General features: G+C 41.5%; 15 protein-coding genes, 1 long non-coding RNA gene and 3 other non-coding genes across 32 annotated transcripts; 9 read left to right on the top strand and 10 right to left on the bottom strand.

The window, feature by feature from the left end:
• Window positions 1-11,818: 11,818 nt before the first annotated feature.
• Window positions 11,819-51,274, bottom strand: spag9b (sperm associated antigen 9b). Of its 5 annotated transcripts, none has more exons than XM_080305638.1 (29): window positions 50,663-51,274; window positions 38,383-38,503; window positions 35,966-36,036; window positions 34,942-35,039; window positions 29,382-29,529; window positions 25,704-26,142; window positions 25,502-25,595; window positions 25,090-25,214; window positions 24,503-24,560; window positions 23,150-23,302; window positions 22,985-23,042; window positions 22,723-22,853; window positions 22,548-22,605; window positions 20,933-21,108; window positions 19,680-19,809; window positions 19,497-19,586; window positions 19,209-19,370; window positions 18,831-19,002; window positions 18,480-18,680; window positions 18,231-18,387; window positions 17,288-17,416; window positions 17,100-17,180; window positions 16,942-17,009; window positions 16,710-16,858; window positions 16,451-16,622; window positions 16,258-16,371; window positions 15,903-16,082; window positions 14,695-14,826; window positions 11,819-14,607 (listed from the first exon to the last, which is right to left on the bottom strand). In XM_080305638.1, exons 1-29 carry the CDS (start codon window positions 50,960-50,962, stop codon window positions 14,504-14,506), a joined length of 4,071 nt encoding a protein of 1,356 aa, XP_080161764.1. In that variant the 5' UTR covers window positions 50,963-51,274; the 3' UTR covers window positions 11,819-14,503. The 5 variants fall into 5 exon arrangements, with proteins under 5 accessions (XP_080161764.1, XP_026033149.2, XP_026033150.2 ...); XM_026177364.2 differs by having other exon boundaries at window positions 20,933-21,112; window positions 22,549-22,605; XM_026177365.2 differs by having other exon boundaries at window positions 15,903-16,079; window positions 20,933-21,112; window positions 22,549-22,605.
• Window positions 51,275-53,196: 1,922 nt separating this feature from the next.
• On the bottom strand, window positions 53,197-64,227 carry daglb (diacylglycerol lipase, beta). The gene is made up of 15 exons (XM_026177362.2): window positions 63,538-64,227; window positions 63,285-63,436; window positions 61,953-62,127; window positions 61,580-61,847; window positions 61,326-61,448; window positions 61,112-61,239; window positions 60,904-61,030; window positions 60,722-60,805; window positions 59,742-59,819; window positions 59,576-59,656; window positions 57,817-57,944; window positions 57,510-57,578; window positions 55,425-55,497; window positions 55,077-55,330; window positions 53,197-54,356 (listed from the first exon to the last, which is right to left on the bottom strand). The coding sequence occupies exons 1-15, from the start codon at window positions 63,630-63,632 to the stop codon at window positions 54,161-54,163; spliced, it is 2,031 nt and encodes a 676-aa protein (XP_026033147.2). The 5' UTR covers window positions 63,633-64,227; the 3' UTR covers window positions 53,197-54,160.
• Window positions 64,228-65,505: 1,278 nt separating this feature from the next.
• LOC113027688 (uncharacterized) lies at window positions 65,506-67,924 on the bottom strand. Its single transcript, XM_026177359.2, has 3 exons — window positions 67,611-67,924; window positions 66,460-66,548; window positions 65,506-66,361 (listed from the first exon to the last, which is right to left on the bottom strand). The coding sequence occupies exons 1-3, from the start codon at window positions 67,617-67,619 to the stop codon at window positions 65,629-65,631; spliced, it is 831 nt and encodes a 276-aa protein (XP_026033144.1). The 5' UTR covers window positions 67,620-67,924; the 3' UTR covers window positions 65,506-65,628.
• mrpl58 (mitochondrial ribosomal protein L58) lies at window positions 67,845-69,746 on the top strand. Of its 2 annotated transcripts, none has more exons than XM_026177361.2 (6): window positions 67,845-67,940; window positions 68,682-68,706; window positions 68,804-68,863; window positions 68,968-69,050; window positions 69,219-69,388; window positions 69,467-69,746. In XM_026177361.2, the coding sequence occupies exons 1-6, from the start codon at window positions 67,887-67,889 to the stop codon at window positions 69,549-69,551; spliced, it is 477 nt and encodes a 158-aa protein (XP_026033146.1). In that variant the 5' UTR covers window positions 67,845-67,886; the 3' UTR covers window positions 69,552-69,746. The 2 variants fall into 2 exon arrangements, with proteins under 2 accessions (XP_026033146.1, XP_026033145.1); XM_026177360.2 differs by lacking the exon at window positions 67,845-67,940 and adding an exon at window positions 68,187-68,485.
• trnaq-cug (transfer RNA glutamine (anticodon CUG)) lies at window positions 68,039-68,110 on the top strand. The gene has a single exon. It is a non-coding gene; the product is annotated as a tRNA-Gln (tRNA).
• A 585-nt stretch (window positions 69,747-70,331) lies between the features above and the next one.
• On the bottom strand, window positions 70,332-70,404 carry trnar-ucg (transfer RNA arginine (anticodon UCG)). Its single transcript has one exon. It is a non-coding gene; the product is annotated as a tRNA-Arg (tRNA).
• Window positions 70,405-71,413: 1,009 nt separating this feature from the next.
• On the bottom strand, window positions 71,414-86,056 carry LOC113027687 (cerebellar degeneration-related protein 2-like). Its single transcript, XM_026177358.2, has 6 exons — window positions 85,596-86,056; window positions 78,631-78,743; window positions 76,958-77,106; window positions 76,707-76,871; window positions 76,378-76,585; window positions 71,414-75,504 (listed from the first exon to the last, which is right to left on the bottom strand). The coding sequence occupies exons 1-6, from the start codon at window positions 85,672-85,674 to the stop codon at window positions 74,737-74,739; spliced, it is 1,482 nt and encodes a 493-aa protein (XP_026033143.1). The 5' UTR covers window positions 85,675-86,056; the 3' UTR covers window positions 71,414-74,736.
• Window positions 86,057-92,212: 6,156 nt separating this feature from the next.
• Window positions 92,213-94,744, top strand: LOC113028413 (uncharacterized). Its single transcript, XR_013911047.1, has 3 exons — window positions 92,213-92,272; window positions 92,528-92,607; window positions 94,668-94,744. It is a non-coding gene; the product is annotated as an uncharacterized LOC113028413 (transcript).
• Window positions 94,745-99,539: 4,795 nt separating this feature from the next.
• Window positions 99,540-119,057, top strand: sap30bp (SAP30 binding protein). 2 transcript variants are annotated; one of them, XM_026177355.2, is made up of 10 exons: window positions 99,540-99,724; window positions 101,263-101,372; window positions 104,301-104,345; window positions 108,918-108,957; window positions 114,135-114,223; window positions 116,714-116,805; window positions 116,921-117,033; window positions 117,109-117,218; window positions 117,842-117,929; window positions 118,323-119,057. In XM_026177355.2, exons 1-10 carry the CDS (start codon window positions 99,583-99,585, stop codon window positions 118,499-118,501), a joined length of 1,008 nt encoding a protein of 335 aa, XP_026033140.1. In that variant the 5' UTR covers window positions 99,540-99,582; the 3' UTR covers window positions 118,502-119,057. The 2 variants fall into 2 exon arrangements, with proteins under 2 accessions (XP_026033140.1, XP_026033141.1); XM_026177356.2 differs by having other exon boundaries at window positions 99,545-99,724; window positions 117,109-117,167.
• A 3,653-nt stretch (window positions 119,058-122,710) lies between these two features.
• On the top strand, window positions 122,711-150,897 carry itgb4 (integrin, beta 4). 4 transcript variants are annotated; one of them, XM_080305632.1, is made up of 43 exons: window positions 122,711-122,892; window positions 126,700-126,815; window positions 128,653-128,735; window positions 129,196-129,278; window positions 129,810-129,911; window positions 130,028-130,232; window positions 130,307-130,403; window positions 130,501-130,672; window positions 131,904-132,167; window positions 132,274-132,363; window positions 132,450-132,572; window positions 133,415-133,582; window positions 133,668-133,744; window positions 133,864-134,072; window positions 134,542-134,645; window positions 134,738-134,833; window positions 134,931-135,063; window positions 135,159-135,284; window positions 137,553-137,671; window positions 137,762-137,795; window positions 137,887-138,081; window positions 138,185-138,288; window positions 138,365-138,423; window positions 138,538-138,561; window positions 138,668-138,816; window positions 138,924-139,103; window positions 139,202-139,350; window positions 140,052-140,259; window positions 140,363-140,680; window positions 140,833-141,005; window positions 141,357-141,537; window positions 141,758-141,895; window positions 141,981-142,163; window positions 142,247-142,375; window positions 144,866-145,030; window positions 145,128-145,274; window positions 145,661-145,795; window positions 146,838-146,987; window positions 147,116-147,304; window positions 147,415-147,570; window positions 147,664-147,828; window positions 149,447-149,566; window positions 149,656-150,897. In XM_080305632.1, the coding sequence occupies exons 3-43, from the start codon at window positions 128,660-128,662 to the stop codon at window positions 149,784-149,786; spliced, it is 5,826 nt and encodes a 1,941-aa protein (XP_080161758.1). In that variant the 5' UTR covers window positions 122,711-122,892; window positions 126,700-126,815; window positions 128,653-128,659; the 3' UTR covers window positions 149,787-150,897. The 4 variants fall into 4 exon arrangements, with proteins under 4 accessions (XP_080161758.1, XP_080161757.1, XP_080161760.1 ...); XM_080305631.1 differs by lacking the exon at window positions 122,711-122,892 and having other exon boundaries at window positions 126,437-126,815; XM_080305633.1 differs by lacking the exon at window positions 122,711-122,892 and having other exon boundaries at window positions 126,717-126,819; window positions 128,650-128,735.
• A 400-nt stretch (window positions 150,898-151,297) lies between these two features.
• Window positions 151,298-159,064, bottom strand: LOC113027681 (butyrophilin subfamily 1 member A1). Of its 2 annotated transcripts, XM_026177349.2 has the most exons (10): window positions 158,919-159,064; window positions 157,343-157,434; window positions 157,148-157,246; window positions 156,959-157,066; window positions 156,723-156,881; window positions 156,408-156,548; window positions 156,076-156,127; window positions 153,933-153,959; window positions 152,588-152,614; window positions 151,298-152,508 (listed from the first exon to the last, which is right to left on the bottom strand). In XM_026177349.2, exons 2-10 carry the CDS (start codon window positions 157,403-157,405, stop codon window positions 151,949-151,951), a joined length of 1,236 nt encoding a protein of 411 aa, XP_026033134.1. In that variant the 5' UTR covers window positions 157,406-157,434; window positions 158,919-159,064; the 3' UTR covers window positions 151,298-151,948. The 2 variants fall into 2 exon arrangements, with proteins under 2 accessions (XP_026033134.1, XP_026033133.1); XM_026177348.2 differs by lacking the exon at window positions 158,919-159,064 and having other exon boundaries at window positions 157,343-157,492.
• Window positions 159,065-159,322: 258 nt separating this feature from the next.
• On the top strand, window positions 159,323-163,501 carry LOC113027680 (uncharacterized). The gene is made up of 16 exons (XM_026177347.2): window positions 159,323-159,996; window positions 160,302-160,409; window positions 160,496-160,571; window positions 160,685-160,841; window positions 160,964-161,009; window positions 161,093-161,151; window positions 161,228-161,263; window positions 161,390-161,442; window positions 161,526-161,658; window positions 162,200-162,414; window positions 162,510-162,555; window positions 162,637-162,702; window positions 162,775-162,834; window positions 162,910-162,995; window positions 163,231-163,325; window positions 163,413-163,501. The coding sequence occupies exons 1-16, from the start codon at window positions 159,960-159,962 to the stop codon at window positions 163,445-163,447; spliced, it is 1,308 nt and encodes a 435-aa protein (XP_026033132.1). The 5' UTR covers window positions 159,323-159,959; the 3' UTR covers window positions 163,448-163,501.
• Window positions 163,502-163,554: 53 nt separating this feature from the next.
• LOC113027683 (histone H3.3A) lies at window positions 163,555-167,145 on the bottom strand. Of its 3 annotated transcripts, none has more exons than XM_080305636.1 (4): window positions 167,005-167,145; window positions 164,991-165,128; window positions 164,754-164,907; window positions 163,555-164,665 (listed from the first exon to the last, which is right to left on the bottom strand). In XM_080305636.1, exons 2-4 carry the CDS (start codon window positions 165,116-165,118, stop codon window positions 164,537-164,539), a joined length of 411 nt encoding a protein of 136 aa, XP_080161762.1. In that variant the 5' UTR covers window positions 165,119-165,128; window positions 167,005-167,145; the 3' UTR covers window positions 163,555-164,536. The 3 variants fall into 3 exon arrangements, with proteins under 3 accessions (XP_080161762.1, XP_026033136.1, XP_026033137.1); XM_026177351.2 differs by lacking the exon at window positions 167,005-167,145 and adding an exon at window positions 165,863-166,143; XM_026177352.2 differs by lacking the exon at window positions 167,005-167,145 and adding an exon at window positions 165,858-165,966.
• Window positions 166,245-176,665, top strand: unk (unk zinc finger). The gene is made up of 15 exons (XM_026177342.2): window positions 166,245-166,512; window positions 167,016-167,225; window positions 168,683-168,859; window positions 168,956-169,086; window positions 170,314-170,449; window positions 170,562-170,679; window positions 170,773-170,857; window positions 170,950-171,245; window positions 171,384-171,449; window positions 171,549-171,732; window positions 171,819-171,920; window positions 172,031-172,216; window positions 172,296-172,477; window positions 172,613-172,873; window positions 175,194-176,665. The coding sequence occupies exons 1-15, from the start codon at window positions 166,364-166,366 to the stop codon at window positions 175,347-175,349; spliced, it is 2,439 nt and encodes an 812-aa protein (XP_026033127.1). The 5' UTR covers window positions 166,245-166,363; the 3' UTR covers window positions 175,350-176,665.
• unc13d (unc-13 homolog D (C. elegans)) lies at window positions 176,183-191,864 on the bottom strand. The gene is made up of 34 exons (XM_026177341.2): window positions 191,725-191,864; window positions 190,852-190,878; window positions 188,660-188,713; window positions 188,490-188,546; window positions 188,294-188,401; window positions 188,141-188,200; window positions 187,862-187,928; window positions 186,413-186,593; window positions 186,288-186,332; window positions 185,723-185,794; window positions 185,573-185,642; window positions 185,380-185,484; window positions 184,991-185,083; window positions 183,603-183,703; window positions 183,067-183,184; window positions 182,665-182,786; window positions 182,485-182,575; window positions 182,339-182,395; window positions 182,153-182,250; window positions 182,005-182,056; window positions 181,777-181,907; window positions 181,238-181,355; window positions 180,996-181,148; window positions 180,812-180,907; window positions 180,521-180,727; window positions 180,364-180,438; window positions 180,002-180,081; window positions 179,773-179,887; window positions 178,982-179,053; window positions 178,810-178,893; window positions 178,609-178,729; window positions 178,397-178,520; window positions 178,085-178,305; window positions 176,183-176,799 (listed from the first exon to the last, which is right to left on the bottom strand). The coding sequence occupies exons 1-34, from the start codon at window positions 191,782-191,784 to the stop codon at window positions 176,687-176,689; spliced, it is 3,348 nt and encodes a 1,115-aa protein (XP_026033126.1). The 5' UTR covers window positions 191,785-191,864; the 3' UTR covers window positions 176,183-176,686.
• A 2,860-nt stretch (window positions 191,865-194,724) lies between these two features.
• wbp2 (WW domain binding protein 2) lies at window positions 194,725-202,875 on the top strand. The gene is made up of 8 exons (XM_026177350.2): window positions 194,725-194,982; window positions 196,040-196,148; window positions 196,569-196,704; window positions 197,009-197,101; window positions 197,189-197,335; window positions 197,420-197,542; window positions 198,599-198,675; window positions 201,513-202,875. The coding sequence occupies exons 1-8, from the start codon at window positions 194,924-194,926 to the stop codon at window positions 201,558-201,560; spliced, it is 792 nt and encodes a 263-aa protein (XP_026033135.1). The 5' UTR covers window positions 194,725-194,923; the 3' UTR covers window positions 201,561-202,875.
• An 823-nt stretch (window positions 202,876-203,698) lies between these two features.
• Window positions 203,699-208,412, bottom strand: trim65 (tripartite motif containing 65). Of its 2 annotated transcripts, none has more exons than XM_026177343.2 (8): window positions 208,279-208,412; window positions 207,446-207,897; window positions 207,223-207,318; window positions 206,865-207,095; window positions 205,768-205,936; window positions 205,587-205,676; window positions 205,269-205,486; window positions 203,699-204,888 (listed from the first exon to the last, which is right to left on the bottom strand). In XM_026177343.2, exons 2-8 carry the CDS (start codon window positions 207,893-207,895, stop codon window positions 204,580-204,582), a joined length of 1,563 nt encoding a protein of 520 aa, XP_026033128.1. In that variant the 5' UTR covers window positions 207,896-207,897; window positions 208,279-208,412; the 3' UTR covers window positions 203,699-204,579. The 2 variants fall into 2 exon arrangements, with proteins under 2 accessions (XP_026033128.1, XP_026033130.1); XM_026177345.2 differs by having other exon boundaries at window positions 208,244-208,345.
• A 289-nt stretch (window positions 208,413-208,701) lies between these two features.
• mrpl38 (mitochondrial ribosomal protein L38) lies at window positions 208,702-215,305 on the top strand. The gene is made up of 9 exons (XM_026177340.2): window positions 208,702-208,826; window positions 209,923-210,111; window positions 210,217-210,348; window positions 210,432-210,634; window positions 210,724-210,796; window positions 210,940-210,985; window positions 212,215-212,373; window positions 214,783-214,919; window positions 215,067-215,305. Exons 1-9 carry the CDS (start codon window positions 208,742-208,744, stop codon window positions 215,201-215,203), a joined length of 1,161 nt encoding a protein of 386 aa, XP_026033125.2. The 5' UTR covers window positions 208,702-208,741; the 3' UTR covers window positions 215,204-215,305.
• Window positions 215,306-218,693: 3,388 nt separating this feature from the next.
• On the bottom strand, window positions 218,694-219,902 carry LOC145430469 (uncharacterized). The gene is made up of 2 exons (XR_013911045.1): window positions 219,585-219,902; window positions 218,694-219,184 (listed from the first exon to the last, which is right to left on the bottom strand). It is a non-coding gene; the product is annotated as an uncharacterized LOC145430469 (long non-coding RNA).
• Window positions 219,903-222,992: the final 3,090 nt, after the last annotated feature.

The following is a 222,992-nucleotide window of genomic DNA, read 5'->3' as shown; positions in this document are numbered from 1 at the left end:
ATTGCACTCCACATGCATAATCTTGTGTCATCAAGACTCCACTCTCCATGGTTATTTGCAGTATTTTAAGAGAGAGGTTTGCAGTCAAATCAGAGGTTGCTCACATCGATTAACCCAACAATCTAGATATGTGCTCATGCCCAGCTCCCCGTGGCCACCCTTAAAACAGTGTTTAAAACTTGTTGACTTTAAATTGGAGCTTCTGCACTGTAATACCATTTTCCTTGTTGCACAGCAAACATTCACAAAAGTTAAGACACTGTATACTTGACATTTACAAGGCCAGAAAGTGGACAAACGAAAGGTTATTGTATATAGTACAATCTTTTTGAATAGCTCTCTCTGCAGACATTTTCTCCCAACAAGGTTGCATGTTGTTTTCTAAATAAAGTGCTATGCATTTGACCTTGAGGCAAGGTCAAATGGACTGAAAATGACAACAGGAGAAAGTGTTAGTGTTACAGGAATCCTGATCTCACATAGCACAGATGGATCATTTGAAGATTGGTGACTTTCTTCCCCTGGAAAATGATCCATTAATATATGTCAGGCATGCAAAACAATTTACAGATCCAACAACTATGTGATCAAATTTCCAAAAAACAACCCAACAACCCAACTAAGGGCACAGGAAGATGATGCAGTGGGAGGCAGGACAGAGGATAAATAGCCCAGAAAAGACGGCCGGGTACACACACACAGAGTATGTGACTAGGAGTCGTGTGTCCTTACGCTCTGCAGGCCAGAGGTAAGGACAGACTGTTTTCTTCTCTTTTACCCCAACTTCCAAAACAGCAGTGCTCCCTGCAGGCCTCAGTCGTACCTCACTGTGAAGGCAGAGACCATGAAACCCACGCACCGTCCTCAGAGAGGCCTTGAAGGCATCGAATACCAACCAAAGTAGGAAGTAACCATAACTACTTCAAAGCCAAGCGTTATGGACCCTGCGCTGCCTCCGCTGAGTGAATCTGTCACAGCACACAGCACCATAGGATGGGTCAGAGAACAGTTCACCATGGCGACCGCCTCCAGGGTTCAAAAGAGCGGATACATTAGTGACTCTGCGTCTGCTGAGTCAGCCTGAGGACTAGCAGCGCTCGGTACATCTATACCCGCAGCTTTCTTATGAGGACAAACAGCATTGCATGTGATATAACACTACTGTATGTAAAAAAACAAAAAAGAGGAGGGGGGGTGACAGACGGATGATTGTATTTGCCCTCTGTGTGAGTGTTATGTAACTTATACGCAAAAATTCTCCTCTGAGGATTAGACTGAATAGAATGATATTCACGGTTTAATGTGGCTGAAAATTAAATCGACGAGAGTGGGAGAGACTCATTTTTGCTAATCAAAGGGACTTGAGAAGATGTAATATTGTGTGCTCCATGTCGATGTGGCGTATCATTAGATTACATTTGGTCACGCTGTGAGTGACGAATCACTGGGAGCACCACAATGGCACGCTGTGCAGCCGACAGGTCGAGTGCAGCTCTCGAGTGTTTGAGTGCGTGAACCACCGTGTGGATGAAAGTTAGAGCACAGCAAGGACGGTGTGTGTGTGCGCAGACGAGCTGTGTTTGACTCCACTGAGCCCAAAGGGTTTCGGAGGGTGGAGTGACTCATATCTCACCCTTGGGCTCTGACTCTCAAAATGCATTTATTCCGCTTTTCCCTTCTAACCTTTTTTTTTTCTCCAGTGTTCGTTTTTATATCTCATCAGCAAACTTCACTGCGATCTGAACTCGGGAGCGATTTAAAATCATCTTTCCACATCATGTTGAGTGTAAGAAGAGGGAGGGGGAGTGGGGATGACGAAAAGCGAGACAGACAGGCAGACAGACGAGCAACGGCGAGGGCAGAGAATGGAGCAATTGCTAAAGGCTCATTCATTCTGACAGTGTTCATGGCACCAGTCAGAGCGTCCCAAAAGACAGAAGGAGGATGGACCAGACCTCTGACACACAGACAGCCTGTCCTCGCTGACCGGCTTCACCTCATCTGAACAGGCGGTCGCACTGGGAGACTTACCCGGGTTCTGAGGAGAGGGTTGATACGACAGCCACATAGTTTTACAATTTGCATTCGAGCAGCCTGAGCATTTTCATAACCTTTTCATGTCATTTGCCTATATTTTGTTTTTCTGATGACTTTCCGTCTGAATTCAATGTAAGCCATATTTTCATCTCAACCTTGTCCACGTGTTCAGGAGCTACTTGTGATTTTTTTAGTCAGTTTGAGTGCAAAATGTCAGTGTCTCTCTATGAAGACTTTCCATTAGCACATTTCCATGTAGTACACTATGAGCACTATGTACTTGTGTAGTAAGTACATCTCATTGTCATTAGTCTTGCCATTAACTATAATAGCCACTGCTATTTTGTGAACTTTTTCCAATTGTCTTGCCTCTGAACAAACATTAAGACATGATAGAAATCCTTCTACAGGTAAGATAAAATTCAATTCAATTAATTTTTATTTTTACAGCGCCAAACCACAACAACAGCCGCCTCAAGGCGTTTTATATTGTAAGGTAGACCCTACAATAATACATACAGGAAGAAACCTCTGGCAGAACCAGACTCAGGGAGGGGCGGGGCCATCTACCGTGACCGGTTGAGGTGAGAGAAGGAAGACAGGATAAAGACTTGTACAGTAACGTGTGTTACATTACAGCTGCTGCTGTTAGCTAGCTAGCATTGGCAGAGATGTAGTTCTTTTTAATTTAACTGAACACAAAAATAATAACTAATACATTAATATCAAATAATAATACTTTCAGCCGAGACAGGACTCACATATTCTTATATCATGCCTGATCCTTCTGACTTCACTGCGGCACAAGTCACTTTAACACCCCACTTACACAATGTGCATTCACAAATTTCGAAGTGTAAATTTCCAGATTGTTTTATTTTATTTAACTTACTTAATGTATATAATTCACTCACTTATTGCACATAATGTCCTCTTTGTATATATTTACTTACTTACTGTATATAATGTTTTCTCTCTCTTTTTCGCACAGTCGAGGAGCGTATTAGGTCACATTTCACTGTGTGTTATACTCGTATAACTATTCACGTGACAAATAAAAGATCTTGAATCTTGAAAAATAAATATGACTGAATATTACACAAGCACGTGAACAAAAAAACACAAGGCTGACAAAGCCGGCCTGACACGAGGTACAGAAAATATCTACTGCACAGTCTATAGTCTGAGCCCAGCATCACAGATTTGGGTTCTTTGATCAAACCAACTCTAGGTTTCCTTCACTTCACGTGGTTGATGGTACCTTTTCAAAAATTAGCAATCATCACTTAGCCTTGATTTGTAGAGGGGTTCCTAATCAAACTATACTACTTTTTTTTCTCTGTTAAAAGAAATCAAATGATCAATCGCTTATCAAACTGGCAATTAATCAATGTCAGTCAACTCATGCGTTAACTAATTCGTTTCAAGGGGAAGTAATGAAGCTGAGTTGTTTATTTGAGGTCAACAACTCCTTGAATATACTCAGTACGCAATTAGGTGAATCGAGCCTTGATATGTTCTATTAATTGTACAGGTGAGGTGTTGAGAAATCTCCATAATTATCATTAAAAAACTAATGTTATAAGGCTTTGGGGGATACTTGCCTCATTTTTTTTTAAATAAAAAATATGACAGCTGGTATTAATCCTGATTTAATTGTCTTCCTTTCATGGGATTACTGATATCCTGTTTCAAATCAAAATTTCACTTCTCCTTTTTCCTTTTCCTCATCTTTCTTGTCATGTTATGAGAGCAGAGCACTCACCAGTGCCGCACTTTTTTCAACCTTTGCATCTAAAGCCTTATTATTTTTAAAAGCTACTTAACTGTTACATTTATCAGTCATATCAAATGTTTACATCTGCAATAGTCATACTCATGCATTTAGGGAAAAAGTGAACTTTCCATGTATCATTTACCTATCTACCTATCTTGTTAATAGCTGAGATTGATAAATCTCAACACTACCTGTTAGATGTTGTCATATAAGGACCATGAAGGAAGGTGTACGTGGACAATAACTTATACAGATGGTGCAATCTGAAAGAGATACGAGAGTGCAAGATGGAGGCAAGGGAGAATGTATCTGGGCAGCATCAGATGGTAGCATGTAGGATGAAAACCAAGACGAGGAAGTGAGTGAAGGCAGAGCCAAGAATTAAATGGTGGAAGTCGTAGAGGGAAGAGTTGAGACAGGCTCTGGGGAATAGGGAAGTGTTACCAGATGACTGGGAAAGTACAGCTGCAGTGCTGAGAGAAACTGCCAAGAAGGTGTTTAGTGTATCCTCTGGAAGGATGAAAGACGACAAGGACACTTGAATGAATGAGAATGATTGTGGAAGTACAGGAAAGGACTCAAATAAAGAGGTTAGCAAAGAAAAAGTGGGATAGCCAGAAAGAAAGTAGACACGAGTACCGAGAGCCCAGGCATATAACTAAGAAAGAGGTGGGGAAGCCAAAGGAAATTACTTACAGTGAGTTATATATGAAGCAGGTCACTAAGGAAGCAGAAAGGGACAAATCATTTGGCAAACCAGAGAGATTGAGCTTGAAAGGATGTGCAGCAGGTTAGGGTGAAAATAGATCGAGATGAAAATGTACTAGCAAGTGAAGGGAGCGTGCCGAGGAACAGGTGAAGCTATGAAGAGTGGAACGGTGGTTGGTCCTGATGACATACCTGTGGAGGTATGGAGCTGTATAGGACAGAGAGCTGTGGACCTTTTAACAAAATTCTTTAACATGATCTTACATGATCTGGTCATGCCTGCCTGAGAAGAAGTGTACTGGTATCGAATTTTCAAGAACAAGGCTGATGTGCAGAGCTGTGGTATCTACAGAGAGATAAAGCTAATGAACTATAGCATGAAGATATGGGAAAGAGTTGGTGAAGCTAAGCTAGGACAGAGGAGGACGCTCAGTATAGGGTGAGATCGAGGCATCCACTGTTGATCTTTTTAATGCTCTTCTTCTTGTCTATAATCAAAACAGTCATTTTCAGATCTCTCTTGCATTCATTCTCACTAAAAATCTTTCTTTTCACTAAATACACAGCATACATGTACAACAAAGAACTCTAAATAAAGCCTATGCTAGCCTACTACTTATGTGGCATAATTTGCTGCTCAGTCCTCCAAAAATTGTTAAAATAGTTTCAGTGTTTTATAACTCAGTTGCATGTGATTCATAAAAGTTTGTCATGAATTTGACTTCTTTCATTCACCAGGAAGACTCTTCTGCTGGACATTTCAAGTATTTATTTTGTGAAAAAGAACTGCACGGCACAAGGACCGAATTGACAACTTATTAGCATTTATGACTCAAAGACTCAATGCTCAACAGCTGTTAGGCCTGAATACAATACAAAGAATGCAACAGAAATATGCCTTTATGGGTTATTCATTCATTTATTTTAATTAAATTCCACATTTTATCAATCCTACCCTGTTTTTCACAATTTTAGATCCCATTTTTGGGCTGTTGAAGGAATATACTGACACTTTTTTGCCAGGAGTTTTCAATAGAAGATTTCTTTCATTCTATTTGTGCAACGCAAAGCTAGTGAGTTGCCACCTGTGCAACGAGTCCAAATGTGAAATTTCCTCGCTACTAAATATTCTCCCGTCAACTGTAGGTGGTATTATAACTACGAACTTCGTGTACCCTTCAGATTATTATTGCCTTTCTAATGGGCAAGTCTGGGTTTGGTGGTTGTCAAGAGTACGGTACTTGTCTGACTGACTACGTTGTGCCAAGTGTAAAGTTTGGTGGAGGGGAGATTACGGTGTGGGGGGCTTTTAGAAGTTGGGCTCGGCCCCTTAGTTTCAGTGAAAGGATTTCTTAATGCTTCAGCATACCAACACGGTGGAGCCTGCAAGCCAGGACTTCTTGTCCAACATCAGTGTCTGACTTCTGGAAGAATGATAAAAGATTCCCATAAACACTCCCAAACATTGTGGAAAGCCTTCCCAGAAGAGTCTACATCATATTAAGCCCTATGGATTAAGAATGGGATGTCGCTCAAGTTCACATGCATGTGAAGGCAGACAATGTAGTGTATATGACAGCCAAAGTTCAAAGTCTGAGCAAAATAAATGCTGCAAGTTAGCATATCTGGAGGAGAGATTTGATAAGTGAAACACAAAGTGCATGAGAGGTTCTCTCTCTTTGTCTTTGCCTCGGGCTCGTGGATGGTAAAAGAGAAACGAGAGTACATGAGTGTCTGTGGATTTGCATGAACTGAATGTGTGTGCAGACCTTGCGAAGCGTGTTTTCAAATTTATTTATGTAGTTCTAAAAACCAATGGAGGCGCAACAAAAGACATGTGAGGCTTGGGTTTAATTATTCCTGATATCTTCATCCACACTGTCATCTCACACAAAGGGAAAAAGCCCCACTGATGAATGCGATCATCATTGGAAGGGAGACCTGTCGTCATATAAAGAAAAACACGAGGAAAGACGTGAACTAACAAAGTGGAGCGTGAAAAGAGCGATGAGAAACGTGGAGAGGACGGAAATAGATGGTGGGGCACTCCAGCTGTGTGTTTATCCTGCACCCGGGAAGGCTGTGTCAAGCCAACTGAGATGACATAGCACATGAGGGCCATGACATGCAGCACAGGCGACAGACTGCGTTAAAAGCACACACTAGCAAGGTGGATGCTTGTGTGTGTTTGTGAGTCACTCACGATTCATGCTGAATAGATGCACAACAGCAAATCTGTCTCGAGGAGAGGGGAATTTTTGGAAAGCAGCAATTTCTACTTTGCACATTTGCCTTCTTGTGGCAAAACAGTGGCATTCAGCAAACTCAGCGCCCACCTCATTACACCCCTCTGACCTTCTTTGAAATATTGCCTGTGAGACCACAAGCACACACAAAGACGCGGTTTAAAACCTCATTTTACGGCATTTTCTTGGCTGGATTTCACCTCAGAGCAATTTTGTGTTACTGTAAACAGACATGTGCGGCGGTATCAGTAGGTCAGTGGACCTGGAGCATCCAGGGCAGCAGTTACCACGAGAGGATCCAGAGGTCATGGTAGTGATGAGACCTGGATAACCCACCATCTGGCTATTTTACGTAACTGTGGAATAGACTCTAAAATGGTAGTTTGGTTATGCAAAATGTCAGAAGAGAATTTCTCTCCCGTTTGCAGGCTGATATTAATGTTTGTGACCTTTTCAGGAAACGCATGATTGAAGGGAATATTAAAATTATTAATTTTATCATGTGGGCAGCTTGGTCCCACACGTCTTAAAGGTTGCATTCTGGTGAGTACAGTGAAACTATACAACTTACATGGCTTAAAAAAAAAGGAAGAAAAGAAGATTTTTTCCTAAGTGAAACAGAAAGATTAACTATAAAATAGATTTGTTAATGTCAGTACACTCACAGGTTACAGCTTTCATTAGTTATTGTAAGCAAGTGTTATTGCTGTGTAACTGGCATTATTGATCCAGTTCACTGAACAATATAAAGTTTTCATGAAGGGGCAAGCTTTAGAACAGAGGTTTCAAAACCTACAGAGCTCCACAGGCCACTATGTAGTTGGCTCTGGAAATATGAAATATGTACATGCTAGTACAGAGAATGGTTTTAGTCTTTTTGGCTGAATTACACGCTCACTGAAACTAAACATTGTTTAGGTTTGCTAGCCAAAGTTAGCATAAAATGTTAGCAGTGAATCCTTACAGACACATTAGACATTACTAGCATTAGCTGGTAACGCCCATGCTGAACCCATACACAGTATGGGACAGATGTAGCTAATGAGTCTGTTTAGCTAAATCCCATGCTCACTAAAACTGCACAAGTTGTAATCTTTTTATTTAGCTTACTCATTTATATTGTATTAAGACCTAAAGGTATCCAATGTTTAGGTTTGCTAGCCAACGTTAGCATCAAATGTTAGCAGTGAATGCTTATAGACACAGTAGACATTGCTAGCATTAGCTGGTAACGTCCATGCTGAACCCATACACAGTATAAAAAATGGATGTGGCTTATGAGTCTGAAAAGTGAAGCCAGCAGAGAAGCGCCCTAAACCTGTATTATTTTTAATGACCACCAGGGGACAGTATGTAGTGTTGTAAAGAAGACTATAGAAGAAGTCCTATAGACGTTTATGAAAAAATGGCTTTTTAACTTGACATTTTAAAACACAGTCCCTCATTTAGGGTCATATTACATAAATTATTAAATGTATTTTGTAAATTTTGGTTACACTGCATTTTACTAAGGAGGATTATCTTTTATATTAGCCATAGCTAGAGTTGTAGTTGACATGTTGTTAGCCAGTGAGCAAGCAGTTTCACACTCAGACTCACCCTTTTCTCATCACATCCAGTTTCAAAATTACTAAATGGCAATAGTAGAAATGCACAGAACAGGACTTCAAATATCAGGGTAACTACATCCGTCTGTTTATGCCTCTATTTACCCCTCCATCCAAACATGTTAAGTTGCACAAAAACAAGATGTTGACTCAAAAGTTTAACCTCAACAGTGATGATGTCACAGTGACTAGGACCATCTTTTATTTGCAGTCTGTTTTTTCTTTGTTTGTTTCTTGTCAATAGTGGTCCTGTATTGCTAAAGGTTAAGTATTACTCTGTTTTATTATTTAAAAAAAAAAAAAAAAAAAAAAACTGGTGTGAAAAGCAAAGAGTCAGCAAACCTTTCTACTCTCAGCAAGAATAAACATCCTTTTAAAATCTCTGGGTTTTACTAGACTGTTGTTTAGGCTGTACTAAGGTTAAGGCCACAAATATGAACCTTGTTTGGAACATACTTTTAATCCTTGGTTAAGTGAATTTTTAAAAATTCTACAATATGGTGTGTTTTTATTGTTTCTAGGATCCTATTTATATATTTTGATGGGCAGGTTACTTGAAAAAAACATAATGCTAAAATCTTTACATGCGATTTAAATGCTGTTGTGTAGAAGCCTTAATTTAGTGCGAATATACTCTTTTCCTTGAGCGCTATCGGTCCTCTCAGATAACTATTTAGTTGGGTTGATTTTCCCCCAAAATGTCAAACATCTAACTTAAGGTTACATCTTCCGTGCAACAGCTGTCATATTCTCTGTCTGAAGGTCATGACAGGGAGTACAAAATCAAGGTTGAGGGAGGGAAAAAAGGAAATCCGCTGTATATGCATCACTTAACCTCCTACTCCGCTATCATGACTGTGATCCATGACAGCCAGGCATTCTCCAAAGAGCTTGAGAAGAGATTAAAGCCTCTCTGTCTGTCTCTCATGCTGCTAAGCACCAGTTCCCCCTCATTCAAAGGGCTGAAACCAAGGCTTTGAATAGAACAGTCACGGACCAATCGCAGGCAGGGGAGGGGTGCCCCTGTCCTTCTAATAAAGTCACTGAGAAAACATTCACACTCTGTAGGTCGAGCACTCCACCTAGTGTTTGTGAAGAAACACAATCAAACTCTCTGAGGTGATACAAATGGGTAAAAGCAAACTCCAAATGTGCCCGCACAATGAGCACATTCAGAGAAACACAAGGTGATTACGGGGCGACCGTGGCTCAGGGGGTTGGGAATCGCATCTGTAACCGGAAGGTCGCCGGTTCGATCCCTGGGCTCTCTGTCCTGGTCGTTGTGTCCTTGGGCAAGACACTTTACCTACTGGTGTTGGCCAGAGGGGCCGATGGCGCGATACGGCAGCCTCGCTTCTGTCAGTCTGCCCCAGGGCAGCTGTGGCTACAACTGTAGCTGCCTCCACCAGTGTGTGAATGTGAGAGTGAATGAATAGTGGCATTGTAAAGCGCTTTGGGTGCCTTGAAAAGCGCTATATAAATCCAATCCATTATTATTAAAGGAAATCCAAAAGGGCTAAGGGAAGTTTTACAAAAACAGGGCTTATTCCAGGACCTGCCACTAAATCAGGCACCTCCATAAACAGCAGAGTATTTTGGCACAACATCGAACATACCGAGGAAACGTCTAAGCTGGACATCAGTCAGCTTATTTAACTGTTTATTTCGATAAATTAACAATTAATTACGTTTGATGCCAAGTAAATTTGCTCCCTGGATTGTAGAAAGTGACATAACAGCCTCCATATGGTAAAAATGTTTAAAGGGCTTCAAACTGACTGAGAGGCAGCGCTGTCTTTATCTCTGCTATGTCTTTAAGTTATTAGCCTTAATTAAACCTGACTGCACTAGAAGCACCAACACTGACTAAAGATATTCCATTCTGTTTGTTACTTCCTTCAAACTGGAGAATGTTAAATGATCAAACGTTATTAGATGCAAATGGCTCAAATCCTGAGAATAAAAGAGGCATTTTGTCAGAGGTATCTTCCTCCCCACTGTCGCCAAGTGCTGTCTCAGGTATGTCCTGAGGAGTCAGCTGAATGGTAAGAAGAAGATCCGGGCGTCATCAGGTACGCTGCTGGGATAATAAGCTGGCCAAAGGAAGAGAAATATCAAGATCAGAATGCTTCTGACCATGCATGGAGGGTTTCACCCCAAGTCCAGCACCCTGAGGCTGTATGCTAAGTGGAAAGTAGGAGGCCGGGGAGTAGTGAGTGTCAGTACCACAGTCTCGATTGAGGCAACAAACATCCATGAATACATCAGGAAGATGGCCAGAACCGACCGCATGCTCAGTGAATACCAAAGGCAGCAGAAACCCAAGAAAGAGGAGGAACCATCATGGAAGGACAGGCCCCTGCACAGTATGTACCACCAGCAGATAGAGGAAGTGGCTGACATCTAGAAGTCCTGCCAGTGGCTGGACTGTTAGACAGCACAGGAACAAGCTCTGAGCACAAGATCCATAGAGTCTGGGGTCTATCACACCAGGCAAGACCCCAGGTGCAGGCTGTGTAAAGATGCCCCTGAGACAATCCAGCACATAATAGGGTGCAAGATGCTAGCAGACAGGGCATACATGGAACACCATAACCAAGTGGCCGGCATAGTATACAGAAACATCTGTGCAGAGTATGGACTGGAAGTCCCAAGATCAAAATGGGAGAAATGGTCGAGAATGGCTGAGCTAAGATCCTGTGGGACTTCCAGATACGGACGGACAAAATAAAATTAAAAGTCTAATAAAATTAGTGTTAATAATTACCAGATTTCTTTGTTTGTTTTAAACCAGCAAGGAGTCATTGCCGATCAGTGAGCCCATCCCAGGATGTCAAATACCGCCATTTAGTTTAGGTTAAGGTTACAAAGCAACTGGCATCCTTCAGCTCATGCCTCCTGTCACAGACATTGTGAGGTCTCCTTCATAATGGCTCAGATTTGGATCTAAACCGAAATCTTCCCCTAAATATAAACTGTTTTAGTGCCTAAATGAAATGGGACAAATGGCCGCCTGCAGGTTCAGTCTTGTGATTTTTCGCTACCATCGGGCCAACAGTGGATACAAAATGAAAGCATCTTAAGATGGTCATTGCTGTAAACTGTTATGTCCCTTTTCATCACTACCTATTCGACTTGACACAACTCGACTAAAAGAGCTACAAATAACATCGAAACTGAATAATAATCCAAATATTACAAACATTAGTTCTAATGTTTAGCAGCAATACAAATAATATTACACAGATTACAAAACACGCAACATTTCATTAATAGTTTACTGTTTGTAACAAAAGTTCAATTAGTGATTTACAGTTTAATGATGGTGTAACTCTAAAGTGTTACTGGATGGATGGCTCTGTTCGTTTCACTTTACAAGCAGAGCCACCATGTGTATAATAACCAATAATAATAATCATAATAATATACCCAGCAGACCAAACTTGCCCACAAAAGTTGCTTTAATTGATTGTTAAAAATAAGTAAGGCTATAGATGCTGCAGACGTACAAGATATTTGTACTGCAAACATGGAGGAGGAGCCCCTGCTGAGTTAATGAAAGCAGTCGCAGAGGGGAGGGATGACACAGCTGTGTGGAGGAGCTCTGCTGAAGGCTCTACAACAAAGTTTCCTCTGTCGTGCTGTGATGGGATGGGATGGAGCCGCCCAATCAGTGCCTCCCAGACTTCAGTTTGACTTCATTTCCCACGCTGGAGGTGGAAACTGATGCGTCTGCTGACAGGCAGCAGGGCTTCTGCTTTCAAACACCCCACGCTCACTCCGCTTCAGAGGTGCATAGCTGAGTAAAGTCATACAATAAACAAAAAACCCAAGCCACATTCATGTTTCATACACACATATATATATATATAATCATATATATTCATATTCCATGTACAAAGATACAATCTGAATTGCAAAGGCTCAATCATTGTAAATAAATACTGAAATGGCTAAATTGCAATATAATTACTCTTCTCTCCTGGAGAGAAGACGCACAAACACACACACACCCTCGCAAAACGAGAACAGGCCTCCGCTATAGTGGTTCAATACAAAGAACAAAACAAAAGTGCAGCGTGCTGACACGCAGGCCAGAGACCGTCTCCAGTGGACATCTGACACACTGCACTCAGTGGGGACAGACATGAAAAAGAAACGTTCATATGGAACATGGCAAACGGGGCTTTGCTGCCAGGCTGCGATATTGCTAATTGACACATATGTTCCAGTTTTGACCTCCTATTAAAAAGAAGAATTTTGGGGGGTGGTTGGGGGGACACGGGGTGATAATCCTCAGTGTGGCTTTTTTATCCTCTCAGTTTTAGGTCCAGCAGCACATTCTCTTTTCCCATACCCTAAAAATATTCCCACATATCAAAGTCTAAAAATAGATCTCATCTATACATTAGGAATTCTGTTAGAAAAACTCACACAGTATCTACATGGAGGCAGACTCACATGCTGCAGAAAGGTGCCATCACTTAAACCAGACACAACTATTGTTTTAGCATGTGGAAAACTTTATATTCTTTAACCTTTGGTAACAATCAGAGCATTGTTTTGAGAAAAAAATTAATACTCTGTTACACTCAAAGCCTTTAAATCAGTCCTCACGCATATCAAAGAGCCAAAGGACTCGACCTCATCCTGGATTCAGTACAAGTCTGTGGTGTGTAAACATAAAGAAAGTCCTTTCTTTAGGTTTATACAGACACAGCAGCTTCTGCTTGTTATGTCATCAAATGTTCTGTGAGTGAGTTAAAATGGTAGCTGCTACTGCAACTCCGTTAGAGCTGCAGTTTGGGTTCAGTCACAGAGCTAAGCATCGGATTTTCAGGAAACACAACAACCCCAACCATGCAGAGTCTAAAGACACGTCCTGGGAGGGGGGAAAAAATCTCAAAATCAAATTATGTCCCAAGATTCATACAGACGAAGCAGCACTACATGAAGTGCCAGGAAACATTTTCAAGAGGACCATGAATACCTGTGCAAAACGAGACATTTTATAGTTGTTATAGAGCAACATTTGCTGCTGCAAATGCTGCAAACTGCTGCTGCATCTCTAAATTGTGCAGGTGTAACTACAGACACTACAGTAAGACTAATCAAATGCTAGAATTTCACCAAAACCAAAGCAGAAACAGCCTGTACCTCACAGCATGAAATTATTTGTCTGATAAAATTGGAAGGACAAACAGCACAAACATGATGCAGAAGTTCATTTCAGTGACTCGAAATTTGAGAATGTAAAACTCAGCAGCCTGATTGCTCACATTCCTCATTCAGCAGAGTCCAGAATTATAAGTTGCATATTTAAAAAAAACAACAAACAAAGAAACACTGATTGTATGTGTTTGTGTTGAACGGACTAATTAGCTGTACAGGCTTCGAAGTTATTCTCATGGGTGAAGTTGGGAATATTAACATGGAAGTCTGTGGCACCTCTAGTGGCCATTAGAAGAACTACAATCTTTGGTGCTTCCACGTGGGCTTTTTTTCCAGGGCTCGGTTCTGCAGCGTGGTGCAGATCTGTGGCCTGAATGTAGCGGCAACACACGAGGCACAAACTGGGCTACCATTACTGCAAATTGATTATTAGGATAGATAAACAAAACAGACACAAACCAGCTTGATATGTGGTGTATTGCATTTGACCTAAAGACTTTCAAAAGCAAAGTTATCAAATGAAGGCTTTCCATTTTACACTATTATGTGGCCACTTTCTGTTGTGTCTTCATTGACCGATTTTACATATGCCAAGTCCAGCATGGGCACACAGTAACTGGACTGAATGAAGGGAACCTGGAAATGTCAAATACAACAAATCAAAAGTAATTCTTCTGTCCTCAACAACCGCTTTACATTAAATAATATTAAAAGAGGCATTATAACAGATTACATTTCAAATCCATGAAATTAAAAAGAAAAAGAAAGAAAACAATAATAAAACAACATGCATCAAGGTTAACGTTGAGGAGGAGCTCAGAGCAGTTTTTGCTTGTTTTACTCTTTCTGTCCAGGACTGAGGAAGAAAAGAAAGTGCTGATTAAACTCGTAGAGAAGCCTCGCCCACCTCGACGACTCCGTGGTTTGAGAGAAAAGGCAAATCAGGCCTCGAGAGCTCAGTCCTGAGTCACCTGCCAAACGATAAGGTGGCTGCGCTCGGCTTTAGGCTGAAGTTTGATGGGGGCGTCCTCCGCCTCCTCCATCTCTCCGTCCTCATCGCCTGCAGACACACAAGTCGTCATGTTCTCCTCTACAACCACTGCGCCGTTACCGCCTGGTCTGTAAGCACGTCATGCAATAAACTCACCCATTCTGAAGTCGATGTAGCCTTCGCCTCCGCTCATCACCAGCATACACTTAGTTCCTTCCTGAGTTGTGGCATCTGCCGCCTTGTCGCCAGCTGCTTCTCCTGCACACGATGCAGATGCAGCTGCGTGACCTGAAAGCACAGAGGGACAAACTCCAGATTGCATCTGCTCAGCCACTTTTTTCTAGTTTTCACATTTAGCCCTTGTTAATTACCAGAATTACACCCAGTCAGATTTCAGCTCACTAGTTAGTCAGCTGTTTGAGAATGACAGGAACTATAACGAAGCATTGCCTTCCCTTTATTACTAGTCAATAAAGGACCGAGTTGTTGTGCTAAAGCATTGGATTTTATGCCTACTCAGTTTTAATGCAGAGTTAAGAAACAAACACGAGCAAGGACCGAAAGCCGAGGTTTGCATCACTTGTTTTGTCATCATTTAATTAGTGCTGTCAGCGTTAATCTCGTTAAAATGACGTTAACGCCATAACTGCATTAACCCGGCAAATCTCCGTTAGCAAGTTAGCGCGGATCGCCCCGTGCGTGGGGCTTCACGGAGCGAACGCGTTAATGAGTTAACCGCGCTAACACGTTGTTGACAGACTGGCTGCGGTCCGTAATGTGAACTTGAACTTGAAGGGAGGCCCCTCAAAGAAAGAGCCGCAGGTGTCGTCACTGGCAGCCGCGACGCGGTAAGGGCCCTTCTGCCTTATGTTTGGGAGGGATCTAGAGTCCTTTCACTTTTCCTCATTGAATCTTTACAATCTCATACCACAATACTTTCATTTGTTAGATTTTAATGATTAAACTCCCTATATTTTGCTTTTTTCTATATTCTGTAACTATTTTATTGTATCTTTTTCCATCAGGTTTCTGGTCCCTCCTGGTTGTTAGCAGGCTAGATGAGATATATTATCTCCTTGGTCAGTTCTGGGTGTATCCTACTCTGTGAAGTGGAGATTTACTTATTAATTTTCCAGTTTTGGGGGATTAGTTGACTTGCCGCTCTTTCCTCTAACCAAGAACAGCTTTGGAGAAAATGTAACTCTGCAGTAAATAAAGACTGCCGTAATATCACATGTCTATTTAACAACGATTTGACACCATTAATCACATTGTTCAACTAAACTAAACCCTCAGGTTGTGAGTGGTTTAGAGCAGAGGATTTGGGCTTCTGCAGTTTGTTTAGTCCATTTCTGCTTGCTCACCTGGAACAGCTGTGAAGAACTTGACAGCATCACGGTGACCATGGAAAGAGAGCTGAGCGTGAGCCATGGAGCAGTATGGAACAAACGTCCCTGCTGTGACTTTGTCGCCACTGTCGTCACCATAAACACGGACTGCACTTCCTGGTTGGTTACCTGCTGCCTTGGTAACCTTGCTGGCTGCTAATGATCGAGCAGGAGTGAATCAACTATTAAGCAACATAATGTCATTACTACACTGCAACAGCTCATTCAGAGATCACACATAAAGGCAGCAACACATACAGAACAAATAAGCATAACCAAAGTCTCAACTAAGAGGTTAGAAAAGAACTAAACAGATCCAGCTCAGACTCACCCTCCGTCAGAGGAATGGAGATGATAACGCCATTGCCAGTTCCGATCCACAGACGGTTACACGACACCATCAGAGCCGTGATTCTGACAAATGAGAAGCCCAGTTTGCCCGTGCCTGGAACACAGACAAAACTTTTATCTCTGCATTTTCAAAACATGCTGCTGTTGTCAAGACGGACGATTGTAGAACTGACCCAACATTTTGCTGACATAGGGCTCGATGTCGACATCCTGGAGGTGCTGGTAGGTGTGAGCGTGGAACAGCCTGAGGGTGGAGTCGAGTCTGATGGACACCCAGATACCGTCGCCGTCCCAGGCCAGCAGACGTACCTGACTGTCCTTACGAGGGTGGGCATCAAATGATTTCTGCAGTGTACAAAGACATTAGCAGTTTAGACATGAAGCAAAGGGAAGATTTCAGAAGTGCTAATCATTACCACGAGGTTACTGTACCTCTATCTTCATGGCTTTAGGTTGCACCACATAGATCTTGTTCCTGAAGCCACACCACACCTTATCATGCACTACTGTCATGCAGCGGATGGAGTGGTGAGGCCTCCCCAAGTCTAACAGATGGTAGTTTGTCAGGTCCCACTGTCCATCTTACAAAATAAACTCAAATTAGACAGCTGGATAATGTGTACACACGTTAAAGAAGGAAGTGGCAACAGCTCAACTCTCTCACCTACACCTCTGTGGAAAATGGCTAACGTGCCATCAGAGAGGCCGACTAGCACACGCCCTTTCACGTGTCTGTGGGAGGAAATGTGTGAGAATTACATGTTTAAACAGGCAAATAGGAAGGAAATAAACTCCAGCTGCCACCTGTCTGAATGCACTTACACTATGCCGAGCACAGAGTCCTTCAGCTTTATAGAGTGAAGACACTTCTTCCACTGAGCCACGGAGGAGTGCACGTACACACTGGAATCACAGCAGGTGCATCGATTTAGACAGAGGGTTTTTTTTCTGTTTTTAAATTCAGTCACTTACAAAAGTGCTGAGTGAAAGAAAAATGAAAAAAATCTCACTATCCATTCTGTGCGCCCAGCCACATAGTGGGAAGAACACTGCTCATTTTCTGAGCCTCTTCTCTCATCAGGTCCTGCTCCTCTGCGCTGGGGTTCAAGCTCACGCCATCCTTCAGCAGATCGCTCTCCCTGCTCGTCAGAGAACACAGTAAATACAGTGTTTACATCAGACGTCTGCACTGGGACACTTTAATCTTATGTGTTTGGACCCGAGTGTCCAAGAAGGACTGATTGTGTGTGTTTGTTGTACTTCAAAAGAGCAAAAAGTCAGTTATCGTCGTTATGCTTGATCACCAAAAGGACAAAGTTTTCTAAATGAGTCCTGTTTGTAGTCTGTCACTGTGAGTCTTAAACTTAAAAAGTGAGTGGATTAGTCACGCCGCTTCAATCAAAAGGAGACAAATAAAAATCTTGGACTGATTTTACCAACTTTCTTTTCAAGGAATAATGGATTAAATGCTTCACTGCGATGCACTGGGGATTAAGATACAGGACTGAGCAAAAGTCTCAAATCGTCCCACATTTCTTTCCCTTTTGCTCTCAAAAAGCAGCCAGATTTCAAAGGGTCCGGAGCAATAGTTCCCCAAGTTTGCTGAAGATCTTTCAAAGTTCTTCTTTGCACATTAGCTGATTAACAAAGGAATAAAGTGCGTGCCGGATATGCAGCCATTAAACATGCAGATCAGACAGTATATAATTCAGTATAGATCACGTTTCAAGGTAAAAGGCACACAGTCGATGAGTGATGCAGAAACAGAGCCTGACCTGAAGCTCTGATGCACTGCAGTAATCGTTCACTAATGTTTACATGCAGCTCACGATACAGTAAATGGTTTACAGCAAGCTATTGTTGCTGCTCTGTGGTTTGTTTATGGCTCTGAAACAAAGTGAAGCTTTTATTAGCAAGACTGGATCACAACACCACTTTGCCTCTTGATGTTACCTCTGAGAGTAGTTGGCTGGCGTCTCTACTTTGTGCTGTGCTCCCAGTGGATCTGTGAAGACGTGCTCAGTGTAGATTTCCCGCAGGCTTTCTCGTTGGTCAGCAGATTCTGCACTGGTCTCTGTCGCCTCTGTGGCTTCTTCCGCTGGTCTGGATTCTGGGGAAACCAATCATGCAGAAGCACAGTAGTTTTATTTTTGCAAATGTATCAGAAGAAGACTCCTTTGCAGTGATCCCGAAAGCTCTTACCGGCTTCTCCATCTTTTCCTGCTGTCTGAGGAACAGCTGTTACTCCCTCAGCTTCACAGCCCACCACTGTGATGCCTCCCAGCACGCTGTCGCCACCTGTTGAGCTGGTACTGGTTGCTGAAGAGTTGCCATCTCCCACCGGTCCCACCTCAGAGTTTGGAGGCACTTCTTCTCCAGCTGGGTAGTCTGTCTCTCTCGCACCTGAAGAAAATTAATAGAGAAATCGTGCTGTTCTTTATAACTGATGTGCGTTTTCTGCAGGCCAGTGAATGCCAAGTGAGTTATCTCCACAAAAAGGACAAAAGAAAAAACGTCTCCAACTGTGGGATACAAATACACTGATTAACTGACCTGGCACGCTTGCGATGCAGAGGATGTGAGAGTTACAAACAAAGAAGCCCTCCAGGATGTTCCCAGGCTGGTTGGCATCAATGACGACAGCTTTAGTAGTAGACTTGGTGGTGGTGCAAATCCACACGAGTGACGACAACTCCTCCTGGTGCCGCTGCTCTTTCTGCTGGTCCTGGATCCACAAAAACAGAGAAGCGGAAAATAAATTACTTATTAACAAACCTTTAGTTTCCAAAAGACAACAGCAAGACCCATCGGAATTCAAATAAAGATTAATTTGAACAAAGTTACTTTAATAGAATCAAAGAATAAAAAAAATACAAATTTGGAAATCAGCATTTTAGGTCAAAGATCACATCAAAGTGTGTGCGTATGTACCCTGAGTTCTTGATCCAGCTTATCCAGACTGCTCTGAGATCCAACCACCTTTTTCGGGCTCTCTGGTCCTGACACGTCACTATAAAACACACTGGCCCCGACTATTGAACCTCCATCTCTGGTTTTACCTCCAGAAAGATTCACACAGGTAGCACACCACAGCTGAAGCACAGACACACAGATACAGCAGTCAGACATATGAATAATAAGCTAATAATTTACACCACACTACTGAGACAAAAGTCTCAAAATGTTCATATTTCCTGTTGTGAACCAAATCTTTAAAACCTTCATAGAAGCATCTTTCTCATCTAGCGGTCTGAGGAAGACAGGAACAGGTAGACTCTTCATCTTGCTCTCTGCCTGACCACCGTTAGCCTGAAAAGCCAAACACACAAACAGTCACTGCATTTAACGCTTTGTTCTAGTGTGAACTTCCCTTTGGTACAATTAATATTCTCCTTTCCTTACTTTGTACTTCTTAGGGAGGCTCCAGCCGTACGCCTGCAGTCTGCCATCCTCCTTCTGGACGTGGGCTTTGACCTGCTGGTATTGAGCCCTCTTCTGTTCTCGCCTGGATACCACACTATCAGCTGGCGCTCTGCGGGACAAAAGAGCCGCTATTAACTCGACTCCATGTTGCATTTCCCCATCTCTCTTCTGCGCTAAACTTTGCTCCTCTTCCCCTGCTTCATACGGCCACAGCCACTGAATGAAGTTCAGAGACAGCGGACAAGAAAAGTTATGAGAAATTATTGAACTCATAGATGACTAAAGGCTAAATAAAAGAAAAGAACATTTTTCATTGATTATTTTTCTTTTTTCCTCTTCAACTGAAGATTTGCCTTCTTTCATGTCAGTAGCCACTATACTACCGCCTCAGCTCCTCTACACAGTTTATGGCTGACTAAAGAAAGGTGACTACAGATAAGGGCATCCGCTTCTCACAACAAACATGCAAACTAAGTCAGACTGAGGTGCAGGTAGGCTGCTATGATTTTGAGTGAGGTACAGGAAACTGCTGAAACACTGATGACTTACTCGTTGATTTAATTACTGATTTGTTGTCCATTGTGTCTTCCTGCACATTCTCAACTTGTCTCACTTCTCCTCAACTCACATGTGTTTCTGTGGCTGCACTGACCAGAGCTCAAATCTTGACAGCCTAAATGTTTAATTTATCAAATGTGTGTTGAAGGGCAGCGAGGTGACGCGGTGGTTAGCAGTGCTGCTTCACAGCAAGAAGGTTCTGGGTTCAGCACCACGTGGCCAGAGCCTTTCTTGCATGTTCTCCTCATGTTCGTGTGGGTTCTTTCCGGGTAGTCTGGTTTCCTCCCACAGTCCATAGACATGCAGTTAGTGGGGTTGGGTTAACTGGTGATTCTAAATTAACCATAAGTGTGAATGTGAGTGTGAATGATCGTCTGTCTTTATGTGTACCCCGCCTCTCGCCCTACGACAGCTGGGATAGGCAACCCTGAAGTGGAAGACCATGGATGAATGGAACATTTGAAGTGGGATTTTTATTTCCTAGTGTAAAAGTTCAATAGCAACGCTAAAACAAGCTGAATACTTTTGGACACTTGGATCAAAGAATTTATCACTGAAGAAAATATTTGGAAAAATTAACAATGAATATGAGTGGGATGTTTGTGATCTTTGGTCAGTGCTCCAAAAGTAATCTCAGGAAACACGACTAACAGTGTGTGTGTTTTCTGACTTACTCCTCATTGAGGAAGTCAAAGGCTTTGCTCTTGTCACTGGGCAGCTGCTGCAGGGTGCTGCTCTTCTTCTTGACGGACGGCTGAATCTGAGAGGTGGGTGCGTTGTACTTGACGTTTACTGGGGCCTCCGCTGCCGGCTTCTTGGCTCCTCCGCCCGACGAGCTGAACAAACGGCTGAAACTGGAGGTGTAAGGGCAGGGAAGTGGAAAGGGAAAAAGGGGGGAAGGAGGGAAACAAAGCAAACAGACAAACATATAGAGGGGCGGACACAAAAGCAGTAGCTCCAGCAACACAGGTAGGGTTTAAGAATAAAAAAGGTTCCTCTCCCAGTGCCAACACGCCATGCTAGCTTTCATTCAAACCAGGGAATTAATTCGTCTTCTAAACAGAAAAGCATCAGAGCACCTGTAAATCCAGAATGCTGGAGAGCAGGGAGTGCGGGGTTAATATTGAGCACCGACTAGGATGTTAGTCAACACAGAGCAGAACAGGCCTGACCAAAAACAACTTCACATTCCCACAACTCCTCTACAGTAAGCAAACAAGCTTTTTAGCTATCTACATGCAGTGATACATTTTTACCATTTTTCTAATTAACATAGGAAAATATCTGTCAATTAAAGTGGACCAATTATGCTTTTCCTTAGTGTATATATGATATATATAATTAATGAATGTGCAAGCAAATCCTCTGAGGCTGAAGCTGAGGCCTCCCACTGCTCTAAATTCTTCCTTTCAGACTGTTTTCTTTTCTACTTTTGGACTTTTGTCAGAGAGACTGGAAAACCCTAATATGGTCATCTCTGGAAAACTGCCCACTGTGAGCACACCAGCTCCAACTGCTATTTATATCCTTTGTCTGTAAGGGACAGCCAATCAGGAGAAAGCTGGCTTAAATGGATGGAGAAGGGAGCTAAAAGTGCTCGTTACACACAGTGGCACAGTACCAGATAAATAAGAATCGCTTTAAACTGTAAATCATGCAAAGCTACTTTAATTTTTTATTTTTTAAATGTGGTGTTAGATTCTATTAAATCTATTATATCTTTAACTGTTTCAACCAAAACACTCCACCCATATTTCTGAGTTCCCTCCCCACTCTACACCAACCCTCCCAACACACCTCCTGCACACAGACGTCACAACATCAGGCAGAATAGAGGGACACACAGGAAAAAGGCAGAGATGCACATTTGTCAGATACGGTTTTATAAGTGCAGTTATTCCAGTCCCAAAGAACTGCTTCAAATAGTGCCCAGCCTCAAACCAAACTCAATCCTTATGGACTCTAACAAAGGAGAAGAACAGCAGCCTCAGAAGCTTCTGAGGTTGATTTTTACAACCAGTTTTAAAACGTAATCAAGAATCTACGACTGGTCTGAGAACTGAAAGCAGAGGCACTGCTCTCTGGATTCCTCTCCTCTGTTAGGGGTTTGTTATAAGATGAGAGCTTCAATGGTCAGTTATGTTTATCATGTCAGATTTACCTACATCCTGGAGAAACCATTCAAACATGGAATACAGAAGAAGAGCAATAAATATCAACAATCATGGTAGTCGTGATTTAAGTCCTCAAGTTAAAAAAAAAACAAAAACATAAAAACACTTGAGCTTACAACTGCCAGAGGCTGGACTTCTTTTTCTCTGGAAGAGTTGGGTTCTCCTTTGAAGCCCTGAAAGAAAAAAAACAAACAAAAAATTCTAACAATTTCTAACAAACTTTCTGTCTTAGCATATATTTTACTGTGTGCAGAAGAACATTTATATATGGACTCAGATGATCATGTTACCGGATCATCTCCGTCCATCTGACGGCCTCCTGCAGCTCCATGAGTCTCTCCTTGTACTGGTTCCTCTCCATCAGCACTCTGGCCATCTCCACCCTGGTGAAGCGCTTCCTCTGTGCTGTAGGCACATCACTCTGCAGGCAGGAGACCAATCTTTACTTAAAGATAACCGATACTTATAGCAAGTCAAATACCTCGACATTCTACGCTGCTCAGACTTGTATACGAATGCAACAAGCAGAAATAACAAGCGCCAAGGACTCACATCATCCTCATTGTCATTCTTGACCTTCTGTTTGGCTTCGTCCAGCTCTGCTCGAACTCTGCGACAGAGTAACAAAGTACACACTCAGTCTGTCAGAACTGTAAAAGTGCAGACCCTCGACTGGTGGGCAATTCATTTATACATTGTGTTTTGAAGCCGACTCACTTTTTAAGTTCTTCCTCTAATTCTTTGTTTTTTTCCTCCAGTTTGGTCTTAGCATGTGTGACAGCATTCAGCTCTCCTTGCAGTACCTCCTTCTCACACGACAGCTCATCCACACGAGATATCAGGTCATTCTTCACCACATTCAAAGCATTTCTGAAAAGTAATACATATGCAGAAAAACACACAATCTGCTGTAATATCAATTTTAAACACAAGGGGGCACCATTACTCTGTTCCTCAATATTGGTTATTTCTATATTCATTTATCCATAAACTGACCAATTTTAACTCTGTGGTAAAAGTCTATCAAGTAGAGTCAAAAAATGCCCAGCTGGTTATTTTAAAGGTGGAAACATGACTCCACCCATCAGCCATTTTTAAAATGAAGTAAAGTGGAATTTATGGTCCCGCATACGTGTCCATCCGTATACTCTTTTCGGTTGGAGAGAGTGCAGGAGAGAGATCCTGACTGCCGCTGGAAGGCAGATGATGAATCATGTATGCATCTGTCAAATGCTGACTGGTGCCAAAGTAGAGCAGGGAGTAATAGCACAGTTCATCGGGAATGGGAGAAACACGTACCTCAAAGATCCAAAAATAAAGCATGAAAAGCAGAGACAGTGGCTGCAGAGGACGATTTTCATTGTTTTTAACACTTTCAGCTGTTGCTCTGCTGCTGTTTCACTTCAGTGCTTTGCATGTTACAACTCCGCTCTTTTTTGCAGGTGGCTCACGGACCAACAATAACACGAGCAAGAAAAGCCCACAGACCAGCTGTAACCAAACCATAACTCACTGCAGACAGACAGGCGGACAGCGAACACACTCTCTGCATGACCATAAATTCATCTGCAGCCACATTGTGCCTCCTGGTGCACGCACAGTGACATATTGGACCACAGATTTATTAACAGCTTGTGACAAAATAAGACCCTCTTATGTCTTTAGAAATAAATAAATACTTATCTGGCTTTAACTAGCGAGGCACAGTGTCAGTTTATGACATGTCTGTACTCACTGGTGTCAGAAGCTGTGAGTACAAAAGGTCCAAACTGTGGGCTGTAACTGAGTCCTCACACTGTATTATAACTGCACTGTTGTAGGCTCATTAGTGCTTCTAAATTAACCGCAGGTTTGAGTGTGAGTGATTGTCTGTCTGCAGACAACCACAGCGGCTCACCTGTCCAGGCGCCTCTCGCCCTGTGGCAGCTGGCAGGTTTGCAGCACTCTGGGATACACTTATTTCTGCTGCTCTTAATAGTCTGCATTGGTTACCATTGAAATAAAATACTTGTGTACTAAACTGGCACAGCTTGAACAGCTCGCCTCCAAAACTTTTCAGTGATTACTCACTTGGTCTCTAGCAGCTGGGTGTTCTCATGGATAAGGTGTTCAACTTCTCGCCCCATACCTGAAAATGATCAGAGACCGATATTAAATCAAAATATCAAAATCTTACTGACACCTATTTTTTTTATTCTATATTGTTTAGTATTTTTAAGTTCTTACATGTGTATGTCTATCCTACACACTAACTCTCTCAGTCTTACCTAAAAAGTTGTAGTCTGAGAGTCATGCAAAGGGGAATAAGAAAGCGCTTTATGAGACTCTGCAAGTAGGTTAAGTGCTCTCGTTTTAACACGTCTAATTTATAACATCACGGCTCTTCACAGCACAGCAGAGGCACTATAATTTACTCAGCCTATCCAGGAAAGAAACGTCACAGAGGGGACACATTATACACACAAATGAGGAAATCGATGAGCTAGTTAATAGAGAGAGAAATTCACTGACACACACCAGAAAACTCATCTGTATAGATGATAATGCCCGACAGCCAAAGAAAAGACAATTCAGAGAATACGAGAGGAGGGTAAAATTGGTAGTAAAATTAAAGACTGAGGCTACATCGTTACTCCTGACAGAGTGAGACTTCTTACCCAGCAGGTCAGCTCCTTCATCCACATCTCCTATGAGGTCATTTCCTGCAGACGACAGCTCCTCAAACAGAGAGTCGGTGTTGCGGTCGAATGCTAGATTCTCTACGCCACCTTTAGTTGGTGTGCTGAAAGGACAGGTGGGACACAGAGGAAAGGGAGAAAAGGATTATTATCATGAAGAAGAATGCGTGATTTTGCAATACTTTAGCACTTTTATCAGCAATAAAGCGGACTGATAAGGTGAGGCTCATTAGCGAGGTTACAATGAATATGATGGACATGAGTGTAATTGTATATATATATATTTTAATAGTTATGTAAAAGCTCACAGATAAACTGATGAATACATATAACTTCATATTATTCATTGATAAACATAATTATTGCTTATGCTCTTAGGTTACTGCTGTACCTTGTTCCTCTGCAGCCAGCGAGGTCCATGTCCAGCTCAGGGGTGGACTCTATGATAGCCTGCACCTCAGACTTCTCCAGGCTATCTGCTCCATCTATAACCAGCACAGATTTAATACTGGCACAGTCTTAACTGAGAACAATTACAAGGGAGTGCAGTCATGTTACCGCAACAGAGAAGCTGTGATAAGAGAAGCACTGACCATCCTCTTTAAGAGGTGTAGTATCAGACTCAGGACCCTTCTGCTGTCCTTCCTGCACCGCTGCTATGTTCTTATTGCTCTCTGGCTTTCCACTGCTCCGGTCCAGGTTTTTGTTGTGGCCATCTGAAGTTTCCTGGTCCTTTAAGGGGGTGTCCACAGACTCCATGGCAACATCAGAAGCAGACCCTCTCCCAAGACTAGACATGGGACTCATGCCAGTGGAACCACCATCAAAAGGAGACAGTGGTGTGGTGGACTGAGAATTATTGCTGTAGTTAGATGTGGGGGTGTTTGATTTAGAGGCACCCCCCAGCGAGGGAGTGGTGGATTTGGACCCTCCATCTTGTAAAGACACAGGTGTTCCGTTTTTAGAGACGCTTCCCTGGTTGGTTTGCGTGTTGGACCTGGAACTCCCACAGTTCAGTTGGGACAGTTCATCCTTAAGGTGAAGGAGGAAAACAGCAATCAGAAGATACGAGGTAGCAAAAAATAAAACTATGAGCCTCAGGAAGTCTTTAAAACTTTAAAATTCACTCCTTATCAATTGTAAAAAGTAGGTTATGTGCACCTCACTGCATTCATAACAAAGCCAAGCAAAGTTCACATAAAAATGACTGTCATTCAATTGTAGTTCCACTAGGACATCATCAGTAAGGAGAATCTACATTTCCTCCATTCAAACAGAACATTATGTGTTAACCATGTTAAAATGGGAACATTTTACCATGCAGCTAAACACACGGATACACACAAAAACCCAACCCAGAATGCAACATGCTAAACAAACCCTTTATTCAATTAAAGCTAAAATATTACAAAACCATAGATGAACAAGGCATCAAATAGTGTCTAAAAGACAAGAAGAGTAAGATTATGGAGTGGCCGAGCCAGTTTCCAGACCTCAATCCTGCCATAAAAATCTGTGGACGGAGCTGAAGCTTCGAGTCGCCAAGCAGCAGATTTAAAGAGTTTCTGTAAAGACGAGTGGGCCAAACTCGTTACGGAGATGTGCGAAAACCTGGTGACCAACTACAAGAAATGTCTTACTGTTCAAAGTGCACGCCAAACAGGATTTCTCCACCAAGTACTGTCATGTTTTGCTTTGGGATTAAATACTTATTTCACTTAATGACATGCAAATCTTTTTATGACTTGTGTAATTTGATTTTGGGGTTTGTTTGTTTTTTATTTGTGGTTCATGTTCTCTCTCTTTCTCACGCTCCATTAAAATGAAATTAACAGAAAAACAGACTGTTCATTACTTTAAGTGAACATACTTACAAATTCAGCAGGATAGCAAATAATTATTTCCCCCACTGTACTTCACTAGGCTTGTACTGCAAATACGCCAAACTACTTTTTTCCTCTGTATTATGACTGTGCTCCAAGTGTCGTTGAAACTACTCCATCCTGCAGTTTTCATCATCTTGTTTGATGTCATCTTTACTAAAAACCAAAAATGTATCTTAATGACAGAAAACACATTTTTATTTTGGCACAAGCTGCTCGAGCTTTCCAGTCGAAACTGTGCCCGACATGGGCAGGATTATTCCGATATAAGAAATAAGAAACGTCACTTTTGACTGATTTTCAGTTACTTATCTGACCTCACCTCCGACAGGCTTCAGTTTACACTGTATATTCCGCTACAAGGCATTTTTTGCTGCTGTAATTACTAAAAGTCTATAAAGGACATCAATCCAAGTTTAGTGGATGCCGCATGTAGTTATCTGCTAATTAACTGGATCACTTGATTACCAGCTTCTTGATCAGTTTTCTAGGATCCTCAATGCCAGGAGTGGTGCACTGTTACAGGTCTGGTGCAGAGTCCATTCCGCCTCAAAGAATCATTCCACATTTAAACAGGTTTAAGTTTCCCTCAATCTGGGATGCAGGCCCCAAACAGCTCAACTTCACAAATCTTTTAAAATGTCATTAAACCTGAATTATTGTTTCTAGTTCATTTAATAAAAGAGGCAAAGAGGCACTTCCCCTTCTGATACTGCTAAAACACTCTGTTGCTAGGCAAGCATCGTGCATTACCACTGGGACAAAGTATTTTTAGTTTTTAGCATGAGCAAATATTAAAACACACAAACACACACAGTGCAAAACCTGCAAACCACCTAAGACAGAGCACAGAACTACATTAGCCTGGTGGATGCACAGGCTATAGTTTCTACCTGGTCCTGATCAACATCCACATTGGGAACATTCTGTGGTGAACTTTCACCTTCCACTGTGACTGGAGAAAACAGTTCTTCAAGCTGAGAAACATTGGAAATGAATTATTCACTAAACACACTATGTAGTTTTACTGCTATATAGTGGCCACGCTAATGTGAAACCACTCTAAGGAAGATGAAAAGCTCAAAAGCCAACAACAGGAAAAGTGTGGGAAAGGCCTGAACTTATGAAACATAGCAGTGAGTCCTGTTCAAGGCTTCCTTTGGCAGTAAAGGTCACCGCTTTGCCGAAATCTCTCTATAAAAGTCAATCAAATCAAAACTTTCAAGTATTACGTTCGTCCTCTAAAGTTCACGAGCACATAGCAGAGGCATTTCGATTTTCTAAGCCTCAATTGTTTTGATCCTCTAATGCCGGAGACCTCTATCCCATAAATAGGACAGTGCTGATGCAAAAGAATCAATCAGGACAATAACGCCATCATCCAGATCCCTCTGTCATCTTGACAAACACAAAAGGAATAAAGAGGCGTTCGCAGACAGTATTAGAGAATTAAATTATATCCATGCTACAGTTTCCTCTAACATAATCCCTCTTCCCTCTCCGAGTCCACCTATTCTCCTCCCTCTGCACCGGTGGGAGTATTTCCTTTCAGGTTACTTGTCTGCACAATGGCGTCACTCCATTGTTGCTATAGTTACACTGTACAGCCAATTGGGGGAGAACAGTGCTCAACTGTTGCCTGTGGCTCTTTCCTAAGCTTCCAAAAAAACATCTGCACACAAACACATACAAGCTGCTGAACGCGGCGGGAGAATGGGATCATTAACTAAATCTTCTGAAAAGGTCAACTAAGAGGACCAAACACAAAGGCGCTGCTGTGCAGCTGGACTAAGAGTGAAGTGTAAAACCGTGTCATTGTGTAAAAGCTAAGTTGGAAAAAGGATACACTGGGATATACCAGCATTGCAAAACTTTGATAACTGAATGTTATTTCACTTTCACACTCTTAAAATGTCCTCTTGACCCAGTACTAGTGTAATAACTACAAATGAATACTTATTAGATGCTCATAAATATTCATGATGGAGCTTTGCTGGAAGCATGGTTACCAACAGCAACAATGTGAAGACACACTGTCCTTTCTACCCTCCCCTGAGGTTAAAGGCAGGCCCCCGAATGGTACCACTTTCCCTGTTTCCTGGGCTCCACGCCACCCCATCTCGCTCTCTCTCGCACGCGCTGTTAAAAATTCTGGGCACACTGAACAACCCTTTCTCTCTAGATGGAAATGTAGTCTTTCTTTGGTGTTTCTGCTGGCACTGGATGCTTTCGATTTAGCTTCACAAACTCTTAAGCGAACACGAGATGATGTCATGGATCTGATCCGTGGGAAGCTTGCTAACTTTACACTTTGGAATTGTTGATATGAAGAGAAGTCTTTCTTTGGAATGAATTAACAGTGCAAACAGTGACCTGCCTACGTCATACCTTGAGGCTGGTGTTAGACCGTGGATGGCTAAGGTTGTTGAATCTCCATGGTTCAGATGGGGTGTCCACGGGTTCTCTGTGGAGGTCAGGGGTCATGCCTTCAGCTGCAGGAAGTTGGAACAGGCCCATGGAGACTGGACGCTCCTTCCTGGAGACGGAGAGACGCAGAAAGAGGGATAACTCAAACGTGATGAGAACAACTTAGGAAGGAGTGAACGATTTTCTAAGGGGCTGGTCTGTTAATGTTTTACAATTAGCCATGGCAACGTTAAAAATCCCAACTGAAAATGTGAAAATCATCCAAACACTTTCATTAAAACACTGAAACAAGATGTAAATGAATAATTTCCTTCAATACATAAAAGGTAGAAAAGATGTTCAGAATAAAAAAAAAAATTAAAGGAATGAGACATATTTTTCAAATACCAGCAGTTTGTTTTTATTTGTTCAAATACTAAATATTTAAACAAAGCCTTTCATAGTAGAAAATGAAAGCTCTTTATTTCTTACTGGAAATTAACTGCTGCAGCATACCTACCTACATATGTCCTCAGAGACTTATGTGAGCTGGTCTCTGAGGTCAATCTTTAGCTACGTCCACATTAATCATTTTAATTTTCAAAGGCATAACCTTTGCACAAAAACAATAGTGCCGCATTATCGGAACAATAAAACTCCGGGTCTACGTTTTAGTCTCGCTGCTCAGCATGTGAGGCTTTAAAAACAAAGCCACATACACTGACGTTAGCTGCCACATGGGTACTGTGGGTCACTCCCACAGACTGTATAAAAAAAAAAATCCTCCGAGTTTAAAAAGTAAAGTGTTTTAAGCCTGCATTCTTTCTACTGACCACAACAGCAACACCTGCAGTTACAAATATACTTCCAAGCTCTACAGAAAGGCCATTGGTCATTCCCATAGCAAAGAATTATCCATGCACACGTTTGTCTTGGCAATCACAAGTTGTAAGCTAATAATTATTTAGTAGTTGGTCTTAAACTACAGCATTAATTAATTAAAACTAAAATTCTGACCTGATTATAGTGCTCATAAAGAAAAAGGTGAAGGTATCACTAAAGTTAACAACTTATCCCAAGAATATTATTCCCTTGGCAAGTGACTGACAAGGTCTGTATGATAGATAGAGGATTTTACGCTTTGTGCAAATCCACCTTGAATTGGCTTAGTAAGTTCATCATGACTGAATTTGATAAGCTCCATGAATATCTATACCAAATTTTACAATGTTTAATCCATTAGTTGCTGAGATATTGTAGTCACACTGCTAGCAGAGCTAAAGATTACATTTATTTTGCAGCAGAGGTCTTAATTAAAAAGGAACCACAGAAAAATGCAGGACGTGTACATTAATGAGTGTAGTTTATGTGATACTATACAAACCATGGGTTCTTACTGAATTTAATCCTTTTTGTTCTGTTTTGTTAAACAGTTACTGTTATACTCCCCCAAAAAATCTTCAATTTAATTTGATCTTGCTAAATTAAATGGACATTTTCCAGTGCAGTGAAAGCAGATCATCATGATGTAATCAGTTAGACAAAACAACACAAAGTGTGTGACAAAACTGAATGGGGATTTCACAGAGAGGTGTTGTAGCAAAGACTCCCTTGGCACTGAAGTGGTGGGAGGAGAAAAATAACTTGTTGCCTCATAAACTCAATTAGCTCCCAACTACTAGGCTCAGGCAAGTCACACAAAACCAACTTTACCAGCCTCTATCAGAGAAAAGGTGCATTTTGTGATCTGTGTTATTAATGTACAGCTTAGGAAGAAATCATCTTCAGCTTCAATAAATAAACTCTGGCAGCTCAGCTGCCTGGAAGTGATGCACACAAACTTTGACAACAACTGTAACACAGCGTTCTCCACTGCATCGAGCTAATACACACAAGCAGCTTTTCACACTACAGTGACCAAAAAAAACAAAAAAACAACTGTTGTAGAGTGAAGAGAACAATGGCTGCCATGGGGAATAAAGCAGCCGGCAAGCAGCGATTAAAAGCAGCCCTAAAAAAACAATAGACACAGCAGTCACACGCAGGCCCACTGATGGTGAGCGGCACTCGTTTTTGTTTTTTGAAACATAACAGGGGGAAAAATATATTTTACATGTTAAGCTTACCAGCGCCAGTTTTCAGTTTTACTTTCAAAAGATGGTTATTATCAACCGGTACACCCACCAAAACCACCAATTTCAAAAGTGAAATTGGGAAAGATGATTTAGTCAAGATATGACTCATGCCACTCACATCCCTCTCTCTCTTTTGACCTACTTTTAGAGTGCAGTCTGATAGTGTCAGACAAACGCACCCACATGGCAGCAACACTACAAGGTTTCAAAGACTCTGTAACTGCAATTACTGATTTCACATAACTACGCAACTCACATAACACAAACAAACATATTTTGTACCTGCTGGGTCTGGGTAAGGAGGGTAAGGAAGGCAGGGCAGGTAAGCCTCCGGTAGAAACAGAGTAGTGAACCAGCAGCAGCACTGATAGAGAGACTAGCACAGCAGAATTGATGACCACCGCTCCCCCTACAAAGCCAAAAACAAACAGCAGCATACACCCGGGGCTCATGGCCCCCCCCAAATCATGGCCCCTCGCCGGAGACAGGTAACCGCACTCTGCTGTTTTCGGTTTTACTACTGCGGGTACATCTACGGCAGAAGTCAAAGATGTTGTATCCTCCTAGGTCAAAGTCCCCAATGAGTGCAGAGCTGTGGGCTCTGCAGCTCAGTGCTGAGGCACCAAGAGACAGTGGGAGCAGGTCAGAAGCGCAGCAATGTGTCAGCAACAATCACAACAACAGTAATCCTGGTGGCTTCAGCACCAGTCAGAGATTAGAGCAGCGCGGCAGATGATCCGGAGCAGAGAGAGACTGGTAGCTTCAGCTCTCGTTTCACTGTACTCCACTGGAAGGTGATTGTTTTTCCTTGCTCCTTTCCTCTTCCTATCCTCTGCCGAGATGCCACACGGCAGCCACTGTGCAGTCTAGAACACTCTGACGCTTTCCCTCTCTCCGTGCGATAGCACCCACTACCACCCCTCCCTCTCAGTCTCTCTCTCCATCTCCCTCTCCCTTTTGGATGCTGAGGCAGCTCGTTCCATATGCCTCTTCTCAGGCTGCAGCTTACTGGCTGCATAATGAGGAGACTGATCAAAACGAGCGTGTGTGTGTGTGTGTGTGTGTGTGTGTGTGTGTGTGTGTGTGTGTGTGTGTGTGTGTGTGTGTGTGTGTGTGTGTGTGTGTGTGTGTGTGTGTGAGAGAGTGCGTGCATCTGCATGCGAGGGTGTGAGTGAGAAACTGCATTCACTGAATGCATCAGGTATCTAATGTTAAATTTTGTCAACAGTAAAAAATGCTGGACGAAAAAAAAAATATGGGGGGGGGGGCCTTCAGTTTAGCTCAGTGGGTGTTCAGGTGACTACAGGCTGTGTGGCCACAAAGCAGCAGCCCAGGTTTGAGTCCAAAGTTCAAGTCCAAGTTATAATAAAATTAGATTACTACATTTAGATTATATATGTAAGCTCAGTATAGCAATCTGTATGCATCTGTGCCTGGAACGTGTTGCATGTTCAGTTATTTGAGCACAGCCATGTTAGGTTGAGCTAAACGCTAATGTCACAAGGCTAACATGCTTCATGCTGATGTTGTAGGCATCTTATTCTGCTCATTTTCAGCTCAATAGTTTAAGTCCTGGACTCCGCTAGAGCAGCTTTGTGTGATTAGCTCTTCATAATAATCCTTATTGTATATATGCCCCTTCACTTTAAGCCAACTGCTCTCTGATTGGCTGCCCTTTGTAAAGAGAAAGTTTGAACAGGAGGTGGGTGGGGCTTCTGGACAGAGATGTGTGCACGAGCTGCCCAGATTAACCCTTTATCTCTTGAAAAGCTACTAGCTGTAACCTTTGAGGCTCTTTTCTGAAATGAGCAGCCTCTGCCTATGCAGCTACCCTTGATTCTATTCAAATGGTCATCAAAGTTTTTATTGATATACACTGAGGTGTCAAAACCATCATTAAGGGTACAAGTGAGGCTGTCATTTGACAACTTCCCCTGTACTCTTAATGATGAGCACAGTAATATCTGTTGTGTTATAAATAACATCATACAAAGTCAAGAAAAGAGGGAAAAAAACTAATTTAGCGGATAATTTAGCACTCCACCTCCCACAATGGTGGGACGAAAGTAGTGTTTCAACTTTTATGGCTACACTTTTCAAATTTTGACGCAGATGTTTGTAGATCAAAATGCAAAGCTGGTTATGGAAACACGTCTAATCTGAGAAAATATCTGGACAACCAAACACTTGTCAAAGTTGAATGTACCACATCTGACAGCATGAATGTCAAATTCACAGAAGGACTAAAGGCTAAATTTTGCACTTATTTGAGGATGATGGTGATGATGAAGCTTTTAGAGAGGCAGCGATAGCTTCCAATCCTGTAGCGGGATAAGTTATCACAGGAATTGGACTGTTTACTGCTTGTAAATGTTTTAACTTAACAGTTAACAGCATGGACTCACCATGTTTACAGCATGTTGTAAGTGCAAGGAAGACTCTCTGCTGGGTAAAAAAAAAAAATCATCTTAAATGTGCAAATTGTTAAGCTGGACCTTACTAACATGAAGCTGTAAAGTTACAGCAGCACAAACTGTGCACTCCCACTGTTTGAGATGATGATGCAGAAAATATAAATGCTGTTGTACTTGGTTCCAAGTCTCTTTTACATCACTGGAATAACAGCGCGCACACACACACACACAATACTTGTCCAATACATAAAATACATTTTACATTTCCACGTCTTTAGTGGGCTGTGTGACTGTAACTTTCACCGTTTTTAATGAATCCAGTTTAAAGTGTCAGAACTCTCATGTACGCCTTTCACCTGAGAAATAAACAGCAGCGCCGAGAACACACTCAGCGTTAAAATAGTAAGCTGCTATTTCACTGCTCATGTTCACTGCTAAACACCAATATTAACTAATCTCAATGACTTCTTGTCTGTTTTGCAACAGTGCTGCTGTGTCGTAATACGGTTATTTTTTTAAAATAGATTTTATAGAAAATGTTAAAAAATAAAAAATAAATAAAAATCACAATTTCATCAGCATCACCTTGTTACAACATGTGTGGCTCGAGTAGGCAACACTCCTAATGATCATTTTGCAGAGTAATAGGAGGCATTCATTGCCCATTTGTGGGTGAGCACGTGCAGAGCCCAAAGCAGAAAGCCCGGGTTAACAGAGAAAGTTGGTAATCATCACCGTGACACCAATTATCTCCTACTGGGATTTTGGGGTTTTTTTTAAGCCTGACTGTTTGAACTTCCTTTTTATTACATCCCTGTGGTGAAGAAGGTAAAAAGTTTTCAATAAATAAAAAGTCTCAAATGTGAAATATGGACTCTCAGGTACCTGTGCTGGTTCAGATATTGAAGGTACCCAACTGTCTCCAACTATAATATGAAACAAGAAAAGAAAAGAGGAGAAAAAAAAAAAAGAAAAACAGTGCGGTTGTCTAACCGTGTCCTGACTGATGTTCCTGTATCTGAGGGCTCTGCTGTCATCGCTGCATGTTGGTGTTTAGTCCGCTCCAGATGCTCCATGTAGCTGTGGATCATCTAAAAGATATACAAGCGAGACGATCGTTAGGACATGAAGTGATCTCACTGATACAAACTGCACTAATGAATATGAAGTGCTTTGGGTCCACAGCTGTGACAGTCAGCCTTACAAAGAACCATGTTGATGCAGTGTGTAGGTGACAGCCTTCATTAGGCTTTCATCTCCCCTGTTCAACATTATTCAGATTAGCAGTTGGCTGCTGAGGCCTCAGAGGTTTATTTGGACATAGAGGCAACAGTTAGTGATAAATAATGAACAACAGACAGGGACAGACTGAAGGCTCAGCAAAAACCTCATTTACAGTCAGATTCTTCATGTTTAAAATCATTCTTTTTCTTCTTTTCCTCAACAATTTGTTGTTACATTTGTTTTTCCATTTAAGACTCAAACTGATTCTTGATGGTCTCCTGAAAAAAAAGAAAAGGCTCGACTTTTGATGTGCAGTTACTTATGATCCATTACTTATCACGGTGTTTGAAAACACTCCACTGTGTGGTCACAGGTAAGTCCTCCCCACACATGAATGCACATGAATAACCTTATAAACTTGAATATGCAGGTAAAGAACAGCATATGTTAAATGTACACACAGACATACACATTAGTTCAGTGAAACATTCTGTCATGCTGAGATTATAACCTGTTACTTTTGATGTTTTTTGGGATAATGAGACATATTTAATATCATTACACTGCAAAATAATCTGATCTTAAAAATGACTAAAATACAGAAAACAGCTATCAACCAATCAAATCTTAAGGATATGGAAACCATATGGAGTTTCTTGGCTGCTTATCCCAGCACGTTTTCACTTATTCTTTATTTATATGCTTTGCAAGTTATAAAAATAATAATATTACAGATTTTTTCCCCACAGCTTACTGTAAAAGCATCCATACAAACATCTCCTCACACTCTTACCTCAGTGTGTCTCTGATGAAGGGCATTGTACTCTTTTTTGAGCTCTGCTTCTCTCTCCTCCAATCTGCTAACTGGATAAGAAACAAAGTTCATATAATGAAAACAGGAACAGGACTAGAACCAATTTTACTGAAAATACTGAAAGACTAGACTCTATGAGAGTGGAAAATCCAATGTTTTTACATGTTATGTCACTGAGCATGATACAGTTATCTGCTGCAGTAATATCTCAGAGCCAGAAGAGGGCTGCCATGCACCAACAAAATCCTCCCGAGTGCCACCAAAGAACTGGGGGCAGATGTACCCACAGCTCTGAATACCCAACATCAAGTCCAAAAGGCATCCTTTTTGCTTTTCCACTACTAAAAATAATAATGAAATTAATAAAAATAAAAAAATCATCATCACTCTGAATGTGTATCTCCTGCATGTTGAGTAGCTCAGTTGGATAAAAGACAAATGCTGCTGATTCCAGCTGTTTGTAGTTTTATTTCTTTTTTTTTTTGGAGTCTTTCTTCTGAGTTTTTACTACAGGGCTGATCTAACAGCAAATGACACTGTAATCCTTAGAGTTGAGCTTTCAGGCACAGTCACAGTTTAGAAGCTGGAATAAGTTTTCAATGTAACTCATAGAAATTAATAAACTTTACGTATAAGCCTAAATTTAATATTTGATATATCTACTTAAGTGTGTATCAGTGTGCTAACGAAGTAAATGTAGAACTTGACTTTAATTATAAAAACAGATTACCTTTATTAAGAAGGCCGAGTTGTGCGTCAGATGTCGCTAGATCTAAAACCTCATTCATAGACAATATAGTGCAACTACTGTCAGTGTCATGGAGATGAACCTGTTAGCATCATGACTGTTTACACCTTCATATTAAACACAGATTTTAACAGAAAGAGGTCTGCAGTAGCTGTATCCATGTCTGACAAAAGCTAAAGGAACTTCAAGGAATAAGAATGGAAATGATGCATCTTTATAATTAGTAAAAAATAAATAAACACATAAACATTGCTCTGAGTTCTATCCAGCCAGTTGAGGACAACTTACTGATTCCAGTGTTTGTGGCTCTCAGGTGGCCCTGCTCATTCAGGGCCAAACAGTCGGGCAGTAGATTACTGTGTTATTCAGATTCCAGCCATGCAAGTGCACTCCGTCAAAGGTGGTCCTAAAGGTTTGCAGAAGCCTGAGTACTAGCAGCACCCTCTGCCTTGAACATGCACAAAGTTTCAAATCCGCAGATGTTTAGCAAAGCTTGATTCGAGAATTCTTGAGAATCAACATGCACGTTAGCAATGACGAGCACCAGAGCAGCTGCATATTGTGGGGAAAACTGTGATTTAGTTTGGGTTTTTTTGAGGGGGCTCATAGAGGAAGTAGATGTGAAAGAGTGCAGCAGAAATAACTGCGGTGTTATTTACAGGTGTGTTCACAAAACAGTGTGATTGTTAAGGAAAGCCCCACATGCAAACAATTAATCCTCTCACAAATAAAACAAGACTTGATCTGGTTCTGATCGTGACTTGTGTTAAAATCTGGCTCACTTGTGTGTCAGAATTTGCACATAGTCTACATGAATTCACAGTTTTCTACATAAAAAGTCAGATTTTTAAATCAGTTTTCCAATTCAGATGTCATTTAGTCAAACGTCGTCATGCCTATTAAGGCCTGTTATGTGCCAGGAAATAATATAAACATGAAAACTCCTGATAACAAATGTCTTGTTGTCAAAACACATTATCCAATTAGAGCTTAGAGCTAAATTTGGTGCGCTTTACACAGACGTGTTTCCACTGACAGGAACACAGTGCAGTGATGCAGTTCTCTCTGCTGCCAATTCTGACCATGAACATAAATTACAGACTAAATGAAACTGGCACAATGACATAACCAGAAAAAAGAGGAAGCGTCAGATCGAAAGAATTAAAAAGAGATTTGCTGAGAATTCGCAAATTTCCCCTGAGCATGGAAGAAGAGGAATGTGCTGCGATACTGTGGTGGACCAAACAGACAGTGACACACTATGTCACCAGTGGAGTAATGCCCACATCATGAAGGATTTTTTTTTTTTTCATGCCTTTGAAAGGCTCCCACACTGTGAGGGATGGTATCGTTCTTAAGTACTACTTCAGAAATGAACTTATTATATCACATCTAAAATATATTATTTTTTTAGATTAAAGCCCAGTAAAACTTTCCTGGGCTTTAAACGTACTCTATTGGAGCTCATTTAGTAAGTTAAGCACTTCACAGTATGTCACTAATAGGCTTCATTCAGGTGGTCTTTTTGCCCTGTGGCACATCAGGAAAATAAACATTCACAAAAGCTTCAAACTGTGGATGCTGTTCACAGGGTGTGTGTGTGTGTGTGTGTGTGTGTCGTTACAGATAAAACGCAAATTCAACTTACTCTGATCTGCATAGTTTCTAGTTTTTAGCTCTAGCTGCCGTGTGTGAGATTCCAACGTCACCAGTCGACACTGGAGATCCTTCTTCTCGCCATCCTGGGAGTCTTCCAAGGCGATGTACCTCTGCAGATTGACACAGTGAAAACAGATATTTATTACCACAGCACTGACATTAACAAGAGTACTGTAAGCTACTGTAAGCACGAGAACATCCACTGATGATTTGTTTATGACAGCATCAGGAGGAAAAAATGTCACACATGCATGTGAGCGGTCAGCTTCCTTAGCCAGTCAAGCAATCATTGCCTGAAAGAGAAGAATGAAATAGAGCTGTGTGGACTAAATGTTGCATCTGTGTGCACTTGATAACAATCTGGGCTAGAGCAGGGCGATATGGCCAAAAATATTTATCACGATATATATTTGAAAATTTGCGATAACGATATAACCGACGATATAATTGATGCGAGACAAAATACAACTCCACAACATTACTAGCGCAAAAAGACAACCTTCCATTTATTTTCACTTAAACAAGAAGCTGGTTTTTATGTACATTAAAGCTTTATAAAAATGTAACAGTGCAAATGCAAATTCCTTGCTGAAAGTTTAACCAAAGGCATTTCCAGTAGAAATGGGCTGACATATCCTGAGCATAACCATGTATAATATCCACTGAAGTTAAAAAGAGGTGCTTTGCAACATTAAACTGCAGTGTGCAGTACGCATTTTTCGGACCATAAGGTGCACGGGATTATAAGGCACATTAAGCGAAACAAAGCAGTCAGATAAATCAAACTTTATTAAACTCATTCTTCTTGCTTCCTCCACTTCTGTACCATTGATTCATTAATGTTGAATTCTCTGGCAGCTGCTCTATTCCCATGTTGTTGCAGTATATTAATGACTAACCTCGTATTGTGGATGGATTATCTCAGTTGTTCTCCTGACTGAAGTTTGGTCCGTTTACAGCATCCTGCCATGTGATTGCATTTGTTTCTAACCATGAAGAACCTTCACGTTAACTTTTATAAGTGGAAAAGTGTTAGCGTTCGTCCTCCAGCTTCACTGTTTATGTTATGCTAACATAGCTGTGTTGCTAGCGATCACGTAGCACATCATTATATACCAGCTAGCCCAACTTCAGTAACCCTACAAACGTCACTGCTGTTTAGTTTCCTGTCTTCGTTTATGTTGGAAGTGATAGCAGAGCTGTACGTTTGATTTTTTTCAGAAATCTCTCAGTCAGAACATGCAATATCATGCTTAGGTAACTAGCGAAACTAGCGAGCTAACTTCCACTAGCTTCCTGCTAACTTCTAACTCCGTTAAATGTAATAACTTTTGTTTTCATGGATGCCTGGAAGTTAAACTTTATAGTTACACCTGGTAAAGCAGCAATGCTGATCGTTTTATTAAAGATGAAAGAATTGAGACAGTTTTTAACTCTAAGTGATGCTGCAGTGTTGTTTGACCTGAAGCATACGGAGCTTAGGACCCAGATTACTCCCAGATTTAAGAGCATCTTAGTCCGACAAATACGACAATAACAACGGCCGCTTGCATGTTCTGCAAAAAAATGTGCTTTGTTGTGTATCTGACGGACAAACACCAAACCAGTTCCACATCACTGAAGTTGCACCATTTTTACAAACCAATTTTGGTTCATCTGTTTCACTCAACAATCGGCCATGTGCGTATGAAAACAAAGGCACTGCGCATGCGCGTTTTACTCCCATTCTATCGCGATATTTCATTTTCCTATCGTTGCCTAACATTATACCGGTATTACCGTGAACGGTATAATATGGCCCAGCCCTAATCTGGGCGATATTAATACTATTAATACAAATAGGAAACAAAGCACAGAGTCTGTCTTCTGTTCATTATCAAAGTTATCCAACATCTCAGCACAACAGGTGCAAAGCAACAGCTTCCTCACAGCTTGTGCTTGAGTGCTTTTCTGTGTACTATTTGATATCCGTATCAGGATTGGTTTTGCAGCCTTCACAGCAGCAGCTGTCAGCAACCTCAGTCCTCTAAAACAGTACTGGACATGCAATCATGTTAAATCATTACTATGATAAACTCACCTCCTGATTTTCAACCCCTTTCTTCAAACTGTCTCCAGCCAAAAACCCATCAGTCAACATTAAATCTAACACATAAGATGAAACTGTAAAGAGATCTGGCAAAGTGGGTTTCTAAAGGATCCAATAACAAAAAAAGAAGCAAATGAAATTCTTTAAAGAAGCAAATACGACGAAATATGACTCAAAAGACCACAAGAATTCTCAAAACAGGTTTATGAACTTTGAGTGAACTCCAGTACGACATAAACAAAACTACCTTATACTGTTTAACTACAAGCACGAACCTTGTGGCACCAGTACGAAAGTCAGGAAATCACCATAGGTGCTGACACTGACTGTTTACCAAGGTGGTGGAGTAACCAAGCCAGTAGAGCTACATTACTAGAGTGACCATAAAATCTTCAGTTATTTCAGTCTAGCACTCATCATTTTGCTCTTGTAGTGTAACATACTGCTGCACATACTGTGCAGCAGTATGTTACAATAAAGCAAGACTCTTATTACATTATAAAACAGAAATCAGTAATGCTGATTCATGTAGCACTATCAGTCTGCTACAGCGGTTATAATGAAGAACAGAACAGCAAACCTCAGTATTCACATGATAGGGTGGGGCTAGGTTTCACAATGAGTTCACTCAAAGCCTTGGCTGATTGTGACCCACACCCATTTTCACACCTTGGCTTGTGTGATTAGGTGGAGGATCAATAGGGGGTCCATGACCCTCTTGCAGACTCTCCACCAGTTGCTCTTAGAACTGAGGAAGCTTCTCAGATGAGAGGCGAAACGTCTTCAAGGAAACTTAAAGTCCAGACGCTTTTCTTTCCAGCTCTTTAGACTACAATGACCTGGATGACTGAGAACCTTCACAGACAGAACAGCAAAGCGTTTTGGCCTAAGTGCATTTCTGCACACACAGTGGGTGACAAAGAGAGAGACAAGAAAGTTTACTTCCTACTTTACTGTTTATACCAGCAACAAAACAGAGTTAACATTGTTCATACACAACAAATAAGGAACTAGTCGACTCTCTTTTATTAACGGACTTAACTGAAACGGTACAAGCTGAACATATAAAATGTTTGAAGTTAGAAAATCTGTCTGGTTCTGTATTCTTTTTTCAAGCTGGCAACAGTAGACTAATTTATAAGGTAAATTAGGGGTTGCACATCTTGTATTAGCCAAACGGGCGACTAAGTATAGGCACTTATCCAGTGCATCGGATCAGCATGTGTTTAGGCTTTGCTGCTAATGCGGCTAAAAAAAAGGTTATTGTTTCTTACATGAATATTTTCTATGTCTACAGCAGAGATCAAATGTTTCAGTAGATCACTGAACAAATAATTAAAATAATAAAATGCTGCATTACTCAGATCTTTGGGAAAGTAAGGAGGTGGGGAACTGTTAAGATTGCATTTACAGTTACAAGAGAACTTAAAAACTTAAAAGGAATGGGGAATCTTATAGCTACAGGTCAGAATAACTGCAACAATAAAATACAGTAGGTCCCATTAGACAGCATCAAACATGACAGACAGCATCACTGTTAGAACTGTTTTGATAACTAAAGGTTAAAGGCTACAGCCAAACTTCTAGTAAAAGGGAATACACAGGGTACTGCTGGCCTCTTTGTCTCATTTGTACTGATACTTCAGCTGAATCAGGTGTCTGATGCTGTAAACATGCAGTCTTGTGATGCAGATGCGAATTAGACACCCTGCAGTAGAGCCCCGGGCTGGTGGTGAGTATCATCTGCAGAGAGATGAGGGTCACCTGAGAAGCCTGTTACAAGCAGCCTCTTATTTAAACATGTCCCATTAAGACCTGAGGAGTATAAAAAAAAAAAAAAAAAAAGGTGTTTCATCAAGAAACTTTGTTATTTTTAAAAAATAACACGGTCAGATGTCTCTATCTGTGGTGCCGCAGTCTGCACATGTACATAACAAAGACACGAGGTAAATAGGTGAAGCAGCAGGGGTCTGTGTTTTAAAAACCTTCTCCAGTTCCCCCCTAAGACTTTCAACAATTAACTTTAAAAGACACCATTTACCACCATAAAGGACTAACTGACTCTACAGCTGACATATGTTGACCCCCACCCACCCAACACACACTGCAGCAACACATTTATCTACATAACTCCCAAACTCTTTCTCACCACACTGCTCCTCATATGACCTGGGAAGGAGGCTTGCACATATGACAGCGCTCCAGAGAATAAGTGTTCCAGCGTTTGACCATGCACTCTTCCCCCTACGCTACATGGATAATGATCTCTTTGTCCCTGGGTGCCAACACACACTCTCCTGCTAACAAACACATGTGCTTCCAGAACAAGTGTGTGCCTACCCCCACACAGGGCTTCACTGTATTGGCACTCAATTGACAGAGACTGAAATCAGCTCCTTTTTAGAGCTTTTGGCTACAGATTCCTGCTGGGATGTTTAGGACAGCTGGGGGCGTTTGAGGTCCTGGACACCAGATGCAGTAAAGGGTTAGATGATCTCCTGCAGTAGTCTAATAGATTTCCAAAGGTCATGGTAAAATAATTTGTCTTGTAGATAACACTGTTTTGACAACATACTGTGGGATCCTACTCATCTTTCTTAGAACTGCAATGAGTCGATTTATTAGTCAAACAAAACACCAACTACTTTCATAATTAATCTTCACACAAAATTTCAACCAAAACCACTAAAACTTTCTTCTCAGATGCCAGAAATGCATCACAGTGAATTATTACTAATATTACAATAATCACTGGTAGCATGCAGTGTATGAGAGGCTGTATTTACTGCAGACTAATCAGCGCTTTGAGCTAATACTAGCATGCCATCCCTATTGTCAGACTGCTGTTGTGCTCTTTTGGTAGTTTGGTTAATGACGAATGAACACACAAACAAACACACCCTGACCTGATAACAGACTTTTGCAGTGCTTACGACTCATTCTGAGGGAACGATAAATATGCGTGCACCAAATTTCAGGTGATCACCTGACATAATCATAGACTGTGAATGGCACAAAACTGTGTGGCAATTACACAGCAGATGTTGTGTTATTTCTCTAGATGGGGGAAGACTTGGACTTTTTAGCAGCACTGGAAAGGATCAGATTTCCAGAATCAGATTTCCATCATGATGGAGCTAGAGGAAAACATGGAATATAACTCAAGTCTGAAAGGATTCATCTACTTGAGACAATTTAAAATTGTGCACAATCAGTTCAACAGTGATTGACACATTTCTATCCCAGACATATGTCTAAGATTTGGTTATAGGCCTATTTGTTTGGCAGATATTCAGGTTTCACTTTGGGTATTGGGATATTTGATATTTTTCAATGCTGAAATAGGTACCATGTCACATTTCTAATGTTACAGCAGTAATCAACATGCTTTTGTTCGCCTCACTTTTGCTAATTTTCATGCATAGTGGAAGCTGATTTGCTTGTCGCGCAAACAGAGAGTATTACAGACTGATATAGCTACAGCAACATCACCAGTTGGTTTTGTGAACTCCTGTTTTAAAGCCCAGGTTCCTCTTGCCTATGTAACCTCCTAATGTACTTAGCATCAGCTCATATGTCCATGACCAGTATTCACTCTCATTGACAGTTGCTTCAGTCACTCGCCTGAAAACTGAGAAACGTTTATCTTTTCCGGCAGTTTAACTAATATGGCCAGACACATCTGTCACAATTCAGTCTTTTCTTCTTTAAGACACAGTCAAACGGACCCATTCAACAGTATGCTGAACCCAGTATTGGTTGCTCCTGGTACATGTTAGTGATTCACGGTGATCAATCAGTTGGCATTACTCGTCAGTAGTGCGCGACCTCTCCCACATCAGCAGCAGATAACCATGGACGGACAAAAGAACTGAGGGAAGTGCCGTTTTTCCCAAAGAATTTCCTGCCTTGCCTTTTCCTCCTTTCGCTGAGGCAAGCCAATGAGAGGAATTCCTCTGAGCTTGAAGGACAGAAAAGCAGGACTTGGCCTATACGGCGTTGATTTGGTGAGATTAATCTGATTCTTTTTTCCGAGAGTGACTTTTTTAAATGAGCAGCTTCATAAATGAATCTGTGCCACACTGCTCATCAGCCTTAGAGAAGGCAGTTGCTTTGGTGTGGGCTGTGTGCATCTACACGTGGGTGTAAATGTGAAAATCACAGCTATCTGCACTGGAACCATCTACAGAGAGAGCAGGTGTATCCCTACAAAAAATTAATGCATTGATGAGTGTTTTTCTGAGTGACGGCACCTATCATTCAGCAGAAGAATACATTTTGTTGTAGGGCTGCTCGATTATGGCAAAAATGATGATCACGATTATTTTCACTGAAATTGAGATCACGATTATTTGACGATATTTATTTAACCCTTTAAGACCTACTATAGAACCAAGTCCACCAGAGCTTATATATATATTTTTTTTTTTTTTTACATGCTGTAGTGCCATTTGTGGGAGCATTTCAAGTTGCTATACATCAATACAACTGTTATAGCCCATATTTTAATAATATGTATGCATTAAGTCCATAGTAATTACATAAATTGCAAAAAAGTGCAATAAACTACAAAAAAAAATTTGAAAATTGCTTTTGTTTTGTTTACATATATTTCTACTTGGAGAAGTTTAAGAGGTTTTTCCCTCAAAACTTTAAATACAATAAAGTTGCAAAAAATAGTTTCCCACCACAGGAAATTTATTTTGAGTGTCTTCATAGTTTTATTTTGGAGATACAGCAATTTTTATATACTGCAGGAAAAACAAAAAACAATCCTATGATGCAAATTTGCAAAGAAAACAGCATGTGCATCATTTCACTGTGGGAAGTGTTACGAACAGCTGATAGGAACGGCAAAGCGTGTTTCTGGAATATTATGTTTTTGTTCCTGCAAGCGCTTTTTATGCAATTTTTGCAAAGCTATATGTGGAACGAAACCGTGACCGAGGACAAGCTGATGGCATCAGATGTAAGTACAACTCCTCCGGTTTCATATGCAAAACAAATTATTGCGCTAGCTTACACGGTTCAGGTTCTACAGGGATTTAAAAATAGTTTCGCAAAACGGAGCGTGCTGCTCTGACCGGCTTTAAAGGGTTAACAATGACTTTAAAAAAATAATATAAAATAGTGTGCAACACCACTGAAGTTTTTTTTTTAAACTCTCTTTTCAACCAACGGCAGTCACTCTCCAAATAACTTCTGCTTAGCTTTCCGAGCTTTCCGAGCTTCCCTCGGGTCCTCTTAATCAGCGGTCTCCAACCTTTTTTGCGCCACGGACCGGTTTATGCCCGACAATATTTTCACAGACCGGCCTTTAAGGTGTCGCGGATAAATGAGGGAGGGGCTAATAATCGGCTCAGTCATTTTTAATGATCGTTGAAAGCCCAGATCGTAATCGTGATTAAAATTCGATTAATTGAGCAGCCCTATTTTGTTGTATGTGCAGTATCAACAATTTTCACACATTCAAGTCACGATCATGTTGCTGTGTGCAGACTGACATGGGCTGCTTGTGATCGTGGTCGCTCAAACTTTGTGAAATCTGTCTCCTTCTATAACAGAGCATGAGATAAGTGGTGAATAAGAACAAGGGAGACTTCCAAAAGCAATCACAAAATCATCACTTGCTATTTAAACAGCTGATGCAGTAGGATCAGTCATCCTGCATAGCTTAAGGATCAGCTGGTAATATGTTTGCTATGATGGTTCTCCGTCATCTGAGCACGTCAGTATTTATGTTTATGAAAATATGAGAATAACACAAGTTTCTTTGTTACAGTCTATTTGACATTTTTGACAGCGATTTTGTAAAGGTGTGCCATTTGTTGTGAAATAACAAGAGAGCAGGTCCTGAAACTGCATGATAATTGTCCCATTAATTTGGAACCTGTTAAACTAGGCGACTGTGAATAAAAACATCTGTCATTCACACACATATTGGTTTGTCTGTGTCCAAACATTACAGAGGGCACTGTATAGCAGAGGTGAGAAATTTCACACAGCTGGATGAAAAAAAACCCCTCAGCATACTGATGGAAAATGTCATCTGCAGGTCTCAAAGCTGAGGGAACATGTTACAACATGACATCAATTATTAATGCACTTCTCTGTGACCTGTTGCGCTTGTCATTCAACATTTAACCGTCAAGGCAAATGTCAACAACTGGGATTAAAAAAAACAGGACCTATTCACACATGGAACAATGGTTTACTAATGCAATCTAAAATAATGTAACAAATTTTTGCAGGGAAGTATTACTGCAACGTCTATTCCAGTTATCGGTTGTGAGTAATTCAGCTTGGATTGTTAGCATACTGTCTGGCAAAAAAGTCAGATGAGCAAACCTCTGCAGCAGTTCACAACTCTTGAATTTCATGGAGACTGCTCATGTGAATAACGGTCAAAAATGAAGATGCAACTATAACCACAAAAAAAACCCAAAAAAAAAAACAATGTAAGACTTGCAAGGATAATGTATGACTTCTGTTGAGAAGGTGTAAATTATCTTTAAAATTCTCCTCAGTTATAGTTAACTTTATTTGTTTTTATTTACAGATGTAATATTATCTACAGCTACTTTAGTACCATTGATGTTAAGTTAGACTCTTTTTCTCCAATTGATCTTTCTGAGTTAACTTCAATAATTACTTCCTCCAAACCATCAACGTGTCTTTTAGACCCCATTCCTACAAAACTGCTCAAAGAAATCCTGCCATTAATTAATTGTTTGATCTTAAATATGATCAACCTATCTCTAATAATCGGCTATGTACCACAGGCCTTCAAGCTGGTTGTAGTTAAACCTTTACTCAAAAAGCATCTCTAGACCCAGCAGTCTTAGCTAATTATAGTCCAATCTCCAACCTTCCTTTCATAGCAAACATCCTTGAAAGAGTGGTTGTCAAACAGCTAACAGATCATCTGCAGAGGAATGGTTTATTTGAAGAGTTTCAGTCAGGTTTCAGAGCTCATCACAGCACAGAAACGGCTTTAGTGAAGGTTACAAATGATCTTCTTATGGCCTCTGACAGTGGACTCATCTCTGTGCTTGTCCTGCTAGACCTCAGTGCAGCATTCGATACTGTCGACCATAATATCCTATTAGAGCAATTAGAACATGCTGTAGGTATTACAGGTACTGCACTGCAGTGGTTTGTATCATATCTAATAGACTCCAATTTGTGCATGTAAATGGAGAGTCCTCTTCACACACTGAGGTTAATTATGGAGTTCCACAGGGTTCAGTGCTAGGACCAATTCTGTTTACATTATACAAGCTTCCCTTAGGCAGCATCATTAGAAGACATAGCATACATTTTCACTGCTATGCAGATGACACCCAGCTCTATCTGTCCATGAAGCCAGATAACACACACCAATGAGTTAAACTGCAGGAACGTCTTAAAGACATAAAGACCTGGATGGCTGCTAACTTTCTGCTTCTTAATTCAGATAAAACCGAGGTTATTGTACTCGGCCCTGAAAAGCTTAGAAATATGGTATCTAACCAGATTCTTACTCTGGGTGGCATTACCTTGGCCTCCAGTAACGCTGTGAGGAACCTTGGAGTAATTTTTGACCAGGATATGTCCTTCAACGCACATATTAAACAAATATGTAAGACTGCTTTCCTCCATTTGCGCAACATCTCTAAAATTAGAAATATCCTGTCTCAGAGTGATGCTGAAAAACTAGTTCATGCATTTATTACTTCCAGGCTGGACTACTGTAATTCATTATTATCAGGATGTCCTAAAAACTCGCTGAAAAGTCTTCAGCTGATCCAAAATGCTGCAGCAAGAGTCCTGACAGGGACTAGAAAGAGAGAGCAGATTTCTCCTGTTTTGGCTTCCCTTCATTGGCTTCCTGTTAAATCCAGAATTGAATTCAAAATCCTGCTCCTCACATACAAGGTCTTAAATAATCAGGCCCCATCTTATCTTAATGACCTTGTAGTACCAGATCACCCTGTTAGAGCACTTCGCTCTCGCTCTGCAGGCCTACTTGTTGTTCCTAGAGTATTTAAAAGTAGAATGGGAGGGAGAGCCTTCAGTTTTCAGGCCCCTCTTCTGTGGAACCAGCTTCCAGTTTGGATTCGGGAGACAGACACTATCTCTACTTTCAAGATTAGGCTTAAAACTTTCCTTTTTGCTAAAGCATATAGTTAGGGCTGGACCAGGTGACCCTGAATCCTCACTTAGTTATGCTGCAATAGACGTAGGCTGCCAGGGATTCCCATGATGCATTGAGTTTTTCCTTTCCAGTCACCTTTACTCACTCACTATATGTGTTAATAGACCTCTCTGCATCGAATCATATCTGTTATTAGTCTCTGTCTCTCTTCCACAGCATGTCTTTATCCTGTTTTCCTTCTCTCACCCCAACCGGTCGCAGCAGATGGCCGCCCCTCCCTGAGCCTGGTTCTTCCGGAGGTTTCTTCCTGTTAAAAGGGAGTTTTTCCTTCCCACTGTCGACAAAGTGCTTGCTCATATGATTGTTGGGTTTTTCTCTGTATCTATTATTGTGCGATCTACTGTACAATATAAAGCGCCTTGAGGCGACTTTTGTTGTGATTTGGCGCTATATAAATAAATTTGAATTGAACTTAAGATTACATTGGATTGTATATGGCCCACAAACTAAAAACAACTTTAACAGTCCTGATTCAGCTCTTTGAAGGAAAGTGAACTTTTAGAATGTGTACTTATGGCTAACAATAGACACTGAAAGCGAAAGACAAAGGGGAGCACACATGTACACAGAAGCACAGATAAGAGTGCCTGTAGACAGCCAATCAAACTCATGAGCATGCCTGCAGCTGCTAAGAAACAGCCCCAAATTTACCCAGCTCACAAAAGCAAGAATAAGGAGTGCAAGCCACAATGCACCAGGGCCACACTGAAGCGGTTACAGCATACTACATAGCTGCAGGTTTTACACCAACCCTCTTAAATAAGACCACGTGATGAGGAAACTGAGTAAAAGACAATACAACACTGATCATCTTTTCACTTGCTTCAGTTTTACTCCAAACTTCAATCTGAGGTAATTGTAGACGTTCAGGTACACGCCCATGCAACATGCCCCAAAGTTCCCAGCAATAAATAAGAAAAGCAACCACTAACACTAAGTGCTTCACAGTGGTGATGCTTGTAACAAATCTAGCCAGAGTTTCAAATAATGAGGTCAGGTTATCATGTGAACTAAAAGCTCAATCCTCAGACAGTTTAAATCCTATGTGTCAGACAGTTTTTCTACTATTGGATCTTTACAATATCAGAGAGGAGCCATCTTTAAAAGGCCATCTCAGGGATGCAGCACTGGTCCACAGTCCACCTGTTGTTGAAACTTTGTGTTTCTGAAGAGCAGCCAATCATAACTCTTTAAGGCAGGGCAGACCTCAAAGAGTGGTTGAACTGAAGGGCTGCAGCAAAGCTAACTATGAATTACTTAAAAACCAAATTGTGTGAAACTCATGCAAAGCTACTCTAGCAGTCAAATGCGAGAAAAATGTATAAGTACAAATCTGCATAAGCCTGGGTTTCAGACCCAGTGTGCAAGACTGTGGCACCTAAACAAGTGTTTCCAACACAAACCGCCCTGTAGTCATGAAGAGCATGGCAACGGGGGTGTCATTTGGGCGGAATCAAATGCAGGGTCAGTGAGACAGCCATGAGTCATGAAGCTGAATCTGATCACTGAGATTCAAACTTGTTTTTGGTTGAGGCAAGAGCAGCCAGCTGGCAAATAGATCACTGACTGGTTTGCATATATCTGACACTGCCAGATTATGCGAGGTACAACAAACTACACGGTGGTGCATAAACCCATCATATAATGCAACTACTGGTCCAAGGAGACCCTAATGTTGCAACAAAACTTGAGCAGTGTAGTGTCTCAGAGTTGACCATAAGGGATGGCTTGGGTACAGGACGATCTTTATAAGAAAATGAAATGCAAGTGTACCGAATAATTATATACTTTATAAAAAGTACAAAAGGATAAGTAATGCGCTTATGTGTACTTGAAAAGCATTGCAACAGTAAAGTGGCCAGATTTTCCAACTGACTTTGGCTCAAATCCTTTCATCGAGCGCATAATACACGCCTTTAATCTTTAATCCCGCTTGTAAATTAGTTTGGCGCTGTTGCTGCTTGTTTTTTTAATCAGACCCACCTCTTCTGTGTTTTTTCTCAGTGCCTTCTCTCGCTCATACTGGGTAACGAGCTGCTCGTTGTCCTCCTTCAGCAGCTCCAGCTCCACTTCGTGCTCCTGGTTGACAGCGAACACCGAGTCCAAGTTCTCCAGCACTGCGACGACCAGCGGCATCAGCTCCTTTACCACATCCTCGTCGTATTTTTCTATGAGCCGTTCAAACTCCCTGTATATTGAACTGGCCAGACCTGAGACCCGCTCAGACATCATGGTCGAGTTGCCCGAGTCGTCCTGATACAGGACTACGTCGTCCAGCTCCATTTTCCCGATTCCACTTGCACTTCTTTCCCAGCTAACGTTAATGAGCTAGCCGCAAGCTTCGGCTGACCAGAGGCTACCCACCTTCTACTTTCGCGGCAACAACAAAACTGTGCTCCTAAAACATCGCTCGAATGTTGTTTCTCATGCAGCGAAGGCGCTGTACTTCATTAACAAAGTCCAATCCCTTAGTCGTGTGGACGGCAGACTTTAAAACCTTGCTAGCCTAGAAGCTAGCAGTACTGAAAAGTCTTTACTTGGCTCCTGATTAGTTTCCCTATCCAACAGATGGGCTTCTGCTGCTGCGTTCACGCGCTGTTGGAAAGATGGGAACAAGCGAAGTTCAACGAATCAAAAAAGTAGTAAGCGCAACATAACAGAACAAATTATTTAGCAGTTATGGAAAAACAAAACACTAAAAGGTGACAGTATAGCCCAATAGCCCATGCTAGCAAATATAGCTTGTGCTTACAGAGCTAAAAAATAATAATAATGGGATTTTAACTATTGCTCATATATAGTTACTTTTAAGTGACGTTTGAGGGGCGGAGAAAAAATCGTATCAAAAACTGGTTTAAAGAAAAACACTTGTAGCTTCGCCTTCTTGCATATGCATAAAATACAGAATTTACCCGTAATTTTCCCGTTAAAGGATATCGATAATTATTTAAATTATTTAATTGACCGAGTTAGTACACGCTTCCAACTTCTAATTCTAGCACTGCAGCACAAACAAAGCAGTTATGTAGGCGTACCATTTGATTCCCTTCATAAGTCAAACCTGGGATGATGTCGTTTGGGCAGCGTTAGTAACGCATTGAATAACCGCTCTGTCATTTCCCGAGTCAGTTTGGAAATATGAGCTCACAGGGATCACTTGAAGATGTCATGTTGGTGACGCTGACGTCACATCTCTGCGGGGGACAGAGTGTGAAAAACTGAAAGTAAGACACTTTTTAAAAAAATGAAAAGATGGTTCGATAAAAGAATGTGCCTGTCTCACCAACTCCTTCATCCACACGGTATTTTACTTTCATGTTCAAAATTTACATCCCTTTAGATTTCAAGTACTATCAAGAGAATATGCAGTTGTTTCTAATGCGGTCAGTTGTGCAGTCAGCGTTTCAGCCTCTCCTGCCACTGCATCACATCATCTTTTCATCCAAGCACATATAGTGACCATTGCTGCAGTTTTCACAATAACAAAGCATCCAACAAAATGAGCAGAAACTTCACCCTCATTCTATCAGCTCTCCATACTGTGATCTCCTTTTGATGTAATACTTGTTAAATTATTACGTGGATTTGGTCATGCTTTTACCTAGAGGTGGGGTTTAAGATTATTTACAGCTGTTTCTACCTGTGAAGATGTTCTTTAATCTGACGTTGGGTCTGTTCCCCAAACGGTCAAGGTAGATGAGGTTTCTGCCGGAGGTTTCTTCCTGTTAAAAGGGAGTTTTTTTTCCTCCCACTGTCACCGAGTGCTTACTTATAGGGGGTCTTCTGATCTTTGTCGTTTCCTCTGTATTCCTGTGGGTTCTTTGCTTCACATTATAAAGCACCATGAGGCGACTGTTGTTGCTATATGGCACAGGTTAAGCAAAAATCAACTGAACTGAATGTGTTTACAGGACAAATTTATCCAATTTGGAACAGAAAAAAGTGTTTTTAGGGATAATATGTTGTTAATTTCTTTTTTATTTATGGTAAACACTTCCATGAAAGCAACCTTTTATACCAAACATCAAAGTTTAACACATTTTATGTATCTTTCAGTCTTCATGTAATATATAGCCTCAAGTATAGCATTAATGCAGAGGTTCTAAAAAGAATCTCTGCACAAATTTTATTTATTTATATATTTATATATTTATATATATATATATATATATATATATATATATATATATATATATATATTTATTAAAACTCTTCATTATTGCTTACATTGATCTCGCTGCCTCTTTCAAATGAGCTGTCTACATTACATAACAATAGTCATACTTTTTTTTTTCTTTTTCTTGAATTTGTGTTTAAAGTTAAAAATAGGGTAAGAACTAATGCCTCCTGGCCTGTTCATAATTACATCCCCCCAACTGACTCCTGTGGCTTCAGTCCGTGGATTAATCCCATTGTTAAGCTTTATAAAACTTGCTGGCTCTAAGATCAACAGGCTCCTCTCACTGAGAAACCCATTGTTTATTCAGAAGAGGGGAAAAATGAAAGAATAAAAAAGGTGTGCTTCACAAAAGAGTTTAATTGCATCCAGGAGTCCAATGCTTTCTATTGAGGATTTGAGATTGTTATGCAGGCATATTATAATATAATATATATATATCACCTGAAATGAGCAATATCCATGGCAAGTAAACAGGTTCCCACCTTTTGTGTAAGTACAATCTTTCTACTTCTTACACCAACACATTTATGTCAAACACCATGCACTATTCAAACTGCACTGAAGAAAAAAAAAATCTCACTGTAAACAAGCTGTGCTCATCACCGTGTCTCTCAGCTTGGTTTCTGTAATGCATAGGCACTGTTCACCCTGATGTCTCAAGACATTAAAAACACGGGACAAGCTAACCACAGCTACTACACAATGAAGGTGTGAATCCGGTACAGGTTTCTGTGGCGAAAGCTACCCCTTTATCACTCTGACTCAGTCTGCTCTCACTCTCTGAAGAGAAAGAAGATAAGAAAGGAGGGGGCAGCCTCTTCCAACCACACACCGCTCACACAGACATAAAAATCAACAACACCGGCATCACGGTAAAAACTGCAGCACTGTCAAATATTGTACACAACGCACATTCAAAGATCATGGCATTCAGATGCTCAAGGAGTAACTCAAAGTCAAAATACATACAATTATTTGATATAAATCATTAAAAGTGCAATTAAACAAATGAAACTTGTGCTCCAGAGAGTTTCTTTACAAATAAGGTTCCCTCCATGGCGATCATAACAGGCTACGCTTTCACGTATTCTCTGATCAAATACTTGTATATTTGAAATCTTTGAAATTTCATAAGGCTTGGAGCCAAAATATGAGGAAATGTTGTGATTACAGGCCACGCGAACTACCTGAAGCAGTCCTTTATCAGGCATCGACACACAGAAAACAAATGATCGGCAGGTGGTTTAAACATTGCGGAGGCTGGGAGTGAAGACACAAGGAAACAGTCTCTATGGTACATTTCAGATAGCGTTGTGCTGGCTGTCGCTTAAAGATGAAGGGCACAGGGAAAAGGGCTTGTCCTTGGTCAGAGTGCCGAGTGCTCGGAGCACAATGTCGGGCATGTGATCCGTAAGCATCCTGGGGCTGATCAAAATACTCCGGAATGCCATTTCATTTGACCAGTCTGCACGGTACCGGACCTGGGAAAAGCAGGATCTAAGGAAAGTAGAGGACAGAGTGACCAAATAATTTATGTGCTTATCTCTCATAACACTATACGCATCTAAAATTATTAGTTAGGCTTAGGGGTTATAATGAACATGAACACATGACAGCCTAAACACAGTTTACAGACTATAGATACATGATGGAAGTAGCTTGCTTTAAAAGAATGGGGGTATTTTTTCTAACGTCCAGCAGGGGGCGACTCCTCTGGTTGTAAAATGAACTGCATAGGAAAACTGCTCTCAGCTGTTTGATCCATGCCATCAGTAAATATTTTTCTGATGAGTTTATGTCTTCAGTTTCCAGTTTCAAGTCTTACTAAATGCAACACGATGTTGACTTTGGACATAACTTCTCTCATTAGTGTCCCAAAGAATTCAAATTGTCTATGCAGTCGTACTCTATCAGTATGCAGTAACCCTTGGTCCTTCCCCCACACATCTAGTTTGAAACACTAGCATAGTGATCAAAAATACACAACTGGTCCTCATATGCTAAGCTAGCAAAATTGCCATTGGGTTCCCTAATTGCTTTACTGTTGAAGGGGATATGAAGTACTTTTGAACCGCAAACCAGTCAGTGATCAACCAAGAATGTGTCAAGAACTTTTGCCTTTCTTGAAAAAGAATTACAAGATACACAAAGTCATCAACACTTGGAAAGTCTGCTGTGAATCTGCTCATTGGGAACATGAAACATTTGCAGACCCACCTCCGTGTCGGCCCATCTTCTGTGATATGCAGAATGCGTCCCGGCAGGAAGAGAGGCAAGTGTGCAGGTGTGTGGGCGGGTGATTCATCTGATCCCAGGCTCTGATAGGAGGATGAGTGGCGAACGATTAGAGACTCCTCTCCCAGGAGGGGCTGGCTAAGCTCTTGCTCCCTCCTGTTATCCATCTCAGTGGGGCAGTCATCCGGGTCTCCGCCAAACAACTCATACCAACATCCCTGCAGCAGGATGCGGTACTGCAATGCAAACATGAAAAAGGGTCCAAAATTCACAAGTGCAACTTCATTTCCAGATAGTCTAGAGGCGTAGGGCTATATGAAGGGTTCTTACTTTGGGTTTATTGCAGTTTGAAACTATTTTCAGTAGCTTTCTCTTCAGATCCTCCATGTTTGGAATGCTCAGTCTTAGCGGAAAAAAAACCAAACAGAGACAGTTGATTGATTATAAGGTTGTCTGTGCAACATTCATAAAAACTCAAAAGATCACGTTTGTCTGCAAACATTCACTAAAACAACTTGAGAAACTGGAGATTTTGTGTCGTACTCTGGTCCATCCATGCTTTTTTCCCCCCTAGTGACAGGTGGTTGCCTGGGGGTCACTGACCAGTCAGTAGGCCTGTGTGATTGGGGCTTTAGCAATCATTTTCCCAGCAAATGTCATCGAACTCCAGCGAACTTTCCCTGGTGGCTCATAAAGCCTTTTTATTGCTCGATGAACTGGTTTGAAAGAGGACAACAGTGAAAGATCCATGTTGGGTGGTAGCAAAATGTCTAAATTCACAAGCTGACATTTCCCTTGAGTAGCTTATAATCATAGGTGTGTAATTAAAAGTGACACACTTTTGAGAGTGACTTGTTGGGGTTTTTTTTGTTTTTGCCTGTGCTGTCCGGCAGTGTAGTGATCAGAATTGTTGTCTGAAGGCCAAACAAATTTATTTCCCCAAGTGGACCATTACGGCTTTTGCTATACTGGTCCACTATTTTATTAGATTTTTATAAGGATTTTTTTTTTTGAGTTAATATATTTTACAAATAGGGAATATTTTTCCCCCCCCTCACATTTTTTTCCTAGATCAAATGAGTGTGGATTGGATTTTTTTTAACAAACAAACAAACACATAAAAAAAAACTCTACCATCAATATTATTTATGAAAAGTCTGGAATTTATTTTACTGTTTGTTTGATCTTTGTACTGGTAACCCAGAAGTGGAAAAAGTTTGTGATTAGAATACGTTTTAAGAAAAAAGGAAGTTGCAGCCTAAAAAAAACCTTCCGGTTATATTCTTCACATGAAACTTAATTCCTAAAGAAATGATTATTATTATCATCAGCATCATCATTTTCTAAGGTACTCTTACCATAATACAAAAAAAAAAAAAAATGTTGGTAGAGTACAGGGAAGAAAATACTGATGAATCACAGACTGACGTGCACGCTGTTTGTGAAATAAATGTAGTAATGTACCCACTTATCTGTTACAGCAGATATACTGCTAGCAATATGAACAGAGAGCGATGGTTAGCCAGCAGCTGTAATGCTGCTGTGACATCGTTATTTCACAAAATTAGCTCATAGAATAACTTGAAAATAAACAGCTGCATTAATTAGCCAAATTAGCTGATGTTACTTAAGATAGGAATTTGCTACTTCACACTGTTAGCAGCTAGTCTATGTTAGCAGGTGAGCTAGCATTAGTTAACAATGACATATTGCTAGTGACTGAACTAACTCTTCCTCGTTGTCTTACTTATAGGACAAAAACAAACATCACTTTTTCTTTTTTGTCCTGATTTGAAGTTGGCTTGAGACTAAGTGGACAGAGAGAACAGACTTCTTAGATTCTAAATATTTCAAGTACGTAAAATAAAAACACTCACGGCTGTTATATTACTTGATCACATTTTTGATCCCTTAATATTTAGATCACTTTAATGGCATCATGTATACAAACACATGATAATATATTATTAGAAATCAACTTAGAGGAAATACTACAGAGTCTGAAAATGTTCAGTTTTTTAAAACATGTCACCATCTGTTCACACAAGTTTACATCCTTAGATATAGAAATTTGAGTTAAAATTTTGACGAAGGCTTAGAAAGTAAAGGAGTGTGTCAGTTACACTTGTATTCTCCTATGTGAGTAATAACAGGGTAGAACCAAATATAGAATCTCCATCATGCAGTAGTCTATAATAGTTTCACCACAGAACATTCATGCAGGCTTTTTGAAGACAGCACTGCTGTGTGCTAACACACAAATATACACGACCTTTAATGATCCACTGTGAACAGTGAAGATCAGTGTCACAAGCATCTATTCAGCATCACATACTGACTATGAGCTCTGAATTTAGTTACTCAATACATTCTTATTACTAAGAAGTAAATAAAGTAACGAGCTTTCCGTGTTACCTGGGAACCAGATCCTTTCCCAGGACCACTGAGACCACAAAGTCCTTGGAGTAATCAGCTAAAGCTTTACTGCACACAGAGAGGAAGTAGAACAAAAACACATTAAGAAAACTGTCCCATACCTGACAGTTTACAAGCGTAATCAACTATTTAAATATGACATTACATACATCACATTAGCTGGGTGGCAAAGCAGTTTTTCTAATTACTGCTCAGCCACCCAGCTCTTCCACCAGATCTGTCCACAGACAGCTGCCTGTAGCTGCCAATTAAAATCGGTCCTGACCTCAGACTTTGTCAGCCTTACCTTAGGAGGCCCCCTGGTGGAGAGAAGGCATAGCACTGCAGGGTGGAGAAGGAATTGCGCAAGAGGATAGCCAGCACTGAGGCTGCACCAGCACCCAAACTGTGACCGGTGATCACCAATTTATACTCCTACGAAAAACAGGAACACAAACACGTCATCTGTGTGGCTTCAAACAGAAGAAGGGAGACAACTGCCCGCGTGCACACACACACACACACACACACACACACACACACACACACACACAGAAAGCAGAGCTGTTATTTTTCCATATAGGAGGGAAAAAAGCAGGCCAGTTTTATATTTTCCGATTATCTCACAAATAAAATCTTGTGAGTTTTTTAATAGAGTTTCCAGCTGAAACACACATTTAAGCAATCAAACCAACTTTGCAGCCCCTTCAAACTTTAAGCTCATTTTCTGAGAATTCACAAGTGAAAACTTCAGAAAGTGTTTTTTGGGTAAATTTTCAAGGGTGTTGACATCACCACGTGGGATAAAAATGAACGTTACATTTGAAATTCTCTGCACTCAAGGTTGCAAAACTGAGAAGGCTGAGTTAGAGCAAATTAGGTGCGGTTTGCAAGTTTAACTGACAACTTATGGTGACACTGTGAGACACGTGCAAATTCTTGATAATCGCAGTATCATATATGGTTTTACCAACTGGTTATCATGAGCATGTGAAGCTTAGCTGGTGCCGCAGAATGAATCCAAAGGAGAATATACTTCGAGTAGTAAAAATGTTTTTTCCACCAAGAATATGTGCAACAACCTACTAACAACTTTCTGATGTTGAAAAAAGTTGTTTTTCCTTCATGTTGGGCTTGGTTTGGAGCCACAACCCTGTGATTGTTCTCTTGGCTCTTGCATCACACGTTTTACCAGATTAAAAAGCAGAACTGTTATAAAGCTTTAAGTATAAGTGGATTGAGCACATTGGATAATTTAACAATTCTTTATTATATGACTACATTCAAAGATACCATTGACTCTTAAGGAATCATGTGTTGAAGATGAGTCTCGTTTCACAATGTAGGTAAAAAGGACACCTTTGAGATCACTTAACTTGTTCTGACCAAACACCAATCCCCCTTTGGGATTTGGCCCCTGAGAGTTTAACCAAAATGGGTTTTTTTTTTCTTTTCAATGAATTATCAGAAAACAGCTCAAACATCCAGGATAGCAACGTTTGTTTTCTGTTCTTCTTGACATTAAATCGGTGCAGTTTTTACACAAGTCCCGTGACACTGATGTTCAGGTGGTTATGAGGAAAAAAACCTGGTTTTTAGCCTGGAAAAGGTTATGTTGCTCTCTCTTGTGGCCAAGCATCAAGGATCACAAATGGTGGAAAAATTATGCAAAATAAAAAGCACATTTGGACACACCCTTGTGTACTTCAAGCACCAGTAACTCAGACTGACTTTATAAATAATACTGAATTGAATTTTCTGAAGTGTCAGTTCACAAGAACAGTCGTCTCAGGGTGTTTTATATTGGAAAGACCCTAAAATATTAGAATAAAAAAAGAAAAATCAAATGACCCTCTATTAGCAAGCACTTAGCGACTGTGGGAAGGAAAAAAAACCCTTTTAACAGGAAAAAACACAAACAAAACCCCCAAAAGAAAACTACTGATTCTCAGGTGGTTTAGTGGGAAGTACTACCTGATCTTTGATGAAATGATCTAGTTGTGATAAAACTAAAATAACCTAAAGTGCAACTGAAAGGTAGCCTCTGGCCCAGTTACATTTCTTACCGGTGCAATGGAGAAAGCCTGGTTCAGGATGCCATCGTTTACCAGCCTCTTGTAGACGTAACCCGCTGCCTGGCTGATGCCCTGCAGGAGACACAGACATCTGCTGAATCTGGCAGGAACCTCAACAATGACAATCTTGGAGAGCTGTATTTAAATGAATGTTCACCTTGTGGGCGTAGCAGGCTCCCAACACTCCTTCTACAGGCAGGTTCTCACATTCAGCAGACAGGTCTGTGAGGACATCCTGCAGGAGACATGAAGTTTAACTCTCTTGTGGGTAAAAATCATTCAGCTCCTTCCTGAAGCTCCAGACTCATAAGAAGAAATGTTAAATTATTCCAAATCTAATCACCATTTCACCTACATCACTCACATGTGTCGACACTCAGTGATGCAAACACACCTTCTTTCACTTCAACTTTGTTTTTGTATAAGTGCTATTGAGTGAGTGCTGATGGGTCACATGGCATCAGATGGGGACATGAGACCTATATTTATCAGTCTATCCTTTCACTGACTTTTCACTTCGTTGAACACAAAAAGAGGGAAGTGATACTGAAAATTAAGAGACAAGAATAGACAGTAAGCATTACAAATGTGGCTCTGAGTGTATTCTTTGGATTTTGTATCTGTCACACAGAAAAGGCCGGTACAAAAACTGCTTTTTTCAAAATATGAACAAAGGGAATGTCCACTATTAATGTGATGGTGGATAGCTCTGTTCTCTCAGAGGGATGAAAAAGAAAATGAGTTGAAAATACACATGGGTTAGCCACTTAAAGTCTGTGTATGAGGAAAGCACCACGCATAGATCAGTCATGATTCTAAAATCACCACCAATTGTATTGTTTCATATCTCATGCTGCCAGAAAAAGACTTCTGAAGAAGGTGTCCTGTGATATAAAGCAAGGACACAAAGGCAGATTGGTGGAGTGACATCAAAGCCTGCCAGCAAGTAAACACAAGACAGGAAAGCTCATGTCTAGCTGGTTAGCATCAACTTTCAAAATAAGAATGAGAGGGCTGTCTGTGGGGAAGGGAAGAAAAAAACCCCAAACATACAACAAACAATCCATACTTAGACAGCTGATACCCCATACTATTTTTGGCAAGGGAAAAGGGGGGAAAAAATAGGTCCCAACTCACTTTCAGTGAAAGAGTTCCTCTGACAGCCACCAGAATCGCCTCCCTCTTATGATCCAGAGCCACGAAGAAGGGGATCTCATAGATCTGCAACATACCACGTGTGCTTAGATGTGCTGTCGTGAGGCTGGAGGTGGCCTTCAACTTGAACCTTATGTAACGTAAATGGCGAGTGAAACCCCCACCTGGTTGTGGAAGCTGACGTGGATAAAGTCTCTGTACTGCAAACCAGTGGTTTGTAGGATGGATGAGAAGTGGCAGCCGAGGTGATCTCCTCCAACGATTTCGTCCTCGGCTACGCGACTCATGCAGCTGAAACACGTGCACGCATTAGGATTTGGGTTACTCGTCTCACCAAAGGTTCCGCTGATTCCAACGCGCACAGCATCTTACCAGTCTCCACTGAGCTTGCAGGGCCCGGTAAAGAGGTTGGAGTAAATGTACAGAGGCCAGCCGTAAGCCGCCGCAGCAAACTGCATCCAGTGGGTGGCTTTCTCCAGCTCGTCCTCCAGATCCTCTCCCTTGAAATGGTAAATAAATAAGTAGGATTCTGCTTTGCTGGTTTCACAACATGAGCTCGACTTCATCTACATGAATCATGACTTACTACAGGAGAGGAAGGGCTGTGAGGGACTACGACATCAGGATCTCTGCTTCGCTCCATCTTATCCTGCTCCTGGTGCAGCAGAGCCAAACCAGCTGCTATGTCACTTGGAACCAGATCTGTGTCCTGCAGCATGACAGAGAGGATCTCACAGTGGGTTTTGCATCAGTGGAAATTATATTCGACGCAGCTTATTTTAATGTTAAATACATTATTTTTTTCAGCCTGTATTCTGCTTCGTTTCAAAAATCTCTTACAGAGAAGAAGCTGCTGAAGAGCTGAGAGATGCTGGAAAACGCTGCCCGGGAGCTCTCGTCCTGCGGCAGGCAGCAGCATAGGAGCCGCAGCCTGCTCTCCCACACTTTAACAGCGAGTGAGCGAGCCGTGGATAGAAACTGGGTGCCCTCGCTGCTCTGCATGTCTCGCACTCCCAGCGGCTCCATGGCAGGAGGCTGAGGACGAGGGTTTCCCAGTGGGTCAAAAACAAACACTACCCCCACGGCCGTGAACAGCAGGATGATCCAGCTGTTGCCACAACAGAAACAAGCGGGGGGGAAAAAGGTTGATCAAAGCAACGTTAACTAATTAACTAGTTTAATAAACCAAAATCCTCACACCTGAACAACCTACCTGGCGACAACTGCCGAGATAACGGCTCCTACCGTGGCAGGATCACAGCCACGGCCATCATCCGACACCCAGACAGCTCCCAGACAGGCCCACACCAGCTCAGGGACATACAGTATCGCCCGCAGGTACACCAGCGCAGGCATAGAGCGCCGCGGGCCGGGGTTTGTAATGGTACCTGACAGAGTAAAAATTAATTTACACTAAAGATACAGAAAGAAACTTCCATAACAGACAGGCAGATCTTTAAATGTGCAACATATAAGAGTGTTAGTTTGAAAACTTTCAAATCAGTAAAATTGTTTCTGCAAAGAGCCAATCACCAGCCAAACCAGAAAACATTTGAGCCAATCACGTGTTGGACTGATGCATGCTATGGTCTGCGACAGTTTTAACTGTTTTCATCTAAAGTTAGTATTCTAACCAGCTATCCCTTATCCAACATCTTTTAGAAAACGCAACTTGATGCGACAACAAGTTAGTCCAGCATTCAGTCAGCTCTCTGCCCAACATGAAGAAGGAAAAGGCAGAAGAATTAAATCAAAATATTCTTCACAGCTGTCCTTTCTCACATGTAGCACCTAGCATGAAAAATGTGCGCTTCAGAAGTATCCACACTACCCCAAATTCTCCATTAGATTTAAGTCAAGAAGCTGCCAGAACAGAGCATGCAGGGAGCTTACAGGATGCCCACTCGCTAGCTGCTCTATTCCCACATCATGTGTACTCTGTACTAGGGAGCTAGCCCGTAAAAGACTACTCATATCTGAATGACTGTAGTGATACACTCCTCTGTTGGGCATTTTTTAGAAAAGTGCAGGTGTGGAAAAGACACACTCCTTCTCGAGCACGGTCTAATGCATGGGTTAGGATTTGCCAATTTTCCCCATCAGAAAACTCTTACACAATAAAAAGGAGATGCTCAATATATGTTGCTAAAGAAGCAAACGGGAAATGACTCAATGGCATTGTTCAGTTCAGGGTTCACTTCAGTTGATCTAAAATGCTGCTGCAAGAGTACTGACAGGGACTAGAACGAGACAGCATATTTATCCGATACTGGCTTCTCTTCATTGGCTTCCTGTTAAATCCAGAACTGAATTTAAAATCCTGCTCCTCACATTCAAGGTCTTGAATAATCAGGCCCCAAATTATCTTAATGACCTTATAGTACTGGGTACAGCATCACCCAATTAGAGCTCTTCGCTCTTAGACTGCAGGCTTACTTGCGGTTCCTAGGTTGCTCTGTTACAGTTCAGTCATTTTCAGGTTAAGGTTGTGGCCCTTGTGTGTGCACTAAGGAGGCAGACCTCTAATGAACCCCAATTAATTTACCTTGAGCACTGATGTAGACAATAGCACACAGTGAGAGGATGATGAGTGCCAGCACAACCAGCAGTCCAACCAGGTAGCTATGAAGAACTGCTCTCCCGTTACATTCGAAGTGACCCTTGTGATAAATGAATAACACCATGGTGCCAATCCACCTGGAGAAAAGCAACAACAAAGTCAGTTATATTAATGCGCCGAGTTAGACAGGCTTAGGTTAGCAAAGGTGTTTCAGTATTCACGAGAGTAATCAACATACCAAAGTATACGGATGAACAGTTCAAAGGAGCCCGGGAAGACCAGGTCGTCGCTGGCTATCCCCCAGCGCCGACCAAACACCACCATTCCAGGCATTTTGCAGGTAAACAGCGGAGATCTCTCACTGAGGATGGCTTCGGCGCTACACGGTGGAAAGGCTTCTCTTGAGCAACACAAAGTTCACGTCATGCATGACTTCACTGACAAAGCAACAGCCAACCCAGCTGGCACCGATCTTCACCCACTGGTGTCTCATCAAAATTCCAACGTTGCATAATTATCCAATACGATCTAGACCCCACACCGTTAACTCCACCCTGGCGCTTGTGTCAGCTACACCCGACAAGACCGACCTGTGACTCTGTTGTTCTAAGACGTATGCGACCTGCTGGCACTTGGTTTGGCTAGCATTAGACCGTGCAACTAATGCTGTTAATGGGACAGCCTGCAGGATGTTACGCGATTAGCATCTAACCTTAGCTAAAAATACTATCGAGCTATTCCGAGAAACTAAACACAAATACCAATGACAAGGACTAGCTACTTAGCTAGTAATGTGTCAGCATATTACTGAGTACGCCATGTCGCCTGATAAATGTTAGGGAAACAAAAAACTGATACATTTGAGTAGGTTTGGGTTTGTTTTGTCAGGAAAATTAGCAGTGTCCGTCCGCATATGTTTTCCGGTGAAACAGGGACAAACTAGAGTTCCGCTTTCTTGGTCACCATACAGACAGAAATATAGCTCTCTTCTGTTGAGAGTTTCCAGCTGAAGCACGATTTCATAACACGAGATACTGGAGAGAGTATTGTCGATACCTATACCGATACAGATACTTTTAACTTAAAGGCAGCTTAAGAGCAGCATGACATGACTTATGAACTAAATTATCATCAACCTGTCAAAACACGTTTTTAATGACTGTTCATTATTATTTGAATGCCTGAATAGTTAATAGGTAATCAGTCTTCTAAAGCAACAGCTATCACAAAAATAAAACTTGTTAAGTGTGACTTATTGAAAGGACCAGTATTTACACAGACATGTCTCCTTTCTGATGATTGTATGTATCTAAGTATAGATCCTATCGCACAGTATCGATCCAATACATATGCCAGTGTTGGTATTGATTCTACCAATATTTGGATACCACTTCTAGTAATGGCTGCATGGTACAAATGGGCTTCCTTCTTTGATTTCTCAAGAGCATTGTATACAGTATAGCCGCTCCTGAGAGAGAAGCTACGGGAAATGCCAGAAACATTATCCCACCATCTCTTGGATTACTGACTGCCTGACAGATTTTAGATGAGTAAATTATTATTTTGCCACGTTACCACAGGGGGTGACAAAGATTATGTGTGTGTAATGTATGGCTTTAATTCAATTCAATTTTATTTACATAGCGCCAAATCACAACAACAGTCGTCTCAAGGTGCTTTATATTGTAAGGTAGACCCTACAATAACAGGGTCAATAAATCAATCAATAAACACTCTCCTGTGAAGTTTATGGTCTTAGTCATTAGTTACAGTTCTTATTTGGTTCCTCATGAAGAGTTAAACTGATTATGAAAAAGACTGGGCATGTTTTAGAGCATTGTGGTTTTGTGACTCTTACATATGAGCATGCAGTGTCCTTCATTCCTAAATCAGAGCCACCAATTAAAATGAGCTAAAATAGATAAATAAATAATGTGGGGGAAAAAAGAGCTGGTGATAATCAAAATACACAAGTTGAGGCTTCAAACGCATAATGCGGTTTCCATCTTTATTACACAGTATATGGTTTTGTTGCTATATTTTTATGTCACTCAAGAGATACCATACTTACATACATATATGACTCTCACTGCAGTTGTTGTTTGTTTACAATATTATTTGCACGCACGTCTTTGGATGTACATTTAGTTTCAGGATATGATGAAACCATCGAGGATCCAAAAAAACTTGACAGCTTACTCTGATCCATGTTCAATGTTTTATTACAATAGTCCAAATATAACAAATCCTCCTTAAATCCTTCAAGATAAACATTACTTTAAAAAAAGACAAATTTAATAGCTCATCTTCAGATCTCTCAGGATAAATATTAGAGAAGGGGGGCAATCATAAATTGAGGCTTGCCATTAAAGAAATCACGTTTTTGGCATTCGCTGGTGACAAAGTTGTCACCAAATCTCTTTTTTACAGCAGAAGCCATGGAGGACAGCCTCTTCCCGACACCATCACCCTTTCTTTTCATCAAAGATGGAATCGGTTTTCCATCGTCCTGGCTGTTTTCATCAGTGTGACGTGATTTCACATCTCTGAACAGAGCAACCTTGGATGACCTCTTGGAGAAAAGCCTCTTCAACAGGTTGTCAGGTTTCCGTGCACACGCTGTTAGCCGTGTTTTCAGTCCTTCTGCAACAGCTGCTTCAAAGGCAACATCCCCAGAGTCCAGGGCAGCAAGCAGAAGGTATTTGGAGCCAAACTGTGTGCAAAGGTCTTTGTAGATGGGGATGAGCATTTTGTCAAAGGCTTTAGGGTCAGTAAACCGTAAGTCAAGAGGGGTTCTCTCTCTCACACGTGCCTCTAATTTACTCAAGTCCACATTGCTTTTTGGTGTGTGGGTCTTTATCTCAATGTGAGCCACCAACTGCTCGATAAACAACTTGAGGAAAAACCTCTCCTCCTCTATCAGCTCCTCTGAAGAAGCCGTGCCACAATTAAAAGGTTGTGGAAGTGTATTTGGACGATCTGAGACGTTTGAGCTCTGTAACGGAGGGCAAATGATGTCTTCCAATTCTGGCTCGACACATCCAGGTAAATACATCTGCAGCCTAGAATAAACAATTAAAAATGATTAAGAAAACCAAATAAGTATATGCTCATAATTTCAATTTCTGGGTGTACTGATGAGTTTAGACTTGTTTCTTACACATGTGACACATCTCGCAGGCATGGGGTGGCGATTGTTTCACAGTCCAACTGAGCAGGCCCCAGTCCTCCAGCTCCATCAGAGGGAATCTAGAAAAGAAAGACAACCACATTTCAGCAAGCAAGAGATCTCGAAAAGCTCTCAGTTTTACACTTTTAAATCATCACTTTAAAATCAGCCGCTGCTTCATGCGGCCGCTCACGAACCAAATCTGGGAGCAGGCTGCATTGAAACACCACATATAAACCCCAGTGACACCGTGTGCTAAGATTATATAGCAGAAATAAATAAAGACTACATTTTGTATTTTCATTTTTTTCATGTAAGAAGTGAGTGTTACTATGGCCTCTTTGATGGGGGCAAATGTTTTTGAGATGGATTAATGATACATCAAGAACATACATCAAAAAGTCAAGAACACTTTTTGTCTAAATATAGATAACAGATATAAAAATATATTACTACACTAAAATCATGTTAACAGAATCATGCAATAAGATCACATAGACAATATATATATATACATATATATATAATGAACCAAAACTTTTAAATAAAGCTTTCGTTGCTATAGGGGCATTTGTTTGTTTTTTTGCAAATATTCTACTGTTTCTATTGTTTGAAATGAGTTAAAAGTACATTTTACTCAAACAGATTGATGATTTGATGAGTCTTACATTGATACAGACAACAGATGTTAACAGAAGTTGCAATATTACCAGATTTAACAACAGATCATAACAGAAATACGCAAAAAGATCGTGTAAAGACCACATTTGAATAATTAGTTAAAATGAAGAGAAACAAAATCCTTCATATGTTCTTCTTCATTTTTAGGTATCATTTTAAATTTAAATGTAGTCACCGTTTGATGGTAATGCCATTAATACAAACAAGATGCCTGTAGTTGTTTGCTAGCTAGCAACCCTGACATTACCATGGGTTGTTCATATTCAGTTTAAACAAATAACCTAGAGATACAATTAATTTAAGTTTAAGTTTACAGGTAGCAGAGGAAACATACTAAATATCCCAAAAAGTTCCCTCCTTATCTCATAATCACTTATAAAGGATTTTATCGAAAGACAAATATGAGTGGCCCTATGTTTTGATTCAAATGTGTGCGATAAATCAAAGTGTGTATCTTCTACCTTGTTCATTTTAGAGCCGCTGTTTAATCTGAGCAATTCAGCACTTTGTCCAAAAGGTAAATTTCTCCTTCTGTCAGTTTTGCACAATCTGCACTTTTTCCAGCTAGCCGTCTCCTCCGAGTACTTTCCACAACGAAGGTCAGTGAGAAAGTGAGATCCGTTTTTTGCGTCATTTAAAAGGTCAGGGTCGCCTTCCAGATACCTCGGAACCCTAATGTCAGAACCTAGTTCAGACTAAAGCGGGAAAAACAGGATTTGTTCGTAGCAACAGGTGACATGGTAAAATGCCAGCTAGTGGAGCCATTAAACAAACTCAGGCCTCTGCATCATGTGAGTTAACATTGTATTAATAATTTATGTGCCAATGGTAGTAGCGTGACATTTCTTTCTCGTGGTTGAATACATAAAAAATTGACACTCGCACGTGTGGTTCCATGGTGTAATGGTTAGCACTCTGGACTCTGAATCCAGCGATCCGAGTTCAAATCTCGGTGGAACCTAACTTTTTCTTAATGTTTCTGCTTGCAAACATGTGGACCAAACCCAAATGTAAATTAACATGTATCTCACTAGCACACACACAGCTTTAATACTACTAACAAACCCCGACGTTTGGTGTGGAATACACCAGCACACATACATGTGCTACCGTCACGAGACGCAGCAACAGCTACACGACGTTCTTTCGACCGTCGTGAAGACGTCACTCCAACATGGCGGCCTCCATTGCGCGACGTTTCTATGTGTTTTGTCGTTGTGTAGGAATAAACGTGATTAGGCAGCATGTAACATTACGGAATGTTGTACTGAGGCACACTAACAACACTTTTCAGTCGAGTGTTAGTTACGGGACCCGAGAGGCAGCCGGCACACAGGTCAGTAAAATAAACGCGAACAGTTTCTGTCTTTCTGTTGTAGGAAGAATGCCTCTGAAAAGTCCCTTAAAAAAGGACTAGTTTACCAACTGTTTCCGAATAAAACTTATTGGACGTATTGAACGTAGGGTGTGTTTAGTTTGAGTAGTTTAAGTTGTTGCCATCGAGAAACAGGTTTTATTTTGACTTTTTTCAGGAAACCCAAGTTCACATTCCAGTAGGTAAGGACAAACAAACATATTTTCAAGAGGAATCACATATAAATGTCATGTCATTTATACGGTGTATTAATCCATATGGTCTTGTGTTATGTATTAGAACGTTTGACGGTATCTTACAGCAGAAGCAGCGGTCCTGGGGGTCAGCATGTCAACAAAGGTTACCACAGTTTAATTTTAAATGAAAATAAATACTTTCTGGTGCATAATTAGTGCATAACATAGTGCATGTTAATAAGATGGTCTACCATTTTTAATCCACAGTCAGCACAAAAGCAGAAGTCCGATTCCATGTGCAAACAGCAGAATGGATCCCAGAAGATGTTCGGAAAAAAATCCTTGAAAAGGTTTGTTTTCACATACTGTGAGTTAAGAAATATGTCTGACTTGTTGATGTCAATTTCATTCATTTCTACTCTTGCATCACAGTTAACAGAAAATACAGTTATTCTCTTTGCAGATTATTTTTTTTTTACTTTTTAATTTTCACCCCTCACTTTGATGTTGCTGTGCAGAACAAAACCCGAATCACTAAGGCGGGGGAACTGCTGGTGACCTCAGAGCTGAGTAGGAGTCAGCAGAGAAACCTTTCTGACTGCATACAGAAGATCTCTGCTATCATAGCAGAAGCCAGTGAGAAGCCCCATGAGCCAACAGCTGAAGACATCGCTCTCAGGGCAGCAAGGTACTGCTTAGAGTGGCGTTATTTGGTTGTTGATCTACTTTAAAAATGGCTAAATTTGACCTTAAATGTGTTGTGCAGGTTGGAAAAGAGGAACAAGGAGCGCCTCAGAAAGAAGAAGATTCATTCAGCTACCAAGCAGAACAGACGTGTGGATTTTGACTAAGTGGATGACTGTTATACTTCTCCCTCCTGCGATTTAGTGGCTATAATAATCAATCCTGTGATTTTATACTTATACTATTTATTAAGTGGTTGATGTACATATTGGGTTTTTGTTGTTGTTTTTGTTGTTGTTTTTGTTGTTGTTTGTAAAATAAACACTGAAAGCGTTTCATAATAAACACCAACAATGTTTTAAGTGAAGACTACTTTTAACTAAGAATGCTACTTTAACACACTAGGTTTAACGACACTTATAAAATTACGCTTATAGTAATAATAAACAGCACTTTGTTGACGAGAGAAGAGCCAAGGGTTATTCTTTCATGAAAAAAAAGAAGGCTTAGCAGAGGATGGTTTCGATCCATCGACCTCTGGGTTATGGGCCCAGCACGCTTCCGCTGCGCCACTCTGCTGCCGATGGTGAGGGGAGTGATTATTTCTGTATTTAACTCACTGTTGTACGTGTTTGTTGTTGCCAGAACTGACTGGTAAGATTGCTAGCTTTTGTAACATTAGTGTCTTAATCTTAAGGAATAATCGTTTTCGCTAGTAAGCTAACCATAACGTTAGCGTTCGCTTGGACGGATACCATCAATCATTATTAGCTTCAGTAGGAGTTCCGTTTCACATACACAACATCTTCATTTCGTTTGGCTTTTAATTTTAACACTGACTCAAGGACACAAACATTCCAAAAAACTGCTGTCGTTTGGTGGAAGGTTAGCTGCCTAAGAGCAACTGAATCGAAAGCGAATTTGGCGGCTGCGACGTAAGCAAAAGTCGACCACGAAGGGACTCGAACCCTCAATCTTCTGATCCGAAGTCAGACGCCTTATCCATTAGGCCACGCGGTCAGATTGATAGACGAGGAACCCAAGTATATCCAAATACCTAAATATATAACTATACGACGTCGGTACTTTATTTTCTACCACTATTTCAACCTCTATTACAACACAAATTATGTTATACCTTATAGAACAGCAGCGTTTTATCAGTAGCTGTTGATGAGAAAACTTTCCCTGTACTCACAAAATGTGCTGAAGTCTTGTGGTTTTTTACTACTCCAATAATACATCAGCTAAAGTCACTTTAAAAAGTGGCACAGAGGTGGGAAGCAACAAAGTACAAATACTTTGTTACTGTTTACTTTCTTCGTTAACTTTTCAGATACCTGTACTTTACTTAAGTAGTTATTTTTCTGACAACCTTTTACTTTAGCTCCCTATATTTTTAAACAAATACCTACACTTTATATATCTGACTTGTATATGGCCCACAATGCAAAATGAGTTTAACATCCCTGCCCATATCTGGTTTATGCAGTCAATTCTCTGGACAGGGGATAACCTAGCCTTCCTCTTACCAGCCATCACCTCCAACTCATCCTATGGTGTGCTGGAGTGTTCCCAACTCAGTATTGTGATAGAATTTCTCCAGCTTCCCCAGGGTCTCCTTCCAGTTTTGTATGACTGAAACACCTCACTTGGTGGAACGATCAGTAGACAATAGAGTTGGGCCTATAAATCCAAATATCAATGGTGTGGATCAATACAAGCGCGACAGGATCGATACTTTATTTCTATGCTTCTGAACGCTTCCTGGATGACCAAACTCTTCCTATCTTGTGGCCACTTCCATAGTCTTATTATTTCCGTCATAACCAACAGCTTGCAGCCACCAAAAAAGGAATGGAGATCAACTAATTTGTGTGACTGACATGACATTATCTCACCGGGTCAGGGAGAGAGGTTTGTGTGAGAGGAGACCTTAGGGTCTGATCCGCACATGCATAAACTATTTCTAGAGTCAGGAAGTGTTACTTACTCAGTTTAATTATACAACAAATACAAAGAGACTGAATGCATTATATAAATGCTTTATTAACAGGGTAAAGTAAGTCTTAGTTCAGTAATAATAGGAACTAATACCAGATTAGACTAAACATTAATGCAAATGTCTTATGAAGTAATAATGCACAAGTTTCAACTGGATAATAAAAGTAAAGCAAATTAAATAAATTTATTCTGACAGCATGTTATCAACATTCACATATCGGCACTAAAAATTAAAAAAAGAAAGAAAAAAGAAAAAATTAAAAATTCACACAAAAAAAAAATCAAAATACAGGTACAGTTTGAATGTTACCCATCCTAAATATGAAAAGATGAGGCGTCAGACATTTTAAGTGCAATAGGTAAGTCATTACAGTACAGAAACCCCATGAACCTGGTAGAATAATAACAGGCTCTGGTTTGGCATTGCTAACACGTGTTCTCTCATTGCGCTTGGATCATTCGAAATGACACGAGCGCCGACCTCAAACGCACCACAGTTTGTTCACTAACTGTTTTCTGGGTTGCACACAAAATCCATTATCCACAGTGGGGTTTTTTCTCTTCCTAAAAACACACATGAGCCTCAAACACTAGTTTACGATCCCTCCGGTGTTAGCTGTGTCCATTTGTCCTCCACGACGCTGAAGAGCTGTGTATAAAATATATAACCGTAATAACATTCATTATAACAAAGGTTTACATATAGGAGGTTACCAAGAAAAAAGGCATAGTTATTGTATATTGTGAAAAAGGTGCAATATGTTGCAGGTTAGCTTTATAGTTTGGTAAGACTGCTAGGTGTTAGAAAAAGCCCTGGTTTGAAGCCTTATACCGGTTACACATCAGCTATTAAGTGTGAATGACTAACTATATAAAATCTACTTCCTCACAAACCTTCATGCCGTCTTCATTCAGTTGTCACCCCAGCAACCAGAAATCCTCATGCTTTATATTTACTGTATTCTGTATGAAAGCTCATAATGCCCAGGAAACAGTGAAAACAGCTATCTGCAGAGATTCTCCTTTTGCAACTCATCTCTAAGTCAGAAGCTTTGTAGTATTTACTGGGCCTATCACAGATCAGTCGGTATTAGCATTTTTGTTGTCAGATTTGTGCCAATATGCAAACTTTAAACAGAACATGGGTAGAAAAATATTACTGGGGTAATTTGGAAATGGTAGCGATGGGCTCTGAAGAAGCTCTCAGTACTGCCTGCAGCCAGGGTTGCCAGGTCTTTCATTTTCCTGCACGTACTTTTTAAGCACTGTTGCAAACAGCTGGTTGGGAACAGATATTCCTTATGAACCTCGACTTTAGCATTTTGGCTGTTGCTGTCTTGTTAGATATATAGTATTAATAATACTAGCACTTCAATCAACAAAGGAGGTGCACAAGCTGTTAGTAGAATTAATCAACAGCAAGTCATGCTATTTTTTATGAAAGGGAGACAGGTGAATCGGTGAAGATGCAAGGAGTTTTGAACGTAGAGGAGTTTAAATCATCCAAAGCAACAGAGTGCACAAGAGAGGAGAAGAAGAGAGTGCAGGGAAGGTGGAGTGAGTAGATTTGTGACAGGAAGATAACAGTAACAGTGAAAGCTGATAACAAAAAGACAGGCAGTGGAGCTGGAGGTAGCAGAGTTGAAGATACTGAGCTTTTATTTGGGTGACCAGGAGGGGACAGGATCAGAAGGGAGTGAATTAGAGGAAAAGCTCAGGTTTTAAGTGAGGTAAGGCTGATAAGGTTTGTACAGACAGAAAGGCGTAATAGTGGACAAAGGATGCTGAAGATGGAGCTGCCAGGTTGGAAAGGAGGAAGAGCACAGAGAATATTCATGGACGCAGTGACGGAGGACATGCAGATGGTTAGTGTGACAGAAGAGGGTGCTAGGGACAGGGTGAGAGATCGAGGCAGATGATCCACTGTGGCCGAAGAGCAGACCAAAATGGGTTTTAGTACCAAATTGTAAACGTGCATTTCCTCCAGAGGTGGGCATTTTTCCATCAGAGTTTAGGGGGACTGACTTGCTTTTGCAGCCTCAATTTTGGACCCTTCTGGCCCTTTTTGTTTTAATGTTTTATCACATACTAGAAACCCTGTCTGCAGTACCTGCACCGTGTTACGTTCAAATAAAATCTTAAACAAGTACTAGTTATATATATGCTGATCTATGCCATACAAACTGTGGATATATGCAATGTTGTCCAAATGGTTACTTAATCTTATCTTATATAAATGGATTTTGGCAGCTACCAGCTATGTTAGTGTCAGCTGGACAAAAGCCAGTGTGAAATGTATTGCTTGATAATTAATTTTAAAAAAAAAAACAAAAAGTGACCCCAACGTTTCAAACACTTTCAACGTAACTGTCATTTCACTAGTGCTCATCTCTGCTTTTGACCTGCTAGCAAGGCAACTGGCCAGCTATAGGTTTTGAGTGCACTCAGTAATGTAGAAGACTGAAAGATAAAGAATATAACCAGGTATAAAGATAATCATTTTACTACCTAGTATTAGCAACAATAATCCAGTATCAGTCAGTAATCTCTGTATTATATTCATTCACAACACTTTTGCTCCCCAAAACCCACAACTTGTTATGACAAGAGTCGGGTTAGTGTTTATGTTAAATGAGCGGTGGCTTAATAACATACAAACACAGCACTGGTATGGATCTTTTCATCACTTTCCCAAAATCTCAAACTATTGAAGGCGAAGCCCCGTAAACTTTCACTAAGCCAAAGTAAGGTCACACACAGGAAGGAGGAATCTCGTCCAGACAAAAATGCTTCACTAGAGTTAACGCGACTAGTGATATTAGTCAAAGTAGCACCTCCAGGTCACCCTTGACATCCTCGGCTTGTGAGGTGAGGAATCAATCTTTGTCTTATTATAATCACAGAAATGCTAGTTTAGTTCTCTATGTTAAAAGCAACACATGACAGACATTGATTTGTACTCGTGTTTCTCTCAGATATGCAGTTTTATTAGTTTTTGTGAAACTTTAGCTTTTGGTGTACTGGTCAGGCCCACAAGCTGTGTAATAGTGTTTTAAGTATAGTTAGTAAGGCAGTGAAGCCAGAACAGACTTTGGACCAGGCTGAAATTAAATTGTTTATGTTTTTATGCTTAAGTTCTCCAACTTTTACAGATTGATCGCATGCAAATCAGAAGGTTTCAGCTCTCGATCACAAGAGTCTGACGTGACCTCAGTCAACCTGAACCATAATTCAATTTAGTGGTTTTAAAAGTAGCACCCTCTATAAGAATGTTCGCACCGGGCACCTTCGCAACCTAACACTGAACAAGCAATGATGCCACCGTCTCTAGAGCCAGTCGGTGTAAATTTAGTGTTTACTAGATTTACCAGATTTACCAGGTTTGCTAGTTTTCGCAGCTTTGGTAGCTTTGATGTCCATCTTAGTCTTCTGGATACGAGAGAAGATCTCCTTAAAAAGGGCTTTGTACTCTGGAGTGTTCTGCCCCAGCCGCTTATCCACCGCCTCCACCTGTTTGCTGATGCTCTCGATGGCTTCAGGGGTGGACGGCGATTGGGTGGGAGTAGGGGGAGGTGCCACGATGGGGCCCATGGCACAGTCTTTCATAGACGGGTCCCTGGAGACGGGCCGGGAAGTCTGGACGCCGGCGTGACACAGGCTCTCTTCGTGTCGTCGACACTTCCCCAACAGCTCCTCGTACTTCTCCAGCAGGGCGTGGTACTGCTCATCCACCTCTCTTAGGATGGACATCCCTCTTTTCCTCACGCTATTGGCGTGCAGAGCGTAGCTGCCTCTCCTTCTGCCGGACGCATCCCGGGCCACGATGGCATTGAGCGCCGTGTCGCTGCAGCTTTTCCTCACAGGACTGGAATCAGGTAACGCCTCACCTCCAACACCTCCTCCACCTGCTGTCTCCTCCCTGACGCCTCCTCCCGTCTCCCCGACCTCCACTTCCAAAAAGGTGTCGGTCTCCGGGGTGATACTGAGGACAGTCTGGGTAAGAGCCACACCATCATCCTCACTGCTCAGGAGGAAAGTTCGAGCTCGGCGCAGCTGCTGCAGCTCCTGCAGCTCCACCTCCAGCTCCCGCACTCTCGCCTGGCATCTCTCAGCATCCTGTGAGCACAACCAGTTAGTTTTATTTCAAATAAAATTCATTACCCACACTCGATATAAAGACATAAATAGCACATCATAGGAAAATTCTCCTCCACTTAATTGTCTTTAATTTATAATCAACAAATCATCATTTTTGGATCAGTTGATCAAGTTACAAGGTAGTTTATTAAACTGCACACAGATCAGATTTAAAGAACATTTTACCCCTTTCCATAATCAATGACTATTTAGTCTGACAGATGCAGAAACTTTAGGCTGAAGTGGCTGGAAAAAAAGAAGCCAGTGTGCTGAAGTGCAGAAACCTGCAGTTTTGCTAATGGCCACTTGAGGCCGCTCAAGCGAGCATGTACACATGGACTTCTACTTTAAAAAAAAAAACAAAAAACCTTTCTTGCAGGAAAAATAAACATGCTCACCACTTGGTTATTTAAAAAAAAAAAAAAAAAAAAAAAAAGCTGAGTGGCATCTTATTAATACTCTATTTATGAGCACCAATTATGTGGTATCAGCATCTGTGACGTACCTCAACAACATATACAGCTAGCTCACCAAGCCTCGCTGTTCACATGGTCACACTTTTGACCACATTTGAATAGAACAATATGATTATGATTAAGGCCATAATTCAAAACGACACTCCATTAGTCAGTAGTTTTCATTAGGGGTGATCAGCATTGAAGACATAATTAAATGCCATAACCAATGAAATCAAATGGACTCTGACAAATTAGCACTGTCCCTGCTAGCAGTTAGTTTCACTTTGGTGGAAAAAAAACAAAAACAAAACAACTTGCCGATATCTTTTCTGCTTGTATGTTTTCCTGTATCTTAACAGCCAAACATGCTTAGTGCATTATTTTTGCACCCCACCTGCACCCGTGTCTGCAGCCGGGAGAACTCCGATATCAGGAGGTTGCACTCCCTCTCCACCCCTTCCCTGCGACTCCTCTCGGCCCGGACAGCAGCTCTCAGAGCCGACACCGCTTCCCTCAGGTGCTGGTTCTCTTCTTCAAATGGCTGACGCTTGGCTTCCATAGTAAAACTTTCAGCCCTGCCCACTACAAACTCATCCTCATACCTGACAAAATAACAGATGAGACAAATATTTAGCAGTTTGATGCTGGCATGCAGTGTTTAAGCGTGACTTTCTATAACTACTTTCCTCTTCTTTCTCATTCTATGGAAGACAAAACAGGTACCTGGGTGCTGTGCAAAGCTCCCTCAGGCAAGGGAATGAGTGGATGGTCTTGCGTCGCTCTCTCTTCTCCCTCCTGACCCGCAGTTGCTCCATGGAGCGAAGTTGCTCCACCTGCCCTGACAGAGACTCCACCTGGTTCTGCAAAGTCTCAATAGTCCCCGTTAACCTGGTGCATAAGAGAGGGCAAAGATTTATAAATGAATGAAAGAAGGCCAAAAACATGGAAAAAGGAAAGCTCCCAGTCCCGTTCACCTCTCGATCTTTTGCTGCGAGGACTTGCTGTCCATCACCAGCGTGTGGTTGGTGCGTTCCAGCTCTCTGGCGGTCCCGTCCAGCTGCTCGTACACTTTGGCATGCTGCTCGTTCATGTCCCGAAGAACCTCCAGCTGCTTTGACAAGTACTGGAAACAAACGCATACACATATTTAGCGCAAATAAAAATGCACAACTTCAGGTAAAGTTCCAACAATCTCTTAGATCTCTGAAGCTAGAAGCTTTTAACAGTCACTTAAATTTGGCTTTCATTTACTTTTACAGCACATATGTAGGATTTATCACTGCAACCTAACTCCTGAGCCACTAAACACCTGCTGTACAGCTTCACACCATACTGCATGATATCATTCAGCAGATGGACTTCACCAGTTAGCAGAAAATTCCTTACTAAAGATAAGCGCATAAATAAGCACGTTGGGTGTTTCCACCCAATTTAATTTAATTCAAGAATTGTGCTAAAGCATTGTGTTACACAGAAGAAAATAGTCTACAGCAGTGTAACAAAGGGACAGTTCACAGGTCACCTCATCCAGCTCCATTGATAGAATAATAGAATAATAGAATAATAGAATAGCCCGTTATTTTCATTGTACATGCACACAGAAATTATGGGTGCCCTGTTCACCATAAGCTCAAACGTCATTCTGTTCTAAAATGCTCCATTTAAGGCTGGGTTTTAAATACTTTTGGCTCTTTGTCACTGAGAAGTGTGAGCACAAAGGCTCCACCCACCTGCTGTTCAAATACTCTCTGTACAAGGAGCAGCAAATAAATAACAAGCTGGCTCGAAGAAAACCAAAACGAAAGTTTGTTACAAACTCCGAACCAAGGATTTGCATCAAGGTCCAGTATAAGGTAATTTAATTAGATTAGATTCTGTTATTAGCCATGCAGAGCTACTTTACTAGAGTCTAGGAACAGGAATATGTGCACAGAAATGAAGAAAATAAGCCCTGTTTAAGATTAACCTTCAAAACAGAGAGAAGGCCTCCTGCCAAACATACTGTCTGGTGGTTCGACACAGAGGAATGTAACAGCGGAAGGCTGCGGAAAATGCAGAAGGAGAAACATGATCTCTCTTGTGTTTGGAAATGAAGCCTTTTAATGGATCCATTAGGACATTCTGATAATGAGAAATTACAATAGTCTAGCCAATGTGTACCAAATGCACAAAGTTGTTTTTTAGCATCACTCTGAGACAGGAAGTTCCTAATGTAGATAACTGTTTATATGAAAAACGACTGTCTTAAAAAAAAAAAAACTTTTTATGTACAATTAAAGGACAAAAATAGTTCAACCCAGTAGTACTGGACGCCGAGGTAATGCCATCCAGAGTAAGGTATCTGGCAAGACACCGTGTCCCCTTCGGACACGAGTAGAAACCAACAGGCTATCTGCACGTTAATGTCTTTAAGCAGACTCATGTGGCATAAGGAAAAAAGCTGGGTGTCATCTGCATTGTCACCTAATACTATTGCTGAGTACAGAGCCCTGTGGGACTCCATAACACATTTTTTGTATTGCAGAAGAATTCACTTGCAATTGCACTTCCTGTAACAATTCTGTTCACTGCTGTTACTAAGTGCCCTTGAGCTGGCAGTCCTGTGATATTAATTAATGTAATGTTTGCATTGCTCTGTGGTCCACACCTCGATCTCTTGCACTTGCTCCTCATTGGTGATGTACATTTGCTGCAGAGAGTCCTCCAGCTCTTTGTTCCTCTCCAACAGAGTCTTTCCCAGCTCTGCTGCCAAGTGGAGATCTAGAAAAAGAAGCAGATGAAACATTTTTAAAGAGAAGGAGGCAGATTGAATGAGTGAAAGCAGAGAACAGGAAGGGAGAGGTGTGAAATGAACAGTGACAGTGGGGTGGGGGGTATCTCACAGAAGAAGACATAATGCAGCTGCACAATTTAGATGACTTCTGCCACATTTAACGCCGCACACAGCTCTATTTTAAGCAAGGTTATAACTACAATGATCCATCACATCGCCTTAGTCTGCCCTGGACCAATTCAATTATAGAGGGAAGACAGCGAGGCAGCGCTCCTCCCTGCAGCACGTCTCCCTCCAAGCCTCCTACTCTCCACTGACTGAATACGAAGGTCACAGATTGGAACCCAGATTATTTGGAGTGACACATCTGAGATTAAGAGGAGAATAGAGATTTCACTCGCTGGGATGCTGTCTTTTTCTTAGAGAGACCATTTACTCTGATTTTAGCACATTTTAGTGTTTTATTTATACGTCCCGGCTGCTAAAATACTCCAAATTAAGATGAGCAGCATCCACTTAAACCGTGCGCTGACTCAGCAGTACTGATGGCCTACATTACTGGCTCTGAGTCAGCAAAATGTGGCTTGCAGCCTCTCAGAAAGTGAAGGACTAAACAGCCAACAAAGTCATCTGTCATGCAGTCCAGCCTCTGGCTTAAGTAATGAATAGTTAGCAAATGGATCAATGCCAGGCCATAATACATCCAGGCAACTGATAACCTGCATCACTGCAACATTTTCCTATAGTTGCAAGCACATAAGCAGGAGTACACAGAGCTGTTCCCCCATTAGATCTGATATATACTCATCATATTTGTATGACTGGTGCAAAATACTTTATGATCATCTACTTCTTACACACTTTCTAAATGTATTGATTTGAGTTTGAGCTTTTTTATTTTCAGTAATTCTACATTACATTATTACATCTTTCCATCTGGATACTGTCGACAACCAGTCTAAATTGTATTTAAAGTTTAGTAGTTTGTGGTTTCATTTTAAGGGAGAGAGAATATGAACCACAAATCCAGAAAAAAACAAAACACATGACATAAAAGTCATAAATTGATTTGCATGTCATTGAAATGAAAGCAAAACACGACTTACTAACTGGTAAAGAAACCTAAAGATTTTATTTTTGATAGAATGAAAGTCTGGAAACTGGCTAGGCTCTTTAGCTACTCCTGTGTTGCTGTGGGGGTATAAAGATCCACCCAAGACCGTTCTGCATTGTTCTAGTTGAGGGAAGCAGTTTCTCAACCAGTATCTATAATACATGGCCTCTACCGTCGTCAATGTAGCGAAGTTGTCCTGTACCCTTAACAGGAAAACAGCCGCAAAGCATAATGTTTCCACCTCCGTGCAAACACTGTGTGTTGAGTTGATGCCAAAGAGTTTGATTTTGGTTTTGGTTGGGCTGAAGGTGACTGACTGTAATCTGTGTGCCACGTGGGCACAAAGCCAGTCTGTGGGAGCCAGATTTCTGCTGGTTTATAGGGAACCAAACTTATTTCAATGACATGCAAATCAATTTATACTTTTCATGCAAAGTGTTATTTCCTGATTTGTGGTTTATATTCTGTCTCTCTCCATCACCATGAAACTGCTATAAAAATTAGCACAATGTTACCCTAATTAGCGCTTCTCTTATAAATATAAAGAAAACGAACCTGCATTTTTCAGAAGTTGTCTTGATGATGTGAAATACAGCCCAAATAAAACCAGACAACCCAAAAGTCTTTGTGTCTACAAGATGTCGAAGGGGATTTGGCTGATGGAGGGAGAGTTAGCGCTACACAGCCTAAAGCCTCAGTATCAACACAACAACAGAGGAAGAGGGGGAGGAGAGAAAAAGATGAGGAGGAAAACAAAGGAAGAGTAGAAGTGGGGAAGAGGGCCAATCGATGAAACTCACTGCACAAGACAACAACTTTGCAAGTTAATAGCTGTCATAGACAACTGTTTGCTCCAGACAGACCTGACATTGACCCACAGGTGACATCACTGAGACCGGAACACCGACACAATTACATCATGCATGAAGAAGCTATCCAGACAACCCATGCAGCCAGCTGCCAGAGTGTCAGTACTTCAGAGAAAAATAAAAGTTTATTTTTAAGAGTGTGTGAATGCATCTGCAGTCGAATCCATGCATTCAGTACAGCACGTAGTGATGTCTTCCACAGGCTGATTTTTGGTTAGGTGTGTATCACCCACGAGACTCACTGGAATGTGGAAAATAAGACTTCTGGTTCCTCTTTTCTAGTGTTTCAGACTAAATTTGTAACAGAAAATGCACTAGAAACATTCACCAGACAGAAGAACTACACCATAGTGCTTATCCGGGCTGTAATACTGACTGCAATGATGCATACTACATGGCAAAGTAGCAATTTATAAAAACATCCTGGGATATTGCTCTCTACTCCTGAGTGATGTAAACAGTTATGATGTAACAGGAGTGCTTAGAGAGCTCTCTCATCAAATGTATGCAATCAAACAGCCCCCCAGTCTCAGCTGGTAGAGCCACTTATTAGTTTCTTGGTCATCGGCCAGGAGAGGCTCAGGCTAACACACAATAAACCCAAACAAAGAAGCAACAAAGAAGCATCCCAATTACACGTCTGCATCCTTCCTGCTTTCTCCTCCTTTAAGAGTCGAAAGCTGAGACGTGACATCATGAGTAGTTTGTACAGTTACAGGCCTAGTTTAACACCTGCCACATCCAAACACACACTCAGACTTTCAGTTTGTTTTCACTTAATGTTACCCTTCATTTTTTTTGTTCTTTTCACTCATATAGCACTTTTTGTTCTTTTCTCTATTTAATCTATTCAACCAGTATATACTGCTCATTATGAAAGTCACTTAAATATGAATCATGTTTATTTCTCCAGTTGGATAAAGAGTTGGGGAAATTAAATCTCTGTCAAGATAATCCCACAACGCTTCAGTAATGCTGAGGTCCAGGCAAGACTCAGGTGTGTTTTTTCCATCCAAGTATGCTTTTACTAGAGTTTTTGTCATGCTGAGAAATGATGCCATTTTATAGTGGTTCAAAAGCTGACTGTACTTTTTCACAATGCCATTGATTTTCATCCCCAACACCACTCGCTCAAATACAGCCCCATTATGCAACTATCATATTTTAAAATATGCACCTCTCATAAACATCGGATTATAAGATGAAAACAGGTTCAGCCACTTCTCTTAGCTTCACCGCCAATATAGACACATACACACTCATTTTCATATCTTAGTGAGGACATCTAGCTGAGATAATGCTTTCCTTAGCCACTTACCCTAACCATCAAAAATGAATCCCTAACCCTCAGCCTAAACCTAACCATAACCTAATAAGAAACCTGACACTAAAACAACATTTTTAGGCTCAAAAATGACTTCAAAATCATGGGAACAGGCATTTTGGGACTGTTGGTCCTCACAAGTATAGTAGCACAGCAATGTTCTGTCCTGAAAAAGACGTCTAAACATGCACACACAAGCCAGCAACCTCCAGGAACGACTGCCAAACAGTCTGAAAATATACATTTTTTTCCATGATATGACTGTATCATGGTCAGTATAGCTCTTGAGCAATCTGCGTGTGAGCTCATGTGAGAAACCCTAAAAGGATGAGGAAGCTTTTTTGCAGCTCAGCTAAAAAAGTAAACAAATGTGATAAAGCAGGGTTGGCTTGAAGGCAGGCCTACATTGTGGCTGAGAAGGTTACCATATGAACTGACAGTGATCCTTGGTCAAAGACGGTAATGGCAAAAACAGGCAAAGACTACTATTACACAGTTTTAAACTCTTTTAGCAATTCTTATTAAAAACTACTAAAAAGAAAAATATCCTAATTTCATCCACCCACTCTCCCACCCAGCTACCAGGTAAGGAGCGGGGTACACTCTGGGCAGGTCTCTGGTGCAGAAAGAAATCCTCATTTATCCACATTTTAGCCAACACTTCTGTGGGGAAAATCATCCCAAAGAACATCAACTTACAGTGATTCCTGCATGACAACAAGGTAATACGATGAGAGTGGTGTGCCTATCCAAAGGACTCGATGCACCTAGAAATGCCACACGACTGAAGATGAACTGGGGCAGTCAGCACTTTGTAGCCCAGCACTGTTCAGAGAGGACTGACATCCTCTCTGCTCCATCAAACTCAGATCTCTCTGAGACACAGCTCGTTTCTCTGGCTCCAGCCATTTTGACTTTCCGCTCTCACACTGTCGCTCTGATTTGCCTCGTCTTTCTTCTAATTTCACTCTCTTCTTCCTCACCATCTCCCAAAATAAAGCCAATTAAAGACCCGTTTTAACCCTCGGTTTCCTTAATGTGTGACACTTGGTGCACAGGAAACAAGTTAGCTTATCAATCGATGACATCATGATGGTAAGTGTGTTTGTTTGTGCGTCCATTGGTGTTTCTAGTCAGGTAAAATCACAGCATCAGCACCATTTAGCCTTAGGCAGGGGAAATGTAGCTTAGCATTATAATTAGATGAGCAGGGAGCAGGTGATTGAGAGATTATACACGACAGGAAATGAGCTAAGTGGTACAGAGAATGTGAAGACTCACAGCTGTGGATAAGTCCTAAAAACATAATTATACAAGTCCCTGAATGATCAGGTTCAGACTGGTTTCAAACTGGCTCATGAATATCTGCAGATGTTCCATTCATCAATAAATAGACTGTGTGACTTCATTCAAAATGTAATTTCCTGAGTCACCGACATTTAAAAGCTCCCTGGAAATGGAATATAAAAAGCTGCCGTCATTCAGATGTAGACCAGCTGATACAGGATCCATCTGCTACAACATCAGCTGCAATTTGTATGAACACTGAAATCGATTTGAAAGGCTTAGTAAATGTTTATTGTATCTTCAGCTCGTCGGGCTTTACTAATTTTTTGTCATATATACAGTGTTATAATAGGAAATCCTCATATTAAACATGGCAAATTTTTCAAATAATAAAGTCAGTGTATGTACAAGCTTCAGATTGGATGCTAAATGCACCAGTGTTTTCTCCTCTTGGCACTGTATGATGTCAGTAACAGAGGATATTCCTAATATGGTCATCCGAGGTACACAGCTCCACCCACCAGCAGTTCAGACTTTATGTTTACAATGGGCAGCCAATCAGGAGAGAGTTGGCCAAACTAAACAGCAACAATAATTTCAGGGACTTCACCAAGGAATAAAATAAAAATTTAGAGCTGGAAATGAGGACATTAGGTGTTCTTTAAATATAGCAACACTGACAGTCGAGTCCCTTGTGTTGTTACTGGGCGGAGGTTATGGTGTTAATGGAAAGACACGAGTTAATTAGCAAGCTTTGAACTGGAAGGTTATTGAGATTTTTCCTTTACAAAAGCTAGTTCAATCAGAATAATGTTGGCAAACTGCAATTCTTTTTTTTTTTTCATTTATTTATTTTACAGAAAAATGTTTTTTTTATCTCTTTTTTTTATCTTATTTTATCATCACTAGTCACTGGTAACTAGAGCTGGCCATCACTAGACATCCCACGATATGATATTATCATAGCCCCTTATTCGCCATATGAAAATATTTCGATTTTTTTGTCCTTAAAATTAAACTTTGTCAATACATTTTTTTATCCAGTAAGATAAAGCTATCTCACATCAGATAACCATCTCAACACTGTCACAAAAACCTGCCATAAATGTCACCATAACATGCAGTTAGTCTGCTATCAGTCTGGCATCAGTTTGTAGTTTAATGGTTAGCAATTGCATGCTAGCTGATAATACAGCCATTAACAGTGGTAAATCATTGAAAAATCACATAGCTGTTTCCATCTACATGAACAGCAATCTAACTATTACATTTCTGCTCAGTAACCTTCCTGTTCTTGAGGAATATAACAGAATACAACCAGCTGGCAGCCTGCTGAGTTGTACTCATTGACTAAGACTCATGCAGACTGATGGCAACATGTTGGCAATCTGTCTGCATTTTTAATTAGACAGAAATCAGCCTTTGACAACCTCACTGAGAACGATTGCAGTCAGTCCGAGTCAGACTGCAACTGTTTGCAGAAAGGTTTCAAATACCTTGCAATCAAACGGGTCCTGCTCTCTGCAGCCATTTAGTCGCCATCTATTAACTTGCTCCAAATTAGGAGCTAATTTTCTCAAGCTAAGTGTTTCTAGTGTTGGGTTACCTCAGGGTGGTGGTGCATGTCCCAAAGTATTTGAATTTCTGTAATAAAATATTGATATTTGGTTTTCCTTGTTTTTAACTATACTGTATCGATATTTCCTCTCAAACTCTACTGATAACCGCAACATAGAGGACATTCCTGATGTCAAAATATAATAAAAATAATTGTGATGCAGAGGTTAAAAAATTAAATGGCTCAGCTATATTTTAGAATGGGGATCCCTCACACAAAGCATTTAATAAATCAATACAAAACAGGTGGAAAAATATTTTAAACACATCGACCCAGAATTGCAACATCGGTGCCTAAAAATATGCGCTTTAGTTCGATTAGGACTTTCATGGTGGACCCTGACACGGGTGCATCACATTGATGCTGACTACTTCCAGCCATGCAAAGGCCCTGCTTGGCATGCTTTCAAAGCATTGTTGTCAAAGAAGCGCGCTCCTTGGGAACTCCTTCGCTGTTTTTATTGATCGCGCTGAAGCAGAGCAAGCAAACGGCTCCAAATGACTTCTCTGTCGTATCTCACGACAACAGAGTCTTTGTTCGAAGAGGCCGGCTGAGCGGCCGGTGCCAGAAGCTGACAGAAACAAGGGATGCTGTGGGCAGGCAGGATAGGATGGTGACTTGTCTTACCCTGCTCCAGGTCCTGCTGGTCGTACCATGGCTCTTCCTCTTCGGTTATGAATTCCTCCATTCTCCCTGAGCTTAGCATGGGTTTCCCCGCGGCTCTGTCCGGACAATAGACGTCCTGCAGGAAAGGATCCTCCAGAAGACAGCGGTGGCTCCTAGAAGCCGGAGCTCTTTTCAGCGCTGTGTTGTGCCTCGACGTGTTTCCTCTTTCCTTCCTCTCCTCCGCGTTTCCTCGGTCACTCCCACTGCCCCCCTCTCATCCCCCCCACCACCACCACGCACCGGCTCATCCCGGTGCTCTGACCTGCCGCCTCTGCAGGCTGCGCCGCTTCAGGAGCCTACAGACGTGGCAGAGAATAACGGCACTTCCTTTGCCGCTGTTAGCGCCAGCATGCTCACGACGCCTTCACGTACCGCTCGTAACACCCGATTATCTCCACTCGTCCAGCTTTTGTTCAAGTGCGCCCTCTACATTGATGTCAAAAGACAGGTCAAGACATGCCGTCCATAATTTAAGCTCATTAACTGCAAGCGCAACTACTGCGGGGTGACAAATTAAAGGAAAAATGTTTACCCTACACCTAGGCATTTGTTGACGTGATTTGGGTCTACTTGTTCGTTTTAGAGAAGGGAATTTTACATTGTGGGCCACATACAGCCCAATTTCTGTGTAAAGAAGTTTAACTACACATTTAATCCCTGAGATGTCTTAATATATGAAAAAAAGTGCTATTTCAGCAGTACGTCTTGGTTTTTCTGCATTGCTGTGGCCGTAAAATGAAATGGAATAAAAATAAATTGTAAAAAATAAATGTGTACACTTACAGAAAAAAGTCTGTTGCTTATGTCTTGATATTCTAATGGACTCAATTCTTTATTTGTTAGGCCTGGGTATCATCTAGAATGTAAAACTGTGAAATTTTGACTTAAGTGAGGAATTTTGTGTCTCATCTCATCTCACAGGCAATATCATTAAAAGTCATCTCACTGTGTTGCACTATATATGTTGCATGCTATCTGCACCACTAGAGGGCGAGCTGGTGTTTCATGCTTGTCATAACAACATCCTGGATCTTTCTTACAGTCCTGTGGGGGGGAAACAGCAACACAAGACCGTTTACTTTGTAATGTTTTGTATATCAGGACAGAGACTGAAAAAGTCATATAGAAAACGATTCCTTTATATTACTGCTAAAGATGGATTTTCAAGCTATTGAATCATGAGGTGTGCTCACCTTTTCACACACAGCTTTGGTTAAATAAATAATGGAATAGCATGTCATGCACTGTTGTTTATTAGAGGTTGAATCTACCCAACTAAGACCTACTGAGGACCATTCAAGGGAGGGACAACTTTGCATTTGGTGTGATAAGAGCCTGATGATCATGTCCGGTAAAATGGATGGCACATTATTTATTTCTTAGCCATTAGAGACTGAGAAACAGGAAGAGGAGCCCCAAAACTAGACCAACATTGCCCCAAACACACCAAGAGACTTCACTCTCTTGTATCCACAGTGACTCTCCTGCCGGCCAGGTGTAATGGTTGTAAAGACAAATGAAGAATGCATGGTCTGACATACAGAGATTCCTTCATTTGTAAGAGAGACCTATATGGACTCCTCTGCACCTTTGAGCTTGTCCATTTTCACTGATTAAAGCTGTAACACTAATGAAACAGGATTGGGATTTACATGTTGGTCATTTTTAATGATGATATGTCAAATGTATAGCATGCGCTTTCATTGACGTCAATTCACTCAAGCGCTTCAAATCCACTGACATAACTCACCCACGTGTGTATTTGTATAACAGTGACATCTACAGCCCTGACGTGACACTGGAGCTACAGATGGACGCCAGACTGGGTCTGGTCTCCCAGTCAGAGGAGCCATTTTCACGCTTTCTGACACTGTGACAGCCTGCTGTGAGCTGGAGGGTCCTCTGAGGAATGTGACTAAGTAACTCAGCTGGGCAAGCAGTTCTCATGCATACACAAATACTTGGGCTATCTATACGAGCTGTTGTTGAGGTGACTAAAATGGGACATTTTCTGGGTACACGAGGGTTAGATTTGACCTCTAGCCCCTTTGGTGACTGTTGCACTATGACAATGTGTAACATAAGGCTTCACAGAGGAGTCATCATCCTCCACAGTTGAATCTCTTTATTGCACACATTTATGAAGAGCTGCCAAACTCTGGCTACACACAACAGTTTTGATTTAAAACAGACCTCTGCTCTGAATTCTGAGCAGCTTTGTGTTGGATGAAAACAGAGGGAAAATAACCAGTTTTGCAATTCAAATAGATGTTTTGTGTGCTGAAAGCAGTGTGTTATTTACCCCCATACATACATATGTATTATCAGCCCGACTATGGAGTTAATGGACAAGCTTTTTGAGCAGTTGGTGAACAACAAAAAAAGGCATCATGGCCGGTTTTGCATGATTTATAAAGTGATTAAGACTATCACAACTCTGCTGCTCACACCAAATGATTTATTTTTCCATTCAGTCGCACAACATTTTCACATGTTCACTCATCTCACACTTCTTCTCACCCACAAGCCTTCTCTTCCTTTACCAGACATGCACAAAAATCTATTGTGTGGCACAAAACCACACAACTAAAAACTGCAGCACAGCCCTATTGTGCCTTCTACACGAGTCTCTTTAAAAAATGTTTAGTGTGTTATGATCGATCGACTAACACACACTGCAAAAAAACTTTAGGCAAGTCATAACAAAAGTTTGAGCAGAAAAAGGGGAAGGAGTTGGAGTTAATGGAATCCAAGAGATAAAAAAAATAAAAAAAACAGAAACTATTAAACTGAAAAAGCTGGTTTTAGACTAAAACTGACAACATACACATGCATACCTTGGTTCCACAATACTAGATCAGTCAGAATTAACTGAATGAATTTGAAATAGAAGTGGCTTCAAAGCTTTTTACCAATTGGTTTCCTATTTTTGTCCCCAAGTAGCTGCATTGCATTAATCTCTGAAGCACTACTGATGACTGGTGTGGTCTTATGCATGCTAAAAACTAATACAAGTAGTTATATACTAAAAAACCCAGACTAAACAAAGCTGAGGAAATATGCAGTAGTACAGGGAAGTTTTTAGTTTGCCTTTCTTTTGAAACATTCAATACATGCTGTTCCTGATGTCACAGCCCAACTAGAAGGCGAAGACAAGACGAGGTGGTAATTTAGAAAAAGACCATTTATTTACACGAAACATAAACTAAAGGAATATGTGTGTATCAGTCAGCAGTGTAAAGCATGCACTGAGGAGTGGCAGAGTATGAGGAATGCAGGATAAAACCAAAAACACATGCTGTTGTTGAGCTAGTCTGAGTCTGGGAGACACGGAGCGAGAAGAGGAAGAGAGCTTTAATGAGCCCAGGTAGCACGTTCAGCTAATTACACTCCAATTATCTCCTGCAGAACAAAGCACAGCACAAAAAAAGAGAAACACCTAGTGCCTAATCATTACCAAATGTAGGTTTAATAACTGCAGCAAACAAAAAACAAGATGACCAAAGATAGTTTTATATTCGAACAGTGAATTGTTGGAAATTGAGGACAAGTTTGAGGTTTTATGTGCTTCTTAACATCGCCCTGCAGTTCTCTGAATTAGACTGGCAAGAGTGATGTTCGTATAAATAAATCTGTGCATGAATGCATTTTTCCATGCGTGCTTTAAATTGTTATTCTAAAAAAGTATGACCACAGTCGGTGATTTTTACCAGCCTTCCTCACCTGTACGGTCCAATCCATGCGTTTCCTTTCACCGCATGACGTTCAGTACTGACAGTGATGTCCAGTTTTGAACTAATAAACCCAAAGATTCCAGGAACAGGATAACAAGCTACCTTGTGTCAGTGAATGTTTGATTTAATGGAAACAAGAGCGAATCCCTGGTGTACTAAACATATGATGTCAGCACAATGTTTAGGAGTGATGCAGAAAAGGCTCGGTTTAAATGACACAAACGCTGAGCCAGCCAGGTCTCAGAACCACTCAAGCCTAAAAACTAAATGCAAATGTTAATGTTTAGCCTTTAATCACTGATTACATTAAGACAGGCTGTTCCAACACTGTTTAGTGTGAAGTGGTGCAGAAATCCAGAATTAATTCTTAATCCATTCATTCTCTTCTGCTTATCTTTATCAAGGTAGCAGGAATTTAGAGGGTGGGGGGTGAGACCAAAGGGTGAGAGGCAGGATGCACCCTGGACAGGTTGCTAGCCTGTGGCAAGGCACTCACGTTCACAACTATTAATCCTTCATCAATTAACTAATCTTATAATCCAATCAAAAGAATTTGAGCTGCTATTCTTTCCTTATACAGGACACCAAAGTTCATGAAGCAAGAGTGTTGAGTACACTATGAGTCTGACAGCGTCGGGGTCACAAGGTTAAAATACGATCACATTACTTGCTGTAACGGGTTGGCTTGACCAAAACAAAGCCTGAAAGGAGACTGATTCAGCCAGAGGCCTTTATTCACAAACCTCCCCACATCCTACACAGGGGTCAATGAAAATCACCCTATTGTTACACACTGAGCTATCTGACCCGAAGCCACTAACCTTTTAAATCAGTATTAATGACATCCCCACAATCAATCTTCCACAGTATCTGTAAAGGAGATGATTATACTAAAGAGTCCTTTAACTGAATGAGTTACTCACAGCCAGGAGGGAGATACTGAATAAAAAAATAAAAAAATAAATATTTAGATGTGTCACATTTATCATACAGCATTTAAAGCTGTTGTAACTTATTTACAGTAACAGTGAAAGAGATAAACAAACAGTTGGAATTTAAGCATTTCAGCATGCAAAGTTAGCAGCTTCAGAGCATAGTGGAATGTGTAGCTGACCCCTTACCAAAAGACAGCTGAAAGGCAACATTAGTCTCCTGTTCCAAAGGAAAAACCAGAAACACAGCTTCACCTGTGCTTGATGCGAAAATCACATCAAGCCGATTTTTAAGTAATTTAAACTCCAGTGCTGTAGGTCCAATTCCAGCTGCAGATACAAATCTCCTTTGGGGTTGCATCAAGAAGCTTATCCGGTGTAAAACTCCAAATGAAACATGTGGCACCCTCATGGCAAGGGAGGAATTAAAATGGTATCAATACTGCGTATACTTCAAAAAGTACCTCAAATATGAAGTCAAAATTGTTCCTTAAAGTACTTTACAATGATGAACTCGAGGCATTCAAACAAAATGATCATTAAAAAATATCAAATAAACCAGGTAATTTAAGTATTTTAATGGATATAGTTGATGTCCTAAGAGAAATCTTCAATCACACTATTCCTAAAGACCACAACAATAATCCTTCTAATTGCACTGCCATAAGACTTTGATGGAAAGGCTTTAATCTGCAACAAATCCTATTAGCAAATGCCCCAAGGCCGACTTTAACTAAGTGTAAGTTCTATGAAAAATACAAAACGCATTAGATCTGTGGTTCATGCACTGTTTTTCATATGCAGTATATCCCTCTGTGCTTTGTGAAACAAAAGCAGCGATCTGATCAAGATGCATTATCTGAGGCTTGACGTTCGAGGCAAATTAACAGTCTTCAGTTTCAGGAACTCTGCGCTGCGTTCTGGTAAACTTTTAGGAAATGACTAACGGTCATTTATGGATGAATAAGCGTAACTTGGAATGTCCACATATCCTCTAATGCAATTCCCTGTAACGACATTCACCAAAGCTCCACAACCAGTTTGTTTCTCTAAACAAACTAGAGAACACATCCTAGCCAGGCGGACTGGTCAGAAAATAAACAGAAAAACAGAAGAAATGGCCTGATTGTTCCTTCTTTCAGAGAGACCTTCCAGTGAAGAACACCCCACCTCTGATCCGGGAGAAACTCCCAGGGCGGATATCAGCCGCACCTCAAGTCATGAGTTTTCTCTTTTTTTCACTTAAGTGAATCAACAGCAAACGCAAAACAAAAAACAAAGAAAAACACGCTGGTAATAGCTAAGATGGCAGGACACAAGAAGGATGGACACACACACCACACACACAAACACACACACCACCCCCTGCTTCTTTTAGAAGCAGCCTCGTCTCCAGGGTGACTGAAGACAAAAAAGAGGCCTTGGCACAGCTGGTCTGTAGCGACAGAGAGACAGAGAGGGAGGAGGAGGAGGAGGAGGAGGAAAAAACAGTGAATGAGTGTTCAGATGTACAGACAGGATAGAGGGTGAGGGGGAGAGAGACACAGCGAAAGCAGGGAAAGAGTTGATTTGGAAACTAGTTGGAGGAGGGAGAAGGGAGGGGAAAGAGTGAGGAGGTACGCAAACTCTCTGAGAAAAGCAGGAGAAAGTGAACACTCTCACAGGAGGAACAGTTGTGGTCATAAAAAAGAAACGGCTGCTGATCTGCTCAAAGAGTCATATTACGTCCAAACATCCAGTGCTGCTCTCTCGCTCTCTCAGTCTGAACTGAAGCAGGCTAATTAGATGAAGAGCAGAAGACCTGCAGGCACCACAAACTAACTTATGAGAAGAGAGAAAGAAGAGGGGGAGGGAGAAAACAAGCAGGAGTAAAAGTCAGTGAAACGTTCTGGGGACTGTTTACTTCTGCCTTTGGCTCTGCTGTCAGAGAAGAGTTACCAAGTGGAAGTAGTGGCACACATTTGCTAAAGAGGTAAGAGCTTTTTCTTGTCTTTGCACATGTCAGCTTTTACTGTGCTTTATGCCAAGTTTATACAGACTAACATTTGAAGGCCACACTTACTGTACTTGTCATTCTCAAATGGAAATGCTTAAGTGCAGTAAAGTAAAGAAAACAGGTACTAAATAAGCAAACTTGTCTACATGAAGCCCAAAGAAGGTGATTTCTTTGATTTCTGTTACATGTTTTACTCTCGTTTGCGCCTTGCCAAACATAATGTGAGCGCAGCGGAAGGACAAAGACAAGAGGTTGCAGTGTGAAGAGGGTCAGCAGCAGAGGCCTCACATTCTTCAGCCTCACTCCAGCAGGTGCTTGGAATCAGCTGGAGGAGCTGCTATAAACAAAAAGAATATACACATATATTCGCCCAGGGTAAAAGTATCTGTATTTAGGCACTTATGATGAAATAATGCAGTGTTTGGGGGTATTAAGTGTTAAAAGCACACTCTGTCATGTGGAACTGACTGTCAAAAACAAATATAACAGGAAATCCGTTATGAACTGCAGACTGATGTTTCATGACTAAAGCAACAGAACGTGTCAAGTATGACAACCACAAAAAAAAAAAGAAGAAAAAACTATAGTACTTCCTGATCTGATAAAGAATAAGAGTCGGTAGAAATTCTGAATAATCACATAGTTTTACTTAGAGTTACGCACACATTAAACTAAACAGATTTAATAGATTAGTACAGTACAGCATATGTGTGTATGCATCACTAATAAACAACAAGTAAGGCTTTAATATGCTTTAAGCTTTAATATGTACAGTTTGCAGATCACCGTCATCAGTTTTGACGGTAGATGTGGTGTTCCACAGGGTTCTGCATTGGATCAAAAATTCATTATTTAGTATATTAATGATATAAGTGCAGTGTCTAATATATGAAATGGTTGAAAATGACATGTTAAATCTGCATAGGTACTGAATTTGTTTATGCCAATGAAAAAAGGGGATATTAGTATATTAAATATATCTAAAATCACTGTGTACACCACTATGTGGTTGTACAGTTACTGAAAGACCATTCTAACTCAGTAGTTAATTAGTCATCCTTGGAAATGAACATACACCAAGATATATGGTGTAATACACAACACAAAGACAGAAAAGCATCAGAGCAAACAGTTGAAACTAAAAGAAACAACACGGATATACAAAACATTGCATCCATACATAAAATAGTCAAATGGTAAAATAGATAAATTGATAAATCCAGTAATCCATGACAAACTTTTTTTTAAACATTTTTGTGACTATGTTGCCTAGCAACAAACAGCAGGGCGTCTTGGGTATCGTACTTTTAATGTTATATTTAATAGCTGGATATTAACTGTTCAACTAAATCAAAAACAGTGTTTTAAATGTTTTTACTTGGAGAGTGTCCCAGTGTAACCAGTGTCAGTTTTATACACCAGTCCTGCTGCGCTTCAGCAAGATCAGTTAACTGCTAGTTAGCATTATATATATATAGCATTACATTAGCTTGGTAGGCGAAAAAACTAGCATTAGCTAAACTTACTCAATGCAAGTCTCTTAAATATGGGTGAGGGTTAAGACAAAGACAAAAAAAAGTAAAAAAAATAATTTCGTAAACTTAATCAAAACAACTAAATTAGAGAGTTTGGCCAATCAAAAAGTAAATGTAAATCTTTTTTTTTTAACTGTTTTGCTTTTTTACATTAAAAAATGCTAGCTTTACAACAAAAATGGATAAAGCCGGAAGAACGCCTTTTGTTTCTAGATTTATCACAATTTATTTATTTAACAACTATTTTAACATTATATGAAAATCCAGGGCTTTGAAATTACTATGTGACGTGTTTTGGCACTGTGTTAAAGAGACTGGACTCAATCAGTACAGACTTGGTTCCACACAGGTTAGTCGGCAGGTTTTTTTAGTTCATTTAGAATTTGTCTTCAGTGTCCTGTCGTGTTCCTGTGCCCTTATCGCCTCTGCAGCTTCTCCCACACACAGCTGCTCCAGTGCTGATGACAGGCCTCAGTTTTGAAATGCCAGGCCTGAAATAGTTAGCCTTGTTTATAATTAAACTGCACACGCAGGAAGGTTTCTCCTGTCTGTGGATACAAACGCACCAGGCCTGACACAAGCCTCGCACACAGTCTGTTCACAAACACGTATAGCCTTGACATGTGGTCTGCCAAATCTCACTACACATACAGTAGACTAATTAGTGGTGCTGATATATAATGAGTGAGTACTTGGAAAGCATAGAGGATTTAGAGATTGAAAGAATTAAAAAAAAAAAAATCAGGCTTGAGGTGTAATTGCAGGGTGGAAGAGTAAAATCGGAGCAGTCCAGGGTGGAGCTGAACTTCTTTTTTTTTTTTCATTTCTACATTTAGAGCTCTACTGAGGCCTTTTTCTTTTGGAAAATCATTCATATCATTTTTTCAACTCCTGCACCCAGAAGTCAGCATGGACCAGCAGCTGCAAGATATTTTTCGCAGGGTGTGGACCAAACTACAGGCTCTCCCAGAAGCAACTCCAGTGGAAGTGGGAGCCTTTGCCGTCCTCCTCCTCTTTATTGGTGAGTTTTAAGCACTGATCCATCATTCAAAATATGCCACACAAGGCGAAATTAGTGGGACAATAAAGTATTGAATTGAATTGAATATGTAAGTGGAATTACAAAAAATCATTTATTTATTCATTATGTAAATCCTCTGGTTTGAACTTCACCCGTGTATGATAAATGCTGAGTAGTTATTTCATTTCCACCTCCCTCTTGATATTGGAGTGTGGAGTGGATATAAAGTAAAGAAGTGAAGTCAGTGGCCGGTGTAATGCAAGACAAGTCGATCCAATCATAGGGGTCCATGGCTGAAAGCTCATTGTTGCTAACATGGATGACATCAGGAGCATTTCAGCAGTGGGTTGGCAGCGATGTAGCTATGCTTAGACATTTCGCCATTACTAGTAAAAGTAAACCAAAGCAGTCTAGCTGCAGGCCTCACAAATAAGCCAGTAAAATAAAAGGTACTTACATGCTCTATGTGGCAGGTGGGGAGTTTACATGTAACTTTATCATACACGGCCATCTAAACCAGAGGCCTGTTGTCACAGTTTGGCACTGTTGAAGTCGACCTCAATGCAGGAGACAAGACTTGAACTCAGAAACAGCTTTTAATGCTGAACCGTGTCCATACAGGGAAAAAAACAACACGTAAGGTGAACAGGGAATTGACTTGGAGGAAACACACACGCAGGGAACACACTGCCACAAGGGGAGAACGCAACAAATAACAGAAGGAGACGATAAAAACACACCTCGTGATTATGGAGATTACCAATTTGACACAGAGACAGATGATAAACACATGGACAAGATAGAAGGAACAAAATGGGATTACAGAAGGGGATTAACAAACCTATCATCAACTAAAGCAGACAGGGGACTAATGGCAAAGAAGAACAGGAAACTTGTAAGCACACGGAGAGTAAAGATAACACCATAAGCAGAGGGCTATGGAGCTCACACACAGTTCCATCACAAAAGCACAAACACAGAATGAACCTTCAGAGCAGGAGCACTGAACTAAAGGCACTCAGGAATCAAAGGAACGAATAATAGGAAGCTAAATGTCAACACTAAAGAATACAGAGTCATAAAGATAAATAAGAGTACAAAGCTAGAGAAAACTCAAAACGACCCTGACATCTATATCACTAGGTTTTGGATTTATCCAGATAATTTTAGGGTTAATCGTGGGTTATTCAGTAATATGAAGGCAGTTTACATAAAAGGTGGGCCATATGCACGGTTGGAGATAAGAAACCATTAGGTGTAAAATCAGCAGTCAGTTATTCCATACAGTAGGTCTTTTCAAGTCTTACTGACCACTTAAAGCACACAACAGTGCTTTTTTAATAACACACACATCCACGCTGGTTTGCCTGCAGCAGCTGTGTTTTGTGCTTGCATTTAATAATATAGTTTTATGTTCTTCTGTAAAAATCAGTCACTCTGCTGCCAGTAGACTTATCCACTTTAAAAGAACATGCTTGTAGCTAGATTGATAAACTGTGGGTTGACTTGTGGAGTTGATAACCTCCTTCATGTGCCCAGGTACACTGAGCTTGCCTGAGTATGCTGTTCTTGCTTCACAGTATAGGACCCAGTAATTGTGTAGAAAATTTCTAGACTCAAAATTGTCTCCCAGCTTGTGCTGACCCCACCCCGTGACTCTGTTTTGTTTTGTTTTTCTCCCTCCTGTCTTGTTTTTCTCCTCACAGCCACGGTTCTCTTCATGATATTACTCTCGTGCATCCACTGCTGTTGTTTTACGAAGCCAAAGCACCAGCCCTCAAGAGTTCAACCCTTGCACAACATCTGAGGAAGAGACAGGACAGAACACACCTAGAAACATCATCTCCATCCTTCTTCGCGCTTCTCTGGAAGAATTAAGTGGGTATCAAAAACAGGCAAGGATGGGAAGTTGGTGCCATGATATTTCCAGTACTCGATTATCATCCAGAGAGCCACACCACTGCAATGCAGCTGAAAGGCACAACTCATCAAGATTCATTATAAACCAGAACAATGTAACACTGTGTGGCAGAGTTTCATTGGCAAAGAGACACAACAACAAAGCTGATATGTCCTGAAATGTCACAGTGACTCAGTTATTACAAATGTGGTTTGCGATGATGTTCACATTCAGGAGGAATGTGGGAAACAACACGGACAGTGTACATTCCAACATGTATGTGTGCTCTGGGCACGAAGTTCAGCAGAAACATAGCTTTGTTCAAAAACAAAGCGCCCCCTGCTGGCTCAGTGAAGCAAATCGTGCCAATGGAAAATGTGAACTATTCATTGTTTGATGCCACAGTTTTAAATGTATTCCCGTTATATTGTAAAATAGTAGTGTGACATACAGGAAAGTGTTTCTGAGACGCCACTTTTATGTGTTTTTGCTTCTTCTTGCTTTTGTAAATGTATCAGATGTTAAATACTTTAATTAAATAAACATTTCTTTGTTCTTATACCTAATGTAGTCACCACAGTCTATAAGAGCGAGGATCAAAATGTCATCAGTGACTCGTTGCTCCATCGTGCACATTCCTTATCAGCAGAATTCCTCTTTGCCATTGTGAGTTTAAACATTAACCATGAGCTGTTGCTTTTACTTTGAAATGGCAGTCACCTGGAAATGCAAACAGGAACTGTGCTATGTTTGCATATTCAGAACACCACTCCTGCGCTCGAAGTGAAAGTAAACTGTTATTTTGGACTATTTAAAAAATCCTTTCTAGTTCGGCTTGTGGATCAGAAAAGCAGCTAAAGAGTCGAAGTTTTCTGTTGTCATACTCTGCTGTGTTTTCACGTTCTGTTAAGACTCAGTGAGCCGTTCACTTGGCAGGACATGGCGGTGGAGAGGTGAGTTTCTGAAAATGAATATGCTCGGTGACGAAAGGCCTTAACACCTGCAGATTAATGGGCCGTGCCAATAAAAATATAACATATCTGTTGCTTAGATATTTGGAGTGTGAAATAGCTTTTTTAGTTGGCAGATAATGTGCTTCTTTCAGCTCTTAGTGCCAAATAATGGTATTAATAAGATTGTGTGAGTTGGTAAATATCAGGGCAGGTTTACCTGGTTTTCATCTGGTTGATCATTCTCTATACAGTGTACTAGACCAGCAGAAACCCACAGGGTCACCTGAGGACTGGGTGGAGTGGTTCCTTCATCGTATGCATCAGGAGCCGTGGGCACTGGGTGGTATTGCCGTCATTGGAGTGTTTGTCCTGGTAATTCTCTCTCTGGTCATCTTTGCTCTGCTGTATGGATGCTGCTGCAGCTCAGGAGACGAGAAGACAAAGAGAAGGCAGAAGAATTCAAAGGACAGAGTCATTTAAGTGTGTTCAGATAAAAGAGAAAATGTACACTTTTCCACTTTTGAATTTCTTTGCTACATAGTATAGGACTCTTTTTTTAAAGGTTTCTTCAACCAAAATTTGAATGAAATTAAAATGCCCATATATTTTTTCAGTATCTGCAAAAATGGCCTGACCACATCACAGACGCCAAACCATTGTTCCACTTTGTAACGCGTCATTGCCAAGCAGCTGATTGTAAGAATTGTAAAATGGTGAATGGACTGCATTTTCTACTCTGAGCGCTCAAAGTACTTTTCACTACAAGAAGAAAATATTTAAATATTGCAGTTGTAAGAAAAATAGCCACTAATATCATAACCCTATTACACTAATAACTATTAAACTTTTTCTTCTAATTTATTCCAAGTTTGACTAGCATTTGTGATTTGAAATGATCCACAACCATTCTGTCAAGATACACAAATGTTTGTGTAAATTCATATGTTTATCTGGTGAACTTTTTAGGCTCACACAGTAAAAACTGACTGTTTTGATGTGATTTCAGTGTGATTACACATGAACCAGGTTGACGGATAATAAGACACACATGAATTCAATCCAGGTATTAAGGAAGGAAGGTAAAAGAACAGTGGAGGGAAGTAAAAACACAGCCCTGTGAGAAACTAACCTTCAAAATAAAATGCAAAGTGAACTTAAAGAATCAATACCTGTAAGTGAAACAATACCTAGAAATACCTGGTACAACAATAGAATGAACGCTGGACATAGATGTACAGTTACCATTGTGAAAATCTGAAGGGAAAAGTGTAGTTTGGGCAGAAAGTCGGAACTTATGGCAAATGGCATGGGATAATGAAACAAAAGGGAGACATTTATATAGGGTGCAAAACACAATAGAAGCTAAGAGGAGTAGCGGATTGCAGAGACGTGAGGAGGTTGTTATCAGTCGAATACGAACGGGCCACTGCTTTTTAAATGGTACTCTTTTTCGGATAGGGAAACATCCGACTGGGTTGTGTGATGGGTGCACTGATATGGAGACGGTTGAGCATGTACTCCTTAGTTGTAGGAAGTATGTAAGTCACAGGAGGGTGATGTGGGGTGAAATGAGTGGTGGAAGGGAACTTACATTTGAACAAGTGGTTAATAAGTTAAGTCATGGTGAAGGGAAAGTGGTGGTTTTTTGAGAAGTACTGGTCTCATCAAGAGGATCTGAGGATTCAGGAGTGACGGACGGTTAACAGCCAGGAGATGGCAGTAATGCAACAGTTTTGGATGCAAGCTGCCGTTAAACTTGACTGAAGAAGAAGAAGAAGAAGAAGAAGAAGAAGAAGAAGAAGAAGAATGAACGCTGGCCAACAAAATGACTACATTTCCCAGTGGCAGACCAGTTCCTTCGGTGTGTTACCGTTTTGATGACGTCAATATTCTGCGACCCACCGTTTATGCGATACTACACAGAAATGGCGAGCGGTAAAAAGAGTACGCTGCTGTCGTCTTTAGCGGTCTATGGAGATGATTCGGAGCCCGACTCTGACCCTGAACAAGAAGAATCAGGTATATAAAAGTATTTAACTTCCTTTCATACGTTTAACGACTATGAAATACTTTGCTGTAGGTCCGCCAGCCTTACTGCGGAACTTCATGTAGGAGCTAACGTTAGCATGTAGCTAGTTAGACGATCTTCATGTTCATGTTGTTTTGTTCGTAAAACATAATATGCGCATATTTCGCTGGATGGTGTTTTTTTATTGAGAGAAACTGTTGCCAAACGGAAATTAACATGCGTCTTTAGTTAACGGAGGAGGGTGCGTTTTGTGTCAGGATACCGGGTTGTGTTCTTGACTCCGAGATAACCTTGTTCACTGGTGAGATAGGCCCTTACTCAATTCTCAAGTACGCGAGTCCGGACTTGCCGAGAGCACGAACACGGATTCGCGATTTGTACAATTGGAACACCAGCGTACTTGATGCTGTCACAGGTCCGGAGTTTTTACTGCCGTCCCTTTGCCTGTTTAAATCATAAGAACTGTCACTACACAGAGATGTGCTTCTGAATGTGGACGATGTGTCTTCTGCATGCAGTAATACAGTTCTGCTTGTGTTGAATGATGTAAACAAACAATCGATCTACGCTCTTCAAACATCAAAATTGATCATTTGATTTTTTTTTATGACACATCCTCTGCTCTTTGTAATTTAACGCAATCTTTCCGTTTTCGTATTTTGGATATGATTTTTGAGTACACCTTCGCAGTAGCAATCGACTCCAAAATAAAGCTACCGGAAATGTACAACTCTATATCCCAGTATATTTTCCCATAGTTGTGATCCACTGGCAGTTTTCATGTTGGCCTTATTATGTTTATTTCTCATATCGTCCTTTCTTAAAGAGCCAAAGCCTGTCTGTTGGCACACAGGGACCAAATATACTGATTTGTTTCTGGATTGCTGGATTATGACTTGTGACATAAGATCATTGTAATCCTAATTTTACTAACCCATATTTCAATTTGTTAATGGACAGAATAATTATCAGATTAATCTCAAATTAAGTAGTCATTAGCTACAGATGGATGTGCGTAATGTACTCCACTGGAAGCAACTACACCAGTAGTAAAACCGCTTTACATTAATAACCCATTGATAAAATATACATCAGTATAAGGGGACCTTTTTGTCCACTGAGCTCTTCTAATTTTAAAGCTTAAAGTAAATTTCTTGAGAGCGAGAGAAATATGACATGTGGTTGTTAGTTGGCACAGAAGCTTTCAGAGCAGGGATTCATGAGTAAGTGCCAATTTAGGGAGTCGGTAAAGTTTTCAGAGTATAGTGACCATTAGTGAGGTCCCAGTGTTGCTAAGCTTTAGTCTAGGCAATGAGGGCTAGAACAGACAATTTAAAACTGAGGACGAACTCTTTCTTTGGCTATTTCCTGTTGTCTCATAGGCTGGCTTACTTTGAGGTTTCAATAGTTAGAATGATATCACTCAAAATTAGTTATGTGTGAAATAAAAGAATAATTTTGCTGCCTAATTGATTTCTTTTACTTCTGTGTCTTTGTGACCCCCCCCCCCCCCATCTCGCATCAATAGGGGGGCGTGTAGGAAGCCTTGTATATCGCTATGATGAGGATGACCTGAACCAAACTGTGGGCCCAGAAGAAAAAGAGTCTGCAGATGAAGACAGCAGAGAAAACAACTCGGTCAGTTTTGAATTCTGAGCTTTCTAGATTTTATTTTTACTCATCAATCAGTTCCATTCCACTGATGTCTCTAGCTGACAGAAAAATAGTTCACGTGTTGTGTGCTCTCGGAGTATGTGGTGTGTTTTGAGACATTGAATCTTCACTGAGTACAGAGGGGTTTGGAAGGCTGATTGCTTGGTTGGATCTGCATCATAATCAGGATCTCCCCACTACAAAATCAGCATCACCAAAGTACTTTTTTCCCCTCTTTTCTTTAGTTTTACGTTCACATTATTTGATTTCTTATAAGCATAAGTGCAATCTTCAACATCCCCCAAAAGTTGATTCTGTTTATCTGGATGTAGCGTTTTCAGTGGGAGAAACGTTTCGTCACTTATCCAAGTGACTTCTTCAGTCTTGGCTGACTGCAGGTTTCAGTACATTTGCATAATGACTGAAACTAGCACGCCCGAAGGAGCAGTGGACTGGGAGATCAGTTCATTGATCATTAAGATGCAAATTCTCATGACCATTGATCAAAGACCACTAATCAATGACAAAATCTTCAACATCAAAAGGCTAACGGTTGGCTAAGACAAACTATGGTTCCTCCTTTGTTTGATGTTGAATGCCACATATGTAGTCTTATCCATGCTTGCTTTATGCTTGACCTGGGATTGCACGAATCCAATCTGTGGGTGGTCACTGACAGCCTGTCTGCCTGCAGAGAATATTTGTGGTCAGATGGAGCCAGGGTTAAAAAAAGAAACTTGTAATAAAACTGATCTTTGAGCTATCTTGTCCTGTTGTTGGTCTGTCAGCAAGCTTCAGAAAAGACCGAACTTTTAATGTACAAAGAGCTGAAGATTAACAGTGTTTAAAATCAATGAAGTGTCCACTGCAGGCGCTGTCTGTACTTTTACTGTTTTTACAATCTTAGATTTTTCCACGCTTCTCCTATTCCCGGTAATCTCTGCTGTCACACCCCTCCCTATTCACTTGTCAACCAATCAACATTCACATCCAGTGACGTGTATTTGGGATTTTGCGGTGGCAAGTTTGTGATGGGTGAAAACTTCCGTCTGTGCTCTGTCCAAAAGCAAACCACAATGGGACAATAAATTATGCTTTAGTTACTTGTTAGTTTTAGAGCTTATTCTTAAAGTGCTCCATTACAATGCTGTTTGTTTTCTCTGGCATCTTTGTGCAGATTACATTAGCTCACCAAAGTCACAATATAGACAATGTTGTTAGGCTGAGAGCGGGTGCAGAGCAGCCATACAGAGCCAAGAACATATACAAGCATTATTATGAGAGTGGGTATTAGTGCTTTACTTTTTTCCCCCTCCATACTATTGCTGTAGCCACCTTTGCAAATGTTTTAATTTGCATCAAACTTTAAATGAAACTGTAAATTTTTGAAGTGTTCTTTGGGCACACATGTATCACACTCTTAACAGGGCTTGCAAAATTTTTCCAGTCAGGCTACCAAAATCTATCTCTGCCCTGCCTGTCGGGCTATCATAGGAAGGAAAAATATATGTCAATGCTTTTGCATTCTTTCGAAAATGTAGCTGAGCAATTATGTCATTATGTCGGTGAGCCACTGTCAATATGTGACACATTGAAATTGCGTTTGAATTTGCGCTTGTTTTTTGCTTTCACTTTGCGACCGCGTGAATGGTGTATAGAGAGCTTCAGCACTGATTGGTGAGTGACGATTAATTGCGCACCAATTCCTCTGACGTCGTCTTATCGGTGATTAGCTTACTATTCAGACATGACAAGTGAAATCTCTCGCAGCAAGCTTAAACATGTGAGAGGTTGATTGCGCAGAGAATCGCTGACCGTTATGTAAGTACGTATGTAAAAGCAGCAGGATTTACGCCGGTGTTTTAGTTCTGCTCAGCCAAATAAGACAGGTCAGGGTGAAGAAGGGACAGCCAAAGAAAAGCCGACCACAAAACGGAAAAGTTATGACAAATCAGACAATGAGACAAAAAAAGCGCAGCTTTTTTGGTTTCATGGACAAAAGAATTTCTGTTGGAATATGACGAGCTAAATAACATGATGTTCTGCCAGGTGTGTTGTGAGTTTCATTCGATTTCTGAGTCGACAAGCGCCTTTGTTACTGGGACCAGTAATTTTAAGAAAGACCCCATCAGAACCCATGAGAAATGCAAGAAATGCATTATTGCTCAGTCTGCAGTATCTTTCCCGGAACAAACACCAATTGCAAAAACATACTAAAAATAAACCAAGCACAAGAAGAAGTCCTGAAAAATCTGTTTAGAACAGCGTGCTATGTTGCAAAGAGTGAACTACCACTGGCAAAATTTAGCAGTCTTTGCAAACTTCAAAAAGCAAATGGCCTCGATCTTGGTTCCACTTACCTCTGACCCGTGACTCCAGTGGAAATGTCATATTCAGGATCTGACACAGACTGATTCATGTCCTACACAGTTCTTACAAGTTCATAGAAATTTCTGTTCAACGAGAACCAAGTATTTGAGTTGATGATTGTAATTTTTATACAATGTTGTGATTTGTATTTTAACAATTTTTTGATTAATTTTTGTTTCTGTTACAATATTATACTTTAATGTATAATATTGTAACGGAAACAAAACATAAAAAAAATTGCTCTCTTTTTTTTATTCGGGCTACCTAAATTTATTTTGGGCTACCAAAAACTGAAGAGTGCCGGCTCAAAGGGCTACCAGAGATTTTGAAATTTTGCGAGCCTTGCTTAAGTTGCTAGAAATCACAGTCAGCCTTACAACCTCCCAGAAATGCTTTATTTAAGGCCCACTTGTAGATGAAATAGTTGACTAATAGGTTTTCAGCCCAGTGCTGGCTGTTGGTCCTGCTGCTCGGCTCCCCATTATGGTCTCTTTTCCTTTTTGCCCCTTACAGTGTTAACCTTCTGCATTTTTGTTTTTATAGGAAGTGGACGAATCTGACGAGGGGAGGGACGCAGATGACTTTGAGGTATTTGAACACTGTGGGATTGATTAGATTTAGTGATTAAGCCTGATTAGTTTGTCATTCTGTTTTGTGACTAACCTGAAGCACAGCGATGGCGGCCACAACATGCAGCGATAGAGCATATTCACTAGATGGTGCTGTGGGTTCATGGATTTGAAGTACGCTATGAGTCACTGATGCATCTTCATGTGTGGCTTAAAGTGAAGAGGCGAACCAGCCGTGTTGATTCTGTAAAGCACACTACTTGGACCTTCACACCATACTAACCACACCCTTTGTATGTGTTTTCAAACTGTATGAGCCAGACGGTGTGCCAGCTTCCTGCTGCACTGTTTGGCAGAGGATGTATAGCTTGACTGAGGCTTTGATTTACAACATTTCTGTGATGGCTGTCTGAGGGGATTTTGTGAGTTTTGCCTGTTGGTTATGCCACATCATGAAGTGATGGCAATGAAAGGACATTGCAGTATGGTAATGATAACTGTGGTTCATGATGTGGTTTCTCAGTGCTGCGTGTATCAACATGTAGAGCTTTATTGCCATGGAAGAGAAACATTTCCAGGAAAGTTAATGAAACATATTCTGTGTACTTTGTAGGGAAATACTTCACTTTCTTCTGTTGGGATGTGGTGCAAAATGAAAATTATAAAAACAAAAAAACAATTTGCAGCTCTCGTTAACCCGTATTTTATTCACTATAGAACATAAGAATCCTATTCACACCATAAATGAAGACTGAGACCACCTCCTCCAAAGGGTCTCAGTGCAGTCGATTTGTTTTACTAGCGTGATTACCATGTTCACATCTGCACAAGTGAACTGAGGTAAGGCAGAAGAAAACCAGTTTGATTTAAATGGAATAAACCTTCAGAGAGATTACAATGAATATCTGATCATTTAAAGTATATTCATATAATCTGGAGAATGTCTGTGTGCAAAGGACAGTTTTTATTTTACAAAGCATCCCAACTACTTTGGAAACGTGCCCATGTGTTTAGTAGTGTTATTTAAACCTGCTGCAAATACCTTTTGTGAGCAGTTGCATTAAAAACAGAGGTTGTCGTGTAATTTTGGCTACGTTGGGAGAGAGAGTTTAAAGCCTCGATGTGTTTTCTTGCTTTTGTTACCATCACTAAGATATTGTTATAAAGCAATAGGATACTACTCATTTTGGTTTTGCTAGAAATTCTGCGGTGAAATCTAGCAGCAGTGTAGTTTGCATAAGCAGATGTTAGGTCAACAGGCTAATATTTGGGTTAAGATTTAGAAACCCAAAAAGAGAGTGAATGTTTATATTAGCTTTCACTTTGTCCTCAAACTTATTGTCGTTTGCAGTTGGCTTATCTGTGAATGGCAGCTGTTAGGTGTTGGTGTGATACGTGTCTTAATTGAGCGTGCGCAGTGCCTCATTTAACCACAAAGACTGTTGTGCTCGATAAGAACTGTGGTTGGATATATCCAAGTTCTCCTTTAATGTTTTAGATTGTACTGCGATCTAGTCTGAGATCTTAAGAAAACATTGAGTTTACACATTCGGGCATGGGGAACTGTCTGCTGGAATGGAGATAAAGGGGATAATCTGTAGTGTGAAGCCTTTGTATTGTCGATAAAGTTGATAGTTCTTTTTAGATCTGTGATAGCTGTGCAGCAGAGCCCCCTACTACAGGAGAACGTTTCCTTGAAGAGCGTGCATCAGAGTCCCTATCGCTTAATTTCAAAGCACTGTTTCTGTTAGTTGGTGACCAACTGAGATATTGAGAAGAGGGGATCTGTTATGTTTCCAGTAATGCTTATTTAATAATTGCCTGGAAGTTTTAATTTTCAGTAAAATGGATTGTTCTATAATCTTGCTCATAATTTTTAAGCTTGCTGGAGGATATGTTAATTAAAAAAAAAAAATTAGACAAACTAAATGTCATAAGTGACAGAGCTCTGAAATATTTAGAGATATTATTGTCCAACATATCTGAGAGTAGTGCTCTGAATTTTGGGATCCTCACCTTCTAGTACCATCTGGTGAAAAAGTCAGTTTTGTTTTTATGTGGTGTGACCAATTTATTTCATTTACACATTTTTTAACCACTATCTCGACTATAATTCTCATTCTGTTACCCAAAATCTATGTGGTTTTATAAATCCAGGCAATTCTCTCCAGTGTTTCGTTTTTCCCAGTTTAACATGCTAACAAGTAGCACTAAGGTGTTAAGTGTTCCTTCGAGGCTAATGATCCTGGAGCTTGAACACTAAGGAAGGAGAAAAGCACTTGGCTGGAAAGGATGTGCAGCAGGTTAGGGTGATCAAGGATACCGATGGAAATGTCATAAACAAAAGAAGAGAGTGTATTGAGAAGGTGAAAAGAGTACTTTGAGGATCTCATGAATGAAAAAAATGAGAGAGCAGATGGAGGACAGTTAGTGAATCAAGGTGTGCAGAGGATTAGCAAGGAGGAGGTGAGGCCAGATACGAAGGGTCGAAAAGAGGTTGGCCCAGAAAAACACTCTGAAGATAATGAACCATACCAGGAGTTGTTGAAGCTAGATTAAGGAGAGACGTGACAATCAGTCAGCAGCATTATGGCTTTTTTGCACTGCAGATGCAATGTTTCCTTCTGAGAGTGTTAAGAGTACAGATCAGAAGGAGCCTCACTGTCTTTGTAGGTCTAAAGAAAGTAAATGGTGGTGTTTGAAGAGAGAAACTGTGATACTGCATGTAAAAGTGGAAGGGAAGTGAGGGTGGTGCACGACATGTATGAGCAAGAAAGATGACAGATGAGCAGGTTTAAGAGAGCTGGAGGTACACTCTCAAGAGAAGAGGAATATTTTGGACAGAAGAATAACAGCAAGAGTAAAGGGGAAGGTTTGAGATGGTGAGCTGTGTGGTTTGGACACAGTGACGCTGAAAAAAGAACCACAGAGATCATTCATGAATGTAGTGAAAGAAAGTTATGTGACACAAAAAGGATGCTGGTAATAGGATGAGATGGAGGCAGATGATCCACTGTTTCATCTTCTCAAGGGAGCAGCCCAAAGGAGAGGGAAACAAAATAGTAGTAATAATAATAATAATAGTAATAATATTCCTGCTATTGTAGCAGTGCTGAATGAGTCTGTTATAAGAGGGCAGCCCACATGCTAAAATGCTGCTGCTGCAGAGGCCTGAGTTCAAATCCACTTGGATACCATTTTCTGTGGATCTTCCACACACAGAACTGTTCCTGGTGAGAAACAGACTGAACCTCATGTTCAGTGGAGTGCTCCTTTTAACGAGGAAGCATATCGCTTTGTTTATACAGCTGATACAATTAAAGCAATCCGGTCAGTCTTAAATCGTTTTTTCCCAGTTTGCTGGATGTATGCAAAACGCTAACAGCTGATATTTCATACAGCTGTCTCACAGAAATCCCATCAAGAAAGAAGAAAATGTAGAATTAGAAGTAACCCCCTTATGGTGTATTCAACACCATATTCTGTTATTATAATAATGTAGCATTGGCCTTTATTACACTGTTTCCAGTAATTAAAACTTAAATGAGTAGATACGTGATCAGCGTCCCTCCAGTGAATAATCTTTGGGTATATGTGTGGTTACAAGTCCGTGTTTACTCATGCTAGACAGATGGCTTGACGATGTGCACAGTTAGCTGAAATTAGAAGGGCCTGTTGTTGATCTGAAAGGGTGGTAATATTTTTGGTGTGGCCTTGTGAGACGGCTAAATTTATATTCTCTGTACAAAAGTCCTCAAAAGCTGCTTACTGTGACCTTACTGTGAGGGCGAGCTAAAAGGGGAAGCCGTGCCAACTGGAGGATCAGTGAAGTGATGAGTGTTTTTTTGTTTTTTGTTTGTTTGTTTGTTTTTTAAATTAATTCGTTTAATTTTAAGCTCTGTATCAAATAGTCTAATTTTTTTTTGCTGGGGTTCTTTGCTGTATTTACATGTCTTTCTGCCGTCCTCCCTCCTCCACCACCACCTTGTGATTTGGCCCACTTCAGGACAGTTCTTTGATGTGCCCGTGCAGTTGCTAGGTGACGGCATGATTCCTGTGAATAACAGCGCTGTTCTTTTGTGCTGAACCTGTGTTATGCCCACAATGCTGGCACAATAGGCGGCATATTTTAAGGGCTGTACAAGACTCCTCCTCCTGCTGAGCCAAGTCGTTCTCTGGAATCTTCTCTAAGATTTACAGTTCAGGCTTCTGTTACTGCTAAGAAACTGCTCTGTAGTGTGTGAAGTCTGCTTCTGGGTTCTGTGATTTTTAGGTTTCAGGTATACAGAGAATGAGCTTTTGTCTTTAGCTCTCTCTTTTTCACCTGTACAGTTTTCCAATTTCATTGTACCATTGTACTATGTATGACTGTGCAATGACAATAAAGAGTTATCTAATTATCTAACACCTTTGATTAGATCATTCATCTCACCAACTAAACCCTAGCAGGAATCATGGTCTCATAATATCTATGACTGATGCTGCGTTTATTTCCCACCATCGAGCACTAATGATAAAAACAGGCCTAAATGTCCCCTGTTTTTTCATTTTTCTGCCCTCCCACTCTCACCCCTTTTCTTGTGATTTCTAGATCTCAGAAGCAGAAAAAAAGGACCCCAAGGAGCTAGTTGGTGAGTATACGCATGAACTCGCACGTGCTCACGCAGAATATAGAGCGGCAATTAAAGGATTAAAGTAATCCTTGTGCTCAATCTTTAACTTTGAACAATAAACTGACCCTACACAGAAGTATTAGCCCAAGCCTGTGATATATTCCCCACTGTTGTCCACAAGCTCTTAAAATGATTTAATATTTAAAAAAATAAAAAAAAAAAATATATATATATATATATATATATATATATATTTTTTTTTTTTTTAAATTTTAGTGGAACCCGACTTAAAAATTAATTTCTTCCCTTTCGTAAGTCGCAAATTTTCGTAAGTCGAAGCACCCATTGCACGTTTTGAGTGAGGCGATGCTGATTGATAGGCTAATTGCTAACTAGAACCACAATGCGTCGTTCAAGTGGAACAGCGAAGCACAAGTACGGAAGCCAAGGGGTTGTCACATGATTCGGAAGGCATTGTGGGCATTGTAGGCTTGGCTGAGCCAATCAGAGCCAGCGGTTTCGTTACTCGGGCATTTTGCCGTAACACAGGAAGAAATATTGCCGTTCAGTGCCTTCGTAACTTGAATTTTTCGTGAAACGGGGTATTCGTAAGTCAGGGTTCCACTGTATATACAGGGTGGGCCATTTATATGGATACACCGTAATAACATGGGAATGGTTGGTGATATTAAAGTCCTGTTTGTGGCACATTAGTATATGTGAGGGGGAAAACTCCTCAAGATGGGTGGTGACCATGGTGGCCATTTAGAAGTCGGCCATCTTGGATACAACTTTTGTTTTTTCAATAGGAAGAGGGCCATGTGACACATCTAACTTATTGGTACTGTCACAAGAAAAAACAATGGTGTGCTTGGTTTCAACGTAACTTTATTCTTTCATGAGTTATTTACAAGTTTCTCTTTGTTCACAGCCATTAACATGTCGAAGAGGTTAACATGTGAGGAGCGGATCGAAATTGTGTTGATATCTGGTGAACGCAGTAACCGGGTCATTGCAGCAGATTTCAATGCAAGACACCCTACGAGACCACCCATCTCCCATGCTACAGTTAGCAAACTGCTCGCTAAGTTTCGTGAAACTGGTTCAGTGTTGGATTTGCCAAAATGTGGACGCAAGAAAACTGTCACTAATGAAGAAACATCAGTGGCTGTCCTAGCTTCATTCAGCAAGAGCCCACAGCGTAGCACTCGCCGCATGTCACTGGAGACTGGCATTAGTCGAACATCCCTTCGGCGGATATTAGCTACTCACAAATGGCACCCTTAGAAACTCCAGCTACTGCAGCATCTCAACGAGGATGACCCAGATCGGCGCACAGAATTTGCAGAATGGGCAAAACAAAAATTGGAACAGGACCCTCAGTTCACACAGAAGATTTTGTTCAGTGATGAGGCAAACTTTTATGTGAATGGTGAAGTTAACAAACAAAACCACCACTATTGGTCTGACACTAACCCACATTGGATGGATCCCTCCAAGACTGTTGGAACAACAAAAGTGATGTGTTCGACATGTTAATGGCTGTGAACAAAGAGAAACTTGTAAATAACTCATGAAAGAATAAAGTTACATTGAAACCAAGCACACCATTCCTTTTCTTGTGACAGTACCAATAAGTTTGATGTATCACATGGCCCTCTTCCTATTGAAAAAAACAAAAGTTGTATCCAAGATGGCTCTGAGACTTTGCAGCGACATCAGCGGCCACCTTTGAACTCGTAACTATGTAACTGACTGTAAATGAACGTAAAGATGCAGACAAGACCAGGAGGCATTCATTGCAGTGAAATGTGGATGGCTATAATTATACTCCAGTACATTAGCCAAACTTTGTAGAGAAATACAGTTTTAACATAAACTGTATTTGAAATACAGTTTATGTTAAAACTGTCCAATATCCAGTGACTGAGTGATTATAAAGATGGTTTTCCAACAACAGCCTTGTTGCTTTGCTGGTTAGCCACATAGAGCTGAGATGGTTATTGCCTGGTTAAAGTTGTAATCTTTAATAGTTTAGTTTTATCCTTAATGAAGCCCACCTGAAATGAATTTAAAAAGATGTGATGATATATAGATGGCTGCTACGATCATCCAGGAGGTACTAAATTGCATTCGATTTACGTTAGAGCTTGATATCTTTGCAGAAAACCTGTGATTCTTTAGCTGAATGTAATCCCCGGGAAATCCACAGTTTGCCTTTTTTAGTCAGGTGTAAAAAATATATTAAAAAAAAAACAAAACAATTGTTGTAGAAAATTACACCTTTTGGAAAAAGTACAGTATATATTCTGACTTATCCTTTGTAGAACCTAATAGCACTCAAAGCTGAGTGCCTCAGACATGGCTGTAATTATTTGCTTAAAAGGATAATAATACATTTGTTGAATTTCTTTCAAAAATATGTGAAAGAATCAGATTTTTTAGCAATGCCAGCTGGGTGTTGGTACAGTAGGTGTATGAATCACTACCTAGACCTAGTTGACTTATTCAAGCCTCTTTGTCCACTGACTAATAAATGAAGGACTAACAAGGACCTGGCAGTGGTTGGTGAGTAATGACTGATCTGTACAGGTGTGTAAGGAAACATCAAATCAGGCAGGATATGAGTGATACAGGGAGTGGCGTTTTATACACCAACCTCTTAGACTGTAAACCTCTGGCACTGACCGTCTCTCTCTGCTGTTGGTTAATGCAGCCCCCAGCTGGATGCGGATGATGGCACAGATTAGGCAGTGCGACACCCATTCGACATGTGGTAATGCATTGCCACGAGGGTAGACAACTCATAATTACAATTAAAATTATGTGATTTCTCATGGATTAAATGTTTTATTTTGAAAGAATGTCTCACAGAAAACGAGTGTGAGAAGAGTTGTGTAACATATTTGTTTATAAAATGGATGAAAATCATTTTAAAAGGTGTCAGCACATCTCACTGTGTAATATCTGCCATCACTCTCCACGAGAGGAATGGCCTCTGCTCACAAATAATTTCCCGCTACCGTCACCTCTTCCAAACTTCTAGCCTGGCTCAGGCATAAAAACAAGTCCCAGAGGAAAAGGAGATGCACTAGCGCGATTTTAAAGCTTTCAAAGCAGTTGCTATTGCCACGAGTGTACTGTAGTGTCAGTGTGACTCATAGCCTGAGCCCGGACCCTTGGCATTCCTGCAGTGGAGCTCGGCTCCTCCGTCTTGTCTGTCAGTAAATGTCACAGAGCATCTGGCTAAAAGCCTTCTGTCAGCAAGCTGAAGATGGCTCTTTGTCTGTTTACTGAAGGGACGGACATTGTCTGCCTTTCCCAGAAAAAAACCCCAGGGCACAGACTTTGACTTTCTGTCTGTTTTTAGGAAGACAGATGGTGATTTAGAAACAGAATATAATCTTTTCTCTGTCTGTTTATTACTCTCAGATTCTTCCTGTTGTTTGAGAATATTCCTTCCCATGCTGAGCTGAATAATTAGCAGGGATTTATTTATTTTTGTATTTATTACACAGGCTGTGATTTATTCACACTCACACTGCTACTACCATCCGACGCACTTTAGTGTTTAGAGTTTGTACAAGGGCACAAAATTGTGAAGTAAATCTCAGGTTGTTTTAAGTGGATTAGCAGGCTTCCACACTGTTAAACCTTGTTGCAGCAGCACTGTTAGACAGTGTTTGCAAGTCTTTGTGTAGAGAGAGTTTTGTAAAATACCAAGCTACCACCTAATGCCTCTGAGTCATCGGACTTGCCTTGTCAGGTTTTTATTGTTTGGTGCTACAGAAGTTTTCTGTCTCTAATAACTGAGGTTTAGTGCCACAGACTATTTACACAAGACCAGTTCATCTTCACGTAACTGAATATCTCTGTATATCTCTATATATCTCTAAACTAGTTCACATCTTAGGCATGCGTATGAACCTATGCACATGCATGCTCAGCTTTACTTTTGTGTCTAGCCAACAGAGGGAACGCCCTGCCCCTCCTTTACTCCAACGGGGGAGGTTAACTATAACCATATCAGTTATCCAACAAAAGGGAAAGAGAGGTGCTCCGCCTCTTAGTCTTCTGACATGCGGGCAATCGGTGCACCAAAACAGTATAGACATGTGCACCTCTGTGGACCCATATGATCATGATCAGCAGGCTGATGAAGATAGAAAATGATTAGCATCGTGTCTGCACACGAGCAGAGTTCAGCTCTGGCACATGTTGCTTAACTGTGTTGCAGTAATGTTTCTGCTCACATAGAGCCAAGATGATGCAGTCTCCATTATTTCCAAACACAGGTTTTCCACTTTGCCTAAGTCCATTTTAAATGATGGCTTGCTAAGAGAATTGTCTATTTTTAATCCTGTAACACCTGAAGGGGAGCTCAGGTTTGGTTTTTGGTCTTGTGTCAGGAATTTGAATATATACTCTGATAAATGACTTTGGGTCTAACGGGATTTTTTCCCTTATGTTCCCTGATTGAAAGCTGGGTGGGATGTTTTCTTTTGAATTGAATAAAAACATTAAATATAAGAATAAAAGTAATTGGGTTGTGCGTATGTGATGATGGGATTTTGCTCTGCTCTGTAAGCTAAAGTGTGAAACAAGACACAGTAAGCACGTTCTTTTTGGTCTTTTCATGTCCAGTCAGGTTCTTACTTGTCAGTGTTCTTCATAGAGCTTCAGCAGACACGAGTTCCTCCATCTGCACATACATGCACACTTGCAGCATCTACTCACCGAAGTACTGACAGCTCTAAATGACTGTGTCTGTGTGATTAAGAGTTAGTGACACAGAAGAATGCCTGGCCTGCAGTCAGAGAGAGCAGAGGGAGACAAGTCGAGCAAAACAAAGGAGACGAAAGGAGTCTGCCTTCTCTATACAAGCCCCAACAGCAGCCACTCCCTGCCTGGGACATGCTCTCTTCATACCACACTGCCCTGTAAAACTTACTGGCACACACTTAGGAGTAAGATGAACACAAGGGTGCTCAGGAATTCTCCAGTAATACTTTGACGCACATTAATCGAGTTTCTTCTCCAATTCATGTCCGTATTCCACCACCACCTCTCCAATTTCTCATTTGGTGGATGTACTTCTACATTTTAGCCGTCTAATCCTGCATGTAAAGACACGCAGGGAAAAGCCACAGAGGTGAAAGCACATTAGGCTTATGTTTATTTTTCTTTCCTTCCAGCTCTGTTTTCAGAAAAGGTGAGAAACATGTCACCTGACGAGATCAAGATCCCCTCCGAACCCCCCGGACGCTGCTCCAGCCATCTACAGGTACCCAACACCACTGCTAAACGTTCTCTTAACCACATACATTTCACTTGCAGCACACGCTTTAATGCTGTTGTATCATGCAAGCAGCTTGAGTAACACCACTTAGGCCACAGTTATGCCTGCTAATCAGATTGGGGGGGGGTGTGTGGTTAAAGCTGGGGTTTGGGGTTTTATAAGGGCTTGATTGAATAATCTGGGGTTTTGTAGACTTGTTTATGTGCTGGATAACTACTTTCCAGGTAGTAAATTCATCCTCCTAAAAGAACTTGTCATTAGCTTAAAAAAGAAGAAATTGGTTCCATGGGGGGAGAAAACAGTCTGCGCTCACAGCCTTGGCATAAGATCAGATTTAGAAACCAAGACTTGAAACGCTAAAGGTTCGAAGCTGCCTCATCCACACACGAAACATATGGGATATTTATGCACTGAAAATAACCTCCTGTTGACGCCAAGCGACTCATTTAGCTTTCACTTGTTCCCTCTCGGGTTAGAAATACATTCTAGTGGCGACATAAATCCTGAGGCGCACCCCTGTAATTAAACCGGCACACAGTGTCATCCTCAGTCTGCTCAGCATCACCGCCGCTGATTTCTTTTCGTTGCTTTGCATTTTCGGCGCTTCCAGCTTCAGTCAGTTAGGTTTGTCTTCTGAGGAGCAAAGGCAGGTCAGGACATACAGCTGACTTAGTAAGTGAACAGCTCAGCAGTATCCCCTCTGGGCTGACACTCCCCCACCTATCAGACGAACAACTAATGATTCACCTTCACCATAACAGCCTGGATATCCCTGCCCTCTGGGCTCAGAGGAGCTGCAGCACATGTACTCTCACAGTATGGCTTAATTGGATTTCGCAAATATTCTGTTTTTCCTGTCAATTCACCAGCGCTGGAATGTAGCCACTTTGTGAACTGTTTCCAAATGCCTTTTGCAATCATACCGCGACCTTGAGATTAGAGCAGATTAGAGCGATCCACTGGCTGCCAACTCACTGAGCTCAGTCTGAAACTCGGATATCTCTGGAAAAGATTTGTGTTTTAGGAAAAGCTGACCACAATATCTGTTTTTATTTTTTATAAGTCTGCATTTGACAAAATTTTGCTGCTGGAAATTCAAGTGAAACCTTCTGAGGGAGAGGCAGGAAGTGTCCAGACTGGTCCAAAGCAGAGCAGCAGAATCACTATCATGTGTTAGCCTAATAAAAAAACAACAACAAAAAAACCCACTTGCAACAGCTCCAATAGTTTTATCAGTCACCAGTAGGTTTGTTGGGGCTTTACATCAGTGTAAAGTAGATATTTGACTATTGTACCTGTTATAGAGAGTGTGTCAAATTGGAAGACTTGTAAAGATGTGTTTTCTTTTGTAGTTTAAAAGTTAAAATGTGACAACATGGTGTAGACAGTCTGCAGCAAGTGTCACTCACAGTTTCCTCTTGTGCATTTTTGGCTACTTCTTTAATAAAAAGAGAAATAACATCACTGCCAGTGAGTGCTTAAATGCTGACAGTCGTCAGCTATACTTGTATAGGTTATCTCATAGGATCTACATGCATCAGTGCAGAAGTATAAATGAAGCTTCTAATGTCATTTGTCCAACCAAAGTGGTACAACACCTAAGGGTTGCTCTCTAACAAATGCATAACTTGTAATTACAATTTAAGTGGGGCATACAGTTACTTTAAGGGTGCAGAGTGTTCATAGTGACAATGCTGTGAGCATGTTTGTTTTTGCATTTTCTGTGGGAGTTTATAGGGATGGACTCATCCTGGAACAAACTGCATATTTTGGTGCTGATCTATTCGCGACATGCTCGCTGCTTGCCTTCAGCCATTAACCTTGTTTATTTCACTGTTTATTGACATCCTATTTGTGGCAGAGGGATGCTTATTGAACCTTGAAAGTAAATATAATTCATTATAGTCCAGATATGTTTAATATTAGTGTGCTTGTTAATCTCAAGAATCCACACAAGATATTTTAATTAAGTCGGGGATTTATTGTGCACATTTAAAGAGTTTACTTGAGGAAGGTCAGAAAGTGCGTCTTCAAAAATAATTTTTTGTAGTTGTTTACATCAAATTATCCAGCCAATAGGGATGGCTTTTTAGAAAACACTAATATTAGAAGCACAGGAATTCGTTTTGTTGCTGTTAACACAGTAACAGTGGACCTAGACATGTAGTGATGATAGAGATACCTCTATGGATGAACAAGAGCACTATCCTCTTATTTCTTCTTTTTCTATATTAAGACCTCATGCATCACTGTGGATCTGGGTACATGTGCCAGCTCTATGTGGTTTAGTTGAACGTGGATGTGAAATATTTCTCCGCAAATTCAGGAAACTCATCTACAGTAACTCCATTCCTGGTATAAACATGTTGTTTATTTCCTAAGTGACACTGCATTGTGACACAAGTGAAGTGAATTGTAACAGCGGCGTGTGTGTGTGTGTTCTCTTCCTTCACCAGTTTGTTTGTTTTGTAACAGGAGAAGATTCACAAGCTGTATGAGAGGAAGCTCCATGGAGATTTTGACACAAACGCCCATATCCAGCAAAAGAAGGAATTTAGAAACCCAAGGTATGCAGCTCAGCTGGAGAATGCACCCACACCGTCAAACGCACACATGGGCTGTCAGCTACACGTGACAGCAGATGTACTGTTTGACTCTTATGAAGCTCCTCTTTGTTTTCAGTATTTACGAGAAGCTCATTCAGTTCTGCGCCATAGATGAACTGGGAACCAACTACCCAAAAGATATGTTCGATCCTCATGCCTGGTCGGAAGACTCTTACTATGAAGCTCTCGGTAAGTCTTTTTATTTTCGCTTACTTGTTCTTTGTGATTTCATATCAGCGCTCATAATTGCTTTTAATCCTCCAGCCAAAGCTCAGAAGGTGGAGATGGACAAACTGGAGAAAGCCAAGAAGGAACGGACCAAGGTGAGCCTAACGACAAAGAAGAGTGGATTACTCTGTCAGTCTGCATCAGGGGCAAGTCTCCACCAGCTGTACTTCATTTCTACTTTACCTCCATCTGACACACAGAAATCAATGTTGCCAAGTTGAGCTCTCGTAACAGCAGCTCGGGCCCAGCCCAGGGCAGATGTACTTGTCGGCTTCACCCATTCTGGGTTGCTACATAAAAACCAACTGCTCCCCCCACCCCCCCAGTATGTCTTTCTTTGCTATGGATTCTTTTGACTTTATGCTGGGCATCATTTCAGACAGCTAAATGCTGGGGGTGATGGGAGTTTCCAAGGACAATGTTGTTTAAAAACATAGTGATACCTGCTGCCATCAGCAGCATCATTCCTGCTGTTGCACTGAGCTGGACTTGAATGAACATGTAGAGCACAGCAGCTATTCTGCCTGATGTGAAATGAACTCACTGTTATGTAGCTACAGTATTCAAGCTAAGAGACATCAGAGCTGTTCACAGTATTTGTAGTTGTGCAAAATGCTTCGCTTACATATTATTGTAACCTCTGCTGTAGATTCTTAAGTTGAGCTTTTCAGTGACTGCGGTCAAGTTGTTTTTTTAAACAATAATAAATCAAACAATTTAAACCAGTGTTTTAATATATGTGTGTGTGTGTGTTGTTGTTTTTTTCCAGATTGAGTTTGTCACGGGGACTAAGAAGGGCACCAACCCCTCCAGCACAGCAGCCTCCACCACCAGCAACACCACAACTACATCCACAGGTAAAGCACTGCAACATCTGCTAGCTTCAGCTGCTCCAGTAGTAGTGTGATCAGATTGGACCTCAGGTGTACACGAACAAATGAGGCTATTGGGTTAGTGAGGTACAGTCCAAAAATCTTAAGCCACTTCTTATTTGTTTCTATTTTGCTTCCAAGAAGCTGGCTCTTCTTTTTCTTTGTGCTTTTTCAGGCTTTTTTTGTTTGGTAAGCCATTGTTACAGATAACAGACACAGTAGCAAATAAACAATTTTAAAATTAATATCATTTTTAAACGCTTTGTTGCTAGCAGGCGGTCACAAAAATGAGATGAATGATGCATCCTGCCAATCGGTTAATCCAGAAAACACAGACCTGCTCTTACTGACTCCTCCCCTGTGTTTACTATGTCACAGATGCCCAGAAGAGGAAAAGTAAGTGGGACTCTGCACTCCCTGTGACCCTGGCCCAGCCCACCCTCATCACAACCACAGCCACGCTGCCCGCCGTCGTCTCTGTGACAACAACAGCAAGCGGTACCAAGACCACCGTCATCTCCGCAGTGGGTACCATCTTAAAGAAAGCAAAGCAGTGAGGATGATGAACGGGCTGCAGCGTGACCGACGGCCTGTATTGTGCTGCAGCCGTTATATGTGTGAAAAGTGATGGACACATTTTCAGAACCAGCCCACAAATTCTTTCTGCTCCTCGTGGACTCACAAAGACTAAAAACTGCCTTCTATCTCTGGGATTGTATCTGCAATTATGGCATCACAAAGCCAAACTGACCGCGGGGACAATACTCCTCTGTAAATCTGATGCATGCAGATCTTTCTAAACAAGCGACTATGTCATTGTGCTTTTTTCTTTTTCTTTATTTGATGGCAACATTTGTTTATTTAAGACAGGAAATTGTTGAAACTGTAAAAGGGTCCCTCACAGAACAGATGTAGTTAAAATGTCTGAAGTTTATTTTTCTATACATAGTTGTGGTACAGTATTTTCATGCCTGCTGTAGCACTCGATTGTAATCGTTCTTCTGTAGCACAGTGAATGACTCTGAGCTGAGATGTTTGTTTTTTGTTTTTTTTTACTCTTGTACGTATGTATTGATAAGAAGGTGAATAAATGGATGAGATGTTGCCTTTTCACTTGGTTTCTCGTCATTTGCGCAAACTGTGATCACTCAGTCCTCTGTCATTTCACATATGGCTGCTTCTAGGAGAGCGTTACGTCTTTGTGCTTTGAAAGGACGCTCCGTGGTTATCCAGGAACAAGCTCTTATTGACTGCACACATTGGCCTGAATCTGGACTGAAGACTCTCTCTGGCTTTCGTGCAGATGCCGCCAACACATTCAAACAGTTTCTATCTTTCAGGGCGAAGCATCTGCGTTCCAGGTGAGGTTATGCTCACTCTAACCTCACACTCCTCATCTGACTTCTCTAGAAAGGGGAGTGTCAAGACATTTATGTGATTATGAGGTACTGTAGTGGGTTAAAGCTGGCAAGAATCAGCAGGCTCTGAATTTTAAAGCAGCAGCACGTCCCATTGAGTTATTTTTAAAAGCTGCACATAGTTTTTCATAACCTTTCATACTTGGAAGGTGGGTGCAGTCCTTTAACTTGCCTAACTAAATATCTGAAATATGCAAAAGTAAATGTCTTCCTTGTTTTCCGGTTGTTTATCAGAACCTCACCCTGCGATCCCAGTCATGATGTTGTCGTATAATCATCCATGATGGCCTGCAATTAGACTGATGTAAATATACCGTGCACAGCTTTGCGATTAACTTTATACTTTGTCCTCAATCACAAGCTGACTTCCTAAATTGGCTCTCACTCATTAAACCTTTGGTATTAGAGGCTGGAGAAGACTCTGCGTTCTGAATCTGAGCTGTCGGTGCGACTCCTGAGGGAGGTTTAAAGTGCAGATTATGGTTTAGCACTGACTCATTTATGACATTCAGTTGAATCATACCCACATTTGGCCACAAGCCTCTATAGAAGTCATGCATTTGGTAGAGTTGCATGTTCGTGTTCTTATTGCATCTCAACATGTTTTTGCAGAGCCTGGAATGCAAATGAATGGCTGAAGACTGCTGGTGGCACAACTGTGATTTCTCCAAGCTTCAGTGATTTAGGATAGAGGAAATACAATTAGAGCCAGACTGGAGCTGATTGGATAGTTGTTTTATCACGTTTGGCTGATGTTATCTGACTTGAAAGCTTATAACTTGAGCCCTGTGCTTTGGCGGGGCCTGCCCTGTAGTGCTCTGTTTGTCCCATAGTCATGCCTTGCAGGTTCCTGGGAGCACCTGGCAAGTCCTCCCTGAGCATTTAATAGCTGGAAGTTGCAGTCTTAGATCTCTCCATTGACTCAGCGTTATGCTATTTGCTTCATGGGCTTTACTTCAGCTTTTACAGTTTACACCACCAGACTCTTGATACATTTAATATTCAAACAGTCATCCAACTGCTAAAACCCTGATAACACTGGTAGAATTTGGACAGTGAAAAGTTAAAGGCCCCTTTTTCCTGAAAACTGTCACATTAATTCAGCCATCTAGAAGTTAAAATATACATATGAAAATGGGCATGTATATACAGTGGGGCAAAAAAGTATTTAGTTCCCCCACCTAAAATGATGACAGAGGTCAGTAATTTGCACCAGAGGTACACTTCAACTGTGAGAGACAGAATGTGAAAAAGAAATCCATGAATTCACATGGTAGGATTTGTAAAGAATTTATTCGTAAATTAGGGTGGAAAATAAGTATTTGGTCACCTCAAACAAGGAAAACCTCTGGCTCTCACAGACCTGTAACGTCTTCTGTAAGACGCTTTTCTGTCCCCCACTCGTTACCTGTATGAATGGCACCTGTTTGAACTCATCATCTGTATAAAAGACACCTGTCCACAGCCTCAAACAGTCAGACTCCAAACTCCGCCATGGCCAAGACCAAAGAGCTTTCGAAGGACACCAGGAAAAGTATTGCAGACCTGCACCAGACTGGGAAGAGTGAATCTACAATAGGCAAGCAGCTTGGTGTGAAAAAACCAACTGTGGAAGCAATCATCAGAAAATGGAAGACATACAAGACCACTGATAATCTCCCTCGATCTGGGGCTCCACGCAAGATCTCATCCCGTGGGGTCAAAATGATCATGAGAACGGTGAGCAAAGATCCCAGAACCACACGGGGGGACCTGGTGAATGACCTGCAGAGAGCTGGGACCAAAGTAACAAAGGTCACCATCAGTAACACACTACAACGGCAGGGAATCAAATCCCGCAGTGCCAGACGTGTTCCGCTGCTGAAGCCAGTGCATGTCCAGGCCCGTCTGAAGTTTGCCAGAGAGCACATGGATGATACAGCAGAGGATTGGGAGAATGTCATGTGGTCAGATGAAACCAAAGTAGAACTTTTTGGTATAAACTCAACTCGTCGTGTTTGGAGGAAGAAGAATACTGAGTTGCATCCCAAGAACACCATACCTACTGTGAAGCATGGGGGTGGAAACATCATGCTATGGGGCTGTTTTTCTGCCAAGGGGACAGGACGACTGATCCGTGTTAAGGACAGAATGAATGGGGCCATGTATCGTGAGATTTTGAGCCAAAGTATTGAGTTGTATTTTTGTTATTGACCAAATACTTATTTTTATTTTACTAATTTTACTAATTTACAAATCCTACCATGTGGATTCATGGATTTTTTTTTCACATTCTGTCTCTCACAGTTGAAGTGTACCTCTGGTGCACATTACTGACCTCTGTCATCATTTTAAGTGGAGGAACTTGCACAATCGGTGGCTGACTAAATACTTTTTTGCCCCACTGTAGCAGTATATTTGTTTTTATGTTTAGGTGTTTTTATAAACCTTCATACACAATTAAAACCTTAGTAAGGTTGATTATTCATTTCTATTTTGTTTTTTCTTTTTAAACCTTTTCCCCTTGGGTTATAATTCAAAAGGAACAAGAGAGGGCACACTTTGGAGGTGAGCCCGCCAGACACACCCAATGTACAGCTTGTGCTGAGCAGGTTACAACTTTACCCCATTTATCCACTGTCATCACGATATGACTCAAAAATGTGTACACAAAAACCCTTATGTTAATACATTTTAAAACTTGTGTTAATGTAGCTAAACCTGATTTAAAAAAAAAAACCCTGAGCCACTATTTAATAAAACTCCATTTTTCCCCCTAACCCTAATTAACAGCTAGCTACAAAGGAGTACACGGCTACATTAAGAAAAAAATATCTACCATTTTGGCAATAAAGTAAAAAAGTATTAATATTATTTTGAGAAAAAAAAAGTCAAAATGTGAACATTACAGTTTATTTTCTTAATGTGGTCCTAATACTCCCTAATACTAGCTAAACCTAATTAAAACAAGTGTTACTTTTTCTGTTAGCATATAGCATTTTACCCCTAAAATGACAGAGTAGCTGTGTTTTTATTGAGGTAATTATTCACATAGTCTGCGTTACTACATGTCAACCTCATTAACACAGCTTTCTATTACAATGTAAAGGGTAGTTATTTGTGCTTTTATAGAGATATTTGACATGAGGAAATTTTTGTTGCTACACTTCAACGCACAGTTTTACCAAAGTTATTAATTGGTAGCATGATTGTTTTGTAGCATACATGGTTGCAAAGCTGTGTGTGAAATGTGTGCGTAGTAGCAGATTTATTAGTGGGAAGAAGAAGAACGGGGAGACGCCATTATAAGTGGTGAATGAACTCAGTGATCCAACAAGCGCAGTTTTTGTCATGTAAATTGGCAAAGAGTGGGCCAGTGACTCAGACTGAAACGTGGAGAGGGGAGCTGGGAAATGGGGACATTCTTGTTGGGCTTCTCGTCTGAATCCAAAACTTTACCCCTTTCTTTCCAGCTGCCTGCGGTAGGGAGAAAACCAGCTCCATCAATTCTGCAGATGAGTCCGATTCACGACAGGAGCATCGTGTAAACAGTAAGTAATGTCTAAACTCATAATCAGCATGTCTGCATATGCAGGAACCAGCAGTGTATTTGTGGTCCTTGAACGGTTTATTATCAATTTTACCTTTAGTTCCCACTGAGGGTGAATCATGGTAACTGACTGGTATGTGTATAACCATGTATGTACATGTATAATTAGCACAAAGCTTCTTTCACATGATCCCTTGCTTGATTGTACAAACGATACAGCAGGTGTGCCACACCTTCCCCTTAACTCGTTCAACATCTGAAAGGGCTGTTTAGATTGGCATCTCTCCTTCAGCATTAGCCAAAATACAAAAAGTGTTGAATAAGAAGAGTTGTTTCTAACAAGTTTTGTTCCCCTGGAGAGTCAGCCATTGTCTCAAACCAGATCTGGTTGCTAGGAGTGTATGTCCCCATTCAGGCTGCTCATGTTGTGAAAGGGAAAAGAGATGTTTTCACATTTAAGTTTGAGTCCTTAAATCCCAGATCTGGTCCACGCGTTGGATAAGATGTGATGCGGAGACAGTAAGTGATTGTGAATAACCTTTAACACCTGATGTGTGGTCTGCTGGAGAGCAGAGGAAAAGGCTTTCCAGATAAATACACATAAAATTGCTCAATTGGACTCTGCCCCTTACTGGAATTTCTGCTACTTCCTTTTGCAAACTTCATGCAATGCAAGAAATTTATTAAAGAGCAAAAACTTAGACTGAAGCAAAGATTAAAGGGTTAGTTACAGTAAAAGGGCAGAGCGGGGGTTTACTGAGAACGTTTAACAACAAAACAGTCCAATGATTAATGAGAATCCTGACATCTAAACAAAAAAGCCTGAGGGGCATGGGTTTTGAAGGAATGTAGGCAAGTAAAAGATAATAGTTGAAGTGTTTTAAAGTCCAAAACAGACATCTAATATGTGGGTTCTCATAGAACTCAACCGGAACACAAGCGAGCACACAGCAGCACAAGTGCTTTCCTGTGAAGATCACTCAACACTGCAGCAATAGAGTGTTAAAATGGAAATGATTCTCACTCATAGGCAGGGCTGGATAAACATCACAAGGCCTGGTGGCAGGCGAATTGCTTTTGGGCCGCCCCCTACGCTATAGAACCCGAGTGACTTTGAACGTGGCATAGCTGTTAGGTCAAAAAATGCCTTGTTGATGCCGGAGGTCAGTGGAGACATCTTGAAGTTGATATGAAAGTGAGAGTAACCAAAGGAACCAGCCAGATGGCCCCGCCCCTCCCTGAGCCTGGTTCTGCTGGAGGTTTCTTCCTGTTAAAAGGGAGTTTTTCCTTCCCACTGTCGCCAAAGTGCTTGCTCATAGGGGGTCATATGATTGCTGGGTTTTTCTCTGTGTGTATTATTGTAGGCTCTACCTTACAATATAAAGTGCATTGAGGCGGCTGTTATTGTGATTTGGCGCTGTATAAATAAAATTGAATTTTGAACTCATCTCAAACTGGTTTCTTCAACATGAGAATGAGTTGTGTGCTTGGATGGCCTTCACAGCCATCAAGTCAAAAGAAACACAATTTCAATTTGGGACTTTGGCCAACTGGTCCTGATGTTGCTAACCCAACCAATAATAAATATTAGGGGTGCAACGATACACAAAATTCACGGTTCGGTTCGGTTCGATACTTTGGTGTCACGATTCGATATTTTTTCGATACAAAAAAATGTTCATGCCTTTTTAATTTGTCATTTATTAAAATTATAAATATATATTTTAACTCAAAAGTACAGTTTTTAAATTTAATGTTGTTGAAACAACAAAATAATAAAAATAAATCTATCTGATCGAGGAATCACTCATCTTTGGAAAAGAGAGTTTATTACAGAGAAATGGCTCTTTCCAAAATAAAAGCTATACTATACGCTTCTTCTGGGCTATATTCTCAGCAGCATATTAAACATATCAGGTCCCCATAAGGAGAATCATGTGCTAACGGCTGTCTAAATGACTCGGGTAAAGTTTGTAGCATGCGTGCTTGTTGTTTTTGTCTGCTTCCACTTGTCTTTGCACTAGGATGATGTCGGAGTAAATGTGCAGTCATATTCATTGTGTTCCCACTAGTGCTGTCAGCGTTAATCTTGTTAAAATGACGTTAACATCATAACGCGGCAAATCTCCGTTAACAAGTTACCGCGGATCGCCCCGTGCGTGGGGCTGGACGGCGCCAACACCTTAACAAGCTAACTGCGCTAACGCACTAGTTCCCATCAATTGAGCATTGCGTGGCACATCCATCACACTGTTTTACTTTTGTCCATGCTTACCATCAGGGTCATGCTTCACATGAAAAACAAGATAGTTCCAAAGGCCAGATCTGAATGAGGGTGGGGGAGGTTCAATTTCGGGTAGCGTTGAGGCAGTTGCCATGTTGCAACGAGCTTAGCTTCTGTCTTGCTAGCTTGTGCTGCGCTCAGTGGATCTGCACTCGACAGTGCAGCCTAGGCGGAGTAGTCGAACCCAGATCTGACAGCATCGTCAGAAGAAAAGTTGATAAAATAAATAAATTTTTTTGTTTTGTTCGATACATATGCGTACCGAACCGAAAGCACTGTATCGAACGGTTCAATATCGATACGAGTATTGTTGCACCCCTAATAAATATATGCTTCTTTTACTGACCATTGTCGTGCTGGGCAAATGTCACTGCAGGAGTCCTGAGCTGCAAAATCCAAACATGAAAAAAATAAATAAAATTCAAAAGCGTGACCCCCTAAAAGAGAAAAGAAAAAAAGAAAACAGATCAAACTGAAAATGTTCCCTTTTTTAAAAAAATGTTTTGTTTCGCACTTTAGAACCTCCATACATGAGTTTGAACAAAATGCGATGTCGTGCAGAGTTGGAACACGGAGCTCTTACGAGCTGCCCCATCAGGCATTAATATACTTCTTCTTGCTGTTCGGTTGGAAAGATGTTCCAACAAATTGTGAGAATGACACTTGAATATATTTAAACATTGAAACTGTGAAATTTTCTTTACCTTCAGTTTAAAATGTACCTACACCAAAAAAAGGAAACACAGTGAGGACTGTGAAGTGTGGCAATCAGTACATTAATATGAAATACTGGAAGATGTAAGTACAAGAAGAAAATGTGCCCTGCAAGTATGAGTACACGGTTGTGTAAACACAAATCACAGAACTGTTTCCCGTAGCCTGCAGGCAGAGCTGCTCTGTGTGCCACTCCCAAGAGCATGGGAGGAGGCTGCTGAAGGAGGGGACTGACTGCAGAGTGTCAAGCCCACACAGGTGAACTCCCGCTGGGGTGGAATGCAACGGGCGGGAGGGGGGGCTGACGCACAGAGGTGTGGACCTTTTAACTTAACAGGGTGGGGAAGATGGAGGCGGCGGAAGGGAGTTAACTCTATCTGTTAGAACTACTCACCTGGATAGGAAAGAGTGTGTGTGTGTGTGTGTGTGTGTGTGTGTGTGTGTGTGTGTGTGTGTGTGTGTGTGTGTGTGTGTGTGTGTGTGTGTGTGTGTGTGTGTGTGTGTGAGCATGCAGGAGCAAAAGGAGGGATCAAGTCACAGCCCTCGCAGTATATTCAGTCAGCTGCTCTCACTGAGTCTCATATCTCTCCCACATACACTCTGAGACACACACACACTCACTCTTACTTGAGTGAGCGCAGTTTGAGGGCAAATAAGTCAATATTTGACCAGAGCGGACTGTACAGGAACAAAGAAACAGAAGAGAGTAGAAGCTGGAAGTGCGTCCGTTTCTGTTTGTAAGGGGAACTGTCAACTTGGTCACAAGGATTTGAAGTTTTTGGTTTTTTTTTTTCCTTTTTCTGCTAACAGGTGGATACAAAAACTCTTCACCAAACTCCTGGGTCAAACAAAGCAGAGAAAAAAAACGGGGAAATAGTTTTCTTATTTATTGCTGCACCTTTGGACCTGGACTGGGCGAGAACACAGTAAGTACTGTTTGATCAGTAATCTCTTTGTGTGCGGTTGTAAATTGCCTGATGGCTCCATTGTTTTCAGCGTCCTCTTTAAACGATAATCGCAGAGCTTCGAGAAATCGACTGGCTACTCTACCTGTTGGTGTTTGCATGACTTTTGAGCGAAGTGTCTGGCTGTGAAACGTGCGTTATATAACTTTATATCAGGCCACATGGTTTTAGAATTGCATGCAAGACCGATGACTGAGGTTTAAACAAAGTTGCTTTAAGTTTACTTGTTATTTTCTTTTTTCTTTGTGTGTGTTTGTGAATTTGGCTTCTCGTTCTGCATGATTGCTCACATCAAAACCCAGACTGCAGTGTAGCACAGGTGAAGTGGATCAGCTATGGGGAGAGTAATCCTTCTTCTTTTGCTGCCTGTTGTGTTGCTGCTTGTGTTGTGCTGTTTGTGGTTTTATGGGAGGAATTTGCAGATAGCAGGGCGGGTTTCAGGTGTCACCCTTCAAACACGTTACAAAAGACCCTCCTGCCCTTTCACTGATGATGTCAAGACGAGGTCGGACCCGCACCCAGCGGTGGTATGTTCACCTGGCGGGCATGTTGTTGTCTGTGCAGAAACAAGCCCAGCTTAATGCCCCGCAGACTCCTTCTGAGCAAAGAAAAAAACAAAAAACAGCACGAATGACTCTGCTCTGTTTTCTGTCCCCTCAAAGCTGTAATTTGTGTCAGTGTCAGTGTCATAAATGCCTGCGTGCCTTTGATTTCGCCTGAGCGGGAGCAAAATGCAAAGTTGCACTTTTTTTTAGCTCATATTCGACGACTCATGATTAAGTTTGGGGATAAGAGCTGGTTTGTTCTGTGTTTCAGGCCCAGCTCTTTATTGCTCACGCACACACCTGCAGCCAGCTCAAGTTCACACCGAGTTGCCAGGTTGGCTTTCCCATGTGTTTTTCAGGCTGTGTTTTTAACTCGCACAGGTCATTCTCTCGCCCGAAGGAGAAATTCCTTTTCAGGGTTGTAAATCTTCGTGGCGCGAATCACCTTCTTTTCTTCCTTTTTTTTCTGCGTGTGCACTCAAATCGCATATGCCCACTGCAGCAATTACAGAGACCTTTCATGCCACACAGCGCCCTTTGTTCAGTGCCATGTTCGGTGGAGTGTTTTTTGCAGCTTCCATCCAAGATTCCAGAATGAAATTATAAAGTGGTTTTGTTGTGAAGAGTCTGCACAGCGTGCTGCTGCGAATATTTCCAGGTCCCACCCTGCATCCGCCCTTTCATGTCAGGATTCGATCCATCACTCTGCTGCAAAGATAAAGTTTGCTGGGAACCTTTTTTTCTTTATTGATCTGTATCTGAGATTTCCACCTACACCGTTACAGTGGAGCTGTATTGAATGTGTGTAGTGCAAGATGTACGGTCCCCAGTATTGGCCACGATCGACCTCAGAAGCAGCTTTTTCTTCTGCTGAAGTTTCTTCTAGAGAAGTCAGTTAACAGTTTGAATTAGAGATGACGATTTATTTATTGTAAATGGCTGTACTAACATATTCTCTCTTTGCTAACACTCCTAAAAAGTGTCCAGTGTTTTAAAGAGTAGAAATCAGTGAATGTATTTTAATAGGGTCTAGTGTTTGTCTTTGGAAGCTGCTGTTTTCCCAAACTGAAGTGAAGGTAAGGGGAGCGTCTGGGCCTGGTCTCTCTGTCTGGCCCCGAGAGTGCAGGTGGTTCAAATTACACCAGAGGGAAGTAGATTCTCTGACCTTCTTTTTTTCTTTTCTTTCCCTAAAAGTGGATTTGAGAATTCTTCTACATTTGATTTTTTTCAAATTTGTTCTGTTTCTCTTGCAGGAAGGAGATGGGGAGATGGACGTTACATCTCTCGGTAGGGATCGCGCTTGTAGCGGTCCTGTTGACCTGCTCCTATGCTGAAGGTGAGAATGACCAGATACATGTTACCTCAACTAGACACACATTTATTTATTGAGAACATTTATTGTGAAATATTTCTCAGTGCTGTTTGTTTGAAGCTACTGAGGTGTAGATTGACAGAACCTGTGCTATCTGCAAACTGTCTTGTGCTCATTTGCAGATTTTTCACCAGATTTGTACTCATTTCATTATGTCGACTAAATTACAAATTGATTACTGAAAGCTATAACTGGCGTATTTTTTTTTTTTTTTACGAATGAAGAAGTTGGATTTGACCTTAATTTTATAAAAGCTCTATTAAACCTGCTGGTTTAGCCAACTTTTATGGAATACAGGACCAAAATGAGAGATTTGAAGATGTGCTTGGTGTCAGTTGAGCTGCTGTTCACAGGTTCGGTTCTCACTGCGTTTCCTCTCTGTGATTCCTTCTGAGAGCGTTTCATTTTCTTTCTGCTCCAACAGAGAACTACTGCTTTGCCTCCAGGGCCAGCTCCTGCTCAGAATGTCTGCAAGCCGGGGTCGGCTGCGCTTACTGCTCTGAAGAGGTGAGAGTAAAAAACTGCAGAAATACGAAAGAGCAGAAAGACGATTCATTCTCAATGTTCTCATTCTTAGCATTTTGAATTTCAGGTGACACTGTTGCCTTATGTGAAGTAGTGAAGTTTATCTATTAGGTTGTAGTCAACAACTAATACATAAACAATGACATTTTAATGACAGAAAAATTCCTGTTTTTCAACTATACACTAAAGAAGTGTCTGGTTTTTTTTTTCTTGAAGTAAATTCACAGAACAAAGGATATTTTCTGTGAATTAATGAAAACTTTATGTTTTATAATTACAGGACAGTTTGGGCAATGAACTGCAAAAACCTTTTCTGTGATTTTACACATTTATCATGTAGTTTCACTGGTCCGACCCACTTAAGTCTGTTGTATAATTATATTCTGTATAATGAGTGTCACGTCCCTGGTCTATAGACTGAATGTATTCCCTTTCCAATCATCTTACCTAAGTGGTCAAATGAAGATTCTGCAGGAAAGCAGTCTTCACAAATCAATCTTCCTTCTCACTCAGACCTATAATGGCCCTCGCTGTGACCTGCATAAGAACATAATTGTCCATGGCTGCCAGGCTGCAAGCATCATTACAGTTAAAAGCAGCCAGGAGATACTAAAGGTAAGTCCTGATCACTCTTCCACCAGTTTGGCCTCAGATTAATTGTTTTCAGTCAAAAGAATTTCTAGATTTCAACTTTCACATGTTCTTCTTCTTCTATCTCTCCTTCTGCGCAGAACGAATCAATCAACGTCAATCTTGAGAAGTCTCAGGTGTCACCACAGAGTACCATGATGACCTTCCTGCCAGGGGAGGAGAAAAACATGACGGTGCAGGTGTTTGCCCCAGAGAAAGGCCCTCTGGATCTTTATATTCTTATGGACTTTTCAAATTCCATGGAGGACGATTTGGACAACTTGAAAAAAATGGGGAAGCAGTTGGGTGAGCATCCTTGCAAAGGCGATGTGTCCTGATGAGTGTCGATGTTATACTGACTGGGAATGTATTTCCTGTAGCTTTGCTGGTGGGGAAGCTGTCGAGTGACTACACTATTGGATTTGGAGAGTTTGTGGACAAAGTGATAGAGCCCCAGACTGACATGAGGCCCATCAAGTAAGAAAAAATGAAGAAAGTTGAGCACAGTCTGTACGTGCATTAACATAGTCAAAACATAATTTCCTCTTTGTCTTTTTTCCATCCTCTTTGTCAGACTTAAACAGCCATGGCCCAACAGCGACCCTCCGTTTGCTTTCAAAAATGTCATTAAATTGACAAGCAACGTAAGTGAATTCACCGAGAAACTTCAGAAGGAGAGAATTTCTGGCAACCTGGATGCCCCAGAGGGAGGCTTCGATGCCATATTGCAGGCTGCAGTGTGCGGGGTAAATAAAAATACTAAACCAGTGTTGCTACGCCTACATTTGTGTTAAATTCACAGGTCTAAGACTGTCACCGGGTCCGTTTTCTGCCGCTTGTCTGGGCCAGGTCGCAGGGGCAGCAGCTTAAGTAGAAAAGCCCAGTCCGTTGAACAATCACCTCCTCCAGCTCATCAACCGAAACACAGGCATTCCCAGGACAGCAGAGAGATGTAATCTCTCCACTGTGTGCTGGATCTACCCCAGGACCTACTCCTGTTCTACCTCTCCTGGTAGGAAATGCCCAGAACACCTCAAACAGGAGGCATCTTTGTCAGATGCCCAACTAGCTCCTTTCTTCCTCAGGAAGAGGCAAAGCCACCTGTCAGAGAAAGCTAATTTCTACTGTTTGTATCCACAATTGTATTCTTCTAGTTACTTCCCAGGGCTTGTAATCACAGCTGAGGGTAGGTTCATAGACTGACAGCTTCACTTTGACTCTCTGCTCTCTTCACTACGACGGACCTGTACATCACATCACTGCAGATGTGATACAAGTTGGTCTGTCAATCCCTCTCTTTTCCCTCTCTCCTCGTTTGTGAGCAAGACCCTGAGATACTGAAACTCCTCCGCTTGGAGCAGCAACCTGGAGCGGGCACTTCACCCTCTTCCTGCTCAGAACTATAGCCTCAGACATGAAGGTGTTCATTCTCATTCCAGCTCAGCTCTCAACTGTTCCAGTGCTGGAGATCACCACCTGATGAAACTAAGAGAACCACATCACTGTGTCATTCACACTACCTCTCAGTATTCTCACATATAACTATACTTTTGTGCCAGTTTATAATTTTTTGTAAACATATTTTTCCCAGCAGTTAAAAAAAGAAAAACAATGTCTACAATGCTCCATTCCTCTATCATAATATGAACCGAAGTGTGACATAATGAAATGAACACTAGTTTTTCATGTACAAAAGGTTATTTAGGTCCTTCAGGCCATATTTTGAAAACCCTGGTGGTAATTTTACCAAGTAGCTTATAAACACAATATCTCTTTCCTGTCAAATAGATGCTATTTCCATTACAGTTTAGTTTCTTCTGTTTCCAAGTGGGCAGAAAATGAGGAGTTACTGTTTGAGGAATATTTGGAAAGAAAGGCTTCTGACCAGCAAAGGTTGAACATGCACGTTTTCCCTAAATGCCCTTGTAATTTATTTACCACATATCTTTTGCGCTACATTGTATTTTGTTATTCTAGGATAAAATTGGCTGGCGACAAGGCAGCACACATCTCCTGGTCTTTTCCACGGAGTCAGCCTTCCACTATGAAGCTGATGGCGCTAATGTGCTAGCAGGCGTCTTGCCACGCAATGATGAGCAATGCCATCTCAATGAGCAGGGTTCTTACACAGAGGCTACAAAACAGGATTACCCATCAATACCAACGCTGGTCCGTCTCCTGGGAAAAAACAACATTATCCCAATCTTTGCTGTCACTGACCACTCCTACACGCACTACCAGGTTGGTGGGCTTTAGATCTTCATATTTCACTTAAGTCATACCGAAAGTCTGTGATAAATAGATAACTCCTTTTTTATGCCATGACATTTTTTTGTATTGTGTGCAGAAACTCAAAGAGTATTTTCCCATTGCTGAGGTTGGTCTGCTGCAAGAAGACTCATCCAATATCCTTGAAGTCATGGAGACTGCCTTTACGGTAACAGCTCACGGTTGCTAGCACTTTGTACTCTGTTCAGTCAATCTCTGCATGCTGATAGGTTTTTATACTGTGTGTCTTTTCAGAATATCCGAGCTAAGATGAGCATCCGTGCAGAGGACAGGCCCAAGGCTTTCGAGGCGAAGTTCTTGAACGAAAGTGGACAGATTGCAAAATACGGGGAATTTAATTTTCAGCCAGGAAAAATTGTATGTGCCAAAAAAGATATAAACAATTATTTTACTAATAAATGTATTTGTGTAATAGATTATTATTTTTGTTGGCAACAACTGGGATTTTCAGAATTTAAATGATGTAACACCGCACTCCCTATTTTACTGTAAAAAAAACTGATCTACATAATTAAGACTCACTACAGTTAACTGCATGATAAAGCAAACAACAAAAGAGTCATAAAATCAACGTGAGGCTATTCTATCAAACGTAATAACCACTTTACTCTGTTGCCAAATGGTAAATAATTATTTTTCACTAGTGGCATGTGGTGACTTTTACAGAAAGGCAAGCAGAGACAATGAGCCCCAGACATTTTGGCCAAAGTGGTTACTAAGAGAAAATTTGTGTTACAGTGGAAAAGGATACACTGTACAAATCATTTACAAATCGTTAGGTTTTGCTTGCCCTGGCAGAAAACTACTGTTTTGTACACATTTTTGCCCTGTTAAACATCCATAGATCTATTTTCCTGCTTATCCAACTTAGCTATACATCACCAGTCTTTAACAGGAAAGCAAGAGAGAGACAACCAAACATGCTCATGTTCATGCCACGGCCAGTCACCAGTTAACCTAATAAGTAATGAATGATGAAACTGATGTAACCAGATCCAAATCAGAGTTATAAAAGGAAACCAGGCCAAAACAGTTTTGAATCAGCTTGTAAAAAATGCATTTTAATACTGTAAAGTCTGATATTTTCACATGACAGTCTGTGGGGATTGATTTACAACCACAGGAAGCAGGAACAGGAGGAACTACCTAAATGGATTTGGTGACATGATTTTGTGTGTGTGTGTTTGTGTGATTTCTAGGGCAAATTCGTGATGCAGCTCAAAGCTCAACGGATGATTGATGAAAACCACGTCTGCAAAATGGACCCGAATGAAAACAAGGGAGTAATGAGAGTCAAACCGACCACCTTTAGCACCGGGGTCATGGTTGATGCCACAATTTTGTGTCCAACCTGTGACTGTGAGAAGGTTAGAAGCACACAAAAAGCCTAGTTAAAGTCACATTTCTTTATGGCAGATCATCTTTAAAAGACTATCTTTAACTCTCCTCCAGTCACCCATTCGTAATGCACCTCGATGCAATGGAAAAGGAGACCTGGTGTGTGGGAAATGTCGATGCCATGGTGGCTGGTGAGACTTAATTATTCATTCTATAGAAATAATTTAAAAAAACTTACCAGGATGGCACATATGAAAATGATTTCAGACTTTTTGGTTTAATATAGTTTGCTGTCACGTCTCCTCTCCAGGGTGGGTCCTTTCTGTAATTGTTCAGGGAGTGGTTCAGCTGCAGACATCAACCAGTGCAAAGCAAAGGAAACAGATGAACCTTGTTCCGGACGCGGAGAATGTCAGGAGTGTGGAACCTGCATATGCTACAACCCAAATCAGTTTGAAGGACCCTACTGCGAGTATGACAAGACCCAGTGCCAAAGGCATGCAGGTTTCCTCTGCAATGGTACGCCAGACTGTGATGTTTTGTGACTCTTGCCACTGCAAACTAAGAATAATGGATGTAGTCACGGTGATGTCACCATATGACTTTGTCATTTTGTGTATTTTACCCTAGAAATTATCGGCTTGGCGCTACTAATTAGTGCTAGGCAGCAGGCTAATAAAATACTGGAAATTCACTCATTAATGCTGAAACACAGACTTCTTGAACATTTTTAGACAGCCTCAAGTGGCCACTAGGGGAACTGCAGATTTTTGACACTTTCATGTTAGCTTATTTTTTCAGTCAGAAGTCAAAGGGACATTTAGCAGATAAAGACTCAAGTAAATTGTAATTGTGTTTGTTTGCTGGGTTTGTTAGCTTTGTCACCTTGATAATATTGATAATAGCGATCTTATTTTCCAGCAGTGTTACTTCCAAAACTCTCTAAATGTACAAAAATGTTACATCTCATTCTTTCCTCTCTCATCAGACCGTGGCTCTTGCGTTAAGGGTCAGTGTGCGTGCACTGAGGGCTGGACAGGAAATGCTTGCGAGTGTCCCACGAGCAGCCAGACCTGTCTGGACAGCAAAGGGGTGAGCAGAGCCATTTATATTTGTTAATTAAATTGAATTATCATGTATCTTTAAATATAAGAAGCGCATGACTGTGTCCTTGTGTGTGCCAGGTTATCTGCGGTGGTCGAGGTAAATGTGTATGCGGCCGGTGTGAATGTTCAGACTCTGGGATGGAGTTGACTTCAACCTGTGAGCCAAATTTCCAGGTGGGTGGATAAGTAGATATGTAAATACTTTTTAGCCTCAGTTAACATCTGAGTGGTCTTGCTTGAGTTTCTCTTCGTGTGTTCGTAACTTTTCTAGGCTCAGCTAGGTGTGTGTGAGGGCACGAGGAGTTGTGTCCAGTGTCAGGCCTGGAAGACGGGAGAGATGAAGGAAACAGAGAAGTGTGACAAGTGTCCGTTCAAAGTCATCATGGTGGACGAACTGAAAAAAAGTAAAAACCTACAAATTAACTTAAACAATGATTATCAGCTAGGACACTTTTAGCAGTAATAACACACGCTTAATGATCATGATTTGCGTTTTCAGAGGAGGAAGTGTATGAGTCATGCAGTTTCCGTGATGAGGACGATGACTGCACGTACCACTACACCGTTGACAACGCGAAAGATTCAGAAAAGACAGATTTGGAGGTTCAGGTGCTCAAGAAGAAGGGTGAGTGTTTGTATTTTACATCTGCTCTGTGCTCTTGTGACAACAGCTTATGTGTTATAATATGTGATTGCTGAATGTGGAGGAATCCTACATGATCACACAAATTTCTTTAATTTCAAAGTTCTTGTCATGAGTGTGATAAGAGTAGCTTGGAGAAAATTAACTGCAGGTGTAGTGTGTCGTGTGCAGAGATGGTGTGTACTGTACTGTAATCTAATTACTTTTTTCAAGTAACGAGTAAAGTAAGGGATTACTATTGCAAAAACGGTAATTAGATTACCTTTACTTTCCCGTAGGAACGCTGCGTTACTGCGTTACTAAAACCGTGATGTTTTTGCGAGAATGTCTCACGACAGTGACGTAAGCGAGTGCGCCGTTAGCGACAACAGCTGTGTGCAGATCAACAATGGATCATATATCGATTGTGGGAGAGAGTATGAGCGTGCAGCGTTTAAAGCGTGGAAGTACTGACCTTACTTTGAGTTTGATTCCATAAAAAGTGACAAAAACATTAGTGTCCGCTGTGCGCGGGAAGAAAACTTCTTTTTACAGCGAAAAAAACCCCTAAACTTCCAAGCAAGCACCGAGTGCGCAACAATGTAATGGGAAACTCACAGAGAAAGTCGCAGATTCTTCAACTGACCGCGGCACACCTGCACCAGGGTAAACCTCCGCCTACCCTACGCCTGCTTTACAGGTGAAAATAGAGCAACAGGACCGCTAGTCTTTGACTTTATTTATTTTCTGCTGTGTTTTACTTGCATCTATTTGAAAGAGTGAGTGTAAACACAAAAAATATTTTATTTTATGAGCTGGAATGTGCAGAAAATAGGTTTAAATGTTAAACTAATTTATTCAAGTCAGAGAATGTTGCATATAATTAAATTTTTACTTGATGCATAAAATTAAAAGATTAAAACTAATAAAACAAATTTTAAAAAGAGACTTTTCCATTTGATTGCATTTTGTATGATGGATTATGCAGAAAAAGTAGAATTGGGCTGAAAGATCTATCACTTTATCACCTCTTCAGGTTGTAAATCGTGTTTTTAAAAAGTAACTAAGTAACTAAGTAATTAATTACTTTTGAAAATAAGTAATCAGTAAAGTAACGGGATTACTTTTTTGGGAAAGTAATCAGTAATTAGTTACTGATTACTTTTTTCAAGTAACTTGACCAACACTGGTCGTGTGTTGTAATCTTATTAATAGTAAATAATAATGGATTGGATTTATATAGCACTTTTCAAGGCACCCAAAGCACTTTACAATACCACTATTCATTCACTCTCACATTCACACACTGGTGGAGGCAGCTACAGTTGTAGCCACAGCTGCCCTGGGGCAGACTGACAGAAGCGAGGCTGCCATATCGCGCCATCGGCCCCTCTGGCCAACACCAGTAGGCAAGTAGGGTAAAGTGTCTTGCCCAGGGACACAACGACCAGGACAGAGAGCCCAGGGATCGAACCGGTGCCCTTCCGGTTACAGATGCGATTCCCAACCCCCTGAGCCACGGTCGCCTAATAACTTCAACCTAATAATAACCTTAGGATTAATTGTTCTTTAACTTTATGCGCTCTTTATTTAGGCAAACGTATTTAACGACACTAAGAAGTGCAGTGAATCTTATCAGGCTTGAAAAAATGAACCTCATACACACCGCCAGCTCTTCTGGTAAAACACCGAGGCTCCGGGACGTGTCCCGGATCTGCCCCAAAGGCCTCCTTCCTGAAACCCCCAGTAGGCAAGCTAGTGAGTTACCTGAATGACAACTAGCACCTTTTGATGTAGCGAAGTAGTGGCTTTGGCACTGAGCGTGTCCCAATTGCCCAAGCTCTTAACCCTGTCTCAAAGTGAAAACCATGTACAACCTTCAGAGGAAGCAACTCCTGTTTTACCTCTCATGGATTGCAGTCACTATGGCCCCACCAATGCAGCGAGCCAGATAAGGTCCTTTCTTAAAAAAAAGAGGGTTAATCACAGTTAGCAGTTGGATAGAACTTCCTCCAGTATGTTACGGCGAATGAGCTCTGAGCCCTGGAGTAGATGGCTTCACTCCACACTTTGTAATCCAGTCTTGATGTTAAGAAATAAAGATTTTCAGCAGTATTCTGTGACTGCTCATAAACCGATATCCATAACTGTTTTCAACAAAAGATTTAATGATATCACACAGACTTTAGAACAACAAAGCTGCAGCTCTAGCAGCTGTGCTTTCTATGATTTTGTTTCTAACTTTATCAATTTCTCCTGACGACTCTTCAGACTGCCCCCCTGGGAGCCTCTTGTGGTTGCTTCCCCTCATCCTGTTCCTCTTGTTGCTGTTGGCTCTTCTGCTGCTTTGCTGCTGGAAGTATTGCGCCTGCTGCAAGGCCTGCTTTCAGGTAATAAACACTCACATTTGGAACTGTAAATAATTAATTTTTTATATAAGTCACAGGGGAGGTAATGGTTTCTGTCTTTTCTCAACACAGAGCTGTCTGGCTCTGCTGCCTTGCTGTAGGAGAGGTAAGATGTTTATCATGTTGTATATTATTCATCATTTCCAGCAGGGGTTTGTGTTGAAGGTGAGCGACCTCATGTTGAATTCTATTTTCAGGCCGCATAGTTGGATTCAAAGAAGATGAATATTTGCTCCGTCAGTCTCTGCTTACCTCAGATCATCTTGACACACCGATGGTGAGGACCGGTCCACCCAAAGGTACTGATGTGGTTCGCTGGAAGGTTACAGACAATGTCCACCGTGGACCCAATCACCCCCAGGCTCTAATAAAGCCAAACCCTAAAGAGACCAGTGAGTTCTTTCAAAAGCAGAAAAATTGAAGAAAAAGTCAAATGGAGTTTTGGAGTAAAAAAAACTTTTACACACATTTTTTCTTTCTTTTCAACTTTTGTAGTCCCATTCCCGATCTCACTTCGACTGAACAGGCTCTTCTCTGAGAGCCTGACACACCCCGATTCCAGAGAGGGTGACCAGCTCCGCAAGGAAGTTGCAGATAATGTGAGTCTTTTGGATTGTTTGTGGGCATGTATCAGTGTAGGAACAGTTTCACTTAGCTGTTTGTTTTTCCATTTAGCTAAATGAGTTGTACAAGCAAATTCCTGGGGCGCAGAAGGTGCAGAAGACCTCCTTCAGGTAAGATGGACTAAATGTCCAGTAACACCAAAATATGTGTGCTTTTTTGTCATCAAAGCTAGAAACAAATGGTTGATTTTCTCAGTAATTGTTGCTTTTTCTTTGCCCTTGCAGAACACAGAGAAATGCTGGAAAAAGGTATCATTAATATTGTAATAATGCAAGAAAACGGTACAGGTTTTGTCTTCTTAGGGAACCTAAGGTGATTCATGTCTAACTTCTCTGGCCCTGCTGTGCTCTTTAGGCAGGACTACACCATCATGGACACCGTCTTGTCTGCTCCTCGCAGCAGCTACCCAGATATCGTCAAACTTACTGAAAAGAACGTCCAGTCTGGAAACTTCCACGACCTGAAAGTGGTGCCGGGCTACTACACAGTAGCTACAGATAGAGGTGTGTGTTATTTGCGTGCCCAAATGGTTAAAATGGATCTTTTGTTTGCAGCAAAGCCAAGCTATACTCTTATTACTGCCTGCCATAAATCTGCTCTTCTTCTGCAGAGGCTGCTGGAGCCATAGAGTTCCAAGAAGGTGTGGAATCAGTAGACGTCCATGTGCCGCTCTTTGTCAAAGATGAAGACGATGACAAGAAACAACTGCTGGTGGAGGCTGTAGATGTGCCTTTGGGGATTGCAGAGATTGGAAAACGTTTGGTTAACATCACCATCATCAAAGAGCACGGTGAGGAATGTTGAGTTAAAGTTCGAGAGGCCCTGTGGTTTGAACAGTGTATGATGTTTGATCGTATAAACTGATTCTTTCCTCTGTTCCTCCACCAGCCACCAGTGTCTTTTCATTCCTCCAGCCGTCTTACACCTACAGCAGGAAGGATGGAGTGGCCAACATCCCAGTCAGCAGAGAGATCATTGAGGACGGACGCACACAAGTCGCATACCGCTCACGAGACCTCACTGCCAAGGATAAGAAGGTGAGCTGCTGCGTACTGGTAGCATGTGCGGCTTTTTATGTATGATATGGATGGGACTGAAAAATGAAGCCAACATGGCCACATTAAGGTGTCTCCGAAAAGTGAGTAAGCACTCACAGACGTCCATGTTAAGACATTAACACATTTACAGTCCGAAAACTGTATCATCTCTACAACTTGTTAATAACAATTGTACACTGGGTGAGTGTTTTATAACTCATCCATTTGGATGCTGTTGGGACTTTAAATTCAAAAAGATTTTATTTTATTTTTATTTATATACCAAAGGTGGATGCAGCTTGTTAACCATCATCCAAATATGGTCACGATTACCTCTAAAAATCCAAGGACGTGACCAAAACACTAAATGTATTATTTTCAGCCAGATTTAGAAAGCAGGGGTCTCCAACTCCAGCCCTCGAGAGCTACTGTCCTGCAGCTTTTAGATGCATCCTTGTTCCAACACACCTGAATCAAATGAACGGCTTTGCCACACTTGAGGTAATTCGCGCATTTGATTCAGCTTGCTGGAGTAGCTGACACTAAAAGCTGCAGGACAGCAGCTCTCGAGGACTAGAGTTGGAGACCCCTACTTTAGAGCCTTTACAGGCTTGTGCCAACTTCTAATCACAGTCAGCGTGTGTGGTATAGGTCAGTGGGTTTTCCACATTACCAAACGGTTCCTCCATAATGTATTTCAGGACTACTTGACTGTAGAAGGAGACCTGACCTATGGTCCAGGTGAGACTCAGAAGATAGTTCCTGTTCGTCTCCTGGAGCTGAGTGAGAAAGATGGTCTACTAGAAGACAAACAGGTCAAACAGTTTGTCATGGACCTCAGTAATCCAAGGCAGGGTGCCAAGCTGGGACGCTACCCGAGAACCACTGTTACCATCGCAGACCTGCCAGGTAAATGGATGCACAAGTGTTCTGATCACAGCCTTGATTCTAAGAGAAGAATTGATCGCTAAAGTTGCTCCTCTTTCCCACATTATCGCTCTTTATCACACAGAACCCAGTGTGATGGCGTTCAAGAAGGCCACCCAGAACTTCACCACAACAGATCCAACCTACACCATTCCAGTGGTCCGCACTCGCAGCCCCGAGACCCCTGCCACAGTGAAATGGCGCACCAAGAAGGCCCAGCGCTTTGAGTTATCTGGCCCTCTGAAGTTTTCTCCCGGAGAGACAGAAAAGAACATTGTGATTGATCCAAAAGCCTACCCCGGACCCATCCAGCCTGAGACCTTCCAGCTTGAGCTATTTGACCCAAGTACCAACGCTTCTATTGGAGACAAGAAGACCACCGTTGTCAATGTCACAGATGGAGGTAAGTGTGTTGAGGTGATGTTGAGTGAACTGTTAGTTCCACAAACACATTCATCCAAAGATTTACTGAAATGGCATTTGAGAAGTTTCAATCATTGTGAAACAGAATTACTGCAAGTTTGTTTATCTGGTAATTCCTTCCAATCCCCACAGTTCCAAGATCTCCTGAAATAGCGCAGATGGCACAGAAGGGCTTCATAAACAGGAAAGCTGCCTCACCTGGTGGTCACCTCCTCTCCCCAGAAAACCCTAAGGCTGTAGCAACTGGACCCAGAAGCATCCGCCTCAACTGGGAACCTCCACCTGGTAACCCCATGGGGTACAAGGTACGCGAAATATCGCTGATAAGGCCTTGAAACAATATTTATCAAACTCACTGACTCCTAATCGGCCATTCACACTGCAGAAGCGAACAAATTTCTTTAAATCACGCTTGATTTTTCTGATTGTTATGCACGAAAAAAACAGGTCTCACCAACCACATCACTGCATTTGGCAGCTTTTTTTTAGGACAGATTTTCTGCAAATCACGCACGACTTTCAGTCAAGTTCAAAAAAATTCAGGATTTTATTTCATTTTTTCGCAACGCGCTTGGTGTGTAGAGGGCTTTAGTTTAAGAGCTGAATCCCATCAAGAAGATTTTTGGAATATTTATCAAGTCAGTGTTTTCTTTTAGGTCAAGTATTGGATCTATGGTGATCCAGAGAAAGATGCCCAGGTCTTAGATGTGAAGACTCCACATGCTGACTTGACCAACCTGTATCCCTACTGTGACTATGAGATGCGAGTGTGTGCCTACAATTCAGTGGGAGATGGCTACGATACTGACGTCGTCGCCTGTCAAACACTGGAGGATGGTAATTACTGTAAACCCAGTCAATTTCTGTTAAATGCAACTTCTTTTTTTTAACATTAAAGCCCAGATTCCTCCAGCTTATAGCTAATAAGGATGCCGTGGTTCAATGCAATCATGTTACGATACAATTTACCCCCCACGTTAGAGCTAGTTTGTTTGGAACAACCTGTCTCAAGGCTAAATTTAAACTCACAAGTGGCTGCTGTGGCATTTTCCCGTAGTGCCCGGAGAACCTGGTCGTTTGGCCTTCAATGTCATCAGTCCAACTGTCACTCAGCTCAGCTGGGCAGAGCCTGCAGAGACCAACGGCAACATTACGGCTTACGAGGTCATCTACACGCCCATCGATGACGATATGAGTAAGAGACCCGCTCGTAAAACACAAAAGTTCTCCACATGCGCTGGGAGCGCCAAAGTTTGATTCTATCCTGTTGCTTCTCGCAGAGCCAGTAGGACCAGCTAAGAAAGTGAAGATCGACAATCCTAAAAAGCGAATGCTGTTGATCGAGAACCTCCAGAACGCACAAACCTATCAGTACAAGGTCCGTGCCAAGAACAGCGTGGGCTGGGGTCCCTTCAGAGATGCAACCATCAACTTGGCATCGCAGCCAGCCAGACCGCTGTCCAGTAAGTCTGTGACAAAGACCTCCCCAGAGCGCTCAGCCTCCATGAAAAATCATTTACCCCTTTCTTTTTCTTTCTGCCCCCAGTTCCCATCATTCCAGATGTCCCCATTGTGGATGCCGAGGCGGGAGATGAGTATGACGGCTACCTGATGTACAGCAACGAGGTGCTGAAGTCACCTGTAGGCTCCAAGACACCCAGTGTGTCTGGTGACGGTGGGTATCCAGAGCCAAAAGCACAACCTCCTCTTGAGAGCTGATAGTGTCAGAGAACGAGCTGTGACTGTAACGTGGATCCAGTGATTTCAATTCATACTCTTGATGCTCCGAGGCATCGTGTGTTAGGCAACGTGTTCTTTATGCAAAATATGCTGGCCCTTCTGAAAGAGAAGGAACATACATACTTTTCCTTTTTTGGGTTCTTTCTAATTTTTTCAGGTTTTTAGTATAAAACGTCTGAAAACATAAAAAAGACCCACCAGAGCTCTGAGACTCTGTGTTATTCTCAAGGCTCTGTCATGCTTTTTTGATACCACTTCCATCTGGCGGCCTTTTCCTACAGGCAGCGCCCCAGTCAAGCAGCAGCAAAAGTCTGCTTCCACTGCATCCGCAGAAATATGCAGTAGATGTCTCTGTGATCACAAACCAAAATGTCTTCAGTCTGCTGTCACTCTCCTGCTTTTTGCAGCCATTGTGTTGCTCTCATTTTTCTCCAGTAGTGCTAAAGTTGCTACTCACTTCCAAGACAGTTTGCACTTAAGCGATATATAATCACATCTACAGTACATGCATGCAGTTTGTCTTGTAAAGTACTCTATAGCAAAACAAACAAACCCACCCTTGGCCTGCTTGCTTCTCCACTGTAACCACCAAATCAAGGCTGGAAATATGTCAAGTTGGTGGGGTCCAACCTGGATCTCCGTAAGGTGTCGTGGAAAAGGCGAGTGGATGTCATCCCCAGTCGGCTCAGCACAGACACAGAGACGAGCTCAGATGAGACCCCCAACCCCAGCTACACCAAAACACCCCTGCCAGGTGAAGAACACTCCATCCGACCCCGCAGATAGGCAGCCGGCATGCCAGCTGTTACGCACGGCCAGTCATGCTCCCAGCAAGGCAACAACGTTTCTCTCTGCTTTCGTGGTTTAACTCATACTCAAATGTTACCACTTGTCCTTAGTCGGCACCTGCCCCATCTATCCTGCCCAGAGACGAGCACTGGCATCAACTGCTGCACCTCCAGTTGATGATCGGGTCTATTCTCTTTGTGTCCCACTGGGGAGGTTGTGATCTGGAGGCAGCTTGCCTGTGGTATAAAGCTGTATTACAAGCTTAGTTAGTGTGCAGAAGGGTTTATTAATTAAAATACAGTTTCATCTCTGCAGAGCACTTTTCTCGCAGCTCTTTTTCCTTTTATTTTCGAATGTGCTTTTACATACGCAGCTCGGTTATTCACATTGAGGAGGCTGCCAGTATTTGATATGTTTTCTGCACATTAAGCAACAGCATTTACAGTTTTGCTTCTGTAGATGAAGACATGCTCACTTCTCTACTTGCTTATAGAGAAAGTACTTTAGTTTCATCATGGGATACTTTATCCACAGGTCAATGAAATATCTCAATATTAACTACATTAATTTGGAATGGCTAAACTTTAAGACTAATAATATTTCTTATCAGCCTAAATGGTAAATGGCCTGTATTTATATAGCGCTTTACTAGTCCCTAAGGACCCCAAAGCGCTTTACATATCCAGTCATCCACCCATTCACACACACACATTCACACACTGGTGATGGCAAGCTACATTGTAGCCACAGCCACCCTGGGGCGCACTGACAGAGGCGAGGCTGCCGGACACTGGCGCCACCGGGCCCTCTGACCACCACCAGTAGGCAACGGGTGAAGTGTCTTGCCCAAGGACACAACGACCGAGACTGTCCGAGCCGGGGCTCGAACCGGCAACCTTCCGATTACAAGGCGAACTCTCAACTCTTGAGCCACGATCGCCCCAAGCCTAAGGGGAGTGTTGTAACACTAAGAAGTTATGTGTACCAACATGCCGAGATTATATAATAACTGTGTTTGGTAGTGTGTGTTAGCTTCCTAGCCTTTAACCCGAGTTCTATTTTGCTGTTTTATTTCTGTGATTTTTATGTTTTTATTTTTACTAACCAGCTTAAACAAAATCAGTAAAATTTCTATGCTGTAAAAAAATTTTTCTGACTGGCTCTTCCTTACCTGGCTTCCCCAAGTTGTTGTACACCTGGATACTCGCTGGTGTTGCAATACAATGACCATATAAGGAAATCTGCGCCGTCTCCGAGTTTGGCTCACATCGATTATTTGTACATACTGTGACATTATTTGTTACTTTGGCCATGTTTAAGGTGAGCGTCCTTTAAAATATGACTCTATGACCTGCTGCAATACAAGTAAGCATAACATGTGATTTGCTTGGAGAAAAATACAGTCTTCTAGCAATAAAAAAGAAGTGATTTCAGCTTGATTGAATGAAAAAGTGCGGTTGTAGTGTTCACTGCCCTATTGCACATAAGCGGGACTGAAACTGTTGCTGCTTTACTCTCCGCGTTCTGGCTGAGGCTGCTTCCCATCAGTGGCACTGAGAGTGAATGAACGCTTTAAATGTTGCAGATTGTGTACTGTGTTATTAACAACCCCGGCTCTCGCTGTCGTGCATCACAGATTATATGAACGGGAAGTGGGAACAGAATTTCCTTTTCCCCGGAGGGTCAGGAACACGTAACCTGTCAGCATCGTCCTCCCCCATGTCCACTCTGAGCTCAAACTACAGAGGGGCGGGCGGCTCCTATACCACGGAAACAACCACCACCTACTTGTCTGGGCCAGGTATGATGGGAGGGTGGGAGCAGCGCTGAGAAAAAGTAAAGTAAAACTTCATAACGCCGCATGTCTTTATCCTTCATCTGTCTCTCCTTCCATGCAGGAGGCTCTCGCAGACAGGATTTGATCGGAGGTGTCCACACCTCTGACGTTATCCTGAGGAAGCGTTCGGAGAACCGAGGCTACATGGAAGAAAATATCCGTGATTCTATCGTCATGGGGGACCTGTCAAGCAAATTCCCAGATCTTGGTAAGTTTTCACAGAGGTTTGAATTAATTTAGAGAAATTGAGAATGAATTATTTCTGTTCTTCTGGCCACGAGAGACGCTTTTCTATTTTTTTGGAGTGCAACAGTAAAGATGCCGTGGCAGGTAAACTATGCAAGAGCATGAGCCCATTGGTTTGGACATCTGTTAGCAGGGTTGGGGCTGTTGGCTGCACAGCAGACTTTGCAGGAGCTAAGCTGACTATCGCTGTTTCTCCCTCCCTCCCCTCGTTTCTATTCTACTTCTTTTTTCTTCCCTCCTTATGCGCTTTTCCTCCCCCTTCTGTTTTGCTTCCATCATTTTCTTTACCTCCTGGTGTCCTGCTCCCCTCTACCCCTCCCTCCTTTCCCCTGCTCAATGCGCCATCAGGTGGGTTCGGCTACACTGGGATGCAGAGCAGCTCTCAGAGTCACTTCAGCTACAGCCTGTCTCAGGGCTCGAGGGCCAGGAATCAGTCTTCAGACGTCAATGAAGCCTTGTATAGTCTGGACAGGGTTCTCCATGGTAAGTCTGCAGCATACAAGCATGGAAGCACTGGAAGGGTTTGCTGGGTGTGATGCATAAAGCACCCCTCTGCAGTCTTCGCTGCTTCTTTAAACGTGTGGAACTTTGCCTCGCTCTGAGATCCGATGTTCTAACAACTAGAAATCCCTTTTGTTTTAGATTAACACAATATTTCATTCATGTATACACATCACATCATTATTTCAAGGGGAACACACTCATAAAACAGACTTGATGCTAGCAATTGATATCATAAATTCAATCACCAGCCTCACCGACAAAGGGAATCGAGACCTTAGATTTTCATACAAACTGACTCCTTGTTGCAATCAGAGTAGTCGCCTCCTGCTGGCCGTTAGAAAGAATTGTGCCTTGGCATCACTTTTTTCAGACCTAGCAGGGATGCTAATAGTCAAACACATTACAGTTTTGCTTTTTATTGAATTTATTCATTTGCTTAACAGCTAGACTTTCTCCCACCCCAACCTGTCACAGCAGATGGCCCCGCCCCTCCCTGAGCCTGGTTCTGCTGGATGTTTCTTCCTGTTAAAAGGGAGTTTTTCCTTCCCACTTTTGCCAAAGTGCTTGCTCATAAGGGGTCATATGACTGTTGGGTTTTTCTCTGTATGTATTATTATAGGGTCTACCTTACAATATAAAGCACATTGAGGCGACTGTTGTTGTGATTTGGTGCTTGAATTAGTTTCAGGAGTTGGGTTTATTATGTTTTTCTTGTAGCCAAAACCACCAAAACTCGTATGTCATAAAAGGTCTGTGAGGGAATTTGATGTTAAATACAGTTTATCCTGCTGCCTTTAATCGCAGTGCTATTAGGACTACGCAAGAGCTGTAATGTATAATGCAATATATAATCTGTGACAGTCTTAAAATCAGTTCCATCGCTGCAAAGCACTCAGGGTAATGGAGATAAACGGCTTTGTGAAATTAGAAAAGTCATTTAAATCTAATCTGTCCCCTCTCTGATCTGAAGACGCACCACACATCTGTTAGGATGCTCATGTTTTTGTGTGTTATCTCTCAGATGCACGACTCGCCCCCGGCATTCCAGACACCCCGAGCAGACTGGTGTTTTCTGCACTGGGACCAACGGCCCTCAAAGTCAGCTGGCAGGAGCCCCACTGTGAGAAAGACATCCTCGCATACTGCGTCCTCTACCAGCTCCTCAACGGAGGTAAGTGCAAGGAGCACAACGTTAATGTGGAAGAGCGAGAACAGGATGTGCGTGTATTCACTTCCTGTTTATGGAGGCAGTTGACATCTTCTCCGATGGTGATGCTGACCACGCTCTGCTCCCTGTAGGTGAGATGAAGCGTATCAACGTGACAAACCCGGCAGAGAACTCGGTGATCATCCAGGACCTGCTGCCAAATCACTCCTACCTGTTTAAGGTGAAGGCTCAGAGCCAGGAGGGCTGGGGTCCGGAAAGAGAGGGCGTCATCACCATCGAGTCTGCTGTCGACCCCAAGAGCCCCCTCAGCCCTGTGCCAGGTGCTCATTCACTTATCAGTCCACAAAAACAACGTCTGCTTATCTTAACAAAGGCACTCGATCTAATATTTCTCCTTCCTCATGCTGTCACTTGTCACTTCTTCCTCCAGGTTCGCCTTTCACTCTTAGCACTCCCAGCGCTCCAGGACCTCTGGTGTTCACAGCTCTGAGTCCTGATTCGCTGCAGCTCAGCTGGGAGAAACCACGCAAGCCCAACGGAGAGATCCTGGGATATGTAGTCACCTGCGAACAGCTGCATGGCGGAGGTGAGGCTTTCTGCACAAAGGTCACTTGCAGTAAAGCTGTTACATTTTAAATTGTGCGAATTTGGTTTGACCTCTGTTTCCTGTTTCCTGCAGGTGATATGCGTTCCTTCCCGGTGAACAGCGATGGCGCTGAAACCAGTCTGACCGTTCCCAACCTGACTGAGAACATGCCCTACAAGTTTAAGGTCCAGGCTCGAACCACACAGGGCTTCGGTCCGGAGAGGGAGGGCATCATCACCATTGAATCTCAGGATGGAAGTAAGATAAAGCCCGTACTGACAGATTGGCGTCTGATATTAATTTTAAAAATACAACAAAAAAACTCCCAGCGGTTGTTGCTAGAAGCTGAAATAGACAAAAAGCTGATCCCCTCGGAGGGATGAGCGTAAATGTCAGTCTCTTTGTCTGTATTGGAGTGCAGGGCAGCTTCTGTCCAGAGTTGACATTTTAGACTGAGGCTATGCAAGAGCAAACATTTTGGAGTTATGTAACAGGAATATGCTCGATGAATTTTAAAGCTGGTACCAAAAAAGATCCATCTTCTGGGAACCTCTGGGGTAATTTATGATCCTCTCAGTCAAGGAGAAATATTGGCATGACTGTGGCGCAGCAAAGGTGCAGAGGTCTCTGTAATCCATCAAGAATTAATAAAAATTTGTCCAGCGATTCTTACTTTTAGCATAAATTGACAGAAATTATCATTTCCATGAGTTAATATGCATTTTTAAATGTTAAAAACTTAGATTCAACATTAAGAAAGCAAGCTTTTGTTGTGCTGCTTTGCACAATAGAAGTTATTGAGTTAAATCTGAAGATTGACAGGTGCTTGTTGACCTCAGGGTTCCGCTTACAGATAGGGAACCTTACATGACACCCAAAAGAGGAACGCGATCCAGCCCACTGGAAGGCTTTACAAAAAAAACTCCCATCATTAAAGGTACCGTTGAGGTCACCAAATGTCGTCTTTATGGGGGAATGAGTTACAGGGCGTCCACACAGGAAGCAGTTGGCTAGTTGCACATCTTGTTGTGCTCGATGGTTAGCTAGAGGACATTGTAGAGTCAGATTGCCTAGATAACTTTCTGAGGTGTTCATTCTTTTTGGCTTTAGTCGCTCACCTTGAAGTTGCAGCGTTATTTTGGTAGCTGTTCAAAGTCACTGACGGTCTCTTCAGAGCAGAGCAGCGGTAACTGTCAGATTTGGTCAGCATTTCCTGTTTGGCGATCAACATGTGGATGTCCTTATTTGAGGAACTAAAAGTAGATCCTGATTTGGGTTATTTTAAAATATAAGCTGAAACAGTTTTTAAAGAGGCGTGAGACATGCTCTTCTTTGTACTACTGTTTGGGCGCCATTTACATTTTTTTGTCTACATTTTCTGGGGTTTGAGGTTTGCGTGTGCTCCTGGGTTTTATGAATTTTTACACAGTGTAAATACCTGTATTTCAAAAAAAGTTATATGTCTTATGTTGAGGAGATATCAGCTAGGTTGATCCTAGAGTTGGGCTTTGCTTTTGTGTAATATCACTTTATACCACAAGATGGTGCTGTTAATTATTATAACCTTTATTTAACCAGGCAAGCCATTAAGATAACATTTTTGTTCATAAAGGCAGCCAGCCAAAGCATAACACCTCCTAATATTTCAGAAATTAAACAACAGCGCACATTTCAGCTACATTTCAACACCACTTGTAGAATGCTGCCCCCTGGTGGTGAAGGTTTGGTTAAAATACCTTTAAAAGCTCATGTAGGATGAAGCATTGCAAATTAGCTTAAGCTTATATGATAATGTATTGCTCAATGCATTTCTGTCACTCCTTCTTGGAGATAACAGACTTCTCATCCATCTGTTTTTGTCCTTCCTTGCCTGTAGGTGCTTTGTCCCAGCACAGCAGCCAGTCGATGACACGGCGGGAGGTTTTCCACATGCCAACGGAAGTCAGCACACGAACTAACATCTCCCACACCGTGCTCGACGACCCCTTCTTCTCAGGTACAAAAATAATAAACTAAGCTTCATTTCTCTTCTTTTTAAAATAGGATGTGTTCACTGACTGTTATGTACCACTGTCTGTCCAACAGATGGGATGATGATGACTACGCAGCACACAGAGACTAGCGGCATGGTGACTCGTCAGATCACCAAGGAGGTGGTTCAGAGGGGCGTCATGGGAGCAACTACTGTCACAAAGAAGATGTTTTATGAATCTTAAAGGGCGCGTTTGACAAACTGGCATCCAAGTGTTCGACATAATGAGAAATCATATTTGAGAATCTCTTTTAAAAAGAGTCGACTTCACAGTGCTGAGAGTGTTTTTGTATATGTGCGAGGGGGTGTAGCTTTCACTTTGCAACCAAAATTACATTCCACATAAGAACTCGTGTCTGTTACAATCTGCCGTCATTTTCTTCTATAAGTTCAGTTTGTTTTAACATATCCATACGTATCAAATATCAAGCTAGGTCTATGAACTCACTTTGTGTTGCACATTTCCTGCTAACGAGGAAAAAGCCTGATTCTCTACTGCAGGCACATGATCAAAAATATACAGGATGTAACATGTTTTTGTATCTCATACATTTGAATTAAGTTGGTATTTTTCATGCTTAAAGTTTTTCTTCTCCCCGTGTGTTTAGCATTTTAAGAAGTTTTTGACAGTAAGATATGTGTACGGTCGTCCTGAGTTACAAAACAGATGCACACACAAAAAAATAACAAGAAAATAAAACCATTTCACTTTGCCTAAAAATTTTGGGACACCATTTTTTAAATGGAAGGAGTCCTAGCCCTTGAAACAGTGGAAGATATTGCAGTTATTAGGGAATATTTTCACAAAGGATATTTACCATTCAAACCCTGAAATCAAGAATTAGGCCTGAGCATAGAGGCATGAGGAAATCTGCATTTGTAAGAAAGCAAGGTGCTCCCTATAAACAGTAAAATAGTATTTGTTGCATTTAAGAGTGATAAGGATTTTTAACTATCCATACTGCCTGTTGCCTGTTGTTTTTTGCTTTATTTTGTATTTTGCATCTTCAGGCCCCCGTACAAATGTGTGTAAAGACAGAAAGATTGTATTTGCTTCTACTGCAAGTGCTACTATGTTTGGCTTTATATTTTCTTTGAAAATGCTTTTGTGAAACATTTTTGAGGGAAGCTCCTTGGTAGGAAAATGGATAAGTGGATAAACGTCTCACCAAAAAACATTTTCAGTAGTTTTCCTGTTCTTTCGATCAATTATGTATCTCTTACTTTTTAACAGTTGAACTTTTATTATTTTATTTTTCAACTATTTTATTGCACATAATAAAGATTTGAAAGGATTTTGTGCTGGCTGATGGTTTGTGCAAACTTGTGCAAAAATAAGTGAACCAAAAATAATACAAATGCAACTCCTGCAGGTTTAGATCTCACCCTGGGTCAACCTGAATCAAATGCTTAATTCATTACCAGGCCTCTGGAGAACTTCAAGACGAGGTGACGTGTCTAAAATCTGCAGGACACTGGCCCTTGAACGCCTTGAGTACCCCCATCCCTGCTCTAGAGGAAACAGTGGGTAACAGGGAAGAACTTATAGTCAAAATTTGAGAACCCTTCATCCAAATTAGGTCAAAATCAGCACTAGACTTGCTTGCATTCATAGCAGCACACCCACCAAGTCTGAAGCAGATCAGATCCACTGCTGTTCGCACGAGCAAAGAAGAGACAACAGACTTTCAGAGATTTCTGGAATTAATAGTAAGATTTATTGAGCTAGAGAGAGGAAAGCATTGCCATGTCTTATATAGCACAAATAAACAAAAACACAGCTGCAAAAACAAGCTCATGCCTGAAAAATGTTTGCAGGAAGCTTGAGACAAAGAATCAAATAATCTATAATTCAACTAGAGGCATGCGGCAGCCCGCTCTGCAAATATCTGCCTCGTCAGCGGCACTGTTTCACTGCACTGAAGCTAAAAGTATCATCATTCACAGTGCGCTCATGCTGTAACTTTTTAATGTTTATTTGTCATCAACAATTAAAAAAAATGTAAAAAAAAAAAATGAATGGATGTAACATTACAGGTTTAAACTGATCCCCAACTTTATCCAATGAAGTTTGAGAGGAGTTTAAACCCATGGGGAAAAACGTTGTTCATTCTTTAAATGCTCATTTTTAAAATATAAAGAATCAGATACTGTATGTTTCTATGAAGGCAGAGTAACAGGAAAGTGTTTAGCAGATGGACATGTCGAAAGAAGAGCAGTTCCTGTTTGGGATTTGACGAGGCACCTCACAGAAAGACTTTTAGTCCAGAAACAGCCACGCAATTCTAAATCAGTAGAATAAAAGCGTGAGCTCTGTGAGCTGCCGAGGATTAGGACTGATCCGTTTCAGTTCCAGAGGCAGGGCCCCGGGCACAGGCACCGCTGTTTCGCATCAGCAGGCCTGATCACCAGGTCTTTGACCACCTCCACAGTCCCAAAAACAGGGTACAGTTCCTCTGTGAACTTCTCGGTATAGGTGTACAGGTGGGAGCGCTTCTCCACGTCGTAGAAGGACAGCTGGCCCTGCTCATAGTCCAGATAAATGCCGACTTTCCTGGGCACCAGGCTTTGAGGTAAAGGCGTAGCGGGCACCGTCAGGGCTTTCAAATCTGTGCCTCTCTCCAGACGGAGGGTCAGGTATCCCGTATCTGTGTTCAGCGAGCGGAAGCCCTGCCTCACGGCCGAGGCTTTGGCCACTCCCAGCCGCCAGTCCCGCTCACCCACCTCCACCTCCCAGTAGTGGCGTCCAGAGGCGTAGCCCTCCTGGCCCACAGCACACCACCAGCCATCGAAGCGTCGGGGGCATCGTGGGATGTCGCGGCGCTCCAGGCCGCACCGCATTCGTTTTTCATCATCTGAGATGAGCAGGCCTGAGTGGGCCGATTCGGAGTCCAGGGTGACGTCCTCTGTGGAATAAAAGGGCGGGATTACAAACTGCAAAATGATGTCACAGTAAGGTGAAAAACAGAAAAGAGATTTTCATACCTGCTGCATCACAAATCCAGTTCCACACTGCAAAGAAAAAGAAGAGAAACTCCGTTAGCTCATTGTTTTGTACAGTAGTTTAAAGAAGGCATGCAAAATTTACCTTCACACGATAACACACAAGCAACTTACATCCACCCCACTGTACTCAAAGCCCTGAAGTACAAAGGGGGCTGAAGTACATGTGAAGTATTACTTTATAAGTATAAATATAACTACATGTAATTTCAAGAGCTGAAAAACACATTAATGCTTTGTACAAAAAAAATGCAACCAAATGAATTTTACGCCCACTCCCCTCACAGCCGCTGTGATCCACAGCCTTCTGTGTGCCCACTGGAAACATTTTGAAAACTAGTCCACGGCTTAAAGTTGTTCAGTGTGATCGGTCCCAACTATTATACAGAGCATGAAAAGTCCAATGTATGCATGAGTGTTCAAATATGACTATATGTGCAATTTCTTTTGACAAAAAGAAGAATAACAGCTACAAAATGAGCCCAATATCAACATGGAGGTAAAAGGAAAACTCTTTCTTGTCACAGCACTTTGTTAGGTTTACCATTATTATTCTCATTATTTGTTTCTGTTATTCTGTGCCATATTTACATTAAAATGGTGCAGTTTTTAAACTAATATATATTCTATGATACAGGTGCTCCAAGGTGGTTGTAGGAAAAAAATCCTGCTGAACATAAGCTAGAGTTTTGGATCTAGTTTATGACATTTGGCATAAACATTTTTTCAGTTAATGTTATGTGTCTGAGGATTTCAGAAAGAGCTGAGGCTACAGTTCACACAGACTGCTCAAAATTGTAAAATAGAAGAAAGGGAAAATGTTGCCTGGTCTGATAAGTCTCCAAATTTGAGTTAAGCAACATAAAGGATGGATCAATCCTGCCTTGTATCAACAGTTCAGGTTGTTACTGGTGGTGTAATGTTTTCTTGTCACGCTTTGGGCCACTTTGTGCCAACTAAGCAGCCTGTCAACCTGAGGATGGGTGGCTTCCTCTATGACTACCCTATACCCATCTTCAGACGACTGCCTCCATGTCAAAACGCTCAAATCATCTCAAATCTGTGTCTTGAGCATAGCTTCACTGTACTCAAAGGCCTCCACAGTCACCAGCCAACAGTCAGACTGTACTGACATATAGTAAAAGTGCATAATCCAGTGGCGAACCATTAAAAAAAGACTGCATTTGCTAATAATCGAGTTTAAAGTTTATCGTTACATACTATAGATTTCAGATCATATAATCCAGCCCCACATGTCTGTATACAGCTATACAGAGACATTAAAGGGGTCATTCATTTATTCATTACAGTGAGCTTCTGGACTTACCGCCGTGGGGAATGTAGCGCACAGCGTCTGAAAGAACAAACAAAGACTGATTAAAGACAGACAAGTGTTCCACTCACAACTCAAACCCTCCTACCAGCTTGTTTCCTAACATGCTTCCAATCACATTTTTATAGATTAATTCTAATTAAATATTCAGTGGAGTGTATTCTGTTACCACACACAACAGCCACATCACTGAGTGACTCGTTTCACATCCTGATTTTGCCAAGTGGTTTTTGTGCTGACACCAACATTTTGTATGTCACCCACTCAGTCGTCTGTGAGGCTTTATAGCTGCGCCTCACTTCAGCCTAGTCGGCTACGTTTTATTTTGGCCTTAGCTCTGAAGTCAGGGTTAGTCAAACTATGATCATCAAATGTTATTTTCGCATTATTTTAATTACATAGAGAAAGATAAAAAGGTCATCAGTTTTAGCTGGTTGTAACCCGGGCAACTGAGCCTATGAAAAGTAAGACTGCCTCATCATGGAAAAATGCTAATCCTATGAGCTAATATGTAATTTAACAAAAGCCACTTTCAGCTGCTCCTTTATTCACATGGGGTCACACGGCAGGTGGCCCTTTCCTGTTGGAACCTCTCAAGGATTTATGTCTCACCATGATAATAAATGTGTACTAGTGATAAACAGGTCTGAACACCTTCACACTGGTCTAAGCTTTAAACTGACCATTAGACTAATGGTAGAATTACTGCAAAGCTAGAATATTCTTTATTTATTTGATGAACTTCTTGTTTTAAAATGTGAAGTAAGTGACTAAGCCCATAAATTTATTAGGAAAATAATTACTGAGGTCTTGGGCTGTGATATATAATATAGACACTGATAATATCTGTGTCGTGTCAGCCTCCGATGACTTCTTTCACCGCTTCAGGCAAAAACTGGATAAACTGAGGAAACTGGATACAATGCTGCTGCTGCTGCACCGTGTTTCAGCAGACTCACACTTCTAATTAGGTAGTGTGTCATAAGTGACAGTAGCTCATTGGAAACTGTTCTTCAGTTATTAATATTTATAAATGCCGCAAAGCTGCAAGCATCAAAGAAACATTCAGTATTTTTTCTGTATTGTCAGAAATGTCGGTATCACAAATGTTCTGGAAACTTTGTGATATAGCTTTGAGGCTATAACGCTGAGTCCTACCCAGACTCTGCTTCTTCTACAGAAGGCATGTCAGTGTGACTGAGGAGACCCTCAAAGTATTCCTCAACTGCAGCGGTGTGAGCAGAGCGGAATCGCTTCAAGGCCAACCAAAAATCTTGTTCCATGGCCTCGCCGGACTCCTCCCACACCTGAGAGTTTGCTTGAACTGCTGCCAGAGCCACACTCTGCTTGGCGTGCCACTACATGACAGCTGCCTCTGGAGTCCCGCAGGAGAACCAAGCATCAATCACTGACCTGCGACCAGGTTTGTTTGAGTGTCACCTGCACTTGTGAACACGGTGTTTGTTATGGACAAACTGTGATTTGTCCAGAGAACATAACAGAGAACAGGCGGTTCCTCCCAGTCATGCTCCTCCAAGTCTCACTGTCCATGCCCATGTGAACATTAGTAGCACAACGGAGATTCCAGGTGGGGCACTCAGACACACTAAGAAGACTAGGTACTCTGAAATGTCACTGAGTAAATAAGGGCAAAAGGCAACCAGGACCTGTTTACTGGCCCAAGGACAGGAGGAAGTAACCCTCTCATCCACTGGGATGAGAGGGTTGAGCCTGAGCTAGTGCACGAGGCTAAAAATATCCCAATATTTTTTTTCTTTCAGACGAACAAAACAAAAACAGATTTATCTAACATTTGTCAAGCATATTTATCTACTTGTTCACTTTCTGCTTGACTCAGTAGTGGTATACTTTTACAATACCACCAGAATAACATATAAAAAAGATAAAGACCCCATTCTTCATAATTTAATTAATTAAACCAAATGTATTGTCATTTTATTCCCTACTTTATTTTCATTGGCAAGGATGGGGAGAATCCCTTTTTTCACATGTGCAGAACAAGTTTTTGGTCGAAGCAGCAACAGGTATTGTACAAATGTTGGTTTCTGACTCATGACCACTTTGCAAGATCAGGATGTTTTGTTTCATATTGTTAAACTGGATGAGGTCCACTCACCAATGTTCTGACTTTTCTGCTTCTTCACCAGCCACTGCTTTGTCACATCCACCTACAAAGACACGCACACACATACAGAGTATGTCAAGGTAGACAGTGGACACATTCAGGACAAGGTGAGCTGAACAAAGAGATAAACAGATTAGCATGATTGTCGTGCAGCCTATATGCAGCATGCTTGACACACTTAGCCCAGATATCGAATGTGAGAATGTCATGCAAGTGTCGTTCATGTTTCGAATCACCTAAGTTAGCATGCTTCTTATCCCATAAATTACACCACAGAGTACAAAAACATTTAATGACGATCACTTAGCGACAGATATCAAGACCTTTATGGGGCTGTCGGCGTTCAGCACGGCCAGCATGACGAGCTCCATGGCCGGGAACAGGTTGGGCAGACGGCCCCTCTTCCACTGGAACTCCAGGTCATCCAGCATCATGAGCACAGGCTCACCTGGCCACACAGTGGGCTGAAAAAAGAGGTTTAGAAACAGTTGCTTCGAATTTATGGCCAGAGCTCAAGCACAGTCCGATTATCATGAGATCATTGTCAAGGGCACGATTAAGCCTAATCATCTTTATCAGATGCAACGACGGAACTGGGTCAGACTTTAATAACCATCCATGTCCCGTAAGAAAGTCACCTGAGGTCTGCCTTTAATATTCCGGGTCCAATCCATGATGACCCGTTTATGGGGGCCCATGTCGTACTCGCCGCCTCCCTCAAGCATGCAAAGAAGGTGTCCCTTCCAGTCCTTCTTCTCAGACTTCTCATACTGGTAGTCTGATGTGATTGTCCTTGGCTGAATAAAGAATAGAGACTTTTAAGAACATCCATAAAAAACACAATTTATTTCTGTAAATGGCTGCTATCTCGTACCTGCACTCTTTTCTCCAGCACAGCAGCCCATTCCACGATGAACTCCCGGCACACGCTGGCTGTCCAGATGTCCTCTCCGGTCCAGATGTGACACAGGATATTTGATCTCTGAGGTACAAAGGCAATGCGAATAAATGCAGAAGACTCTAAGTAATAAAGAGCAAAAAGGGAGAGAGGAGAAGAGCTTACCTGGCAGATTCTGTTGAGTTCCCGGGCCAGCTCCATAATAAACAACTGACTTTCCACCAGAGGCTCCTTCTTCTCAAGCTTCACTTTTTTGCGAGACTCCTGGAGCAAAGAAACAGAAAATTAAAAGGGAAAAGAACATCATGACTTCCAGAACATTTAGCCCCCGCAGCAATTACTGTGGGAGGATTTGTATACCTTGAGTCGGATCTTGAGCTTTTTGGCTGGCTCGATGAGGAACTGCAGGCACTCTTTCATCATGCTGGCAGCTGGAGTGCGGGGCCGATGCCCTGTGGTATGATAATAAAAAAGCTTTAGCACGCTGGCACTCATTCTGTCAAGAGCTGGAGCTGACTGCACTCCGTCGCCCACACAAATCGATGAGGGTGCAGAAATGGCTAACGCGCGAGAAGGTGGCAAAAAGGTGAGGTGGCGGAGAGAGGAGCACTCACTGCAGAACTTTTATCACAGCTCTGCACTCAGAGTCCACAGAGAGCTCATTAAGATCCCCACCGAGCTATCATTAGGTGTTGAGCCCACTCGCTCAGCCCACTCACTCCGCATAGATATATATATATCCATGAGACCACACAGTGGGTGGAAAACAGAGATGTAGCAACATTAAAAAAAATATTGCACAGTAACAGGATTTCCTGCATGCGTGTGGATCGATGCATCCTGAAAGTGGGAATTTATTCCCATGGAGACGTGAGCACAGCAGAGCGCTTTTAATAAAAACACTGTGGAGCCATGGTGGGGGTGGAGGAGGAGGAGGAGGAGGGGTGGGGGGGGGTCCTTGGACCAGTTTGCTGTTGAATCAGCAGTCAGTCTGACAAGCAGAGGGGATTTGCTGTTCTTGCTGTGATGTAGAGGCAGCAGGAGAGCTACAAAAAAAAAGAAAAAGAAAAGAAAAAAGGAGGCAACAAACACTGAGGAGCACAAACTCAGGACTGAGTTGACCTTTTAGAGAGTAAATTCTGACATTCATAGGTATGCCTGCTTTCTGCCTATTGAGTATGCATATGAATTTCTTCCACCCGCATCCCTGAACTGTTAGAAACGGTTTTATGGAAAGGGGGTTGGAATCAGTTATACAGTGTTATTCAACTATAACTTCCAATCAACTCCCTTCTATAATTTTTAAACATTTATTTACACCATCATGAGTTTGCGCATGTCTGATACCAACACCAACCACACTAATGCATCTTGATTTGTAGTATTTATTAATCTCTCTTTCACTATATATGAGGGCAGCAGATGTCAAAGCGTTGCTTGTCTGTAACTGACTCATGTTTGGATGGTGGGTTTATTTCTGGCAGCGGAGGCTGAGCGTGTAGGTGACAGAGGAGCTGCAGGATTAGAGGAAATCCGGGATTATCGGTGCTGTACAAACGCAGGTAGTGACTTTCTATATTGGGAGTGAGTGACAAATCACTGCATGCAAGTTGGCATCAGAACAAACACACTGCACAATAACAGGCTCACGTTACCGTACAACAGTGTATCCATACACACCGAATTTAATTATTTGTTCCCAATTTGTAAAATATTATTCTTAATAATAAATAGAACAGAATTTCGAAATGCCAGTGTTGTAAGGTTAAAAAATGAGGCCTCTTGCACATGAAGCGATGTTTACAAAAAAGGACATAATCAAAGCAAGCGCACACATTATTCCATGTAATTAGGCCCTGTGCACTGGCAAAATGCAACCAGTTTACCAGTTGTTTTTTTATCACCTCGCTCTAGAGGGAAATAAATAACACCTCACCTTGTAACGGATAAATTCCCTTCAGGAAGAAAACTCTACGCGGCTTTTCTGTGATGCTTTCGCGAAACTCGGTTTAATTTTTTAGTGCTCCGCCATCCTCCACAGCCTCACCGCTTCCTTCACCCATCCACAACTGCGGCACGAGAGACAGCGCGCGTGCTCTTATCAACCACCGCCTCCACTGAGCGGCAGTTCCAAAGGCGGGCCGCTAGAGGCCGCCAACTAGCTTTACAGAAACGGAAGCGTCGCAGAGTTTTTTCTATTTAAAGATTAATTTACTTTTTTTTTTAGCCCGAAAATACATTTTATTTATTTATTCCAATTTAAGTAAGTCAGCGTTAAATAGTCTAGAAAGAGCACTGCGACAGCAAACAGCCTGAGGTGGACTCGAACACACGCCTTTGTTTACCAACGGAGATATTATAGGCGAGAGACGCAAAGTACTAAGGCTGCAAGATCACCGACCAAATAACTAATACTTGTCTGCCAAATGGTGAGCTTCGCTTCTAGAAGGACCTTGACTATATAAACTCGCTGGGTCTTTATTATCGTGTCCATAAAAATCTTAAATTAACGACTAAGATTCCGTTTGTCTGTTTTCTTTTCTTCCTTTATATTCCCGTAGCCTGTATAGCTTCTGTCACGTTTGAAAATATAAATATTAGCTACTGAAGTGAATGGTTGTAAACACGAACCTACAGTTTGTTTGGTCAACAAGGCGGGGTCTCTGAAGGCAGCACGACAGGTTTACTGTCAGTCAGTGCGCAGGTGTACGTGGTTATTATTTCAGGCGCTTGTGTTTGCAGGTTCAATATTCCTTCGCTATTTATTTAAAATAATAACTTAATGACAGCAACACATCGCCCATCCTCGCTCACGGTCTCGGGCAGGTACAGTGGAACTGGAAGGTGTTTCTCGATATGTTAGCTTCACGGAAGTGTGTACACAGCGCGCGTCCCCAGAGCGTGCTTAAATGACAGGAGGATAGAAGCGGCGCGTCTCTTATCAAGGACAGGCTCTGATCACAGCTGGACGATCAACATGGCACCCAAAGACCCTCTCCTTGGCTCCCTCAAAGGTAAGCATCAATAATAGATGAGTGATGGTACGATGCCATTGGATCACAATTTCAGTAAGCAGCTGATCGTGACGTACTCATAATAAAACGTACAACTAGAATTGGGTTTAATTTCTGACCCTGCAGCGCGCTATTTTTACGCCAAAAAAGCTTCCGCTACGTTTTTTTTTATCATCAACACAGTCTCTGTTTTAGTGTTGATGAGTGAAATGGCGATGATCACATGGCTTGCAAAAATGCAGTTATGTCATGCTGATGACAACAGATTCAATGTGTGTTGCGTGTTTTTTCCCCTTCCCACTCAGTGTGTGTCCTGAACCTGCAGTCAGATGGAGAGACGGTGACAGATTCCAACCCTCACCTCGCCTCCTGCTGTGAGCTGCTGGAGCTGGTCCTCAGGAAGGGACTCCAGCGTCAGTATCATTATTTTGTGTAGCTGAATTCATTTTGAAGGAGACTTCTGCAGTATTCACTCAGGGTGTGTTTCATTTCTCTCCAGAGCCCGTTCTTAGTCTGGTGCACAGAGATTACTGGCACTGCTTCGAACAGCTACCCCATCAAGATGCCTGTGGCAGGTAACTACATCCTGCTTAGTTTAGCAGATGGGGAAGGTTTTTTTGTTGTTTTTTTTAGTGACAGCTTCACTCATTAATGCCCGTCACCTCTCTGTCTGTCTTCTCCTGTGCAGTCTGTCTGCTCTGTCCTTGGCAGTTGAGCAGACCAGAGTTTGCAGGAAGCTGCTCTCAGCTCAGGGCCGAGGGCGCTACCTGCTCAGGCTGGCCCTCAGCCGCAAGGTCCTGCCGCAGTTCTTCACACACCTGCTGCACACTGCCAGACTCCTGGAGGTCTGATACATGGACAGATGCATTGTTCCCCAGTGTTGAGCACACAAAAATGGGATTTTAGAAAGTGTGTTTCTCTAACAGACTTGCATAGTTGTGATTAACATTGTTTCTCTTTCCTTCAGTGGTACAGCCCAGATTTATCAATTCTCAGGAATGAGGAATTTGTGGGTGAGGTTACAGCAGCTTGAACAAAACTGAGGAAGTTCTTGTCAACAACAAAATCTTAAGAGCTGCTGTTCTTCCTCTTCCAGAACCTTTCATGTCGCTGCTGCTGGTGCTCTCACACATGGACTTCAAACTGGACATGGAGGTCAGAGCTGCTACTGTGATTTTTTCCAATCACTTTGAACTCCAATCTAATAAGAATTTTCTTTTCTTGTATACAGAATTGCAGTTTTCTGGATGAGAGCTGGCTCCTGCCGGTAAGAGCATCACAGTAACACTGTTATTATGTTATTTGTCTTTGGATATTATATAAATCCATAGAAGGAAAAAAAAACTACAATCTTAAGGAGGTGAAAGACTGACTGCTGGCTGTTTGTTTTTAGGTGTGTGAGATATACGAAGTTGTGCCCTGCCGGGAGGTAGGGTTGGTTCTGAGGTTAGTATGTTCCAGTCTACAAATATTTCCATTACACTGAGCACGTGGGCTAGTAAAAAAACATCTATGGATCTGCTTCTTAGGTATCTCAGCGGGCGCGTCTTTGTTCTTGACCTGATTCCCGGCAGTCAGGCTGACGTCGACAAGTTCATCGGTGCTGGTGACATCCTCGATGAGATCAATGGGACCTCGCTGAGGAATTCTAAAAGTGGACATGTGAGAAATCCCTCAGATATACAGTGCCGTACTGCATTAGGGCTGTTGTGATATTGCATTTTCATGACACAATTATCCAGCAAAACGAATTCATGTTAAATATATCATGCAATATCCGTGGATATTTCGTGTTTGTGGATCATCTATATTTTGATAAATGCCTTAGATCCAGGTGGGGCAGTCTCCGTGAATTATGTTTTGCAGATGATGACATTGTGACCTATAGTGAGAGTCTGGAAAGATGGAGGTACGCACTATAAAGGAATGAAAGTTGGTGGGAGCAAAATGGAATACATACATGTGATGAGAGGGAGACAGATGGAAAAATAGTGCACAAGGGAGGTGAAGAAGACAGTGCAGGCAGGGTGGAGTGGGTAGAGATGAATGTCGGGGAGGGATTTTTGACAGGATAGCATCAAGAGAGTATTGATAGATAAATATAGATAGATGTAGATATTTAAGCTTGAGCTGCCAGGCGGGATGCAAAGGTGCTGCATATATATACACTTCTTTACCAGACCTTTTTTACTTGCACTCCCAGGCCGGTGCAGTTCTGTCTCGGTTTAAAGGCTGCCCTTTGTCCATCCGTGTTATAAGATGGAGGGCCCACGACGGAACAGTGTATAGACCCCTTATCAAATTCCTGCGGGCCCTGAGGACAGAGAACCCCACCCTGCAGCTGGGTCCTGCTCCCTCCCAGGAGACAGCAAGCAGAGACCAGAAGCCTCCTCCATCACAGTGTCTCAAAGAGGGAAGGCAAGTGTTAACACGCCATCGCTGCGATCTGTATTCAAGCTGCCGTCATGATGTGACATTTGAGAAATACATTCTGAACAACCTCTGTTCCACAGGATTGTTTACATAGTGCAATTCTTGGGAAAGGCAAACATTGGAATGGTAAATGACAATTTGTTTTTACAGCATTTTCAAACATTCTGCACACACCTCCTGTAACTGTCATTTGTCTGCCTCTCTCAGTTTGGAGGAAAGGAGGTGCTCCAGCATGCAATCCCACAGGTGTTGCAGAAAAACCTACCTAGCAAGGTAATGAAAGCTGTTTCCCCAATTTTCTGCAAAGCACTTATATATGCATAACCCATTTAATTTTCCCTGCAGGAAGTGCTTTTAGATTTGAAGGAAACACATTTGACGTGCACAGACAGAAACAGTAAATTGGTAAGTAGATCTCTCTCACAAAGATTTGCCTGTACTTTAATTCTCCTAAAGTTTTGTCTTCATTTCTCTCATCAGGAGTTGTTTGAGCACCATTATCCCGAGATTTCATGTGTAGGGAGATATGCACAGCCAGACTACACAGCATTTGCCTTCTGTGTGGCGTAAGTATCACATTTTATATGAAAGCCCTTCACTGATATTGCAGTACATCCTGGCAAAATACCATAATCTAAGCTATTTTATTATTAAAGGCTTTTCCACACATCCCTGTTAAACTAGGCTGCTTGTAGTTTAGATCGCACTCCTCCTACGACAGGATGTCATGATGCAATATACAAGCCTAGTCATTGGCTGGGCCCCCATGTCATCTAAGCACATGATTGGCTGTGTTCACAGAGACTCCCCAGAAACCCCTCAGTCCACAGGCTTTTGCTGTGTGGTGCTACGAGCCAGCAGCATCAAGGAGTGCGAAGACATCGTCTGCAGGATTGGTGAGGCATCACGGCTCTCAGACGCAGTCATGTGCTTACAGGCGTGTCACTCAAACACTAAACACTTGTATTTTCCCCCACCTACAGCCACTGGGTTCAAGCATACGGAATGGTTTGTATGACAAACCAGCTGTGACCAACTTTGTGTTGTAAATAAAAGATGTGTATTGACCATATAGACCTCTTCACTGTCTGTATAGTAAAAAAACAAAACAAAAGGACACACCTCTTACTACTCATAAAGACCTTTAATAGAAAGACATGTGACAACATTTCATAAATAGTATTAAATGTAGCTGCCAAGATTTTATGTTGGAAAAAACATGTTAAAAAGCCATCGATATATGCAGGGGTTTGCCATGCTCTTTGTTACCAAGTATAGAGAATCAACTGAGGTAGCCAACACCCTGACACTAGGCCTTACTGAGCATGACACGCTGGCATTTTGTGGTAAATGGATTAAAAATCCTGCCCCCCATGGAAGATGGACCCCGGCACCCACAAGTTTAAAGTCAAGTGATGTTACATCTTATGATATGACCCACAATGGATAATCTGAAGCCCCCTTCAGACAAACTCTGTCTCCATTGATGGTACTTTGAGTGAGCACAAGTTTGTGTAGTGACATGTAAGTCTCATTCTCAAAGTGAACTTTGTGATCAGATGGGCGCACAAGAGTACAACTGCTTGTGCATCTTTGTGATTTGCTCAGCTGCCGAGAAGAATGCCGCGACCCAATCTCACCACAGCAAGGTACAATGAGAATTCCTAGTGATGCGCTCCAACTGAATAGAAGTAGGATGCAGAGCAATTGGCTATAGGAGGATATAGTTGGGCTTCGCCCCTTTGTGACAATGGAGAACTTATTGTTTCAAACAGTAGCTACACTTTTGTCAATGCTGATAGTTCATACTGCATTTGTGGCAACAACCCTTTTGCTCAGAGGACAATTATATGCATGATAGCTTGCTCTCAACCATTGCTTGCATTAATGAAGCTTAGACATTAGAGCAAACCTAGCCCATATCTAATGATAGACAATTGTATGTCTGCAAGGGGCTCGCACTTGCGGAATGATTGATTTGTGTCAAGTAAAAAAAAACAAAAAAAAACAACTGTTTAAAAAAAAAAAGCCAAGAAAATAAAAGTCCACAAAATGGTTAAGTATGATAAATAGGATCATTTGTCATGACAATGGAGTCATTAGCCACTTAGGCCCTCTCTCCCCTTATCCTACGTGCCAGCTGGATGTCTTTGGGCATGATGGTGACACGCTTGGCATGGATTGCGCACAGGTTTGTGTCCTCAAACAGACCCACAAGGTAGGCCTCACTGGCCTCCTGTTTAAGGAGAGAGAAAAAGAAATTTAAATAAGCTTCTCGTTACAGTGCTATTACTCTGCAGGTCAAATGTAAATGTTTCACTTACCTGAAGAGCGCCAATAGCAGCACTCTGGAAGCGCAGGTCAGTCTTGAAATCCTGAGCAATTTCCCTCACCAGGCGCTGAAAGGGAAGTTTGCGGATCAACAACTCAGTGGACTTCTGGTAGCGACGGATCTCCCTCAGAGCCACAGTTCCGGGCCTAGCAGATGAATCGAGCAGATATTCAACACTGTAGGCCAGGAAATCTTTATTTCTGTTAGGGGCAACCAGAGTGCCACACACCTGTAACGATGGGGTTTCTTCACGCCTCCCGTGGATGGCGCACTCTTCCTGGCGGCCTTGGTCGCAAGCTGCTTCCTTGGCGCTTTTCCTCCAGTAGATTTACGAGCAGTCTGCTTGGTACGGGCCATGTTGTACTAGCTTTTAGGATAAACGAAAAACAAAAGTCCAGGTCAGAAACTGCTACATCAATAAAGCAGCTCGGCAGAAACGGGTACGACACCAATTAGTCAAGCTAGCGTGTTAGCCTAGCCTACATGGCTAGCACCGTCGGTTCCCCCTCCCCCCCAAGGCGGCCAACACCAACATAAGCAGCGCTACTTTTATACGCCACCGCAGCTTATGTAACAGTTTCCACTAAAGCGAACTAGTGATTATGTCCTTTAACACGTTTCGCTTAACGCGTTTATTAACATACTGACATGAACGATTAAAAATCTTTTAACGGCCCAAGGTAGCCGCAAACAATGGCGTCAAAACAGTGGGAGCCCAAAACAGCCCAGCCAGTTTCTGGTTTTCGACTTCGCCATTTTCAGTTTCTCGTTGTACCTCAAACAACATTGCTTTAACTCAACTCTACAAATGTTAGCACAAACGGTTATATAAGCTGTTAGCCATTTCGTAAAGATATCACGTTCAAATGTCACGCAACATTTAAACAATTTTAGCATCGTTTGTGAGTTGTAACTTCACTTTATCGAGTCAATGGTGACATTAAACGACGAACCGCAAGACACTCCATTGTTCTGTTTTTAGCTAAGGCTATCGTTAGCAAGCCGACACTTAAACCCTAAAACAAAAATCACAACACATGTCACAGCAAAGACAATACAATCATTAGACGTATTATTAGCAAGAAGAAATACTCACGTTACCTTTTCGACTTTAGTTGAGCGTGAAACTAATCACGAAGACAACACCGGAACCTCCGAAAGCGTTTTCTATGATAGAGGGCAACGAGGCCGACTATTAATACTTTGTCGTGACGTCATACTTGTAAAACGCTACACACTGATTGGGTCAATGGATATAAGGTACAGCCAATGGAAGCAAGCAAATAAAAAAATAAACGTGACCTCGATTCCTTATTTTCTTCAGTTTCACATTTGTGCAAATGCCATAACTCTGTGACAATGTGACAGTTAATATCTTGAGTGTTTTATGACTTTCACTTTAGTTTTGAATCACAGCTTTAGTCACGTTATAACTGAACTTCAAATCCCATAGTTCCGTGTTATTAGTTGTCCCTTTGCTATTACTTCCTCTTGCCCTGCGCAGGCTCACATCGCCACAGAATGCGGATTTCGAAGCTAATGAGAATAGCTAGCCAGTAAGCTAAAAACAAGCTTCTTGTTGTTAGGGTTTAGAAGGGTACAATGTCTAAAACGTATCCACAGCCCCCGTCATCTTCGGTAGCGACGAGTGCCGGAGGACACTCTTCGTCCTCTTCGTCTTCGCCTGCAGGGGGGTCAACATCTCCTGCAACCGTGTTGAACGTGCAGCCCGAGAAACCTCAACATTACACGTACGTAGCTAGTTAGCGGGATTAGCTTGTGTACACAAGTGTACACAACCTCACGTGCACTTAAACACAGAAAACAACTGTTAAAATGTATTTAAGGAAACTCCATGAATAGTAAACCTGCGTAAAATGGACAAAGCAAATAATGTGCTTATTTAGCGCTGTAGGTCTCCATAAAGAGGCCTAACGTTGGACATTAACAGTAGCCATTTCTTACAGGCTGTGCGGTGGAGCATCGTTTAAGTGCTTTGTTGTGTGTGTGTCACGGCAGCATTCATTAAGTCTTTGTGTTGTGAAAGTATATATATAAAAAAAATCTCCGTGAGGAATTTTGCTCACTGCTGCCGAGACTGTGTTGCGCTAAAACAGTAATTATTTTTATGAGATTATCTTCGTGAAAAACTCAATGATATCAATATATTCCTATTTGTGTAGGCCACTTCAAAATATGGTGACACCGTACAACAACATATTTCAGTCTCTTTGGCTGCTCACCTCTTTCCCAGATATCTGAAGGAGTTTAGAACGGAGCAGTGTCCCCTGTTCGTGCAACATAAATGTACACAGCACCGTCCTTTTTCCTGTTTCCACTGGCACTTCCTGAACCAGCGACGCCGCAGGCCAATACGCAGACGGGACGGAACCTTCAACTACAGCCCAGATGTTTACTGTACCAAATATGATGAGGGAACAGGCACCTGCCCCGACGGAGATGAGTGAGTGTAACAAAGGCTTCAGTTTAGCACAAGATACTTGCCTTGATTATACTTACAACAGAAACAAAAATAGGGATTTGTGTAAGGGGGAAGTTTTGTTTTTGAATGGCATAACTGGCCACACCATGTCTGGGAAGGTCTATATTAGTGGTATGTATAGTCTCTGTAAGGTTAATTTAAACAGAAAGACATAGTATTTAACTAAATGTCCACATTTTCAGGTTTGTTGTTGTTTTAGCAGCCCTTTCAAGTTTAATCTGGCAGGAGAATGTCAAATTCAAGTTCTTTATGAAGCGTATTGTGCAATTGTGTAGGTCTCTGAATGTCAATAGACCTTTATTATCTCCATTAAAAGCATCAAAGTGGTAATTCGGAACACAAATGGGCCAAAACTGTATGGATGTATGTCTAGTAGATGCTTTAGCACCTGTACTGTCACTCTGAGGGTCTCCCTCCAGTGAAATGTGCTGTACAATCCTCACAATGACCTATTTTAATATTAACAAAGAAAATGGAGATCTAAAGGATGCAACATGATTCCTGTTCTGTGACATTTTTGGTTCAGGCAGCCCACCATATAATGGCATCTTAGTTGTGGTTAGTTATGGTCAAAGTAGCCCATTTATTTAATTAATTATGTCCCTCCATCTATTTTCCTACCACGGACCCCTTCTTCTGTCTCTTCATAAGTCTCTTTTTGGGACTGATGTCCCTCCTCCTGCACTTCTCCAAAGCTTGCAGCAGCAACTGTTTGTGACTGCGACTTCTTACTAGTTTTTGCTGGTACTACTGACGGTGCAGCTGCTAACATATTGCTTACTTTGGCACATTTTGTTGCATTTATTTCTTGTTTCTCTTTTCTCTCTCAGCTTTTCAGTTCCATGCTTTACCTTTTGTTTAGCCATCTTTATCAACCACTTCTTCCACACTAAACTCTATTCTACAAGGTGCATGACTGCACAGGGAAGGTAGGGGCGAGCCAGTGATGGGGCAATCCAAATTCTAATACAAATGAACCAATGGGCTGCTGTCAGTGCTTGTAGGGTAGTGTTAGAGTGCACAGCGGCCCATCAAGCCGACCTGTATGCTGTGTGCATATGGACACAAAAAACATAAAAAATTATATTTACATGTCATGTCTGATTACCAGTACAGTCCTGGTTGGCACCTATGGATAAAGGTGCAAAGGGTATATATTTTGTGATTTGAGCTTCAAATCAGAATACAAAAGTGTCCTTTAAATGTTGTGTGCTTAAAACATCTCACAGTCCTATTTACATCAGCAGTTGCCACAAACAAAGAATTATGAAGTGTGTTTTTCTTTACCTTTTTTTTTTTAAATACTATCCATACAAAACAGTTCATAATTAAAAAAAAAACATTGAAATGTATGCATGATTTGCATGCCTTTAAATAAATAATTTAACATTTTTGAATTTTATTTTTCTACATTCCAGGTGCCCATTTCTGCATCGAACAGCAGGTGACACAGAGCGCAGGTACCATCTCCGCTACTATAAAACTGGATCGTGTATCCATGAAACTGATGCAAAAGGCCACTGCAGCAAGAACGGCTCCCACTGTGCATTTGCTCACGGATCACATGACCTACGCAGCCCCGTTTATGACATCAGGTACACCAAATAAAACATGGAAGCGATCTTTGAAGTAGTTTCTATGTGTGTGGCTGTGTGTTGACAAAGTTTTTTTTCTCATTACGTGCTACACAGGGAAATGCAGGTGATGGAGTCTCAAGGAGGCTCAGGGACCACAGACGGAGGTGGAGGAGATGGGCAGTCGGGACAGGCAGCGAGTACAGCCCTCATAGAGAAGATCTTGAGTGAGGAGCCACGCTGGCAAGGTAACATCTGGAACACCACTTCAGGAGGAATTCAGGCAGAAAAACAGCTCACTGCTCAATCTTTGCTATGTACTATCGGCTTTGTGTTCCTACCTAAGTACTAAGAGAAAGATCATATGTGTGTAGTCATTAGGATATGGATTGCGTTGGTGTGTGGGGATGTAGCTAGTAGCTGTAGATCGTTTCTTAGTAGTACACAAAAACTCTCTTAATAGAACACAAAGCAAAGATGAAAACCAGGACATGGAGTCTTAAAGCGATCACCACAGTGATTCTAGAAACATGAAGACGTAGAAACAGAGGCTGTAGCCTGACTGCTCATCAGTTTACTTGTTGAAGCTTAGGGTCTGGCTGGTGGGCTGGGGTCAGCACTCACTCTGCTTTAACGTCACTGTGGGTTCTTAGCTAGCTTAGCGTTAGCATGCTGTCTGTGCAGATGGTTGCAAAGAGCTGAAGTTGTGTTAGCAGCATAATGCAAATATCCATGCTGTAGACTGCCACTATTTTCCTCCAACACATGAACTGAAATCAGCTGATTGTAGCATCAGTGCAAGTGGAACTGATAAGCAAGATTGATAAGCAGACAGATTAACAGTTACAAATAACTGGACTACTAGGAGCTGGATCTCTACATTTCTTTTCTAATAAGAACATGAAAAATTGTTAGTCTTCCTACACTGACAAACACAGTAATACAGGATTACCTTAGCTTGCGTACATTTATTAACATATGTTTGCTATAGCGTTTTTGCAACAATTCAACTTGGTTGGAGTTATGCATGTTTGCATGAACCTATTCTAATGTGTTAGTCTGAGTTACAGCACAAACTGATTTCTAATCCTCTGCAGAGATTTCAGTTTCCAAAACTCTGTTGTATCCTTTTAGAAATCTGATATGATGCCGTTTGTTAAACAGTGCTTACAGGTGTGAAGTAAATTAGGTTGTGTTTTTACAAAACCTCTTAAATGTTATTTAAAAACATGTTTTTTGCTTTAATTAAATGTATATATCAGTTTTTCAAAGGTTGTGATAACGTACAAGTTTGAACAAGTCTTGAATCTTTTCAGGTCCAATCACCATCCATATTGGGCTGTATTTTGAGATTGTCTGTTTATATAGATTTCCAGTTGCTGTAAGGTCAAATATTTTTACCTAATTTCCCTTGATCTGCCCTTACAGTCTGCCTGCCTCACTGTGTCTTTCCTCTCTCCTCTGTGTCTCCTCAGATAATGACTACGTGCTGTCCCATTACAAGACGGAGCTCTGTAAGAAACCACCTCGCCTGTGTCGTCAAGGTTATGCCTGTCCGTATTATCACAACAGCAAAGACAGGAGACGCAGCCCACACAAGCACAAATACAGGTGCTGTGTTTCATTGTGCTAAAGAAAGAAGGCATTTAAAACATGAGGCTATTGTTGTTGCTCAATTGGGGCTCAGTTGTTAAAGCAAATTGTTTGTTTCTTACCACCGCAGAGCGTTGCCATGTCCTGCGGTGAAGCAAAGTGAAGAGTGGGGAGATCCCAGTAAATGTGAGGGAGCTGAGTCATGTCAGTACTGCCACACGAGAACAGAACAACAGTTCCACCCAGAGGTTTGTCTCCTTTAGAGGAAATTTTATAGAACTTGACTGGAAATCACCCAAGATGTGAAGCAGTGTCTTTTTTTTTTCTTTTTTTGGTTACAGATCTATAAATCCACCAAGTGCAATGACATGCAGCAGTGTGGCAGCTGTCCCAGAGGGCCCTTCTGTGCCTTTGCTCATGTTGAAAGTAAATCCCCACAAAACACCTGTGATCATGTCTCAGAAACCCAAGGCGCCTGATGAGTCAACTTGTAATTTTTGTTTTTCTTCCTCCTCCAGAGCCCTTTGTTCCAGAGGAACCATCATTCCCCAACCCCAGCTCCCCTCCACCCCCTAGGCCTCCAGACCCTATTCCTGTCCAGGAGGTTTCTGCCAGTCCCGGTTGTCACAGCATGGGGTCTTGCTCTATGTCGGACCCCTTCTCTCCTTCTGCAGGCTCATGTGTAGCAGAGCGGGGCTTTCTTGGTAGCGTTTTGTCTCTGTGTGAGGACTTGAGTGGATCTGCAGAACCTCAGTCTCCGTGGGCGGGAGAGGGAGGGTACGGCAGGGCACCTGGCTTTGAGAGGGAAGATCAGGTAAGAAGGACGCGCATGAGAAAAAGGGAACGTGGTCGTATGAGTTCCTATTAAGATATACTGAAGAAATATAATCTCTAGAATGACGACATTACTGCAAAATATTTGTCCTGCTTATTTAAGGTCACTATTTTTCAGGCCAAACAAAGGGGTTTTGCTCTAGAGCAGCGGCACAGAGAACTAGCATCAACTCAGAACAAACAGGTTTTCTTGTTTTCTAATACGATCAAACATTTTGAAATGTATTTCTTGCTTATTTATTTGTTAAAGTAACAAAACCTTTTCTTTTTCTTTCTTCACAAGGACCTTCAGGTGTTTTTGCCAGTTGGCAGCCCTTTGAGTCTGTCCTCCAGTATCCCCTCTAGTCTGGCAGCCACACCACCTAGCCCTGCTCCGCTTGGACCCCCAGGATCCAGCATATCCTCTGGAATGAATGCTAATGCCTTGCCCTTTTACCCGACTAGTGAAACGGTGGAATCAGTTGTTGGTAAGTAAAAGTGAAAAAAAAGAAAATCCACATATCTCGCAGTTGTGACAGTAGATATGTAAGTTGTGGTGTTTTATGTGTTACAGAATCAGCCCTGGATGATCTCGACCTGAATGACTTTGGTGTGTCGGCGTTGGAGAGAAGCTTGGAGAGCAGCTCTGCTCTGCCCAGTGTGGGAGTCATGCTCGGTATTTGAAAGCATGAACACACACAGAATTATCGACATGCGAATATCTGTCTGACATCAAACATTATGTACATGTATGTAAAAATCATTTCTTTTTCTCTTGGCCTACAGGAGGTAGCCAGCTTCAGAGTTCTGCCCCAGTGAACATCCCAGGCTCTTTTAGCAGCTCCGCTGCTTTTAGCTCACCTTCACCATCTCCCCCAGTCAGGCCGCATGCTTCACCATTCTTCTCTACTCATCTGTCCCAACCTGGCCAATCAGAGAGCAGCTTCCTGGGACCATCTCATAGCTCTTTAGGTCTGTAGATTTTTGTTTAAATGATCAAATAGTCTCATACAGAACATGATTTTGCTTATATTTAATTGTTTCTTTGTAGGTCTGAATGGTATGAGTACTAATATCTGGGAGCACTTCCCATCAGGCCAGGGGTCTCCTGGTACACCTCCTACCCTACTGCCCTCTGCTCCTTGTGCAGAGACCTCCAGGCTCAAACAGGAGCTGGAGGAAGCTCACAGGACACTGAAGCAGTGGGGTCACAGCTGGAGACACACAGCTCAGGTAGGTAGGTAGTGGGGCATGCAAATGCAAGCGTGTCCCTGAAGCAGCAGTTTGTGTGCCGTGACCTGCAGAAATAGAAGAAACAAATCCAAATCTGGACCGCACGTCATTTGTTCCGCCTGCTTTCTCTCGCAGTCGTTTGCAGCACTGAAAGCGGATGCAGAGGAGTCACGTGCCCATGCAACGCGGTTAGCCATGGAAGCAGAAAGAGCCAGGCAGGCTGAGGAGGAGGCGCAGAGACAAGCTACTCTCCTGCAGGAGGCGCTGGAGAGCTTAAGGAGCGGAGATAATCCTCATCTGTCACTGCACCAACTCCAGCTACTACACCGGCTGCCGTTGGAGTCGGTCCTCAGTTTACAGGCTCAGCTTTGTACCTGCTTACATGCTGTGGAACAGGTAATACCCACAACCTCCACGACCTGTTAGCCTCACACTGCTTGTTTCGAAGTCGAATAGCATCCACTCTAGTGTTCTAGCTAACCAACACTTTTTGGCCACATAGAACATTAAGGAGTTTAGATGTTTAGTTAATTAAGTAAGTAGGCAGTAGCTTACTCAGAAATCCTCAGAAATTATCTTACCAGTCAAAAAAAGTAGTATCAATGTTTTGATACTGATACTGGCTTAAAAGAAAAAAATAAAATGTCCCAGTTATGTGATATTTCATATCTGATAGCACATGTAAGAAGGCTAACACACAAAGCTGGCCAGCCTATCTCAAAGATGGTAGATGAAGGGTCATTGTTTAGTATCTGAAATGGTACGAAGCACAGTGAGGGTTACAGTCACACCACATTCCTCCAGTTTGTCTTCTTAGCAACAGAAGTGCAGTAGTTTAATTAGTGATCTCATGTTTTTTATTAACCTAATTTTCTATCAAAACTTCCATCACACACTTAGACTTTAATTAGAAATCTTGGCTACACGAGGAAAGCAGCGTTAATATAATTCTGAAATTGTGTTGAAATTGTTTTTTTTAGCATGAAACATGAAAACGGGACAGTGCCACCCACAACCAGAAAACGAGCAACCGGGTTTTAGAAAAAAAAGTCACACAAACAAGAGGGAAATGTTCATTTTTTTTTGAAGGTAGCATCAAAACTGAAAACGTTCTGGAACTCAAACATTCTTCACCATATGTTATATTGTCCCACTCTTTGCAGCTATAACAGCTCCAGTCTCCAGTATAATTAATCCCAAAGGTCAAAGGTTGAGGTCAGGACTAGTCTAGTTCTTCCACACCAAACTCTCTCATCCATGTCTTTGGGGGCTTTGTTTTATGAACTGGAGCAGTCATGTTGGAACAGGAAGGGGCCATCCCCAAACTGTTCCCACAAAGTTAGGACCATGAAAGTCTTGGTATACTAAGCTTTAAGAGTTCCTTTCACTGGCTGAGTCCAACTCCTGAAACATTACCCATAATCCCCCCTCCACCAAACTTTACACTTGGCACAGTGCAGTCAGACAAGTACTGTTCTCCTTGGATACTCACCCATTAGATTACCAGATAGAGAAGCACGATTAATCACTCCAGAGAGCACGCCCTCACTGCTTTAGAGTCCAGTGGTGGATGCTGAGGTGCTTTACACCAATGTGCACTATGCACCTCAGCTGACCCCACTCTGTGATTTTATGTGGACTGCTACTTTGTGGCTGAGCCGCTTCTGAATTGATTCATTCACAAATGTTTATAGAAGCCGTCTGCATGCCCAGGTGCTTGATTTTATACACCTGTGGCCATGAAAGGGATTTTAACACCTGAATTCAGTTATTTGAATGAGTGAGTGAATACTTTCAGCAATAGGGTGTGGCTGTGGTGACGTAAATAACCTAAGATCTGAATTGACTCATTCCTAGTTATGGCCAATTCAATAAGTTGAGACAGATTCTTCAAGATTAGGCAGCCCATCAAAGTAATTATGTTGATCTCACTTATAAGGGGGGGAGAAATAAAGCCCTCTGGAAAGTCAGAGCACTCTAAAACAGATTGGAGCATGCCCTGATGTTCCCATCACAGGCCGGTGTCCTGTATGGCAATGGAGAAACCAAATCCCACAACTTCAAAATTAGACAAAAAAAATGTTTTTGGTCTATTATACTAACTTTCAGCTCTGTGTTTTTAGGCTCTGTGAGAGTAAACTGTATGATCATAGTTGAAAGTAAGGCTCAACCTCGATTTGCTTCCCTTTAAGCCCACTTTTTTCTGATTGGCTGCTCAGAAACAATTCTGGACATGACCATATTAGAGAGATCTTGTCTCTGTGTGACATCCTACAGAGCCAAGAGCAAAAAATAAGTGTCTGATACAGAGATTTAGGTTTTAAACATGAGCTTTTGTTTATAGAACTTGTTTTATATGTGCTGGCTTCATTATTTGAACCTTTACCTGTATTTAACCTGAGTTTCCACTATTGTAGCCATCCATATATGGCAGAAAATAAAGGAAAGAACGATAGATTGTCTTTAACTTTATTCATACTGATACAAATTACTATAGATAAAAGGCATTTTACTACAACAAGACTTGTAAAACGACATATCTGTAAGGTACTGCAGTGGCTGACACGTGTGACAGTAACTTACATGTATGTATGACTAATACTGACAAACACCCAGTAACCTGATGATTCACTAACACTGTATATGAACATAACCATGTATTAATGTCTTTGTCCAGTTTAAGAGATGTTAACATGTCCCTCTTGTGTTTATTAAGGTGGTGTACAGGAAACAGAGACAGTGCTGCGTGACGTGTGGAGAGCAGGGCTCGGTGTCGCTGCCCTGTGGCCATGGACTACAGTGTGAGGGCTGCTCCACCTCTACAGATTGCCCACTGTGCCCTGAACAGAGCCTGGAACAGCAGCTCTCTTGACCTCACAATTCAGTGGGACCACCACAGATTCCAGACCAGTCAGTCCTGATTCCACAGACACCAGCCTCGAATTGTGTCAACAGTTCAGAATTACCCAGAGGTCATTTTGTTATTTGGTAACAAATCAAGCACTGACCTAGTTGTGTACTTCTAAGATGAGATTTACTCACAAATTGCCAGCTTGGTGAGCTGTAGTCACTAAGTAAAAGCTCTTAATGTGGAACTTTGAATGATGTTTCCAGTGGAACAATTTCTTTTCTTTCTTTTTTTTTAAACTAGATGATGCTTTTGACCAGCAACACTGTTCTTTCCACCTGCCCCTGAGTTGTGAAAATCACTTTAAGACCTGCTGTCATTTCTTGTGTAACCCAAGCTATGAAACATTTACACAAATAGTTCTCAATTATGTTTCTTTTTTTTACTCTAAACAGAGTGTTTTCCATCCATGTGCAACAGGTCAGCAGTTTGACTTTATTTTTTTATTTATTGTTTAATATTTTTGAGCCATCCTAACAAAAATCAAGAGGTCTGAATGAAAACACTTAAAGGGCATGGTTAGTTTCATCTAGCAATGAGTCTATATTGTTACAGTCAAAAAGAAGATATCCCAGTCTACTGATATCACATTTATAGATTTTACTGCATTTTTTTTCTCCCTGTCTTTAGCTAAAATTATTTGCTGGTCATTGTTAACAGAAATATAAAAACAATAGTAGGAATATTTGTTTGAATTTACAACAGATGGCCTCTGTTTAAAGCACTCAGGTCTAATATTCTTCTACATAAACTGGAAGAATAAGCATGTTAACACAATCGAGGCAAACATAGTCAACTTGTGTACTCTTTGAAAAGACATATTTTTAATTTTTACTTTTTCATGTTAACTCAGACATAAGTATTTTTATTAAAACCGGCCCCATTGCTGTGTTTAAATCAACGCGCAACAGGTTTATCTGCCAATATTTTAGCATTTGTAGTAATCTTTGACATTTCAGCGTCAAATGTAGTCTTATATAATATAATATATACACACACACACACACACACACACACACACACACACACACACACACACACACAGTTAAGTGATGTCATACTTATCTCTTGCACTGATTAGACAAAGCATCAGGAAGCATACAGGTATGTAAAGCTGTGTGAGGCTCAGTGTTCATGATCACTGTGATGGTCTTCAGTAAACTCATGCTCAGCATAAGGTCCACACACAACTCATGCAACACCAGTGTTTCCTTCTGAGTGGATTTTTTTCATTGTTTTTGGTACAGATCATTAAAACAAATTGTATATTTTTGGAGGAACAGCTTGTTTCTGTGTGTTCATTATGACTGAATGGCCTCCTGTGACTGTTTCTCTCTCTGTCTTCGCTTCTTTGCAAAAGCCTGCGCCTCCCGGTCTCCTTTCCTGGACTCCAGTAACCGCAGGATGTTGTTGTCTACAGAAATGCACACAAACATGGGTTAGGCTTGAGTGCCACTGATGATTTACAATTTAAGGAACACTTTAAAAACACATCAGATCTCAATGGAAAAAAAGTGATGGTGATGTCTATAGTGATATGGTTAATGGGTTAGGGAGGAAAGGGATGCCACATTGTGAGATTGAAATGAAACTTATAAACCTACAGAGGGCTGATTTCAAAGTGAAACAGTGATATAGCAGGCTAGTATAAATTTCATTGCAGCAAGTTAAAATGATACTCGGAAGTTAGGGCATGCTCCTAATGAGCTGACAGATGGTGTCCTGAGGTATCTCCTCCCAGATCTGGACCAGAGCATCAATGAGCTCCTCGACAGTTTGAGGCGCAACCTGGCGGCATAACGTCCCAGGGGTGCTGTGTTGGACTTAGATCAGGCAAGTGTGCGGGCCAATCAGTGCAATTAATTTCATCATCCTTGAGGAACTGCCTGCATGCTCTTATCTTGTGAAGCCGTGCACAAAGAGGAACGTAGGACCTACTGCACCAGCGTAGGGTCTAATAATGGAGCCAAGGATTTGATCCTGATACCTAATGGCAGGCGGGTTGCTGTTGCTTTGTCTATGTATCTACCCACGGATATGCCTTCCCAAACCATCACTGACTCACCACCAAACTGGTCACCTTTAACAATGTTAGACATTCTCCACGACATCTCCGGACGTCACATGTGCTCAGGGTTAACCTGCTCTCATCTATGAAAAGCCAGTGGTGACTTCATGCCAACCTCAATAAGTCTGTTTGTCATCAACATTCACACCAGTGGCCTGCTGGAGATCATTTTGTAGCTCTGGCAGTGCTCATCCTGTTCCTCCTTCCATGAAGGAGCAGATACTGTCCCTGCTGATAGGTTAAAGACCTTCTATGGCAGCGGTGCCCAGGTCCGTGAGTCGTTTGGTACCGGGCCGCGAGAGTGTCAAATTTACGGTTTTCAGGGTTTTTAAATCGTTTTTTAGCGTTATTTTTTAATCGTTTTTATTGTTAGGTTTCCCTTGGTCTTTTCCCACGTGTTAGGAAACAAATCTTCTTTTTTTGGTACCAGTACTGGTTTTATTTTGTTGTATTTACCTGCGACACCTTAAAGGTCGGTCTGTGGTGCAAAAAAGGCTGGGACGGCTGTTCTACGGCATGTTCATGCTTTTGAGACTGCCTATGCCAAACCTTCTGGCATAGGCAAGTACTTACAATATGAAGCGCCTTGAGGCATCTGTTGTTGTGATGTAAGTTTAACATACTGACGTACTGTTAGGCTTAGGATGCATCAGAGGCAGGCGGATTTGAGCAGGAACGTTATTTGGCTGTAAGCTGAGTTCATCTCCTTTGGATTCTTTAGCGACTCCCGGTATTGATCTGAGGGACAGAAAGGCCTCGCCTTCAAAGTCGTCTGACCTCAAGGTGTCGTGGTCCAGGACTGTGATCACCAGGCAAGCGCTGTGGGCCTGACACTGTTCCAGTGAAACCAGACTACGACAGAGGAGGGGAGGCAGATACATGAGATGAAACACGTAGAAAGAAGACAGCCACACAGGCTCACGTATGAGAGTGAACTACTTACAATTCAAATGCCTCGTCAAAAAGGGGATTGAGATCGCAGTTTTTGATCTGAGTGCAGCGAGGTTCTACCTCGGGAAAGATGTGGTAAGGCTCCAGACACAGATGCACGAATGGATCACTGAGACCTGCCGTCAATGCACACGTCACTGTATACTTATCATGGATCTAGAGCGCCTGTTTGTATCAACAGGATGTGTTTGTAACTGTTCTCACCATTAGAATCCATTGGTAGGAGGTTGACTGCATTCAGCACGTCAATTCTGAGTCTTTGGTCTGATGTTCTGTAGGATGCTAGGAGGGTGACAGCGCCGTATTTCTCCCCACTGTATGCTTTCTGTAAATCAGCAGAGACAGTGACAGTCTAAAAGAGCTGCAAAAGAAATTTGTGTGATAAGTGTTTATTGCAAAACTCACCTGCTCAAACACTTTCCCTTCAAGGTACTTTTCCACAAGCTGCTGGCTATTCAGGGAGTGGTGAGTGAGGTGGCTTTTGAGGGCCTCGACAGACACAAGAGTGAAATAATAAAGTCAAATCGTTTTAAACTCTTCGGTGAAATGAATAGTTTCTTCTTCTGCAGAGACTCACCTTGTACTCATCAGAGTGAAGTTTATTCAGAGGAAGTCCGTTTCCCTCCGCGTGGAAGCACTGCTCAAGGCACTGACATTTTCAAGAAATGCAAAAATAAATTATTACGCTTTTTACGGGTTTTTTTTTATTTTGATGACGTCCGCTCAAAATGGTCGTTCTAATGACCAGCAGTCACAGCTCGTCTGCTTCATTGATCTGTAACCTGGGTACACTGCAGTAACCTTACTGATGAGTTTCAATTACTAATTTAAAGTCTAACTGAAACAACATGATGTTCATTTGGTAAATAGTGGTCCCCATTTAAGTCAAAAAGGATGATAAAGAATAGCAGATGAACAGTACTCAAAGCCACGTCCTTAAGAAAGAGGACAAAATCCAGCAAAGATCTTACAGGAGCTGAGAGATCATTTTAGAAGGCCTTGGTTAATATACACGTCACCAAAACCTCATGAGAAATGTTCTTAGTGGAAGGGTAGCTGTTAAGATGCCATATTCAAGGTAGGAAAAAATGCTGAGGTATGCCAAACTACATAAGAACCTTCCTGAAAATCAGTGACAACAGGCCTTATTGAGTGATGGATCGATATTCGATATTTTTGGTATAAATTCTCATCAGTATATACAGAGGAGGTCATGAGAGATATAACAGTCTCAACATCACAGAAGAACGGAGCCAACATTCAAAGAGGAGCTTGGAATGTCCTTTAAGAAGATTGGAGAACTTTTCCTGAAGAGTGCTTAAAGAAATAACAAGACAGCCAGACAGTTTTCTGTGGCTGTGGACCAACCTGCAGTGTATATAGCAACCTCTGGGAGAACACCATTAGCCCCTCTTGCAGTTGATGCTGATTAGCCACCTGGTGGATGATTTTCACTGAGTTATTCCACAGAGGAGTCAGGAGACTGGATATAGAAGATAAAATAAGTTGACACTCTTTAGAAAACTTTGAGACACTGAAAACAAACTACTGGAAAATACACAACACAAGCAGAGCTATCAGACATTAGGCTCAGTACCTGTTGAAGTTCTCTTGAACTAAGTTTTCATTCATGTACTGCAGCTCCTGCTCTATGTAGCGCATAAGAGGGGCTGCAGCCTAAGAACAGAAAAGAGGCTAAATGTTAGGCAAACACAGAAATTCAGTTCACATAGACTTGATTCAATTCAGTCCCCTCAAGGTGATTTATGTTGTGAGTTAAAGAGAAAAGCCAAACAATCAGACCCACTATCAGCAAGCACTTGGTGACTGTGGGAAGGAAAAACTCCCTTTTAACAGGAAGAAACCTTAGGCAGAGGAGGAGCAGCCGTCTGCTGTGACCAACTGGGGATGAGGTGAGAAAACTGGACAAAAGACTGGAAGAGAGCAGGCATGACTCACATCCTCTGTGGATTTGGAAGGAATCCTCCGTCTGGTCGACATGTTTCTGACGTGTGTTTCAATGTCTGTGTTTAACTGAAGAGATATTTCATTTTAAATGTGTGAAATATAGCGTTTTTTAAAAAAGTGTCCAGTTTTCCATTCTAGTCTTCGATACCTTCTTCCCAAGAGTGTCTAAAGCTGATCGGATCTCTCGGCCCAAGATGCTCTGGGCCTGCTGGAGCTGTGAGGGCAGCGTGTTTTTGAACTGGCTTTCTCCTATCACATCGTGAGTCCTGTCTCGAAGCCCTGCCCAGTTCAGCTGCGTGGGAAGTCGGGTCAACACAGTCCGCAAGTGCTCCAGGTCATTCACAACCACGCACAACTGCACAGAGAGGAGGAGGACAATCTGGTTGTAGCATTAATTTGTTCCTATAGATTATTTTTGTTGTTTTCTTCTTCTTCTTACCATGTTAATAGCAGAGCCGTGGTCAGAGTTCTTAGACAGCACCCTGACTCTCTCCTTTAGGATTTTACAATAGTTCACCACAATCTTACAAACATCCTGAAAACACACAGAAAGCCGGGATATACAACCAACAATCTTTCCAACAATCACGTAATGTAACCAGTTTATAATCTGATATATGCACCTCGGTGATTTTGACCATGAGCATGAAAGCCTCCTCGGGGTCAGGCCAGGACAGCTGTTCCCACAGCTGGCAGATGGGCTGGATGCACGCCACCAGGTCCACTGCTGAGGAGCTGTGTTTTATTGGTACAACACCAGTTTGCAGTGGTTGAAGCTGAGAAGAAGAAAGGGTTTAAAAATATGTATTGACATTTTTCTTTGTGGAAGAAATTTACATTACAATAAGAGTCTTCTGTCATTTACCTGGTCCACCTGGACAGCCCTCTCCACCCTGTCCTGAGTGGTGCTGAATGCCTGGTTCAGCCAGTAAGGCAGAGCCTCTCGGAAACCCTCATGAAAGTTTGACAGCTCTAGCACTCCCCTGAAAAGGCAAACAAGCTCTTGAGCTCCTATTACATTACTTGCATTAAACTCCAAAGTACTGACAGAAGGAATTTAAACTTCAGCTGAACAAACAAAAAATAAATAGATTAAAAAATGGATCGAACGCTTAACTGAAGTGTCAGCACCACTTTAAAAAACATGAATACAACCCGGTTTCTGTGCAAATTTGGGCCCACACGTGTAATGTTAATACAATTAAAAGGCAGTGATTGGAATAATTTGTATCCAACACAATGTAATTGACAAAATCTTTAGGGTTTTTGATAAGGAAACAGTTTATATGACTAATTGTGAGGTTTTCCAGCAGCTGTTTTAGAAACAGGGTGGTACATTTGGAGCGATGGGACAAGTGAAGGGCTGCCATATAAGATAGATCACTGAGTGTGATGATTTCTGACCTTTTCTGTAAGAAAGCTTTGTCTTTGTAGATGGCCTGCAAGCTCAGATAAACTGGGAACAGGCTGTTGGCTAGTTTCTGCTCCATCTGATCCTCCATTAACGACAAGGTTTCCCTCATTTCTTTTGCAATCTGTGGAGGAAAGGAGAGAACAATGTGGCGAGAAATGACCAGATTCATTAAGAAGAAGGTTGACGGGGCTTGAAGGGACTGTTCCATTTCTACTTACCAGGGAGTCAAACCTCTTATAGGTGACAGTGAACACATCAACTTGCACAGCACTGTTGTGATAAAAACATCATGAGAACAGGGAAGGTTTTCATTCATTTCAAGCTACTGTAAGCCAAGTAAAAAATAACATTTAATTGCCTTCTTACCTCACAAATACTCTGTTCCAAACGTCTTTGTTGTGTTTTATGTCTTCCTGCACCTCCCCAATCAACCTAGAGAGGGCGCTCCCAATCTCTGAGAGGTCCTGTGTGACAGCATAGTGCAAAAATAGTAAGTGTAGTGCAATAAAATGGAGATGCCAGGTAAGATTTTCATGATGTGCTTGACTTTACCTTAGTCATCGGCTGATGCAAACCCTTTTTGATCACGAACCAGTCCTCTGTACCTTTCTGATATAAAAGTAATGTGATGAGTACTTACAGTTATATGATGTAATAAACATTAAGATGGCAATAATCTCCCAAGTATGATGACTGACCTGCATAGCATCGGTGACCTCATCATGCAGGTCAAACTGAGCTGGATTTAATTTCTGAAAAGCCTGTGTCTTACAGATCTGGACTAATATCCTAAAAAAAAGCACAAGTACTTCATAATCAAAATCCTCAGCTACAACAGCTCTGCCGCCGAGTCTGTAAACACTTATAACCACGTGTACCTGAGCAGTCTGTGTAGTTTCGGAGTAGCGCTGGGTGTTGGAGGGAAGATGTCTCTGTATTTGGCCACCAGACACAGGCCGTACTGTAGGAAGCCGTGAAGAGAGTCCCCAAGTTCCTGTTTCTGATAACAGAGTGCAACACCTTCCTCAACACTTCTGGCATTGAAAGTCAGCTCCTGGCTTCTTTTAACTTTTTTATTAATGACTATCACAGGACAGAAAAATCATCATTAAAGCGAGATGACGAGTAAAAGTAGGTGACATAGTTAGGTTGCATTAGCAGTGAAAGTATGCAGGTCCCTGCGCTGTTAAAGCTCTTCACCTCTTTTCAGAAATTCTCACAGTAAAGCACATTTGCTTCTGAATTATGCAGCTGTGTGACAGTGAGTTGAGCACTTATACCTGTTGGTAGGGCAGCTCCTGCTGGTGCCAGTGGTATTCTATACTCGTGAGCTGCTGTAACAGCACAGACGAGTCCACTTCTAAGCTCTGGTACAACTTACTGTACGCCACCCATTTCCTGTCAGGGGCACACACATCCACATTTATTCAGAAGCACAACTGAAAGCTGGCACAGCAGTAACAGTAACTAAGGTTAACAGCCGCACTAATGTACTCGAAAGACCATTTTTAAAGTGAATTTGTTTTTGACACACAGTCTTCTAATTTTGTCTTTAACTGATGTGTATTGGTAAAATCCCAAAATGACGAATGTAATTAGGTTTCAGTTACATTTTGTGGGGATTCTTTGACTTGGATCACACTGACTTACAATATGTCCATCATACCTCTGATGCAATATCACTGGAAGCTGATAAATGATAAAAATATAGCAATAGATTGATAGATCTAGAGTTTATGATTCTCTTCAGCTAACGCAGGGCTTGTTTTATCTTCTTCTCATATGAAATTTACAACATGTTAAATATGGTGCTTACGCCAGGTCCTGAAGAAAAGGTGAGAGGTCGTTCTGCGTAGCGTACAGTTCGAGCAGAGTCTGGGCCTCGCCGCACAACTCCCCTTTCCACGGGGCAGAACTCTGAGAGACACAAAACAAGATCAGAAGGTTAAAGGGAGAGTTCACCCTAAAATCAAATCCAGACATTTTTTAGTACTACTACAGGCCTGTGCTGCAGTATTGTTTCGATTGTCCATCCGTGCAATTGTTTAAATATAAAGATGAATGTCATGATTCTTTTATAAGGTGTTGCAGGTGCATAAGGGCTAAAAAGGTGGTTGTAAAGGCAATGTGATGGCATCCTGACATATCCTGCATAATTCAACTTTTGTAGATATAAATGAGATCCTGTCAAATTAAAATGATATGACGCTTTTATTAAGGTGTGATAGGTGCATAAATACTCAAAACAGGTCATTTTAGCCTGCTGATAAGTGGTTTCCGAGTAATGGGATAGCATCATGATATGACATGTGTAATTCAGCTTTTTTCAGATGTAAATCAGACGTTTTTGTCATGTTCTTAAAATGATAAAACGCTTTTATAAGGTGTTGCTGGTGGATAAAGGCTCATTGACATCATCAGAAAGGATAATAACATCATGATGGCATCAACATATCTGATATCTCTAAGTGGACTTAGATGAAGGGTGCCAAGTTTGGTTGAGCAACTCTTGAATGTGTAGTTTGCAGACAGACAGACAGACATTTCCGGTACTACAGTAAGCTTTATTCCTCTAAATATTCTTTGTTGTGAGTTGCTGACTTTTGGAGATCCCAGCTGTAAAATTAGTTGTCTTCTTCTGAACAGAATGGCTAAATCCAATCCAATAAAACAAAATAAATAAAAAGGTCACCATCACTGTCTTTCCAGAAATCCAGAAACAAATAGTGAGAAGTTTCATGCAAGCACTATTTTCTTCCCAACAACCACCAACCGTAATACTTTACAAAAGAATTTGAGGCTTGCTCTTGTGACAAGATGCGAGCACTGATGGTGCCCCCCTTGGCTGATGGGTAATGTTAGCTAGCTCCACACTCGATGCAGTTGGGTGTAAAGGAAAAAAAGTTCCTACATGAAACGGTCATAAGAAGGTTTGTGAACTTTTCGAGTGAACTTTGTTTCTATTATCTATTATGCTTCATGGACAGAAAAAGAAACTTATTGAGTTTTTCAAATTAACTTTTCGTGCTTTGAGCATTAGAGGGGAAGTGGTTAGGGTTAACTACGTAATTAAGCAAAAGTACACATCTTTACGTTTATTTTCTGGTGAACTGTCCCTTTAAAGAAGAAAAAGACAGCACGAAGAGAGAGAAGTGAGAGACTGATGAAGGATTTTGAGAAGAGCTGAGAGGATGTTTGCCTAACCTGTTGCTTTGAGATGTAAGCCTGGACAAACTGCTGCAGAATGCCACAGTAGTTGACGTAAGCGCTTCGGCCGGCGCTCAGGGTCCCATCTCTCTGTCAGTCACACAACACATAGAAAGTATTTTCTGTTAGACATATAAATGCTATGTTCTCTGTTGTGCAAGAAGCGCAAGTCTCTCCTATTAGAGTATTGTGTCATTAACTTCACTGTTATTGAATCCACTTCCTCTTTCTTGAGTAAGTTTAGACATCAAAGAGGTTTCATGAGTGCACATTTCTTCATTTATTCTAACAGAGACGCTCTGTAAAACTACGCTCTGTAAAACTACGCTCTGTAAAACTACGCTCTGTAAAACTACACGGACACTGCAAAGAGGGCATCTTTTTACCCCTTTGTGGATGAACTTGAGGTTAAGGTGGCACTGGCCACGATTAGGGTAAGTCTCTGTTCTGGGCTCCAGAGTGTACCAGTTGTCTTCAGTACAGTGGAGCTCCTGTAGTGTGAGGATAGAAAATGGTTACTAGACTGGAAAGAGAGCGCTGAGCAAAAACAGACGATACAAAAATAAGATCATTTAATACCTTCAGTTTTATAACGACTTTTCCCAAAAAGTCGTCTGTTCCTTTTTCTTTTTTGGCCTCCTTGATCATCCTAAACAGGTACGAGTAGAAACACTTAGCTGTTTTGCATAATCAACTTTTTATGTGTAAGTCACAGAGAAAGTAGAATACCTTCTTAAATTATTTAGGTTGGTTGTGAACTCCTCTAGTTTCTGTGTGAGTGACACCTCTTCATCTTTGTCCCTGTAGCAGAAAAGGCACAGCACAAAGGAATGCAGTGAAAAGACCATTTTATAGGGAATCTAATATGCTCATCTCAAATGCCATATTATTGTTTTTGCACCCTACTAGAGCAGCTTTGCATGATGGGCAGTTCAAGCTAATCCTTATTAATCCTTTCAGCTAGCCGTCTTTGTGAAATAAACAGTTTTAGCTCATTCTTGCCCCCTTCAAGCACACTTTGTTCTGATTGGCTGCCTCTCACAAACAAATGTTAGGAACAGCAGGTGGGTGGGGCATCTGTTCTCACAGCTAGAGCTCTGTATGCATGAGAGGACAGTAGTCTCAAGCCCGAGCTTTGGGCTCACTTGTAGCACAATCTCTTGTTCACCCATCATTTGAGACTTTGACCACATTTAATTTAATTATTGTAACTCCATATATTTGACAGAAGATAAGGAAAAGCATACTTAATTAACTTTAAAACAAACAAAGTGAAGGTTTCTGTTTTTCTCACCACATCTCAAGGTGGAAGCTGGCACCTGCAAAATGTCCAAATTCTCTGAAAGGAAGAGAAACAGTAGAAGGTAATGTGGGCGTTTCAATCTACTTCAGCAGAAATGATCAAGAATTGTGACTCACAGTATGAACGTTTGGTTCCAGATGGGGTTAAGAGTTTGCTTTTTAATGTCTGTTTGGTAGATTTTATCATGTGATACTGCATCCTTTACGACAGATTTAAGGGGTTTGGCTCTGGACTGGCGAGTCCGACTCTCCTCCTCATCCTCCATTATAGTGAGCAAACAGTATGGATCACTGAAACCTGTTCAAAACAAACAGTTTTTGATTAACTCAAGTCACCTCCAAAAAGAGATTAACCAATCATAAAAATGTAAACTCAGTAAATTCAAATATGAATCACGTTTGGTAGAGGAGAATGACTAAAGATTCTTAGAAGGAAGGCACAAGATCTTCACTTCTTTTTTTCTGAGGATAATCATTTTGAGAAAATATGCACATTATAAACTATAGACTATTAACCTTATCAGGATTTGCAAACAGAGGAACACTAACCATACGACATTAACTAGTCTGGCATTTCGGATTTGTGACAATCATGGCGACAATGAATCAGACCCCAGTCACACAGGGCTGGAGACTGCTGCATAACCATCTGGCAGTTTAGGGTTGTCTACAAAATAAATCAAATCAAATCGATCCCTGATTCTTCCAGTCCACATCCCAAAGTTTTCCTTGGGTAAGATGCAGAACCCCATTGGATGAGACTTAACTGAGGAAAAAGATACTATATAAATAGCAGTCTATTTACGAAATTAACCAGAATTCTCCAGGAACTACCGCTAACCAATCAGGTCATACACATTTTTCTCTAGCATGGTTGTATCAAGAACATGGCAGACAACAATCCCCCCCCACCATCATGTAAGAAACTTCAATTGTAGCTTACAAGCTAAATGCTAATTTAACATGCTAAAAAGGTAACAATGACAATGGAAACACGACAATTCTTCAGCATTAAGTTGCTAGTATTTAATCACATTTTTAGACATCAATCATCATTTTATATCATGAGTTTTGGGGCTTTTAGTTATAATCCACAGTACTGGAAAGATGGCAGCAAAGAGGCACAATGTTCAGCTTTTCTAAAACATTCCAGCTCAAAAGGGAAAATCTGAAATACCCAAAGTTGCACTTTTTAATGTCAATCCATCCATTACCATTTGGAAGCTATGTCTGCTTTTGCATTAAATGTATATGATCGTGTTTTTTAGGCACTTTCGGTGTTTGACTTTTTTAGGTGATCACACACAGTAAATTTGATTGATTAATAACTTTCATAGTATAATTTCTATTTCTTTGTTTTAAAAAAAGAAAGAAAGAAAAGAAAGAAAGAAAACCCCCAAACAAAAAATAGTAAGATGATGTGCAGTCTGGTCAAGTCTAGCCTAGCTGAAATCAACATCGATATAGAATCTCTGGCTAAAAAAGAAACACATTAAAAGGAGTCTCAATCATCACATCACTGAAAAGTGATAACCCCCTCTCTGTACGGGAAAGGCAAGAACTCACCACTGATGTCTTTTCCCAGAATTCCCTTGGCTTCCTTGACAGTGGCCATCAGACAATATACTGGGGGCTGGATGGATAAGAGGGTTAGATAATAAAACAACATTAAACAGCATTAACTGTTTAATGTAATATTGTTTGCAGCATTAAACATACTGATGACATCATTTCTGCCACAGTAAAGACAGTGGAAAATAGAATTCTTATGACTACTATTAATAGATGTTGGTGGTCTTCAGCATCGCATTTATTGGAACAAGTATGCAGACTTCCTTTTCTCACCTCTGTGCTCTGTACTTTCTCCAGCAGACTGTCGTGCTCTGATTCTGTCATAGTGAAAGCCTGGTAGATAGGATGGATTGAACAATCATCTAGTTGCACACCAACGCAGTTGGAAAGTTATGAGTGCCGTTATACACGCGTGTACGTTTTTACCTCTCGGATGTACCGTCGAAGCTGGTCATCTGTGAAAATCTCATTTGAAGACGGTTTCCCCATTTTGTGTGCGATGGTGTACAGTAGCTCCTTATACAGAGGCTTGAGCTTTTAACAGACATAATCAGATTGAGAACGTTGTTTGAAAATGCCATTTTATGTGCTGAACATAGTCATACACTGGAAGTGATTATACCTCCATCTCCTTGTGTCTCCTTGCTTTCTCTTCTGGATTTTCATCTTCTTTAAAATCCTAAAGGAGACACGGGAAAACTATGTTTCCATGATTCTGTTTGATAAATATGGGAATCATGCATAATTTTAACCTGAAATTTAAGCATTTAAAACACATGCAGGGTGACTTACCCTCCCTCTCAATTTCCTTGTCAACCCCAGTTTACGTGTATGCACAGGTGAAAACTGGAAAGGGAAACACAGAAAACGTCAAAAAGCAGACATGAAAGGAACATTTTAAAACTATACAATGGATTACAATGGATCACAGTGAGTTTCAAGTTAGTGAAGGTATCGTATCTACGATCTAAAACGTCATCATTTCTGTACAGTGAAAAATATAGATTCAACTTGAAGGACTTGACATGAAATTATGCACACATATAAAATCCATTCATTATCCTCATACAATGCAACTTTCTCTATATTACTTTAGAATCAACATATCAAAGCTTCCAAATTTCTATTTTTTTTTTTTTGCCTCATGTAGATACCTTAGTTCTTAGTATCCTATGTAGATACATTTGTATCTACATAACTAATTACCACAAAGATTCTGCATATTTTGACATTCACTTTTCTTATAGGACGTGTTCTGGTTTGTCTGCAACTTGATTTTTTCTTTAGCAATACCTCCAGGTTGAATTCTGAAACACAGTTCTCAACAACTGTTGGAAAGATTTAGATTAAATTTTATACAGACATTCATTGTGTACAGAGGGTAACACCGATTGTGCCACCACAGTGTCAAAGCGTTAACCTATTTAGTAAAATAATCCAACATCTATTCACAGACTTATACAAGATGTCCAGTGTCCGGCAGCCTCGCCTCTGTCAGTGCGCCCCAGGGCAGCTGTGGCTACAATGTAGCTTGCCATCGCCAGGGTGAATGGGTGAATGACTGAATGTAGTGTGAAGCGCTTTGGGGTCCTTAGGGACTAGAAAAGCGCTATACAAATGCAGGCCATTTACCATTTGTGACATTCATTGTTCGAAGAGGATATGTCCTAGTAACTGTTCCCCTGTTCATGAGGGGACTTTCCTGTACCAAAGCCAGTACAATAACTATGGGAAGGATTGTCCACACATTCAAAGTCTTCTAATAACGAGACCTCCTGGCTTTAACATATTCAGTAAAATAGTCCAATATCTACTTGTCACATTGGCAGCTCTTTGAGCAAATTCCCTATAAAAATTCCTGAGATTTTGTACATTTTGACATTGTCCACAGAGGACATTTGCTAATGACTTTGAGGACTTTTGAAGGTGCTGTCCTGACAAAGACTGGAAGGATTGAAATGAAATTGTGCACAGATGTTCATGGTCCTCAAAAGATGAATTTTACAGATTTATTCTCTAGTATCACCATAATGTAATTTAGCAATTTCTCCCAATATCTACAGGACAGACTTGCACAAGGTCTGCAGATGTTAAGTGAAAAGTGCATATTCTTCACGTTGCCTCTACTCGAGCTTCCTCCACCAGTCCAAACATATGTGGGTTAATTTCTCTTTGGCAATTCTGGTTTGTAAGTTTGCAATAAACTGGCAACCTGTCCCATGTGTTCCTTGACTTTTCCTTCTTGGAGTTGGGATATGCTCCAACCCTTCCCGCATTGGATAAGCAGAACGAAATGGCTATTCTTAAAGGATTTATCGTAATGATTCTGGGGGGGATATCTGACTTTTTCTCAGCCAGTGCAACCAAGCTGATCTGCAATAAAATTTCTTGACCGCTATCGGAGGGATTAACTTAAAATTTAGTACAACAGTTTTTGTCACAAGAGGATGAAATCTCCACTAGTAAAAAACTTGGGTACATTTTGTACCAAGTGTAGCATAATGACTTGCGATGGGATTATTTTTCCTCTTGGAACAAAAGCAGCAGCTAAGCTTTGAGAAAGCGAGAGAGACATCTCAATAGTAACTCAACAAGTTATTGTTCTTTTTACTGATCAATAGATCTTGCATCACATGACTTCTAAAAATGGTGATCATGTATAACAGAAAGGTAAATTGTGTAGTTGCAGTGTATACTTAATGTAGTCTAAGCACTTTCAGTGGTCAGACTAGAAAGGAACTATATAAATCCATTCCATTATTTAGCCTTGAGTGGTAATTAGCAATAAACCTGCTAACCATTACACATCTAACTATCTATAAATATGACAGTGTCAACATGCTGAGAACAGTGATACAGAGTCTTTAGGCTCTGGTCTTTCAGTTTGGCTAGTTTGGTTTAGTTAAATTCCCCCCCCGAACACACACAAAAACACACACTGGTTTAGTTCATCACAGCCAAGCCAATTGTTTGTGTTTTTTTACCTGTTTGAGTCTTGGTAAGCCATGCTCCTGGAAAAAACAAGGGAAAGGTGCTTATGTTGCACATTTAAATGGATGTAAAAAAAAGCAACTACTTCAGTTGAATCAAACTGAAACTAACAGGAATTTAAATGTGATCTCAAGTCACTACAGCCTTCGCTACAAGTTCTTCCTGTGCAAAAAGTACATCAATGCTGGTCTGAAGAAATGCGAGTGCTTCTTTAAAGTTTCTGATAAGGCCTGCCTATGCAAGAGACTTCCTCTGTCACTGATAATGAAGCTGACTTGGAAGCAAAAGCAAACCAACAATCCAGGAAATTCACTTGAAAGGGAATCGTTATAAACATAGTCTGAAAATAATTATGCAGATACACACGTACCCAACCTCAACAAACGCACATGCACACGAGTACAGCATTTTCATTATGTACCAATGTAGCAAACCCTTCAAAAGTAAATGATTGCAAAACACTTTTGTGAAAAATATGTTTAATTCTTCATGATCTGATGTTTCCCCCCCCTAAAATAATAATGAATCATAGTCACAGCATCTCAAAATAGCCATTTGGAGACAGTGACTCAACTTCGGATGCAACAACACTGTTGTAGCTGCCATTTTATGTTTTTTTTTTCTTTTAATTTTTATATAATTACCCTAAAATGCAAAAAAGCTTTGCTAGTATAACAAGCCACTGAAAACCAAACCAGGAAAATCTTTCAAACCCAGAGCAGAAATATTTGAAGGGATCATCAGTTTGCTTGTGGCCCGATCACCGTGTAACATAAGTAGTTAATAACTTAAGGAGAATCAAATTTAAATAAATATTGTGTAGCCTACAATCATGCCAACATATTGAAATGCACTGTAGTCCTTACCTGTTCAGGTGTTTGCAGTAGATTGTCTCCTTTGTTCGTGGGCTCACTTTGACTTGACATATTGATGCGAATCTAAGATCATCAGACTCCTGCCTCGTGAGCTGCTGAGTCTAGTGTGCGCGATATAGGGAAGCTGAGTGCTTTGGTGTGTTTCGATGAACTGTCACACAGCAGCCGGAAGTCATCACTTCCTGTAGAAGGTGGTAATGTCAATGACTGTGACTTATGACTTTTTCTTCATCTAGTGCCCTACATTTTGTTTGAATACAAAATACTGGTCTGGCTCCCTGTTACCTTTGCATATACAAACATCAACACACACACACAGTGTTTTACATCTCAGGACATGAGATTTGTTGTAAATCAAGCTTTAAAGGTTACATTCACTGTTCGCGTTATGAAATAAAATTTATGTCCTGGGAGCAAATTTTCCATAACTTGACAGATGATGAATTAAATAATGAAACTGCGTGTAACATGAGACAGTGCAGCCTGTCTGTGGAGTGTGGTTAGTTTTACCTGTGTTTATTTAGAATGTTGACTTACTCCATTATACTACTCCACTATGAGTTCATATACGCTGCTCCAAAAAACGGTACAGCCGACTAAACCTGTGATATTATTCTCTTGTTTTGCTTCTTGCTAGTGTCCTTGTCACTACTTGTAGCATAAGACAGTATCTGCAGGCTATTTTGGTTGCACAGGTAATCTAGTTTCTCCAGGAGGGCACATTTAATGCAATCTGAAGAATGTTGAGGAGGTACCAGAAAATTAAATAGCGAGAGCTGGACACTGTCTGATCTACATATTTCTGATCAGACTCCTTGAGTAAGGGGCAAGGTCCTGAGATCATTTAGTGGGATCTGTGTTCACAGACTAGCATTTACAGCTCAAATGGCATTTGCCTAAGAAATACAGAGTGGTGCCTGTCCAGACACGTCTATATAGCACGCAATGCTAGACTGGCTAATGAGTTGGTGTTTTTTTTTTAATTGAGAGAAGTTCAGGAGACACTATTTGCAGTATTTTATTATCAGGCAGTTAAAGATTTGGCTTGCATAGCTGTGGACCTCTATTCGGGCAGTCTGCACACGGAGAAGTGAAGCACAATTCCTAATTCAAAGTATATACTTAGACAAGAACAAGAAATATTTGTGATTGGCTATTGATGGAGAGATGCCACGGTTTAGACTCAACATACCCTGATTTGTTCTTCTCGAAGTCCTTCTGGATGGCAGCGGTCATTGTCCTCCACTCAGGGATCTTGTCCTGTCACAATAAAGTCTCCATGTCTTGTCCACTAGAACCACCTGTTGTCAGACACCCAAAGCCAAGCAGCCTGTCCTATCTGAAACTGTGTTGTGTAAAGGTGAAGCAATTTACTTTCAACACTCAACTCCTTCCATGCCTCTTTGTTAACCCTTCACAGCTTGAGATTAGTAAAGCTTGTATAATTCTAATGAAGAGTGTATCAACTCTATTATGAGCGTACAATTGCAACTAATGTTAAAAAGAAACCTTATTTCTAACACTATCAATCACAAAGACATCACATTCTATACAAAACCATATCTCAGTCTTTACTTTAAGGTACCCTTTCTTAAACTGTTTCAGTAATTGCTTTCACTATATTATATATTCTCTATTTTCAACTGGCTACATCGTTTTTAAATTAGCTAGATTAAAAAAGCAAGTTTAGCTTATAGCTAACTAGCTAAATTTTGCATTCTACACACCGGTTAAGGTGACAGTATATCAAGTTTTACAGTGCATCTGATGACTTTTTTCAATGAAATCTCAAAATCTTTGGTTTATAAAATGTTCAATCAAATAAAATTCTTAAGGACTTTTGCTTTTATTAGACTAATAATATAGAAGCAATATACAAATCTATTAGCATGTGTGCAGCATATTAAAAAACACAGCTAATGAATATTTGGGAATTTTAGTTGAAAATTATTTGAATTAAACAAATAATTTATGTTGATGTTGAGGTGATGGAGTTCTTATAATTATTCAGAATTCTTATACAATCATTTTAGAGTAAATTTCAATCATCAGCCAGGTGTTTCCACACAGCTGCTTGTGTAGGCATTGAGAGTTTACCTCTATGGTAGCACTGAAGTGATATGAGCTGCAATCCAGGTATGACATGTTCCATGATGGCATCCTAGAGCTTCATGTGATAGCAGTAAACTTTGACAGTAAGGGTAGTTACATCACCTCCCGTGTATTAGCACATTGGAGTGAAAAGTGACATTTGACCCATCTGTTTCATTTAACAACTTTGTATAATCTATTATCTGTTCCTTGTTTTTCTGGCTCATATAATAGCTTTGTGCATGGAATTTAGAGGGTCAGACATAGATGTCAACTATTGTTAGCCAACACACACCACTTGTTGCATCTTTTACAAGGATGTGGGTGCTTCTGACTAACCTGACCACTCACCTTCTCCTGACTCATTCTGTTACATAATGTAAGAGGCATTTCAATACTTGATATATAAATCATCGTGCCATATTTGTACTACAAATAGAATTTTTGACTTACTTCTGTTTGTCAATGCCTGTGACTCACTTGAAATAAATTGTCTGTCCCTTAAACAGGTAAGGCTGACCCTGCCTTGACGGTAATAATACTAATTAAGTAAGAATACATTTCTATTTAGGCTAACTGGTACATCAGCCAGACTCATGATGTAAAGAAGTCTTTCATTCTTTTTTAATTAATTGATATTATTATTATTATTATTTACATCTAACTGTACTACTAACTATAGAGGCGTAGTTAGCCACATTAAAAGTCTTACGTATATGATGATTTTCTAGCATTATTACTATTATTAGAAGCTATATTGCAATTGGTAGAACCTTGTAGAGCTCGTGTCGGTCATTTAAACGTCATTCAGTCATAGACATTTGATCGTAAATTTATTAAAGAAATATTTAAAATCAGACTGAATGTTTTGAAAGGCTTAGGGCAAACCGACTTTTTAAAGGGGCGTGACGTCACGCGGTGGGCGTTTCACACGTATGGCGGAAGGGCAGGTGCGGCAACCTCAGCTGGCTCTGTATCACAACAACCGTTATCCGCGCGGAGGGAAGTCACCGAGGATCCAGAGAGGCCTTTGGATACGTTTTTCTGACTGAATAAAACAGTATCTAATCTTTTCCAGACAATCTGGAGGGCCGTCGACATGACTCTGAATCAGAATCACTCGGAGTCCGGTGGTGTCATCATCAACAACAGTGAAAGGTAACGTCAGTTAGCAGCTGTTAGCTAGCCGTTACAGTTAACCAGCCACGGATAAGTTATACCCGCTCTTTGGGACGAGCGTCACACCAGACTCATTCAAAAATAATGTGGCTCTGACATGTCATGGAGATAGTTTACATATCAGTAGCACTGCAAATGCAACATTATTATTCGGTTAATACACAGACACACCTGCCACACAGTAAACGCTGCACTGAATTTCTAACTTTTAGCATTTGGTAGCTTATTTTTTTTAAACAAACATGTGTAAAAGCTTTTGTCGAACACCGTGAAATAATAATTTTGCTTTCATTTTTAACTACAGTATCATTTTTTTTCTTTTTACAAAGAGCCTTTTATATGATATAGTGCGAATTGAAGAGTTGCTCCTAATCGATGCAAAATAAACCTCTGAATGCTTCACGACTAGCATGGCTATGTTAATTATTTCAACGTCATTTTTTCTAATCTAATATTCGCGTCGCATCTTACAGAACCGGGTCCCGGACTCTTAGCCGAAATATGGCCCTTCAGTCTGTTATATCATCACCGCAGACTAGGATTACATAAATGTTTAGTGGTTTTTAAATGTTGTAATAAGTCTAATGTATCGAGGATAAAACGTTATTTCGCCTCATTGCAGGAATAGCTGAGCATATATTGCAATGCAATAGCTGCATAGCCTTCAGTCTGCGCTCTGGCCTGGCCTCTGTGCTAAAGTATTTGTTTTGTTTATTAGCATGAGTCAAAAATAATGGCCAGCTTCTTCTAGAACATGCTGCAGTGTAATGATAAACCCATTAGAGCTAACCCGGAACCTGTAGTAAGCTCTGTCACTAGATGGCATGTTAATCCTCTGCCTATAGTACTTTGTACTAAAGGCAATGGACGGTTGCACAATAACCCAATGATCTCATTTTAAGCTTTTAAGATGAAAGTAGGTCAAATGCTTATACAAACATTACAGATTTTCTTTTTGATGCACACAAAAAATGTTGGAAAGAATTCTGGTTCCTACAATCAGCTGGTTCCAGCGTCTTTCTCTTTTTGGATCTAGTGTGCTGATGAACCATGACAATGTGGAGCTTGTTTTTTGTGACACGGAAAGGCTGCCCGAAGCCTTCAGAAAGAGCAAGAAGGGCAGCATCTACCTGACTCCATACAGGGTGAGTGACAACACCACCAAGTCTTCCTCTTTGTTTAGCCGAAGCCTTGTGCTGGCATAATGGTGCCACAATTCACATCACGTACTAGCAGAGCAGAAGAGCAGAACTCCATCATTCTAATTACTATCATTTAAGGTTAGTTTGGGAGTAGCTAATACAGGGGTGGGCAATCTCAGCCCACGAGGGCCGGTGTCCCTGCAGGTTTTAGATGTGTCCTCGAACCAACACAGCAGATTTAAATGGCTAAATTAGCTCCTCAACATGTCCTGAAGTTCTCCAGAGGCCTGGTAACGAACTAATCATGTGATTCAGGTGTGTTGACCCAAGGTGAGATCTAAAACCTGCAGGGACACCGGCCCTCGTGGACTGAGATTGCCCACCCCTGAGCTAATATGATGCTGTTTCTTCTTTTAATCCCAGGTGATCTTCCTGGCTAAAGGGCGGGATGCGCTGCAGTCTTTTATGATGCCTTTCTACCTGATGAAGGGCTGTGAGATCAAACAGCCTGTCCTGGGAGCCAATTACATCAAGGGCACAGTCAATGCAGAGCCTGGAGGTAGGTGTACTTTTTCCCCGTTATGCTGTAATGGAACACGCAGCATCTTGTGTCTCTAAGCCAGGGCTGCCCAATCCCAGTCCTCGAGAGCTACTATCCTGCAGCTTTTAGATGCATCCCTACTCCAACACAGCTGAATCAAATGAATGGCTTGCCAAACACGATGGCATGCTGAAGAGGTAATCAAACCATTTGATTCAGCTGTGTTGGAGTAGGGATGCATCTAAAAGCTGCAGGACGGTAGCTCTCGAGGACCGGGATTGGGCACCCCTGCTCTAAGCCCTCTCTTGAATCTCTCTTGGAGGCGGTTGGGAGGGCAGTGCTACTTTCAAGCTCATCTTTGCTGTTGGAGGAGCCATAGAGTTTGGCCAGTACATGTTGCAGGTTGCAGCTCAGGGTATGTTAACAAAGCAGAACACATGAAATAGTACAGTTCCTGATATTTCATGGACTTATTAATCGATTTACTGCCTCACATTTTCAGCATCCAGAGGTCAGCCTGTAACTGCTGGCTTTGGTGGATGCCCCTACATGGCTAATGGGGCCTACGCTTACCCACCTCCACCTGCTAATGGAATGTACCCAGCAGGACCTCCACCCGGCTACTCCTACCCTAACCCTCCTCCTCCAGGTGCTTTTCAGAATTGTCGTCAGCTTAGATCCACATCTTGTGAAAGTGAAAACTAAACTGCAACTCTCTGTTCTCGGACTCCAGATGGATTCTACGCCACTCCTCCAGCATTTGATGCCTCTGCAGCATACATACCTCCACCTCCTTATTCTGCTCCTCTGGGTCAGCAGCCACCACATGATCCAGACCTCCCCTCCTCGGCAGCAGGTGAAAATCTCCGGTAGAGAAGCTCTGACTTCAGCTACAGCCTAAATAAAAACATCATGCTATTAGGAAAAAAGGGATGTTGAGTTTCTGCACGCGTTCATCACTCTATTTTATACTTTAACATTTACATATCATGTTGGAACAGATCTGCTCACACAGGTCTTGTTAGAAAAGAATAGAATGCCTTTGTCATTTCATAAATGTACAAACATTATATGTGAGTACAGAATCTTCAAAAATTGTTTCTGTTCATCTGGACGTTGCGTTTTTCAGTGGGAGAAATGTTTCTCCTACTGAAAAACGCAACGTCCAGATGAACAGAATCAACTTTTGGAGATTTACTTACCTGGATGATTGAGCATGCAACAAGATGTGAGTACAGAACATATACAAAAGGAGAGCTTTACCAAGACCCAGTATAATGTTAATGAAATGTCTTTCATTATATTTTTGCTTTTTCCTGCCACACCAAGTGAAATATCTGCTGTAAAAAAATCATTTGTCTTTAGTATATATTTAGTGGTATATAGATTGTGGACCTTGATTGTTTTAAAAAAATATTCTCCTTTATGATTACAGGTAAATTTTAAATTGAAAACTAAGAAAAGTAATTTGTTTGGAAAGTGTGGATAGTTTTTTTTTTCTCAAGATATTTGAAGCGATGCATACAGTACATTATTGGAAGTACTTTGTGTTGTTTGGGCCTGGATACATAAAGCAGTAGGAAGGGCAACATGTTGCCTGCTTTCTAACAATGAATGCACTGCACTGATATCACATGAGCTTAATTCAGCATCACAGAGATGTTGTACTAAGGAATTTAAGGTTAAAGATAAGCTAATGTCAGATCTCCAAAATATTTAAAACACTTTGCGCTGGAAAAATGCTATCTGCAAGTCATGGAGATTTTAAACTGCCGTTTTTTTTTCTCTCTCAATGCAAAGGCCGTCGTACCTGCAGCGCGTTTAGCACCTCTCATCTCATATGTCCCGGGGGTTATTAGTAAGACCCATGTTTAATTAATGAACCCCTCCTTTGTCTCACTCGCTTTCCCAGCGGAGGCCAAAGCCGCTGAAGCAGCAGCGAGTGCCAGCTGTGCCACACTGCCCCCTACACATGTGTACCTGCCGCAGGTGAGCTGCCCTTCATGTTTCTGCTTTACAAGTTTTTTTTAAAATGAGAATGTAAATCTTGTCGAAGATTTTCTTTCAGTGGCTGTGAGACAGTGTTTGAATTTCCATGTCTCTTTGAATTGAGCTGTATTTCCTTTCCATTTGTCATCTGTTTGTTTGTAGTCATTGCTATACTAACAGTGACTGCAGATCCAAAATAAACTCATTTGGTGTATAATTTGAAAAGTGCTGGCCTTTTTGTATACAGAGGAGTGTATTTTAGCGCAGTGTATTTGCATGATTTTTAAACGTATTGCTAAATTTAAGCTGGGGCATCAAGTCAGATTAATTTACCAGTGTAGAAAAAAAGTCATTTTATTTTATTTTGGTGTTGGGAATTTGTGATTTTCCTTTACAACCATTTCTAAGGTTTACAGAGAAAGAAGCAAAAAAGAGAAAATATCCAGTGAGCAGTTCTGTGGGTGAAAATTCCTTGTTTTGGGATGTGGTGGAATGTGAGATTCATATCATTAATGCGCAGACAGCAGATCTCCACCAACTGTGTGATGCTACAGTCCTGATCAAAGTTTAAGACCACTTGGAAAATCATATTTTGCATGGTTGGATCTTAACAAGGTTCCAAGTAGAGCTTCAACGTGCAACAAGAAGGGCAATCTACTGTCTGGACAACAGCTCCAGAGAGGAGATGCCCTTCATGCAGCCGTCTTCACCACTTTGGAGAAATGTGTAATTTGTTTCAGCGCTACGGTTAATGTACAACACTGAAATGTAGCAATGTAGTTGACAGATATCAGCCTTAAAATGCCATTTAACGATGAATAACCAATATATTATCACATCAAATTTTTTTTCAGTGGGAAAGAAATCAGGTCAGATATTTTCCATGGGTAACATTTCGTGTTATCCCCTGACACAAAAACCATAATAAAAGCAAAATAATCAGCACAGGCATTGGCCATCAGCCATTAACATCAGAAACATCCCTACCTGCATCATTCTGCAGAAGGTCAGCCAGTCTTTACAGGGAGTGCAGAATTATTAGGCAAATGAGTATTTTGTCCACATCATCCTCTTCATGCATGTTGTCTTACTCCAAGCTGTATAGGCTCGAAAGCCTACTACCAATTAAGCATATTAGGTGATGTGCATCTCTGTAATGAGAAGGGGTGTGGTCTAATGACATCAACACCCTATATCAGGTGTGCATAATTATTAGGCAACGTCCTTTCCTTTGGCAAAATGGGTCTAAAGAAGGACTTGACGGGCTCAGAAAAGTCAAAAATAGTGAGATATCTTGCAGAGGGATGCAGCAGTCTCAAAATTGCAAAGCCTCTGAAGCGTGATCATCGAACAATCAAGCGTTTCATTCAAAATAGTCAACAGGGTCGCAAGAAGCGTGTGGAAAAACCAAGGCGCAAAATAACTGCCCATGAACTGAGAAAAGTCAAGCGTGCAGCTGCCAACATGCCACTTGCCACCAGTTTGGCCATATTTCAGAGCTGCAACATCACTGGAGTGCCCAAAAGCACAAGGTGTGCAATACTCAGAGACATGGCCAAGATAAGAAAGGCTGAAAGACGACCACCACTGAACAAGACACACAAGCTGAAACGTCAAGACTGGGCCAAGAAATATCTCAAGACTGGTTTTTCTAAGGTTTTATGGACTGATGAAATGAGAGTGAGTCTTGATGGGCCAGATGGATGGGCCCGTGGCTGGATTGGTAAAGGGCAGAGAGCTCCAGTCCGACTCAGACGCCAGCAAGGTGGAGGTGGAGTACTGGTTTGGGCTGGTATCATCAAAGATGAGCTTGTGGGGCCTTTTCGGGTTGAGGATGGAGTCAAGCTCAACTCCCAGTCCTACTGCCAGTTTCTGGAAGACACCTTCTTCAAGCAGTGGTACAGGAAGAAGTCTGCATCCTTCAAGAAAAACATGATTTTCATGCAGGACAATGCTCCATCACACGCTTCCAAGTACTCCACAGCGTGGCTGGCAAGAAAGGGTATAAAAGAAGAAAAACTAATGACATGGCCTCCTTGTTCACCTGATCTGAACCCCATTGAGAACCTGTGGTCCATCATCAAATGTGAGATTTACAAGGAGGGAAAACAGTACACCTCTCTGAACAGTGTCTGGGAGGCTGTGGTTGCTGCTGCACGCAATGTTGATGGTGAACAGATCAAAACACTGACAGAATCCATGGATGGCAGGCTTTTGAGTGTCCTTGCAAAGAAAGGTGGCTATATTGGTCGCTGATTTGTTTTTGTTTTGTTTTTGAATGTCAGAAATGTATATTTGTGAATGTGGAGATGTTATATTGGTTTCACTGGTAAAAAGAAATCATTGAAATGGGTATATATTTGTTTTTTGTTAAGTTGCCTAATAATTATGCACAGTAATAGTCACCTGCACACACAGATATCCCCCTAAAATAGCTAAAACTAAAAACTACTTCCAAAAACATTCAGCTTTGATATTAATGAGTTTTTTGGGTTCATTGAGAACATGGTTGTTGTTCAATAATAAAATTATTCCTCAAAAATACAACTTGCCTAATAATTCTGCACTCCCTGTATTTATTTTGTCTCTACTTTGCTGTGAGACAGTCACTGATGCTAGCAGCTATGCAGAAACCACATCAGTGGATGACCTGGTTAAGGTGTTACAGCAAGTGGAAGTCACTGATAAAACCACATTTTATGGGGTTAAAAGCCAGTTGTTTGCCACAGCTTCAGTCTGTGAATGGCAGTAATCCAAGACCACTGTGTGTTCCTACTCTTCTGTTTACATGGCACCATCTTTCACATGCTCAAAACAAAACTCTCCTCTCTTTCCAGGACAAGCCTCCTCCCTACTCTCCTCCAGAAGACAAGAAGAACCAATAGACCTGCTTAATGTCTCCCTCATTCCTCTTTGTCCTCTATCTTCCATCCTGCTGGATCTCATTATTTCTCTTACATTAACCGGACAGTAGGAGGGCCAGTATGTTCTTTTTCCCCCCCCCCAAGATAATCAATTTTTTTCATCCTAATCTCCTTCCAGCTCATCTCCATTTTGATCTAACCTTAAAGTCATCCAATTGCTTTCCCGCCTCAGCCTGCATTCCTTGTAACGACTCATATATTGTAATCAGCTTCATTCTCTTCAAATGCACCTTTACGTGATGTAAAGTAGCAAAGAAGAAGTGTTGGTAGCAATTTCTGAGGAAGAACAGATTGTTCAGGCCAAAGTGTTTGGAGTGGTTTTGAGGGCTTTTTGATTAAAACCTTGTAACCTGATGAGCTATTTTAGTATTTCTTGCCTTGGAAGCCTCCCCAGAATCGTGCAGCAACCTTAACTTCAGCTGTGCTCATGATGTCCTGTGACTGTCTATAAAACTAGACTCAGATAAATGATAGTAAATACTTTGCTAACCTGTCCAGAGGCGAAATGAACGCAGTATTTTATTTTTCTATTATTTGTGTGTACAGGCTTTTAATATGTAGACTTAAAAATAACATTATTTTATCAAGAACACTAACCTAAAGAAGAACTAGCTTTTTTAACGAGCGGGTCGCAGGGTGGCCCTACCTGCTTTGACGCGTTTTGGCCGACGAGCGGACCACAAAGATTAGAGCGGCGTTGAGCCACAGCAGCCAATCCCTGATCCTGGATTAGAGCAGGGGAGAGGACGGCTGGGCTTTTGGAGGGACCGACTGCCAGGAGGGATTATCTTTATAATGTTGCAAGAGCAAAGCAGTCACCCAATGATGTCACTCCCTATTTTATTACGCTTCCAGACGTTAGAGAAGACGCACGGTCAGACTCACCATCAGCCTGCTTTCATCTTCACTGCATTTTTAACATTGTATACACAAACAGAACCATCAGTGAACTCTTCTGTTTCTGTGGTCGTGATTATTACTCTTCAGTTTGAGGTCCAATCTGAGTATCTCATCTTCTATTCTTCCTTCCTCTGCGGTCTCCAATCTATATACTGTATCTGTGGCACATCTGCGGCTGATTCTTTGCACTTTTAGAATGCTATGCATCGGGTTCCTGTATGCTCCGTCATGGCTGTGTGTAAAATAAAAATAAAGCTCTGTATTTAATTCAAACTAATTTATTGAATAATTAACAACTCGAGTAAGAAAACAAGGCATGAGCTCAACTGATGCATGTATGCATTGGACTGGATTTTAATAAAGAATTCAGAGTGTCTGTCTTTATTTCAGCAGAGTATTGCTATCATAAGTTTTAATAGTCCACAGTATAGTGCATTAGCAGTTCTGACAAACATATGCAACAGTCAGCAGGAAGAGTGACAGAAAGTTTTCCCCCAATCATTAGGCCAAAACAGCCAAATGTGCTTTTCCTCAGCTGTTCCTTGTCTTCAGGAAACTTGTGCAAATCCACAGCAGTAACCCACTTTAAATGTGCTAAAAGTTCTCAGCTAAGCTAAGATTTGTAAACCCTCATAATCTAAAAATCATCTGCCCCAAAATATGCACACACCAGCACAATACATCAGATTCCGGCTCAGCACCGTCAACCGTCGGCACCATTTGTTTGTGCAGTCAAGATCAGATCGCAACGTGATAACGCAGCCTTCGATTTTCAGTTGTGTTCTCAGTAGTAGCGCTACAGCCTGCAACATTTTTCTTTCACCTACAGTAGCTCACATACTTCCGTAGAATGAGCTCAGCATACATGTGAATATTATCAGAAAACACAATGAGGTTTGGACATGTATGAGTACAATATTTACCCTAAACATCTGAGCCTTGAAATTTTTTTCCCAAGCATCCCTTTACATTTGCTGTTTTCATTTGTATGTGGACATATGCTCTGGCACAGGTGGATATTCATCAGTTTCCATCTGATACAATTCACTCTGTGTGATGAACATAAAGCTACAAAAGTGGGCCCATTATGCTTTTCTGTCGGTTTGTGTCTTGGTAACCCCGACCTCAAGTTTCCTGAAAATATGAATGAGATAACTTCCGAGTGAAGTCACTGAAGATATTCAAATTGATACAATAGGTGAATCTACTAATATGATGCTTTAATTTAACTTTAAAAATAAAGTCAGGACAATATCGAATTTCACCTTTGCTAAAAAGAATCATAAATTTCCCTTAGAGTCAATTCATGTTTTTCAAATGGAATGAGTGTAACAGGTCCTCGCCAACCTATAGGAAACTTCTCATGTAGCCTGAAGTGCATTTCTTTAGGGCAGAATCAAAAATACTCAAATCTGACATGTGTAAGACCGTGTGTTCAAGTTGTCCTCCTGTGCTGGCACAGAAACAACACAGTATTACTGATGCATTCACCTCCACCTCAGTAGGTATCTTTTCACTAATCACACAGCATATATTGTAATGCTATTTTGGAAAAAAGAACATTTGTTTCAACAAGGGTGTGTGCCCTAATTAAAGACATAATCCAGCATGTATGCAGAGTTCAGTGTCTCATGAGGAGACACTTGTTTCTAAGCTTTAGGTAATGAAAGCTCAAAAGTGTGACCCACTGAAATGTAACTGTTTTTTTCCTACCTGAAATAGGACACATGAACATTATTTATCACATGTTAAAAAAAATGAATTAGTGTGAACTAAAACTGCAAATCGTTTTAAAAGCCCCTTACGTATGCATATAAACGGTTTCCTTAGCAACATTGTGGTAAGTGACAATGCAAAACCAAATGGCAAACATGTTAGAGGAAAGAAAATCCCAGTAAGTCAGTTCTTCTACTAAAAACAATGCAGGAAGGCAGTCGTCCCAGAAGAGAAAAGTGAATTTAAAAGAAGCTCCTAGATTGTTTGGAGGCGGGGGGAGGGGGTTCTTTATGTCAAGTCAGATTGTGGCCATGATTCATAGTATTCCTAGAATTCCACTTGTTCCCCTCTTCTACAAGTCCGCTCATGAAGAGCAGAGGGTGATGCTGACCCCCTCTCCTATCCAGCAGGCGGGAAACAGCTCCTGGGTGAAGGCACAGTGGAAGGCGTGCAGCCTTGTCTGGCCGGCTCCGTAGTAGGTAAGCGTACCCGCCTCGTAGTCCAGCAGCATGCCGATGCGGCTGTGATGGGAGTTGCCGGGGATGGTCTCCCGCCGGCCGTTGTGCCAGGCGCTGAGCTGGTGCTCGTCCAGTTGCAGGCTCCAGGACAGTTCATTCATTCCCACCATGCATCTCTTGCCCTTTTCCTTCCTGGGGATGCTCTCGTAGGTTACCTGGGGAGGAAGATGCGCAGAACAAGTGAAACATTAGCATCCTGTGGTCATTTCTCTGGGAACAATGAATCCCTGTATAACACATAAGGAAAATCTGTTGAAACATTCTCGACTGATCAGACAGAGTGGATCTACTATTGAGCAGGTTCATGTAACATGTGTGGGTCACAAGTTAGGTTCCTGAGCTTGTTACATGCCGATTTCCACCTGTTGTGGACTGAATACGTGCAGCTACAATCTGCATGGAATCATTAGTTCTGATGACCTCTACATACATATCAACGATTTATTCGGCAGGACCTAGAATGTTCCCGTTAGCGACCCTCTACAAAGCAATGTGTCACAAAGCCACAGCCTACACAGCATTATGATATCCTTACCCCGAGGTAGGCCCAAGGCTTGGACACCTCCAGTTCCCAGTAGTGCTGTCCGTGTTTGAATCCCTGAAAGCACAGCACCTGCCAGGTGTGATCAAAGCGGGCTTCATGAGCGGGGACAGCGCGTGGCCCTGATGTCAAGTGCTCAGCCCTGCGGTTCTCCTGGGAAAGAACTAGATGCCCATTGGCTGTCCGTGGGTCAAAAGTCAGAGAGCATCGGTCTGTAAGAAGGAAGAAAATGAATCAGGCAGATTAAAGCTGGAACAGTGATCTAGAAAAGTTTTAGAGGTCCTTAGTTATAAAATGTCTCTTAGAACTCACAAGCACTGAGGCCCTCCTTCCCAACAGGGTGGCACGGAGCAGCGGGGCTGGGAACCACAGCGAGTACTGGCCTCTTGTCCTGAGGAGAACCTGGAAACCAAAGACAATGCATGAGAACACATGAGGACCGTCTGAAGGCGGATCGAGCTAACATGCTTCATCTTTCCTAGTGACAGGTCACCTTCTCTGTCATGACCCACAGCGGTGGTCACAGCTTTCTCCAGGTCCTCAGACACCAGCTTAGACACTCGGGAGAGGATGTCGGTGACGCTGTTTAATCGATCCTGCAGGGTCGAAGTCACATCTGTGGAAATATCCTTGAAGCGCGGGACTTCTACGTGCGATGATTCCTGTGAAGAAGCGGGTTTCAGGCAGTGCTTTAACGAATAGGCAAAAGTTTCAATGTCTGATTAATTACTTTGGTTTGACCTTACAGCTGAAACAGTGAGTTTAAGCTGCTTCTGCAATTGTTAAATGAAATAAAAACTCAATTCTAATGACAATTCAAAATCACCTGCCATTCATTACATTATGACATGTGTCTGGATCCTCTACAGTGTGCTCCTAGAATTTGTGGTTAATAGGTTTCAGGCATCGTTTCTGTTAAACGGTGTAATTATTGCCCTAGCTGGCTCAAATAATGCCTCTACTTGTCTGGCCCACACACTGTCGATATGTAAAAGACGCCATTGTGATGTTTCCCACTGGTCAGGAAAGCATTGCTGTGAAGCTGAGAGTTGGAATATTTTCTCAGTGCCTTTCAAACCAGACAGATCGAGCGCAAAGGGGAGACTATAACTTACAAAATAAGTATCATGCTGCATTCACTGGCCTGGAACTAAAATCTGACAAAATAAACTTATGTGGAAAGTTCTTAATGAGATAACAAATAAAGTAAACATTAATTTTCCAAGATGTCTCTTGTGACACTCAATGTTCTTTTTACGTGGCTCATAGGAAAGGCGTGACAAGGCCTGGGCCGCAACTCTGATAAACTTTGTAGTCGAAAGAAGCGAAACACTGAGGTTTTCTGTGATTGAGCAGATACCAGCCTCGTGTTGTTTAATTAAGCCCACATTTCGTTATTTAAAAAAAATGCTTGTGCAGCCATCCAGCAGTAGGAAGCTTGCTGAAAGCTCTACGCATCCACTTGTGCATGTTACATGAAACAGCAACCTGCACATACTTACCTTTGTAAACTACTGGGACTATAAAATGAACCAAAATAAAAAACCAGATCCTCCCCTTCCCAAATGTGTAAAGGCAAGGGATACAAACCCTGATGAGGTCAGTATCAGGGAGGTCATGTAGTGCCGCAATTTGGTCTTGGCGCTCTCTGAGCAGGCGGGATTGCTCGCTGAGTTCGGTTAGCCGCGCCTCTGCCTCCGCGAGGGCTGCCTGCTTTTCCACCTCAATAAAAAGCACTGTTGCCTCCTGCTTCTCGGACAGGATTTTCATCAGGTTAGAAAACTTGGCGTTCACCCAGGCTGACGTCTGCTCAAGAGTTACCTGTTAATTTAAAATATGCTGTGTAAAATAGTTGCTTGGGTTCATTTGGGCACACGCTTTCGATTTCTTTTATACTTAAAAGCCTCCTTTTGCGAAGCATTTACAAAGGCTTAAAGTGAGAGTTTACCTTAGCTTGATTGATATTCTCAGTCAAGTCATTTATACTTTTCTGCATCTCTTCAAGCAGTTTCCCCACGTCTGTATTCTTCCTTTCCAGCAGCAGCTGTAATGAAAACATATCAAGTCAAGAAAAAAATCATTTATTCTTTCACAGTCATACAAATATGTGATAATCATCATCTATAATCCACTCCCAGTTTTAAATCTGCAGAGGCTTTGTGTTTGTATACCTCTTGAGTTTCCCTTTCTTCCTCCAATATGACCCTTTCGTGGTTCATGCACTCTGACTTTTCACATTCGTTGCACACAGACCTTTTGTCCTGCCTGCAGTAATAAACCAAAGGCTTTTTATGGCGCTCGCACAGCAGCATGGCTCTGGCCCCTTCACCTCCTCTCACCAGAGCATCCCTACATGAGGGGCCAGCGCTGTTTGCAGTCTCTGCCAGGACCGACAAGGACACATTACGCCTCAAGACAGGTCTAATTTTGAACTCCTCATTGCAGATGGGGCACTGAGGGCCAATGTCAGACTGGCTCTTAATGTCCCAGTGCTTGCTGATGCAGCTTTTACAGAAGGTGTGACCGCAGGGGATGGTTACAGGATACCGGAAGAACTCCAGGCAAATGGAACAGTTTAGGTTTGCATTCTGAGACTCCATCTCTGAAGACATGGCAGACATCTCTGTAGAGGGAAACAAAAAAGGCTGAGGTTAACCATAATATGACACCTTTCGAGACAAACAACTTCATTTCGTTTTTTTAAAGAAAACAATTTTATTTTTGGGCAGGAAAATATTCTTTATGAACTGGCTTAACATTTATAGGGAAAAATAACAGGCGAGCAGGAAGGCAGCAGTCCCAGATTCTAATGTCAGCTACCACACAAGTGAACGGAAAAGCTAATGTTAGCCAGCGTTAGCATGCTTTCAAGTCATTCAACGTTAGCGCGGACTGTTACAAACAAATACTCGTCAACATATTAAAATGGTCAAAAGATATCTTAAAACAGAGCACCATTACACACTCACCAGCAAGATGCTGTACCAAAAAAAATAATTCTTACCACGTAAACCGATAGATTCATGCAGAACACTGTATGAATATCGCTAGATGAAGCGTTCCGGATGACGTATGACGCAAAAAGGGACGCCTTCACGTGCTTTCGAGAAACCAATGAAATTAAAAAAAGACCCATATATTTTGTATTTTGTATGCTATGAGACAAACTGTAACACTGTTCCGCTGTGAAGTTGCGAGGGCAATACTACTTAATTTATGTCAATCGTTTGCTTTATTTTGCTTTAATTAATGTAGAATAGATATTTACTGAAACATTCGCCTCAAAAATCCTTACATAATTTTTTACATAATATACATAATTTTTTTATGTATTAAATTTTAATGTTATAATGTATATGACTGCATAATTCAGTTTTAAGTGTCTTCTTTTCTTTTTTCCCTCTCGGCCACCGTATTCTGTTTAAAAAAAAAGAAAAAAAAGTAGGGGCGGGGAAAGTCATTCCAAGATGGCGCTGCGCACAGTATGTGCTGCTGCTTTACGGACCGGGACAGATTTAGGGGTCAATAATGCGAGGGCATTTGTCACGACAGGTATGGAGTCCATCTGTATTTGGCAATTTTTAAAATACTTCCTGAACGTCTTGAATATAGAAAATATTTCGGTAGGTTATATTAGTTGCAGCAGAGCCCTGATGCACGCTGTCCCCTTACAGACATGGTAGAAATCTCATAAACAAATGTGACGAATAAATTTGGTCAAGCTAAACATTGATCAGGAAAACAACTGAGGTGTTGTAAGAGTGTCAACACATTTAATGCTAAACGGCTCATACATCAGTTACATTATTTTCTGGAAATTAGCTGCTACTGTTTTTTTCTTCTTCTTAATTTTGAACTGCAAAGTGTATGCTGTGCCATTATCCAGTGACTAATATAGTTATCAGTAAATACTCACAGCCATAGTTATAAAGGTGCAAAGATATCTGCCTTAGAATAAACAGGTAAAGTACGAGACAGTGAACTCATCACTCGCTGACAGTTGACTCGGAGTGCAAAATGTCCTCTGCACATTTCCATTTGTTTTGCAGTTTTCAGTCATGCTGTAAAACCAGCAACAAGCTGATAAATAACACAAAGAGAAATGAGGGGTGCTCTTCCTCCAAAGTCTGACTCGCCCACAGGCACTACACTGCCCAGTTAATTAACTTGATCCTCACTTTTCATGACATTTGTCTGATCCTCTGCCAAGACCCTAAAGGCATTGTTTTCAATTTTAAAGAAGAGGATTTGAATGCATGCTCTTGTTCTTTCTCTCCACCACATTTCCTCACATTTGGCCCATAATTTTTACGTAGCCTTGCTTACAAAGTAGAAAGGCGCTGAGGATGCAATGCCTACATCTGTGTACTTCACAGATGTAGGCAAAGTCATCCGCGTGGTATCAAAATGTAATGGATTCTTCCACCTCCCCACTCAGATTTGGGAAATCAGTAGCTTTGACAATCAAAAGGCACAGAAACATACTTTGGTGCAGAATGAATACAAATTAGGTGAAATAGAACAGCGCAGCAGCTGGAAAAGTAAATGTGAATCACCATCTATGATCACTATTGTACACTATCACTTTACCATTTAAAGATGTAGCATTTTCAAAAGCGATGTGTCTAACTGTTTGGGATGTTTCCAGCATTCCTCTGCAAACGGGTTCCTCCTTTGGGCCCGATGCCAAATGAAGAGATTGATGTTAAAAACCTGGCGTCGGTAGAGAAGTATCGCAGCTACAATCGTTACTTCAGGCAAGCGGCGGAGGCGAGGAACAAGGACGTATGGTGGAAGACTTACAGGAGCTACGTGGAAAACGCTGACCCTGAGCACGGTGAGATGATGGAGTGAACATCGGGGCAATGTGATGTCTTGTAAATGTCATTTTTTTAATGGTAAAAACTCCAGATAGCACGAAAGAATTCTGTTGTGTTTGAAGGCGCAGAGCGAGTGGACATCGGACTGCCCTACTATCAACCCTGCAGGACCAAAGAAGTAAAGAAGAAGAGGCAGGTGATGAAGGAGAACAAGAAGAACGTCGAGCTGGAGCGGGCGTCTCGTCTGCGCACGTGTAAGCTTACATCAGTTTCTAACGAATTCTCCTGTCGCTCTGTTTTGGTACCCTGTGGTAACAGGTTCCTTGTTGTCCACCAGTTAAGATCCCTCTGGATCAAGTGCAGGAAACTTGGGAGAAGACAACCGGGCCGTTTCATGTTAAAAGACTTGCGGACCACTATGGGGTCTTCAGAGATCTCTTCCCCATGGCTTATTTTCTACCTCAGGTTACACTCAAGGTCTGCTACAGCCAGGATAACGGCACTCATGTGCACTATGGGAATCAACTGACACCCACTGAGGTACGTTAAGAGATTTTGATTCTATGTCCCCCCACACCTTTTATAAATCTTCTTGCATCATGTTCTTTCTGTTCTTTGTGGTCCTCCAGGCAGCGACGGCACCACAGATCAGCTTCAATGCAGAGGAGGGCTCCCTGTGGACCCTCCTGCTTACCTGTCCAGGTACACACAAAATGATCAGTGGACAGTCCTAAGAATGACTGGCTGTCTTTTAATACGTTTAAAAGTGAATCCACACAAGTAACTGAAGGATTCTTTACTTTTGCAGACTGTCCAAATTAAGTACAATTTTTTCCCCCCCTCAGATGAGCATCTTCAAGATAACGAGGCAGAATACATCCACTGGCTTGTGTGAGTAGTCTCATACCAGTCAAATAAGCTTTAAAACTATATGCTGACCATGTTGTGTTTATGCTGAGGTTCAAAAGTGCAATCAGATAATTCCTAAGTCAACAAGATCAATTTACTGATCTAATTTTCCAAAGTATAAGGTTTCCCACTAAATCTGAGCATCCAGTTTCACAAAACATATGGTAAATGGTAAATGGCCTGTATTTATATAGCGCTTTACTAGTCCCCATGTACCCCAAAGAGCTTTACATATCCAGTCATCCACCCATTCACACACACATTCACACACTGGTGATGGCAGCTACATTGTAGCCACAGCCACCCTGGGGCGCACTGTTTAACTGTGTGAGCTTCATGGTGCAGACTGCTGCATTTACAGAGCTTTGTCTCACAGGAGTAAGATTTAGATGTCAAAACTAGTTTATAATCAAAGTACATAATTTCCATATTGATTATTAAATGATTCTGATTCTGATCAGTGTAGTAAGTACAGTTTCTGTGTAAAAAGAGACATCTTGTGGCCAACTGAGGATACAACTCCTGCACAACCCCTTCAGCAAGAGAATCTGGTGGCTGTGTTCTGCTGTGGGAGCAGGGTTTTCATCCTCTTACACTAGTATTTTCCACATGTATTGGTCTGCTTGAGGACACAGTCAAATTGGTACGTGTTTGTTCCGCGTAATCAGTTTTATCCTGCAAATAAACCTTTCTGTGTTTACTTGAGTGGTCTCTGTCAGGACTGAGGAACACTCAATAATAAGGTGTGACACCTGTGAGAGATTTTGAAACTGCTTTCTACCAACAGAAACCAAACACCAAATGATGGAGTGACTTTTGAAAGAATTGTGTTCCATCGCTGCGGTAGACTTTCAGAGATTTAAAAAAAAAAAAATCTGTGCCAAAGGTCACACACAGGTGGTGCTCAGACTGAGGCTCATAAGGTGGAGCTGGTGACAAACTAATAAATAGGGCATTTGTTTGCTCCCCAGCAAGGCGAACCCTAAAAAGGAAATGGAATAAAACAGAGCTTTGTTCTCTGCTCTTAACTTGAAGTGTAAGATGTTTTGATTGGTCAGATCATCTGGATGAGCACTAAAAAACTTACAGTCCATTCACTTTATGCTGGCTGGCTTACTGTCATTGATTTCTCACTTCAAGTTTAAATCTAAGCTAAATAAACCTCGTTTCGAGTTATTCATGGATTCCTCGAATGATCCATGTCTCTGCAGGGGGAACATACCGGGCTCAGCAGTCCAGGCTGGTGAGGAGCTGTGTCACTACCTGCCACCCTTCCCTGCCAGAGGAACAGGCTTCCATCGCTATATTTACGTGCTCTTCAAGCAGGATGGGTCCATCAACTTCCAGGAAAACATCAGGCCCTCGCCATGGTGAGTAGTACACTAATCAGAGTGGTGGATGATGTATTCTTTTTGGATGGAGTTACAACAATAACAAAGTCCATCCCAACAGCAAGTTACAGCAAGATACCTGTGACTAGGAAATGTGTTGTGCTCAGTAGGTAAGAATAACACTAATCTCAGTGTAGCATTAGCAACTGCCTCCCGAACCACCCAAACCTGGCATATATGTGCGGTTGTAGTGATGGATATACTACAACATATACTAAACACAATTCAAATTTAGAGGTCATTTTATGCGCGAGTAACCCATGTGAGCCAAACTCTCAGGCTGGTTGCTATAAACACTCTGCTACATTGAGTTTTTCTACTCTTGACTCTAAAATGTCATTAAGTGTTGAGATACAGTGGGGCAAAAAAGTATTTAGTCAGTCACCGATTGTGCAAGTTCCCCCACTTAAAATGATGACAGAGGTCAGTAATTTGCACCAGAGGTACACTTCAACTGTGAGAGACAGAATGTGAAAAAAAAATCCATGAATCCACATGGTAGGATTTGTAAAGAATTTATTTGTAAATCAGGGTGGAAAATAAGTATTTGGTCACCTCAAACAAGGAAAACCTCTGGCTCTCACAGACCTGTAACGTCTTGTGTAAGAAGCTTTTCTGTCCCCCACTCGTTACCTGTATGAATGGCACCTGTTTGAACTCATCATCTGTATAAAAGACACCTGTCCACAGCCTCAAACAGTCAGACTCCAAACTCCGCCATGGCCAAGACCAAAGAGCTTTCGAAGGACACCAGGAAAAGTATTGTAGACCTGCACCAGACTGGGAAGAGTGAATCTACAATAGGCAAGCAGCTTGGTGTGAAAAAATCAACTGTGGGAGCAATCATCAGAAAATGGAAGACATACAAGACCACTGATAATCTCCCTCCATCTGGGGCTCCACGCAAGATCTCATCCCGTGGGGTCAAAATGATCATGAGAACGGTGAGCAAAGATCCCAGAACCACACGGGGGGACCTGGTGAATGACCTGCAGAGAGCTGGGACCAAAGTAACAAAGGTCACCATCAGTAACACACTACAACGGCAGGGAATCAAATCCCGCAGTGCCAGACGTGTTCCTCTGCTGAAGCCAGTGCATGTCCAGGCCCATCTGAAGTGTGCCAGAGAGCACATGGATGATACAGCAGAGGATTGGGAGAATGTCATGTGGTCAGATGAAACCAAAGTAGAACTTTTTGGTATAAACTCAACTCGTCGTGTTTGGAGGAAGAAGAATACTGAGTTGCATCCCAAGAACACCATACCTACTGTGAAGCATGGGGGTGGAAACATCATGCTATGGGGCTGTTTTTCTGCCAAGGGGACAGGACGACTGATCCGTGTTAAGGACAGAATGAATGGGGCCATGTATCGTGAGATTTTGAGCCAAAACCTCCTTCCATCAGTGAGAACTTTGAAGATGAAACGAGGCTGGGTCTTCCAACATGACAATGATCCAAAACACACCGCCCGGGCAACAAAGGAGTGGCTCCGTAAGAAGCATTTGAAAGTCCTGGAGTGGCCTAGCCAGTCTCCAGACCTCAACCCCATAGAAAATCTGTGGCGGGAGTTGAAAGTCCGTGTTGCTCAGCGACAGCCCCAAAACATCACTGCTCTCGAGAAGATCTGCATGGAGGAATGGGCCAAAATACCAGCTACTGTGTGTGCAAACCTGGTAAAGACCTATAGTAAACGTTTGACCTCTGTTATTGCCAACAAAGGTTATGTTACAAAGTATTGAGTTGTATTTTTGTTATTGACCAAATACTTATTTTCCACCCCGATTTACGAATAAATTCTTTACAAATCCTACCATGTGGATTCATGGATTTTTTTTTCACATTCTGTCTCTCACAGTTGAAGTGTACCTCTGGTGCAAATTACTGACCTCTGTCATCATTTTAGGTGGGGGAACTTGCACAATCGGTGGCTGACTAAATACTTTTTTGCCCCACTGTACCATATAGATAACATGGTGATCTCAGACACATAGCAGAGGACGGAAATTTAAAAGCAAAACTTGTGTTTCTGTGGGGCAACCACCATGTGGATGAATGGATAGATAGAGATACAGATCTCTCTGTAAAATACTAGCATCGCACAATCACTATATAGGACCTGAATTATGACGTGTTATTGCAGACCACAAATGCTGGAAAAAAAAAACTCTGCCATATTAAATATGCTTCAGACAAGTGGCTGATGCTCCTAGTATACCACAAACCTTAATAAATAAAATCAATTGTCTTGACATGTTGACTTTAGCTCGATTTAGCACAAATACTCTAAACACCTCCTGGATTAAAAAATGTATTGAGTGGGGACATAACTGTTAATCCTGTGTGATACCTAAAAACGCACTGAGCATGTATCGTCTCTCCACACAGCCAATCACTGGTGCAGCGCACGTTTAAAACGGTGGATTTCTACAGAAAGTACCAGGACAACATGACTCCTGTGGGTCTGGCCTTCTTCCAATGCCAGTGGGATCAATCTGTGACAGATACCTTTCACAACACCCTAAGTGAGTCACGGTGTGGGAAAAAGACAACACAATACATGCTGGAACTTGTTTCCCACCTCTAACGTGTTCATCTAAATTGGGCCAGGATTTGTGTGGCAGCTGGTAATGTGAGTTTAACAGTCTGCTTTCCTGCATCTTCTCCTGCAGACATGAGGGAGCCCGTGTTTGAGTTCATCAGGCCTCCAGTGTACCACCCCCCACAGGTCAAATACCCTCACCGGCAGCCCCTACGCTACCTGGACAGATACAGAGACGGGAAAGAGCACACCTATGGGATATACTGATTATCAGACACATGCACATTTGAGGAAACAGCAACAACAATGTGGAATTGTGTTTGCCATATTTATGTCATGATTGTAAAAATAAAGCAATTTTCAGCTGCACTGGGGCTGCATTTTATTTACCTTTGCCAAAAAACAAACATTTTATACTCACTAAACATCAATTATCAGCATTTTATTAATGATAATCTGGCAGGGATTTTTCCAGCCAGCAACACCAAATATAAGTCAGCAACATTTAACAGCTCAATAAGAAGCAGGTACATGTGGAGTCAAAATGTGATAGAAGTAACATTTTTATGCCTCAACTATTTATTTATTTATTTTTATAGTTTTAAGCCCACGAGACGTTCATGTCAAAGACCAAAAATTTGTCTAAAAGCCCGTCTAGAAAAACATTTATACATTTATTCATACTTGATACTATAAACTTTTATTGCTGCAGTTGCTCTAATGTTGAGTAATTATCCCTAATTTTGTGTATACTGAAGCATTCAAAGAAATGTCAGCAGATGGCACTGCTGAGTTAAAATCCCCAGAGACCACACTGATGAGTCAGAACTTTTCAGGAACCTTATTTTAACTATGACTCATATTTGATTGTAAATTCTTAGCAATAATAGCTGCGGATCTTTGCTCATGTGTCTGTTTTATGCCAGTTTTGATTGATTGCACATTAATTTCATTCCATTTTTATTTACATAGCAACAGATGACAACAACAGATGCCTCAAGATGCTTTAACAACTCTACAATAATAGACAGAGGGCAGAACCAGACATCTATTTTTCTTTCTTTTTTTTAAATGTGGTCCTTTCTGGCAGCTTTTACAATCAGAATTGTGATCTGAATGCATGGTGGTGCTGAAGACATTTTGCTTTTGCACAAACAGCTATATAGAATCTCTATAGGCTCCTCTTATTCATGTGAATCTTTTATTTGTTTATTTATTCATTTCTTTTTGTGCTATTTCAGATATTACATTATATGTGGTATAATATGATAATGTCTAAGTCAAGGTAGGCAAGAGAAAACAAAAAGAGGAGCTGGTGGTGGCAGTGCTGTGACCGGATGGGGTTTAACTCAGTTCAGTTCAATTCAATTTTATTTATACAGCGTCAAATCACAACAACAGTCACCTCAAGGTGCTTTATATTGTAAGGTAGACCCTACAATAATACATACAGAGAAAAACCCAACAATCATATGACCCCCTATGAGCAAGCACTTTGGTGACAGTGGGAAGGAAAAACTCCCTTTTAACAGGAAGAAACCTCCAGCAGAACCAGGCTCAGGGAGGGGCGGCCATCTGCTGTGACCGGTTGGGGAGAGAGAAGGAAGACAGGACAACAGACATGCTGTGGAAGAGAGACAGAGATTAATAACTAATCATCAAATGCAGAGTGGAGTAAACACACACAAGTTAAAAGAGCTGAGTTAAGAATAAACACTCTGAGCACCTACTGCAGTGTAACTAGGGGAGGATTCAGGGTCACCTGGTCAGTCCTAAATGTAACCTTTTTCAAAAGGGAAAGTCTTCAGCCTAATCATAAAAGAAAATGTCTGTCTCCCAAATCCAAACTGGGAAATAATTCCACAGAAGAGGGGTGGGAAATCTGAGGGCTCTGCCTCCCATTCTATTTTTAACTATCCCAGGAAACATCAGTAAACCTGCAGTCAGAGAGCAAAGTGCTCTATTACCTCATACAGTACTATGAGGTATAAAGCAGTCCTACATACAGGGAGTGCAGAATTATTAGGCAAATGAGTATTTTGTCCACATCATCCTCTTCATGCATGTTGTCCTACTCCAAGCTGTATAGGCTCGAAAGCCTACTACCAATTAAGCATATTAGGTGATGTGCAACTCTGTAATGAGAAGGGGTGTGGTCTAATGACATCAACACCCTATATCAGGTGTGCATAATTATTAGGCAACATCCTTTCCTTTGGCAAAATGGGTCAAAAGAAGGACTTGACAGGCTCAGAAAAGTCAAAAATAGTGAGATATCTTGCAGAGGGATGCAGCAGTCTCAAAATTGCAAAGCTTCTGAAGCGTGATCATCGAACAATCAAGCGTTTCATTCAAAATAGTCAACAGGGTCGCAAGAAGCGTGTGGAAAAACCAAGGCGCAAAATAACTGCCCATGAACTGAGAAAAGTCAAGCGTGCAGCTGCCAAGATGCCACTTGCCACCAGTTTGGCCATATTTCAGAGCTGCAACATCACTGGAGTGCCCAAAAGCACAAGGTGTGCAATACTCAGAGACATGGCCAAGGTAAGAAAGGCTGAAAGACGACCACCACTGAACAAGACACACAAGCTGAAACGTCAAGACTGGGCCAAGAAATATCTGATGACTGGTTTTTCTAAGGTTTTATGGACTGATGAAATGAGAGTGAGTCTTGATGGGCCAGATGGATGGGCCCGTGGCTGGATTGGTAAAGGGCAGAGAGCTCCAGTCCGACTCAGACGCCAGCAAGGTGGAGGTGGAGTACTGGTTTGGGCTGGTATCATCAAAGATGAGCTTGTGGGGCCTTTTCGGGTTGAGGATGGAGTCAAGCTCAACTCCCAGTCCTACTGCCAGTTTCTGGAAGACACCTTCTTCAAGCAGTGGTACAGGAAGAAGTCTGCATCCTTCAAGAAAACATGATTTTCATGCAGGACAATGCTCCATCACACGCGTCCAAGTACTCCACAGCGTGGCTGGCAAGAAAGGGTATAAAAGAAGAAAAACTAATGACATGGCCTCCTTGTTCACCTGATCTGAACCCCATTGAGAACCTGTGGTCCATCATCAAATGTGAGATTTACAAGGAGGGAAAACAGTACACCTCTCTGAACAGTGTCTGGGAGGCTGTGGTTGCTGCTGCACACAATGTTGATGGTGAACAGATCAAAACACTGGCAGAATCCATGGATGGCAGGCTTTTGAGTGTCCTTGCAAAGAAAGGTGGCTATATTGGTCGCTGATTTGTTTTTTTGTTTTTGAATGTCAGAAATGTATATTTGTGAATGTGGAGATGTTATATTGGTTTCACTGGTAAAAATCAATAATTGAAATGGGTATATATTTGTTTTTTGTTAAGTTGCCTAATAATTATGCACAGTAATAGTCACCTGCACACACAGATATCCCCCTAAAATAGCTAAAACTAAAAACTACTTCCAAAAACATTCAGCTTTGATATTAATGAGTTTTTTGGGTTCATTGAGAACATGGTTGTTGTTCAATAATAACATTATTCCTCAAAAATACAACTTGTCTAATAATTCTGCACTCCCTGTATTTTTAGGAAATGCTGGTAAAAAACAAGACTTTCCGTGTGTAACCTGGACGTGTGTCCCTCTATCTATAAAGAGATGATCTATACTGCTCGCCCAAGTGCAATGTCTACAATATCCGAATCTAGGTTTGGGAAGGAGATTGGCGGTAGCAACTCTGTAAGAGCAATGAGACTTCCAACCCACATAACACGCACGACCACAGGTTTATGAAACAAAGTTTGCTTTATATATTTCCTTTTGGATCAGTTCCCTTTGCTCATCCTCAATGTAGGGATACCTTCAAATGCAGTAACCATCTCAAATGCATCACAAAAATAATTGAAACAATCAAAATAGATGTAAGACAAGAAACACAATATTTCAACACCCCAAAGAAAAGGAAAAAGAAAAGAAAATAGCATGTGAGTGTCCAGTTCCTTATGGTGTCAGTTTATTCAGTTACCCACTGTCCTGGGTTAAGAACTGAAAACGACCTGAATCTCAGGCGGAGAAAAAGTAGCAAAGAAAATGATAAGGTATCTCTCAGGTGGGCTTCCTTTTGTTTTTTTCCCTACCGCCCTCCTGGTACGGCAGGCATCAACGTGTCGGCGTCCTGACACAGAGAAGGCCTCCACAGCAGCAACAGTGTCTTAGACCCACGATACCAGCTCCTCACTTGGCACCCATGGAACTGTACCTCAAAAAAAAAACCAGTCTGCACACAAATACGCAGAATGTTAGATGTCCACATTCCTTAAATGTCCTTGTTCCTAATGTCCTTGGTTCTTTTGAAATATTAAAATAAATCTGCATCTTGTGACACATTAAAAGTAAATACACCGGTATTACTGTGCATCACCCGCAGTTACAGTAACAGCACAGCTATTGCACGTGAACTGCGCATAACCACTTAGCTGGCCGCGGCTGAACTAGCAGGCCCAAGAAAGTAAAAACATTAGACACTCATAATAAACAAAACTGTCACAACATTGCAATACTATGAAAACACATCTTAAACATCATTAAACACATTTACTACTATTCTGACTGGTTAGTTATTTTTTTCCAGTGCATTGAACTGCAATAGCGGTGCTAAGTGAGCTAGGCTAACTCACCAGAATAGTTCAAAAAAGTTCGAAGAAATACTCCGGCTCCTTTCAGGTAGGTACCCGTCTGTGGTTCACCGCTAACGACAGCTCTCTCACAAATGTTAATTAAACCTCTTTCCTCTCTTTCAACTGGAAAAAACCGTGCTCCGCGGCAGCATGGAGTTTTTCCTTGCCGTCCTTTTTCCTCTACACCACACCTTCACGCGCACGGAGCTGCAGATGGTGCCTTCAGGGCAAGCCCGGAAATTAAACTATCAGACAAGGACTACGATGCATTCAAAGAACCCTGTACTTCTGATTGCTGTAAATCTTACCAGGGTTACATTCTCCCCGTCTAGACTGCATGAGTCCCAGCATGCATACCTGCCCCTACCGGTACAGACACATGTGAAATAGCAGCCCCTAAAGCCTGAAAGAATGAACTAATGGCCAAGGTTAAAGGCTCCCCCAGCTCATCGTAGGTGAGTTTCCGAGGCGGACGTCTCTCCCTAGTAGAACGCCGGACACTTGCGTTCTCGGACTCTTGACTCTCAGATACTACATTGTCAGTGTCTGCAACTACAGGGTCTGTGGTGATGAGATCTGTGTTCTCTTCATCAGGTGAGATTTGTGTCACATCAGGTTCAGGAATATCAATGACAATATGGTCCGGAGTCCTACAGTGTGAAGTAGGATGTGTAACTGAACCACTATTCTCAGAGCTAACATAAGGAGTTCCTGGTTGAAGCTCGTGAGTAGGTCTTTCAGGTAAGTGTGCGGAACTTTGGGGCACAAAAGAAGGGGTGTCTGGGTTTAATACCCTGGAAACTGGCTGAGGCTCATTGAAGCCTCCTTCCCTCTGCAGGAAAGGACCCTTCGTGATGATTTCTGGCATCCATGTATTAGGATACAGTTCATCTTCATCACTGTACGACTCGTCCTCCTGACAATCAGTGTCCCCTTGCACGCCTTTTGTTGTTTTGCCCCTCAGTCTCATTTTCCTCGATGCGTCAGTGGAAGAACTTTGCTCTCTGATCTCAGTTACAGGTAGGAACCCGCACGGCAAAAGAAGGTCTCTATGCAACGTACGGTGTGGCCCCTCCCCTGTCTCAGGTTTGACTACATAAACAGGACTGTCGCTAATCCGTCTGACAACAACATGGATTTTCTGTTCCCACCGATCTGCCAGTTTGTGTTTCCCCCTGATATTCACGTTTCTCACTAAGACCCTATCCCCTTCTAAGAGTTCAGCTGCCCTGACCTCCCTGTCAAACCTAGCCTTGTTCTTCTCTCCCATCTTCTTGGCATTTTTAGCAGCTAATGAGTAGCTCTCCTGTAGGCGTTGACGAAGGCCCTTGACATACTCTGAGTGGGTCTTGTGACTTGCCATATCAGGTTGGATTCCCAGGACAAGATCAATCGGCAGTCTGGGCTGCCTACCAAACATTAGTTCGTAAGGCGAATAGCCTGTTGTACTGTTTCTCGTGCAATTGTATGCGTGGACCAGAGGTTTGACAAAATCTCTCCAATGATATTTGTCTCTTTCTTCCAGGGTCCCTAGCATACCAAGGAGGGTCCGGTTAAATCGTTCCACTGGGTTTCCCCGGGGATGGTACGGGGTGGTACGAACTTTGTCTGCTCCAATCAGTGTGCAGAGTTCTCTGATCGTCTTAGACTCAAAGTCCCTGCCCTGGTCGCTGAGCAGACGACTGGGGAACCCGTAGTGAACAATAAAGTTCTCCCATAAAGCCTTCGCAACAGTTCTGGCTTTCTGATCCCTAGTCGGCACCGCCACAGCAAATTTTGTAAAGTGGTCGGTGATGACTAAAATGTTTCTTGTGTCTCTATCATCCGGCTCAAGGGATAGATAATCCATACAAAGAAGTTCAAGTGGATAAGTAGCAGAAATGTTTTCCAAAGGCGCGGCCCTCTGAGGCACAGCCTTCCGCCTGAAACAGCGTTCGCACTTTTTGCACTTCTCCTCGATGTCTCTGGCCATTCTCGGCCAGTAGAACCTGGCACGAGCAAGCTGAAGTGCACGCTCAGAACCGAGATGGCCAACATCATCATGCACTCCTTGCAGTGCCCTCTCTCTGAACTGTTCGGGTAAGACCAACTGATACACCAGTTCGCCTCGCTCAGACCACTTCCTGTACAGGACACCATCCCTGAGTTCAAGTTTTTTCCACTCCCTAAAAAGAAGTTTGACATCGGGATGTTCAAGGTTTGTCTCTCTGAAACTGGGTTTTACAGCTCTCCTCACAAAGGTGATGACACGTGAGAGAGACGGATCATTATTTTGAGCATTACACCAGTCAGAGTTAGCCATGGATGGTAAAGTGTCCTCATCGAAAACATCAGGCACTACAGAAGGGTCGACAACAAGAGACTCCGCAATGACAGGCTGCTCTGAATGAGGGTGACGTTCATCTTTAACCATCACAAGATGACGTTGACATAATGCAGAGAACACCTCATGATCCATGTCATCTCTTGCTTCCATGAACCGTTTTTTCATGTCCTCTATTCTCTCTCTTTCTTTAGTGGAAGCTTCATCCTCAAGAGGCGGACCTTGAGGCCGCCGGGATAACCCATCTGCATCGCGGTTGGCCTGCCCTGCTCTGTACTTGATGGTAAACTGGTAAGTAGAAAGAGCGGCTAACCAGCGATGACCAGCAGCATCTAACTTCGCAGATGTCAAGACGTATGTGAGGGGGTTGTTGTCGGTAAGCACAGTGAAACTTGACCCATAAAGGAAATCACTGAACTTTTCACAAACGGCCCACTTTAAGGCCAAGAATTCGAGTTTGTGCGTAGGGTAGTTTCTCTCGCTCTTGGAAAGACCTCGACTGGCATACGCGACAACTCTGAGCTTCCCCTCCTGCTCTTGATAGAGCGCTGCCCCCAATCCATCGCGACAAGCGTCAGTATGTACAACATATGGTAGTTGTGGATTCGCAAAAGCAAGGATGGGCGCAGAAGTCAGTTTCTTGATCAGGGTTCTGAATGCACTCTCACACTCCGAAGTACTCCTCACCGAGCGGTGCATTAGGGCTCACAAGAGTCGTGAAGCGTTCCCTCTTGTACACTTTGCCCCTTTTCTTTGGTGGATAGTAGCCTGCTGTCAGGCTATTAAGAGGTTTGGCTATCTGGGAATATCCTTCGACAAACCGCCGATAATACCCAGCGAAGCCTAAGAAACATTTAAGCTCTTTCCTATTTGAAGGACGAGGCCAGTCCCTCAAGGCGGATATCTTGTCAGGGTCAGTATGAACTCCTCGTGCATCCACGACATGACCAAGATACTTTACTGACGTCTTAAAGAAGTGACATTTCTCCGGAGAAAGCTTTAGACCGAAATCTTTAAGACGGTTCAGCACCTTCATGAGTCGTGCTTCATGTTCTTCCAATGTGTCTGAAAAGACAATCAAGTCG

This window comes from Astatotilapia calliptera, chromosome 8, assembly GCF_964374335.1.
Source record: "Astatotilapia calliptera chromosome 8, fAstCal68.1, whole genome shotgun sequence".
NCBI lineage: Eukaryota > Metazoa > Chordata > Actinopteri > Cichliformes > Cichlidae > Astatotilapia > Astatotilapia calliptera.
Note: the sequence above shows the minus strand (reverse complement) of the source record. Positions and strands in the feature narration are given on the sequence as shown.

What these genes read in the sequence shown, in the direction of transcription:
- spag9b (XM_026177364.2), bottom strand. Translation starts at nt 50,962, where the DNA reads ATGGAGCTGGACGACGTAGTCCTGTATCAGGACGACTCGGGCAACTCG. An exon ending in AGGAAAAGATGGAGAAGCCG is followed by an intron (nt 18,388 to 18,479) that starts GTAAGAGCTTTC and finishes TGGTTTCCCCAG; the next exon opens with AATCCAGACCAGCGGAAGAA. An exon ending in GACTCTGTGCTCGGCATAGT is followed by an intron (nt 17,010 to 17,099) that starts GTAAGTGCATTC and finishes TTCCTCCCACAG; the next exon opens with ACACGTGAAAGGGCGTGTGC.
- daglb (XM_026177362.2), bottom strand. Translation starts at nt 63,632, where the DNA reads ATGCCTGGAATGGTGGTGTTTGGTCGGCGCTGGGGGATAGCCAGCGAC. An exon ending in ATCTCGGCAGTTGTCGCCAG is followed by an intron (nt 61,848 to 61,952) that starts GTAGGTTGTTCA and finishes TTGTGGCAACAG; the next exon opens with CTGGATCATCCTGCTGTTCA. An exon ending in TCTTCAGCAGCTTCTTCTCT is followed by an intron (nt 61,449 to 61,579) that starts GTAAGAGATTTT and finishes GTCATGCTGCAG; the next exon opens with GACACAGATCTGGTTCCAAG.
- LOC113027688 (XM_026177359.2), bottom strand. An exon ending in CTGCGAGATGTGTCACATGT is followed by an intron (nt 66,362 to 66,459) that starts GTAAGAAACAAG and finishes TGTTTATTCTAG; the next exon opens with GCTGCAGATGTATTTACCTG.
- mrpl58 (XM_026177360.2), top strand. Translation starts at nt 68,324, where the DNA reads ATGGCGGCCTCCATTGCGCGACGTTTCTATGTGTTTTGTCGTTGTGTA. An exon ending in CCAAGTTCACATTCCAGTAG is followed by an intron (nt 68,707 to 68,803) that starts GTAAGGACAAAC and finishes GTTATGTATTAG; the next exon opens with AACGTTTGACGGTATCTTAC. An exon ending in GGAAAAAAATCCTTGAAAAG is followed by an intron (nt 69,051 to 69,218) that starts GTTTGTTTTCAC and finishes GTTGCTGTGCAG; the next exon opens with AACAAAACCCGAATCACTAA.
- LOC113027687 (XM_026177358.2), bottom strand. Translation starts at nt 85,674, where the DNA reads ATGCTAAGCTCAGGGAGAATGGAGGAATTCATAACCGAAGAGGAAGAG. An exon ending in TCGCAGCAAAAGATCGAGAG is followed by an intron (nt 76,872 to 76,957) that starts GTGAACGGGACT and finishes CTTATGCACCAG; the next exon opens with GTTAACGGGGACTATTGAGA. An exon ending in GAGCTTTGCACAGCACCCAG is followed by an intron (nt 76,586 to 76,706) that starts GTACCTGTTTTG and finishes TTATTTTGTCAG; the next exon opens with GTATGAGGATGAGTTTGTAG.
- sap30bp (XM_026177355.2), top strand. Translation starts at nt 99,583, where the DNA reads ATGACGTCAATATTCTGCGACCCACCGTTTATGCGATACTACACAGAA. An exon ending in GCTGCTCCAGCCATCTACAG is followed by an intron (nt 114,224 to 116,713) that starts GTACCCAACACC and finishes GTTTTGTAACAG; the next exon opens with GAGAAGATTCACAAGCTGTA. An exon ending in AAGGAATTTAGAAACCCAAG is followed by an intron (nt 116,806 to 116,920) that starts GTATGCAGCTCA and finishes CTTTGTTTTCAG; the next exon opens with TATTTACGAGAAGCTCATTC.
- itgb4 (XM_080305632.1), top strand. Translation starts at nt 128,660, where the DNA reads ATGGGGAGATGGACGTTACATCTCTCGGTAGGGATCGCGCTTGTAGCG. An exon ending in TGTCAATGTCACAGATGGAG is followed by an intron (nt 140,681 to 140,832) that starts GTAAGTGTGTTG and finishes CAATCCCCACAG; the next exon opens with TTCCAAGATCTCCTGAAATA. An exon ending in GCCCATCGATGACGATATGA is followed by an intron (nt 141,896 to 141,980) that starts GTAAGAGACCCG and finishes TGCTTCTCGCAG; the next exon opens with AGCCAGTAGGACCAGCTAAG.
- LOC113027681 (XM_026177348.2), bottom strand. Translation starts at nt 157,477, where the DNA reads ATGAGTGCCAGCGTGCTAAAGCTTTTTTATTATCATACCACAGGGCAT. An exon ending in ATATTAAAGGCAGACCTCAG is followed by an intron (nt 156,549 to 156,722) that starts GTGACTTTCTTA and finishes CTCTTTTTTCAG; the next exon opens with CCCACTGTGTGGCCAGGTGA. An exon ending in GCGCTACATTCCCCACGGCG is followed by an intron (nt 152,615 to 153,932) that starts GTAAGTCCAGAA and finishes TTTTCTTTGCAG; the next exon opens with TGTGGAACTGGATTTGTGAT.
- LOC113027680 (XM_026177347.2), top strand. Translation starts at nt 159,960, where the DNA reads ATGGCACCCAAAGACCCTCTCCTTGGCTCCCTCAAAG. An exon ending in TCTCCTTGGCTCCCTCAAAG is followed by an intron (nt 159,997 to 160,301) that starts GTAAGCATCAAT and finishes CTTCCCACTCAG; the next exon opens with TGTGTGTCCTGAACCTGCAG. An exon ending in GAGGTAGGGTTGGTTCTGAG is followed by an intron (nt 161,443 to 161,525) that starts GTTAGTATGTTC and finishes TCTGCTTCTTAG; the next exon opens with GTATCTCAGCGGGCGCGTCT.
- LOC113027683 (XM_080305636.1), bottom strand. Translation starts at nt 165,118, where the DNA reads ATGGCCCGTACCAAGCAGACTGCTCGTAAATCTACTGGAGGAAAAGCG. An exon ending in AAGAAACCCCATCGTTACAG is followed by an intron (nt 164,908 to 164,990) that starts GTGTGTGGCACT and finishes TTCATCTGCTAG; the next exon opens with GCCCGGAACTGTGGCTCTGA. An exon ending in CTGCTATTGGCGCTCTTCAG is followed by an intron (nt 164,666 to 164,753) that starts GTAAGTGAAACA and finishes CTCCTTAAACAG; the next exon opens with GAGGCCAGTGAGGCCTACCT.
- unk (XM_026177342.2), top strand. Translation starts at nt 166,364, where the DNA reads ATGTCTAAAACGTATCCACAGCCCCCGTCATCTTCGGTAGCGACGAGT. An exon ending in GCTGGAGACACACAGCTCAG is followed by an intron (nt 172,478 to 172,612) that starts GTAGGTAGGTAG and finishes TTTCTCTCGCAG; the next exon opens with TCGTTTGCAGCACTGAAAGC. An exon ending in GCTTACATGCTGTGGAACAG is followed by an intron (nt 172,874 to 175,193) that starts GTAATACCCACA and finishes GTGTTTATTAAG; the next exon opens with GTGGTGTACAGGAAACAGAG.
- unc13d (XM_026177341.2), bottom strand. Translation starts at nt 191,784, where the DNA reads ATGTCAAGTCAAAGTGAGCCCACGAACAAAGGAGACAATCTACTGCAA. An exon ending in TGGAACAGAGTATTTGTGAG is followed by an intron (nt 182,057 to 182,152) that starts GTAAGAAGGCAA and finishes TTATCACAACAG; the next exon opens with TGCTGTGCAAGTTGATGTGT. An exon ending in TCATGGTCAAAATCACCGAG is followed by an intron (nt 180,908 to 180,995) that starts GTGCATATATCA and finishes GTGTGTTTTCAG; the next exon opens with GATGTTTGTAAGATTGTGGT.
- wbp2 (XM_026177350.2), top strand. Translation starts at nt 194,924, where the DNA reads ATGACTCTGAATCAGAATCACTCGGAGTCCGGTGGTGTCATCATCAAC. An exon ending in TCTACCTGACTCCATACAGG is followed by an intron (nt 196,149 to 196,568) that starts GTGAGTGACAAC and finishes TTTTAATCCCAG; the next exon opens with GTGATCTTCCTGGCTAAAGG. An exon ending in CACATGTGTACCTGCCGCAG is followed by an intron (nt 198,676 to 201,512) that starts GTGAGCTGCCCT and finishes CTCTCTTTCCAG; the next exon opens with GACAAGCCTCCTCCCTACTC.
- trim65 (XM_026177343.2), bottom strand. Translation starts at nt 207,895, where the DNA reads ATGTCTGCCATGTCTTCAGAGATGGAGTCTCAGAATGCAAACCTAAAC. An exon ending in GAAGGAGGGCCTCAGTGCTT is followed by an intron (nt 205,487 to 205,586) that starts GTGAGTTCTAAG and finishes TCCTTCTTACAG; the next exon opens with ACCGATGCTCTCTGACTTTT. An exon ending in AGCCTTGGGCCTACCTCGGG is followed by an intron (nt 204,889 to 205,268) that starts GTAAGGATATCA and finishes CTTCCTCCCCAG; the next exon opens with GTAACCTACGAGAGCATCCC.
- mrpl38 (XM_026177340.2), top strand. Translation starts at nt 208,742, where the DNA reads ATGGCGCTGCGCACAGTATGTGCTGCTGCTTTACGGACCGGGACAGAT. An exon ending in GAGGGCATTTGTCACGACAG is followed by an intron (nt 208,827 to 209,922) that starts GTATGGAGTCCA and finishes GGATGTTTCCAG; the next exon opens with CATTCCTCTGCAAACGGGTT. An exon ending in AAACGCTGACCCTGAGCACG is followed by an intron (nt 210,112 to 210,216) that starts GTGAGATGATGG and finishes TTGTGTTTGAAG; the next exon opens with GCGCAGAGCGAGTGGACATC.